The 282,598-nt window shown below is 49.6% G+C and overlaps 3 protein-coding genes across 3 annotated transcripts in view; all 3 read right to left on the bottom strand.

Moving 5' to 3' along the window:
• The window catches only part of LOC139226191 (protein HID1-like), a 121,355-nt gene extending 121,247 nt beyond the window's left edge, over positions 1–108 (bottom strand). The window contains exon 1 of the mRNA XM_070856823.1: positions 32–108. Coding sequence (XP_070712924.1) covers positions 32–97 — 66 coding nt within the window. The 5' untranslated portion in view covers positions 98–108. The remainder of the gene's footprint in view (positions 1–31) is intronic.
• A 42,323-nt stretch (positions 109–42,431) lies between these two features.
• Positions 42,432–200,853, bottom strand: mycbpap (mycbp associated protein). Its single transcript, XM_070857425.1, has 19 exons — positions 200,717–200,853; positions 190,230–190,357; positions 185,541–185,691; positions 173,957–174,063; positions 168,613–168,787; positions 143,528–143,643; positions 142,723–142,873; positions 140,201–140,319; positions 138,227–138,336; positions 128,846–128,954; positions 114,035–114,227; positions 109,412–109,599; positions 102,680–102,826; positions 99,905–100,522; positions 78,595–78,719; positions 77,184–77,299; positions 68,218–68,309; positions 44,563–44,739; positions 42,432–42,634 (listed from the first exon to the last, which is right to left on the bottom strand). Exons 1-19 carry the CDS (start codon positions 200,778–200,780, stop codon positions 42,536–42,538), a joined length of 2,985 nt encoding a protein of 994 aa, XP_070713526.1. The 5' UTR covers positions 200,781–200,853; the 3' UTR covers positions 42,432–42,535.
• Positions 200,854–208,032: 7,179 nt separating this feature from the next.
• Positions 208,033–271,385, bottom strand: rsad1 (radical S-adenosyl methionine domain containing 1). Its single transcript, XM_070858153.1, has 9 exons — positions 271,100–271,385; positions 267,642–267,775; positions 266,095–266,299; positions 257,716–258,081; positions 252,637–252,700; positions 247,436–247,583; positions 219,553–219,607; positions 211,718–211,821; positions 208,033–209,135 (listed from the first exon to the last, which is right to left on the bottom strand). Exons 1-9 carry the CDS (start codon positions 271,259–271,261, stop codon positions 209,027–209,029), a joined length of 1,347 nt encoding a protein of 448 aa, XP_070714254.1. The 5' UTR covers positions 271,262–271,385; the 3' UTR covers positions 208,033–209,026.
• Positions 271,386–282,598: the final 11,213 nt, after the last annotated feature.

Here is a 282,598-nt window from a genome sequence, read left to right as displayed (position 1 = left end):
CTTCCCCCGGCCCGGGCCGGCCCACACCCACCTGTGTTTTGGTGGTGAGCTGGATCACCGCTTTCCTGAAATGCAGCTTCGAGTCCGCGCTCCCCATCGTCCCGCCGCCGCCGCCTCACCCGCTGCCCCGGCCCCGCCCGCCGGCCGCCCCTGGGCGGGGCCCGCGCCGTCTCTGCCCTACACAGGTACAGAGTAACCCTCACCCTACACTGTCCCATCAAACACTCCCAGGGCAGGTACAGGGGATTAGATACAGAGTAAAGCTCCCCCTACACTGTCCCATCAAACACTCCCAGGGCAGGTACAGGGGGTTAGATACAGAGTAAAGCTCCCCCTACACTGTCCCATCAAACACTCCCAGGGCAGGTACAGGGGATTAGATACAGAGTAAAGCTCCCCCTACACTGTCCCATCAAACACTCCCAGGGCAGGTACAGGGGATTAGATGCAGAGTAAAGCTCCCCCTACACTGTCCCATCCAGCATTCCCAGGGCAGGTACAGGGGATTAGATACAGAGTAAAGCTCCCCCTACACTGTCACATCAAACACTCCCAGGGCAGGTACAGGGGATTAGATACAGAGTAAAGCTCCCCCTACACTGTCCCATCAAACACTCCCAGGGCAGGTACAGCACGGGATTAGATACAGAGTAACCCTCCCTCTACACTGTCCCATCAAACACTCCCAGGGCAGGTACAGCACGGGATTAGATACAGAGTAACCCTCCCCCTACACTGTCCCATCAAACACTCCCAGGGCAGGTACAGCACGGGTTAGAAACAGAGTAAAGCTCCCTCTACACTGTCCCATCAAACACTCCCAGGGCAGGTACAGCACGGGGTTAGATACAGAGTAAAGCTCCCTATCCACAGGCAGCTCGTGCAGAGCATGGAGTGCAGCAGCAAAGAGTGCCGTTCGTGAGTTTGGTCAGTGGGTGAGTTCGGGCAAGTGGAGGTGGCAGGTGCTGTTTTGTCTTGTTTTTCCTACCAGTGCTGACACTAGAGCAGCTGATAAGGAATGTGAGAGTAGGAGACGGAGGCCCAGAGACCAGCCCAACCAGCTGCAGACAAAGATAGAGGGGTGCGAAATCGAGAGGTGATGTCACAGCCAAGCTGGTAAGTGGTTGGCTGTTCGACTGGTAAGTATAACTCTCTTTTAGACTGACTTGTAGATTGGTTTAATTGGCAGCGAACTACTAAGTAGTTGTTTGGTGTTTAAGTAAATTTTAGTAAGTAAATTAATTTAAGGGTTAAATCATGGCAGGAGAGCTCGAACCCATGTTATGCTCCTCCTGGGCTATGTGGGAAGTCAGGGACAATATGTGTGCGGGAAGTGTGTCCAGCTGCAGCTCCTGACAGACCGCATGACGGCACTGGAGCTGAGGATGGACTCACTCTGGAGCATGCGCGATGCTGAGAATGTTGTGGATAGCACATTTAGTGAGTTGGTCACACCGCAGGTAAGAGTTAGGACAGATAGTGAATGGGTGACCAAGAGACAAGGCAAGAGCAGGAAGGTAGTGCAGGAGTCCCCTGTGGTCATCTCCCTCCAAAACAGATACACCGTTTTGGATACTGTTGGGGGAGATGACTTACCAGGGGAAGGCACCAGCAGCCAGGTTCATGGCACCATGGGTGGCACTGCTGCACAGAAGGGCGGGAAAAAGAGTGGGAGAGCTATAGTGATAGGGGACTCTATTGTAAGGGGAATAGATAGGAGTTTCTGCGGCCGCAACCGAGACTCCAGGATGGTATGTTGCCTCCCTGGTGCAAGGGTCAAGGATATCTCGGAGCGGCTGCAGAGCATTCTGGAGAGGGAGGGTGAACAGCCAGTTGTCGTGGTACATGTAGGTACCAACGATATAGGTAAGAAGCGGGAAGAGGTCCTACAAGCTGAATTTAGGGAGCTAGGAGTTAAATTAAAAAGTAGGACCTCAAAGGTAGTAATTTCTGGGTCAGAGTAGAGGGAGCAGGATAGTTAGAATAAATACGTGGCTTGAGCAGTGGTGCAAGAGGGAGGGATTCAAATTCCTGGGACATTAGAACCAGTTCTGGGGAAAGTGGGACCTGTACAAAATGGACGGTCTGCACTTGGGCAGGACTGGAACTGATGTCCCAGGGGTAACATTTGCTCATGCAGTTCGGGAGTGTTAAAACTAATATGGCAGGGGGATGGAAACCTATGCAGCGAGACAGGGCGAAGTAATATGGAGTCAGAAACAGATGGTAGAAAGGTAAAAAGCAATAGTGGAAGGCCGAGTAAACAAAGGCAAGAAACAAAACGGGCCACACTACATCATAATTCTAAAAGGCCAAAGGATGTTAAAAAAACAAGCCTGAAGGCTTTGTGTCTTAATGCAAGGAATATCCGTAATAAGGTGGATGAATTAACTGTGCAAATAGATGTTAACAGATATGATGTGATTGGGATTACAGAGACGTGGCTCCAGGATGATCAGGGCTGGGAACTCAACATTTAGGAAGGATAGAATAAAAGGAAAAGGAGGTGGGGTAGCATTGCTGGTTAAAGAGGAGATTAATGCAATAGTTAGGAAGGACATTAGCTTGGATGATGTAGAATCTATATGGGTAGAGCTGCAGAACACCAAAGGGCAAAAAACGTCAGTGGGAGTTGTGTACACACCTCCAAACAGTAGTAGTGATGTTGGGGAGGGCATCCAACATGAAATTAGGGGTGCATGCAATAAATGTGCAGCAGTTATCATGGGTGACTTTAACATGCATATAGATTGGGCTAACCAAACTGGAAGCAATACGGTGGAGGAGGATTTCCTGGAGTGCATAAGGGATGGTTTTCTAGACCAATATGTCGAGGAACCAACTAGGGGGGAGGCCATCTTAGACTGGGTGTTGTGTAATGAGAGAGGATTAATCAGCAATCTCGTTGTGCGAGGCCCCTTGGGGAAGAGTGACCATAATATGGTGGAATTCTACATTAGGATGGAGAATGAAACAGTTAATTCAGAGACCACGGTCCAGAACTTAAAGAAGGGCAACTTTGAAGGTATGAGGCGTGACTTGGCTAGGATAGATTGGCGAATGATACTTAAGGGGTTGACAGTGGATGGGCGATGGCAGACATTTAGAGATCGCATGGATGAACTACAACAATTGTACATCCCTGTCTGGCGTAAAAATAAAAAAGGGAAGGTGGCTCAACCGTGGCTATCTAGGGAAATCAGGGATGGTATTAAAGCCAAGGAAGTGGCATACAAATTGGCCAGAAATAGCAGCGAACCTGGGGACTGGGAGAAATTTAGAACTCAGCAGAGGAGGACAAAGGGTTTGATTAGGGCAGGGAAAATAGAGTACGAGAGGAAGCTTGCAGGGAACATTAAAACGGACTGCAAAAACTTCCAAAGATATGTAAAGAGAAAAAGGTGAGTAAAGACAAACGTAGGTCCCCTGCAGTCAGAATCAGGGGAAGTCATAACGGGGAACAAAGAAATGGCAGACCAATTGAACAAGTACTTTGGTTCGGTATTCACTAAGGAGGACACAAACAACCTTCCGGATATAAAAGGGGTCAGGGAACTGAGGGAAATCCTTATTCGGGAAATTGTGTTGAGGAAATTGATGGGATTGAAGGCCGATAAATCCCCAGGGCCTGATGGTCTGCATCCCAGAGTACTTAAGGAGGTGGCCTTGAAAATAGCGGATGCATTGACAGTCATTTTCCAGCATTCCATAGACTCTGGATCAGTTCCTATGGAGTAGAGGGTAGCCAATGTAACCCCACTTTTTAAAAAAGGAGGGAGAGAGAAAACAGGGAATTATAGACCGGTCAGCCTGACATCGGTAGTGGGTAAAATGATGGAATCAATTATTAAGGATGTCATAGCAGCACATTTGGAAAGAGGTGACATGATAGGTCCAAGTCAGCATGGATTTGTGAAAGGGAAATCATGATTGACAAATCTTCTGGAATTTTTTGAGGATGTTTCCAGTAGAGTGGACAAGGGAGAACCAGTTGATGTGGTGTATTTGGACTTTCAGAAGGCTTTCGACAAGGTCCCACACAAGAGATTAATGTGCAAAGTTAAAGCACATGGGATTGGGGGTAGTGTGCTGATGTGGATTGAGAACTGGTTGGCAGACAGAAAGCAAAGACTAGGTGTAAATGGGTACTTTTCAGAATGGCAGACAGTAACTAGTGGGGTACCGCAAGGTTCTGTGCTGGGGCCCCAGCTGTTTACATTGTACATTAATGATTTAGACGAGGGGATTAAATGTAGTATCTCCAAATTTGTGGATGACACCAAGTTGGGTGGTAGTGTGAGCTGCGAGGAGGATGCTATGAGGCTGCAGAGTGACTTGGATAGGTTAGGTGAGTGGGCAAATGCATGGCAGATAAAGTATAATGTGGATAAATGTGAGATTATCCACTTTGATGGTAAAAACAGAGAGACAGACTATTATCTGAATGGCGACACATTAGGAAAAGGGGAGGTGCAACGAGACCTGGGTGTCATGGTACATCAGTCATTGAAGGTTGGCATGCAGGTACAGCAGGCGGTTAAGAAAGCAAATGGCATGTTGGCCTTCATAACGAGGGGATTTGAGTACAGGGGCAGGGAGGATTTACTACAGTTGTACAGGGCCTTGGTGAGGCCTTACCTGGAGTATTGTGTACAGTTTTGGTCTCCTAACTTCAGGAAGGACATTCTTGCTATTGAGGGAGTGCAGCAAACGTTCACCAGACTGATTCCCGGGATGGCGGGACTGACATATCAAGAAAGACTGGATCAACTGGGCTTGTATTCACTGGAGTTCAGAAGAATGGGAGGGGATCTCATAGAAACGTTTAAAATGGTCCCAATGTTGGGGAAGTCCAGAACCAGGGGTCATAGTCTAAGGATAGGGGGTAAGCCATTTAGGACCGAGATGAGTAGAAACTTCTTCACCCAGAGAGTGGTGAACCTGTGGAATTCTCTACCACAGAAAGTTGTTGAGGGCAATTCACTAAATATATTCAAAAAGGAGTTAGATGTAGTCCTTACTACTAGGGGCATCAAGGGGTATGGCGAGAATGCAGGAATGGGGTACTGAAGTTGCATGTTCAGCCATGAACTCATTGAATGGCGGTGCAGGCTCGAAGGGCCGAATGGCCTACTCCTGCACCTATTTTCTTTGTTTCTATGTTTCTACACTGTCCCATCAAACACTCCCAGGGCAGGTACAGGGGGTTAGATACAGAGTAAAGCTCCCTCTACACTGTCCCATCAAACACTCCAAGGGCAGGTTCAGCAGGGGTTAGATATAGAGTAAAGCTCCCTCTACACTGTCCCATCAAACACTCCAAGGGCAGGTACAACACAGGGTTAGATACAGAGTAAATCTCCCTCTACACTGTCCCATCAAACACTCCCAGGGCAGGTACATCACGGATTAGATACAGAGTAAAGCTCCCTCTACATAGTCCCATCAGACACACCCAGGGCAGCTACAGCACGGGTTAGATACAGAGTAAAGCTCCCTCTACATGGTCCCATCAAACTGTAGAATTTACCAATATTTCGCAAAGATTCTATTACCTTGCTCCTGCTGGGGAAAAGAACACCTTTTTGGATTTTTAAAATGCATTCATGGAGACGTCCCCCCCGCACCCCCAGTGTTTGGACTCATTGGAAAGGGACTTTAATTTGGAACTATCTGCCAGAAAGTTTGAAATCCTAAAGTGCACATGTAAGAAACTACGAACTTTAATCAAATTTGGGATTTTTAAAAGAGGGATGTTGGGTCGGCAAGAAAAGGGGTGGGGTCCATCTCTAAAGGGCCAGTTTGGACATTGGAGCTAATCAAATTGTCTGGGAACTGTTTACTCTCGAAAACTTGCGCCTCGAAAACATTAGCATTCAAACAATGGAAGAAACAGTATCACCCCACCCAGAGGATCCAAATATCACATACATATTCCAATACCTTTTCAACAAGCATAGAAATATCTGGCTCAGGCCAGACTAGCACAATAGATGAGAGACGATCAACTTCGAAAAGCCGATTAACACCAGATTAAAACCACTTAATCAAGTTTCAGTTAGCTGGGCTGGACAATCGAAACAAAGAGCTGGGCAAGATTCGCGGGGGGTGGAGATAAGAGAGCCTTTTTGGGATATATTTATCCCCCAGTTTTACAAGGAAAAACTAACAGAACACAGACTCGAACTGACACAGACTCGAACAAGGACACAGACTGGAACACAGACACAGACACAAGCAGCCTGCTTCCTCTACAGTGAAGAAATGAAATAGTGAAGGAAACTACCAGAATTCATCAAGAACTGACCGAGCACGAGGCCCACGAAACGGAAGGTTGTCAGCAACCAAATTGACAACCACTCTACAATCTACTTCTGAACGACTCAACGGGTGCGATTCGGAACCACTCATATAAGGTCAGAAGGAAAAGCTGACCCCCTGAAAACCACCCCTTACATAATGGCAAGCCAGATAGGAGACTGGTACAAGGGACGTGATAAGAGAGAGACTGGTTTCAGGAAAAGAAGCAAAATGGAAGAGGGGATTTCCTCGTATGTGTTTAAGAGGGTAAATGTGGCTAAGGAGTGGGTACTCGATCTATTGTATGCTGAGCGTCCAGAAGATGCTGCAGCTCAATGGACCGAGAGCAAGGACCATAAAAAGTCGATAGAGAAGGCCATTTGGCTAGTTTTCCTTCAGCGACAGATCTCATTTCTAGATGAGGAGAATGAGAAATTAAAGGGAGTATTGAGGCAGGCAGAAGAGAGGTCCAGCGCATGGGCCACAGTCAGGGAAAGGCTGTGGACAGAGGTGGGGCAGTTAAAGGAAAGTAAAGAGCTTACTAAAGAAAGGTACAAAACCCAACTGGACCTTTTACAGTGTCAGATTATTGAAGCCAAGAATAGCGAACTGGCATTGTGGGAAGAAAATTCCTGCCTCGCCAAGCAAGTTAAAGAGTACGGGGACAGGGTGAGAGACCTATAAGGTAGCCAGTACCAGGTAATTTGAGGCAGGAGACCACAGCCCCTGCCAGCAGCAGATCCAAAGCTTGAACCTTGCTCTATCCTGGGCTGGAGGCATGGTGGGCCTGATAAACCCGGGTTTAGCCCAGGAACACCTGGTAGAGCAAGGAGAAACCCCTCAGTCACCACCTGCAGCTCCTGGGAACGGCCCGGAGCAGCAGGGGTGTCAGCCAGAGTGTGGGGCAGGCAAGGATTGTGAACTACCAACACCGGCAGCCCCGGGTTTTAACTCGGCTTGGCAGCAGGGGGAAGCAGGCGAGCCAATACAAGAAGGGCCGGAACCAGGGCCAATGCACCCGGTCCGGCAGCAGAAGTTTGGCCCGTCTGGCACCAATGGGGCAGCAGGACCCCTAGAAAGCAACTTCGTAGTCCCCCACGACAGCAAAGAACTGAGGGCTATGAAAGGCCACCTAAGTAAGCTCACCCAACAGGGGGATCCCTCGGTACATTTCCTGGAAGTGGATATTAACGGGTGCGATGATTCGGAGCAGGCTAAGCTGTTGCTCTTCTCGCTAGACACCAAGCTGTGCCATTCCCTCTCTGTAGACAGCAGAAAGGGGCGAAACATGTACGCTACGGTTAAGGAGGAGGTTCTAGAGGTCATGGGTATGAACGACGGGAGTCCTTTCTCCCGAGTGGAGAAGACAGTACAGCTCTATGGGGAGACTCCACAGGCTTTCGCTGACAGGTTGTGGCCGGTCTACGAAAGGGCCTGTCGTGGGGTTCTTGACCGGGCCCACCTGGCCCCTAACGAGCGGGCTTAGTCGGGCATTAGTTTAGTTAATTTATGGGGAAAGTTATCTCTTGGGAATCAGGAACTTTACTCACCTGGAAGATGATACCATAAGTAGTATGGTATCACAGGGGGGATTGTAGAATTTACCAATATTTCGCAAAGATTCCTAATACCTTTCCCCTGCAGAGGAGAAGAATCCCTTTCTGGACTTTAAAATGGAAGGAAAACCTTTGGGGCACAAATGAGTTTAAAGGGGCAGACGAGGCCTGCAGGAGATAAAAGGGGATGCATTCATGGAGACCCCCCCCCGCCCCAGGTGTTAGGACTCATAAGAAAGGGAATTTAATTTGGAACTATCTACCAGAAAGTTTGAAATCCTAAAGTGCACATGGAAGAAACTACGAACTTTAATCGAATTTGGGATTTTTAAAAGGTGAATGTTAGGTCTGCAAGAAAAGGGGTGGGGTCAATCTCTAAAGGGCCAGTTTGGACATTGGAGCTAATCAAATTGTCTGGGAACTGTTTACCCTCGAAACCTGTCCCTGGAAAACATTTACATTTTAACAATCGACCACGGAAGAAACATTATCCACCCCACCCAGTGGACCCAAATGTCACATACATATTCCAACATCTTTTCAACAGGCATAGAAATATCTGGCTCAGGCCAGACTAGCACAATGGACAAGAGCTCACCAACTTCGAAAAACCTATCAACGCCAGATTAAAACCACTTTATCAAATTTCTTAGCTGGGCTGCAAAATTGAAACAAAGAGCTGGGTGAGATTTGGTGGGAGATACAAGCAGCCGGAGGTGGGGAGTGAAGAAATGGAGTAGCGAAGGAAACTACTAGAAATCATCAAGGACCGACCGAGCACGAGGCCCACGAAACGGAAGGTTGTCAGCAACCAAATTGACAACCCGGGCCACCACAACCAGCGAAACGACCAACTGAAACCAACTCAGCAAAAAACAAAGAATCGACATTTATTTCCACTCTACAATCTACTTCTGAACGACCAACGGGTGATTACCAAAAAGGACTAACTAAAACTATTCCTAACCAAAGAAAGTGGGTACTTACCCTATACATCCAAAATGCAACTTACCGAATCAACGGACTCACCCCAACCAAAGACGACGCAGTTCGAAGTCCTCTCCTCCGTCCGGGGTACGGCTCGCCTAGAAGGCCAAGTGCAGCGAACCCCGAAACCGCGATTCACCGGCAACTGTCAAAAGGATTGGTGAGCATAACCCCCTGAACCGCCAGAGCTATAACTTAGTTAGTTAGGAGAATTGGGAGGGAGGAGGCTGGGATAACTTGGGTAAAGGTATCTGCATTCTCTTCTTTACCTCGTTTAGAGTTTAAGCTGTATTCTTTTCCCCACAGGCTGTATTTTGACATTTTATTCAATGTGTTGTACCCCTCAGTGTGTATTGGTATTACTATTCTGCGTGTGTTATTAAAGGTGTGCCTTTTACTTCTTTTTAAACACAATAAAGCCATACCTGCTTCCCACCTTAAAACCGATTGTCTGTCCAAGTCTGTCACAGTCCCTTCATAATCCCAGTGTCGAGAACCAAGGGTGTGGGAGCGATTCGAAACCGCTCATATAAGGTCAGAAGGGAAAGCTGATGCCTTGAAAACCACCTCTTACAGGTTAGATAGAGAGTAAAGCTCCCTCTACACTGTGCCATCAAACACTCCCAGGGCAGGTACAGCACGGGTTAGATACAGAGTAAAGCTCCCTCTACACTGTCCCATCAAACACTCCCAGGGCAGGTACAGCACGGGTTAGATACAGAGTAAAGCTCCCTCTACATTGTCCCATCAAACACTCCCAGGCCAGGTACAGCATGGGTTAGATACAGAGTAAAGCTCCCTCTACACTGTCCCATCAAACACTCCCAGGCAGGTACAGCACGGGGTTAGATACAGAGTAAAGCTTACTCTGCACTGTCCCATCAAACACTCTGAGGGCAGGTACAGCACGGGGTTAGATACAGAGTAAAGCTTCCTCTATACTGTCCCATCAAACACTCCCAGGGCACGTACAGGGGGTTAGATACAGAGTAAAGCTCCCTCTACAATGTCCCATCTGTTAATGGTTTTCTCTTGCGCACCTCCTACAACAAGTTCTGGACGTAGGGATTATATGGACAGATCAGACTCGGCACACGTTTTTCGGACTTAACCGGATTGTGTTTAATAAGATTAACACCACTCATAAACAGTGCAAAATAGTACAACCGTGGCTTATCCAATCAGCCCTGCCATGCTCAGTTATCACGGCTTAATAAAACAACCCACCGGTGAAATAAACAAATACAGGAGCCCCCCCAGCACTAAACCCCTTGGGTTTGGTTGGGACTTACAATCACTCCATCACACAGCTCAGTGGTCTTGCGGATGTGTAGGTGCAGGCAGTATGCCCACTCTGATTGCCCGTAGTCTTGCTTGCAGCTTCTTCCTGTACGTCTGCTCCTGCGCTTTTTCCTGAGCTTTCTGCAAAACAGCTCCTTATATCCTCAAAACCCATCACCTTTCCTCCCGCCAATACTGCCCGATGCATTGATTCAGGTGATCTGTCTGGACCACTCCCCCCCCCGTGGCCTGGAGTGGCTCGTAGCCTTTGAAATCTTTGTGAATGATATTTCATTTTCCCGCTCCCAGTCCTCGCATCTGGAGAGACAATGGGTGCTGATTACTGGATAAAAACATAAGAACATAAGAAATAGGAGCAGGAGTAGGCCATACGGCCCCTTGAGCCTGCTCCGCCATTTTATACAATCATGACTGATCTGATCATGGACTCAGCTCCACTTTCCTGCCCGCTCCCCATAACCCCTTATCCCCTTATTGGTTAAGAAACTGTCTATCTCTGTCTTAAATTTATTCAATGTCCCAGCTTCCACAGCTCTCTCTAAGGCAACGAATTCCACAGATTTATAAGCATCTGAGAAAACAAATTTCTCCTCATCTCAGTTTTAAATGAGCGGCCCCTTATTCTAAGATCATGCCCTCTAGTTCTAGTCTCCCCCACCAGTGGAAACATCCTCTCTGCATCCACCTTGTCAAGCCCCCTCATAATCTTATACGTTTCGATAAGATCACCTCTCAATCTTCTGAATTCCAATGAGTAGAGGCCCAACCTACTCAACCTTTCCTCATAAGTCAACCCACTCATCTTCGGAATCAACCTAGTGAACCTTCTCTGAACTGCCTCCAAAGCAAGTGTATCCTTTCGTAAATATGGAAACCAAAACTGCACGCAGTATTCCAGGTGTGGCCTCACCAATACCCTGTATAACTGTAGCTAGATTTCCCTGCTTTTATACTCCATCCCCTTTGCAATAAAGGCTAAGATTCCATTGGCCTTCCTGATCACTTGCTGTACCTGCAGACTAACCTTTTGTGTTTCATGTACAAGTACCCCCAGGTCCCTCTGTACTGCAGCACTTTGCAATCTTTCTCCATTTAAATAATAACTTGCTCTTTGATTTTTTTCTGCCAAAGTGCATGACCTCACATTTTCCAACATTATATTCCATCTGCCAAATTTTATCCCACTCACTTAGCCTGTCTATGTCCTTTTGCAGATTTTTGGTGTACTCCTCACACATTGCTTTTCCTCCCATCTTTGTATAGTCAGCAAACTTGGCTATGTTACACTCGGTCCCTTTTTCCAAGTCGTTAATATAGATTGTAAATAGTTGGGGTCCCAGCACTGATTCCTATTGCACCCCACTGGTTACTGATTGCCAACCAGAGACTAAACCATTTATCCCGACTCTCTGTTTTCTGTTCGTTAGCCAATCCTTTATCCATGCGAATATATTACACCCAACCCCGTGAACTTTTATCTTGTGCAGTAACCTTTTATGTGGCACCTTGTCAAATGCCTTCTGGAAGTCCAAATACACCACATTCATTGGTTCCCCTTCATCCACCCTATTCATTACATCCTCAAAGAATTCCAGCAAGTTTATCAAACATGACTTCCCCTTCATAAAGCCATGCTGATTGTGCCTGACCGAATTATGCTTTTCTACTTTTTTAATAATGGACTCCAACATTTTCCCAACCACAGATGTTAGGCTAACTGGTCTATAATTTCCTGCTTTTTGTCTGCCTCCTTTTTTAAATAGGGGCATTACATTTACAGTTTTCCAATCTGCTGGGACCTCCCCAGAATCTAGGGAATTTTGGTAAATTACTACCAATGCATCCACTATCCTGCCGCTACTTCTCTGAAGACGCATTCCCTAGGATGCAAGCCATCGGGTCCAGGGGATGTATCCGCCTTTAGTCCCATTATATTACTGAGTACCACCTCCTTAGTGATTGTGATTGTGTTAAGCTCATCCCTCCCTATAGCCCCTTGACTATCCACTGTTGGAATATTGTTAGTGTCCTCTACCGTAAAGACTGAAACAAAATATTTGTTCAGAGATTCTGCCATCTCCATGTTCCCCATTACTAATTCCCCAGTCTTGTCCTCTAAGGGACCAACATTTACTTTAGCCACTCTTTTCCTTTTTATATACCTATAGAAACTCTTGCTATCTGTTTTTATATTTCGTGCTAGTTTACTTTCATAGTCTATTTTCCCTTTCTTAATCATTTTTTTAGTGTTTTAAAAGCTTCCCAATCTTCTGCCCTCCCACTAGTTTTGGCCGCATTGTGTGCCTTGTTTTTAATTGGATACCTTTATTTCTTTAGTTAGCCACGGATGGCTATCTTTTCTCTTACACCCTTTCCTCCTCACTGAAATATATTTTTCTTGAGAGTTATGAAATATCTCCTTAAATGTACACCACTGTTCATCAACCGTCCTACACTTTAATCTATTTTCCCAGTCCACTTTACCCAACTCTGCCCTCATACCTTCATAGTCTCCTTTACTTAAACTTAGTACGCTGGTTAGAGATCCAACTTTCTCACCCTCCATCTGAATTTTGAAATTCAATCACGCTATGATCACTCATTCCGAGGGGATCCTTTACTAGGAGATTGTTTATTAATCCTGTCTCATTACACAGGACCAGATCTAAGATAGCCTGCCCCCTGGTTGGTTCCGTTACATACTGCTCAAGGAACCCGTCCCTTACGCACTCTATGAACTCTTCCTCAAGGCTACCCTGACCAATTTGATTTGTCCAATCAATATGGAGGTTAAAATCACCCATAATTATTGCTGTTCCCTTTTTACAAGCCCCCACTATTTCCTGCTTTATATTCCGACCAACAGGGGGCCTATAGACTACACCCACCAGTGACTTTTTCCCCTTATTATTCCTTATCTCCACCCAAACTGTTTCAACATCCTGATCATTTGAGCCAATATCGTTTCTCACTATTGCAGTGATTCCATCCTTTATCATTGGAGCTACCCCACCTCCTTTTCCTTTCTGTCTGTCCTTCCGGATTGTCAAATACCCCATAATATTTAATTCCCAGTCCTGGTCACCTTGCAACCACGTCTCTATAAACTCCCCCTACACTGTCCCATCAAACACTCCCAGGGCAGGGTACAGACTTTTTTCCTTCCTTTCAGGGGTCAAGGATCGTAAACTTCAACAACTCTTGGACACCAATGCCCCTCCGGAACCTTCTTCCCCCACACTTCCCTCTGATGCCATCCCCTCTTCCAATCTCACCCACCGCCGTGTTTTCACTATCCCTTCTGACCTTCCCCTCTCTGACCCCGAACGATCAGTCCTCAGCAAAGGCCTGAGCTCCATCCCCTTACACCCCCACCGCAATGAATTTCGAGCTCGGCACGATGCTGAGCTCTTTTTCCGCCGCCTTCGTCTCCGTGCCTACGTCTTCGGCCAGGGGTCTTCCCCCCACACAGCTGACCCTTTCTCCTGTTTTCGGAATTCTGGCTCTACCTAGACCCCTCCCTCTGGCCTCTTACCCCCTCTAGACCTCGTCATTGCAAACTGCCCCCGCACTCACTCCAACCTACCTCCCTCTGAACTTGTAGCACTCCGCTTGCTCAGATCCAACCCCAACCTTGTCATCAAACCCACTGACAGGGCTGGCGCTGTTGTTGTTTGGCGAACCGACCTCTACCTTGCAGATCGCCAACTCTCTGACACCTCCTCCTACCTCCCCCTGGACCATGACCCCACGACTGAACATCAAGCCATCATTTCCCAGACTGTCACTGACCTCATCTCCTCTGGAGATCTTCCCTCCACAGCCACCAACCTCATAGTTCCCCAACCCCCCCACAGCCTGATTCTACCTCCTTCCCACGATCCACAAACAGGACTGCCCCAGTAGGCCTATTTCAGCCTGTTCTTGCCCCACAGAACTTATTTCCTTCTATCTCAACTCTATTTTTTCTCCCCTTGTCCACTCTTTCCCCACCTACATCCGCGACTCCTCCGACGCCCTCCGTCACTCTAACAGTTTCCGGTTTCCTGGCCCCAACCGTCTCCTTTTCCCCACGGACGTCCAATCCCTCTACACTTCCATCCCCCCTCCGCCCCCAGGATGGCCTGAGGGCGCTCCGCTTCTTCCTCGAGCAGAGGCCCAGCCAGTCCCCATCCATCACCCTCCCCCGCCTGGCTGAACTTGTTCTCACATTGAACAACTTCTCCTTTAACTCCACTCACTTCCTCCAAAATAAAGGTGTTGCTATGGGAACCCACATGGGTCCTAGCTATGCCTGCCTTTCTGTGGGATATGTGGACCATTCTTTATTCCAGTCCTACTCGGGTCCCCTCCCTCACCTCTTTTTCCGGTACATTGATGACCGTATCGGTGCCGTTTCCTGCTCTCGCCCTGAACTAGAAAATTTCATTCACTTTGCATCCAATTTCCACCCTTCCCTCACCTTCACATGGTCCATCTCCGACTCTTCCCTTCCCTTTCTCGACTTCTCTGTCTCCATCTCTGGGGATAGGCTTTCGACCAGTATCCACTATAAGCCCACTGACTGCCACAGCTACCTGGACTACACTCCCTCCCACCCCGCATCCTGTAAGGACTCCATTCCATTCTCCCAGTTTCTCCGTCTCCGTCGCATCTGCTCTGACGACGCCACCTTTCACACTAGTACCTCTGACAGGTCTTCCTTTTTCCTCAACCGAGGATTCCCCTCCACCGTGGTTAACATGTCCCTCGACCGTGTCCGTTCTATTTCCTGCACCTCTACTCTCACCCCTTCCCCTCCCTCTCAGAAATATGACAGGGTTCCCCTTGTCCTCACCTTTCACCCCGCCACCTCCAGCGTAATCCCACCACCAAACACACCTTCCCCTCCCCTCCCCTTTCAGCATTCCGAAGGGACCGCTCCCTCCGCGACCCCTGGTCCATTCCGCAATCACCCCCCAGCACCCCCTCCCCTTCCCACGGCACCTTCCTGTGCAAGCGCAGGAGATGCAACACCTGCCCTTTTACCCCCTCCCTTCCCATTGTCCAGGGCCCCAAACACTCCTTCCAGATGAAACAGCGATTTACTTGTACTTCTTTCAATGTAGTATACTGTATTCACTGCTCCCGATGTGGTCTCCTCTACATTGGGGAGACCAAGCACAGATTGGGTGACCGCTTGCGGAACACCTCCGTTCAGTCTCTAAATGTGACCCCGAGCTTCCGGTCACCTGTCACTTTAATTCTCCACTCTGACCTTTCCGTCCTCGGCCTCCTACACTGTTCCAATGAAGCTCAACGCAAGCTCGAGGCACAGCACCTCATCTTTCGTTTAGGAACTTTACAGCCTTCTGGACTCAACATCGAGTTTAACAATTTCAGAGCGTAACCTCTGGCCATCCTTGGCTCCCTTTCTGCCACCGCCGTGCCACCCCCCCCCCCCCGAGCTTATGTTTTTTCTCTCTTTATCTCCAATGGCAGCTGGTCATTATCCCGCCATTCATACCCTATCCAGACTAACCTTTTTCTAACTCCGGCCATTACCATTTCAATTCGGCCCATCATCCCTTTTGTCTCTCTAATCTCTCCTGTCTTCCACCCTATCACAGACCTTCCCTTTTGTTCTGTTTTCCCCTCCCCCTTTCAGTGCTTCTTAAGAATGCGTTCTTTTCGAAACATTCGCCAGTTCTAACGAAGGGTCATAGATCCGAAACGTTAACTCTGTTTTTCTCTCCACAGATGTTGCCTCACCTGCTGAGATTTCCAGCATTCCCTGTTTTGATTTCAGGTGCAGAGCAGGTTTAATGTAGAGTAAAGTGTCATGTATATAACCTCGATGTAACACCACTGCAATACTGTGTATACTTAAGCAATGCACACCTTGACCACAGGGGGTGAACTTGTGGGAGACACTCCTTACCTGGTCATCCAGGTATATAAAGGGAGGTCCCACGCAGGGTCATCACTTCTTGGTCCTGTGAATAAAGGTTCAGGTCATAGAGTGACCTTGTCCATAGAATGTGCCTCGTGTGGGTTTTGTGCCATTGAGTAAGGACTTTACATTGGCGATGAGAAACGGGAATCAACGATCCACAAGAATGGCCACCGGTAGCACAGAGGAACGGTACTGTGTTGGTGAGGACTGGGACGATTTCATTGAGAGGCTCCAGCAGAGTTTTGTCATAAAAGAATGGCTGGGAGATATAGCGGCCGACAAGCGAAGGGCTCATCTGCTGACCAGCTGCGGACCTAAGACTTACACGCTCATGAAGGACCTACTTGCACCCGAAAAGTCGTCAGACAAAACCTTTGAAGAGCTCAGCCAACTAATCGTGAGAATCTCAAACCAGCGAGCAGCATACACATAGCCCGACACAGATTCTATTCCCACCGATGTCATGAAGGACAGAGCATACCGGACTTCGTTGCAGACCTCTGGTGTTTGGCCAGCCTCTGTAAGTTCACAGACGCCTGCAGGGGGAGATGTTAAGGGATTTCTTTATTGAGGGCATACGGGGATTTTCCGAAAGTTAATTGAGACCAAGGACTTGACTTTGGAAGTGGCGGCGTTGATGGCTCAGACCTTCATGGCGGGGGAGGAGGAAACCAGAATAATATACGCGCGCAATTCTGCCTCCAACGTAGCGGGGGATCAGAGAGTCAATATCATAAACGTGACTCAGAGCCTCGCAGGCAGGCAAGGGCAGTTCGACACACCGCAGGCAGCAATAGACCCCAGAGCAGGTTTTCAACAGAGACAATGGCAGGCTGAATGGACATTTACGCCATCACAGTGGACAATGCGGTCCGGATGGGGCCATTGACACCCACTAACAGGCTACTCAAGGGCAGTCAAAGGGTCACTCAGCGAGGAGTGCCGGGTCATAGCTCCGTTGTTCACAACAATGGGAATCTCAGCTCATGCTGGAGGTGTGGGAGCAAACACTCTGCCAGGACTTGCAGGTTTCAACAATTTGTCTGCAGAAATTGAAACCTCAGTAGCCATTTAGCTCGAATATATAGGAAGCCTGTAACCAGGCTAATTTACGAGGCGGATGGACCAGAAGAGGGGTCTGTGATGCAGGATGACTCTTGGGGAAAATCAATGGACGCTGAAGTTCAGCGGGTTCATGTGGCAAACATTCACAGCTCATATACCAAAACACCACCAATGATGATGAAGGTTTTATTAAACGGCATCCCTGTACGCATGGAGCTGGACACAGGGCCCAGCCAGTCACTCATTAGCATTCAACAATTTGAAAAGCTATGGCCACACAAAGCCAGTAGACCCAAACTAGAACGCATTGAGACACAACTATGGACGTATACCAAAAAAATCATTCCAGTACTAGGCAGTGTAATGTTGGCGGTCACACACAATGGATCAGTGAACCGGCTGTCGCTCTGGATTGTCCCGGGCAATGGTCCCGCACTGTTGTGGAGGAGCTGGTTAGCTGAGATGAACTGGAAATGGGGGGATGTACACGCAATGTCATCTGTGGAGCGAAGCTCGTGCTCACAAGTCCTACAACAATTTGAGTCACTATTCCAACCTGGCGTCGGGACGTTCAAAGGTACCAAAGTAGTGATACGCATCACCCCGGACGCCAGACCCGTGCACCACAAAGCCAGAGCGGTGCCGTATGTGATGCGGGAGAAAATTGAGAGTGAATTGGACCGTTTGCTGAGAGAGGGCATCCTCTCGCCCGTTGAATTCAGCGACTGGGCGAGTCCCATCGTTCCCGTCCTAAAAGCGGATGGTTCTGTCAGGATCTGTGGCGACTACAAGGCCACTATCAATCGGGTATCCCTACAAGACCAATACACGCTCTCGAGAGTGGAGGATCTTTTCGCCACGCTGGCAGGCGGCAAGCTGTTCACCAAGTTTGATCTCACCTCAGCTTACATGACCCAAGAACTGGTCGACGAATCTAAACTACTGGCCACCATCACTACGCACAAGGGGCTGTTCGTTTACAACAGGTGCCCGTTTGGCATTCGATCAGCGGCCGCGATTTTTCAAAGAAACATGGAAAGCCTGCTTAAATCCATTCCGGGAACAATCGTATTCCAGGACGACATCCTCATCACGGGTCGTGACACTGAGGAACATCACCACAACCTGGAGGAGGTGCTACGCCGACTGGACCGGGTAGGCCTGCGATTCAAGACGTCTAAATGTGTGTTTTTGGCTCCTGAGGTTGAGTTCCTGGGCAGGAGGATTGCTGCAGATGGAATTCGGCCCACCGAATCCAAAACAGAGGCGATTCAACGAGCGCCCAGGTCCGGCAACACATTGCAGTTGCGTTCATTTCTGGGACTTTTGAAGTATTTCGGGAACTTTCTGCCGAACTTAAGCATGTTGTTGGAGCCGCTACACGTGCTCCTGCGTAAGGGTTGTGATTGGTTTTGGGGGGACTGTCAAGAACGGGCTTTCAATCGGGCGCGGAACCTACTTTGTTCAAATAAGTTATTGACCCTGTACGACCTCGGTAAGAAATTGGTTCTGACATGTGATGCATCGTCCTATGGGGTTGGGTGCGTGTTGCAGCAAAGTAATGCTGAGGGCCAACTATAACCTGTGGCATATGCTTCCAGGTCGCTCTCTCAAGCAGAACGGGAATATGGGGTGGTTGAAAAGGAGGCACTTGCGTGTGTCTATGGTGTAAAAAAAATGCATCAGTACCTTTTTGGCAGGAGGCCGTTAACATCCCTGTTGTCAGACAGCAAGGCTGTCAATGCCAACGCGTCAGCCCGCATACAGCGATGGGCTCTCACGCTGGCTGCTTATGACTACTCCATCTAGCACCAGCCTGGCACTGAAAATTGCGCTCAGCAGGCTTCCACTGGCCACCACCAAGGGGGCAGCGGAACAAAGCGCTGAGATGGTCATGGCTGTTGATGCCTTTGACAGCGCAGGCTCCCCATCACAGCCCGCCAGATCAAAATCTGGACCAACAGAGATCCCCTCCTATCCTTGATTAAGACATGTGTCCTGACTGGAGATTGGGCGCCCGCACACGGAGCATGCCCTGAGGAGGTCAGACAATTTCACAGACGGATGGATGAGCTCTCCATCCAAGCTAACTGCCTACTATGGGGCAGCTGGGTAGTCATGCCCCAGAGGGGCAGGGAGGCATTCATCAGGGAACTCCACAGTGAGCATCCTGGCATTGCGCTGATGAAGGCCATTGCCCGGTCACATGTTTGGTGGCCGGGAATTGATACAGACCTGGAACATTGTATTCGCAGGTGCACGACGTGTGCCCAGCTGGGTAATGCCCCCAGGGAGGCCCCGCTCAGCCCGTGGCCCTGGCCCACCAGGCCATGGTCACGTATTCATGTAGACTACGCGGGCCTGTTCATAGAAACATAGAAAATAGGTGCAGGAGTAGGCCATTCGGCCCTTCGAGCCTTCACCGCCATTCAATGAGTTCATGGCTGAACATGCAACTTCAGTACCCGATTCCTGCTTTCTCGCCATACCCCTTGATCCCCCTAGTAGTAAGGACTACATCTAACTCCTTTTTGAATATATTTAGTGAATTGGCCTCAACAACTTTCTGTGGTAGAGAATTCCACAGGTTCACCACTCTCTGGGTGAAGAAGTTTCTCCTCATCTCGGTCCTAAATGGCTTACCCCTTATCCTTAGACTGTGACCCCTGGTTCTGGACTTCCCCAACATTGGGAACATCTGCCATGCATTTGCCCACTCACCTAACCTATCCAAGTCACTCTGCAGCCTCATAGCATCCTCCTCGCAGCTCACACTGCCACCCAACTTAGTGTCATGGGGAAAATGTTTCTCATTGTGGTAGATGCGTACTCAAAATGCATCGAGTGCATCATTTTGAATTCGTGCACGACATCCACCACTGTGGAGAGTCTACGTGCGTTCTTTGCAACCCACGGCTTGCCGGACATCCTTGTTAGCGATAATGGCCCATGTTTCACGAGCTACGAATTCCGGGAGTTCATGTCGGGCAATGGCATCAACCATGTCAGGACAGCACCGTTCAAGCCACTTCCAATGACCAGGTGGAACGTGCGGTTTAAATCATTAAACAAGGCATGCTCATGATTCAAGGACCCTCACTTCAATGCCGGCTATTGCCCCTCCTGCTGGCTTATAGGTCCCAACTGCACTTGCTCACGGGGGTCCCGCCCGCTGAGTTACTTATGAAACGAACACTCAAAACTCGGTTGTCCCTCATTCACCCAGTCCTGACCGACATAGTTGAGGGCAAGCGCCAGTCCCAAAACTACTACCATGACTGAAATTCAAGGGGGAGATGTATAGAAATAAATGACCCCGTATTTGTCCTCAATCACGCCGTGGCGCCCAAATGGCTTGAGGGTACTGTAATAGACAAAGAGGGGAACAGCGTCATCGTGGTTAAACTTAACAATGGGCAGATATGCCGTAAGCATCTCGACCAAGTAAAAAAAAAAGGTTCAGCATAAACACTGAGGAACCAGGGGAGGATCATGAGATGGTGTTCACACCACCGCCAGTGAACGAGCAACAAGAACATTCAGCAGCATGCACAGTCCCTGCGGCCAGTCCGGACAGGCCGGAATCACCACAGGGGACAGACACTCACGCCAAGGCTCAACAACCAGAGCCTCAACTGCGGCGCTCCATGAGGGAGCGTAGACCATTTGAAAGACTTAACCTATGATCCCAGTAAGACTTTGGGGGGAGGCGATGTCATATATGTAACCTCTATGTAACACCACTGCAATACTGAATATACTTAAGTAATGCAAAGCTTGACCACAGGGGGTGAACTTGTGGGAGACACTCCTTACCTGGTCATCCAGGTATGTAAAGGGAGGTCCCACGCAGGGTCATCACTTCTTGGTCCTGTGAATAAAGGAATGTGCCTCGTGTGGGTTTTGTGCCACTGAATAAGGACTTTACATAAAGCTCCCTCTATACCTTCCCATCAAACACTCTCAGGCCATCTACAACTCTTGTTCAATAGAGACTAAAGCTCCCTCTACACTGTCCCATCAAACACTCTCAGGGCAGGTACAGCACGGGGTTAGATACAGAGTAAAGCTCCCTCTACAGTGTCCCATCAAACACTCCCAGGGCAGGTATAGCACAGGTTAGATACAGAGTAAAGCTCCCTCTACACTCTCCCATCAAACACTCTCAGGGCAGGTACAGCACGGGTTAGATACAGAGTAAAGCTCCCTCTAAACTGTCCTATCAAACACTCCCAGGGCAGGTACAGCACGGGTTAGATATAGACTAAAGCTCCCTCTATACTGTCCCATCAAACACTCCCAGGGCAGGTACAGCACGGGTTAGATATAGACTAAAGCTCCCTCTATACTGTCCCATCAAACACTCCCAGGGCAGGTACAGCACGGGGTTAGATACAGAGTAAAGCTCCCTCTACACTGTCCCATCAAACACTCCCAGGGCAGGTACAGCACGGGTTAGATACAAGGTATTAGGTATGGAAGAACTCCACAAGACTGAGTACTGTGAGCTAAAACTGATGTGACTTAGTCTCTTTAATACAACTCCAGAGTGACTAAGCAGCATGGCAGACAACCTTTTATACTCGCTTGCATGAGGTTTGCATGTGACCCTTGGGCCTCCAACAGTTGCGCCCTCTGGTGGCGAATCTTACACAGTTACAATGTTCATATACATAACGTCACTCCCCCCCCCCCCCCCCCAAAGTCTTTGATACAAATTATTTACAAGTTGAGACGATCCGGGGCCCTACACTCCCTGGTTGATCGTCTGAGTTCAAACTCTGGCATGGGCGAGTTGATCGGACTATTGTTGCACTGCGGCGCGGCTGGTCTGACAGGACTGTTGGGAATGGTGGGTTCTTCCTCTTGATTGACGGCGAGGTCGATTGCTGGTTGGGTGTGTGTTGGTGGATCGATGGTTGTTCCTGGTTGTCGGTGAACTGCAATTTGGTCTGATCCAAATGCTTTCTGCTCATTTGTCCATTCAATAGTTTGACGATAAACACTCTATTCCCTTCCTTGGCCAAGACAGTGCCAGCGACCCATTTAGGACCATGATGGTAATTCAGGACAAACACAGGGTCGTTAACATCAATGTCACGCGATACAGCTGTGCGATCGTGGTACATGTTATGCCGGTGAGGCCGGGTTTCCACATGATCATTTAGATCCGGGTGGACTAGGGAGATCCTGGTTTTGAGTGCTCTCTTCATTAACAATTCTGCAGGGGGAACCCAGTGAGCGAGTGGGGTCGCGTCTGGTAGCTGAGCAGAACCCGAGATAAATGGGTCTGCAAGTAGCCTTCCGTCACGCTTTTCAAGCTCTGCTTGATAGTTTGGACTGCCCGTTCCGCTTGACCTTTGGATGCAGGCTTAAACAGAGTAGACCTGACATGCTTGATTATATTGCGGGTCATAAACTCGTTGAATTCCGAGCTGGTGAAACACGGTCCATTGTCACTGACAAGGACGTCGGACAAGCCATGAGTGGCGAACATAGCCCGGAGGCTTTCAATGGTGGCAGTGGATGTGCTGGATGACATGATTACACATTCAATCCATTTAGAGTAAGCGTCCACTACAACTAAAAACATCTTTCTGAGAAAGGGGCCAGCAAAATCTACGTTGATCCTGGACCACGGTTTGGAGGGCCATGACCACAGACTCAATGGAGCCTCCCTTAGTGCATTGCTCAATTGTGAGCACGTGTTGCACTGGTGTACGCATGACTCTAAGTCCAAGTCAATGCCGGGCCACCAAACATGCAACCTGGCTATAGCCTTCATCATGACTATGCCTGGTTGGGTATTGTGTAAGTTGCGAATAAACGTTTCCCTGCCTTTTTTTGGCAAAACCACGTGATTGCCCCATAAGAGACAATCCGACTGGATGGACATTTCATCTTTGCGTCGGTGAAACGGCTTAATTTCATCTTGCCTCTCCCCGGGAACGGCCGACCAGCTTCCATTGAGGACGTAACTTTTTACTAGTGATAGCACAGGATCCTGGCTGGTCCAGGTCCTGATCTGGCGAGCTGTGACGGGTGACCCCTCGCTCTCAAGATCATCCATGACCAGATGCAAGTCTGCGGGCTGCGTCATTTCCACCCCAGTAGTGGCAATGGTAGCCAACTGAGGGCGTCAGCGCAGTTCTCTGTACCTGGTCTGTGGCGGATTACATAGTCATAGGTGGACAATGTTAGTGCCCATCTTTGGATGCGGGATGAAGCATTAGTGTTTATACCTTTGCTTTCTGAAAACAGCGAAATGAGCGGTTTGTGGTCGGTTTCAAGCTTGAACCGGAGTCCAAATAGGTATTGGTGCATTTTCTTAACCCACTATACACATGCTAACGCCTCTTTCTCGACCATACTGTAAGCTCTTTCAGCCTTAGACAGACTTCTAGACGCGTATGCAACCGGTTGAAGTTTGCTCGATACGTTTGCCCGTAACACACAGCCGGCCCCGTACGAAGATGCATCACAAGCTAGCACTAAACGTTTACATGGGTCATAGTGTACAAGTAACTTATTGGAACAAAGTAGGTTTCTGGCCCTCTCAAAGGCTTGAGATTTACCCCAAACCCAGTTGTCACCCTTACGTAGCAACATGGAAGGACGTTCTTGCTATTGAGGGAGTGCAGCGAAGGTTCACCAGACTGATTCCCGGGATGGCTGGACTGACATATAAGGAGAGACTGGGCCTTTATACATTGGAGTTTGGAAGGATGAGAGGGGATCTCATAGAAACATATAAAATTTTGACGGGACTGAGCAGGTTAGATGCGGGAAGAATGTTCCCGATGTTGGGGAAGTCCAGAATGAGGGGACACAGTCTTAGATTAAGGGGTAGGCCATTTAGGATTGAGATGAGGAGAAACTTTTTCACTCAGAGAGTTGTTAACTTGTGGAATTCCCTGGTGCAGAGAGTTGTTGATACCAGTTCATTGGATATATTCAAGAGGGAGTTAGATATGGCCCTTACAGCTAAAGGGATCAAGGGGTATGGAGAGAAAGCAGGAAAGGGGTACTGAGGTGAATGATCAGCTATGATCTTACTGAATGGTGGTGCAGGCTCGAAGGACCGAATGGCCGACTCCTGCACCTATTTTTTCTATGTTTCTAACATGTGCAGCGGTTCCAGCAAAGTGCTTAACCCGGGTAGAAAGTTACCAAAATAGTTGAGGAGTCCCAGGAATGAACGCAGCTCATTCAAATTCTGTGGTCTGGGTGCATTTTTGATGGCCTCCGTCTTTGAGTCCGTGGGTCTGATGCCGTCTGCCACAATCTTTCTCCCCAAAAATTTGACCTCTGGCACCAGGAATACACACTTGGAGCATTTCAGCCTGAGTCCCATTGTGTCCAGTCGACTTAGAACCTCTTTCAGGTTGTGCAGGTTTCGGTGATGTCACGACCAATGATCAGGATGCCGTCTTGAAACACCACGGTGCACGGAACCAATTCCAGCAGACTCGCCATGTTCCTCTGGAAGATGGCAGCAGCCGAGCGAATCCCAAAAGGGCACCTGTGGTATATAAACAGTTTTTTGTGTGTGTTGATGCACGTCAATCTTTTAGAAGATTTAGCTAGCTCCTGTGTCATGTAGGCGGAGGTTAGGTCCAACTTGGTGAACGACTTCCCCCCCCCGCTAATGTTGTGAACAGGTCATCCGCCTTGGGTAGCGGGTACTGGTCCTGTAACGAGACTCTGTTGATTGTTACCTTGTAGTCTCCATAGATTCTGACCGTGCCATCGCTTTTCAACACTGGAACAATCAGACTGGCCCACACGTTGAACTCGACTGGCGATATGATTCCCTCTCGTTAAAGTCTGTCCAGTTCAATCTCGACTTTCTACCTCATCATATATGGAACCGCTCGAGCCTTGTGATGAACGGCCTTGCATCGGGGACTAGATGGATCTGCACCTTGGCGCCTGTGAAATTGCCGATGCCTGGTTCAAATAGCAACGGAAACTTGCTCAGCACTTGGGTGCACGAGGCATCGTCCACTGAAGATAGTGCTTTGATGTTGTCCCAGTTCCATCAAATCTTTCCCAGCCAGCTTCTGCCGGATAGTGTTGGGCCATCGCCTGGTACAATCCACAGTGATAAATCATGCACAGCTCCATAGTACGATATATTAACTGCCACACTGCCAATGACTGGTATGAGCTCTTTGGTGTAGGTGTGCAGCTTTGTCTGAATTGGGCTCAGTTTGGGCCTATGTGACTTGTTGCCCCACAGTTTCTCAAAAGCCTTCTGGCTCATAATTGACTGACTCGCCCCCGTGTCCAACTCCATTGATACCGGAATACAGTTCAATTTGACTTTCAGCATGATAGGAGGGCTCTGGTGGTGAAGGTGTGTACCCCATACACTTCTTCCTCGGGTTGAGTTGCTTCTCTTGTTTGTTCTGCGTGATCCACGCCGGATCGATCATCCTCTGCCGATTCTGCCACGTGGTGAGTCGCAGTGCTCTTGCACATTCGCTGGAGGTGCCCCATTGTTTCGCAGCCTTTGCACACGTAATGTTTGAATCAACATTGATGGGCTCAATGATTACCCCCGCAGCGCCAACATGGTGCTAATGGATTCACATTCACGCCCGATGGCAGACTCTGAGTCTTTCTAGGTCTTGCAGCTGCAGACGTGTAGGCCCTGCCATGTGCAGTTCTGCCTGCAAACGACGTTATTTTATGCACAGTACTTGCCAGTGAGCTTCGATGCTGGGAAGATATCTGTCTGATATTATCGCTCGTGGATATGAATGCCTGGGTTATCGTGATGGCCTTGCTCGGTCTAGGGATTCGGCGGACAGCAGCTTGCGAAGAATGACCTCGTGGCCGATGCCAAGCACAAAAAGGTCCCGCAGCATTTCCTCCAAATATCCAGCAAATTCGCAAGTTTCCACAAGGCGTCTCAGGTCGGCGACGTAACTCACCACGTCCTGGCCCTCGGAGCGGTGGTCTGTGTAGAAGCGATACCTGGCCATTAAGACGCTCTCCTTCAGGTTGAGGTGTTCCCAAACCAGCGTACACAACTCTGTATATGTCGCCTCCGCTGGTTTCTCTGGTGCTAGCAGATTCTTGATGAGGCCGTATATTGTGGACCCACACACGGTGAGAATTGCCCTGCACTTGGTCGCTTTATCATCCCCATCCAGCTCGTTGGTCACGAAGTACTGATCGAGATGCTCAACAAAGGCTTCTCAATCGTCACCCTCTAAAAATCTCTCTAAAATACCAAACGCAGCCATGACCGCATGAAAGTTCGTAATCTGTTACTCGTCGCCAATTGTTAGGTATGGAAGAACTCCACAAGACTGAGTACTGTGAGCTAAAACTAGTGTGACCTTAGTTTCTTTAATACAACTCTAGAGTGCCTAAGCAGCATGGTAGACAACATTTTATACTCCCTTGCACGAGGTGTGCAGGTGACCCTTGGCCCTCCAACAGTTGCACCCTCTGGTGGCGAATCTTACACAGTTACAATGTTTATATACATAACACAGAGTAAAGCTCCCTCTACACTGTCCCATCAAATACTCCCAGGGCAGGTACAGCACGGGGTTAGATACAGAGTAAAGCTCCCTCTACATTGTCCCATCAAACACTCCCAGGGCAGGTACAGCACGGGTTAGATACAGAGTAAAGCTCCCTCTACACTGTCCCATCAAACACTCCCAGGGCAGGTACAGCACGGGTTAGATACAGAGTAAAGCACCCTCTACACTGTCCCATCAAACACTCCCAGGGCAGGTACAGCACGGGTTAGATACAGAGTAAAGCACCCTCTACACTGTCCCATCAAACACTCCCAGGCAGGTACAGCACGGGTTAGATACAGAGTAAAGCTCCCTCTACACTGTCCCATCAAACACTCCCAGGGCAGGTACAGCACGGGTTAGATACAGAGTAAAGCTCCCTCTACACTGTCCCATCAAACACTCCCAGGGCAGGTACAGTACGGGTTAGATACAGAGTAAAGCTCCCTCTACACTGTCCCATCAAACACTCCCAGGGCAGGTACAGCACGGGTTAGATACAGAGTACCTGACCTGGGGGTGTTTGATGGGACAGTGTAGAGGGAACTTTACTGTGCAAGGAAGGCGGAACTTTTTCCTTTTGAATCAAATTGACATATCTGCAGCAGCCACGCAGGCATGTATCTTTAATTGACTGAATCAAGTGATTAATGCTGTGATCATGTGACCACGGTGCCTGTGTGCGAGTATCTGGGCGCAGGGTGATGATCACCCCCGAACACGCGCAGTCGGCGGGAACTCGTCATGCCGACTGGGGCGTGGCCAGTGCTATGGGCAGGGACTTCTTCATGCGGCGCAACGACTGAACTCGTGTAAAAGATCCCGGATATTGCAGTGTAAAGCACTTATATCTGCCACTCAGTTATGCTTACAACGCTGTGACCTTTTGCGTTACCTGTATTTGATTCGGTCCCGCCCAGATTCAGGCGGAAACTCCCGCCCAGTGTAAGAAGTAATTGCAGTTCGATTGTGGGAAGTTATTAGAAGCTGAAATTTGTTTTGGAAATGAAATATTGTTCGAGCACTTAGACCTCAGAGTTCCTTCCTGTGGATGCTGGTAACGTCCAGATGTGCATTTGTCGCGGTGCGCCGGTTTAAAGTAACTCCAGGTGGCAGCAAAACTCTTTTAAAAGCAAAATTCAGGTTGTGCATTTCGATGACCAGTTGAGCTGCTGGAAATGGTGCGAGTTCCCTAGCTCAGAGAGGGACTTGCTGATCCTGATCACAATCCTTTGGAAAGTGCCTGCCTGTGGAAGTTAGCGGAGGACAGGATATGGCCCGGGCATCAACTTTCCTGGTTAAATATCCGCTGATAACTCGGGCTGGATTCCCTTTTCCCGCCCCGACAGAGTTGTAGCTGGTCCAATGTCCCAGATAGTTGATCACAGAGAATCACCTGCATTGGCTTCTCTTCCCGCCCCCGCACCATTAGCTCTGGTGTCCCCCCGAAGGATCTATCCTTGGCCCCCTCCTATTTCTCATCTACATGTTGCCCCTTGACGACATCATCCGGAAACACAGCGTCAGTTTCCACATGTACGCTGATGACACCCAGCTCTACCTCACCACCACTTCTCTCGACCCCTCCACAGTCTCTAAATGGTCAGACTGCTTGTCCGACATCCAGTTCAGGATGAGCAGAAATTTTCTCCAATTAAATATTGGGAAGACCGAAGCCATTGTTTTCGGTCCTCGCCATAAACTGTGTTCCCCAGCCACCGACTCCATCCCTCTCCCCAACTTCCGTCTGAGGCTGAACCAGACTGTTCACAACCTTGGTGTCATAAGATGATTGGGCAGAGGCAATATGGATTTTTGCAAGGAAAATCATGTTTAACAAATCTGTTTTCTGATGTTGTAACTAGCAGGGTAGATAAGGGGGAACCAGTCGATGTGATGTATTTGGATTTCAGAAAGCATTCGATAAGATGCCACACAAGAGATTATCACATAAAATTAGAGCTCATGGGATTGGGGCTAATGTAACAGCATGGATTAGTTCCACTCCAGCAACTTGGGCATAAAATCACGGACACCCAAGGGCAGTGCTGAGGGAGTGCTGTATTGTCGGAGGTGCCGTCATTCGGAGGAGACGTTAAACCGAGACCCCATTTGCTCTCTCAGGTGGTTGTAAAAGATCCTATGGCACTATTTCGAAGAAGAGCAGGGGAGTTATCCCCGATGTCCTGGCCAATATTTATCCCTCAACCAACATAACAAAAGCAGATTATCTGGTCATTATCGTGTTGTTGTTTGTGGAAGCTTGCTGTGCGCAAATTGACTCCAACGTTTTCCACATTACAACAGTGAGTACACCTCAAAAGTACTTCATTGGCTGTAAAGTGCTTTGAGATGTCTAGTAGTCGTGAAAGGCGCTATATAAATGCAAGTCTTTCTTTCTTTTGGATTGTGGGTTGGTTAACGGACAGAAAACAGAGAGTAGGAATAAATGGGTCATGTTCGGGTTGGCGGGCTGAAACTAGTGGGGTACTGGTGCTTGGGCCTCAGCTATTTACAATCTATACCAAGTTTGCTGATGATACAAAGCTAAGTGGGAAAGTAAGTTGCAAGGAGGATGCACAGAGGCAGCAGAGGGATATAGACAGTATATGTGAATGCGCAAGAAAGTGGCCGATGGCATATAATGTGGAGAAATGTGAAGTAATCCACTTTGATCGGAAAAATAGAAAAGCAGAGTATTTTTTAAACGGTGAGAGATTGGGAAATGTTGGTGTTCAGAGGGACCTGGGTGTCCTTGTACACGGATCACTGAAAGTTAACACGCAGGTACAGCAAGCAATTAGGAAAGCACATGGTATGTTGGCCTTTATTATGTAAGGATTGGAGTATAAGAGTAAAGCTTAGGCTGGATATTCGGTTGTCTCGTGCCCGTGTTAGTGCCCCGGAGGGTAATGCGCGTCGAACTGCTTACCACCCGTGGCACAGCGTGCTGCGCCCGCCGCAAAATTTGGTGGCGGTTTTGCGCTGGTGCAAAGTGCTACTGCCTCTCTCGGTCGTCGTGCAACGTCCCACTAGCGCCCCGGTCGCTAAATTAGGTGGATCCGCCTCGTTTAATGCCCGCCCCTAACCAGGCTGGAGAAACTAGGCGGTTCCATGGTCCGTCAGCGCTGTCTGCAGCCTATTTAAAGGGAGGGAGGAGGAGCATAAATCGGAGGTCACACTGAGCGCAACGTTTCCGTACAGCACGCTGCGTGAACCTGAGTTTAAATCGGCCATCATAGGGTCCTTACAGCTTGAGGAAAATGTAATGGGTGCATTGCTAGTTCGCCAGCGTCGCCTACTCCATGTTCTGCTTAGGCTGTGTGAAGATACAAGGGCTGTTGGCCATGTAGGGCCACGAATGAGGAGAGGCCACTGATGTCTGGACAGGAGACCTTACCCCCACCCCCCCCCCCCCCCCCACGAGTTTACAGGCAGCAACGCTCAGACCACCACCTCTCTGAGGAGCAGTGTGTGAGAGGGACGCGCTTCCGAGAGGCAGTGCTGAGAGAGATATGCCGTCTCCTGCAGGCAGACCTGCAGCCTCAGATCAGGAGGAGGAGAATGAGGAACAGGAGCTCGAATGGCCTGCCACACCAGGAGGAGCACCATCCACAATGGAGGGAGCGTAGCAATGCTGCCGGTGCAAGTGCCACACGTCAGCAGCTCATAATGCATCGGGGGTCTTCAATGGAGGAAGCTGAGGGATGCAGCGAATACTGACGACGCAACATGCCATGATAAAGGTATATCTCCGTTAAAGTCCGCAATCAAAAACAGGGCGCCAATGCAAAACGGTGAAAGTAAAATGATATTGACGACACAAATGTTATAGTCGCCTCAAACACCACAACCAAACCCTCCCCAGCAAGTGACAGAACAAAACACAACGTCCCGTTGAAACACCATCAAACACAATGAAGTTAAACAAAGTCTGGACAAAGGCCCCTTCCATTAGTCATCCCACAGCAGCATCCATGTGGCATATTAGACACACACTCACAACAATAGGTTGCGTCAAACAATGCAACGACATATTTAGAACCACTATTTACATGATAAGTAAATCATCCATGGTGGGCAAAGTCCTCACTCAGACTTTCACTGATATTTCCCAGCCCTCACCTTTCCCCCACTCCCATGCTTAGCGCTCCTCCTCAATGTGGCCTCAGTGCCTACAGCAAGGCTGCCTGAGGGCTGTGTGTGTGTGTATGGGGCAGACAGTACAGACAGCCTAGCAGGATGCCCTGGACCAGCTCTGGGCCTGGAAGGCCCGGCTGCAGGCTCCACCACAGTGGCAGCAGTCTGGGAGGGCTGGGGTGTAGACTGCGGTCGGTGCAAAGGCGGAGTGGCAGTGGTGAAAACCGGAATGCTGTCATCTTAAGAAGGACAGCACCTGCCATTTCCAGCAGCCCACTGCCACTCTCCCGGGACGGTGCATCAATATCTGGAGCACGATGTGTGAGCACACATTGCTGGCCTGCTTCGGCACCGTCACTTCCCCGTCAGACTGTGGGGAACACAGAGAGGATGGCAGCAGTCAGTGTGTGCATGGCATTGCTCTGCGACTGGCTTAGAGCACACTGACAGCATCACATCGCGTGGCTTGGGTCTGTGATGTGATAGCTGCTGCCACGTCAACCATGGCACCCGCCATCCCCTCTGGGACTCCACTATCGTTCGTTGGGCCTATCTCCCTCTGTGAGCGGGCAAGGATGGGCTCGCTGAACTGCTGAGAGGCAGGGCAATGCTTGAGGTGGCCTCCACCACACTCACAGCAAGTGCGTCGATGCTCTGCGGGACCCCATCCAATGCACCCATGAGCTCGCGGTGCATTTGCCTGGACTCCCTGGACATAGCCTTCAAGTCCAGGTCCACATCTGACTGTCTCTCAGTGGGACTCCTGCACCAATTCACCCTCTGTGGAGCTGGTCTCCGAGTTTCTGGGCGTTGTGTAGGCCACTGGGGCCAGGAGCCTCAGTCTCTTCAAACCCCACCAATTCAGGCTCCTCCACCAATGTGGTGTCTCCACGCGATGGGAGTGTCCCGCTCAGTGATTAAACTATCGTCCCCTCCCTTGTCATCTACCCCGTCGGCTGATGTAGAAGGTTCAGGGGCAGGCTGCCGCGCTTCTGGCTAATCATCTGTAAGCACAAAGCAACAGACATGTGGTTAGCAGCAGGGGAGGGGGCAGGGTGATAAGAGGAAGATGACATTGGACATCTAGATGTAAAGGGTCAGGGAACTTTTCAGGTGGCTTCACCAACCCATGATCTGGAACACATCGAGAAGGGGCAAGTTCTGCAAATACTTTGCATTGTGGGAAACGGTGAGTGTGAAATCATGGCATTGGTGCATTAATATAAAGGGTACTCACCGACCACCCTTGTGAGGCCGTTAAACTTCTTGTGACATTGTGTCGCAGTTTGCCCCACCGTGTCTCTTGCTGAGACGTCCTGGGCCACCTCCCTCCAAAGCCTCCGATAAACCCGTGGGACAGGCCTCCTTCCTCCAGGAAGATGCAAGACATGCCACTTCCTCTCCGCAGCCTGTATCAGCGGCCGTGGTTGAGAAGCGGCGTGCTCGATGGCAATCTTCCTGCTCCTCCATTTTCCCGCTCTGCTCAGACTTATAGATTCAGGACCAATCGCAGGCCTCGGAGCATGAGCATCTCACCTTGCATTTTCGCGTTGAGGTTTTGGGTTGGAGCGCCCGAGCACAGATGTGGAACGCCCCGTTCCCTCTTGCTGCGTTTGAAACAAATTTCCCGGTCGGGGGCGCAAACCTTTAGAGGGCGCTATACTGAACGCCCCGCCACGAATAACGGCGCAAAATGGCCGGAACCAAATTTCCAGCCCAATTAAGTCTTACTACAATTTTGTTTTTCCTCCCCACTTTCCGTGCCCTTATTACTTGCTGAAAAATCTGTTACATCTCTAACTTCTTCCAGTTCAAAGGGTCACCGACCCGAAATGTTAACTCTGTTTCTTTCTCCACAGACGCTGCCTGACCTGCTGAGTAGTTCCAGCATTTTCTGTTCTTATTTCAGATTTCCAGCATCCGCAGTGTTTTGCTTTTGTCTTACTACAATTATATAAGGCCATGGTGAGACCACATCTGGAGTATTGTGTACAATTATGGTCTCCTTACCTAGGAACAATATACTTGCCATAGAGGGAGTGCAACAAAGGTTCACCAGACTGGTTCCTTGGATGTGGGGTGATTGTCCTATGAACAGAGATTGAGGAGACTAGGCCTATATTCCCTACAATTTAGAAGAATCTCATTGAAACATAATGTCCCTGAAATTCTGGCCTCCGCAGGTCCATGTGGAGTTCCTACGGACTCAGGAAGGCATCGGAAATGCCGGGATTCAGCACGCAATGCGCATGTGCTGGAAACCGGCTTTTCCGATCCGTCAACTTACTGGCTTGACAGATCCTCTGCAGATCGGGAGCAAAGACACTTGTAAGTGGAAATTTCTGATATTTACGCTTACAAATGTCATCAAAAATCTTGCGCCTGAAAAAGCAGGCCCATAGCCTACTTTTACAGGTGCAAGTGTTTTAAAAAACACAAAAACATATAAAAATAAAGTTATTAAAACATATTTTATCATTAAAAACCCTCCCCACAATGGTAAGTTTATTTTAAAAATCGGGAAATTATTATTTTTTAAGACATTAATAACTTTAATTTAAATGAATGTAGTGTAATTATTTTCTATTTTTTATTAGTGGGCTCGGGCTCTATCACAATCATAGTAATAGGAGTTTAGGACCCTGCGGAACTCCTATTACTATGATACTTTACCTGATTGGCTGCTTGGAGCCATGTGACTCCAGCTTGAGGCCTACGCACGGGTCGACGTGCACGTGCTGCAAATCGCAGTCGAAGGAGGCCACAGCATTGGAAGGTCCAACATGGGCACTAGCTTAAGGTAGGTGCATATTTTTTCTCCAAAATGCCCGCGGGAAGGCCAAACAGGAATTTCAGGGCCAGTACATCTTGAAGGGGCTTGACAGGGTAGATGCAGTGAAGATGTTTCCTCTGGCTGAGGAGTCTAGAACCAGGGGTCACAGTCTCAGAATAAGGGGTTGACCATTTTGGACTGAGATGAGGAGAATCTTCTTCACTCAGATTGTGGTGAATCTCTGGAATTCTCTGCCCCCGAGGGCTGTGGAGGCTCAGTCGTTGAGTATATTCAAGTCAGAGATTGTTAGATGTTTGGATAGTAAGGGAATCAAGCGATATGGGCATGGTGCAGGAAGGTGGAGTTGAGGTCGAAGATCAGCCATGATCTCATTGAATGGCGGAGCAGGCTCGAAGGGCCAAATGGCCGACTCCTGCTCCTAATTTTATGTTTTTATGGTTGCCAACTCTCCAGGATTGTCCTGGAGTCTCAAGGAATTGAACATTAATCTCCAGGATGTTACTCGGAGAAAACCGGGCATTAAAAAAAAATCGATTTTGTTTCTTAGTTATTAAAATGCTGGAGTTGGGAAAGAAAAAGCTGTTTGATTGACAGCCAATTGGGTAATTAAGACTCTGCTTTCCAATTGGTACGGGAATTGCCTTGTGAGAATGGCAATGTTGGTCGACCAATGGGGGAAGCGTTGAGGGTGTTTGGAGGGCAGAGGTCATGTGATAAAACCTCCAGGATTCCATTCAGCTAGAGTTGGTGACTCTAGGGAGCCCGCCTGTGGCCTAGAGGAGAAGCCAGGTGATAGTGCAGAGGCACCACCACTGAGGAGGTGGGAGACTAGGCCACATTAGCAGGAGGGCCCAGAAAGCTGCAGCTAATCTTCTAATGAAGGGCCCAGAGAAGATTTGGGTCCTTCCCGCTGGTCCCGGTGAGTGGCAGTAAGAGGGGCGACAAGAAGGAAATGGGATAGGAGCTTGCCACCCCTCGCCATTGGCATTGTTACGTAATGAGCACAGAAGGGGTGTCCAGCAGGGTCACAGGGTCAGTGGTGGTAGGTGTCCCTGGGAATCCCTGGCCCAAGACCACTCCAAATGGAGAAGCAGCATTTGGAAAGGCACTGAACACCTCAAGTCTCTTCGCCAGGAGCACGCGGAGGCCAAACGCAAACAGTGGAAGGAGTGCACGAGGACTCAAGCACCCCACCTACTCGTCCCTTCAACCAACGTCTGCCCCACCCGCGACAGAGACTGTAGGTCCCGCATTGGACTCATCAGTCACCTGAGAACTCATTTTTAGTGAGGAAGCATGTCGTCCTCAACTCTGAGGGACTACCTCAGAAGAAGAAGACAGAAGGGGTATCCAGCAGGGTCCCAGGGTCATTGGTGGTAGGAGTCATCACTCGATTTTCTGTTTCCACTGCCACCCCGCTCGATTTGGATTGGCCTCTTTAGCACTGATATTTTACACATGAGGAAGACCACTTTAGTTCATCCATTCAGAATGACCCAACTATACGAGGACGGGAGGATGGGAGGATTAGTAATGTTGGTTGAGGGATAAATATTGGCCCAGGTCATCAGGGAGAATTACACTGTTCTTCTTCGAATAGTGCTGTGGGATAGTTTACATTATTAAGGAAGCAGTAGCGGAACATTTGGAAAAACATGATTCAATCAAACAGAGTCAGCATGGTTTTATGAAAGGGAAATCATGTTTGACAAATTTGCTGGAGTTCTTTGGGGATGTATCGAGCAGGGTGGATAAGGGGGAACCAGTGGATGTGGTGTATTTGGATTTCCAGAAGGCGTTCGATAAGGTGCCACATAAAAAGGTGTGGTGGCCCCGACCTGCGAGAGACCATCAGCGGCAGGTCGGGGCCATAAAAGGAGCGGCGAGTGGCAGCCCTGGGCAGTGTGGAGGTGTACCACGCCAAGGTACAGCGCGAGCTGGTGCAGGAGGGCGATGGCAGTGAACAGGGACGTCATCAAGGTCCAGGTCAGTGATTGGAGCGTGGGCAGATACAGCAGGAGCGGTGAGGTCGGGGCAAAGGAGCGAGAGATTGTAGAGGGACGTGATCGGGGCCCAGGAGAGGCGCAAGTTCGGGCCCAGGTGCAGCACAGACCAGTCCAGACTGCGATATGTGTGTGCACTAGGTCTGTGCAGCAGAGCTGGTATCCAGTCGTCTTGGATAATGTAATGACTCAAGAGTCTTGTTATTGTAAACGGCCTCAGGTGTAAACCCGATCCAACTTTATTCGCGCCCAAAGTACCCGCGTGACATAGTACCTGTGCTTGTATACCAGTGACCGTGCACATGCGCGTACAGCCCGAGGACCTCTGACAGTGGCGCCTCCTGGTGTCTGGTGACCCCAAGCATCAATACATGACACCATCCCCCTTTCAAAATCTTAATATCAGTATATTTCCAAATTAAGAGGGTCTGGGACTTTCCTCTCACGAGTTGATCGTCTCAGTTCAACTTTAGTTCTAGGCGAGCGTTCTGAGTCCGTTGAGACTGAGGGCTGAGCAACCGATCTGATGGGAGTGGTAATGACCACATCAGAGACTGAAGGTCCAGGTTCAGTAATGACAGCAAAGTCCTCCTGATGAATGAACATTGGTTGGTTGGTCACTGACTGCATCTTCCTCAAATGGTTCCAGTTCATCTGTGTGCCACAGTTTTATCTGATCAACATGTTTCCTGCATATTTGCCCATTCTTGAGCACGACAATAAACACTCTGTTACCCTCCTTGGCTGTTACAGTACCGGCGATCCACTTTGGGCCTTGACCATAATTCAGTATGTAAACCAGATCATTGACAGAGATGTCATGTGACAAAGCAGCGCAATCATGATACGATTGCTGACTTTGACATCTGTTTTCAACATGATCATTCAGATCAGGATGAACAAGAGAAAGCCTGGTCTTGAGATTTCTCTTCACCAAGGGAGACCCCGGTAAGCATATGAGGTCTTGTCCTGTAACTGAGCAATATATGACAACCGTCTCTGCAGTGAACCCTGAGTTACACGTTTCATACTCTGCTTGATCGTTTGAACAGCACGCTCTGCTTGACCATTTGAAGCTGGTTTGAATGGAGCAGACCTTACATGTCTGAAGAACTCCTGAAACTCAGGACGGTCCGTTGTCACTCATAACAATGTCAGGCAAACCATGAGTAGCAAACATGACACGTAGGCTCACAATAGTGGCTGTAGATGCACTGGATGACATAATAATGCACTCTATCCACTTAGAATATGCATCCATCACAACAAAAAACATCTTTCCCATAAAAAGGCCCACAAAATCGATGTGGATCCTCGATCATGGTTTAGATGGCCACGACCAAAGACTAAGCGGAGATTCCGCTGGTACTTTACTGAGCTGCATGCAAGTATTGCACTGATGCACACGAGTCCAGATCAGAGTCAATTCCAGGCCACCATACATGAGACCTAGCAATGGCTTTCATCATGACAATACCAGGATGAGTGCTATGTAGTTCACGTACAAATTTTTCTCCGCCTTTCTCAGCCATAATGACACGATTGCCCCACAGTAGACAATCTGACTGAATAGACAGCTCATCTTTGCGACGGTTGTAAGGTTTGGTCTCATCACACATTTCCATAGGTATTGCAGACCAATCACCACCGAGGACACAAAGTTTCACAACCGATAAAATAGGGTCATGGCTGGTCCAGATCCTAACTTGTTGAGCAGTGACAGGAGTTCCTTCACTCTCAAAAGTATCCATTACTAACAGTAGATCTGCAGGTTGAGGTGTCTCCATATCAGGTGTGGGCAACGGCAGACGACTCAGTGCATCGGCACAATTCTCAGTGCCCGGTCTGTGACGAATAATATAATCATAGGCAGACAATGTCAACGCCCACCTCTGGATACGGGACGATGCATTGGTATTAATCCCTTTGTTTTCCGCAAACAATGAAATGAGTGGCTTGTGATCCGTTTCGAGCTCAAAACGAAGACCAAACAGGTACTGATGCATCTTTTTGACCCCATACACAGCCAAAGCTTCTTTTTCTACCATGCTGTAAGCTCTTTCCGCCTTTGACAAACTTCTCGAAGCATACACAACAGGCTATAGCTTACCCGACTCATTTGCTTGTTGAAATACACAGCCAACCCCATATGATGAAGCATCACAGGCCAATACAAGATGCTTACACGGATCATAATGAACAAGCAACTTGTTTGAACAGGGAAGATTCTTAGCTTTCTCAAAGGCTCTATCTTGAGACACACCCCAGACCCAGTTGTTGCCTTTTCTGAGTAGCATGTGCAGTGGCTCTAATAAAGTGCTCAATCTGGGTAAGAAATTAGTCGAAGTAGGGGAAGAAGTAGTTGAGTAGCCCAAGGAATTAATGCAGCTCCGTCACATTCTGAGGCCTGGGTGCATTTTTGATGGCCTTGGTTTTCGAATCAGTAGGCCTGATGCCATCAGCAGCAATCTTCCTCCCGAGGAATTCAACTTCAGGTGCCATGAAGACACACTTTGAACTTTTCAGCCTGAGTCCCACTTTGTCCAGACAATGTAGGACTTCTTCAAGATTGTTCAGATGTTCAGCAGTGTCGCGACCTGTGACCAGAATGTCATCTTGAAACACGACAGTTCTAGGAACGGACTTCAGTAGACTCTCCATATTCCTCTAAAATATGGCTGCAGCCGAACGAATTCCAAAAGGACACCTGCTGTAGACAAACAATCCTTTATGGGTGTTGATGCAGGTGAGTTTCTTTGAAGTGCCGACAAGCTCCTGTGTCATATAGGCCGACGTCAGATCCAGTTTCGTGAACAACTTCCCACCAGCTAGCATGGTGAACAGGTCATCAGCCTTCGGTAACGGATACTGATCCTGTTTCGAAAATCAGTTAATCGTAACCTTGTAGTCTCCACAAATCCTGACAGTGCCATCACTCTTCAATACAGGAACAATGGAACTGGCCCACTCGTTAAACTCGACCGGTGATATGATCGCTTCACGTTGAAGTCTGTCAAGCTCAATTTCAACCTTCTCCCATGTAAGGAACAGACCGAGCTTTATGATAGACAGGCTTTACATTGGAGTCCAGGTGAATCTGCACTTTGGCTCCTGTAAACTTACCAATGCCCGGTTCAAACAAAGAAGGAAACTTCTTCAACACTTGAGCACACGAAGTGTCATCCACCGAGGACAACACCTTGACATCATTCCAGTTCCACTTGATTTTCTCGAGCCAATTCCTGCTGAACAGCATAGGACCAGTACCTGGGACTATCCATAATGGTAGATCATGAACCACACTTTGACTACTGCACTGCCAATCACTGGTATGAGTTCCTTAGTGTAAGTACGCAACTTGGCATTGACTGGGCTCAGCTTAGGCTTCACAGCCTCAGTGTCCTACAGCTTGTCGGAAGTCTTTTAGCTCATTATCGACTGGCTCGCACCCGTGTCCAGCTCCATTGATACAGGCTCGCCATTCAGCTTCACATTAACGGTTATCGGCTGGATCTTTCCCAAGAACGAATACAGACCATACACTTCCTCCCTGGGTTGTGTATCCGGGCCAGCACTGGACTGATCATCATCAGCAATGTGATGAGCAGCAGCACGCTTGCTCAGTTGTGTGCGCATTCTCTGAAGGTGCCCCACTTTCGAACAGCCATTACAGGCGTATTGTTTAAACCGACACTGATGAGACTGATGATTGCCCTCACAACGCTAACAGGGTGAAATCAGATTCGTGCCATTTGGCGGACTCTGAACAGCTACAGGTTTCACATAAGCAGTCGAGTAGGCCCTGCCAAGATGACATGCTCTTGTTTACAGTACTTGCCATGGAAATCCGACTCTTCGATGATATCTGCCTCAAATTATCATCAGTCGTCCTGCATGCCTGGGCAGTCGCGATGGCCTTTCTCAAATCCAGCTTCGCTTCGGCCAATAACTTCCGTGGTTGATGCCTATCACAAAGAAATCTTGCAGCATGTCTTCCAACATGGTCCCGAACTTACACGGCTCAGCAAGACCTCGCAGGTCGGCGACGATTCCCTACACATCCTGGCCCTCAGCACGAACATGCATTTAGAAGCGATAGCGTGAGATGATGATTCCTTCTTTTGGCTTAAGATGGTCATGCACCAAAGCACTCAAATCCTCGTAATCTTTGCACATTGGAAGTAAAGGCGAGAGAAGGTTCTTCATAAGGCCGTAAATTTTCGGACCACAAACGGTGAGGAAAACCGCCCTGCGCCTGACTGCGTCAGCCTCTCTCTCCATTTTGTTGGCCACAAAATACTGATCCAGGCGGTCAATAAAACCCGCCCAATCCTCGCCATCCGCAAATCTCTCCAGAATTCCAATAGTGCCCATTGTACATGCGAAGGTCCTTAAGTTACCTCGTCGCCAAATGTAATGACTCAAGAGTCTTATTACTGTAAACGGCCTGAGGTGTAAACCTGATCCAACTTTATTCGCGCCCAAAGTACCCGTGTGACATAGTACCGGTGCTTATATACCAGTGACTGCGCACATGCGTGTACAGTCCGATGACCTCCGACAGTGGCGCCCCCTGGTGTCTGGTGACCCCAAGCATCAATACATAACAGATAATCCTTGCCACTGGACCAAGACCTAGCTCGATCAAGCCCATGTGGTGGCTGGTGTGCAATGGCCACCACACATTAAAAAAGTCCACGCACAGGCATCTTCCACCCTTCAACATGTAGTTCAGGACCTGGAATATTAGGTCCTTCATTGAAACACCTGTGAACTCATCCTTTTTTGGCATGGAAGCAAGTCATCCTCGCTTCGAGGGACCGCCTATGATGATGATGACATAAAGAGGTTACTCACGAGTTAAAAGCTCACAGGGTTGGGGTAATATATTAATATGGATAGAGGATTGGTTAACGAACAGAATACAGAGTTGGGATAAATGGGTCATTCTCCGGTTGGCAAACAGTGACTAGTGGGGTGCCGCAGGGATCGGTGCTGGGGCCTCAACTATTTACAATCTATATTAATGACTTGGATGAAGGGACCGAGTGTAATGTAGCCAAGTTTGCTGATGATACAAGGATGGGTGGGAAAGCAAATTGTGAGGAGGACACAAAAAATCTGCAAAGGGATATAGACAGGCTAAGTGAGTGGGCAAAAATCATTCAGATGGAGTATAATGTGGGAAAATGTGAGGTTATCCACTTTGGCAGAAATAATAGAAAAGCAAATTATAATTTAAATGGAGAAAAATTGCAAAGTGCTGCAGTACAGAGAGACCTGGGGATCCTTGTGCATGAATCACAAAAAGTTAGCATGTGGGTACAGCAAGTAATCAGGAAGGCAAATGGAATGTTGGCCTTTATTGCAAGGGGGAGAGAGTAGAGAAGCAGAGAAGTCCTGCTACAACTGTACAGGGTATTGGTGAGACCACACCTGGAGTACTGTGTACAGTTTTGGTCTCCGTATTTAAGGAAGGATATACTTGCATTGGAGGCTGTTCAGAGTGGGTTCACTATGTTGATTCTGGAGATGAGGAGGTTGACTTATGAAGATAGGTTGAGTAGGTTGGGTCTATACACATTGGAGTTCACAAGAATGAGAGGTGATCTTATTGAAACTTATAAGATAAAGAGGGGGCTCGACAAGGTGGATGCAGAGAGGATGTTTCCACTCATCGGGGAAACTAAAACTAGGTGTCTTAGAATAAGGGGTCGCCCATTTAAAACTGAGATGAGGAGAAATTTCTTCTCTCAGAGGGTTGTAAATCTGCCCCAGAGAGCTGTGGAGGCTGGGTCACTGAATATATTTAAGGTGGAGATAGATTTTTAAGCGATAAGGGAGTAAAGGGTTATGGAGAGCGGGCAGGGAAGTGAAGCTGAGTCCATGGTCAGATCAACCATGATCTTATTAAATGGTGGAGCAGGCTTGAGCGGCTGTATGGCCTACTCCTGCTCCTATTTCTTATGTTCTTACATGCACCTGAGAGGGCAGACAGTGCCTCGGTTTAACATCAAATCCAACAGACAGATCTGAAAGAACTTATTGATATCAGTCCTAAATTTACTTTTACCAGTTTGCCCTGTGCTGCTTTGCCATTGTGTGTACAATCTCGTATAGCTCGATCATACTGATTCTACAGCCTGAAGGGGCTGGATTCACCTCCCGTCCATGAGTCTGCAGCTGAGCACGCTCTCTGCTTGCCCACGTGACACCAACACTCATCCACTAAAGTTTCCCACGGGGAGGACGGGAGGGAGATTGAGCTGTGCAGCACTGTTTAAAGGGGTGCATGTTCTGCACACGGAGAATGAAGGGCTCCCAGGTTTTCTGATTCACCCATTGATGTGTTACTATGAAAAGTAAGAGCCAGACTGGCTGTTGTTCACTTCACTGTTTTACTTAAATAAAAGTATCTGTTGGATTAGAGCCCGGTTCTTGGCCTGATTGTGTGTATATTCAGTCCGTCTGCATTGCAGAGACTTGCATGGTGGCACATGAGATAATCCAGCAGCAGAATGAGCGTTCTCCATTACAATCTCTGGCTCTTGATATTGTTTACTGAGATCTGCGGCAGAATGGGGTGCACTCCAGATTGTAGGGCTCACAAGGCCCACTTACAGGAGGAGCAGGTGACCACTGAACCCAATAAAAGAGCTAATGTAGAAAACCTAAATGAGGAATGATGTCTTGAATGAGGTGCTTCGGGGGTCGGGGGGATCGGAGGTTTAGTGCTTTTGGTACCAAACTGTAGTATCAGTATCTTCAGAAGAGGAAGAATATTGGGAAAAAAAACATAAAGCCCCATTTTCTTAAAATTTTAATAACATTTTCACAAATATATAGAAACCTAACATTAACAGCAATGTCAACTCTGTGCTACAGCTACATGCTTGTAGCTCCATACACACTCAAACACATTTATCCAGCGGCTTTGCCTGCCGCTGCAGCTGCAGCTCCTCAAAGAGAAGGGAAACATCATTCATCATGTTTGATATCAGTGCATAGACCTGCGAGGGGAGAAACAGAGAGTTCATGAGCAATGAGCTGCATACATCTCAGTGAGGGGCTGAGGCATCAGTTGGCAGTGAGGGCCGGGGGGAAGAGAGCGCGAGGGGAAGGGGGAGGGAGCGAGGGGGAGGGAGCGAGGGGGCGAGGGGAAGGGGGAGAGAGCGAGGGGAAGGGGGAGAGAGCGAGGGGAAGGGGGAGGGAGTGAGGGGAAGGGGGAGGGAGCGAGGGGAAGGGGGAGGGAGCGAGGGGAAGGGGGAGGGAGCGAGGGGAAGGGGGAAGGAGCGAGGGGAAGGGGGAAGGGGCGAGGGGAAGGGGGAGGAAGCGAGGGGAAGGGGGAGGGAGCGAGGGGAAGGGGGAGAGAGCGAGGGGGCGAGGGGAAGGGGAGGGAGCGAGGGGAAGGGGGAGGGAGCGAGGGGAAGGGAGCGAGGGGACGAGGGGAAGGGAGCGAGGGGAGGAGGGAGAGAGCGAGGGGAGGAGGGAGAGAGCGAGGGGAGGAGGGGGAGCGAGTGGGAGGGAGAGGGAGATGGGAAGAGAGGAGGAGAGACGGGACGTGAAAGGGAGGGGGAGACAGAGAGGGAGGGGAGGGCGATGGATAGATGGGGTAAGAGAGGGGGCGGCAGAAAGAGAGTGGGTGGGGGGGGTGTGGGGGAGGGAGAGGGAGAGGTGACCAAGCCAGCCAAGGTCAGAATCAAGTTTGATTGCATCACCCTGCTGACATTAACTGACTAGGCCCACAAGAAGATTGGCCCATGAAACCATCTGTCATGTGCCATTGTCTTCAGAGGGCATGACAAAACATGGTGAGTTGGTCAGAGGAGAAATGAAATAACCCAGCAGAGCAGTGGGAACCTCGGGAGTTCAGTGTGTGGGAGTTAAGCTAGACTGGAAGAATGAGGGTGAGCAGACCAGAAGGGTGATTACATTTCTGCCTCATTTACTCTCACATTGATCGGGATTATATTACAACTGTGTCTAAAATATCGACAAATCTGTTACTAAAAGAGTTAGATGAAGAAGGGCAGGAGGAGACTGGAGCATAAGCACCAGCACCCGTTGGGCTGAATAGCCTGTTTCTGTGCTGTAAATTTGATGTCATTCTGTGATTAATACATGGTGCTGCCCCTGCCCAGCATAAAATCTACCCCAAAATATTATACCAACGGCAAACTGTAAGGGGCTGCAGCTTCAACACAGTGAAGAGACACAAGACAGCCCTAAAAATGGAAGATGTTTACTAATTTCCTGCCCCCTTTCTTTATATAAAAGGTGCTGACACGTGCTATCTGTTTCCTGATACCTCACATATGAGTACAGTGGGTAGATCTTTGGAACTGTATCTCAGCACCAGTCGGCACCTTCAGCAGGGAAACTCACAGGCAGAATGGATCAACAGCACATCGGTAGGGTTCTGAAGCAGGCAGTGGGTTTCTCAGTGAACACACCCCTCGTTCTGTCCCCATCTGGAGTCGGTCTGCGAGTGCTGGCAGGCCTCTGTTAACTTGGCCAGTGAGAGTTTCGCAGACTATTCGACCATGGTGTGGCTATCGCAGCTGAGCCTGAACCATCCTGGCCCAATGTTCGCGCACCTAACCTTCCAACGGCAGTCAATGGCCATCGCCCCGAGTGTTGCCCTTGGCCTTGAGGCCACTAAAGCCAATTGAAGCACTGCTACTGCCACTGCACTAGCTCATCGCTGACCGGGAGTTAAACCTGGTGGGCCTTTGTCAGTATAACTTAGCTCCACACTAGGGTGCAATAAATGTGTGATTTTGCTACCAACATCAACTATTGGACAACCCTAAACTTCTTTCTCCTGCCCCCCCCCTGCCACCACCACCAGTAACAGTGTTTTCAAGAAACGTTGTCTCTCTTTCATTGTGCAGGATATCATGTAACGGTGAAGACAATAGTTTGTTGAGATTCTCACCTCTGTGTATAGTTTCTCTATGTATAATGCCTGTATGATGGGCTCCCCCTGACTTTGGTCTTGGTCTTGATCAAGGTTTTCCTTGGATGCTATCATCTGCTTGCTGCCCCTGGCTGACAAGGGAGTGATAGATCTCTTATCATCTTTGGCCTTGACCTTTTTGGCAGACGAGCGTTTCTATAAGAAGGATGGCACAGGTTAGTAATGCGCAGAGAACTAGAGCTCTGCTTTCACTACCCGACAACCCACACACCCTTGTCACAGGTGGTATTAAAATAGGAGGCATAATAAATAATAAGATGGATAAGATGGTGGAACGGGCAAAGAGGTATTCAATGAAAAGGCCAAATGGAATTCAATGTCAGTGAGTGTGAGATGGTACATTTTCATTCAAAATAAAGAATGATACTTTGAATGGAGGAAAGTGGCATGATATGGACAACAACAACTTTTATTTATATAGCGCCTTTAACGTAGTAAAACGTTCCAAGGCACTTCTCAGGAGTGTGAAAAGATAAAACAAGTAAATTTGACACCGAGCCACATAAGAAATTACGGCAGATGACCAAAGGCTTGATCAAAGAGATAGGTTTTAAGGAGCGTCTTAAAGGAGAAGAGAGAGGTAGAGAGGCGGAGAGGTTTGGGGAGGGAGTTCCAGAGCTTGGGGCCCAGGCAACAGAGGTCACGGCCACCGATGATTGAGCGATTATAATCAGGGATGCTCAAGAGGGCATAATTAGAGGAGCGCAGACATCTCGTGGAGTTGTGAGGCTGGAGGAGATTACAGAGATAGGGAGGTGCGGGGCCATGGAGGGATTTGTAAACAAGGATGGGAATTTTGAAATCGAGACATTGCTTAATGTAGGTCAGCGAGCATAGGAGGTGATGGGTGAGCGGGACTTGGTGCGAGTTAGGACACAGGCAGCCGTTTTGGATGATCTCATGTTTACATAGGGTAGAATGTGGGAGGCCAGCCAGGAGTGCGTTGGAATAGTCAAGTCTAGAGGTAACAGATATGGATGAGGGTTTCAGCAGCAGATGAGCTGAGGCAGGGGGTGGAGATGCGCAATGTTACGGAGGTGGAAATAGGCGGTCTTAGTTATGTCGCGGATATGTGGCTGGAAGCTCATTTCAGGTTCAAATATGACACCTAGATTGCGAACAGATGCTAGGGAGAGGGATGGAGTCAGTGGCTAGGGAACGTAGTTTGTGGTGGGGACCAAAGACAATGGCTTCGGCCTTCCCAATATTTAATTGGAGAACATTTCTGCTCATCCAGTACTGGATGTCAGACAAGCAGACGGACAATTTGGAGATCGTGGAGGGGTCGAGAGAAGTGGTGGTGAGGTAGAGCTGGGTGTCGTCAGCGTTCATGTGGAAACTGACTCTGTGTTTTCAGATGAAATCGCAACATGTAGATGGGAAATAGGAGGGGGCCAAGGATAGATCCTTGGGGGACACCAGAGGTAACGATGCGGGGACGGGCAGAGAAGCCGTTGCAGGTGATTCTCAGGCTATGATTAGATAGATAAGAATGGAACCAGGCGAGTGCAGTCCCACCCAGCTGGACGATGGTGGAGAGGCGTTGGAGGAGGATGGAGTGGTCAACTGTGTCAAAGGCTGCAGACAGGTCGAGAAGGTCGAGGAGGGATAGTTTGCCTTTGTCACAGTCACAAAGGATGTCATTTGTGACTTTGATGAGAGCTGTTTTGGTACTGTGGCAGGGGCGGAAACCAAATTGAAGCAATTCAAACATCAAGTTCTGGGAATAATGGGCACGGATTTGGGAGGCGACAACACATACAAAGGATTTGGAGAGGAAAGGGAGGTTGGAGATGAGACGGTAGCTTGCATGTACAGTGGGGTCAAGGGTTTGTTTTTGAGGAGTGTGGTGATGACCGCAGATTTGAAGGAGAGGGGGACAGTACCTGAGGACCGAGAACCGTTAACAATGTCGGCTAACATGGGAGCCAGAAAAGCAAATTTAATGGTAAGCAGTTTAGTGGGAATAGGGTCGAGGGAGCAGGAATTGGGTCTCATGGACAGGATGAGCGTGGAGCAGTCAAGAGGAAAGATCAGAGAGAAACTAGAGAAAGATGTGAGTTCACGGCTAGGGCAGGTGGGAGCCTCAGAGGAAGTTTGGCCCGGTGGGCATGGGGAAGGAAGGGAACTCGCCGAGGCAGCTGATCAGATGGTCCCAATCTTTGAGACAAAGTCGTCCATGAGCTCCTCACACTTGTTGGAGGTGAGTGGTGGAGACAGGGAAGAGGGGTGTAAGGAGATAGTTAACAGTAGAGAATAGTAGCTGGGGGTTATCTTTGCATTCCAGAATGATCCTGGGATAGTGAGCAGTTTGGCAAATGAGAGCAGGACCCGATAATGCTTTATGTGTTCCAGTCTGATCTGGCGGTGAATGGCTAAACCAGTTGTCCGCCACATCCGCTCAAGTCTGCGCCCCTTGGACTTGAGGGAGCGAAGATGAGGGCTGTACCGGGGGAACGGTGAGGGTGGGAGAGAGTAATGGTTTTAATAGGGACTCGGGCATCAAAGGCCGTGGTGAGGGTGTGGCTGGGGAATGTTGGTGAAAGGAGGGCCGGAGGGTGGACAGTTTGGAGTTGATAAGTGCAGTTGTGAGAGAGTTTTTTCCAGGGGCGGATGCAGAAGGAAGTAGGGTTGGGTGGGGGAAGGGGGATGTGGGTCAGAGCTGGCCTTATCTATAAGTGACCCGGTCGGAATAGCGAGGCCACGAGAGATGGCAAGGTCGAGGGGGTGGCCGTGAATCTAGGTTGAGGAGTTCACATGGAGGGAGAGATTAAGGGAGGACAGGAAGGCAGTGAACTGAGAGGAGAGGGAGCATGATGAGTTGAGATGGAGGTTGAAATCACTGAGGATGAGAAGTCGCTCGGTGCGAAGGCTGAGGGAGGAAAGCGGTGAAGATTTTATCACACTTGGGCGGGCGGGAGAGAACGAGGATTTGAAATGAGAGGCGAGAGGGGTGGAATAGGGTGAAATGTTTAAAGGAGGAGAAGGTGGCGGAGGTGTCGGGGGACAGACCAAGGTGTGATTTGGTGATGAGAGCCACACTGCCACCATGGTGGTCTGGGCGGGGCAAGTGGTGGAAGGTATAGCCGGGTGGGGAGGCTTCGTTTAAGGGCAAGGTATCATCGCCCCTCAGCCAAGTTTCCGTCAGGGCCATGATGTCGATGCAATCATCCACGATCGGCTCATGGATTGCAAGGGCCTTGTTCGCAAGTGAACGGACGTTCTGCAAGGAGATGCGGAGAGGGTCGGTGATGGCTGATCCACTGCCAGTGTCCACAGGGTCAGCGCTTGGAGGGGTGAGTTGGATGGGGAGGAGATTGCCACGGTTAGCCCCCACCCGGGCAAGCTGGGCGGCAAGGTCGGTGAGAGAGGATAGGACAGTCGGGGTTCCTGTTCGTGAGGAGATAGCGATGAGTGTCACGGTTGGGCCCTTCGGAGGATGCCAAGAGAGACAGAGGGAAGCTGTGGGCTTATCCAGGAGGGAGTGGAGCCTGGGACGGCCGCAGGAGAGCAGGAAGGTCAAAGAGTAATGAAGGGTTGGGGTCGGGATTGAGAGGGCAGAGTATCCAAGAGGAGAGATAAATGGCAGTATGACGACAGGAGAGAGCAGTCAGGGAGGGAGAGAGAGAAAAGAAAAAGCGGGAGAAGGAAGTGGGAACAGAAGCGAACGGCTCGGGTCCGGAACAGCAGCTAAAATGTGCCGCAAATAGAACAGGGAAAACTAGATTTACATAGAGAATAGGGAATAGGTTGATGACAATAGTAGAATCAGTATAATTAAGATCAATTATATTAAAACAAAATTGATTAATATATCGATTAATTATAAGTAAGATCAGAACTTGAGTAATTGAAAAGTTAAATCAGTCTCTAGCTGTCTCATTAAATCATTCTCCGGTAGATCTAAAGGCACAATGAGAAGTCACTATTCCAAAGACCGTTGATCCAACTGCCAGTAAAAAAAAGAATCTTGAGGCGATTTAAATAGAGACCCCTCTCTCCTGTGAGATTGAGAGACAGTTTGAAAGAAAATCAATTTGAAAGAAAATCTTGAAACAAGTTCCCAGAAATAAACCAAAAATGGTCAAGCAGAAGGCTTTGGGGCTTTAGGTTCAGAAGACATTAATAGCAGTATCTCCAATGGATAAGGTCATAACAAGACTGTTGGAATCCTAGACTTTATGGCAAGAGGTAGAGGGTTGGATATTCCGGTCCTTTGCGCTGCGGGTTTCACCGGGAGCGGTGTGAAAGGCGGCGGTGAGGTCTCCAGTGCCCCACCGCGATCCTCCGGTCGGGTTTGCAGCGGCACGGAGCAGCACCGCCGGAGAGAGCTGCACCGGGTGTGCAACGCTCCTGGTTGTGACACCGGCGTGAGTTTGAGCTCCTGCCCGACCCGTCCGCCCAGAAGTGCGCCCGCAATGACCGCCTGGGAAATCAGAGCGGTCCAACGATCCCGGCGGCGGAGAGGAAGGTAAGTGCGAGTGTTTTTTGTTTGAGTTTTTTGTGCGATTTGTATTGCGGTGGCGTGGGCAATGTTTTAGGAATGTTTTGGTGTATATTTTAGGTTCCTCCCACCGCCCAGGCTTCTCTTGGAGTGCTCACGGCTCGGTACTTTAGCTCGGGAATTTCCCTTCCTTGCGTCTAGGTATATAACGCCTCCCTTCGCGCTGTACCCCGACACCCAGATGCCCAAACTTACTGACTAAAACGCAAACTATTTCCGGACGCTAACTTTCCCGCCCCGCTGCCATTATCGCCCCGAGAACATAAAAGCCGAAAATCCAGCCCTATATGGGCGATTTTAAAGAAATGCTTAAAATGATGAAGGAATGGGACAGACTAGATAGAAACGGATCATTTCCAATGATTTAGGAATCTAGGATTCACAGATGTAAAACTGAATGCAAGAGATGGAGGACAGAGAGCAGGAAAAACTTTTTAACGCAGAGAATTGTGAGGCTGTGGAATTCACGAGCAGAATGAGTAATTGAAGCAGAGACCATGTCAACATTTAAGAACAGGTGAGATAAAAAAAAAGGGAATAAAGCGATATGGGAATCGGCCGGGTACTTGGGATTGGAAACGGACAAACAGCAACAGGGACTGGTTGGGCCGGGAGGTCTGTATCTGTGCTGCAATTTCTATGTAGCTCCTTATAGCCATAATCCAACGTCTATTTAGGTGGGGTTGAGCGGCACACTGCAATAGACTTTGCTCTTTCACTTTTAGCATGTGGGTTCAAACCCAGCTTAGACTGAAGGGATGAATGTCTTATCGGTTTGCTGGTTACAATGGTCCCATATGACATCGGTTTGGACAGTCACAATTCAGTTCTTAGCAGGCATAGGCAAATTAAAATGCCCATTACTTTGGCAATGTGACTCAGAATTGGACCATTGGATACTTGAGGATTCTATTCTGGGATGGTACTGAAACACATTACAAGGGCACACCAGAGTGAGTTTTGCTCTGCATCTATTCCAGGTGCCTTCGGCCTGCTTGATACTAAGGGGCAGAGTGCACCAAGGGAAGCTTACAATGCATTTATTAGCCAGATATCTTTATGATGGGAAGATTTGCATTTCCATAGCGTCTTTCTCGACCTCATGATGTCCAAAAGCTTTACAGTCAATGAAGCTCTTTTGAAGTGTAGTCACTGTTGTAATGTAGGAAGTACAACAGCCAATTTGTGTACAGCACGGTCCCACAAACAGCAAAGAGATAATGAACAGATAATCTGTTTTTTTTTTTAAGGTGTTGGTTAAGGGAGAAATGTTGGCCAGGACAACAGGGAGAACTCTCTGCTCTTCTTCGAAATAGTGGCATAAGATCTATTACGCCCACTTTAGAGAGCAGTTGGGGCCTTGGTTTAACCCTCATCCAAAAGATGGCACTTCTGATAGTGTAGCACTCCCTCAGTACTGCACTGGAGTATCAGCCTAGATTTGACTCAGAGGCAAGAGTGCAACCAACTGAGCCATGGATGAGGAACCTGTTTAGCCAAAATGTCATGCTTACTGAGGTATTGTTGTAGAGCCACCAATGGACTACGGATGTAATAATAATAAAGCCATGTGTTGCATCAGTTCTTACTCGGGAGCCATGCAGTTGTGTGCATAAGCTGTGTATCAAGATAGCACAGAATTGACAATGAAGATGGGATTTTGGATTTCCTAACTGAAATTTTTGATGGAGGATAATCCTGCCAACCAACAGAGGCTCTTTGTTTTACAGAAAAACTTAAAAATCCGAGGTAAATTTCGAGTACACATGGCTGAACTGTCGACGTTACCAGAGTGCAGATAGCTGCGCCTATGGGAATAATCGGGCGCTTGGGTGAGTTCCATCGTGACCGAGAAACTTTCAGAGCATATGTGGAGCGGCTAGAAAGGTTTTTCATCGCGAATAGTATCATCGAAGTCCCTAATGATGTAAACTATAACCGGGCAGTTTTAGAAAGAAAACGGGCTATTTTCTTGGCTGAAGAGGGCCCGAGGTGTATGAAACCCTGAAAAATTTGCTTGTTCCCACCAAGCCAAAGGTAACGCCACTGACGGGGATTCTAACCAAGTTAGAACAGCACTACAGTCCTGAGCCCTGGAAATTGCTGAAAGTTATTTTGGAACACTCGATCACTTAAATGACAAGTGTATCAGTGAGTGCCTTGTAGCTTTAAAAAAGCTATCCATTTACTGGCATTTTGGAAACTTTCAGGACCGAGCTTTGCATGATCGCTTCATTTGTGGGTTGAAAAATGAACATATCAGATGCAAATTGTCAACCGCTAGCTTGACTTTTGATTTAGTTTGTCAGGCAGCTATGTCGATGGATATGTCATCAGGAGCACAAGGATATCTAACAGCGATTCACAAAGTATCGTCATCCAAGTCGACGTTGCAGGAACCAGGATACCCATGGAACTCGACACTGGTGCATCCGTGAGCGTAGTACCAGAATTGCTTAGGGCACAGAGTAGACAAAGATGGTTTACATCCAACCAAGGGAAAGCTGGATGCAATCAAAAATGCACCCACTCCCAAAAATGACTCTGAACTTCGATCATTTTTGGGTCTTTTGAATTATTACAGAAAGTTCCTCCCAAATTTGGCTACAGTATTACATCCACTGAATGAGCTGTTAAGAAAACAGGTCCCTTGGAAGGGTCAAAAGAATGCGACACAGCATTCAAAGAGTGTAAAAGTCAGTTAGTAGGGAGCACCATGATGGTTCACTGTGATGTTTCTAAGGAGATCAAGCTAGCGTGTGACGCTTTTCCGTATGGAGTTGAGGCAGTGATCTCTCATGTACTAGATAGTGGGGAGGAGAGACCAATTGCTTTTGCTTCACAGACTCTCAGTGCCAGTGAGCGTAATTATGCGCAGATTGAAAGGGAAGCTTTGGCATTGATTTTTGGGGTCAAGAAGTTTCACAAATACTTGTTTGGTCGTAAGTTTACCATAGTGACTGACCTTAAGCCCCTGACAGCAATCCTCTATCTAAAGTCCCCAGTTCCAACTTGAACTGAAGCTCGAATGCAGACATAGGCTTTGATTTTGTCAACATATAGGTATGACAATCAGCTGATCACAAGAATGCTCATGCTATGTCTAGGTTGCCATCCCCATCACAAGTTACACCCAATAGGGAAGAAGTGTTCACTTTTTCATACATTGATGAGCTGCCAGTCACAGCTGAAGAGATTGGTAGGGCAACCAAACATAACCCAGTTATATCAAAGGTGTATGATTACATAGCAAATGGCTGACCAAACCAAGTATCAGAGAAAGATATTCATCCATACTTCGTTCGTAGGAATTAACTGTCAGTGGATAAAGACTGTATCATGTGGGGAGCAACAGTGGTTATCCCAAATAGATTCAGGTCCAGATTGTTAGGAGATCTTCATGAACAGCACTTGGGAATGTGCTTGACCAAGAGTTTTGCACGCAGTTATTATGGTGGCCAGGTTTAGATAAAGATATAGAGTACATCATCAGTCAGTGTGCAACATGTCAATCAGTGAGCATCAGTACCATTACAGCCATGAAAATGGCCTCGCAGGGTGCGGCTAGGACAGCAATTGTTAATAGTCATTCGAAGTGAGTAGAGATGTTTCCGGTGCGAAAAAGAGCAACAAGCAAAACACGAGGCAATTTGCGAAGATTGTTTTTTTCATAGTAATAGTAGATGTGTTTAGCAGATGGATTGAAGCCTACCCTACCCTGGACAATAAGGCTCAAACTGTTGTTAAGGTGTTAATGAGGGAAATTGTTCCTAGATATGGTATCTCAGCTCGACTGATGACTACCTATGTTCTTTCTCTGACTCAGGCTCTGCGACTAGCTCACAACCAGGTTCAAGATGCTCACCTCGACCTCCCAGTTTTACCTGAATTGTCCCTCGTGGCACCAGGGAAATATGGATTCGGAAGGGATTAGAGCCACAATGGGAGGGGCCTTTTCAGGTGTTACTCACTACCCCCACTGCAGCCACGGTTGAGGGGGAAAGTGCCTGGGTTCACCTGCACCACTGCAAGCTCACCACCCTCTAACGAAACTATTTTACTGGTTATTCTAACTCCTGTTTCTGTTCCAGACTTCCTCTTCTCCATAGCTGAACAAGGCCGTTGGCATCCTAATTGGAACATGGACCAGTTTGAACTTTTACCCGTAGTGATAGACAGCCAGCTACACTGACGGTGACCTGAGAAGAGAGACGGGAAAACTGAACTCTTTTAATCAGCAAAATAATTGGACTATTTATCTGAATCCTGAGCCATAAGATGAAACTGTCTGTATGCCACAGTCTGTATAATAGTGTTGATATATGACAGTTTCGGCGCATGGGAGGGGAGACAGAGACGAGAGCTCCATGTAAACACCTTTTTGTACATGTCTTATGTTTATGCGCAAAATGGGAACTTTTCTAGATGTTGGGTGTGTTCACATTCCCTATACATTCCCTATACATTCCAAAGGGGGAATTCCTTTGCGCCCCGTTCCACTAACCCTAACTGAGACTGTCAGATGGATCCAACGAACTAAAGAACTACTCGACACTAACAACGATTCAGGAAATAGAGTGTGAACGGAATAATGCGATACTCCTAGAATGATCCTAAGTGTTATCATGGAATGATAAAAGGGGGGGAATGTGAATGTTTAAAAATGTATAGAGACATTGAAGTTGAGAACGTGGGAATTGTATAGGGACAGTATAAGCTAACAAAGAATTCATGGAGGAACAGCCATGACATCTCAGACTCGAGACTGCGAAATGTTACAACACTAACACGTATTGAAACAAAACCCACAGCTTGCAGAAAAACCTCAAGGTCTTATTAAATCATGTTATTAACCTGAAACATTAACAGAAGGTCTTTGTTTAAAATCAGACCATACTTAGGTCAGCTTATGAGTGGACAAAGGGAAAGAGGGATTCAAAGAGAGATAGGCTGAACTAGGATGTCACTCTAGCCCTATCTTGTTATCTTTTGCCGAAAATGTAGAACCATCGTTACAATGTAACGTCACTTTGTCCGTAGGAAGTGGGTGCGTTCGAACAGACTTGCATTCCTTCTGTCTGATAAAGTCCCCGATCGGGATTTGCTTTTTAAATAAAAGCTTGCTTTGTTTAAAGCACAAACGGTATTCGTTTCAGTAATTTTGCTGAACCAGATTGAGGTAAAAGAATCCAGAAATCAACATTTGGTGTCAGAAGTGGGATCTCAACGGACGACTGCCGAAAACTTGCGAATTAAGAGCCAGACTAGCCTTGGACGAGACGAGGGGAAAGTGGCCACTGGAGTGAGTATGATTTCAATACTGCTCCAGTTTCCCCCGGTTTCAAAAGTCTGAGGAAAGTTTAGCCACTCGCTGGTTCTCAGGTATTGTCTGAACGAGATCCAGGACAATCTGGTGAATACCTTTCAAACTTAGAATAGGGATAGAGATAGGGAAATTGCGCGGTGACGCAAACCAAGCGGCGACTTGGAAAGATAGGTTATAGTTAGAGCTAGATAGGGATAGATGATCAATCATGGATCCAAAAATTAATAGGAAAGAAAAGAGACTCTTGTGAACGTCTGTTTAAATGAGAAATGCTTCTGTGATTTTTACTGTAAAAAAAAAGCCGGGGAGTTGTGGTTTGTTTTATCTCCACCTACTTTTTCAAACAGAATGAAAGTTTTTTTTAACCCTTCGTAGTGTTGTCCTGTATGTGGGAAGTTTAAGAGTGTGAATCTTATTGAATTACGTATATTCGGATGATAAGTTACGGAGCCAGGAAATGCACAAAGGATAGGTTTGTTGAGTAAAAAAAAAGAAAAAAAATACATGGTCCCGGTGGTTAAAAAAAAGGATTTAACATGCTCACTTACTTGTCGAAAGAAAACATTCAGAGAAGGCACAGCAAAACAACTGAGATGGATTCAAAAGGATTCAAAAAAAATATTATATTAAATAACACGACCTTGAGGCGGGAACAATTGAGATAACGAAAAGCAGTCCACAGCCTACGTGCCAGACTTCTCTCTAGTTATGGAAAAGACAAAAAAAAAGTAACGTACTAAATAGGTGCTGAAAGAAAAAAAAAATGTTCTGAGATTTTAAATTATGAGAAAAATTCCACTGCAGTCTAAAAAAAAATCACTCCTGTCCAGTTGGCAGAAAAACTCCATTAAATTAGGGCTTTCATTGACTGATTGGATTTAAACTGCGCAGTGACGCGAAAGGATAGGGAAATTTGGAGACTAAAAGAAATTAAATAAGGCTCATAAGAAATCAAATTTAGAAAATTAGGCTCACAGGGAATTAAGTAAGGCTTATGGGGAATTAAATAGAGGATAGGTGTTCAAGTCAGGTGTGACGTCGACCTCGTATATCACTTGGCCCGTCTAGGCAATGATTGGATTTAAATCACGCAGCAACTCGAAAGGTAGGGCTAGATAAGCGCGCGGCGGCGCGAACGCGCAGCGGCGTGGGACGTGCGGCGGCGCGAGCGCGCGGCAGAGTGAACGTGGGCCGACGCAGACGCGCAGCAGCGTGAAACGCGTGGCGGCGTGGGACGTGCGGCGGCGCGAGCGCGCGACAGAGTGAACGTGGGCCGACGCAGACGCGCGGCAGTGTGAAACGTGTGGCGGCGTGGGACGTGCGGCGGCGTGGCAGAGTGAATGTGGGCCGACGCGAACGCGCAGCAACGCGAACCGCGGGGTGATGCCGAAGTCAGTGCTGGTTTCGGTAAGTCTGTGTTTATTTTAAGTTTGTTAAATCGCGTGGCGGCGTGAACCGCGGGGCGACGCAGAAGTCTGTGTTTATTTTAAGTGTTTCAAATCGCGCGGCGACGCGAACCACGGGGCGACGCGGAAGTCAGTGTTAGTTTTAGTAAAGTCTGTTTATTTTAAGTTTATTCAAAACGCGCGGCGGCGCGAACCGCGGGGCGACGCGGAAGTCAGTGTTAGTTTTAGTAAAGTCTGTGTTTATTTTAAGTTTGTTCAAATCGCACGACGACGCGAACGCGTAACGACAAGGTAATTAGAGTCAGTTTGAATACGAGGGGCAGCGTGAAAATGGGTAATCAGTTGGATAAAACAACGGATGCGGATAGTCCGCTACAAAAGTTATGTGAGGAATTCCCTGAAAGAGCTGAAGACTTTAGAAAATTATCAGGAGCCCTGAACAAATTATTAGATGACCAGTGGCCTCTAGGTGGCACTAGAAGCGTAGAGGTAGCAAAAAGCACAGGGATTAATTTGGAGAAGGGGACGAGGAAAAGGGGGCAAAAATTTAATTGCAACATGGCGACACTATTGTCAAAAATTAAAAGATGCATCACTTCTGTCAAGTTGGCAAATAAATGCTATTAAATTAGGATTCTCATTGACAGAGGGAACACATGTTAAAACTGTAGACGTCTTAAAAAAAGAATGTGCGCACGAGAAACTTACTAAGAGATCCTCTGGGACCTCTGAGAAAGGTATTGACCGACTACGTAGTCAAATGGCTGGCTTTGTGTTAACCGAGGCTGATGATGAAATTGATGAGTGGTCACTGACTCAGCGCCCAACGGCGCCTCCCGCACCCCCTGGCCCCTTGCTCCAGTCCTCTTCCCAACACCCTCCACCTTACACTCCGGCGAGAGGAGTTAAAAATAACCCCATACCAACAAAGCAACAAACCCAAACTGACTCCTCATCCTCTGATAGCGATTTGGATCCCCAGTTCACAAGCAATATAGCCGAAAGGACCAGATCTCACACTCGAAAGGGCAGAACTATATCTCGATATCACAGACAGTCCCGTAAATCTTCTAGTCAATCTACCAGTCCAAGTTGTGAAAGACATAGTAAACACCCCCGCAGATCGAGACGCAGAACTGTTAAGCAGTCAGACAGCTCCGAAACATACTCCGACCTAGAAATGATTTCCAAGATCCCAAAGTCCCGACACCAATCAAATGCAGAATCAAGGGACCTGTGGGCCTTGGTAAAGCAAATCTTGAGCCCAACTGAACACACCTGATTTCTAACTCACCTAGGACGTGCTACTCATGATGCATCCAGGATCGCCTAAACGCTATCTTCAATTCTCTCACCACGACCCTTCAGAAGCCCATCAGTATGGCCACAGTATTAGAAACTAAACCCAAGCGTGAAGAAACTGCCGATTGAAATATACGGGAGTCAATCAGGAGATAATGCCTTCAGGGCAGGAGAGGATTCTCCTCAATTCTGCGCTATCCTACTTCAGTGCCTGCCCTATTCAGTTGCTCACGCTATCCGGACAAATAATTGGGCAGATAATAGTAAAGCCCAGATGGAAAGGGCGGTTAAATATTATTGGCAGGAAAAGAAAGGAGATGGGGGAGGTGCGCCCCCAACCCGGGTCAAGACTGAATACGTGACTAGAAAGGAAGAGCTGCCTCGGGTGGAAGGACCAAAACCCGACCCAAGGGGATACCAGATGGAACCGCAGTATTGCGTGCAGGGTTGGGTGGATAAACAGGGATACGGTTATATCAAACACCCAAATGGCCCGGGCCCTGCTAATTACGGACCGCCCTACTGTCCCCGGCCTGGTATGGGAAGAGGTCGGGGCTGGGAAAGACGAGATGGATGCTTTATTTGTGGGCAAGGACATTGGAATAGAAATTGTCCCTCCCGTCAGCACGAAAAAGGAAGAGGAGGAAGAGGAGGGGGGCAAGGGGGGAGAGGACGGGGATCTTACACTAACTTCTCCCAGAACAACCCCTTTGGCCAACCGTCCCCCGATTCGTATTGACTACGCAGGGACCCTCCCCGGATGACGAACTGATGATATTGTTAAAAATTCGGAATGAGTGGCAACCCTTCTTGATAGATACGGGAGCCTTCATGTCTTTTGTACAATCAAAGCTTAAATTCCCCGCCTTCACTGAAACACAGGGACTGTCAGGATTCCTGGGACAAGTCTCTACATTCCTGGTGTCAGAACCGGTTAAAATGGGTTACCAGGAAGAATCGGTGGAACATCGATTTGTTATCACAACCAATCTGGACTGTAACTTGATGGCTAGAGACCTCCTCTGCAAACTCCAGTTGCATTTGGAGTGTGGAGATGATGGGATTATTGTAAAACAGGGAACCCTTAAGCGGCAGTATTATACCACTAGAACCCCTCAGTGGTGGTCTCTGGACCTGCCGCAGGCACCCTATCACGTGACCCTAGCATACGATCCCAGTGGAAATGGGAAGACCTCTTCACTCCAGCAATCGATGTCCCCCATGCTTAGAGGCAGAGCAAAACCTCACCTTTGCTTGGGCCAGGCACCAGAGAACAGACCAGTGCAGCACCTGAGGCACAGACCATCCATCACGACTGCGTGGCAATGATCCGACTGGAACGATCTAAAAATACCTTCCCAGCTCCAGTGGCAGGACTCCTGGGGAAGAAGATCAATTTCATAGGTACCCTTCCAGCGGTTGTGGCAGAATCGCGGGAGAGAAGGATCAAGGCAGTCGACCTCGAGGACAGAGGCAAGATGGCGTTCCTGCTGCAGTGAGGGGCAGCGTGGTTGAAAAAAGAGCCCCACCACGCTAAAGATTTGGAAGTTATGGTGCGCCAGGCTATAGACGAGGCTGACCCTACCAGCCGGGATGTGCAAATTGTAAAACATGGCCGAACAGTCCAATTCCACGGGGACCCCGAGAAGGTCTTAACGACTCTGCAGCATCATGCTGGCTCTGGCATACCTGACTATGTGGATCCTCATGTGTGGGCAGAGGACCCCTCCCAAGTGGGTTATACTCCCATTGATCCGATTGAGATCCCAGTGCAGGGCAACTGGCCCTCTATCCGACAGAACCCACTGAAATCACAGGCAATCCTAAACTGACCTTTCGGCACTGTACTGCAATTAATCCGGCCTGTTTTCTTACTGAGCCACCCCAAGATGAGGAAGAACCCAGTCATGATTGTTTATCTTTAATTTAAGAGGCCACATCAGTCAGGGAAGATTTTGTTGATATACCAATTGAAGATCCAGACTGTATTATGTATGTTGACGGAAGTTCTTCTATTAATCCAGAAGGTACACGAATCTCAGGATACGCCATAGTAAACCAGGAGAATCAGGTCTTGGAATCTGCCGCTTTTGAAACCGCCTATTCTGCCCAACAAGCTGAACTATTCGCCCTCACCCGAGCCTGTATCTTGGCCAAAGACCTCAAAGTCAATATCTATACCGACTCTAGGTATGCCTTTGGGGTGGCCCATGATCTGATTTGTTGCAAGCCCTCATGCTCCCCAAGCACATTGCCGTTGTTGAATGTACCGCCCACACCACCGGAAAATCCCCGGTTGATATAGGGAACCACTGTGCTGAAAAAGAGGCTAAACAGGCCTCTCGTGACCAACAGATGGTAGTGACCACCTATGATGAGTCAGACTAAAAATCCTGCGAAGGATAAGTTAGCCTCGGAAAAACCAAATGCCAACCATCCAAGATGTTATTAAAGCACAGGATGACGCTCCTGAAAAAGATAAACTGTTGTGGAAATATTATGGATGTACTTATGACAATGTTTCTAAACTCTGGACCACTCCCGCGGAACAGACTTGCATGTCTGACGAGTTGGCTCTATGGGTTATTGAATGTATGCATTTTGCTACTCATTGTGGAGCAAGGACCACGAGTGACACACTTTTGGCTACTTGGTGGCACCCTAGACTCCAGGCGCTCACCCAGAACATCAGTAGTCGTTGCCTGGTTTGCCAGCAACATAATCCAGGGAAGGGAGTCCCCTGTGATTGGGGTAAAACGCCCCTACCCGAAGGTCCCTTTGAGACATTTCAGTTGGACTACATTGAGTTGCAAAAAGTTCAGTGTTACAAATATGTGTTAGTAATAGTAGATGTGTTTAGCAGATGGATTGAAGCCTACCCTACCCTGGACAATAAGGCTCAAACTGTTGTTAAGGTGTTAATGAGGGAAATTGTTCCTAGATATGGTATCTCAGCTCGACTGATGACCACCTATGTTCTTTCTCTGACTCAGGCTCTGCGACTAGCTCACAACCAGGTTCAAGATGCTCACCTCGACCTCCCAGTTTTACCCGAATTGTCCCTCGTGGCACCAGGGAAGTATGGATTCGGAAGGGATTAGAGCCACAATAGGAGGGGCCTTTTCAGTTGTTACTCACTACCCCCACTGCAGCCAAGGTTGAGGGGAAAAGTGCCTGGGTTCACCTGCACCACTGCAAGCTCACCACCCTCTAACGAACCTATTTTACTGGTTATTCTAACTCCTGTTTCTGTTCCAGACTTCCTCTTCTCCATAGCTGAACAAGGCCGTTGGCATCCTAATTGGAACATGGACCAGTTTGAACTTTTACCCGTAGTGATAGACAGCCAGCTACACCGACGGTGACCTGAGAAGAGAGACGGGAAAACTGAACTCTTAATCAGCAAAATAATTGGACTATTTATCTGAATCCTGAGCCATAAGATGAAACTGTCTGTATGCCACAGTCTGTATAATAGTGTTGATATATGACAGTTTCGGCGCATGGGAGGGGAGACAGAGACGAGAGCTCCATGTAAACACCTTTTTGTACATGTCTTATGTTTATGCGCAAAATGGGAACTTTTCTAGATGTTGGGTGTGTTCACATTCCCTATACATTCCCTATACATTCCAAAGGGGGAATTCCTTTGCGCCCCGTTCCACTAACCCTAACTGAGACTGTCAGATGGATCCAACGAACTAAAGAACTACTCGACACTAACAACGATTCAGGAAATAGAGTGTGAACGGAATAATGCGATACTCCTAGAATGATCCTAAGTGTTATCATGGAATGATAAAAGGGGGGGAATGTGAATGTTTAAAAATGTATAGAGACATTGAAGTTGAGAACGTGGGAATTGTATAGGGACAGTATAAGCTAACAAAGAATTCATGGAGGAACAGCCATGACATCTCAGACTCGAGACTGCGAAATGTTACAACACTAACACGTATTGAAACAAAACCCACAGCTTGCAGAAAAACCTCAAGGTCTTATTAAATCATGTTATTAACCTGAAACATTAACAGAAGGTCTTTGTTTAAAATCAGACCATACTTAGGTCGGCTTATGAGTGGACAAAGGGAAAGAGGGATTCAAAGAGAGATAGGCTGAACTAGGATGTCACTCTAGCCCTATCTTGTTATCTTTTGCCGAAAATGTAGAACCATCGTTACAATGTAACGTCACTTTGTCCGTAGGAAGTGGGTGCGTTCGAACAGACTTGCATTCCTTCTGTCTGATAAAGTCCCCGATCGGGATTTGCTTTTTAAATAAAAGCTTGCTTTGTTTAAAGCACAAACGGTATTCGTTTCAGTAATTTTGCTGAACCAGATTGAGGTAAAAGAATCCAGAAATCAACAGCCTTCCAGAAGAAAGTGTGTCGGATAATGGGCTGAAATTTTGTTCCGAAAAGTTTGCACAGTTCATGAGCAGAAATTATGTGAAACATACCAAAGTTCCACCATACCACCCTACTTCAAATGGTGCAGCAGAGCGCACTGTACAAATTGTAAAACGTGCCCTCTTCAAGCAAATGTTGGATCCAAATCCAAAGAAACGTCAGTTGTCATTGGACCACAAACTGACAACTTTTCTGATTACTTATTGGAATACTCCTCATACAACTAGTGTATGAGTAGAAAACCAGCAGAGTTGTTTGTCAAATGACAGCCACGAATCAAATTCTCGTTGTTAAAATCAAACTTGGCACAGTCAGTAGAAGAGAATCAATCAAGGCAGAGAGTCGTGATACAGGTAGAGTTAGAGAGAGAAGTGTGAAGCTGAATCATAAAGTTAGAGTGAAGGACCATCACCATAAATGGTTAAAGTGGTCATCAGGAAGAGTAGTGAGGATATGTGAACCTCGCACATATTTGTTCAAGATGTTTGATCATGGAACGGTTAGGTTTGTTCACATTGATCATATCTTACCTACAGATGTGGAAGGAGTTGAAAGTTGGGATGATTCAATTTATTCTGCTGAGTCAAATAGTCTTGTTACAAGTAGAGTATCAGTAGCAAATCCTACATCAGATGTAGTTAAAACAAATCTAAGAGAAAGTCAGAATTTAAGTCCGAGTCCAGGTCAGGCAGACAAACAGTCTGAAGGTGTAGAGAGTCCAAATGTAGATCAACGGCATCCCTTGGAGAAAAACTCTCCTCAGGCTCAGCATAGAATGAGTCAAAGTCCTACAACAAGATCGGAAAGTTCTGTTCAAGAATGAAGGTATCCTCTTTGAAACAGAAAACCAGTAGTTAAGTTTACTCTGTAAACATGGAAAATAAGTTTGTATCTTTTGTTTGTGTTACAGAACTCTACAGTAGAATTTGGAAACATAAAATGGGTTTCATTTGAGAAATGTATACCAAGAGTTGTGTATACCATGCAAGTCATGTACAATCTTTATTTGCTAAGATTAACTTCTTCAATAAGGAGGGAGAAGTGTTGTAGAGCCACCTAGTGGACTACTGATGTAATAATAATAAAGCCATGTGCTGCATTTTACCCAGGAGCCATGTTGTGCGGTTGTGTGTATAAGCTGTATCTCAAGATATCACAGGCATATTTTTTTCTTTCACCTCTAGCATCTGGGTTCAAATGCAGCTCAGACTAATGGGATGAATGTCTTGTCCGTCTGCTGGTTGCAAGGGTCCCATGTAACATGGGTTTGAACTGTCACAATTCAGTTTTTAGCGAGCAGGGGCATATAAAAAATGCCCGTTACTTTTTGCAATGCGTCTCAGAATTGACACATTGGTACATGTGACCAGTGCCCGATATGGAATGTGATCTACTCCCTGTCATGTATGTAACCATCATGCAATGGTAATCTTCATGTAACTGTAACCTTCATGCAACTCCTGTACACTGTACTTATACCCTAGAAATGCACACCCTGACTACAGGGGGTGAACTTGTGGGAGACACTCCTCACCTGGGTTTCCAGGTATAAAAGGGAAGATCCCACCCAGGGTCAGCACTCCTTGGTTCTGGGAATAAAGGTTAAGGTCACGTAGTGACTGTGTCTGCAGTACATGCCTCGTGTGAGTTTGCAGTACGGTGCAAGGACACTACATTTGGCGACGAGAAACGGGAATCACCGAACCACGAGGATGGCCGCCGGTAGCACAGAGGAACGTTACTGTGTGGGTGAGGACTGGGATGACTTCGTGGAAAGACTCCAGCAGAGCTTTGTCGTGAAGGACTGGCTGGGAGCAACAGCGGCTGACAAGCGGAGGGCGCATCTACTGACCACAGACGTTATGCGCTGATGAAAGACCTGCTCGTACCCCAAAAGCCAGCGGACAAGTCCTTTGAAGAGCTCAGCCAGCTGATCAGTGAGCATCTCAAGCCGACGAGTAGCGTACACATGGCCCGGCACCGGTTCTACACACACCGGCGTCAGGAGGGACCAAACATCTCGGACTTCGTTGCGGGCCTGCGGCGCTTGGCCAGTCTCTGTAAGTTCACAGACGCCTGCAGGGGGGAGATGTTAAGGGACTTCTTCATTGAGGGCATTAATCATGCCCGGATTTTCAGGAAGCTCATAAAGACCAAGGACTTGACTTTAGAAGGGGCGGCGTTGATAGCTCAGATCTTCATGGCAGGGGAAGAGGAGACCAAGCTAATTTACGCGCGCAGCCCTGGTCCCAACGTGGCGATGGACCAGGGAGTTAACATTGTGAACGCAGCTTGGGACCCCGCAGGCAAGCAAGGGCATTTCGAAACCGCCCAGGCAGCAACAGACTCTAGGGACAACAGACTCCGCAACAGGGACAATGGAAAGGGGATCGGCAATTCACGCCATCTCGAGGAACAATGCGTCCCGCGATGGGACCATTAACACCCACCATCAGAGTGCTTCGAAACAACCAAATGAGCAATCAGAGAGGAATGCCTGGTAACAGTCCTTTTGTTAACAACAATCTCAGCTCATGCTGGAGGTGCGGGGATAGACATACTGCGAAAAGCTGCAGGTTCCAGCAATATACCTGTAGGATTTGTAACAGCAGTGGACACTTGGCCAGGATGTGCAAAAAGGCTGTAGCGAGGCTAATCTGCGAGACAGAGGAACCAGACGACGGGTCTGCAATGCAAGATGATGCCTGGGGAAAAGCCATGGATGCTGAAGTTCAGCCAGTTCACGTGGCTGACGTCCACAGCTCATACACTAAAACGCCACCCATGATGATGAAAGCTTTATTGAATGGCATCCCGGTGCGCATGGAGCTGGATACGGGAGCTAGCCAGTCACTTATGAGCGCCCAACAATTTGAGAGACTATGGCCACACAGAGCTAGCAGGCTCCAACTGGAACGCATTGAGACGCAGCTACGGACGTACACCAAAGAGATCATCCCAGTGCTAGGCAGTGCAAACTTGGTGGTAACACATAATGGATCACAGAACCGGCTGCCACTCTAGATCGTCCCGGGAAATGGCCCTGCGCTCTTGGGAGGAGTTGGCTAGCTGAGATGAATTGGAAATGGGGGGGGATATGCACGCCATTTCATCTGTGGAGCGAAGTTCATGCTCACAGGTCCTACAAAAATTCAGGTCACTGTTTCAACCCGGGGTCGGAACATTCAAGGGCACTAAAGTAGTGATACGCATCACTCCGGACGCCAGACCAGTGCACCACAAAGCCAGAGCGGTACCGTATGTGATGCGTGAGAAAATTTAAAGTGAATTGGACAGGCTGCTCAGAGAGGGCATAATTTTGGTCGTTGAATTCAGCGACTGGGCAAGTCCCATCGTTCCTGTCCTTAAAGCAGATGGCTCGGTCAGGATTTGTGGCGACTACAAAGCCACCATCAACCGAGTGTCGCTGCAAGACTATTACCCGCTCCCGAGAGCGGAGGACCTTTTTGCCACGCTGGCAGGTGGCAAGCTGTTCACGAAGTTGGACCTCACCTCGGCCTACATGACTCAGGAACTGGCTGAAGAATCCAAGCTTCTGACCACCATCACGACGCACAAGGGATTATTTATCTACAACAGGTGTCCATTTGGCATTCGTTTGGCGGCAGCCATCTTTCAGAGAAACATGGAAAGCTTGCTGAAATCCATTCCTGGAACAATCGTATTCCAAGACGACATCCTTATAACGGGTCGAGACACCGAGAAACACCTCCACAACCTGGAGGTGGTGCTATGCTGACTGGACCGGGTAGGCTTGTGGCTCAAAAATGCCAAGTGTATGTTTTTGGTCCCAGAGGTCGAGGTTTTGGGCAGGAGGGTTGCCGCAGACGGGATCCGGCCCACTGAATCAAAAACGGAGGCGATCCGCCGGGCGCCCAGGCCCGGCAACACGTTGGAGTTGCGATCATTCCTGGGACTTTTGAACTATTTCGGGAACTTTCTGCCGAACTTAAGCACATTGTTGGAGCCGTTACATATGCTCCTGCGTAAAGGTTGTGAATGGCTTTAGGGGGATTGTCAAGAACGGGCTTTCAATACGGCGAGGAACCTGCTGTGTTCTAACAAACTGTTGACTTTGTATGACCCCTGTAAAACACTGGTTTTAACGTGCGATGCATCGTCCTACGGGGTTGGGTGTATGTTGCAGCAGGTAATGATGACGACCGACTCCAACTGGTGGCTTATGCCTCCAGGTCACTCTCCCAGGCAGAGCGTGGATAGGGCATGGTCGAAAAGGAAGCACTTGCATGTGTTTACGGTGTGAAAAAGATGCACCAGTACCTTTTCGGTAGACGGTTCGAACTAGAAACGGACCACAAGCCGTTAACATCCCTGTTGTCCGACAGCAAGGCTGTCAATGCCAATGCATCAGTTCGCATACAGCGATGGGCTCTCACGCTGGCTGCGTATGACTACACCATACGGCACCGGCCAGGCACCGAAAACTGCGCTGACGCGCGAAGCAGGCTCCCACTGGCCACCACCGAGGGGGAGTCGGAGCAGAGCGCCGAGATGGTCATGGCCGTTGAGGCTTTTGACACCGCGGGCTCCCCCATTACAGCCCGCCAGATCAAACTCTGGACCAACAGAGACCCCCTCCTATCCATGATAAAGAAATGTGTTCTGACTGGGGATTGGGTGCCCGCACACAGGGCGTGCCCTGAGGAAATCAGACTGTTCAGAGATGGATGGATTAGCTCTCCATCCAAGCCGACTGCCTGCTATGGGGCAGCCGGGTAGTCATGCCCCTGAAAGGGAGTGAAGCGTTCATCAGGGAACTCCACAGCGAGCACCCTGGCATCGTGTTAATGAAGGCCATTGCCCGGTCACATGTATGGTGGCCGTGGATTGACTCAGACCTGGAACACTGGGTTCGCAGGAGCACGACATGTGCCCAACTGGGCAATACCCCCAGGGAGGCCCCACTCAGCCCGTGGCCCTGGCCCACCAGGCCATGGTCACGTATTCACGTAGACTATGCGGGCCCGTTCATGGGGAAAATGTTCCTGATTGTTGTCGATGCATACTCGAAATGGATCGAGTGCATCATATTAAACTCGTGCACGACAGCCATCACCGTGGAGAGTCTGCGTACGGTTTTCGCGACCCACAGCTTGCCGGACATCCTGGTCAGTGACAATGGCCCGTGTTTCACCAGCCATGAATTCCAGGAGTTTATGTCGGGCAATGGTATCAAACACGTCCGGACAGTGCCGTTCAAGCTGGCTTCCAATGGCCAGGCGGAACGTGCGGTCCAAGTCATAAAACAGGACATGCTACGTATCCAAGGACCCTCCCTTCAGTACCGCCTATCGCGTCTCCTGCTGGCGTACAGATCCCGCCCACACTCGCTCACGGGAGTTCCGTCAGCAGAACTCCTCATGAAACGCACGCTTAAAACGCGGCTGTCCCTCATTCACCCAGCCCTGACAGACATTGTTGAGGGCAAGCGCCAGTCCCAAACAGAGTTCCATGATCGAAACTCAAGGGGGAGGTGTATAGAAATGGATGACCCGGTATTTGTTCTGAACCATGCTTTGGGACCCAAGTGGCTTGAGGGCACAGTAATTGGCAAAGAAGGGAATAGGGTCATAGTGGTCAGACTAAACAATGGGCAGATATGCCGCAAACACTTGGACCAAGTAAAGAAAAGGTTCAGCCATAGACACGGAGGAACCTGAAGAAGAGTATGAGATGTCACCCACACCACTGCCAGTGGACGAGCAACAAAGACAGTCCACAGCATGCACAGTCCCTGTGGCCAGCCCGGACAGGCCGGAATCACCTCAGGTGACAGAGACGCATGTCGAGGCTCAGCCACCAGAGCCACAACTGCGGCGCTCCACGAGAGAGCGTTGACCACCTGAAAGACTTAACCTTTGACACAAAAAGACGCAAGGGGGGAGGTGATGTCATGTATGTAACCATCATGCAACGGTAATCTTCATGTAACTGTAACCTTCATGCAACTGCTGTACACTGTACTTATACCCTAGAAATGCACACCCTGACCACAGGGGGTGAACTTGTGGGAGACACTCCTCACCTGGGTTTCCAGGTATAAAAGGGGAGGTCCCACCCAGGGTCAGCACTGATTGGTCCTGGGAATAAAGGTTAAGGTCACAGAGTGACCTCATGTGAATTTGTAGTAAGGTGCAGGGACACCACACTCCCCACCACAGATATTCCTCAGTGACTCTCCCCTAATCTGAGAGTGTGTAATTTGACAAGCTGCAAGGCATAGGCCAAGAGGCGTAGGAAACCATCAGGGTTGAATAGAGTAAAAGTGAAGGTGAGGCAAATCAGGAAATAGAGATTAGATGGCAGCAAGCTTGGGGTTTAGGAACCTGTAGACTGTAGAATGGTGGTAAGACTGAGGGAAGTGAGGAGTTCCATAGTTTTGAGAACTTATAAAAAGAACATGTTGAATAAGAGATGATATGATATGTTTTGATTCAACACAAAATGGAGGAGGAAGAGTGTGTGAGGCGGGTCACCTGGATCTTAAAACAGATTATATTGGGTAGAGGCGACTAGTAACGCTGTCCACCATATTCATGGCCCTAAAATCATTCTCAAACTAAACAGGATTCCAAAGCAAAAAACAAAACTAGCAATTTAAGAGGACATCAAGCATCAATCATACCTCCTTCTCTTCATCTTTCCCAATAGATCTCACTTTCTTCCCTTTCCTGTCGCCACTTTTCTTATCGTCCTTTTTGTTGTGTTTTCTTGTTTCTGATCGATGTAGGTGCCAGGGCAGTCATAGGTTATTTGTAGAAAGTCATTTCAATGGGCAGGGAAGAAACAGAGAAACATTGTAAGGGAGTGGCACTGAGTAACTTTGATGCCCGCAAGGGTTGACCCGCACACTCCAGGTTTTAGGAATGTGTGCTTGATAATTCCAAAGAATTGTATAGAAACATAAAAAATAGGTGCAGGAATAGGCCATTCGGCCCTTCGAGCCTGCACCGCCATTCAATGAGTTCGTGGCTGAACATGCAACTTCAGTATCCCATTCCTGCTTTCTCGCCATACCCCTTGATCCCCCTAGTAGTAAGGACTACAACTGACTCCTTTTTGAATATATTTAGTGAATTGGCCTCAACAACTTTCTGTGGTAGAGAATTCTACAGGTTCACCACTCTCTGGGTGAAGAAGTTTCTCCTCATCTCGGTCCTAAATGGCTTACCCCTTATCCTTAGACTGTGACCCCTGGTTCTGGACTTCCCCAACATTAATAAGAACATATATATATATATACAGCATTCAATCGTGTTGAGAGCCGTTTGAGATGAGGAATTAAGAGAATTACACAAGTATCATAAAAAGATTGATAATAGGCACTGCACTGTAACTCAGATAAAGCCTTTGGTCCCTTATCAGAGAACACTTCTGATAACCAGCTCCAGTGCCCATTGATAGCAGGTCACCTACAGCTGCAATAGTGTAGTCGGAAGCAAACCTGCTGCTTCAGTAGCTGGACTTAACCAATAAAAACAAGATCAGATAATAGGTCATTCATCTATCGATATTTTGGTGGGATCTTATTGTGCGTGTCCAAACAGATCTGCGTAATGCAGACACTCAGGATGTTTTTAATGCTCCACCCTAGGTACACAAAACATCCAAAATAGTAACCTTCACTTTAAATATATATTAAAGATCAGGCTTATTATAAACATTGATTTTTAGAACTCTTTAACTTGTCCCACTGAACCATTACTGCCTTCCTCCCTGACTTACACCCTTTCTCTGGCCCCTCATCGATGAAAGATAAACTTGTCTACAATCCCATCTACTACCTTATCCTACACTGTCTGTTATGTATGTAATTATGTAATACTTGCCACCAGGGGGCGCGACTGTTGGAGTCCTAATGGTCACCTGCACACACGTGCAGGGCCAGTATAAAAGGTTGGTTGCCATGTTGTTTAGGCACTTTGGAGTTGTAATAAAGAAGACTAAGGTCATACTAAGTTTAGCTCACAGTACTCAGCCTTGTGGAGTTCTTCTATACACAACCTCCTCCAGCCTTATAGCCTTTCCAGCACCATGGTGTCATGACTGACATTGTTTGTGTCCCCTTCAGCCCCACTCTCTGGAATTCCCTCCTTAAACCCCATTACCGTTAAAAATCTTCTCAAAGCCCAGCAGGTCAATGGGTGTCAGCTGATGATGGGTGTCAGCTGATGATGGGTGCAAGCTGATCGATGGGTGCCAGCAGGTCAATGGGTGGCAGCAGGTCAATGGATCAATGGGTGCCAGCAGGTCGATGGATCGATGAGTGCCAGCAGGTCAATGGGTGCCAGCAGGTCGATGGGTGTCAGTAGGTTGATGGGTGCCACTGGGTGCCAGCACGTCGATGGGTGTCAGCAGGTTGATGGGTGCCAGCAGGTCGATGGGTGTCAGTAGGTTGATGGGTGTCACTGGGTGCCAGCAGGTTGATGGGTGTCAGTAGGTTGATGGGTGATGGGTTCCAGCTGGGTGTCAGCAGGTTGATGGGTGTCAGCAGGTTGATGAGTGATGGGTGCCAGCTGGTGTCAGCAGGTCGATGGGTGCCAGCTTTGAGCCAGCAGGTCGATGGGTGCTCGCAGATTGATGGCTGCCAGCAGTTCTCAGTTGTCAGAGAAGTACCTAATCTTCACATGAGCTCCAACAGTGAGAGCCAGCAGGTTATTGGATCGTGGAAGACATGGACTTTCCAGCGGGCGTCACTGGGCAATGATTAGGGGCGGGAACCCTAGCTGATTTTTCTTGACCATAACCTAAGGCACTTACTCGCTAAGTGCTGCCCGAGACCTTCAAACCTCTACAGATGGAATGGACAGTGCCTGTATCCACTCGGCTGTGGTAGGGGCATAGACAGGTTTAACACTTACACTGCACTCAGCTCTCAGTTTGCAACCCCTCTGCAGTTCTGATGACTTGAAGAGTCTCCTACTATTAAATGCCATTGTGATACTTTATGAAGGCTGATGCTAAAGCAAATTCATACTTACAATCTCACAGATAAGTTTACTCATTCCCACTTGAGTGACCAATTTTGAACTGGACAGTTTGGTTTTGGCAGTGGCTGCACATTAATTTTAATAACTGAAAACAGGACCATTTTCCATTGCTGCATTACAGAAGGATGTCTCCACGTAGAGGGGACTATTTTGTACCTGCGGTTTTGGACTGGGCAAAAGGTAACTAAGCAAAAGCAATGCACTGTCAGGCAGCTCTCCCTCAGCACTGCACTGAAGTGTCAGCTGAGATTATGGTCTCAAGTATCTGGAGTGGGGCTTGAACCCATGACCTTCTGGCTCAGGTATGAGATTGCTACCACTGAGCCAAAGTTGGCAAGAAAAAGGAAAGAAATGGTATTCTTCGGTGGTGTTGGCCCTAATTCCAGAATAACCGGACAGCCCAGTTTCAGTAATTTTGTTTTTTAAGCATTAAAAAAAAGGTGTGAACTTGTACAAGCAGGGTGGTCGGTTACATGTGCACACACCATAGTACCCACTTCATAGGTGGAGGGTGGAACCCATTTTACGCTGGTGTGCAGTGTACAATGTCCCGCGCGGTTTGGTTTTACACTAGGCAAAAACTGGCAGCCTCGCGGCAGGTTATAAGAAACATGTCGTGGGTTCTTGTCGTGCAAGGAAAGCTTTAAATCTGAAGCAGACAATTGTTAATTTTGGGGTCACAACCACTCAACGAGCACATGATGATCTCCTGAAAACACTTCTTTGTGGGCTCACAGTGTTGAAGCAACATTGAGAAAAACTAAATTCTCCAATCCAAGTTATTCAGTGAGTCAGCGGCTATATTTGTCATTCTGGAGGCACACCTGGTACTTGATGGCGGTGGCAGGATTATGCATCTATACAGAATATCACAATAATCTCTTAACTTTGAGAAAATAAGGATTCTTTCGGCACTCCTGTAGCTACCATATATTTGCCCTTCTGGGAGAACCAACCTGTCTCTCTGCACTGGTTTGCCGATGTTTTGGTATCTTCACACTTGGAGAACAGTGGGAGGATTCACAGGGTGGTGTTAATGTTGTCGTATCTTCGTGCTCTTCCCTGGAAGGATTGGCAGGCTGAGTAACAGTGTGACAGGGTGCGACAGGAACACTCCTCCCATGGCTGTAATCATCTTTATACCAACTGATAAGGGGGTTAGTCCCATACAGCGTGAGGGTTTGATGGGCTCCCACAACCCATGCGATGAGGTCGGGACCACCCACACCCACCAGACGCGAGGATCCCGCAGGATGTCAACCCAGAATTCCGAGCCGGAGCTCCCTGAGATTGTCTGGACAGAGGTTCGAAGCTTACACCTTCTGAGGCAGGAATGCTCCCACTGAGCCAAAGGTTGGCTCCTTCTGCAGTGGATGGAGCTGGAATGTAGCAGGTGATTGATGAAGGGTAAAGGGAAAGGCGGAGACAACAGAGTAGGCAGTAAATGGGAGATGCTGAGAAAATCATGTGAGAAAAAGGAGATGGAACTTTATCCAAAGTGCTCCAACTTATCCAGCACTCTGAGGTGGGGCAGTCTATCATTACAGGGACTGGAGTACAAGAAAATCTAGGCTGACACTCCAGTGCAGTGCTGAGAGAGCGCTGCACTGTCGGTCTTTCAGATGAGACGTTAAACCGAGGCCCTGTCTGCCCTCTCAAGTAGACGTAAAAGATCCCACGGCAATATTTAGAAGAAGAGCAGGGGAGTTATCCCCGGTGTCCTGGCCAATATTTATCACTCAATCAACATGACAAAAAATTATCTGGTCATTATCACATGGTAACATTATCTGCGTATGACTATGTAATTCGCCACAGACCAGGCACTGAGAACTGTGCTGATGCCTCAGTCAGCTACCATTGCCCACCACCGGGATGGAAATGGCGCAACCCGCAGACTTGTTTCTTGTAACGGATGCTTTTGAGAGCGAGGGGTCACCCGTCACGGCTCGCCAGATTAGGACCTGGACTAGCCAGGACCCTGTGCTATCACTAGTAAAAAACTGTGTCCTTAATGGGAGCTGGTCGACTGTTCCCGGGGAAATGCAAGACGAAATTAAGCCCTTTTACCTACGCAAGGATGAAATGTCCATCCAATCGAATTGTCTCTGTCATGTATCTTACATTATTATATATAACTGTATCCTAACATGCTATACATGACTGTAATAAGATATGACCTGTAACCACCAGCATACCTTACCACCAGGGGTGCACTTGCAAGAGACAGGTATATAAGGACAGGTCTCAGGCAAGTGCAGCATTCCACAGCTGTGAAATAAAGATGCAGGTCCAGAGTGACCTTGACTTCACTACATGCCTCGTGTGAATCTGTACTGAGGGGACAGGAGTTTACAGTCTCCTATGGGGGAATCGCGTGGTTTTGCCAAAAAAAGGCAGGGAAACATTTAAACGCGACCTACACAGTACCCACCCAGGCATAGTCATGATGAAGGCTATCGCCAGGTCGCACGTTTGGTGGCCCGGCAGTGACTCGGAATTGGAGTCATGCGAACACCAATGTAACACTTGCTCACAGTTGAGCAATGCACTAAGAGAGGCCCCACTGAGTCTGTGGTCACGGCCCTCCAAACCGTGGTCCAGGGTCCACATAGATTTCGCTGGCCCCTTTCTAGGAAAGATGTTCCTAGTAACAATGGACGCTTACTCTAAATGGATTGAATGTGTAATAATGTCATCATGTACGTCCACTGCCACCATTGAAAGCCTCCAGGCCATTTTAGCCACCCATAGTTTGCCTGACATCCTTGTTAGTGACAAAAGACCATGTTTCACCAGCTCGGAATTCAACGAGTTCATGACCCACAATGGCATCAAACATGTCAGGTCTGCCCCAATTAAGCCTGCATCCAACGGTCAAGCGGAATAGGTCGTCCAAACTATCAAGCAGAAATGCGTGACGGACGGTTCCCTGCAGACCCAGTTATCTCAGGTTCTGCTCAGCTACTGAACGCGACCCCACTAGCTAACTGGGGTTCCCCCGGCAGAATTGTTAATGAAGAGAGCACTCAAAACCAGGCTCTCCTTAGTCCACCTGGATCTCAATGACCATGTAGAAACCTGGCGTCACCGGCATAACGTGTACCACGATCGCGCGGCTGTATCCCGTGACATTGAGGTTAACGATCCTGTATTTGTTCTTAATTACGGTCATGGTCCCAAATGGGTTGCTGGCACTGTTTTAGCCAAGGAGGGGAATAGAGTGTTTGTTGTCAAACTTCTGAATGGACAAACATGCAGAAAGCACTTGGATCAGACCAAACTGCAATTCACTGACAACCAAGAACAGTTTGAAGAGGACATTACCATCATTGATCCACCCACACACACCCAACCAGCAATCGACCTCGCGGTCAATCACGAGGATGAACCCACCATGCCCGACAGTCCGATCAGACCAGCCGCACTGTGGTGCAGCAATGATCTGACCGACTCACCCATGCCAGGACTTTAACTCAGGTGATCAACCCGAGAACGTAGAGCCCCGGATCGCCTCAACTTGTAAATAACTTGTAACCGAGACTTTGGGGCGAATGATGTTATGTATGTAAACTTTACAATAGTGTAAGACTTGCCACCAGGGGGAGCACCTGTTGGAGACCCAAGGGTCACCTGCACACCTCGTGCAAGCAAGTATAAAAGAGGGATATAAGCGGCTTATGGTCGGTTTCCAATTCAAATTTGAGCCCGAATAGATATTGATGCATTTTCTTTACCCCATAAACACACTCTAACGCTTCTTTTTCGATCACACTGTAGGCCCTCTCGGCCTTAGACAGACTTCTGGATGCATAAGCAACCGGTTGCAATTTCACAAATTCATTAGCTTGTTGCAATACACACCCGACCCTGTATGACGACGCATCACATGCTAGTACCAAATGTTTACATGGATCGTACAACACAAGCAATTTGTTTGAACATAACAGCTTCCTAGCTTCCTCAAAGGCATTTTCTTGGCTTTTACCCCATACCCATTCATCTCCCTTATGCAGTAAAGAGTGCAGGGGTTCTAACAATGTGCTAAGACCCGGTAAGAAGTTACCAAAATAGTTCAAGAATCCTAGAAACGACCACGGCTCCGTCATGTTCTGTGATCTCGGTGCGTTCTTGATTGTCTCCGTCTTCGAATCGGTGGGCCTGATACCGTCCGCCGTGATTCTTCTCCCCAGGAACTCTACTTCAAGCACCAGGAAAACGAACTTCGAGCATTTTAGCCTGAGCTCCAAACAATTAAGCCGACTAAGAACCTTCTCCAGGTTCTGCAGTTGCTCGATGGTGTCCCGACCTATAATCAAGATGTCGTCCTGGAAGACCACGATGCGCGGCACCGACTTCAGTAAGCTTTCCATGTTCCTCTGGAATATCGCCGCAGCCGATCGAATCCCAAACGGGCATCTGTTGTAAACGAAAAGACCTTTGTGCGTGTTGATGCAGGTGAGGCCTTTCGAAGATTCCTCCAGCTCCTGCGTCATGTAGGCAGAGGTCAAGTCCAGCTTCGTGAACGTTTTCCCTCCCGCCAGCGTCGCAAATAGTTTGTTTGCCTTTGGTAGCGGGTATTGATCCTGCAGTGAGGGACGATTGATAGTTACTTTGTAATCACCACAGATTCTGATGGTGCTGTCTCCCTTGAGGACTGGAACAGTCGGACTGGCCCACTCATTTAATTCGATCGGCGAAATGATGCCCTCTCGTTGCAGCCTATCCAGCTCGATCTTCACCCTCTCTCTTATCATGTAAGGTACCGCTCTTGCCTTGTGATGGATGGGTCGCGCCCCTGGAATCAAATGGATCTGCACTTTTGCTCCTTGGAACTTCCCGATGCCTGGTTCGAACAGCGAGGGGAACTTGCTTAGGACCTAGGCACGAGGTGTCGTCGACGGACGAAAGCGCTCGAACGTCGTCCTCATTCCAGTGTATCTTTCCCAGCCAGCTCCTGCCGAACAGCATGGGGCCATCGCCCGGTACCACCCAGAGTGGTAAATCATGCACCACTCCATCGTAGGAGACCGTTACGATAGCACTGCCAATTACGGGAATCAGTTCCTTTTGTGTACGTTCTTAAGTTTGGTACGAATGGGAGTTGGGACTAGCCTTGAAGCCTTGTTGCACCACAACTTATCAAAGATCTTTTTACTCATTATGGACTGGCTTGCACCTATGTCCAGCTCCATGGACACCGTGAGTCCATTTAATTCAACCTTCAGCATTATCGGAGGACACTTTGTGGTAAATGTGCGCACCCCATATACCTCTGCCTCCTTGGTCTGACGCTCTGGTTCGTCATGATCCACCGTGTATCTGTCCTCCTCTTCACCATGGTGGTTTGCAGAATTAGCAGGATTTGCAGCTCGCCTGCACATATGTTGGAGATGTCCCATTGTTCCACAGCCCTTGCAAACGTATCCTTTGAAGTGGCATGAATGGAATCGATGGTCACCCCTGCCAATAAGGTGTTAAATGCCTTGTATTCACCACCCTTGATGGCGGACTCTTGAGTCATCTGGCGACATGCAGTTACAGGCGTGTAAGTCCTGCCATGTACATTTCGATTCAAAAACAATGTTACTTGCAGCAGCACTAGTGTGCTGGGAAATTTGTTTGGTATGGTCACTGGTGGGGATAAACGCCTGGGCTATTGCTATGGCTTTACTCAAGGTTGGGGTCTCTACAGTCAAAAGTTTGCGAAGTATTACTTCATGGCCAATGTCAAGTACAAAGAAGTCCCTGAGCATATGCTCCAAGTGTCCTTCAAATTCGCAAAGTCCTGCAAGGCGCCTTAGCTCGGCGACGTAGCTCGCCACCCTGGCCTTCAGACCTCTTGTACGTGAAAAACCGATACCTCGCCATCAGAACGCTTTCCTTCGGGTTTAGATGCTCCCGGACCAGTGAGCACAACTCATCGTATGACTTGTCTGTGCGTTTTGTTGGAGCGAGCAGGTGTTTCATGAGGCCATACGTTGATGCCCTGGCAACGATGAGGAGGATCGGCCTTCGTTTGGCAGCGTTCACTTCTCCTTCCAGATCGTTGGCCACGAAGTATTGGTCAAGTCGCTCCACGAAGGTTTCCCAATCATCTCCCTCCGAAAATATCTCCAGGATGCCCATAGTTCTCTGCATTGTTGCATTCGGGTTCGTTATCTGTATCTCATCGCCAGTTGTTATATCTTGGATAAAGAGTCAGACTAGATACTGCAAGCTCAAAATAAGTGTGACTGTAGTCCTTTATTACAGATCTCAGAGTGCCTCTCCAGCCTGTGAGGCCTCCTTATTTACAGGTGCTCCCAAGGGATTGTGGGATCCCTTCTGAATCCAGGGGATAAGCCCTCTGTTGGTTAGACAGGGTAATTACAGGTTTACCTACATAACAGTTTAGCTTTGGGTCGCACAGCAGTGGGAGGACTATGCCAATAGGCAACATCAAACAAACGTTTAGCGTGATTTACCAGAACCTTGTAGTGGATGCAGACCGACGACGGATGTGATTGCACATTACGCCAGAAAACATACGGAGAATGATTTTACCTGAAGTGTGTGAGTTAACAAATCACTGCGTCCACAGTAAAGCCCTCTAACTTACGGGTATCTTCCACAATGAGATTGCTCTCAGTCTCCTTTTCAGGCAGACCCATTATTTCCCTCAGCCGCATCGAGTAGCTAACAAGTTCATCTATTGCTTCTTGCCAAAGCTGGTAACTGTAGCAAAGGAAATATGGAGAAGCTGGTCATTTGCATAGGAGTGCAGACAAACAACATGCAGACAAACAACATGAGTGCTTCCATATTAACACTGCTGCATCCAGTGACCAAGTTATGCTTCAGTTATACAGTGCTCGGGTTAGACCGCATTTAGAGTAGCGCCTACAATTCTGGATAGCGCACCTCAGAAAGGATGTATTGCCCTTGAAGGACGTGCAGCGCAGATTGACCAGAATAATACCGGGGCTTAAAGGGTTAAATTATGAGGATAGATTGCATAAACTTGATTTGTATTCCCTTGAGTTTAGAAGGTTGAAGGGTGATATAATAGGTGTTTGGGTGATTTAAAAATATTAAAGAAATTGATAGGGTAGATACAGAGAAACTATTTTCTCTGGTGGGGGCAGTCCAGAACAAGGGGCCATCACCTTAAAATTAGAGCCAGGCCGTTCAGGGGTGAAATAATGAAGTAGTTTTTCACAGAAAAGGTAGTAGGATTCTGCAACTCTCTTCCCCAAAAGGCCGTGAATGCTAGGGGTTAATGATAACTTTCAGGACTAAATTCAATAGATTGTTGTTGGTAAGGGTCCAGGGATATGGAGCGAAGGTGGGAAAATGGAGTTGAGGTACAGACCAGCCATGATCTGATTGAATGGCGGAACAGACTCGAGGGGCTGAATGACCTCCTCCTCTTTATATGTCCCCATGTTTAGTGGAGAAAAATGTTCTAACGAGAATTATAACTGGGAGAAAAGATGGGTTACCTGGTAAGTGTTTCACTTCTGGAAGCTGGGATCAAATTCAGCCTAGTGCTGGGATCAAAGTCTCATTTTTTAAAGCAGTGAGTTGTTATGATCTAGAATGCACTACCTGAAATGGATAATAACAACATTCAACAGAGAATTGGGTAAATTCTTGAAGGGGAAAATCTGCAGGACTATGGGGAAAGAGCAGGAGAGTGGAACTAATTGTTTCAAAGAGCTGGCACAGGCACGATGGGCCGAATGGCCTCCTTCTGCACTGCATCAGTCTATGATTCTATCCTGATGGTAAAGATCCGATATGAATAGGTTGGGCAGTTTCAACCCAATTGAAAATGGTGTGTGCCTAAAACATGAAACCACCCATGTTTTGGCAAACTGAATCTGAGCTGGTCATATTACAGCTAACCGGGCGACCAAAGTGGAAAACTATTCCATTCATCGCGTTCATGAGCATGTATTTCATCAAAAGCTTAGCATTTCGGAGCGAGGATAACAGAATGAAACGCAAGGTCAAGGGGTCCCACTCACAGCACTTTGTAGAAATTGTCCTCTTGCATCCTGGTTGGTGTTGTGGAGAGTTGGAGCACTGAGAGGTTGAGCTGTTCCAGGGCCCTCTCCTTCTGTTCCCCGTCCTCCAGCAAACTTAGCACATCCTGATGGAGGGACATGTTTTAGACAAATCATCAAAAAACTCCAAAGCAAAGCAGTCTCCGCTGCTCTTTCATTAATGCATAGCTTCCCTAATTGTGCCACTTCCACTTGTTGCCAAATCTGCTCTATGTAAAGAACAGGGAAACTGCAGCCACAGGCTGCACACAACCCGTTACTCGGGGGAGTCACCAATACAACTTTAAAGCAACTGCGTGTGAGTACAACATGTGCGGTTTGCTCTGAAGTGGGACTTTCGAGCTCTGCTATAATTAAAGGGTTAAGAATGGATCTCGGAACCAAAAAGGGCTTTTGTAGTGGTCAACTTTACAACTGGACAATTACAGGAGGCCAAACTGTTGAACCACAGGAGGCCCAGAGGGGCATTAAACAGGGCAAGGGGTCAAAAGTGACACGTTGGAGAAACTCTGTCTGGTATGAGACATAGGTGAATGATTGTGTGACGCGAAAGGGAATGCATCAAGCAACAATTGTGCACGTGGGCTTTGGGCCAATTAAACGCAGGTGGTGGGGGGGGAGGCATGCACGAGGCTGACATGCATCATTAAGTGTAGAAAAGATTGCTGGGAACTTTGTATCAGCAGAGAGGCCTGGCTACAAACAACCAGCAGGTAGGCTCCCCACCAGTGCTTGAATCTTCAAACCCAGAACTAGTGTTGAGTATTTATTTTAAATACTCCAGTACAGCTCAATGTTGCATTGCCCACTGTGTGAATCTGCTTGGGATCATTCTTGACGTTGGATGACAGTCCTACAGTCAGCAATGGCAAAAGCACCAGGATATCTTGGACAGGTGGGTGGAGAGCTCAAAAATCAGGGCCATTGGTGGAGCTATTTAGCTTTTCAATCCGTAACACGTTTAGTCAAAGGATCTGGCCGAAAGACTCCAGAGGAAGATTTCAGTGGCCCCGATGGCAAAGATGTGGTGCCCTTTATATCATGGAGAGCTGGCAATGCTCCTGCTGTTTCAGTCATAGAATCATACAGCACAGAGGGAGACCGTTTGGCCCATCATGCCGGTGACAGCTCTTTGAAAGAGCTGCCCAATTAGTCCCAATCCCCTGCCCTTTCCCCATAGCAGTGTACATTTTTTCCCTTGGTGTTAAATCTGCCTTGTGTTTGAGGTCATTCTGAATAGTAAAGGGGGATTGTTGCCACCTTGGGAAAGGATAAAGCCTGAAAGAGCACAACGTCATCAGGATCATAACAGTTCCCTGTGCCGCAGTCAGTAGGTGAACATTTAGGAAACAGTGATCATATTATCATAAGGTTTAGATTAGCTATGGAAAAAGACAGGGAGCAACCTAGCGTAAAAATACAGAATTGGAGGAAGGCAAATTTCAGTGGAATGAGACGGATCTGGCCTGGGTAAATTGGAATCAAAGATTGGCGGCAAGACTGTAATCAAACAATGGGCTGCCGTTAAAGAGAAAATAGTTCAGATAAGTCGAGGTACATTTCCACGAGGGGGAAAGGTAGGGCAATTAAAGTCAGAGCTCCCTGGATGACGAAAGAGATAGAGAGTAAGATGAAGCATAAAAAGAGCACGTATGACAGATGTCAGGTCGAGAATACATCTGAGAATCAGCCTAAATAATGAAAGTTCAGAGAAGTGAAAAAGAAAATAAGGGACAGAGAGGGAATGAAAATAGAATGGAAGCTAACACAAAAGTTAATCCAAAAGTCGCTAAAGGCATATAACAACAACAAGTATTCATATAGTGCCTTTAACGTAGTGAAATGTCCCAAGGCGCTTCACAGGAATATTATGAGATGTTAAAAAATTGACACCGAGCTGCATAAGTAGAAATTAGCGCAAGTGACCAAAAGCTTGGTCAAAGAGGTAGATTTTAAGAAGAGTCTTGATGGAGGAAAGAGAGGTAGAGAGGTTTAGGCAGGGAGTTCCAGAGCTTGGGGCCTAGGCAACCGAAGGCACGGCCACCGATGGTTAAGCAATTATAATCAGGAATGCTCAAAAGAGCAGAATTAGAGGAGCGCAGACATCTCGGGGGTTGTGGGGCTGGAGGGAGATTACAGAGATAGTGAGAGGCCATGGAGGGATTTGAAAATAACGATAAGAATTTTGAAGTCGAGGCATTTATAACCGGAAGCCAATGTAGGCCAGCGAGCACAGGGGTGATGGGTGAGTGAGACTTGGTGCGAGTTAGGACACAGGCAGCAAAGTTTTGGATCACCTCTAGTTTACGTAGGGTAGAATGTGGGTTACCAGCCAGGAGTGTGTTGGAATAGTCAAGTCTGAAGGTAATAAAGGCATGGATGAGGGCTTCAGCAGCGGATGAGCTGAGGCAAGGGTGGAAACGGGCGATGTTACGGAGGTGGAAGTAGGCGGTCTTAGTTATGCTGCGGATATGTGGTCGAAAGCTCATTTCAGGGTCAAATATGATACCAAGGTTGCAAGCAGTCTGGTTCAGCCTCAGACAGGAGTTGAGGAGAGGGATGGAGTCAGTGGCTAGGGAACGGAGTTCGTGGCAGGAACCGAAAACAATGGCTTTGGTCTTCCCAATTATTCAATTGGAGAAAATTTCTGCTCATACAGAACTGGATGTTGGACAAGCAGTCTGACAACTTAGAGACTGTGGAGGGGTCGAGAGAAGTGGTGGTGAGGTAGAGCTGGGTGTCATCAGCGTTCATGTGGAAACTGACTCTGTGTTTTCAAATGATGTCGCCAAGGGGCAACATGTGGATGAGAAATAGGAGGGGGCCAAGGATAGATCCTTGGGGGACACCAGAGGTAATGATGCGGGGGCGGGAAGAGAAGCCGTTGCAGGTGATTCACTGGCGACGATTAGATAGATAAGAATGGAACCAGGCGAGTGCAGTCCCACCCAGCTGGACGATGGTGGAGAGGCGTTGGAGGAGGATGGAGTGGTCAACTGTGTCAAAGGCTACAGACCGGTCGAGAAGGTCACAGTCACACAGGACGTCATTTGTGACTTTGATGAGAGCCGTTTCGGTACTGTGGCAGGGGAGGAAACCGGATTGGAGGGATTCAAACATGGAATTCTGAGAAAGATGGGCATGGATTTGGGAGGCAACAACACGTTCAAGGACTTTGGAAAGGAAAAGGAGGTTGGAGATGGGGTGTTAGTTTGTATGGACGGAGGGATCGACGGTGGGTTTTTGAGGAGAGAGGGGGACAGTACCTGAGGAGAGAGAACCGTTAACAATGTCAGCCAGAAAAGGAAGTTGGGTGGTCAGCAGTTTGGTGGGAATAGGGTCAAGGGAGCAACAAATGCCAGGTTGAGAGAGAGGAATTGTTTTAATGGAGACAAGAGCATCAAAGTTGGTGGTGAGGGTGTGATTGAGCAGATCGGTAGCTGCAGAAATGTCCTGGTGAATGGAGGGCCGAAGGCTGGACAGTCGGGAGTTCATAAGCGCAGTTCTAAGAGAGTCGGGGGAGAGGTTTTTCAGGGGAGGACACAGAAGGTGGTAGGTGGTATGGTTGGGGGCGGGGGTGGAAGGGGGATGTGGGTGGAGAGTGATACGAGGAAGTGGTCAGAGATGGTCTTATCTGCGATTGACATGATGTGAGTAGCGAGGCCACGAGAGATGGCAAGGTCGAGGGGGTGGCCGTGAATTTGAGTCGGGGAGTTCACATGTAGGGAGGGATTAAGGGAGGACAGAACATAAGAACATAAGAATTAGGAACAGGAGTGGGCCATCTAGCCCCTCGAGCCTGCTCCGCCATTCGATAAGATCATGGCTGATCTGGCTGTGGACTCAGCTCCACTTACCCGCCCGCTCCCCGTAACCCTTAATTCCTTTATTGGTTAAAAATCTATCTATCTGTGACTTGAATACATTCAATGAGCTAGCCTCAACTGTTTCCTTGGGCAGAGAATTCCACAGATTCACAACCCTCTTTGAAAAGATATTCCTTCTCAACTCGATTTTAAATTGGCTCCTCCGTATTTTGAGGCTGTGCCCCCTAGTTCTAGTCTCCCCGACCAGTGGAAACAATCTCTCTGCCTCTATCTTGTCTATCCCTTTCATTATTTTAAATATTTCTATAAGATCACCCCTCATTCTTCTGAACTCCAACGAGTAAAGACCCAGTCTAATCAATCTATCATCATAAGGTAACCCCCTCATCTCCGGAATCAGCCTAGTGAATCGTCTCTGTACCCCCTCCAAAGCCAGTATATCCTTCCTTAAGTAAGGTGACCAAAACTGCACGCAGTACTCCAGGTGTGGCCTTACCAATACCCTATACAGTTGCAGCAGGACCTCCCTGCTTTTGTACTCCATCCCTCTCGCAATGAAGGCCAACATTCCATTCGCCTTCCTGATTACCTGCTGCACCTGCAAACTAACTTTTTGTAATTCATGCACAAGGACCCCAAGGTCCCTCTACACCTAAGCATGTTGTAATTTCTCCCCATTCAAATAATATTCCCTTTTACTGTTTTTTTCCCAAGGTGGATGACCTCACACTTTCCGACATTGTATTCCATCTGCCAAACCTTAGCCCATTCGCTTAACCTATCTAAATCTCTTTGCAGCCTCTCTGTGTCCTCTACACAACCCGCTTTCCCACTAATCTTTGTGTCATCTGCAAATGTTGTTACACTACACTCTGTCCCCTCTTCCAGGTCATCTATGTATATTGTAAACAGTTGTGGTCCCAGCACCGATCCCTGTGGCACACTACTAACCACCGATTTCCAACCCGAAAAGGACCCGACTATGTGCTTTCTGTTCGCCAGCCAAATCTCTATCCATACTAATACATTTCCTCTGACTCCGCGTACCTCTATCTTCTGCAGTAACCTTTTGTGTGGCACCTTATCGAATGCCTTTTGGAAATCTAAATACACCACATCCATCGGTACACCTCTATCCACCATGCTCGTTATATCCTCAAATAATTCCAGTAAATTAGTTAAACATGATTTCCCCTTCATGAATCCATGCTACGTCTGCTTGATTATGACAGGAGACTAATGAACTCAGAGAGAGTATGATGAATTGAGATGGTAGTAAACGAGTAGTAAGAGGAGGGATGGGGCCGATTAGGGACCAAACAGGAGAGCTACTTGTGGAGGCAGAGGGCATTACTGAGGTACTAAATGAGCATCTGTATTCACCAAGGAAGAATATGCTGCCATAGACAGAGTAATGGAGGAGGTAGTTGGTACACTGAATGGGCTAAGAATTGATAAGGAGGAGACACTAGAAAGGCTGGCTGCAATTAAAGTTGATAAGTCACCAGGACCGGATGGGATGCATCCGAGGATGCTGAGGGAAGTGAAGGAAGAAATCGCAGAGGGAATGGCCATAATCTTCCAGTCCTCCTTAGAAACGGGGTTGGTGCCAGAGGACTGGAGAATTGCAAATGTTACACCCTTGTTCAAAAAAGGGAGTAAACATAATCCCAGCAACTACAGGCCGGTCAATTTAACCTCGGTAGTGGGGAAGCATTTTGAAACATGATCAGGGACAAAATTAACAGCCACTTGGACAAGTGTGGATTAATTAAGCAAAACCAGCATGGATTTGTTAAAGGCAAATCGTGTTTAACTAATTTGATTGAGTTTTTTGATGAGGTAACAGAGAGGATTGATGAGGGCAATACAGTTGATGTGGTGTGCATGGATTTCCAAAAGGCGTTCACCAAAGTGCAGCATATTAGGCTTGCCAACAAAGTTGAAGCCCATGGACTATATCATCATCATAGGCAGTCCCTCGAAATCGAAGAAGACTTGCTTCCACTCTAAAAGTGAGTTCTCAGATGGCTGTACAGTCTAAATCCCCTGGGAGGACAGGCGCACCAACATCAGCGTCCTCACTCAGGCTAACAGCCCCAGCATCGAAGCACTGACCACACTCGATCAGCTCTGCCAGGTAGGCCACATAGTCTGCATGCCAGACACGAGACTCCCAAAACAAGTGCTCTACTCTGAGCTCCTTCATGGCAAATGAGCCAAGGTGGGCAGAGGAAGCGTTACAAGGACACCCTCAAAGCCTCCCTGATAAAGTGCAACATCCTCACTGACACCTGGGTGCCCCTGGCCCAAGACCGCCCTAAGTGGAGGAAGTGCATCCGAGAGGGCGGTGAGCACCTCAAGTCTCATCGCCGCGAGCATGCAGAAATCAAGTGCAGGCAGCGGAAAGAGCGTGCGGCAAACCAGTCCCACCCACCCCTTCCCTCAACAACTATCTGTCCCACCTGTGACAGAGTCTGTGGCTCTCGTATTGGACTGTTCAGCCACCAAAGAACTCACTTCAGGAGTGGAAGCAAATCTTCCTCGATTCCGAGGGACTGTCTATGATGATGAGTCTAATACAGGAATTACAGTCTCTGTCACAGGTGGGACAGACAGTGTTTGAAGGAAAGGGTGGGTGGGGAGTCCGGTTTGCCGCACGCTCCTTCCACTGCCTGCGCTTGGTGTGTGCATGCTCCCGGATGCTCTTCCTCCACTTAGGGCAATCTTTGGCCAGGGACTCCCAGGTGTCGGTGGGGATGTTGCATTTTATCAAGGAGGCTTTACGGGTGTCCTTGAAACGTTTCCTCTGCCCACCTGGGGCTCACTTGCCGTGTAGGAGCTCAGAGTAGAGCTGGAATAAAAGGGACAGTGGCAGCATGGATACGGAATTGGCTCAGTGACAGGAAACAGAGTGTAGTGGTGAACGGTTGTTTTTCGGACTGGAGGAAGGGAGACGGTGGTGTTTCCCAGGGGTCGGCACTGGGACCACTGCTTTTCTTGACATATATTAATGACTTGGATTTCAAAATTTGCAGATGAAACAAAACTTGGAAGTATAGTGAACAGTGAGGAGGATAGTGATATAGACATAGACAGCTAGTGAAATGAGCAGACATGTGGCAAATTAAATTTAACGCAGAAAAGTGTGAAGTGATACATTTTGGTAGAAAGAATGAGGAGAGGAAATATAAACTAAAGGTTACAATCCTAAAGGGGTGCATGAACAGAGAGACCTGGGGGTATATGGGCATAAATCATTGAAGGTGGCAGGGCAAGTTGAGAAAGCGGTTAAAAAAGCTTACGGGATCCTGGGCTTCATAAACAAAGGCATAGAGTACAAAAACATGGAAATTATGCACCTGTGTAAAGCAGTGGTTCAGCCCCAACTGGAGTATTGTGTCCAATTCTGGGCATTTTAGGAAGGATGTGAATAGACTGGAGAAGCTGGGGTTATTCTCTTTGGACCAGAGAAGGTTGAGGGGAGATTTGATCGAGGTGTTCAAAATCATGAGGGGTCTGGACAGAGTAGATAGAGAAACTGTTCCCATTGGTGGAAGGGTCGCGAACCAGAGGACACAGATTTAAGGTGATTGGCAAAAGAACCAAAGGCCACACAAGAAAAAACATTTTTACGCAGCGAGTGGTTAGGATCTGGAATGCACTGCCTGAAAGGGTGGTGGAGGCAGACTCAATTACTGCTTTCAAAAGGGAATTGGATAATGGACTTTCTGTAGTCCCTTGTTCAGGCCCTAGTTGGATAATGGACTTTCTGTAGTCCCTTGGTCAGGCCCTGGGGCCAGGCGAAGCTGTGGGTCTTTATTCCCCTTAGTGGCATCCCGACCTGCGTGGAAACACCAGCCGCAGGTCGGTGGTATGAGGAGGAACATGCCACTTCTAGATACAACGCAAGCCATTCCAGGAGGGCAACGGCTTCGAGGAGGGCGACCGGGTGATGTCACCAAAACCCAAGTCGCCGATTGGAGCATGGGCAGGAACTTCGGCGCGGTGCAGCAAATGATCAGGGGGGGAGGTGCGGCGAGAGATCATGGCGGAGGTGCGGCGAGAGATCAGGGCGGAGGTGCGGCGAATGGCGAGGAACAGAGAGAGATCGGGGCACACGAGTGATGTGATCGGAGCCCAGGAAAGGCGAGAGTATGGGGCCCAGAAGAAGTGAGAGCCCAGGGGCAGCACGGGCCAGCCCACACTGCGATATGTGTGCGCACTAGGTCTGTGCAGCAGAACTGGTCTCCAGTCGTCTTCATTACCCTTTGCCACTGGACCAAGACCTCGCTCTGTCGAGCCCGTGTGGTGGCTGGTGTGCAACGGCCACCACACGTTAAAAAAATCCACGCACAGGCATCTTCCACCCTTCAATATGTATTTCGGGATCTGGAATATTAGGTTCTCATCATAGAAACATAGAAAAATAGGTGCAGGAGTAGGCCATTCGGCCCTTCGAGCCTGCACCACCATTCAATAAGATCATGGCTGATCGTTCCTTCAGTACCCCTTTCCTGCTTTCTCTCCATATCCCTTGTTCCCCTTAACTGCAAGAGCCATATCTAACTTCCTCTTGAATATATCCAGTGAACTGGCATCAACAACTCTCTGTGGCAGGGAATTCCACAGGTTAACAACTCTCTGAGTGATGAAGTTTCTCCTCATCTCAATCCTAAATGGCCTACCCCTTATCCTAAGACTATGTCCCCTGGTTCTGGACTTTCCCAACATCAGGGACATTCTTCCCGCATCTAACCGGTCCAGTCCCGTCAGAATTTTATATGTTTCTATGAGATCCCCTCTCATCCTTCTAAACTCCAGTGAATAAAGGCCCAGTTGATCCAGTCTCTCCTCATATGACAGCCCAGCCATCCCTGGAATCAATCTGGTGAACCTTCGCTGCACTCCCTCAATAGCAAGAATGTCCTTCCTCAGACTAGGAGACCAAAACTGAACACAATATTCCAGGTGAGGCCTCACTAAGGCCCTGTACAACTACAGTAAGATCTCCCTGCTTCTATATTCAAATCCCCTAGCTATGAAGGCCAACATACCATTTGCCTTCTTTACCGCCTGCTGTACCTACATGCCCATTTTCAGTGACTGATGAACCATGACACCCAGGTCTCGTTGCACCTCCCCTTTTCCTCGTCTGCCGCCATTCAGATAATATTCTGGCTTCGTGTTTTTGCCCCCAAAATGGATAACCTCACATTTATCCACATTATACTGCATCTGCCATGCATTTGCCCTCTCACCAAACCTGTCCAAGTCATCCTGCAGCCTCTTAGCGTCCTCCTCACAGCTCACTCCGCCACCCAGCTTAGTGTCATCTGCAAACTTGGAGATATTACACTCTATTCCTTCATCCAAATCGTTAATGTATATTGTAAAGAGCTGGGGTCTCAGCACTGAGCCCTGCGGCACTCCACTAGTCACTGCCTGCCATTCTGAAAAGGACACGTTTATTCCGACTCTCTGCTTCCTGTCTGCCAACCAGTTCTCTATCCACGTCAGTATATTACCCCCATTACCATGTGCTTTGATTTTGCACACCAATCTCTTGTGTGGGACCTTGTCAAAAGCCTTCTGAAAGTCCAAATACACCACATCCACTGGTTCTCCTTTGTCCGTTCTGCTAGTTACATCCTCAAAAAATTCCAGAAGATTCATCAAGCATGATTTCCCCTTCATAAATCCATGCTGACTTGGACCGATCCTGTCACTGCTTTCCAAATGCGCTGCTTTTACGTCCTTCACGATCGATTCCAACATTTTCCCCACTACTGATGTCAAGCTAACCGGTCTATAATTACCCGCTTTCTCTTTCCCTCCTTTTTTAAAAAGAGGTGTTACATTAGCTACCCGCCAGTCCATGGGAACTGATCCAGAGTCGATAGACTGTTGGAAAATGATCACCAATGCATCCACTATTTCTAGGGCCACTTCCTTGAGCACTCTGGGATGCAGACTATCAGGCCACGGGGATTTATCGGCCTTCAATACCATCAATTCCCCTAACATAATTTCCCGCCTAATAAGGATATCCTTCAGTTCCTCCTTCTCACTAGACCCACTGTCCTCTAGTACCTTCGGAAGGTTATTTGTATTTTCCTTCGTGAAGACAGAACCGAAGAATTGGTTCGATTGGTCTGCCATTTCTTTGTTCCCCATTATAATTTCACCTGAATCCGACTGCAAGGGACCTACGTTTGTCTTTACTAATCTTTTTCTCTTCACATATTTATAGAAGATTTTGCAGTCAGTTTTTATATTCCCTGCAAGTTTCCTCTCGTACTCTATTTTCCCCCTCTTAATTAAACCCTTAGTCCTCCTCTGTTGAATTCTAAATTTCTCCCAGTCCTCAGGTTTGTTGCTTTTTCTAGCCAATTTATATGCCTCTTCCTTGGCTTTAACACTATCCTTAATTTCCTTTGTTAGCCATGATTGAGCCACCTTCCCAGTTTTATTTTTACTCCAGATAGGGATGTACATTTGCTGAAGTTCATCCATGTGATCTTTAAATGTTTGCCATTGCTTATCCACCGTCAACCCTTTTAGTATCGTTTGCCAGTCTATTCTAGCCAATTCATGCCTCATACCATCAAAGTTATGTAGGGGTGGACGAAAACCCCCTCATTTTACCCAGAAGGAAAAGAGCTGTGGGATCTGTCTGTGCCGCAATGTGAATTGAAACCGAGACGGTTTGACCTTGGCAGAGCAGTGATTGGACGGGGGAGGACACCAGAGGGCCAATGGTGGGACAGAGTCAGCCCGAAGCATGGGGCTTTCAAGCCAATGGGAGAGCATTTGCTCGAAAACTGTGGGACTGACTCATCGCCATTATCGGGCTATTGTCTTCCCTATGTTTACACTATGGAGGGAAATTATGCAGACCTTCAGAAAACTAGGGAACCTAAAACAACCCAAGGGCCTACACAATGGCTACAGGAGGCCAACGCAATCAACACCTACTCAAACCTTGAGTAGGTTAACATCAGTGGAAAAAAACCCCGTAATAATCTAAAACTGCTGCATTTTTCAAAATCACAAAGCCCACCAATGGGAAGGATCGATTTCAGCACGAGAGGCGGAATGGATAATATGGCTATAAAAAGGGGTTTCTGACGCAGTGTGTGTGCGCTCTGCTCTCGTGATCCAACAACCAGCAAGCCTCTCGACACTGAAGGAAAACCAGTGTCCGAAGACACCGAAGATAGAAGAAACAAACCACCAGACTGCAAAAGGCACAGTAGTGAGTATAACCTCTGGTCCCCAGAACTCCCAACTCAGTTAGGCCAGGGAAAGGTGGGAGGTTGGGCATTGTACTGCTAAACTTGTCTAAAGATTTTCGTTGTGTCCGTTTAGTGGGATTTAGGGGGATTGTTTTGTTGGTGTATTGCTGTTTGTTGAGATACACCTTGTCAAATAAATTGGAAGCCTAAGTTCCTCTTGGAATCACCTTGTCTCAGTTCTATTGTATTACATCTCCTGATCGTGAGTCTTATGTCAGAACAGTGTAAGGGAAGCTAGGAGCGCCTCGAAAATGCTCAACTGTGTGTCACAGGCTAGGGAAGAAGGGGTTAGGAGTGTTTGACACTCACAGGTGCCTCACAGGCTAGGCATAAGCTGTGGGGACGCACGAGTCTTAAAACCCCCTTCATAAGCTGTGGACACAGTCTCTCCAGGGGTGCTCTTGCAGCACTCAGGGTACCTCACAGGCCAGGCATAAGCTGTGAGGGCAGAAGCCCAGAGAGAGACACCCAAGGCACAGCAACTCTCCCCGAGAACCCCTTACAGTTACCTTTCCATAAGTTCAGGACCCTAGTTTCCGAATTAACTTTGTCACTCTCCATCTTAATAAAGAATTCTACCATATTATGATCACTTTTCCCCAAGGGACTTCGCACAACAAGATTGCCAATTAGTCCCTTCTCATTACACAATACCCAGTCTTAGATGGCCAGCTCCCTGGTTGGTTCCTCGACATATTGGTCTCGAAAACCATTCCTAATACACTCCAGGAAATCCTCCTCCACCGCATTGCTACCAGTTCGGTTAGCCCAATCAATGTGTAGATTAAAGTCGCCCATGATTACTGCTGTACCTTTATTGCACACATCCCTTATTTCTTGTTTGATGCAGTCCCCAACCTCACTATTACTATTTGGTGGTCTATACACAACTCCCACTAGTGTTTTCTGCCCTTTGGAATTCCGCAGCTCCACCCATACCGATTCCACATCATCCAGGCTAATGTCCTTCCTTACATAGAAACATAGAAACATAGGTGCAGGAGTAGGCCATTCGGCCCTTCTAGCCTGCACCGCCATTCAATGAGTTCATGGCTGAACATTCAACTTCAGTACCCCATTCCTGCTTTCTCGCCATACCCCTTGATCCCCCTAGTAGTAAGGACCTCATCTAACTCCTTTTTGAATATATTTAGTGATTGCATTAATTTCATCTTTAACCAGCAATGCCACCCCGCCTCCTTTTCCTTTCTGTCTATCCTTCCTAAATGCTGAATACCCTTGGATGTTGAGTTCCCAGCCTCTGTCACCCTGGAGCCATGTCTCCGTGATGCCAATCACATCGTATCCGTTAACTGCTATCTGCGCAGTTAATTCATCCACTTTATTCCGAATACTCCTCACATTGAGGCACAGAGCCTTCAGGCTTGTCTTTTTAACACACTTTGCCTCTTTAGAATTTGGCTGTAATGTGGCCCTTTTTGTTTTTTGCCTTGGGCTTCTTTGCCCTCCACTTTTTCTATTCTCCTTTCTATATTTTGCTTCTGCCTCCTTTCTATTTCCCTCTGTCTCCCTGCATAGGTTCCCATCCCCCTGCCATATTAGTTTAACTCCTCCCCAACAGCACTAGCAAACACTCCCCCTCGGATATTGATTCCGATCCTGCCCAGGTGCAGACCGTCCGGTTTGTACTGGTCCCACCTCCCCCAGAACCAGTTCCAATGTCCTAAGAATTTGAATCCCTCCCTTCTGCACCACTCCTCAAGCCACGTATTCATCTGAGCTATCCTGCGATTCCTACTCTGATTAGCACGTGGCACTGGTAGCAATCCTGAGATTACGACTTTTGAGGTCCTACTTTTTAATTTAGCATCGAAACACCTGTGAACTCATCCCTTTTTGGTGTGGAAGCAAGTCATCTTCGATACGAGGGACTGCCTAAGAAGAAGGATAAATACCTGAAAGAAAACAATTTGGAGGGCTATGGGGAAAGGGCGGGGGAGTGGGACTAACTGAGGTGCACTTGCAGAGAGCCAGCACGGGTTCGACGGGCCGAATGGCCTTCTTCCGTGCTGTAACCATTCTATGACTCTATGATAAGGGGACACAACATAACAATAAAAAGAATGAGCCAAGCACAGCTGCGATAATCTTGTCCTCATCCAATGACTGTATATCCGTGGTGACAGAACTTTATTATTATTGAGGAGCTAAAGAGGAAAGGGCAATGGTCAAAAAACGTCAACACGGATCCCCCGCAGCACCTGGCCTTACTGTCACTATGAGGACAGCTTACTAGTTTCCTGCCGCTCAGCGTGCACTGGTCTTATTGCACGAGGAGTACAAGGGCTGGGAATTTCAGGCAGGAGCTGGCAGCAATGAGCTACCATTCAGCACTAGGAGGGGTTAAGGGACAGTGGGCACGGAGCAAATGACATGGGGTAGTGAGAGTGTTTTTTTTTTTAAATTGTGGCCAATTCCAAACAGACTGTGTGTGGGTGGAGCACCGATCCCAGTTTTAATATCTTCCAAGGGCCTAACAATCCTTGCACAGAACTTGCCGCAGGTTCCAACACCCTTCACACTGCCCCCAGTACCTGGGCACACTGGGTGCATTCTCTGTGGTGTGCGGGGCGGGTGCAGTGAAGCACCATCAACCCCTCAGTGTTCGGGCTCACGCAATGCAAGTATGGTCCCAGCAACGATCAGCGTCTTCAGAGGAGGAGGGGTGAAAACAGGCACAAGAATAATCTATAACACTGCACAGCAATCGAGAGGGGAATGGATTTGCTTGAACTTCAAGGGTATGGGAGCCTTGTGGTTATGGTATTGGACTTAACCTGGTCATTTGTGGGCGGCATCAGAAAAATGACCACGAATGCTGCAGGGTTGTCATTAAATGCCAACTAGTTCACCGGGCTCCTTCAGGAAAGGAAAGCTGGCCCACCTCTCCCGCCTGGTCTTACCTGCACTATGTTTGACCAATGCCTTCAGGGCAAACTGGGCTGGGCAACAGGTAACCACCACGTCCACAAAACAAATTTTAAAAAATACATTGATCTCATCTAGTTCCTAACCCCTGTATGGAAAGTAATTTTACATAGAAACATAGAAAACAGGTGCAGGAGTAGGCCATTCGGCCCTTCGAGCCTGCAACACCATTAAATACGATCATGGCTGATCATTCACCTCAGTGCCCCTTTCCTGCTTTCTCTCCATACCCCTTGATCCCTTTAGCCGTCAGGGCCATATCTAACTCCCTCTTGAATATATCTAACAAACTGGCCTCAACAACTCTCTGCGGTAGGGAATTCCACAGGTTAACAATTCTCTGAAGGAAGAAGTTTCTCCTCATCTCGGTCCTAAATGGCTTACCCCTTATCCTTAGACTGTGACCCCTGGTTCTGGACTTTCCCAACATCGGGAACATTCTTCCTGCATCTAACCAGTCCAGTCCCGTCAGAATTTTATATGTTTCTATGAGACCCCTCTCATTCTTCTAAACTTCAGTGAATACAGGCCCAGTTGATCCAGTCTCTCCTCATATGTCAGTCCTGCCATCCCGGGAATCAGTCTGGTGAACCTTCGCTGCACTCCCTCTGTTGTGTATCTATAAAGCATGCACTCTCATGTTCCGCCACCAGGGAGCTCATCCCCTGAAGTCCGAAGGGATTCCAGCATCCCTTGGGAGCACTGTATGTAAGCCGGCTCCTAAGGCCTGTTCCTCACTCTGGAGTGTCTTATTAAAGACTGAGGTCACTGTTACTTTAACCTCCTTGTGTGCAGCCTCATCTGTGTTAGGAACACAATAACTGGTGACGAGAATACGAATCCAAAGCAAAGTTGCAGCAAACTGTGGGAATCCTGGAGAAGTTCTCGGAGGGTGAGGACTGGGAAGCCTATGTCGAATTGCTAGACCAGTACTTTGTAGCCAACGAGCTGGACGGAGAAGGAAGCGCTGCAAAAAGGAGAGTGGTCCTCCTCACAGTCTGCGGGGCACACCTACAGCCTCATGAAGAATCTTCTGGCTTTGGTGAAACCCCACAGATAAGTCGTATGAAGAGCTGTGTACACTGGTTCGGGTGCATCTTAACCCGAGGGAGAGCGTGCTGATGGCGAGGTATCGGTTCTACACGTGCCAGCGATCTGAAGGTCAGGAAGTGGCGAGCTACGTCGCCGAGCTAAGGCGACTTGCAGGACAATGTGAGTTTGATGGCTACCTGGAGCAAATGTTCAGAGACTTTTTTGTACTGTCCTACCAAAACTTTTGACTGTAGAGACACCGACCCTCAGTAAGGCCATTGCGATAGCACAGGTATTTATGTCCACCAGTGATAACACCAAACAAATCTCTCAGCACACAAGTGCTAGCAACGTTCATAAATTAACTGGAACTGTGTTTGCGAGCAGAAATGTACAGGGCAGAAACCACGAGTCTGCAACTGCCAGCAGACCTCAGGTGACCCAGATGACTCAGAGTCCCCAACAAAGGATGAATGCAAGGCAATTCACACCTTGTTGGCATTGTGGAGGTTTCCATTCAGCCTATTCATGCCGCTTCAAAGGGTATGTTTGCAAGAGCTATGGAACAATGGGGCACCTCCATCAAAACCTCTGCAAAACCTGCTAACCACCATGTGGCAGAGGAAGATCGGTCCATGGTGGATCAAAGCAATTTCAAGCCTCAGAGAGAGGAGGCAGATGCTGAAGTACACAGGGTGCACACATTTTTGACGAAATGTCCACCTATAATGCTACACGTAAAAGTGAATGGCTTACCCGTAGCCATGGAACTGGACACTGGTGCTAGCCAATCCATCATGAGTAAAAAGATGTTTGAGAGACTGTGGTGCAACAAGGCATTCAGACCAGCCCTGAAACACATGAAACTGAGAACGTACACCAAAGAGCTTATCACTGTCCTGGGCAGCGCCATGGGGTCAAGGTCATCTACGAGGGCACGGTGCACGAACTGCCACTCTGGATTGTCCCGGGCGATAGCCCCCACACTGATTAGAAGGAGCTGGCTGGGCAAAATCCACTGGAACTGAGATGACATCCGAGCGCTATCACATGTCGATGAGGCCTCATGTACCCAGGTTCTTAACAAATTTCCTTCCCTTTTTGAACCAGGCATTGAAAACTTTTCCGGGGCGAAGGTGCGAATCCACTTGGTCCCAGAGGCATGACCCATTCACCACAAGGCGTGAGCGGTACCTCACATGATGAGGGAGAGAGTGGAAATCGAGCTGGACAGGCTGCAATGCGAGGGCATCATCTCCCCTGTGGAATTCAGTGAGTGGGCCAGCCCGATTGTTCCAGTACTCAAAAGTGATGGCACAGTCAGGATTTGCGGCGATTATAAAATAACTATTAATCGTTTCTCGCTACAGGACCAATACACACTACCTAAGACAGACGACTTATTTGCGACGCTGGCAGGAGGCAAGCTCGACCTGACTTCGGCCTACATGACACAGGAGCTGGAGAAGTCTTCGAAGGGCCTCACCTGCATCAACACGCACAAGGGACTGTTCATCTACAACAGATGCCCGTTTGGAATTCGGTCGGCTGCAGCGATCTTCCAGAGAAACATGGAGAGCCTACTCAAGTCGGTACCACACATGGTGGTCTTTCAAGACGACATATTGGTCACGGGTCGGGACACCGCCGAGCACCTACAAAACCTGGAGGAGGTCCTCCAGCGACTGGATCGCGTAGGGCTGCGGCTGAAGAGGTCGAAATACGTCTTCACGGCAACAGAAGTGGAGTTTTTGGGGAGAAAGATCGTGGCGGACGGCATTCGGCCCACAGACGCCAAGACAGAGGCTATCAGGAATGCGCCCAGGCCACAGGACATCATGGAGCTGCGGTCGTTCCTGGGACTCCTCAACTATTTTGGTAACTTCCTACCGTGGTTAAGCACCCTTTTAGAGCCCCTACATGTGTTATTGTGCAAATGTGAGAAGAGGGTATGGGGAAAAAACCAAGTAATTGCTTTTGAGAAAGCCAGAAATATTTTATGCTCCAACAAGCTGCCTGTACTGTATAACCCGTGTAAAAGACTTGTGCTAGCATGTGACGCGTCGTCATATGGAGTCGGGTGTGTATTACAACAAGCTAACGTTGCAGGGAAGTTGCAACCTGTCGCCTATGATTCCAGGAGCTTGTCTAAGGCCGAGAGGGTCTACAGCATGATTGAGAAAGAGGCATTAGCGGTGTGTTCGGGGTAAAGAAAATGCATCAGTACCTGTTTGGCCTCAAATTTGAGCTGGAAACCGATCACAAGCCACTCACATCCCTTTTCGCTGAAAACAAGGGGATAAATACTAATGCCTCAGCCCGCATACAAAGGTGGGCACTCGCGCCATCAGCATACCATCTGCCACAGGCCAGGCACTGAGAACTGTGCGGATGCTCTCAGTCGGCTACCATTGCCCACCACGGGAGTGGAAATGGCGCAGTCTGCAAACTTGTTGATGGTGACGCAGCCCGCTGACTTGTTGATGGTCATGGAAGCATTTGAAAATGATAAATCACCTGTCACGGCCCGCCAGATTAGGACTTGGACCAGCCAAGATCCTCTGCTGTCCCTAGTAAAAAACAGTGTACTGAATGGGAGCTGGGCCAGCATCCCTGTTGAAATGCAAGAGCCAATCAAGCTGTTCCAGCGGCGAAAGGACAAGCTGTCCATTCAGGCAGATTGCCTGTTGTGGGGTAACCGCGTAGTGCTACCAAAAAAGGGCAGGGAGACGTTCATCTCGATCGCCACAGCACACACCCAGGTATAGTAATGATGAAAGCGATAGCCAGATCCCACGTGTGGTGGCCCGGTATCGACTCTGACTTCGAGTCCTGTGTACGGCAATGCAGCGTATGTGCTCAGTTGAGCAACGTGCCCAGAGAGGCACCACTAAGTTTGTGGTCCTGGCCCTCCAGACCATGGTCGAGGATCCATGTCGACCATGCAGGCCCATTTCTCGGTAAAATGTTCCTGGTGATGGTGGATGCTTTTTCAAAATAGATTGAATGTGAAATAATGTCGGGAAGCACCGCCACCGCCACCATTGAAAGCCTGAGGGCCATGTTTGCCACCCACGGCCTGCCTGACACACTGGTCAGTGACAACGGGCCATGTTTCACCAGTGCCGAATTTAAAGAATTCATGACCTGCAATGGGATCGAACATGTCACCTCGGCCCCGTTTAAACCAGTCTCCAATGGGCAGGCAGAGCGGGCAGTACAAACCATCAAACAAAGCCTTAAACGAGTCACAGATGGCTCACTCCAAACCCGCCTGTCCTGAGTACTGCTCAGCTACCGCACGAGACCCCACTCGCTCACAGGGGTGCCCCCGGCTGAAAAGGGCACTTAAAACCAGACTCTCGCTGGTTCACCCCAACCTGCATGATCAGGTAGAGAGCAGCGGCAGCAACAAAATGTAAACGATGGTCGTGCCACTGTGTCACGGGAAATTGATCTGAATGACCCTGTGTATGTGCTAAACTATGGACATGGTCCCAAGTGGATCGCGGGTACGGTGATAGCTAAAGAAGGGAATAGGGTGTTTGTAGTCAAACTAGACAATGGACAAATTTGCATAAAGCACCTGGACCAAATAAGGCTGTGGTTCACAGACTGCCCTGAACAACCCACAGCAGACACCACCTTTATCGAGCCCACAACACACACCCAAAAGATCAACGACACCACGCCGGACCAGGAAATCGAACCCATCACGCCCAAAAGCCCAGCAAGGCCAGGCTCACCTAGCAGCCCTGCAGGGCTAACAATACGCCAGCCCAGCGAGGGCACAGCGAACACACCAGAACAGACATTTGTACCGAGGCAGTCCACCAGGGAAAGAAAGGCTCCAGACCGCCTCACCTTGTAAATAGTTTTCACTTTGACTTTGGGGGGCGGAGTGATGTTGTGTATCTGTAAAGCATGCACTGCCATGTCCCACCACCAGGGAGCTCATTCCCTGAAGTCCCAAGGGATCCCAGCATCCCTTGGGAGCACTGTATATAAGCCGGCCCCTAAGGCCTGTTCCTCACTATGGAGCGTCTTATTAAAGACTGAGGTCACTGTTACTTTAACCTCCCTGTGTGCAGTCTCATCTGTGTTAGGAACACAATACCCTCAATAGCAAGAACGTCCTTCCTCAGATTAGGAGACCAAAACTGAACACAACATTCCAGGTGAGGCCTCATCAAGGCCCTGTACAATTGCATTAAGACTCCCATGCTCCCATACTCAAATCCACTAGCTATGAAGGCCAACATGCCATTTACCTTCTTCACTGCCTGCTGTACCTGCATGCCAACTTTCAATAGGTACCATGACACCCAGGTCTCGTTGCATCTCCCATTTTCCTAATCTGTCGCCATTCAGAAAATATTCTGCCTTCCTGTTTTTGCCACCAAAGTGGATAACCTGACATTTATCCACATTATACTGCATCTGCCATGCATTTGCCCACTCACCTAACCTGTCCAAGTCACCCTGCAGCCTCTTAGCATCCTCCTCACAGCTCACACCGCCACCCAGCTTAGTGTCATCTGAAAACTTGGGAGATATTACACTCAATTCCTTCATCTAAATCATTGATGTATATTGTAAATAGCTGGGGTCGCAGCACTGAGCCCTGCAGCACCCCACTAGTCACTGCCTGCAATTCTGTGAAGGACCCGTTTAATCCGACGCTCTGCTTCCTGTCTGCCAATCAGTTCTCTATCCACGTCAATACAGTACCCCAATATCATGTGCTTTAATTTTGCACACCAATCTCTTGTGTGGGACCTTGTCAAAAGCCTTTTGAAAGTCCAAATACAGCACATTCCCTGGTTCTCCCTTGTCCACTCTACTAGTTACATCCTCAAAAAATTCTGGAAGATTTGTCAGGCATGATTTCCTTTTCATAAATCCATGCTGACTTGGACCGATCCTGTCAATCCTTTCCAAATGTGCTGCTATTTCATCTTTAATAATTGATTCCAACATTTTCCCCACTACTGATGTCAAGCTAACCGGTCTATAATATCCCGTTTTCTTTCTCACTCCTTTTTTTAAAAAGTGGTGTTACATTACTACCCTCCAGTCCATAGGAACTGATCCAGAGTCGATAGACTGTTAGAAAATGATCACCAATGCATCCACTATTTCTAGGGCCACTTTCTTGAGCTCTCTGGCAGACTATCAGGCTCTGGGGATTTATCAGCCTTCAAACCCATCAATTTCCCTAACACAATTTTCTGACTAATAAGGATTTCCTTCAGTTCCTCCTTCTCGCTCGGTCCCCTAGTATTTCCGGAAGGTTATATGTGTCTTCCTTCGTGAAGACAGAACCAAAGTATTTGTTCAACTGGTCTGCCATTTCTTTGTTCCCCATTATAAATTCACCTGATTCTGACTGCAAGGGACCTACATTTGTCTTCACTAATCTTTTTCTCTTCACATATCTTTCGAAGTTTTTGCAGTCAGTTTTTATGTTCCCAGCAAGCTTCCTCTCATACTCTATTTTCCCCCTCCTAACTAAACCCTTTGTCCTCCTCTGCTGAATTCTAAGTTTCTCCCAGTCCTCAGGTTTGCTGCTTTTTCTGGCCAATTTATATGCCTCTTCCTTGCATTTAACACCTTATCCCTAATTTCCCTTGTTAGTCACGGTTGAGCCACCTTCCCCGTTTTATATTTACTCCAGACAGGGATGTACAATTGTTGAAGTTTATCCATGTGATCTTTAAATGTTTGCCATTGCCTATCCACCGTCAACCCTTTAAGTCTCATTCGCCAGTCTATTCTAGCCAATTCACGTCTCATATCATCGAAGTTACCTTTCCTTAAGTGCAGGACCCTAGTCTCTGAATTAACTGTGTCACTCTCCATCTTAATAAAGAATTCTACCATATTATGGTCACTCTTCTCCAAGGGGCCTCGCACAACAAGATTGCTAATTAGTCCCTTCTCATTACACATCACCCAGTCTAGGATGGCCAGCCCTCTAGTTGGTTCCTCGACATAATTGGTCTGGAAAACCATCCCTAATACACTACAGGAAATCCTCCTCCACCATATTGCTACCAGTTTGGTTATACCAATCTATATGTAGATTAAAGTCACCCATGATAACTGCTTAAATCAAAATGATCGTATCGTGTTGAGAAACAGCAGCAACAAAGAAACTTGTACCTGTCTAAAGGAAGCGATGGACAGGTCCCACTGGAGTTCCAATTCCTCAGCGGGTAGAGCTTTGTTGGTTGGTATGGCTTCATCTGGGGGCTTCACGCTGTCCGGATGTTCTGCGGTTTCCGGATGTTCCACAAGTTGAGGAGACCCCTTGCTGGAGGAATATACCTTGTGCTTGGAATGCGACAGCTCTGATTCGTCAGAAGGCGTGACTTTATCGTGGGACTTTTTCTTGTCTGGATGCTCGACATGAAGAGAAGAGCGCTTGCTGGAGGAATGGATCCTGTGCTTGGCGTGCACCTCCTCCTGTTCGTCGGGTGGCGTGACTTTACCGTGGGACTTTGCACTCTCTGGATGTTCTGCACCTTGAGAAGTCACCTTGCCAGCTGAATGGGTCCTCTCCTTGGAAGGCTCCTCCAATTCGTCAGATAGTGGAGCTTTGTTTGTTGGTGTGGCTTTATGGGGGGGCTTCACGTTCTCCCGACTTACCTTACACTGAGAAGACACCTTGCCAGGGAACTGGCTAATCTCACTTGCTGCTTTTTCTTCACCGTCACTTTGTACAAAGCACTGTTTCCATAATTCCTTGAGGCTTTGCACAACATCGAGCTTGTAGTGCAGCTGCGGAGGAGAAAAAAATAAATTTTGGTTAGATGAATTCCCCAGCGACTGCTCCAGTGCATTTTTATTGACAGAATTAGCAATGTTGCTGATTTGTCAGAATGAATTCTGCAATGGGAGGATTTTCTTCACATACTATTTTCTTTATCCCCTCCTCCTCCTCATTGACTTGTGCTGCCTTTGGCACTTTGCCCCAAGTGAGACTAGGCATAATGTTGGCAGTAGGCTATTCAACTGTGGGAGACTGCTATTGTCAGAGGGCCCGGGGAGGGTCAGGGAGGGGCCGTATTTCAGCAGGAGGTCTCCGCATTGCCCACCGTAACTTTGATAGATCAGCGGAAACCTCCGGAGAGGGACTGTGAGCGGTCATTTACGGCGTCCCACCCATCTTCTGCCGATTAAGGGAACCCCCGGGCTCCGATGTCCACACACCATTGCCATTGCCTTCATGATACACACCATATTGTGCAGGTTGTATCTTGAGGAATTGCTGGACTAGAGCAATTCAGCTCTGGAAGATGCTTCAGTCCCAGTTTTCCACCCTTTGTTTCAATCGCACCTTCCAATTTCTTCCTCCATCTTTTGGCATCTACTCCTCGACTTTGATTTATAAAGTGCTCTGCGCCTTTTGTTTTATGTGAAAGGTACGATATAGAGACAAGGTGTTATTAACATTCATTGTTACAGATTTAGTATCTCACTGTGGAGGCAACATTTGACTGGGTGTGTTAACTTATCAACTGTGCATTAGAATATCATCATAGGCAGTCCCTCAGAGCGAGGATGACTTGCTTCCACGCCAAAAAAGGATGAGTTCACAGGTGTTTCAATGAAGGACCTAATATTCCAGGTCCCGAACTACATCCTGAAGGGTGGAAGATGCCTGTGTGTGGAGTTTTTTAACGTGTGGTGGCCATTGCACACCAGTCACCACACGGGCTTGACAGAGCTAGATCTTGGGAGCACCGTGGAGGCCCCGACCTGCATGAGAACACCAATGGCAGGTCAGGGACATAAAAGGAGCGGAGGTGCGGGCCCCGGGAGCAGCATGGAGGCCACTCCAGGGAGCGGCGCGAGCTGGTGCAGGAGGGCGACGGCAGCGAAGAGTGACGTCATCAAGGTCCAGGTCGGTGATTGGAGCGTGGGCAGGTACAGCAGGAGCGGCGAGAGATTGTGGAGGGAGGTGATCGGGGCCCAGGAAAGGCGTGAGTTCGGGGCCAGGGGCAGCACGTGCCAGCCCACACTGCGATATGCGTGCGCACTAGGTCCATGCAGCAGAGCAAGTCTCCAGTCATCTTGGATAACCCTTGCCACTGGATCAGAACATATAGTGCAGATGGCTGGGCAGCTTCTGTTGTATAACTGTACAGCGGGACCTGGGGGTACTTGTGCATGAAACATAAAAGGATAGTATGCAGGTAGAGCAAGTGATCAGGAAGGCCAATAATATCTTGGCCTTTATTGCAAAGGGGATAAGAGTATAAAAGCAGGGAAGTCTTGCTACAGCTAGGTGAGGCCACACCTGGAATACTGCGTGCAGTTTTGGTTTCCATATTTACGAAAGGATATACTTGCTTTGGAGGCAGTTCAGAGAAGGTTCACCAGGTTGATTCCAGGGATGAGGGGTTTGACTTATGAGGAAAAGTTGAGTAGATTGGGCCTCTACTCATTGGAAATCAGAAGAATAAGAGGTGATCTTATCGAAACGTATAAGATTATGAGGGAGCTTGAAAAGGTGGATGCAGAGAGGATGTTTCCACTGATAGGGAAGACTAGAACTAGAGGGCATGATCTTAGAATAAGGGGCCGCCCATTTAAAACTGAGATGAGGAGAAATTTCTTCTCTCAGAGGGTTGTAAATCTGTGGAATTCACTGTCTCAGAGAGCTGTGGAAACTGGGACATTGAATAAATTTAAGACAGAAATAGACAGTTTCTTAAACGATAAGGAGATAAGGGGTTATGGGGAGCGGGCGGGGAAGTGGAGCTGAGTCCATGATCGCATCAGCCACGATATTGAATGGCGGAGCAGGCTCGAGGGGCCGTATGGTCTACTCCTGTTCCTATTTCTTATGTTCTTATAGCTGTGTGAACCTTAAAACCGTGACAACCTTATAGCCCAGAATTCCCTTCATTTGTTGAATTACCAAATTCTTACCTTGGGGTTCTTCTTCTCGAAGACCTCTGATTCAATGAATGGAACTCTGATAGGGGACTGGGATCGCCGTGGGGTGCACACTCCACCTACCAGTTCAATCAGTACATGCCTAACTATGGCTAACTTCTCCTTGTCGTCAAGTTCTTGCTGAAGAGGAGGAAACTCACAGTTAGATGGGAAATAACTGGACAACAATTGTGAAGGAGAGGAATATTCACCCACCCCCAGCTCGCTAACAGGTCCAACATTAGCATTCAGAAGTTGTTGAGACAAGTGTGGAAGTGGTTCCATAGTTGGAAATTTACCTTTCAGCAAAAAAAAACACACACCAATACTTTCAAAAATATGAGTCCTCCAAGTGGCTCAGACAAGGTTATGCAACAACAGCAAGCACTTCCTGGCTTTGATGCAATTTTCACATCAAAGGTTAACCCGGTCGTACCTATGATGTGTCTCAGAAGTGGACCCCACCTGCAGTAAATATTGACAATTGCATATTTCATCTAACATATTTTGTAGGTTGCTGGCTGGTTCTCAGATTCAACTGCTATCAACCCCCAAATTGTCTGAAAATGTGACCATTTTCCTTGAATCCAAGTTATGAATGTAAATTGACCCAACAGTGTTCCCCAGAACGCTTCACTCTACCTCGTGCTTCCTTCTCCTAAGGCAATTCCTTACCCACACCCAGGTTACATACTGAAATCCCACTGATTTCAGTTTCTGTAGCAGCTTTTCAGGGTGACTTGGACAGGTTAGGTGAGTGGGCAAACGCGTGGCAGATGCAGTATAATGTGGATAAATGTGAGGTTATCCACTTTGGTGGTAAAAACACGAAGGCAGAATACTATCTGAATGGTGGCAGATTAGGAAAAGGGGAGGTGCAACAAGACCTGGGTGTCATGGTACATCAGTCATTGAAAGTTGGCATGTAGGTACAGCAGGCGGTGAAGAAGGCAAATGATATTTTGGCCTTCATAGCTAGGGGGTTTGAGTACAGGAGCAGGGAGGTCTTACTGCAGTTGTACAGGGCCTTAGTGAGGTCTCACCTGGAATAGTGTGTTCAGTTTTGATCTCCTAATCTGAGGAAGGACGTTCTTGCTATTGAGAATGTGCAGCGAAGGTTCACCAGACTGATTCCCGGGATGGCATGACTGACATATGAGGAGAGACTGGATCGACTGGGCCTGTATTCACTGGAGTTTAGAAGGATGAGAGGGGATCTCATAGAAACTTATAAAATTCTGACGGGACTGGACAGGTTCGATGCAGGAAGAATGTTCCCGATGTTGGGGAAGTCCAGAACCAGGGGATACAGTCTAAGGATAAGGGATAAGCCATTTAGGACTGAGATGAGGAGAAACTTCTTCACTCTGAGAGTTGTTAACCTGTGGAATTCCCTACCACAGAGAGTTGTTGATGCCAGTTCATTGGATATATTCAAGAGGGAGTTAGATATGGCCCTTACGGCTAACGGGATCAAGGGGTATGGAGAGAAAGCAGGAAAGGGGTACTGAGGTGAATGATCAGCCATGATCTTATTGAATGGTGGTGCAATAAGGGCCAAATGGCCTACTCCTGCACCTATTTTCTATGTTTCTAATCTACCTGTCGCAGAAGTATCTGTCCATGACAATATTGGTAACAGCGACCACTGCAAAGTATGAAGTCCGGTCTTCACACTGGGGACACCCTCCATTGTGTTGTGTGTCACTACCGCCGTGCTAAATGGGATAGATTTAGAACAGATCTAGCAGCTCAAAACTGGGCATCCATGAGGCGCTGTGGGCCATCAGCAGCAGCAGAATTGTATTCCTCCACAATCTGTAACCTCATGGCCCAGCATATCCCTCACTCTACCATTGCCATCAAACCAGGAGACCAACCCTGGTTCAATGAGGAGTGCAGAAGAGCATGCCAGGAGCAGCTCCAGGCATACCTGAAAATGAGGTACCAACCCGGGGAAACTGCAACACAGGACTACATGCATGTGACACAGCGGGAGCATCATGCTATAGACAGAGCTAAACGATCCCACAACCAATGGATCAGCCCAAAGCTCTGCAGTCCTGCCACATCCAGTCCTGAATGGTAGTGGACAATTAAACAACTAACGGGAGGAGGAGTAGGCTCCATGAATATCCCCATCCTCAATGATGGCGGAGCCCAGCACGTGCGTGCAAAAGACAAGGCTGAAGCGTTTACAACCATCTTCAGCCAGAAGTGCCAAGTGGATGATCCATCATCACAGATGCCAGTCTTCAGCCAACTTGATTCACTCCACATGATATCAATGAACCTGCAGAGCGCACTGGATTGTCGTGCTGAAGACATGTGCACCAGAACTAGCCGCGCCTCTAGCCAAGCTGTTCCAGTACAGCTACAGCACTGGCATCTACTCGATAAAGTTGAAAACTGCCCAGGTATGTCCTGTCCACAAAAAGCAGGACAAATCCAATCCAGCCAATTACCGCCCCATCAGTGTACTGTCAATCATCAGCAAAGTGATGGAAGGCGTCATCAACAGTGCTATAAAGTGGCACTTACTCACCAATAACCTGCTCACCGATGCTCAGTTTGGGTTCTGACAGGACCACTTGGCTCCAGACCTCATTACAGTCTTGGTCCAAACATGGACAAAAGAGCTGAATTCCAGAGGTGATGTGAGAGTGAGTACCCTCACTTTGCTTCCAATTTCCAGCCTTCCCTCAGCTTCACATGGTCCATCTCCGACTCTTCCCTTCCCTTCCTCAACTTCTCTGTTTCCATTTCTGGAGACAGGCTAGCGACAAACATTCATTATAAGCCCAATGACTCCCACAGCTCCTTGGACTACACTTCCTCCCACCCCGCATCCTGTAAGGACTCCATTCCATTCTGTCAGTTTCTCCGTCTCCGTCGCATCTGTTCTGACGATGCCACCTTTCACACTAGTGCTTCCAGTATCCTCAACCGAGGATTCCCCTCCACCATGGTTAACATGTCCCTCGACCGTGTCCGTTCTATTTCCCGCACCTCTGCTCTCACCTCTTCCCCTCCCTCCCAGAATCATGACACGGTTCCCCTTGTCCTCACCTTTCACCCACCAGTCTCCACGTTCAACGGATCATCCTCCGCCATTTCCGCCACCTCCAGCGTGATCTCATCACCAATCACATCTTCCCCTCCCCTCCCAGCATTCCGCAGGGACCACTCCCTCCGCGACCCCCTGGTCCATTCCGCAGTCACCCCCAGCAACCCCTCCCCTTCACACGGCACCTTCCCATGCAAGCGCAGGAGATGCAACACTTGCCCTTTTACCTCGTCCATTCCCACTGTCCAGAGCCCCAAACACTCCTTCCAGGTGAAACAGCGATTTACTTGTATTTTTTGCAATTCAGTATACTGTATTCGCTGCTCACGATATGGTCTCCTCTACATTGGGGAGACCAAGCACAGATTGGGTGACCGCTTTGCGGAACACCTCCGTTCAGTCCGTAAGTGTGACCCTGAGCTTCCGGTTGCCTGTCACTTTAATTCCCCGCTCCACTCCCACTCTGACCTCTCCATCCTCAGCCACCTGCACTGTTCTAATGAAGCTCAATGCAAGCTCGAGGAACAGCACCTCATCTTTCGATTGGGCACTTTACAGCCTTCAGGACTCAACATCGAGTTCAACAATTTCAGAGCGTAACCTCTGCCCGTAGTTTTTCAGATGGCAGCTGTTGATGAGCCATTCCCATTGCAGCTTGCAATCTCTCCTACCTTCCACCCTATCACAGACCGTGCCTTTTGTTCTTTCCGCCCCTCCCCCCCTCTTTCCCTGCCTCTGCACCTGCTTAAAATCTGTTACATCTCAAACTTTTCCAGTTCAGACAAAGGGTCAGCGAGCTGAAACATAACTCTGTTTCTCTCTCCACAGATGCTGCCTGGCCTGCTGAGTATTTCCAGTGTTTTCAGTTTTTGTTTCCGATTCCGGCATCCGCAGTACTGTTATTGGGCCGTAACTTGCGGCCTCTCCGAGTCCGTACGATGTGCACACACCTGGCGAGGCCTCGCAAATGCCGGTTCTCAGATCGCAATGCGTATGCGCCAAGAACCGGCTTTTGCGATCAATATGTCTTTTGACAGATCGCACGCATCCCCGGGAGAAGGGCCTTCGCGGGACGGAAATTGGGCTATTTGCCCAACTCTTGTCCAGCGAATGTCCTTCAAACTCTTACGCCTAGTGAAAGCAGGTGGATAGCCTACTTTTAACAGCGCAAGAGTTTTAAAACAGAAAAATTAAATTTAATCACAAATTTTTATAGTAAAAACCCTGTCCATTATTTTTAACCCTATTAAAAACACATTAAAAAAAAGTAAAATATATATATATTTTTCTAAAACATTTAATTTAATTCAATTTCAACTAATTTTAACTAAGTTTGGTGCTTTTTTATTTATTGTGTTGTGTTTCTTGTTTCTGGGGGTATTCTCAGTGATGGTAATGGAAGCCCATACAAAGGGAGCTCCCATTATTATCAATGACAGTATTGGATATTCGTTGGTGGTCCAGGCCCACAGGATCCCAGGATATGAATACGTACTTGGAAGACATGTTCCCGTATGCTGGGCTGCGAAACTAGGCCTCCGACCGCAATCCTACGTTCCTCCAGGACCACCAGGTATTTTCGTTAAAAGAAATTCCGATCGGAGGCGTTTGCCCGAAGGCAGCCTCCGACCCCAATTTTCCCCCCATTGTGTTGTAATGATGCCACTCATTGCGAGCTCGTGTGAACACCTCCAAACTCTCCAAATGGCTCTCTCACACAAGTACTCTCACCAAACTGTGTGCCAGAGGGGACTGAGAAAGGACCTGTGAGCACTGAACCTTTTTGGCATCGAGCCTCCTGACTCTTTAGCCACCCCGATAAAGTACTGTGTAATCTCACCTCTGCTTCACTGGCGGCTTGCCCGAGAAAGCCATGCAGCAACACTTAATTTCAATTCGGGCTCCAAATTGCATTATAGGCCCCTTTAGCTGGATCAACAACTTTAGTTTGTCTAGTATTACCATCTCAAGTTATCACGTAGTTGTTGATCCAGCTTAGATCATCACTGATTATCTTTCTCTCTCATCTCGAATCCCTGACAACGGAGGCAGCTCAAGCCTGGAGCAGCTGGAGGGAGTTTTAAACATAAGCATCTCCCTGACAACGGAGGTAGCTCACGCCTAGAGCAGCTGGAGGAAATTTTAAATATAAGCGTCTCCCTGACAATGGAGGCAGCTCGAGCCCAGAGCAGCTGGAGGGAGTTTTAAACATAAGCGTCTCCCTGACAACGGAAGCAGCTTGAGCCCAGAGCAGCTTGAGGGAGTTTTAAACATAAGCGTCTCCCTGACAATGGAGGCAGCTCGAGCCTGGAGCAACTGGAGGGAGTTTTAAACATAAGCGTCTCCCTGACAACGGAGGCAGCTCGAGCCTAGAGCAGCTGGAGGGAGTTTTAAACATAAGCGTCTCCCTGATAACGGAGGCAGCTCGAGCCTAGAGCAGCTGGAGGGAGTTTTAAACATAAGCGTCTCCCTGATAATGGAGGCAGCTCGAGCCCAGAGCAGCTGGAAGGAGTTTTAAACATAAGCGTCTCCCTGACAATGGAGGCAGCTCGAGCCCAGGGCAGCTGGAGGGAGTTTTAAACATAAGCGTTTCCCTGACAATGGAGGCAGCTCGAGCCCAGAGCAGCTGGAGGGAGTTTTAAACATAAGCGTCTCCCTGACAATGGAGGCAGCTCGAGCCTGGAGCTATTACAGGTCCTGTCAAGGGGACAAATTGAGAAATAAAAACATTATGACATCACAAGGATGGGGACGGTGATTGGTTATTCCATATTAATTGAATTAATGGACAGGGAATGAATCTTAAAGACAGCTAATAACTGATTTAAATTGCTTTAATTGCTGATTTACTCATTTTAACTTAATTTATAATTATGGTATATATTATTTAATTTTCTTCAATTAATATTGAATCTTTATTATACTGATTTTACTATTGTATACTCCTTATTGTATTATTTACAATGTAATTTGAATTTCTTTTTATTTAGTTTTTTCGCCTGTGTCTATCTGCATGCGCATTTTGACTGCCGCTTCGGACCCGAGCCTTTAACCTCTTTTTGCATTTCCTTCTCGTGCTTTTTCTCTCTTTCCCTCAATGGTCAATATCTAAAGTGTTGTAAAATTATTGAGCAGCACCTTGGGATGTTTTACTACTCTAAAGGTGCTATATAAATAAAAGTTATTATTATCAAGTGGCGCTATCCACTATTGTCCGGGTCAATAGGATCCAGTACAGTTATTCCGCATTTTAACATCTAATTAAAACTACATCAAGTAATTCTTATTCAGAACCACCTTACAAAGTTCATTGCATCTAATAACAGTTCAAAATATATCACAGGTCAGAGAGAGAGAAACAGCCTTGGAGGCCAATCAAGTAAGATAGGGAGAGCAAGGTTGGAAAACACTTAAATTGAGCTCGTCTTACAGCCATTTTCTTGTTGATTTAGCAAGTCCTGGACTGTGGAGCAATCTAGTGATACACAGTAAACCTGCAACTATAATGAAAACATATTTCAGCTGTGAAGCACTGCGACATCCTGAGGTTGTGACAGGCACTGTGTAACGACATATTCTCTCTTATTTACTTCAAGCACTATTGCACTGACATCACGCAGCCAGCCAACAGCAGTAAATCCCCAACACTTGTTACTGACCTGCAGCCTTTGTCTTGCGCTCTCATTCCTGTCTTCAAACAGAGCCACGCCCCACAGTGCCACCTGTAGAGACGCCCCTCCCAACAGCACTGGGTGAGTGCAAAACTCCCAGTAATCGGTGAAAATCCCAGCATTTGGTGACTTAAAGGTGAATGCTAAATCAACCGTCTCTCCAGGAAGAATAACTCCTGGGAAAAGAGGATAACACACAGAAATAATCAGGGGCTTGGGTGGTTTGGATTTACAAGTTAAGACAAGATAAAATCCCACTTAAAAGACTCCCCTATGGTCCGGTGGAGATAAGCAGCGCCTGGTTGTAATAGAGCTCTACCTAGTGAACTACTGATGTAATAACAACTACTGATGTATTAATAATAAAAGGTCATGTAGCAAGGTCACATGGTCACAATCTTGTTCAGGAGCCACCTTGTGTGTGTGTGTGTGTGTGTGCTTGTTAGTGGTGTCTGTAAAGATATCACACCGGTGTTGTGATGAGCCATTCAGACCTAATCCCTGAAGTGTGCTTACATCGCTGAGCTCAGCTGAACAACTGACCTCAATGCCCTTGGGCTATGGGTACAGGGGAGAACCAGGTTTGTCACTTCTGCAGGAGGGCGAGTGTGTGTGCGTGCATTTATCAGATGGGAACAGTATCAGGCCCACTTGTGTAGTCAAACAGGCTGCTATGGTCTAGGACGATACATAGAATTACACAGAATGTACAGCACAGAAACAAGCCATTTGGCCCAATTGGTCCATGCCAGTGTTTATGCTCCACACGAGCCTCCTCCCCATCTCTTTACCTAACCCTATTATCACACCATTCCTGTCGCCCTCATGAGTTTATCTATCTTACCCATAAATGCACCTATGCTATTTGCCTCAACTACTCCTTGATATGAAACACTCTCTGGGTAAAGACATTTCTCCTGAATTCCCGACTGGATTTATTAGTGACTTATATTTATGTCCCCTAGTACCAGAGGACAGGCAGCAGCTGTATCCCCACAACAGTCAGTGCCTTGGAGGCCATTCATTGGAGGCCTTCAGCCGAATCTTCCTCTGGACTGGGCCCTGCCATCGTTGCCCTTCTTGATTCACATGAGATAGGCTGGCGACCCAACACTCCTCCACCAGGACAGAGTACGGACCATGAACCTTCCAGCCTGGGGTAAAAGATCATCCTTTAGCTTTTTAGAATGGCCAAGAGAGAAGATTGAAGGGTGATCTGACTGAGGTGTTTAAAATGTTAAAAGGTATCCGATAGGGTCGTTACAGATAAACTATTTTCTCCGGTGGGGAAATCAAGAACGAGGGGACATAATCTTAAAATTAGAGCAAAGCCATTCGGGCGGGGTGGAGGAGGGGCGTTGGTGGAATCAGGAAGCACTTTTTCACACAAAGGGTGGTCGGGCATTAATAATGGGAAACAAGGAAATGGCAGTGACTCTGAACAAGTATTTTGTATCTGTCTTCATGGTAGAAGACAATAAAAGCATTCCAATAACAGTAGATAATCAAGGGGTAAAAGGGAGGGAGGAACTTAAAACAATGACTATCGCCAGAGAAAAAGTACTAGACAAACGAATGGGACTAAAGGTGGACAAGTCCCCTGGACCTGATGGCCTGCATCCTAAGGTCTTAAAAGAAGTAGCTGCAGAGATAGTGGATGCATTGGTTGTAATCTACCAAAATTCCCTGGATTCTGGGGCGGTCCCAACAGATTGGAAAACCGCAAATGTAATGCCCCTATTCAAGAAAAGAGGGAGACAGAGAGCAGGAACCTATCGACCAGTTAGCCTAACATTTATCATTGGGAAAATGCTGGAGTCCATCATTAAGGAAGTAGTAGCAGGACATTTAGAGAATCATAATGCAGTCAAGCAGAGTCAGCATGGTTTTATGAAAAGGAAATCGTGTTTGTCAAATTAATTAAGAGTTCTTTGAGGATATAACGAGCAGGGTGGATCAAGGGAAACCAGTAGATGTCGTGTGTTTGGATTTCCAAACCCCATTCGATAAGGTGCCACATAAAAGGTTACTGCACAAGATAAGAACTCATGGTGTTGGGGTAATATATTAGCATGAATAGAGGATTAGCTAACTAACAGAAAACAGAGAGTCGAGAGAAATGGGTTATATTCAGGTTCACAAACTGTAACTAGTGGGGTGCCGCAGGAATTAGTGCTGGGGCCTCAACTATTTACAATCTGTATCAATGACTTGGATGAAGGGACCGAGTGTAATGTAGCCAAGTTTGCTGATGATACAAAGATGGCGGGAAAGCAAGTTGTGAGGAAGATACAAATAAGCTGCAAAAGGCTTTAGATAGGTTAAGTGAGTGGGCAAAAATTTGTCAGATGGAGTATAATGTGGGAAAATGTGAGGTTATCCACTTTGATAGGAAGAATAGAAAAGCAGAATATTATTTAAATGGAGAGAGACTCTTGAATGCTGCGGTACAGAAGGAACTGGGAGTACTCATACATGAAACACAAAAAGTTAGTATGCAGGTACAGCAAGTAATCAGGAAGGCAAATGGAATGTTGGTCTTTATTGCAAGGGTATAAAAGCATAGAAGTCCTGCTACAACTGTACAGGGTATTGGTGAGGCCATACCTGGAGTACTCTGTACAGTTTTAGTCTCCTTATTTAAGGAGGAATATACTTGCATTGGAGGCTCAGGAAAGGTACACTAGGACGGTTCCTGAGATGAAAGGGTTGTCTTTGAGCAGGTTGGGCCTATACGCATTGGAGGTTAGAAGAATGAGATGTGATCTTATTGAAATATATAAGATTCTGAGGGGGCTTGACAGGGTAGATGCAGAGAGGATGTTTCCCCTCGTGGGGGAACCTAGGGGGCATAGTCTCAGAATAAGGGCGGAGATGAGGAGGAATTTCTTCTCTCAGGGGGTTGTGAAACTTTGGAATTCTCTACCTGAGAATTCTGGAGCCTGGGTCATTGAATATATTCAAGGCTGAGCTAGACAGATTTTTGAACTACAGGGGTGTCAAGGGTTATGGGGAACAGGCAGGAAAGTGGAATTGAGGCCAAGATCAGATCAGCCATGATCTTACTGAATGGCAGAGCAGGCTCGAGGGGCCAAATGGCCTACTCCTGCTCCTATTTCTTATGTTCTTATGGAAATCTGGGATTCTCTCTCCCAAAAGCTGCGGGTGTTGGGACGATTAGAGCTTTCAAGGCTAAGATTGATAGATTTTTGTGGGGTAAGGGTATCAAGGGATATTGATCTAAGACGGGTAAATAGAGCTGAGGTATAAGATCGGCCATGACCTAATTGAATGGTGCGAGGGGCTGAATGGCCTACTCCTGTTTCTATGTGACTAAGAGAGACAACCAAAGAGAAGGAGCAAAAGCAGATTGATCAGATGTTTCGTTGCTGTCCTCACCTCCCCATCGAGATGCAGTCACATCCCAGCAAGGATCATTCGATGCTGATCAGGAGTTGCAACCCTGGCATATTGCTGCTGAGCCTAGGGGTGCTGAGGTTAATTGCAGGGTCCGAACTGTTTCCTGGGCTGCGATCAGTTCACGCAGCACAGACTGGGGATTAAACCAGTCAATTTTACTAAATGTCACACCAGGCAGTAACTGACAGCGAGCCAATAGGAGCACATCTGAATTGTTTGGAATCTTTGATCTATTAAATCTGCAAGCAGTCAATGTGTCCCAGGGCAGGTACAGCACGGGTCAGATACAGAGTAAAGCTCCCTCTACACTGTCCCATCAAACACTCCCAGGGCAGGTACAGCATGGGTTAGATACAGAGTAAAGCTCCCTCTACACTGTCCCATCAAACACTCCCAGGGCAGGTACAGCACAGGTTGGATACAGAGTAAAGCTCCCTCTACACTGTCCCATCAAACACTCCCAGGGCAGGTACAGCACAGGTTGGATACAGAGTAAAGCTCCCTCTACACTGTCCCATCAAACACTCCCAGGGCAGGTACAGCACGGGGTTAAATACAGAGTAAAGCTCCCTCTACACTGTCCCATCAAACACTCCCAGGGAAGATACAGCATGGGTTAGATACGGAGTAAAGATCCCTCAACACTGTCCCATCAAACACTCCCAAGGCAGGTACAGCACGGGTTAGATACAGAGTAAAGCTCCTTCTACACTGTCCCATCAAACACTCCCAGGGCATGTACAGCACGGGGTTAAATACAGAGTAAAGCTCCCTCTACACTGTCCCATCAAACACTCCCAGGGCAGGTACAGCACGGGGTTAGATACGGAGTAAAGCTCCCTCTACACTGTCCCATCAAACACTCCCAGGGCAGGTACAGCACGGGGTTAGATACGGAGTAAAGCTCCCTCTACACTATCCCATCAAACACTCCCAGGGCAGATACAGCACGGGGTTAGATACAGAGTAAAGCTCCCTCTACACTGTCCCATCATACACTCCCAGGGCAGGTACAGCACGGGTTAGATACAGAGTAAAGCTCCCTCTACACTGTCCCATCAAACACTCCCAGGGCAGGTACAGCACGGGTTAGATACAGAGTAAAGTTCCCTCTACATTGTCCCATCAAACACTCCCAGGGCAGGTACAGCACGGGTTAGAAACATACCTCTGGTTATGAATAATGCATACCTGAATTGGTGTTGAAGTAGAATCTTTGCATCCAAGAGTCACTAGGGATCCTGATGCAGTGTTCCGGCGCAGGGAGGCGCTTCCACTTGTAGGTGATGATCGTGGTGCCGTCATTTATCACCTCTAGACAGGAGATGACCGTGTCAGCTGCCATCGCTTCAAACACGAGCCGGACAATCATACCAACCTCACCCTGGGGTAAACGAGAACATGTGATTGCAGCACAGCAGTGAGTGATATCAGCATGTAAAAGCGTGCATGGGACAATCAGGTCTCACAATAAGCCATCACTAAAGCATAACTTCTTCATCGTGTTCTCCCCTTTTTGCTTTCTCTCTCTCTGCTCCCGAAGGTGCTGGCTGTTGCTAGGATACCCTTGCACAGATGCCAGGTGCCTTGTAGTACCTTACCGAATTAGTCATTGTCCATGTGCATGCCCAGAGAGTGGATTCAGGGTATGTTACTGTGGTGAAAGGGCCGAATCCAACCCTACCCTGTGCCAAAATCCACATAGTGTACTTTCCATCAGAAGTCAATCAGCAGCAGGGAACCTGGGTGATTTAGCAGTCCCCAAACATCCCAGGCTGAATTCCCGGTCTATGCTGAGTTTGATGATCTCACCTGAGACAGCAGTGGTCAGTGCCCCTGGGCTAGAGAGGGAAAACATCGGAGAAGGCTTGCGTCGCTGATTGCTACCCGGTGGCCCCTGCTGGACATTGGCTGTGTGTTAACGTCAGGTTCAGGCTTGGCTGAGATGCCCCAAGAAGTTGAAAAGCCTTCTACCAATTGCTATCCAAGAGTCAGTCAGTGGCTCAGTTGGTAGCACCCTCGCAGTGAGTTCACTGGCAGAGGTGCCGTCTTGCGGATGAGACGTTAAACCGAGGCCCCGTCTGCTCTCTCAGGTGGACGTAAAAGGTCCTTTGGCACTAGAGCAGGGGCGTTATCCCCGGTGTTCTGGGGCCAATATGTATCCCTTAATCAACATCACTAAAAAACAGATTATCTGGTCATTATCACATTGCTGTTTGTGGAAGCTTGCTATGTGCAAATTGGCTGCTGCGTTTCCCACATTACATCAGTGACTCCACTCCAAAAATGCTTCATTGGCTGTAAAGTGCTTTGGGATACCCGGTGGTTGCAGCTCCCTGACGATCTCTGGCTTGCTTCCCTCCAGTGTGTAATGGAATAGCTTTCTGTTTGCTCATTTCTTTGTTCCACTCACCCCACTTTTTGCAGAGTCTATTATATCCCTGTACATCGTTACATTTTTCAGTTCTGAAGGGTCCAACTGTTCTCTCCACAGATGCTGACTGACCCACACTTCTGTTTCAGATTTCCAGCATTTGCGCTTTTCTTCTGCCTCTTATGAGTTTTTTTTCAATTACCAGCCGAAATCTTGCACAATTCGGGGGCGTGGAGTTTCGGTTAGGGTTGTGATTGGCAGAATGCGCCGTTCACCCCGCCCGTTTTGCCGAGGTGAAGTCACGCTCAAGTTTCCGAGCAAACTCATTAGTATAAGACCGAAAGTAAAATCTCCCGTCAATCCGCGCAATCAAGCAACTGTATATGGTCCATGTCTCTGAGCCATATAGGAGGGCGGGTATCACTACTGCCCTGTCGACCATGAGCTTGGTGCCAGGTTTGAGGTCCTGCTCTTCAAATACTCTCTTCCTCAGGCGACCGTAGGCTGCGCTGGCACACTGGAGGCGTTGTTGGATCTCGTTATCGATGTCTACCCTTGCTGTCAGTAGGCTCCCAAAGTATGGAAAATGGTGCACGTTGTCCAAGGCCCCACCGTGGATTTTGATGATCGGGGGCAGTGCAGTGTGGCGGGGTCAGGTTGGTGGAGGACCTTTGTCTTGCGGATGTTTAATATAAGGCCCAATGCTTCGTAGATAAGGCTATTCCGCCAATGGAGCCCAGCTCCTGTGGTGTCACCACAGACCCTAAGAGCAAAAAAACCACCAGGATGAACAAGATCTAACAGGGGCACGAGGGAGCTTGCTCCCGCTGTCTCGCCATCTTCCCTCAGGTGATATTCCCCCCATCTCTTCCACTACTAAAGGTGCATCTGAGAATTTTGGTTTTACTCTTTAATTTCCTTCTTATCTTCATTCAACAATTAACCCTCTATAAAGCTGAGGTCTGTCCAAGACTTGAACGCTGCTTCCATATAGGGAGAGTCTTTTCTGGCCCCTCTCTCACAGCCCCAGCCAGCGGACAAGAAAAAGCTCACCATCTGATAGGTCATCTCTTGCTTATCTCCAGCCTCTAACTTCGCTCTTGAATACAACCTTTTTATTTTTTTTTTTACTATGTTCTTGTCAACATACTTTGCTTAGTGCTCCTCTGAACTTTCCTCCCTTGTTCCTATTGTGCCCCAAATCCTCTGCGCTATGCACTCTGCCTTCTGCCCGCGTCCTCACTGTGATGGAATCAAGACTCGTTGCACTGTGTCCTACTCTAATTCATTCTTTCCCAGGATCTCAGCCCTCTGGCAACTCTTGTCCTCACTCAGTCTTTCCTTCCTTCTGCACCGTTCAGCCTTTTAAAACCCATTTATTCCTCATTTACCTGCTATTCTCTTCCACAGTTTTCAACATTTTTAATTGGATCGCTCTTTCAAAGAGATGCCACAGGCACGATGGGCCGAATGGCTTCCTTCTGCGCTACATTGATCGAGGAGAATATACCCCAGCCATCACTGGACTGCAATGAAGAGCATGATCTCTGGCTCATTCTCCAGTCTGTAGTGCTGGCTGAATAGCCGCTGCAGCTCAGATTAACAAACTCAGGAACTCACCCCGCAGCCTTCCTGCTTTGTACAGCTCAGTGTTACAACAGGCAGTGCATTTACCTGCTAAGTTATTACAATTAGTTTCGAGTGTTGGAATTTACTACAATAGTTCTGAAGAAAGTGTTTCATTTCAGGACATTCAAGACTCCACTGGGAAGCAGCAACATCACGAGGTTTCAAGGCAATGCCCATTGCTCCAGGATAAAGAGGACAGAAGGAATATTTCATGATTCAGCCACAATTTATAGTTACCACTCTGCTTTTTTAGGATTTTTAAGGTCATGGTGAGGGGTGTCTATGTTGGGAAATGGAACAATTTCCATTTCAGCCACTAGGTATCCCATCAAACACTCCCAGGGCAGGTACAGCACGGGGTTAGATACAGAGTAAAGCTCCCTCTACACTGTCCCATCAAACACTCCCAGGGCAGGTACAGCACGGGGTTAGATACAGAGTAAAGCTCCCTCTACACTGTCCCATCAAACACTCCCAGGGCAGGTTCAGCATGGGTTAGATACAGAGTAAAGCTCCCTCGACACTGTCTCATCAAACACTCCCAGGGCAGATACAGCACGGGGTTAGATAAAGAGTAAAGCTCCCTCTACACTGTCCCCATCAAACACTCCCAGGGCAGATACAGCACAGGGTTAGATACAGAGTAAAGCTCTATCTACACTGTCACATCAAACACTCCCAGGGCAGGTACAGCACGGGTTAGATACAGAGTAAAGCTCCCTCTACACTGGAAATTGTGTTAGGGAAATTGATGGGATTGAAGGCTGATAAATCCCCGGGGTCTGATAGCGTACTTAAGGAAGTGGCCCCAGAAATAGTGGATGCATTGGTGATCATTTTCCAACAGTCTATCGACTCTAGATCGGTTCCTATGGACTGGAGGGTAGCTAATGTAACACCACTTTTTAAGAAAGGAGGGAGAGAGAAAACGGGTAATTATAGACTGGTTAGTCTGACATCAGTAGTGGGAAAAATGTTGGAATCAATTATTAAAGATGAAATAACAGCACATTTGGAAAGCAGTGACGGGTTCGGTCCAAGTCAGCATGGATTTATGAAAGGGAAATCCTGTTTGACATATCTTTTAAAATTTTTGAGGATGTAACTAGTAGAGTGCACAAGGGAGAACCAGTGGATGTGGTGTATTTCAAAAGGCTTTTGACAAGGTCTCACACAAGAGAGTGATGTGCAAAATTAAAGCACATGGTATTGGGGGTAATATACTGACGTGGATAGAGAATTGGTTGGCAGACAGGAAGCAGAGAGTCAGGATAAACGGGTCCTTTTCAGAATGGCAGGCAGTGACTAGTGGGATGCCGCAGGGCTCAATTCTGGGATCCCAGCTATTTACAATATACATTAATGATTTGGATGAGGGAATTGAGTGCAATATCTACAAGTTTGCAGATGACACTAAGCTGGGTGACGTTGTGAGCTGTGCGGAGGACGCTAAAAGGCTGAAAGGTGACTTGGACAGGTTAGGTGAGTGGGCAAACACGTGGCAGATGCAGTATAATGTGGATAAATGTGAGGTTATCCACTTTTGTGGCAAAAACACGAAGGCAGAATATTATCTGAATGGCGGCAGATTAGGAAAAAGGGAGGTGCAACGAGACCTGGGTATCGTGGTACATCAGTCATTAAAAATTGGCATGCAGGTACAGCAGGCAGTGAAGAAGGCAAATGGTATGTTGGCCTTCATAGCAAGGGGATTTGAGTATAGGAGCAGGGAGGTCTTACTGCAGTTGTACAGGGCTTTGGTGAGGCCTCATCTGGAATATTGTGTTCAGTTTTGGTCTCCTAATCTGAGGAAGGACGTTCTTGCTATTGCGGGAGTGCAGCGAAGGTTCACCAGACTGATTCCCGGGATGGCAGGACTGACATACGAGGAGAGACTGGATCGACTGGGCCTGTATTCACTGGAGTTTAGAAGGATGAGAGGGGATCTCATAGAAACATATAAAATTCTGACGGGACTGGACAGGTTAGATGCAGGAAGAATGTTCTCGATGTTGGGGATGGCCAGAACCAGGGGACATAGTCTAAAGATAAGGGGTAAGCCATTTAGGACGGAGATGAGGAGAAACTTCTTCACTCAGAGTTGTTAACCTGTGGAATTCCCTACCGCAGAGAGTTGTTGATGCCAGTTCATTGGATATATTCAAGAGGGAGTTAGATATGGCCCTTACGGCTAAAGGGATCAAGGGGTATGGTGAGAAAGCAGGAAAGGGGTACTGAGGGAATGATCAGCCATGATCTTATTGAATGGTGGTGCAGGCTCGAAGGGCCGAATGGCCTACTCCTGCACCTATTTTCTATGTTTCTATGTCCCATCAAACACTCTCAGGACAGGTACAGCACGGGTGAGATACAGAATAAAGCTCGCTCTACACTGTCCCATCAAACACTCCCAGGGCAGATACAGCGCGGGTTAGATACAGAGTAAAGCTCCCTCTACACTGTCCCATCAACACACCCAGGGCAGGTACAGCACGGGGTTAGATACAGAGTAAAGCTCCCTCTACACTGTCCCATCAAACACTCCCAGGGCAGGTACAGCACGGGATCGATACAGAGTAAAGCACCCTCTACACTGTGCCATTAAACACTCCCAGGGCAGATACAGCGCGGGTTAGATACAGAGTAAAGCTCCCTCTACACTGTTCCATCAACACACCCAGGGCAGGCATGTCACAGGTTAGATAAGGAGTAAGTCGCTTTCTACACTGTCTCATCAAACAGGCGCGTCGATTAGGGCAGTTTGTATAATGTAGTGTGTATAGATTTTAGCAAAACTTTTGATAAGGTCCAACATGGCAGACTGGTCACAAAAGTCAAAGCCTATGGGATCTAGGGCAAAATGAAAAGTTGTATCCAATATTGGCTTGGAGGCAGGAATCAAAGGGTAATGGTTGGTGTGTATTTTTGTGACTGGAAGGCTGTATCCAGTGGGATTCTGCAGGGCTCAGTGCTGAGTCATGTTGTATATGTAAGCACTCTAATAACGACTCCACGAGGTAAAGGTATAGGACTTGAACTGTAGTGACCTTAGTCCTTTATTGCAGCTCCTAGAGTGAGGACACCAAGAGGTGAGCTCCCTTTTATACTTGGTTACCTGCAGTGTACAGGTGACCCTTAGGTCTCCAGCAGTAGCACCCTCTGGTGGTACAGGTATGATGTATACAGGGTGAAAGTACATTCAGTGGTCTAGTGTTACAGTACATACATTACCATACATACATAACAACACTCCCCCCTAAGTCTTTCCCGAGTCCTTATTGCCATGACATGGGGAGGTGATCAGTAGTGGACGGTGGGAGGTTGTGGTGAGGGGTATATGGGTGGCGGGTGTGATTCATGTGTTCATGACTGCATATATCCATTCCCCCCCCCGTACATAGACCATGTGGGTATGTCACTGTTGAAGGATTCCGCAGTGGTAGAGCAAGTACATGGGTAAGATACATACATTGTTGATTGGGTAGGTAGTGGCGTTTAGTGGTGGGCACGGCCACAGGGTGGTATGGCCTCCTTGTCCTCCATTGGGGGCTGTAGGGTCGCCCTGCTGCCCTTCATGGTGGTGGAAGTCTGGTCATCCCAGATCCCGCTGGGAAAGCTGGAGGGTACTCGTCTCTTGCTCCCGGTGGCCGGGGGGGGTGGATTGGAGCAGGTTGCCAGTCGTGGTGGCTGTGCTGTCCATTGACTGCTGTCCCTGCAGTGGGTATGCTCCCACTGGGTGTGTGTGAACCCTCCCTGGGGCATCACATTGGTCCCGGAAGCGCAGGCTACATCATCGGGTATTTCCGTCGGATCTGGGTGTTTCCCACGGAGGGCTACCTTTGGCATTGTCAGTTACAACGCTTTCCTGTGTGCTATCAGTATCTCTGTGCATGGTTACATTTGGATACCTGCCTTTGTAAGTTGCATTCGTCTCATTAGCATTACTAGCATCACTGTTCAACAGTACAATTTTGTCACTTATATCACTTTTTGGACTATTAGTTACATTTTTCTCATTAGCATTGCCGGCATCACCGTTCAATAGTACATTTATATACCTGCATTCATTAATTACATTTTTATCATTCGTTTCACCGGCATCGCTGTGCCAAGAGTGGAACTGTCCCTTTAATTGTTTTGGGTTGCCGGTCTCCTTTAAGAGGGCCTTACAATCTTTACCCCAATTCGGTTCGCCGCTCGATAACACGTGTTGCTCCCTTAACGCTGCCCCACGCGGTCTGGTCGCGGCCATCTTGACTTCAGGTGCTTTACCTTGTGGTGCGGGCGCCATCTTCTTTCTCTCCACAAGGTAGGCTGCGGTGATCCTTTTCTCCCCAGGTTCTGTCACGGACACCGGGAATCTACCTTCTGTGCCGATCTTCTTCCCTCGGAGTCCTGCCACTGAAGCCCGGAAGGTGAGGTCTGGTCGTTCAGGTTGGATGATCTCGCCGTTGAGTTGTGCAGTCTGTGTTGTCGCTGCGCAGTGGAGCTGGACGGTAGGATTTTCAGGTGCTGCGATGGATCCAAGTTTGGGACCGCGTAGGATGTCGATCGCCGGGGCCTGGAGGCCTTGGTCACTCCAACAGATTTGGACTTGCTTCATCCATCTTCTTCCCAGCGGCATTGGACCATCACCGGCAATGATCCTTGTGCATCGCGTCGCCATGGGACACCTGGACCTCCACGCTGCCAACGACTGGGATGGTGCCTTTTGTGTAGGTGAGCAGCTTCGCCTGGATTGGGGACATTTTGGGTAGTTTGGCGGGGTTGTCCCAGAGTTTCTCGAAGGCCGTCTGATTCATCAGCGATTGGCTCGCCCCTGTGTCGATCTCCATCGAGACTGGAACCCCGTTGATTTCTACTTCCATTTTCCACGGGGGAACTCTTGGTGGAGCAGGTATACACTCCGTACACCTCTTCCAGGGGCTGAGCCGCTTCGTCTTCATCAGCGCTGGAGCCCGGGTGATCGGCCAACTCTTCAGTAAAACTTTTTCTGCACATTCGCTGAAGGTGACTTTTGGTGTTGCAGCCTTTGCAGGTATAATCTTTGTAGCAGCATTGGTGGGCCCTATGGTTCCCTCCATAGCGCCAGCACGGGGCTAGCCGGTTGGCCTCATGTGGCGGACTCGGGATTGCGGGACTCGAGGCAGCAGCCTTGCCTCTGAAAAGCGCCATTCTGTTCACTACTCGTCGGGTTAGAGTCCTGGGGGTGAGTCATCATCCCTTTGGAGTTGCAGGCTGAAATTATGAATGCCTGGCTCACTTTGATTGCCTTCTGCAGGGTGATTGTAGTGTCCGCAGAGAGCAGTTTATGGAGGAGGCCCTCGTGGCCGATTCCAATAACGAAGATGTCCCTTAGTGCTTTGGTGAGGTGGTCACCAAAACCACACGGTGCAGCCAATCTTCTCAGATCTGCAGCATATTTAGCAATTTCTTGGGCTTCGGGCTGCCGGTGGGTGTAGAACCGGTGTCTGGCTGTGAGGATGCTCTCTTTAGGTTTGAGTTGTTCTTGTATTATAATTACAAGCTCCGCATAAGTCTTGGTTGTTGTCTTCGCTGTGGCCAGCAGGTCCCTGATGAGGCCGTGGACAATGGGCCCACAACTGCTGAGCAGGTGGCTCTGCGCTTGTCCGCCAGCGAGGTCGGTGAGTCCCCAGCCAGGTTGTTGGTGATGAAAAAGTGTTCTGGCCTTTCCACAAAGGCATCCCAATCTTCCCCATCAGCGAATTGTTGGAAGTTGCTTAGGTTAGACATATTGTACGTGGGAATTTGTAACCTCGTCGCCAGTTGTTGTATATGCAAGCACTCTAATAACGACTTCACGAGGTAAGGGTATAATATTCGAACTGTAGTGACCTTAGTCCTTTATTGCAGCTCCTAGAGTGAGGACATCAAGAGGTGACCTCCCTTTTATACTTGGTTACCTGCAGTGTACAGGTGACCCTTAGGTCTCCAGCAGTAGCACCCTCTGGTGGTACAGGTATGGTGTATACAGGGTGACGGTACATTCAGTGGTCTAGTGTTACAATACATACATTAACATACATACATGACAAGTCCCTTGCTTTTCGTGGTATATATCAATGATTTGGACTTGAATGTTGGGGGTGTGATTAGGAAGTTTGCAGATGACACTAAATTGGCCATGTGGTTAATAATGAAGAAGAAAGCTGCGGACTGCAGGAAGATATCAATGGACTGGTCAGGTGGGCAGAACCTTGGCAAATGGAATTCAATCTGGATAAGTGTGAGGTAATGCATTTGGGGAGGGCTAACAAGGCAAGGGAATACACATGAAATGGTACAACACTGAAACGTGTAGAGGAACAAAGGGACCTTGGAGTGCAGGTCCACAGATCCTTGAAGATAGATGGCTGGTTAAGATGGTTAAGAAGGCACATTGAATACTTGCCCTTATGTCGAGGGATGGAAAACAAGAGCAAGGAGGTTAAGCTGGAACTGTATAAAACACTGGTCAGGCCGCAGTGCGAGCGGCGGGGAGTCCGAGGACTGGCGGAGGCCAATAAAAAGGCACAGCAGTTGTCGGAGGCGTGAGTGCGAACATCGGGGTCCGGGGATCGGTGGAGGCCTATAAAGGCCCAGCTGGTGCAGCTGCAGCAGGGTGAGAGGGCAAAAAAGAAGTAGAAAGAAATCGAAAGGTGACATCACAGCCATGGGGGTAAGTGATTGGCTGGTGATTGGCAAGTAGTTTTTCTTTTTCTTTTATCAGTAAGTAACCTTTAGCCTTGTTGTTGCCAATTTAAGTGTATCTAAGGGTTAAGCCATGGCGGATAGCTCGGACATGTGTTATGCTCCTCCTGTACTATGTGGGAAGTCAGAGATTCTTCCAGTGTCCCTGACGACTACGTGTGCGGGAAGTGCATCCGCCTGCAGCTCCTGACAGACCACATTGTGGTACTGGAGCTGCGGGTGGATTCATTCTGGAGCATCCACAATGCTGAGAATTACGTCAATAGCACGTTTAGTGACTTGGTCTTACCGCAGGTAAAGGGTACACAGCCAGATAGGAAATGGATAACCAACAGGAAGAGCAGTGCAAGGAAGGTAGTGCAGGGGTCCCTGCAAAACAGATACACTGCTTTGGGTACTGTTGAGGGGGATGACTCATCAGGGGAGGGCAGCAGCAGCAGCCAAGTTCATGGCACCGTGGGTGGCTCTGCTGCACAGGGGGGCAGGAAAAAGAGTGGGAGAGCTATAGTGATAGGGGATTCAATTGTAAAGGGGAATAGATAGACGTTTCTGCGGCCGCAACCGAGACTCCAGGATGGTATGTTGCCTCCCTGGTGCAAGGGTCAAGGATGTCTCAGAGCGGGTGCAGGGCATTCTGCAAAGGGAGTGTGATGTTATGTATTGATGTGTGTATCGTCCTGGTACCTTAAATGTAATGTAAGCACAATGCTACATCACAGAGGGCGCTGTGGTGGGAAACCTGGAAGTGCCTGCAACAGGCGCTATAAAAGGCTGACCACCACACCTGAAAGGCACTCTGGAGCTGAACAATAAAGGACGAAGGTCACAGCAGTTAGACTTACACCAGACCGTGTGGAGTCAGTGATTTGTGTGCTAGATACACCACAGGGAGGGTGAACCGCCAGTTGTCGTGGTGCATATAGGTACCAACGATATAGGTAAAACAAATGGGATGAGGTCCTACAAGATGAATTTAGAGAGCTAGGAGCTAAATTAAAAAGTAGGACCTCAAAAGTAGTAATCTCAGGATTGCTACCAGTGCCACGTGCTAGTCAGAGTAGGAACCGCAGGATAGCTCAGATGAATGTGTGGCTTGAGCAGTGGTGCATAAGGGAGTGATTCAAATTCCTGGGACATTGGAACCGGTTCTGGGGGAGGTGGGACCAGTACAAACCGGACGGTATGCAACTGGGCAGGACCGGAACCAATGTCCTAGGGGGAGTGTTTGCTAGTGCTGTTGGGGAGGAGTTAAACTAATATGGCAGGGGGATGGGAACCTATGCAGGGAGACAGAGGGAAGTAGAATGGTGGCAGAAGCAAAAGATAGAAAGAAGAAAAGTAAAAGTGGAGGGCAGAGAAACCTAAGGCAAAAAGAAAAAAGGGCCATATTACACCAAAATTCTAAAGGGGCATAGAGTGTTAGAAAGACAAGCCTGAAGGCTCTGTGCCTCAATGCGAGGAATATTCGGAATAAGGTGGACGAATTAACTGCGCAGATAGCAGTTAACGGGTATGATGTAATTGGCATCACGGAGACATGGCTCCAGGGTGACCAAGGCTGGGAACTCAACATCCAGGGGTATTCAACATTTAGGAAGGATAGACAGAAAGGAAGAGGAGGCGGGGTGGCATTGCTGGTTAAAAAGGAAATTAATGCAATAGTAAGAAAGGACATTAGCTTGGATGATGTGGAATCGGTATGGGTGGAGCTACGGAATAACAAAGGCAGAAAACGCTAGTGGGAGTTGTGTATAGACCACCAAACAGTAGTAGTGAGGTTGGGGACAGTATCAAACAAGAAATTAGGGATGCATGCAATAAAGGTACAGCAGTTATCATGGGTGACTTTAATTTACATATTGATTGGGCTAACCAAACTGGTAGCAATGCGGTGGAGGAGGATTTCCTGGAGTGTATTAGGGATGGTTTTCTAGACCAATATGTCGAGGAACCAACTAGGGAGCTGGCCATCCTAGACTGGGTGATGTGTAATGAGAAAGGGCTAATTAGCAATCTTGTTGTGCGAGACCCCTTGGGGAAGAGTGACCATAACATGGCAGAATTCTTTATTAAGATGGAGAGTGACACAGTTAATTCAGAAACTAGGGTCCTGAACTTAAGGAAAGGTAACTTCGATGGTTTGAGGCATGAATTGGCTAGAATAGACTGGCAAATGATACTTAAAGGGTTAACGGTCGATAGGCAATGGCAAACATTTAAAGATCACATAGATGAACAGCAATTGTACATCCCTGTCTGGAGTAAAAATGGGGAAGGTGGCTCAACCGTGGCTAACAAGGGAAATTAAGAATAGTGTTAAGTCCAAGGAAGAGGCATATAAATTGGCCAGAAAAAATAGCAAGCCGGAGGACTGGGAGAAATTTAGAATTCAGCAGAGGAGGACAAAGGGTTTAATTAAGAGGGGGAAAATAGAGTACGAGAAGAAGCTTGCCGGGAACAAAATAACTGACTGCAAAAGCTTCTATAGATATGTGAAGAGAAAAAGATTAGTGAAGACAAACGTAGAATCAGGTGACTTTATAATGGGGAACAAAGAAATGGCAGACCAATTGAACAAATACTTTGGTTCTGTCTTCACGAAGGAAGACACAAATAACTTTCAGGAAGTACTAGGGGACCAAGGGTCTAGTGAGAAGGAGGAACTGAAGGATATCCTTATTAGGCGGGAAATTGTGTTAGGGAAATTGATGGGCTTGAAGGCCGATATTCTGCATCCCAGAGTACTTAAGGAATTGGCCCTAGAAATAGTGGATGCATTGATGATCATTTTCCAACAATCTATCAACTCTGGATCAGTTCCTATGGACTGGAGGATAGCTAATGTAACACCACTTTTTAAAAAGGGAGGGAGAGAGAAAGCGGTTAATTGTAGACCGGTTAGCCTGATATCAGTAGTGGGGAAAATGTTGGACTCAATTATTAAGGATGAAATAACAGCGCATTTGGAAAGCAGTGACAGGATCGGTTCAAGTCAGCATGGATTTATGAAGGGGAAATCATGCTTGACAAATCGTCTGGAATTTTTTGAGGATGTAACTAGTAGAGTGGACAAGGGAGAACCAGTGGGTGTGGTGTATTTGGACTTTCAAAAGGCTTTTGACAAGGTCCCACACAAGAGATTGGTGTGCAAAATCAAAGCACATGGTATTGGGGGTAATATACTGACGTGGATAGAGAACTGGTTGGCAGACAGGAAGCAGAGAGTCGGGATAAACGGGTCCCTTTCAGAATGGCAGGCAGTGACTAGTGGAGTGCCGCAGGGTTCAGTGCTGGGACCCCAGCTCTTTACAATATACATCAATGATTTGGATGAAGGAATTGAATGTAATATCTCCAAGTTTGCAGATGACACTAAACTGGGTGGCGGTGTGAGCTGTGAGTGGGACGCTAGGAGGCTGCAGGGTGACTTGGACAGGTTAGGTGAGTGGGCAAATGCATGGCAGATGCAGTATAATGTGGATAAATGTGAGGTTATCCACTTTTGTGGCAAAAACATGAAGGCAGAATATTATCTGAATGGTGGCAGATTAGGAAAAGGGGAGGTGCAACGAGACCTGGGTGTCATGGTTCATCAGTCATTGAAAGTTGGCATAAAGGTAAGCAGGCAGTGAAGAAGGCAAATGGTATGTTGGCCTTCATAGCTAGGGGATTTGAGTATAGGAGCAGGGAGGTCTTACTGCAATTGTACAGGGCCTTGGTGAGGTCTCATCTGGAATATTGTGTTCAGTTTTGGTCTCCTAATCTGAGGAAGGATGCTTTTGCTATTGAGGGAGTGCAGCGAAGGTTCCAGGGATGGCAGGACTGACATATGAGGAGAGACTGGATCAACTGGGCCTTTAAACATTGGAGCTTAAAAGGATGAGGGGGGGATCTCATAGAAACATATAAGATTCTGACGGGACGCGACAGGTTAGATGCGGGTAGAATGTTCCCGATATTGGGGAAGTCCAGAACCAGGGGACACAGTCTTAGGATAAGGGGTAGGCCATTTAGGACTGAGATGAGGAGAAACCTCTTCACTCAGAGAGTTGTTAACCTGTGGAATTCCCTGTCGCAGAGAGTTGTTGAGGCCAGTTCATTGGATATATTCAAGAGGGAGTTAGATATGGCCCTGATGGCTAAGGGGATCAAGGGGTATGGAGAGAAAGCAGGAAAGGGGTACTGAGGGAATGATCAGCCATGATCTTATTGAATGGTGGTGCAGGCTTGAAGGGCCGAATAGCCTACTCCTGCACCTATTTTCTATGTTTCTATGTTACTGTGTGCAGTTCTGATCACCACATTACAGGAAAGATGTGATTGCACTGGAAAGGGTGCAGAGGACATTTACAAGAATGTTGCCTGGACTGAAGAATTTTGGCTATGAGGAAAGATTGGAGATGCTGGGTCTGTTTTCTTCGGAACAGAGGAGGCTGAGGGGAGACCTGATTGAGGTGTACTACATTATGAGGGGCCTAGATAGAGTGGATAGAAAGGACCTATTTGCCTTGGCAGAGGGGTCAACAACCAGGGGGCATAGATTTAAAGTAATTGGGGGAGGTTTAGGGAAGAGATGAGGGGAAATTTCTTCACCCAGAGGGTGGTGGGAGTCTGGAACTCACTGCCTGAAAGGGTGGTAGAGGCAGGAACCCTCACCACATTAAAAAAATACTTGGCGGTGCACTTGAAGTGCCGTAACCTACAGGGCTACGGACCAAGAGCTGGAAAGTGGGATTAGACTGGGTAGCTCTTGGTCGGCCGACAGGACACGATGGACTGAATGGCTTCCTTTCATGCTGTAAATTTCTATGATTCTATGAAACACTAACAGAGCAGGTACGTCACAGGTTAGATACAGAGTAAATCTCCTTCTACACTGTCTTATCAAACACTCCCAGAGCAGGTATAGTACGGGTTAGATACAGAGTAAAGCTCCCTCTCACTGTCCCATCAAACTCTCCCAAGGCACGTACAGCACGGGTTAGATACAGAGTAAAGCTCCCTCTACATTGTCCCATCAAACACTCCCAGGGCAGGTACAGCACAGGATAGCGAAACTTCCCCTAATCTGCCCCAATATTGTGTTTCAGACCAACCTGGAACACCCCTATTGCTCTTGTTTACTGGATTGCTAAAATAATTTCATATACTGTATACTTCATGCCCTTAGTCGAGGCTAGATTTGCAACAAGGTCCCAATGGTAAAAGGGGCAATGTCTAACCTACACCACCTAGCTCCCTCGCCCATTAACATAGTTGTTGAGCTGCATTGACTGTAACTGTTGTACCTTATGGGAGCTGTTGTCGTTCAGCCAACGAGCCGGATGGCCACAGAACATAATGGATGGACCGATGATTGGATCCTCAATCACGTCAGGGTAGTCCTCCAGAACTGCACTAGAAAATACCACAAAAAAGGAACTGAGTATTGTGAAACAAAGATTAACACATCATATTATCACCCACTGATCAGTCACATTATCACCCACTGATCAATCACATCACAAAATTAAATGCTCTTTATCTGAATGCACACAGCATTCATAACAAGATAGATGAGTTGACGGCATAAATAGAAATAAATAGGTATGATCTGAAAGCCATTACAGAGACGTGGTTGCAAGGTGACCAAGGCTGGGAACTGAATATTCAGGGGTATTTGCCATTTTGGAATAATAGGCAGAAAGGAAAAGGAGGTGGGCTAGTTCTGTTAATAAAGAATGAGATCAGTGCAGTAGTAAGAAATGATACTGGCTCAGAAGATCAAGGTATAGAATCAGTTTGGGTGGAGATAACAAATAATAAGGGAAAGAAGTCACTGGTGGGAGTAGTTTATAGGCCTCCAAACATAAGCCACACTGTAGGACGGAGTATAAATCAAGAAATAATGGAGGCTTGTAAGAAAGGTACAGCAATAATCATGGGCGATTTTAATCTTCATATTGATTGGACAAATCAAATTGGCAAAGGTAGCCTTGAGGAAGAGTTCATAGAGTGTATGCGGGATGGTTTCTTGGAACAATATGTTGTGGAACCAACCAGGGAGCAGGCTATTCTAGATCTGGTAATGTGTAACGAGACTGGATTAATTAATTATCTTATAGTAAAGGATCCTCTTGGGAAGAGTGATCATAGCTTGGTAGAATTTCAAATTCAGTTTGAGGGTGAGAAAGCTACCGTATATACTCGCGTATCATGCGACTTTTGAAGACCTAAATTGTAACCTAAATTTGGGGGGTCGCATGATACGCGAGATACAAAATTTGCGGGTGTGAAGTGCTGGCCAAGATTAGGCTGTTAGGCTGTTAAGCAGACCGTATCCACGCTGAATCTCGGCATGCTCCAACAATCCTCTATGTAAAGACATTTCTCTTGGTTTCTCCTCTCACTCTCCATGATGGTTGTAAATCGAATATCCCTGGTTGATATTAGTTCCTCGATACTCATGACCAAATCATTAGTTTATGTGGAAAACAAGCCAAGTTCCTGCAGCACACCACTAACTACATCCTCCCAATGCAAAAAAAAATCCATTTGACTCCTGCTGAAATTCTTCTCTTCAGGGGGAGAGAGAGTCGCGGAGGTCGGGGGGGGAGAGAGAGTCGCGGAGGTCGGGGGGGGAGAGAGAGTCGTGGAGGTCGGGGGGGGAGAGAGAGTCGCGGAGGTCGGGGGGGGAGAGTACGGAGAGAGAGCACGGAGAGAGAGTACGGAGAGAGAGTACGGAGAGAGAGCACGGAGAGAGAGCACGGAGAGAGAGTACGGAGAGAGAGCAGAATCCACTCGATGTTTCATGTTAAGGTCTGTATTCGATCTCAAAAAAGTGACTCGCATGATACATGAGATATATGGTAAAATCATGTTTTGGGGACGAAAATTTAGGGGTCGCATGATACGCGAGATCGCAGGATACGCGAGTATATACGGTAGGTCTCAAACTACTGTCCTGAACTTAAACGAAGGTAAATACAAAGGTATGAAGGCAGAGTTGGTTAAAGTGGACTGGGAAAATATATTAAAAGGTAAGATAGTAGATGAGCAGGGGCAGACATTTAAGGAGATATTTCATGACTCTCAGCAAAGATTTATTCCAGTGAGAAAGAAAGACTCTTAAGAGAAGGATGAACCATCCGTAGCTAAGTAAGAAAGTAAAGGATGGTATCAAATTAAAAACAAAGGCATACGATGTTACGAAGAACAGTGGAAGGCCAGAGGTTTGGGAAATTTTTAGAAATCAGCAAAGGATGACTAAAATAATTATAAAGATAGAGAAGATAGCATGTGAGAGTGAACTAGCAAAAAATATAAAAACAGACAGTAAGAGCTTCTACAGGAATATAAAAATGATGATAGTAGCTAAGGTAAACATCAGTCCCTTAGAGGATGAGGCTGGCTAATTAATAATGGGGAACAGGGAAATGGCAGAGACTTTGAACAAATATTTTGTATCGGTTTTCACGGTAGAAGGCACTAAAAGCATCCCAATAATTGATAATCAAGGGGCTATTGGGAGGGGAACTTAAAACAATCACTATCACTAGAGAAAAGTTACTCGGCAATCTAATGGGTCTAAAGATGGACAAGTCCCCTGGACCTGATGGCCTACATCCTAGGGTCTTAAAAGAAGTGGCTGCAGAGATAGTGATTGTAATCTACCAACATTCCCTGGATTCTGGAGAGGTCCCAGTGGATTGGAAAACAGCAAATGCAATGCCCTTATTTAAGAGAGGGAGACAGAAAGCAGGAAACTATAGACCAGTTAGCTTAACATCTGTCATTGGGAAAATGCTGGAGTCCATTATTAAGGAAGTAGTAGCAGGACATTTAGAAAATCATATTGCAGTCAAGCAGAGTCAGCATGGTTTTATGAAAAGGAAATCATGTTTGACAAATTTGCTGGAGTTTTTTGAGGATGTAACGAACAGGATGGATAATGGGGAACCAGTGGCTGTAATGTATTTGGATTTCCAGAAGGCATTCGACAAGGTGCCATATAAAAGGTTACTGCACAAGATAAGAGCTCACGGGGTTGGGGGTAATATATTAGCATGGATAGAGGATCGGCTAACTAACAGAAAATAGAGAGTAGTGATAAATGGGTCATTTTCAGGTTGGCAAACGGTAACTAGTGGGGTGCCACAGGGATCAGTGCTGGGGCCTCAGCTATTTACAATCTATATTAATGACTGAATGAAGGGATCAAGTGCAATGTAGCCAAATTTGCCGATGATACAAAGATAGGTGGGAAAGCAAGTTGTGAGGAGGGCGCAAAGAATCTGCAAAGGGATATAGACAGGCTAAGAGTGGGCAAACATTTGGCAAATGGAGTATAATGTCGGAAAGTGTGAGGTTATCCACTTTGGCAGGAAAAATAAAAAAGCTAATTATTATTTAAATGGGGAGAGATTACAAAATACAGTGGTACAGCGGGATCTGGGGATCCTTGTGCATGAAACACAAAAAGTTAGCGTGCAGGTACAGCAAGTAATCAGGAAGGCAAATGGAATGTTGGCCTTCATGGTAAAAATATGAAATTAAAAGCTCTTTATCTGAATGCACGCAGCATCCATAATAAGATAGATGAGTTGACGGCACAAATAGATATAAATGGGTATGATCTGAAACCATTACAGTAGTGTGGTTGCAAGATGACCAAGGCTGGGAACTGAATATTCAGGGGTATTTGACATTTCAGAAGGATAGACAGAAAGGAAAAGGAGGCGGGCAGCTCTGTTAATAAAGGATCTCAGTGCAGTAATGAGAAATTATATTGGCTCAGCGGATCAAGATGTAAAATCAGTTTGGGTGGAGATAAGAAATAATACGGAGAAGAAGTCACTAGTGGAAGTAGTCTGCAGATCCCCTAACAGTAGCCACACTGTAGGACAGAGTATGAGTCAAGAAATAATGGAGGCTTGTAAGAAAGGTAAAGCAATAATCATGGGCGATTTTAATCTTCATATTGATTGGACAACAATTGGCCAAGGTAGTGTTGAGGAAGAGCTCATAGAGTGTATCTGGGATAGTTTCCTTGAACAGTATGTTGTGGAGCCAATCGGGGAGCAGGCTATTCTAGATCTGGTACTGTGTAATGAGACAGGATTAATTAATGATCTTTTAGTAAAGGATCCTCTAGGAAAGAGTGATCATAGCACGGTTGAATTTCAAATTCAGTTGGAGGGTGAGAAAGTTGGGTCTCCAACCAGTGTCCTGATCGTAAATAAAGGCGATTACAAAGGTGTGAAGGCAGAGTTGGCTATAGTGGACTGGAAAAATAGATTAAAGTGTAAGACAGTTGATGAGCAGTGGCAGACTTTTAAGGAGATATTTCATAACTCTCAACAGAAATATATTACAGTGAGCCGGAAAGACTTTAAGAGAAGGATGAACCATCCGTGACTCGCTAAGGAAGTAAAGGATGGTATCAAATTGAAAACAATGGCATACAACATTGCCAAGATTAGTGGGAGGCCAGAGGATTGGAAAATTAAAACAACCAGCAAAGAACGACTAAAAAAATAATAGAGAGAGAAGATGGATTACGAGAGTAAACTAGCAAGAAATATAAAAACAAACAGTAAGAGCTTCTACAGGTATATAAAAAGGAAGAGGGTAGCTAAAGTAAACATTAGTCCGTTAGAGGGTGAGACTGTGGAATTAATAATGGAGAACAGGGAAATGGCAGAGGCTTTGAAGAAATATTTTGTATCGGTCTTCACGGTGGAAGGCGTTAAAAATATCCCAATAATTGATAATCAAGGGGCTATAGGGAGGGGGAACTTAAAACAATCACGATCACAACTATGGTTGGCAAACGGTAACTAGCGGGGTGCCACAGGGATCGGTACTGGGGCCTCAACTATTTACAATCTATATTAATGACTTGGATGAAGGGACCGAGTGTAATGTAGCCAAGTTTGCTGATGATACAAAGATGGGTGGGAAAGGAAGTTGTGAGGAGGACACAAAGAATCTGCAAAGGGATATAGATAGCCTAAGAGAGTCGGCAAACATTTGGCAGATGGAGTATAATGTGGGAAAGTATTGAGGTTATCCACTTTGGCAGGAAAAATAAAAAAGCAAATTATTATTTAAATGGAGAAAGATTACAATATGCTGCAGTACAAAGGGACATGGGGGTCCTTGTGCATGAAACACAAAAAATTAGTTTGTAGGTACAGCAAGTAATCAGGAAGGCAAATGCAATGTTGGCCTTTATTGTAAGGGGGATAGAGTATAAAAGCAGAGAAGTCCTGCTACAACTATATAGGGTGTTGGTGAGGCCACACCTGGAGTATTGCGTACAGTTTTGGTCTCCTTATTTAAGGAAGGATATACTTGCATTGGAGGCAGTTCAGAGAAGGTTCACTAGGTTGATTCCTGAGATGAAGAGTTTGACTTATGAAGAAAGGTTGAGCAGTTTGGGCCTATGCTCATTGGAGTTTAGAAGAATGAGAGGTGATCTTACAGAAACATATAAGATACTGAGGGGGTTGACAGGGTAGATGCAGAGAGGATATAGAACTAGGGGCCATAGTTTAAGAATAAGGAGCTACCCATTTAAAACTAAGATGAGGAGGAATTTTTTCTCTCAGAGGGTCATAAATCTGTGGATTTTTCTGCCCCAGCGAGCAAGGGAGGCTGGGTCATTGAATATATTTAAGGAGGAGATAGACAGATTTTTGAACGATATGGGAATCAAGGGTTATGGGGAACGGGCAGGGAAATGGAGTTGAGGTCAAAATCAGATCAGCCATGATCTTATTGAATGGCGGAGCAGGCTCGAGGGGCCAAATGGCCTACTCCTGTTCCTCTTTCTTATGTTCTTCATCCATTGATGAATCACATCACCCATTGATCAATCATTTCACCCATTGATCAATCACTTCACCCACTGATCAATCACTTCACCCACTGATCAATCACTTCACCCATTGATCAATCACATCACCCACTGATCAATCACTTCACCCACTGATCAATCACTTCACCCACTGATCAATCACTTCACCCACTGATCAATCACTTCACCCACTGATCAATCACTTCGACCACTGATCAATCACTTCGACCACTGATCAATCACTTCGTCCACTGATCAATCACATCGCCCACTGATCAATCACTTCACCCACTATCAATCACATCGCCCACTGATCAATCACATCACCCACTGATCAATCAATATGTTGAGGAACCAACTAGGGGGCTGGCCATCCTAGACTGGGTGATGTGGAATGAGAAAGGACTAATTAGCAATCTTGTTGTGCGAGGCCCCTTGGGGAAGAGTGACCATAACATGGTAGAATTCTTTATTAGGATGGAGAGTGACAAAGTTAATTCAGAAACTAGGCTCCTGAACTTAAGGAAAGGTAACTTCGATGGTTTGAGGCATGAACTGGCTAGAATAGACTGGCAAATGATACTTAAAGGGTTAACGGTCGATAGGCAATGGCAAACATTTAAAGATCACATGGATGAACTTCAGCAATTGTACATCCCTGTCTGGAGTAAAAATAAAATGGGGAAGGTGGCTCAACCGTGGCTAACAAGGGAAATTAAGGATAGTGTTAAATCCAAGGAAGAGGCATATAAATTCGCCAAAAAAAGCAGCAAACCTGAGGACTGGGAGAAATTTAGAATCCAGCAGAGGAGGACAAAGGGTTTAATTAAGAGGAGGAAAATAGAGTACGAGAAGAAGCTTGCCGGGAACATAATAACTGACTGCAAAAGCTTCTATAGATATGTGAAGAGAAAAAGATTAGTGAAGACAAACGTAGAATCAGGTGACTTTATAATGGGGAACAAAGAAATGGCAGACCAATTGAACAAATACTTTGGTTCTGTCTTCACGAAGGAAGACACAAATAACCTTCAGGAAGTACTAGGGGACCGAGGATCTAGTGAGAAGGAGGAACTGAAGGATATTCTTATTAGGCGGGAAATTGATGGGATTGAAGGCCGATAAATCCCCGGGGCCTGATAGTCTGCATCCCAGAGTACTTAAGGAAGTGGCCCTAGAAATAATGGATGCATTGGTGATCATTTTCCAACAGTCTATCGACTCTGGATCAGTTCCTATGGACTGGAGGGTAGCTAATGTAACACCACTTTTTAAAAAGGGAGGGAGAGAGAAAGTGGCATCAGTAGTGGGGAAAATGTTGGATTCAATTATTAAGGATGAAATAGCAGCGCATTTGGAAAGCAGTGACAGGATCGGTCCAAGTCAGCATGGATTTATGAAGGGGAAATCATGCTTGACAAATCTGGAATTTTTTGAGGACGTAACTAGTAGAGTGGACAAGGGAGAACCAGTGGATGTGGTGTATTTGGACTTTGAAAAGGCTTTTGACAAGGTCCCACACAAGAGATTGGTGTGCTAAATCAAAGCACATGATATTGGGGGTAATATACTGACGTGGATAGAGAACTGGTTGGCAGACAGGAAGCAGAGAGTCGGGATAAACGGGTCCCTTTCAGAATGGCAGGCAGTGACTAGTGGGGTGCCGCAGGGCTCAGTGCTGGGATCCCAGCTCTTTACAATATACATCAATGATTTGGATGAAGGAATTGAGTGTAATATTTCCAAGTTTGCAGAAGACACAAAACTGGGTGGCGGTGTGAGCTGTGAGGGGGACGTTAAGAGGATGCAGGGTGACTTGGACAGGTTAGGTGAGTGGGCAAATGCATGGCAGATGCAGTAAAATGTGGATAAATGTGAGGTTATCCACTTTGGGGGCAAAAACGCGAAGACAGAATATTATCTGAATGGCAGCAGATTAGGAAAAGGGGAGGTGCAACGAGACCTGGGTGTCATGGTTCATCAGTCATTGAAAGTTGGCATACAGGTACAGCAGGCGGTGAAGAAGGCAAATGGTATGTTGGCCTTCATAGCTAGGGGATTTGAGTATAGGAGCAGGAAGGTCTTACTGCAGTTGTACAGGGTCTTGGTGAGGCCTCACCTGGAATAATGTATTCAGTTTTGGTCTCCTAATCTGAGGAAGGACGTTCTTGCTATTGAGGGAGTGCAGCGAAGGTTCATCAGACTGATTCCTGGGATGGCTGGACTGACATATGAGGAGAGACTGGATCAACTGGGCCCTTATATATTGGAGTTTAGAAGGAATAGAGGGATCTCATAGAAATGTATAAGATTCTGATGGGACTGGACAGGTTAGATGCGGGTAGAATGTTCCCGATGTTGGGGAAGTCCAGAACCAGGGGACACAGTCTTAGGATAAGGGGTAGGCCATTTAGGACTGAGATGAGGAGAAACTTCTTCACTCAGAGAGTTGTTAACCTGTGAAATTCTCTGCCGCAGAGAGTTGTTGAGGCCAGTTCATTGGATATATTCAAGAGGGAGTTAGATATGGCCCTTACGGCTCAGGGGATCAAAGGGTATGGAGAGAAAGCAGGAAAGGGGTACTGAGGGAATGATTAGCCATGATCTTATTGAATGGTGGTGCAGGCTCGAAGGGCCGAAGGGCCTACTCCTGCATCTATTTTCTATGTTTCTATGTTTCACCCACTGATCAATCACTTCACCAACTGATCAATCACTTCATCCACTTATCAATCACATCGTCCACTGATCAATCACTTCACCCATTGATCAATCACATCAGCCACTGATCAATCACTTCACCCACTGATCAATCACATCGCCCACTGATCAATCACATCGCCCACTGATCAATCACTTCACCCACTGATCAATCACTTCACCCACTGATCAATCACTTCACCATCGGGAGGAAAGGGACGTCAGATGGAAAAATTAATTCAAAATACAAAATAAGACAGATGAAGGAAGTGTCGAACTGTCATACAATGAGTGGCTAGATGGATGTGACCACACTTGATCAGCTCCGCTGGGCGGGCCACATTGTCCGCATGCCAGACACGAGACTCCCAAAGCAAGCGCTCTACTTGGAGCTCCTTCACGGCAAACGAGCCAAAGGTGGGCAGAGGAAACGTTACAAGGACACCCTCAAAACCTCCCTGATAAAGTGCAACATCCCCACCGACACCTGGGAGTCTCTGGCCAAAGACCGCCCTAAGTGGAGGAAGTGCATCCGGGAGGGTGCTGAGCACCTCGAGTCTCAGCCGAGAGCATGCAGAAACCAGGCAGCGGAAAGAGCGTGCAGCAAACCAGTCCCACCCACCCCTTCCCTCAACGACTATCTGTCCCATCTGTGACAGGGACTGTGGCTCTCCTATTGGACTGTTCAGCCACCTAAGGACTCATTCTAAGAGTGGAAGCAAGTCTTCCTCGATTCGAGGGATTGTCTATGATGATGATGATGAGATGGATGTGAGGAAGGACGAGGGAATAAAGAGGACACGTGAAGTAAAGACATAAAGGAGCGGACAAAAGACCGGGCAGACATACAGAAGGGAGGGATATTTTGAGACAGAAATTGCAAAAGATCGTTCAGATTCAGGGAAGAAAGAGGGAGTCAGAAATAAAGAGAGATAGTTAGATAAGAGAAACTAAACTCTTTATTTTTAATTTTGTCTGTGAGCAATGCCTTAGATCAACGAATATCAATTGATCGGAATAGAAACTCTGTTGTTCGTTCATCCGCAGGATACACAATGGAATAGTTCCACTGAACGTGGACATCCAACAAACACAGTGTGCAATTGCCCGGTTGCACGGTGATACTTACATGCTCTCTTTACTGTCTGATGTAGGCGGATCCCCAACCACCATGAAGCGTTCCACTGACGTCGAGCTGAAGGGATGCACGGTTCCAATCACCTCCAGCTGATCAATGTCCTGCGGGGAGAAAACACACCGGTAACCCGGGATATGAGTGTTTGCTGGAGTCAACTGGCGGCTTCAGGCTGACAATCCGTTATTGACATAAGTGAGGGCACTCCATGCTCCCGATAGCCTCCTGAACCTGATGGTTATGGGTTCTGACAGCTACCATTCTGGACAATGCAAATCAGGCCCAAAAGCAATTGGTGGCACTCTGATTGATGAAAGAAAGAGAGAGCAGTGTTCAGACACTGCACCGCTCTCCATATCAAAAACCAGTAAATGTCTAAAGCACCTGCAACCATCACTAATGCGCACAGCATAAAAACGGAAGACAATAAATTAAATTGCGAGGCAGTGCTGAGAGTCGGAGCGGTTTTGAGGTCAGGGTTGCGCTAGAGGCTGGGGCAATGCTAGCGGCTGGGGCAATGATTGAGGCTGGGCTGGTTCTAAAGTTTGGACAATGCAATCTCAGTTTACCACAGCTGCTCTCTTTATTTCCAAGTACTCCAGCAGTCTGAAAATGAGTGGCATGATTCCTATCACCTAGGATCAGAAGATGCGGCCAGTGGATAACTCACTAAAACACTGGGGTACAGTACTGGTGGGTACAGGTCTATCACTGTATAACACTGGGGTACAGTACTGGTGGGTACAGGTCTGTCACTATATAACACTGGGGTACAGTACTGGTGGATACAGGTCTGTCACTGTATAACACTGGGGTACAGTACTGGTGGGTACAGGTCTGTCACTGTATAACACTGGGGTACAGTACTGGTGGGTACAGGTCTGTCACTGTATAACACTGGGGTACAGGTCTGTCACTATATAACACTGGGGTACAGTACTGGTGGGTACAGGTCTGTCACTGTATAACACTGGGGTACAGTACTGGTGGGGACAGGTCTGTCACTGTATAACACTGGGGTACAGTACTGGTGGGTACAGGTCTGTCACTGTATAACACTGGGGTACAGGTCTGTCACTATATAACACTGGGGTACAGTACTGGTGGGTACAGGTCTGTCACTGTATAACACTGGGGTACAATACTGGTGGGTACAGGTCTGTCACTGTATAACACTGAGGTACAGTACTGTGGGTACAGGTCTGTCACTGTATAACACTGGGGTACAGTACTGGTGGGTACAGGTCTGTCACTGTATAACACTGGGGTACAGGTCTGTCACTATATAACACTGGGGTACAGTACTGGTGGGTACAGGTCTGTCACTGTATAACACTGGGGTACAATACTGGTGGGTACAGGTCTGTCACTGTATAACACTGAGGTACAGTACTGTGGGTACAGGTCTGTCACTGTATAACACTGGGGTACAGTACTGGTGGGTACAGGTCTGTCACTGTATAACACTGGGGTACAGTACTGGTGGGTACAGGTCTGTCACTGTATAACACTGGGGTACAGTACTGGTGGGGACAGGTCTGTCACAGTATAACACTGGGGTACGGTACTGGTGGGGACAGGTCTGTCACTGTATAACACTGGGGTACAGTACTGGTGGGTACAGGTCTGTCACTGTATAACACTGGAGTACAGTACTGGTGGGTACAGGTCTGTCACTGTACAACACTGGGGTACAGTACTGGTGGGTACAGGTTTGTCACTGTATAACACTGGGGTACAGTATTAGTGGGTACAGTTCTGTCCCTGTATAACACTGGGGTACAGTATTGGTGGGTACAGGTCTGTCATTTGTGGTGGCAATGCTGTGAGATATTTGTGGTCATGAACAAAGAGACATATTACACTATGTTGTGTGTTGGGTTAGGATGTTTGTGCTGCAATGTACAGGTGCTGATACTGGGTTACAGTACTGGTAATGACACTTGTGTGCAGTTCTGACCAACATACTGGTTGTCTGAAGTCCAGATGTCTCAGAACAGTCTTCATCTCATCCAACCGCTGTTTCAGGTACAAACTATCCGATTTGGTGTACCGGTAGCGTTTTTTGCCCTCTGGGAAGTCAGTACCTAAAGTAAATGAAGACACGGAATTCAATTAATCACTCAATCTACCTGTTGCTCTGTCAGGTATTGCACCAGCTCTGCACACAATGCCATCTGTATATTTGCTTTTCTAATTGGGGAAACGAGGGGAAGGGACAGTGCACACTGTGCAGAACATCAACGAGGCACAAAAACTTTATCATAGAAACTTACAGCACAGAGGGGGCTATTCGGCCACTTGTTCCTGTGCCAGTTCTTTCAAAGATCAATCCAATTATTCCCACTCCCTTGTGTGTCCCCATAGCCCTGCAATTCTTTTCTTTTTCAAGTATATATCCAATTCCCTTTTGCCAGTTATTACTGAATCTGCTTCCTACACACCTTCAGCCAGTGCATTCCAGATCACAACTCGCTACATAAAAACATTCCTCCTATCTCGCCTCTTTTCTTTTGCAAATTACCTTAAATCCGTGACCTCTGGTTACCGACCCTTCTGCCAGAAACTACATTATGTGTTAAGTAGTTAAATCCTGATTCCCCCTCTGATTTCTACAACTCCCAACTGTTAACTTATATCTCCTACATTTCAACCTTTTCCCATTGTTACGGATTTTCAAAGTAAGTTTCTCGCAATGAGTTCAAACCCTGGGCCGAGAGGGGCAGATTTGGGGTTCTGTAGTGCCCGTTTCTTAGGCATTACATGGCCTCCAAACGGTGGCAAATGGCGTCTGTAATGCACGCACTTCCAACGAGAAGTGCTCCGGATGCCATCATTGGTAAAGGAGTTTGGGCGCGCACCTCTCCGCCGTCAGCAGCATGCAGAGCAGGCAGATTATAGCATCAGTCAGTGTGCAATGTTGATTTGATGCCAGCGCTGCCATTTTCGAACTCCACGTTCTAGCCTACGCTCTGACCAGAAACGTAACTGGACCAGCCACATAAATACTGTGACTACGAGAGTGGGTCAGAGGCTGGGTATTCTGCGAATAGAGTCTCACCTCCTGACTCCCCAAAGCCTTTCCACCATCTATAAGGCACAAGTCAGGAGTGTGATGGAATACTCTCCACTTGCCTGGATGAGTGCAGCTCCAACAACACTCGAGAAGCTCGACACCATCCAGGACAAAGCAGCTCACTTGATCAGCATCCCATCCACCACCTTCAACATTCACTCCTTCCACCACTGGCGCACCGTGGCTGCAGTGTGCACCATCTACAAGATGCACTGCAGCAACTTGCCAAGGCTTCTTCGGCAGCACCTCCCAAACCCACGACCTCTACCACCTAGAAGGTCAAGGGCAGCAGGTGCATGGGAACACCACCACCTCCACATTCCCCTCCGAGTCACACACCATCCTGACTTGGAAATATATCGCCATTCCTTCATGGTCACTGGATCAAACTCCTCGAACTTCTTCCCTAACAGCACTGTGGGAGCACCTTCACCACACGGACTGCAGTGGTTCAAGGCGGCGGCTCACCACCACCTGCTCAAGGGGCAATTAGGGATGGGCAATAAATGCCGGCCTAGCCAGCGACGGCCACATCCTGTGAATGAATAAAAATAAAATTTTAAGAGGCAAAAAAGGGAAGAAAATCAGGGGAAAAGTAGACCTTGAAAATTGATGAAGGGTTAAGACAAGAATCATCAGGTGACCTCATGTGATGAGCTACGATCCCAGACCTGATCCATAATGGTGAGTACAGGCCATCATCTGAGTTCCTTCTTTCAAAACCATTCCAAAAAAATCTGATTTAAAATAAAACAGATTAAATGCTCTAAAAAGTTTCCATCAGTTTGGTTCTTCCCTAAGTTCTTATACAATATCATCTGGCAACTCTGTCAGTACACCAGCTCAGAGAAATTGTCAAGCAAAACATCAGAAGAGATTATTCAAAAATGACAAGGGACAAAGGCAGCAGTAGATGTTATAAAGTTTCCAGGCGTTGTAAAGCTGTGGCCCAAGACAATTGGATCTCCTGAAAAGGAACCGTAATTCTGAGACCTCCATTCGTTTCCTGCTGTGAATCAGGCCCAGGGATAAACATTCGCCTCACTGTAGTGACACGACAGTGTGCAATGTGCCTCATGTCACTGATGGAATGAGTACAACTTGGGACCTGACTTTCAGTGTGAAGATCAAGGAGAATTTGGGTTTGTCAAAATCAGGAGAGAGTTGGTGTTTACTGACCCGACCTGGGAATGCCTGTGGGAAACTGGTAATGGTTCCCAACCACTTCAATCAGTCTGTCAGTCCCCTTTGTAATGCTGAAAACTTCAATTCCATCACCTCAAAGGCACTGCTTTCCCAAAGAAATAAAACCAAGCCTCCTGAACCTTTTTCTCATCAGCTAAATTCCTGAAACCTGGGATCTAGGTTTTCCCAATCATAGCAAATGTCCTTCTCAGGAAGGTTGTGGAAGTACCTGTCTCCTGTTTGATTGTCCGAGATTTCCCGATATGAGTAATGGGTGGTGGGAATCCACGTTCAGTCTGTGTTAGCGTTGAATCTACGCCACTTAACTCATCGCCAATCTTTGGCGGCAGGCTCCAGAACTCACTCCCCACGCGGTAACCCTGAAATCATCAGAAGGGAGAAAGGTGACTTCTTTCTTTTCATTTGGGTCACAGCACACAAAATAAATCGGGGTTCAGCAACATTCTGCAGCCCAGCCATGGAGCTGGAATCCCTCACAGGTGGGAGCAAATGCCCAGAGCCCCTCCCCCGAGGGGGAAACCCCAGAGCCCCTCCCTGAGGGGACACCCGCAGAGCCCCTCCCCCAAGGGGGAAATTCCCCAGAGCCCCTTCCCTGAAGTGAAACCCCCCCCAGAGCCCCTCCCCCGAGGGGTGAAACCCCCACAGCCCCTCCCCCGAGGGGTAAAACTCCCCAAAGCCCCTCCCCCGAGGGGTGAAACCTCTAGAGCCCCTCTCCCGAGGGGAAACGCCCAGAGCCCCTCCCCCTAGGGGTGAAACTTCTAGAGCCCCTCCCCCGAGGGGAAACGCCCAGAGCCCCTCCCCCTAGGGGTGAAACTTCTAGAGCTCCTCCCCCGAGGGGAAACGCCCAGAGCCCCTCCCCCTAGGGGTGAAACCTCTAGAACCCCTCCCCCGAGGGTGAAACCCCCCACAGCCCCTCCCCCGAGGGGGAAATCTCCAGAGTCTGTCACAGAATACTTGGTGCTCTAATGCCCCTAGGGATACCATGATTGAATGGCAGGGCAACCTTTACTGACCTTCCCAGGACCCACAGCTGCCATGGTCTGATCGATGAGGTTAGACTGCTGTTGTATCTGTCCGAAATCCTCACATTGATTCATCAGTAATTCGTCAACTGGCTTTTCAAGGAGATCTAAACAGAGAATAGCCGAGTTCTAAGATTATTCAGGCGTTTTTTTGCGAGGAGAAGGAATAAAAATAATGACAGCAATATTACAGAAACCACGGCACCTTTTAAATTAATTCCCTGGATGAGGTGACATTTAAGAACATAGGAATTGTTACATGTAAAAAGACCCAGGTCCATCAAGTTCACCATCTACCATCCCGGTAGTCACATGATACAACGATAATGGAGTTAGACCCAGACATGAGGTGAGGTAAACTTCAGTCCTGGAGAGCTTTGGCAGCTATCGGTCCAAAGTCGCCTCTACCCCCCGAGCTCGCTACACTCACCACAAGGCATGTCCCAAATCACTCACATACTGCTTCCCAAAATGTTATTTTCTGAAAGAAACCTAATTCATTTGCGTTTGAATGACTGAATACTCACTGCCCCCCACCGTCTCCACAGAGAGCCTGTTCCACAGAGTGATCTCTCACTCACTGAAATGACTGGTTTTGAATTTACCCCCCTTGACCTGCGGGCAGTTACCTCTGGCTCTGTTGGTCGGGACACGGTGAAACAGCTCGTCATAGGCAACATTGGCTCGTCTCTTTACAATCCCGAGAACAGCCATTATATCACCTCACACCCTGCTCTATTCTGCCTGTCTGCCCAATTCCTGAGTATATTCAAATCCTCCTGATGCTTACCCTGTTCAGCTTTGGAGTCTACCGCCTTCATTATTTGCCCAACTCCTGCCCAACAAATGCCCTTCAAATTCTTACGCATGGTAAAAGAAGGTGCAAGGCCTGCTTTTACCAGCGTAAGAGTTTTAAAAAAAAGTAACATTTATATATTATAAACCCTGTCCATTAAGGTAAGATTATTTTTAGTCCTGTTAAAACAAATTTTAAAAATGACAAAAAAATAAATATTTGTATAAAATATTTAATTAAATTGCATTTTAATTATTTTTAAATACGTAATGTGTTCAAAAGAAATTATTTAATGTGTTGTGTGTTTTTGGGTATTCCCATTCATACTTATGGCAGCTCCGTAGAAACGGAACTCACCAAAAGTATGAATGGGAATACCCCTATTTTGATAGGTTGGGCTGGCCCACGAGATCCCAGCGATGTGCACAAACTGCTTAAGTCCCTGTGATATGTGGGCCCCTACGCAGGCCTCGCATAGAGGCCCAGGACCAGCAGTCTCTGAACCTCTGGGACCACCAGGTAGTTTCCTGGAAATTGTTGCAGTCGGAGGCCTTCATCCGCAATTTCTGGGCCATTAAATAAAACAGACCCCCGTGGGACCCCACTGGTAACATTCTCTCAGGCTGATGACAAAAAATATTTCCACTGATTGTCACTTCCTTTACTTTCAGTACCAGTCTTTCTAGACAAACTGTATTAAAGGCCTTACTGAATTACAGGTACACTACATCCACTGCCTTACCCATCTTTGTGTTCAAATCCATCCACGGCCTCACCCCTCCTCATCTCTGTACCTCATCCAGCCCAACAACCTTCCGAGAGCTCAGTATTCCTCCAACACTAGCCTCTGGCTCACTTCCTTTGCCCTACCACTGGTGGCTGTTCCTTCAGCTGCCTGGGCCCTAAGCTCTGGAATTCCCTCCCTAAACCTCTCCACCGCTTTCTCCTCCTTTAAGAGTCCCCTTTAAACTTTGACTAAAGCTTTTCGTCATCCCTCCTAATATCTCCTTCTTTGGCTCGGTATCAATGTATATCTGATCACACCTCTGTGAAATGCTTTGCATGTTTTGCCTCCATTAATGGTGCTATATTAATGTAAGTTGTTGTTGTAACTCTTACAAAGCTCCTTTGTCACACCCTCAAAGAAAACCAGAGAAAACTAGATTGACAAGAGCACCCCTTCATGAAATCATACTGGCTATCTTTTATGATTTTAATGTTTAATAAATGTTTCCATAACTTAATCTACAATGGATGTCAAACTGACTGGTCTGTAGTGTCATGTATCCTACATGGCTACTGTTATGTATGGAGAAAGAGTCAGACTGAACACTGTGAGCTCAAAGTAAAGTGTGACCGTAGTCTTTTATTGCAGGTCTCCAGAGTGCCTCTCCAGCCTGTGAGGCTTCCTTCAGTACAGGTGCTCCCAAGGGATTATGGGATCCCTTGGGACTCCAGGGGATGAGCCCTCTGGTGGCTGTACAGAGTAAATACAAGTTTACATATATAACAACACTCTCCCCCAACCCCGCCCAACCCCCAAAAGTCAACATATTTACAATGTGAGTCAATCGGGGAGCTCTTGCCCTGGTTAATCGTCTCGGTGTGAAAACTGGTGTTGTTGAATCATTTGTTGGGCCCTCGCTGGGCTGCTGTGCAGCTGGCCTTGCTGGACTGCCTGGTGTGTTGGGCCCTGCTGGGCTGCTGTGGATGATGGGTTCTGCTTCGTGGTCAACTGTGATGCTGGTTGCCACTGGTGTGTATGTTGGGGGATCAAAAAGGGTAGGGTCCAAGATGGGTTGCTCAGGATAGTCCGTGAATCTGAGTTTGATTTGATCCAAGTGTTTCCGGTGAATGAGTCCATTTGAAAGTTTGACCCAAAACACTCCGCTTCCCTCTTTGTCCACGACAGTGCCGGGAAGCCACTTGGGATCTTGTCCATAATTCAATACAAATACAGGATCATTAACTTCAATCTCGCGTGACACATCTGCGCTATCATGGTATGTACTTTGTTGAAGCCGCCTGCTCTCTACCTGTTTATGTAGATCATGGTGAACTAACGAGAGCCTTGTTTTAAGTGCTCTCTTCATGAGCAGTTCAGCAGGTGGGATCCCAGTGAGCGAATGGGGTCTCGTGCTGTAGCTAAGCAGGACTTGGGATAAGCGAGTCTGCAGTGAGCCTTCCATTGCCCTCTTCAAGCCTTGCTTGATGGTTTGCACTGCTCTCTCTGCCTGATCATTGGATGCTGGTTTAAACGGGGCAGATGTGACATGTTTGATCCCATTAAGGATCCTGAATTCTTTGAACTCAGCACTGGTAAAACATGGCCCGTTGTCGCTCACCAGGACATCGGGTAGGCCGTGTGTGGCAAACATGGCCCGCAGGCTTTCAGTAGTGGCAGCGGATGTGCTAGCCAACATTATATCACATTCAATCCATTTGAAGTACGCATCTACATTTACAAGGAACATTTTACTGAAGAACGGGCCTGCATAGTCGACATGGACGCTAGACCATGGTTTGGTGGGCCAAGACCATAAACTTAGCGGCGCCTCCCTGGGTGCATTGCTTAACTGCGTGCATGTATTACATTTGTGCATGCAGGATTCTAAGTCCACATCGATACCGGGCCACCACCCGTGGGATCTGGTTATCGCTTTCATCATTACGATACCTGGGTGGATACTGTGGAGGTCACTGATGAAGGTGTCTCTACCCTTCTTGGGAACCACTACTCGATCGCCCCACAGAAGGCAGTCTGCCTGTATAGGCATTTCATCTTTGCGCCACTGAAACGGCTTTATCTCTTCCTGCATTTCCACTGGGACACTGGACCAGCTCCCATGAAGCACACAGTTTTTGACTAGAGATAATAAGGGGTCCTGGCTTGTCCAGGTTTTGATCTTCTGGGCGGTGACGGGTGATTGCTCACTCTCGAATGCTTCCATTAGCATAACTAAATCTGCGGGCTGTGCCATTTCCACCCCCGTGGTGGACAATGTCAGCCTACTGAGAGCATCAGCACAGTTTTCTGTGCCTGGCCTGGGGCGGATGGCATAGTTGCATGTGGACAACGTGAGCGCCCATCTCTGGATGCGGGCTGATGCATCCATATTTATCGCCTTACTTTCAATTCAAATTTGAGCCCAAACATATATTGATGCATTTTCTTTACCCCATAAACACACGCTAACGCTTCTTTTTCAATCATGCTGTAGGCCCTCTCAGCCTTAGACAGACTTCTGGATGCATAAGCTGTCATGTATTCAACTATCATTGTAACCCATGTATAAGCTGACCTAAGTTGTATGCCTTGAGAACACTGACCACAGGGGGCGAACTTGTGGGAGACACTCCTAACCTGGACTTTCCAGTATAAAAGGGAAGCTCCACCCACCGTCTGCCTCTTGAGGTCTTGGTAATAAAGGTAACTGGTCACAGAGTGATCTTTTCTGAAGTATGGGCCTTGTGTGCATTTATACTGTATAGTAAGGACATATTATTAGCGACGAGAAACTGGGATTTAAACTACGCGAGCATGGCCACGAGAGGTACTGTGTTGGTGATGATTGGGACGACTTTATTGAGAGGCTACAGCAAAGTTTTGTCACTAAGGAATGGTTTGGACAGGATTCGGCCGACAAACGCAGGGCTCATCTCCTGACGGTTTGTGGATCCAGAACGTACTCACTGATGAAGGACCTTCTAGCGCCAGAGAAGCCGGCGGACAAGATGTTCGAGGAGCTTAGTAAGTTGATCGGGGAACACCTTAAACCGGCGAGAAGAATGCACATGGCGACACACCGGTTTTACACGCACCGGTGGCGAGAAGGGCAAAGCATTCCAGACTTCATGGCAGATCTCAGGCGACTGGCGAGCCTATGTAAGTTCCCAGATGCATGCAGAGCGGAGATGCTGCGAGATTTTTTTATTGAGGGCATCGGGCGTGCTGGAGTTCTCAGGAAACTGTTTGGTCTCAAAGACTTGACCTTGGAAGCGGCGGCTCTGATAGCCCAGACAATTATCTCAGGGGAGGAAGAAACCAGAATGATTTATGGCAAAAGTCTTGGCTCAAATGCGGCAAACAACCAGCGAGTCAACATTGTTAATGCAGCACACAGTTCTCTAGGCAGACAAGGGCAATCGGACATGCCCCAGCATGCAGTCGAACCCAAAGGGGGAATTCAACAGAGACAATGGCTAGCTGAACGGTGATTCATGCCATCGCAATGGACAATGCGGCCAGTAATGGGGCTATCAACACCTGTTAATGGTGCGCTTAAGGACAGTTACAGAGACAGTCAGAGACGATCGACTGGTAATGGACCTTTTGTTTCCAACAATGGGGCCTCCAGCTCATGCTGGAGGTGTGGAGGCAAACACCCAGCCAGAGCTTGCAGGTATCAGCAATATACCTGCAGAAACTGCAACGTCAGCGGTCACTTGGCGCGTATGTGCAGGAAGCTTGCAGCCAGGTTGATGTACGAAGAGGACGGGCCCAATGTAAACCCTACGAGGCCAAATGAATACTGGGGGAAATTGCTGGAAGCTAAAGTTCAGCGAGTTCATGTGGAGCACATATATAGTTCATATACCAGCACGCCACCGATAATGATGAAAGTGCTCCTCAATGGCATCCCAGTATCAATGGAGCTAGACACGGGGGCCAGCCAGTCCCTGATGAGTATCAAACAGTTCGAAAGGTTGTGGGTATCCAAGGCCAGGAGGCCAAAATGATTGGCAATTGACGCACTGCTACGGACATATACAAAGGAGAGCATTCCGGTGCTAGGCAGCGCCATGATAGTCGTGACCCACAAAGATTCGGAGAACAGGTTGCCACTCTGGATTGTCCTGGGGGATAGTCCCGCACTACTGGGGAGGAGTTGGCTTGCTGTCATGAACTGGAAATGGGGCGATGTCAATGCAATTTCTTCTGTGGAGCGAGTATCATGCTCACAGGTCCTGGACAAATTTGACTCATTATTTCAACCCGGCATCGGCACTTTCATGGGGGCCAAGGTAATAATTCACATAAACCCGGACGCCAGGCCAGTACACCACAAGGCCAGAGCAGTGGCGTACGTGATGCGGGAAAAGATAGAATGCAAATTGGGCCGCCTGCTGAGGGAAGGCATCATCTTGCCAGTCGAATTCAGTGATTGGGCGAGCCCGATCGTGCCGGTGCTCAAGGCGGATGGGTCGGTCAGGATATGTGGTGATTACAAGGCCACAATCAATCGGGTGTCACTCCAAGACTAGTACCCGCTACCGAGAGCGGAGGACCTCTTTGCGACGCTATCCGGTGGCAAACTTTTTTCAAAATTGGACCTGACCTCAGCTTACATGACCCAGGAGCTGGCGAGTGAGTCGAAGAAGCTGACCACCATCATGACACACAAGGGGTTGTTTGAGTACAACAGATGCCCGTTCGGGATTCGTTCGGCCGCCGCGATCTTTCAGCGAAATATGGAAAGCCTCCTCAAGTCGATTCCAAGGATGGTGATTTTTCAAGACGACATCCTCATCATGGGTCGCGATACTGAAGAACACCTCCACAACCTGGAGGAGGTGCTACGCAGACTGGACCGGGTAGGGCTGCGACTGAAAAAGACAAAGTGCGTCTTCCTAGCTCCAGAGGTAGAATTTCTGGGGAGGAGGATAGCAGCAGACGGGATCAGCCCTACAGCGTCCAAAACGGAAGCGATCCAGGGAGCACCCAGACACCCTAACACGACGGAGCTGCGTTTGTTCCTGGGGCTCCTGAACTATTTTGGCAACTTTCTTCCCAAATTGAGCACGTTGTTTAAACCGCTACACGTGCTCCTACCAAAGGTCGCAATTGGGTCTGGGGGGGACAGCCAGGAAAGGGCTTTTGTTAGAGCACGCAATTTATTATGCTCCAACAAACTGTTAACGTTATATGACCCGTGTATGAAACTTGTTTTAACATGTAATGCGTCGTCCTATGGGATCGGGTGTGTGTTGCAGCATGTCAATGCCAAGGGTCAGTTACAGCCGGTAGCTTATGCCTCCAGAAGTCTGTCCCGGGCACAAAGGGGCTACGGGATGGTAGAAAAAGAAGCGCTAGCATGTGTATATGCAGTAAAAAAAATGCACCAGTACCTGTTTGGCAGGAAATTTGAGCTGGAGACAGATCACAAACCCCCAACGTCCCTTTTGGCCGACAACAAGGCCATAAATGCGAACGCATCGGCCCGCATACAGAGGTGGGCACTTACGTTAGCCGCCTATGACTACACAATTCGGCACAGACCGGGCACTGAAAACTGTGCCGATGCACTCAGCAGGCTACCACTAGCCACCACTGAGGAGGCAGCTGAGCATGATGCTGAGATGGTCATGGCTGTTGAAGCTTTTGAAAGCGAAGGCTCACCTGTGACAGCCCATCAGATTAAATTTGGACAAATAAAGACCCGCTACTGTCTTTAGTTAAGAAATGTGTCCTGAATGGGGACTGGGCAGCCACGTACGGGGCATGCCCTGAGGAGTTTAAACCGTTTCATAGGCGCAAGGATGAACTCTCGATTCAGGCCGATTGCCTACTGTGGGGAAACCGAGTAGTCATGCCCCAGAAGGGCAGAGAGGTGTTTATCAGAGAACTTCACAATGAGCACCCGGGCATTGTCATGATGAAGGCAATTGCCAGGTCACACGTTTGGTGGCTAGGGATAGATGCAGACCTGGAACTTTGTGTTTGCAGGTGCAACACGTGTGCACAGCTGGACAACGCACCCAAGGAAGCCCCCCTTAGCCCCTGGTCCTGGCCCGCCAAGCCATGGTCACGCATCTATGTGGACTACGCAGGTCCTTTCATGGGAAAAATATTTTTGGTTGTAGTAGACGTCTACTCCAAATGGATTGAGTGTGGCATTTTAAATTCAAGCACATCCTCTGCTAGGTAGAAAGTCTACGGGCAATGTTCGCCGCCCATGGTCTACCGGACGTCTTGGTCAACGACAATGGCCCGTGCTTCTCAAGCACTGAATTCCAGGACTTCATGGCAGGCAATAGAATCGATCATGTGAGAACGGCACCGTTCAAACCGGCCTCAAATGGCCAGGCGGAACGAGCAGTGCAGATAATCAAACAGGGGATGTTCAGAATCCAAGGGGGTTCCCTACAAAGCCGCTTATCACGCCTCCTGTTGGCCGATAGATCCCGACCACACTCGCTCACAGGGGTTCCACTTGCAGAGCTGCTAATGAAAAAGGATGCTCAAAACCAGGTTATCCCTTATACATCCTACTATGAAAGAAATTGTTGCGAGCAGGCGTCAGTCACAATGTGACTACCATGACAGGAATGCGAGGGCGCAATGTATTGATGTCAATTACCCTGTTTTTGTCCTTAACTACGCTGCACGGCCCAAATGGCTTGCAGGCACTGTGATTGCCAAAGAGGGGAATAGGGTTTTGGTAGTTAAAACTTACCAATGGACAAATCTGCCACAAACACGTGGATCAAACTAAAAGGAGGTTCAGCAACCCCATAGAAGAAGCAGAGGAAGAACACGATGTAGAGTTTACTCCACCACAGGTGACCGAACACCGGAACCAAGTGGAGGAGAGCCCAGTCACTGTGGGCAATCTGGACAGGCCTGAGGCACCGCAAACAGCAGACACTCAGGCCAGCGCCCAACAACCGGAGCCCCAACTTAGGCGCTCTACAAGGGAGCGTAAACCACCAGAGAGACTTAACCTGTGATCCCAATAAGACTTTGGGGGGGGGGGGGGCGGGGAGGTGAAGTCATGTATTCAACTGTCATTGTAACCCATGTATAAGCTGACCTAAGTTGTATACCTTGAGAACACTGACCACAGGGGGCGAACTTGTGGGAGACTCCTAACCTAGACTTTCCGGTATAAAAGGGGAAGCTCTACCCACTGTCTGCCTCTTGAGGTCTTGGTAATAAAGGTAACTGGTCACAGAGTGATCTTTTCTCAAGTATGCAACCAGTTGCAATTTCCCAGATTCATTAGCTTGTTGCAATACACACCCGGCACCGTATGCCGATGCATCACATGCTAGTACCAAACATTTACATGGATCATACAACACAAGCAATGTGTTTGAGCGTAACAGTTTTCTAGCTTTTACAAAGGCATTTTCTTGGCTTTTACCCCATACCCATTTGTCTCCTTTATGCAGTAAAGCGTGCAGTGGTTCTAACCATGTGCTGAGACCTGGTAAGAAGTTACCAAAGTAGTTCAGGAGTCATGGAAACGACCGCAGCTCCGTCACGTTCTGTGGCCTCGATGCGTTCTCGATTGCCTCAGTCTTCGAATCGGTGGGTCTGATGCCGTCCACCACGATTCTTCTCCCCAAGAACTCCACTTCAGGTGCCAGGAGCGTTTTAACCTGAGCCCCACGCGATTAAGCCGACTAAGAACCTCCTCCAGGTTCTGCAGATGTTCGACTGTGTCCCGACCTGTAACCAAGATGTCGTCCTGGAAGACCACGGTGCGCGGGACCGACTTCAGTAAGCTTTTCATGTTTCTCTGGAATATCGCCGCGGCTGATCGAATCCCAAACGGGCATCCGTTGTAAATGAAGAGACCTTTGTGCGTGTTGATGCAGGTGAGGCCCTTCGATGATTCCTCCAGCTCCTGCGTCATGTAGGCCGCGGTCAAGTCCAGCTTCGTGAACATCTTTCCTCCCGCCAGCGTCGCAAAAAGGTTGTCTGCCTTTGGTAGTGGGTATTGATCTTGCACGGAGAAACGATTGATAGTTACTTTGTAATCACCACAGATTCTGACAGTGCCTTCTCCCTTAGGACTGGAACAATCAGACTGGCCCACTTGTTGAATTCGATTGGCAAAATGATGCCCTCTCATTGCAGCTGGTCCAGCTCGATCTCCACCCTCTAGCTCATGATGTACGGTACTGCTCTCGCCTTGTGATGGATGGGTCACGCCCCCGGAATTAGGTGGATCTGCTCTTTTGCTCCTTGGAACTTCCCGATGCCTGGTTCGAATAGCAAGGGGAACTTCTCCAGGACCTGGGCACACGAAGTGTCGTAGACGGGCGAGAGCGCTCGGACGTCGTCCCAGTTCCAGCGTATCTTCCCTAGCCAGCTCCTGCCAAGCAGCATGGAGCCATAGCCTGGTACCACCCAGAGTGGTAACTTGTGCACCGCTCCATCGTAGGAGACCATTACAGTAGCACTGCCAATTACGGGAATCAGTTCCTTTGTGTAAGTTCTCAGTTTAGTGAGTCAGGACTGGCCTTGAGGCCTTGCTGCACCACAATCGAAAGTCTTTTTGCTCATAATGGACTGGTTCGCGCCCGTGTCTAGCTCCATTGACACCGGGAGTCCATTTAATTCAAACGTCAGCATTATTGGGTGACACTTTGTGATAAATGTGTGCACCCCGTATACCTCTGCCTCCTCGGTCTGAGACTCTGGTTCGTCGTGATCTGCCGTGGATCTGTCCTCCTCTGCAACATGGTGATTTGCAGGATTAGCAGGGTTTGCAGCTCGCCTGCACATACGTTGGAGGTGTCCCATTGTTCCGCAGCCCTTGCAAACGTATCCTTTGAAGTGGCATGAATGGAAACGATGATCACCCCCGCAGCGCCAACAAGGTGTTAATGGCCTAGCATTCATCACCCTTGATGGTGGACTCTGAGACATCTGCGGATGTGCAGCTGCACGCATGTGAGGCCTGCCCTGTACGTTACGATTCAAAAACAACATTACTTTATTCACAATACTTGTAGCAGCACTTGTGTGCTGATAGATTTGCTTGGTATTGTCACTGGTGGCTTTGAACTCCTGGGCTATCGCTATGGCTTTACTCAAGGTTGTGATCTCTACAGTCAAAAGTTTGTGATGTATTACTTCATGGCCAATGCCAAGTACAAAGAAGTCCCTGAGCATGTGCTCCAAATGTCCTTCAGATTCGCAGTGTCCTGCAAGGCGTCTTAGCTCGGCGACATAGCTTGCCACTTCCAGGCCTTCAGATCTCTTGCACGTGTAGAACCGGTACCTCGCCATCAGAATGCTTTCCTTCAGGTTAAGATGCTCCGGACCAGTGTGCACAAATCATCATACGATTTCTCTGTGGGTTTCGCTGGAGCAAGCAAATTTTTCATGAGGCCATACGTTGGTGCCCCGCAAATGGTGAGGAGAATCGTCCTTCATTTGGCAGCGTTCGCTTTTCCTTCCAGCTCGTTGGCCACAGAGTATTGGTTGAGTCGCTCCACGAAGGTTTCCCAATCATCTCCCTCCGAAAATTTCTCCAGGATGCCCACTGTTCTCTGCATCGTCATCTGTATCTTGTCGCCAGTTGTAGTGTATGAATAAAGAGTCTGACCAGATAATGTGAGCTCAAAGTAAAGTGTGACCGTAGTCTTTTATTGCAGGTCTCCATAGTGCCTCTCCAGCCTGTGAGGCCTCCTTAAGTACAGGTGCTCCCAAGGGATTGTGGGATCCCTTGGGACTCCAGGGGATGAGCCCTCTGGTGGTTAAACAAGGTATTTATAGGTTTACATATATAACATCCAGGAGGAGCAGGAGTGGCAGGTTCCCTTCTTCAAAGGAGATTAATAAACCAGTTTTAAGACAATCCACAAGATTATTCCAATGCTAGCCCACAAATTACAAAATTCATGTCACACCCCTCTTCAATGTTATACCCTTTTCAAAAAAAGGGGAGAGGGATAAACCAAGTAAGTACAGGTTAGTCAGTCTGTCAATGGTGGGAAAAACACTAGAAACCATCGTCGAGGACAAAATTCATTCCCCCTGGGAGAAGCATGGATTAATAAAGGACAGCCAGAAGGGATTTATGAAAGGCAAATCATGTCCGAGTAATCTGATTGAGTTATTTGAAGAAGTAACAGAGAAGGTTCATGAAGCTAATGCAGCTGATGTTGTTTATATGGACTTTCAAAAGGCATTTGATAAAGTGCCACATAATAAATTTATTCGGAAAATAGAAGCACACGGTATTAAAGGGATGATGGTAACTTGGGTACGTAATTGGCTAAGGGATAGGAGGCAGAGAGTAGTGGTGAACGGATGCTTTTCCTGACTGGAGAGAAGTTTGCAGTGGGTCCCCCAGGGGTTGGTATTAGGAACACTGCGTTTCTTGTTATATATAAATGACCTGGACTTGGGTATCGGGAGAACAATTTTCAAGTTTGTGGCTGAGACAAATCTTGGCAACGCAGTAAATAGTGAGGAGGATAATAGCAGACTTCAAGAAGACATCGACAGACTGGTGAAGTGGGCATGCACACGGCAAATTAAATTTTATGCAGGTAAGTGTGAAGTGATGATCTTTGGGAGAAATAACAGGGAGAGGCAGTATAATCTAACTGGTATTATTTTGAGGGGTGCAAGTGCAGAGGAACCTGAGGGTCCATATTCACAAAGCATTGAAAGTGGCAGGGCAAGCTGATAAGGCAGTTAAGAAAGTGTATGGGATACTTGGCTTTGTAAATAGTGGCATAGAGTACAAAAACTAGGCAGTCATGCTAAACCTTTACAAATCACGGGTTAGGCCTCAATACTGGGCACCACACTATAGGAAGAATGTCAAGGCCCTGTACAGGGTGCGGAGGAGGTTTACCAGGATGGTACCAGGATGGTACCAGGGATGAGGGACTTCAGTTATGTGGATAGACTGGAGAAGCTGGGGTTGTTCTTCTTAGAGCAGAGAAGGTTAAGGGGAGACATATTGGAGATGTTCAAAATAATGAGGGGGTTTGATTGAAAAAATAGGGAGAAATTGAATCCTCAGGCAAGTGGGTCGGTAACCAGAGGTCACAGATTTAAAATAATTGGCAAAAAAACTAGAGGGGAGGTGAGGAGAAATGTCTTGACACAGAGGGTTGTTATGATCTGAAGTGCACTACCTGAAAGGGCGATAGAAGCAGATTCAATAGGAACTCTCAAAGGGCAATTGGACATGTACTTGAAGAGGATTAATTTGCAGTTATAGGGAATAAGCTGGGGTGTGCGGGCTAAATTGGACAGCTCTTTAAACAGCCGACACAGGCACACCGGGCCGAATGACCTCCTTTTGTGCTGTAAGATTCTATGGGCCCAAGTTTGGTCAAACCTTAGGCCCGCCCGTTTTTCGGCGCTACCCGGGCGGTGCGTGATGTTTCACAGGCCACTGCCGCTGGAGCCGGCATCCTGGTTTTGTCGGCGGGAATGGGAGCGGCAGGCAGCGGGAGGCACCGGTCGGGAGCGGCAGGCATCGGCCGGCAGCGGGAGGCACCGGTCGGGAGCGGGAGGCACCGGTCGGGAGTGGGAGGCACTGGCCGGGAGCGGGAGGCACCGGTCGGGAGCGGGAGGCACCGGCTGGGAGCGGGAGGCACCGGCTGGGAGCGGGAGGCATCGGGAGGCACTGGTCTGGAGTGGGAGGCACCGGTCGGGAGCGGAAGGCAGCGGAAGGCACCGGTCGGGAGCGGCAGGCTGCGGGAGTCGGTGGTAGGTGCAGGCCTCTCGACTCGGGAAACATCGAAGGCTGTGCACTGCACATGTGCGAGATTGGGATTTTTTTTGTAGTTTCTATTGCCTGATGACATCACTTTTCCCGCGATTGGGGCTGAGGGCATTACTGACTTGCACCTGCCAGTCGCAGAGGGGAGTGATTTAGAGAGAGAGAGGCAACAGATTCATCAGCCATCCACCTTGCAAACCTCTCATGAGCTTCCAGGAAGTCCAATGGAGGGAGGCTCAGAGCTCCCTGGTTTACTGGGGATGAGCTGGAGGCACTTGTCTCTGAGGTGGAGCGCCGTTATAGAGAGCTCACCTGGGATAGTCGTGGCACGCCAGCCCCGCCCCAATATAAACACATGGTTCGTGATGGAGACTGGTTCAGGAAGGGATGGAACGATGTGGTAGCATCAGCAAGGGTAAGTAAAGATCTTATTGTTGCACTCCCATACTACTCCAAAAGTATATGTGGCCGTTGTGTGTGTGTGTGTTGCATGGGCAAACCGGTTAAAGATTGCAACTTTTATTTCTGCAGAAGAACAGAACAGCCAATGCCTCAAAGCAGTGTGGCACGGGAGGGGGAGGAGGCCCACCAGAGATCACCGAGGTGACTGACATCGAGGAGCGTGTCTTGGCGTTGGTGGGTGACCACCCCCATGCCACCACACAGGGTGGTGCCGATCCCGTGCTACAGTTTATCCGACTCTCCGGTCTGCGTTATGCTCATGTCATGCAAGGTCATGTGATGTGATGTAAAATGTGTTTTAATGTACTGCCTGTCGGCCATTTAGGGTGTAGTGATGTAGTGATTGGAGTCCTTGAAATAAGAATGTGAAACGTCACGGTACTCATGACAGGATTACAAAGTTCCCCCCCCCCACTGCTAAACACTGAAATGTTGTATTGTACTTGCAGATGATGAATCGGACAGCACCGACTTAGGCGCCCCATCCACCTCTGGCACGCAAAGGCCATGTGCAACACCATCCACCTCTACTTCATCAGGAGCCCGCCCCAGCAGCTCCTTCTGCTCTCCCCTCCACACAACCAACATCCTCCATAGTCCCGGCATTCAACTCCGCCAGCCAGAGACGAAGACCAGAAGGAAGTGCAGGGAGAAGGCCCAGTGTTTGTCCCACTTGAGCTCGAGGAGGTGGAAGAGGAGGACTCCACACTCTTGACATGTGTGCCACCTGTGCGCCCAACATTGGTATCGGGGTCGGAGTTTTTGGGCTTCGAGTCGGAGGAAGCGGGACCAAGCGTTGTGAAGTGCAGCACCCATGCCAGTAAAACCAACAAGCCGCATCCACCCAGGTTGATGCAGCAAGGAGATGATGATGCAAGATGGGTGGCAGCAATGCAGGAAATGGTGCAGCCGTCAAGGACCAGCATCGACCTCGGTCGAGAGCTGCTCCAGGCCATGGCTGGGATAGCTGCCAACATCACCGCGTTTGCTGAGCAGCATACCAACAGTATGTTGCAGCTCATCATCACGGTACAGCGAACCATCGACTTTGTCGATGCCATGCGGCAATCGATGGTCTCGGGATATGGCATGGAACCGCCCCCCCCCCCCCCCACCCCGCCCCCCCATGCCATACCAGCCAGGCCGACAGAACCAGAGGCTCCGGAGATGCCAGCGTCTTCCATCTCACTGCCTCCATTTACTCCCCGACAAACACGACAGCAGCGATCCACGGGCAGTGCTGCACAACGTGTTGGTACCAACACGTTGAGGGGCAGGGGGAACACGACAGCACGCTCTGGGGGCAGTGCTGCACAACGTGTTGGTACCGACACGGTGAGGGGCAGGGGGAACACGACAGCACGCTCCGGGGGCAGTGCAACCCATCAAGAGGAGAATGAGGCTCACTTGGTGGGAGTGGGTAGAGGATTGGGTGTTGGTTTTGGTGATGTTGGCATATATTGTTAATGTTGTTGTTGGTGTTGAATATGTTTCCATTTGATGCTAAATTTACTGTTTTTTGAAATACTGTTAAATATTTTGCTTTACATCTTTGAATGTTCTGGCACTTTTGAATGTTGTACACTTCAATACAAAACATTTTTGAACAACTGTGTCTAACTTTTAAATAATGAGGGGTATATGCTGAGAAACATACAAATGTCCTTTAAATGTAGCGCCATGTGATCAATATCTTGCCTTACAGTTATGATGCGACTTTTTAATGGATCCTGACATCACGTCATTTAGCTACGACAAGGGTCGCCAATCCAGGACGGGTGGCTTTGAATGATAGATAGTTGCACAACTTGGAGGCCAGACATTATGGTTGGCATTTGAGTGTACAGTTTTTGAAGTGACAGATCGCCGAGCCCCACCCCTAACATTACATGTTATTCAGTCACATTATAATAGTCAATTAGATATATATTTGCATCTTCTGTATTTGAGCTAATGTTCTCAGAATCTCATCCTGACATCTAAGAGAGACTTACAGGATTTTATTATTGCCTATATACTTTCACATTAGCTCATAACATCTGTAGTCTCACTTTGTGTCACTAAATCTCTTCAGTATGCAATTGTATCAAGACACTTATAGCACAAGTCCAAGGAGCCTTTACTGTACTTTAGTTCGCTGAGCCGGGAGCAGCGTGAGTCCGTTGGTGAGGCCTATAAAAGGTCGGGAGGTGCGTGGAGAGGTGTGCTTGTGCAGCTACAGGGGGAAGGCAAAAAAGAAGTAGAAAGAAACAGAAAGGTGACGTCACAGCCAAGGGGGTAAGTGATTGGCTGGTGATTGGTGAGTAGTTTTTCTTTTTTCTCATCTATAACAGTGAGTAAACTTTAGCATTGTTGTTGCCAATTTAAGTGTATCTAAGGGTTAAGTCATGGCAGGAGAGCTCGGTCACGTGATATGCTCCTCCTGTACCATGTGGGAACTCAGGGACACTTCTGGTGTCTCTGACGACTATGTGTGCGGGAAGTGTATCCGCCTCCAGCTCCTGACGGTCCGCGTTGCGGAATTGGAGCTGCGGGTGGATTCACTCTGGAGCATCCACGATGCTGAGAATGACATGAGTAGCACGTGTAACAAGTTGGTCTTACCGCAGGTGAAGGGTACACAGCCAGCTAGGGAATGGAAGACCAGCAGGAAGAGCAGTGCAAGGAAGGTAGTGCAGGGGTCCCCTGCGGTCATCCCCCTGCAAAATAGATACACCGTTTTGAGTACTGTTGAGGGGGATGACTCATCAGGGGAGGGCAGCAGCAGCCAAGTTCATGGCACCGTGGCTGGCTCTGCTGCACAGGAGGGCAGGAAAAAGAGTGGGAGAGCGATAGTGATAGGGGATTCGATTGTAAGGGGCCGCAACCGAGACTCCAGGATGGTATGGTGCCTCCCTGGTGCAAGGGTCAAGGATGTCTCGGAGCGGGTGCAGGACATTCTGAAAAGGGAGGATGAACAGCCAGTTGTCATGGTGCACATTGGTACCAACGACATGGGTAAAAAAAGGGATGAGGTCCAAGAGACGAATTTAAGGAGTTAGGAGCTAAATTAAAAAGTAGGACCTCAAAAGTAGTAATCTCGAGATTGCTACCAGTGCCACGTGCTAGTCAGAGTAGGAATCGCAGGATAGCTCAGATGAATACGTGGCTTGAGCAGTGGTGCAGCAGGGAGGGATTCAAATTCCTGGGGCATTGGAACCGGTTCTGGGGGAGGTGGGACCAGTACAAACCGGACGGTCTGCACCGAGGCAGGACCGGAACCAATGTCCGAGGGGGAGCGTTTGCTAGTGCTGTTGGGGAGGAGTTTAACTAATATGGCAGGGGGATGGGAACCAATGGAGGGAGACAAAGGGAAACGAAAAGGAGACAAAAGCAAAAGACAGAAAGGAGATGAGTAAAAGTGGAGGGCAGTGAAACCCAAGGCAAAAAACAAAAAGGGCCACTGAATATAAAGGGGCTGCAGGAGGGGTCAAAACTAAAAATCATGGTTTAAAAACTAGTATTAAAACACTCTACCTAAACGCACGCAGCATTCGAAATAAAGTAAATGAGTTGACGGCACAAATCATTACAAATGGGTATGATTTGGTCGCCATTACAGAAGCACGGTTGCAGGGTGGCCAAGACTGGGAATTAAACATACAGGGGTATCTGACGATTCGGAAAGATAGACAAGAAGGGAAAGGAGGTGGGGTAGCTCTGTTAATAAAGGATGATATCAGGGCAGTTATGAGAGATGATATTGGCTCTAATGAACAAAATGTTGAATCATTGTGGGTGGAGATTAGAGATAGTAAGGGGAAAAAGTCACTGGAGGGCGTAGTTTATAGGCCTCCAAATAATAACTTCACGGTGGGGCGGGCAATAATCAAGGGAATAATGGAGGCATGTGAAAAAGGAACGGTAGCAATCATGGGAGATTTTAACCTACATATCGATTGGTCAAATCAAATCGCACGGGGTAGTCTGGAGGAGGAATTCATAGAATGCATACGGAATTGTTTCTTAGAACAGTATGTTACAGAACCTACAAGGGAGCAAGCCATCTTAGATCTGGTCCTGTGTAATGAGACAGGAATAATAAACGATCTCCGAGTAAAAGATCCTCTCGGAATGAGTGATCACAGTATGGTTGAATTTGTAATACAGATTGAGGGTGAGAAAGTAGTGTCTCAAACGAGCGTACTATGCTTAAACAAAGGGGACTACAGTGGGATGAGGGCAGAGTTGGCTAACGTAGACTGGAAACACAGACTAAACGGTGGCACAATTGAGGAACAGTGGAGGATTTTTAAGGAGCTCTTTCATAGTGCTCAACAAAAATATATTCCAGTGAAAAAGAAGGGCGGTAAGAGAAGGGATAACCAGCCGTGGATAACCAAGGAAATAAAGGAGAGTATCACATTAAAAACCAATGCGTATAAGGTGACCAAGGTTAGTGGGAAACTAGAAGATTGGGAACATTTTAAACAACAGCAAAGAATGACTAAGAAAGCAATAAAGAAAGGAAAGATAGATTACAAAGGTAAACTTGCGCAAAACATAAAAACAGATAGTAAAAGCTTTTACAGATATATAAAACAGAAAAGAGTGACTAAAGTAAATGATGGTCCCTTAGAAGATGAGAAGGGGGATTTAATAATGGGAAATGTGGAAATGGCTGAGAACTTAAACAATTATTTTGCTTCGGTCTTCACAGTGGAAGACACAAAAACCATGCCAAAAATTGCTGGTCACAGGAATGTGGGAAGGGAGGACCTTGAGACAATCACTATCACTAGGGGGGTAGTGCTGGACAGGCTAATGGGACTCAAGGTAGACAAGTCCCCTGGTCCTGATGAAATGCATCCCAGGGCATTAAAAGAGATGGCGGAAGTTATAGCAGATGCATTCGTTATAATCTACCAAAATTCTCTGGACTCTGGGGAGCTATCAGCAGATTGGAAAGCAGCTAATGTAACGCCTCTGTTTAAAAAAGGGGGCAGGCAAAAGGCAGCTAACTATAGGCCGGTTAGTTTAACATCTGTAGTGGGGAAAATGCTTGAAGCTATCATTAAGGAAGAAATAGCGGGACATCTAGATAGGAATAGTGCAATCAAGCAGAAACGCAGCATGGATTCATGAAGGGGAAATCATGTTTAACTAATTTACTGGAATTCTTTGAGGAAAAAACGAGCATGGTGGATAGAGGTGTACCGATGGATGTGGTGTATTTAGATTTCCAAAAGGCATTCGATAAGGTGCCACACAAAAGGTTACTGCAGAAGATAAAGGTAAACGGAGTCAGAGGAAATGTATTAGCATGGATAGAGAATTGGCTGGCTAACAGAAAGCAGAGAGTCGGGATAAATGGGTCCTTTTCGGGTTGGAAATCGGTGGTTAGTGGTGTGCCACAGGGATCGGTGCTGGGACCACAATTGTTTACAATGTACATAGATGACCTGGAAGAGGGGACAGAGTGTAGTGTAACAAAATTTGCAGATGACACAAAGATTAGTGGGAAAGCGGGTTGTGCAGAGGACACAGAGAGGCTGCAAAGAGATTTAGATACGTTAAGCGAATGGGCTAAGGTTTGGCAGATGGAATACAATGTCGGAAAATGTGAGGGCATCCACCTTGGGAAAAAAAACAGTAAAAGGGAATATTACTTGAATGGGGAGAAATTACAACATGCTGCGGTGCAGAGGGACCTGGGGGTCCTTGTGCATGAATCCCAAAAAGTTAAGTTTGCAGGTGCAGCAGGTAATCAGGAAGGCGAATGGAATGTTGGCCTTCATTGCGAGAGGGATGGAGTACAAAAGCAGGGAGGTCCTGCTGCAACTGTATAGGGTATTGGTGAGGCCGCACCTGGAGTACTGCGTGCAGTTTTGGTCACCTTACTTAAGGAAGGATATACTATCTTTGGAGGGGGTACAGAGACGATTCACTAGGCTGATTCCGGAGATGAGGGGGTTACCTTATGATGATAGATTGAGTAGACTGGGTCTTTACTCGTTGGAGTTCAGAAGGATGAGGGGTGATCTTATAGAAACATTTAAAATAATGAAAGGGATAAACAAGATAAAGGCAGAGAGGTTGTTTCCACTGGTCGGGGAGACTAGAACTAGTGGGCACAGCCTCAAAATACGGGGGAGCCAATTTAAAACCGAGTTGAGAAGGAATTTCTTTTTCCCAGAGGGTTGTGAATCTGTGGAATTCTCTGCCCAAGGAAGCAGTTGAGGCTAGCTCATTGAATGTATTCAAGTCACAGATAGATAGATTTTTAACCAATAAGGGAATTAAGGGTTACGGGGAGCGGGCGGGTAAGTGGAGCTGAGTCCACGGCCAGATCAGCCATGATCTTGTTGAATGGCGGAGCAGGCTTGAGGGGCTAAATGGCCTACTCCTGTTCCTAATTCTTATGTTCTTATGTTTTTATGTATGTCGCAGCTCATTTCCGCTTTATACCCCATACCTTTTTCTGAGCAGTTTTCCTTCAATGTTTCAATTTTTTCTGAGGGTTTAATATTGCTGCAGCGTTTACATCTGACCCGGGGTGTGCAGCTGTGGACCGCTCTGCGCCATTGTCCCTACACTCCGCTGAACAGCCTGGTAAGCCTTAAAAGCAGGAAACTATAGACCAGTTAGCCTAACATCTGTGGTTGGGAAAATGTTGGAGTCCATTATTAAAGAAGTAGTAGCAGGACATTTGGAAAAGCAAAATTCAGTCAGGCAGAGTCAGCATGGATTTATGAAGGGGAAGTCATGTTTGATAAATTTGCTGGAGTTCTTTGAGGATGTAACGAACAGGGTGGATAAAGGGGAACCAGTGGATGTGGTGTATTTGGACTTCCAGAAGGTATTTGACAAGGTGCCACGTAAAAGGTTCAATTCACCACGGAGGAGCGGTAAGAGATCGGGGCCCAGGAGAGGGGAGGGCCCAGGGGCAGCACGGGCCAACCCACACTGCGATCTATGGATAGTAGGAGCATGCGTGCGCACTAGGTCCGTGCAGTAGAGCTTGATCTCCAGTCATCTTGGTTAACCCTTGACACTGGAACAACACCTAGCTCTGTCGAGCCCGTTTGGTGCTGGTGTGCAACGGTCACCCCACGTTAAAAAAATCCACGCGCAGACATCTTCCACTCTTCAATATGTAGTTCGGGACCTCGAATGTCAGGTCCCTCATTGAAACACCTGTGAACTCATCCCTTTTTAGTGTGGAAGCAGGTCATCCTTGATACGAGGGACTGCTGAATACTGTATACATAAAAGGTTACTGCACAAGATAAAAGTTCACGGGGTTGGGGGTAATATATTAGCATGGATAGAGGATTGGCTAACTAACAGAGAACAGAGAGTCGGGAAAAATGGTTCATTCTCTGATTGGCAACCAGTAACTAGTGGGATGCAGCAGGGATCAGTGCTGGGACCCCAACTATTTACAATCAATATTAACGACTTGGAAGAAGGGACTGAGTGTAACGTAGCCAATTTTGTTGACGATACAAGGATGGGAGGAAAAGCAATGAGTGTGGAGCACACAAATAATCTGCAAAAGGACATAGACAGGCTAAGTGAGTGGGCAAAAATTTGGCAGATAGAGTATAATGTTGGAAAGTGTGAGGTCATGCACTTTGGCAGAAAAAAAATCAAAGAGCAAGTTATTATTTAAATGGAGAAAGATTGCAAAGTGCCGCAGTACAGTGGGACCTGGGGGTACTTGTGCATGAAACACAAAAGATTAGTATGCAGGTGCAGCAAGTGATCAGGAATGCCAATGGTATCTTGGCCTTTATTGCAAAGGAGATGGAGCATAAAAGCAAGGAAGTCTTACTACAGCTATATAAAGGTATTGGTGAGGCCACACCTGGAATACTGCGTGCCATATTTACGAAAGGATATACTTGCTTTGGAGGCAGTTCAGAGAAGGTTCACTAGGTTGATTCCAGGGATGAGGGGGTTGACTTATGAGGAAAGGTGGAGTAGGTTGAGCCTCTACTCATTGGAATTCAGAAGAATGAGAGGTGATCCTATCAAGACGTATAAGATTATGAGGGGGCTTGACAGGGTGGATGCAGAGAGGATGTTTCCAATGATGGGGAATACTCGAACTAGAGAGCACAATCTTAGAATAAGGGGCCGCCCATTTAAAACTGAGATGAGGAGAAATTTCTTCTCTCAGAGGGTTGTGAATCTGTGGAATTCGCTGCCTCAGAGAGCTGTGGAATCTGGGACATCGAATAAATTTAAGACAGAAATAGATGGTTTCTTAATCGATAAGGGAATAAGGGGTTATGGGGAGCGGGCAGGGAAGTGGAGCTGAGTCCATGATCAGGTCAGCCATGATCTTATTGAATGGCGGAGCCGTATGGCCTTCTCCTGTTCCTATTTCTTATGTTCTTATGTAAGACCACCTTTTTCCCCCAACGGTCTTTCTGGTGGGCGGTAAGTGGATCTTACAGGATCCTAACGACCAAACTTGCATTTTTGGAGACTTCTGCATGGGTGGGCAGTACGCACTACTGCTGGCGGTACTTCCCCGATGAAACTCCCGCCGAGTTTTGAGGATTTTCCTCAAAAATGTATTTTTTGGGCGGTACCTCGGTGGCTGTGGGCGGTAGCTTGACCAAACTCGAGCCCTATGATTCTAACTTTCCACAATGGGATTTGAACTCACAAGCTCCAAGTTGCTTGTACCGGAATTATTCCCTTTAAGATTTTAAAAGAATGATTTCTATTTGCCTTTTGCCAGTGTCCTCCCCATCTCTCCTGAAGATGCTGACCCACAGGCACTGGCTGCCCTTTCATACTTCAGCCATGTGGCCACTCTTTATTATGTGAGCTGAGACTGAGTGTTGGTAGGTTATTGATATGGACAGCACTACAAAGCAGTCTGATCCTGCCTCCCCCACATATATACCTTGTGTGTCAGCCTTGGCTCAATGGGCAGCACTCTTACCTCGGAGTCAGAAGGTCGTGGGTTCAAGTCCCACACCGCAGACCTGAACACATAATCTAGACCGGCAGTTAGGTACTGCTTGGAGGTGCCGTCTTTCGGATTAGACATTAACTCCAGACCCCGTCTGCCCTCTCAGCTGGATGTTAAAGATTCCAATGCACTATTCGAAGAAGAGCAGGCACGTTCTCCCCGGTATTCTGGCCAATATTTATCCCTCAATCAACATCGTAAAGCAGATTATCTGGTCATTATCTCAATGGCCTGGAAACCCCGGCCTCCCCAGGTCCGTACGGAGTGTGCACGGGGTGTGCACGGACCCGGGAAGGCATCGCCAAAGCTGGTTTTCAGCGCACAATGCGCATGTGCTGAAAACCGGCTTTTCCGATCTGTCAAGCTTGATATAGCCAGCGCCTATCGGGAGCAAGGATATTTGCAAGTGCAAGATCGCGGTATTTACCCATATCTTGTCCAGCAAATGTCCTCAAAACTCCTGCACCTGATAAAAGCCGGCACATAGCCAACTGTTACAGGCGTAAGAGTTTTAAAACATACAAAAATATAAATAAATTAAATTAAAAAAACACATTTTATTGTTAAAAACCCTGTCCACTAAGGTAAGTTTATTTTTTAACCCTAATTACAAAACTTTAAAAAAAATCGAAGGCATTTATTAACTTTAATTTCAATTAATTTTAATTATGTGAGGTGTGTTTTTTATTTTTTATTATGGTGTTTAGTGTGTTTATTTTTTTTTCTCATTAATAACAATGAGAACTGGTAGATACGGAGTTCCCATTGCTATTAATGGGAAAGCTGTGGAATACTGTACCTGATTGGCTGAGCAGTCACACGTGACTGCACCGTCTCCGTGGGAACCTGGAGGACGGGAGCGCACTCCGCAGCGCGGGCAGAGAAGGCCTCCCCACCGGAATCCCACGCTCCTCCCGGACCACCGGGTACTTTGGTAGAAATGTTTCAGGTCGTTGGCCCCTGACCACAATTTCTGGGCCATTGCTATTAATGGGTTCCTGCTGTGTGCAAACTGTGTTTCCCACATTACAACAGTGAATGTACTTCGAGAAAAGCATTTAAATGTTGTAAAGCGCTTTGGGATGTCCTGAGGTCATGAAAGGCGCTATAGGGGAACCGATAGGGTAGATAGAAAGAAACTATTTCCGGGTGGTTGGGGAGTCTAGGACGAGGGAACATAGCCTAAAAATCAGAGCCAGACATAGAAACATAGAAAATAGGTGCAGGAGTAGGCCATTCGGCCCTTCGAGCCTGCACCACCATTCAATATGATCGTGGCTGATCATACAACTTCAGTACCCCATTTCTGCTTTCTCTCCATACCACTTGATCCCTTTAGCCGTAAGGGCCATATCTAACTCCCTTTTGAATATACCTAGCGAACTGGCCTCAACAACTTTCTGTGGTAGAGAATTCCACAGGTTCACAATTCTCTGAGTGAAGAAGTTTCTCCTCATCTCGGTCCTAAATGGCTTATCCCTTATCCTTAGACTGTGACCCCTGGTTCTGGACTTCCCCAACATCGGGAACATTCTTCCTGCATCTAACCTGTCCAATCCCGTTAGAATTAATCGATCCAGTCTCTCCTCATATGTCAGTCCTGCCATCCCGGGAATCAGTCTGGTGAACCTTCGCTGCACTCCCACAAGAATGTCCTTCCTCAGATTAGGAGACCAAAACTGTACACGGGGGGGGAAGAGAGAGAGAGAGAGAGAGAGAGAGAGGAAGAGAGAAAGAGAGAGGGGGGAAGAGAGAGAGATAGCTAGAGAGAGAGAGAGAGATGGGAGAAGAGAGAGAGGGAGGGAGGGGAGAGAGAGAGAGAGAGAGAGAGTGAAGCTAGGAAACACTTCTACATACAATGGGTGGTAGAAGTTTGGAACTCTCTTCCACAAATGGCAGTTGATGCTGGGCCAATTGTTAATTTTAAACCTGAGATTGATAATATTTTTGTAAATCAAAGGTATTAAGAGATGTGGAGCAAAGGCGAATATATGGAGTTCGGTCACAGATCAGCCATGATTCCATTGAAAAGCGGAACAGGCTTGAGGGGGCTAAATGGCCTACTGTAGTTCCTACGTTCCTATATCAGTGTAAATCCATTCCTTTATCTTGCAGCAGGGGTCATTTGGAAGTGAGCAGGAGCAGGAAACCTCGCTCAGAGGCATAAAGGCCCATGGTAACACTTGAACCAATGAGATTGGCTAACGTAGCGGAGGCCTCCTGGTATGTGTTGCCTTTATCAAACAAACCATCAATGCAGCAATACTAAGTATCCCAGTACAAATTGAAAGGTTGATAATGAACATTTCTTAGATCGTACAGCAGGAATCTACCTCTGTGACTAGCTTCACTAGCTCCCACTTACCCGAGATCAGTTGCTGTGTCCTCTTCCGGTCTGCCATGTGCCATTGCCAATTTTCCAAGGCATGGTCCTGATTTTGTGATTTGTCATGAATAAGGCCCTCAGGCTTCTTTTGATATACATGCAACTTCTGGGGTCTGGCTTTCGTAGGATTGCGGTCGGAGATCATGTTGGCCATCTAAGGGGCACAGCAAACAGTAGGTTAAGCGGATAAGCTTTATGTAAGTAAGCACGGGGCCAATGCAGCTAGTGCTGGAGAATGGAACAGACTTGTACCAGCATCAGCAGTACTGCCCTTTCACCTCCGGGACATGGGCTCAAATCTCTGATAGGATGTAAAGGTACCGCATGAACTATGAACATTCAGTATAGACGGGCAGGAAACCATCGGCTGGTCCATCAAGATTACCCCATAAAGGTGCAACACTCCGAGCATCACAATTCAACACCGATACCCTCCAGTCCTCCCCCATCCCCACCCACCTGCCCACACATGCCACCTGCACACACACACACCTGCACATACACACGCACCTGCACATACACATGCCACCTGCACACACACACACACCTGCACACACACCTGCACATACACACACACCTGCACCTGCACACACACACCACCCGCACATACACCCAACCTGCACACACACGCCACCTGCATACACCCACCTGCACATACACCCAACCTGCACACACACGCCACCTGCATACACCCACCTGCACATACACCCAACCTGCACACACACGCCACCTGCACATACACCCACCCGCAAATACACGCCACCTGCACACACACGCCACCTGCACACACCCACCTGCACACACACCCAACCTGCACACACACGCCGCCTGCACACACATGCCACCTGCACACACACACACACACCTGAACACATTACCACTTGCACACATACCAACCTGCTCACCATAAGTCATGTAATCTCTTGGGAGAAGCAAAAAACTAGAGAATAAACCAAATGCCAATCAGGGGAAGGAAAAATCTCTGACCCTCATAGATGGTCAAAACTAGTCTCGGAGGCCACATAGACCATGTGCAAAGCATCTTGGTATGTTACCTACTCTTTATAAGACAGGACCTTTTATTCAATCAGGAACTGGTCCACCACTCTCCTGAAGGTCTGCACAGGTCTACTATCCTCGAGGAAATGAGGAACTGTTTAACATTTAACCTCTTCCCACCCTTATGTAGTTGATATGCATGACCTCTGGTCTTCCCTAAACTATCTAGTGGAAATAGCCTCTCAAGGGGAACAGAATCAAGCTCTTTATCTAGTTTCAATCTCTATTCAATACCCCTGAAGTCTATGCACTACTGAAGGGAATAGACCCAGCCTTTTACACCTTTCTGAATAATTGAACTGGGGATCATTCTTTTGGCCTTCCTTTGGACTTTTTCCAAATCAAGAGACAGTATGCCAAATGTGTTCCAACCAGGGTCTTGTGCATAGACACGTTGGTGTGCTTTGTTTTACACTCAATCATAAACAAATGTGACAATCTCAATCCTAAGGGCCCACAGCGCAAAGCTATCCTCCATTCAGCTTTAATTGCAACTAAATTGCTTATCATACTGAGCTAGGCCAAAGAGCAACTGATGCAGGAAATGGAGAAACAATAGGCATTACGTTCCACAAAGTACAGAGAGAAAGTGTTTGCAGTTATGTGACATCTTTCACATCCAAAGTAGGTCCCAAAGTATTTCACAGCCAATGAAGTATTTTTGATCTGTAGTTCCCGTTGCCGTGTAGAGAAACACACCAGTCAATTCGCATCAAATAATCTTCCACAAACTGCAATGTGATGATGTCCAGATAATCTGTTTCAGTGATGTTGTGGGATGAATAATGGCCAGGACACATAAGAACATAAGAATTAGGAACAGGAGTAGGCCATCTAGCCCCTCGAGCCTGCTCCGCCATTCAACAAGATCATGGCTGATCTGGCCGTGGACTCAGCTCCACTTACCCGCCCGCTCCCCGTAACCCTTAATTCCCTTATTTCTGAATAAGGGAGAACTCTAGGGAGAACTCCAATTCTCTTTACTGAATAATAATATGGGATCTTTTACATCCACTTGAGATGCTAGATGGGGCCTCAATTTAACATCTCATCTGATAGACAGCACCTCCGTCAATGCAGCACTCACTCAGTACTGCACTAATTATCAGCCTAGATTATGTGCACAAACCTCTCGAATGAGGCTCAAATCCACAAGCTACTGACTCAGAGGCCAGAGTGCTAGTAGCTGAACTAAATCTGTTACTGAAATTGTAAAAAAAACATTTTGATGATAAGTTGCAATATAAATGCGAGCATTATTGAAAATGTCTCACAGGTGCTGTAGGGGCAGCACGTCTAAGGTTGCAGCACAGACACGTTATTGTGACACTGTAAAGGGAGCTTCACTTTACATCTAGCCTGTGGACTGTGGACAGTCTCTGCCTCATCCTGTTGAAGTCGGCCTTACCCAAATCTAGAATCTGAGTAGCTGTTTCGCATTTCTCCCTTTCAAATGCTAAAGTAAAATCTGGAATTATCGTCCAAAAACCGGCGGGCCAGACTAGTTATCGGCTTCGCCGCTGTTTTAAATGGCGTGCGATTGGTCTGAGTCTTGTCAAGTGACCCTCGACCCGGCCTGACGCGATCTGACCCATGCCACCATTCGTACTTTGTATTTTCTTGTCTGAAATCTGGAAAAATCCAAAAAACGGCATGGTCTCGGTCCCGAGGTTGCCGGATTTGAGACGTTGTACCTGTACAGTCTTAAATCCTTTTGTATTTCTTAATTCTACCCATAAAGTCTCCACTGCCTACTTTCCTGTAGACCTTATAACCTAGTATATTTAATTCCCAGTCCTGACAATCTTGCAGTCATGTCTCATAATGGCTACCATGTCATACCCTCCAATTTGAATATGCCCCTGCAGTTCTTTCAATTCATTCCTTATGCTCCGAGCGTTTGTATAAAGAACACTTATTTGGGCCACACACCTTAGCCTGTCCTTCAGCTCTAATGCTTTACTCAATGTATTTTATTGCCCTCGCCTGGTTTAATCACTCCAGACAGGGCAAATCAGAACTTTATCTGCGTTTATTTCAGAGGGGCCAAAATTGATGGCCTTACCGGCCATTGCTGCCCACTGCTGCACACTGCCGCCGACATTGCTCCTTGAGTTGCGCCCAGTGCCAGTTTCGATTTGGTGTGGAGCGGGCGGGAGGGGAGAACCGCTGGAAACCACCCGCTGACGTCAGTGGATGGCCGAGTGGCACAACTGACCACCCACCTGCCGAGCTCCCAGATTTGTGCGGGCAGGAGTCGGCGGGACTCGGCGGCAGAACGGGGGTGGACCGCTGTGAGGAGGCTGGTCTGTCACCGATGGTTGAGTATGAAGAGCTGAAAAAAAAGGTTAGTGAACAATTTTTTTACATTTTTTCTTCACAGCGATTTACCTGGATGGGGTCCCCTGAAGGTCTTGCAATGTTTTTTTTAATGCTTTTTATTTGCAGGTCTTCGACCCTCCGTGGGCCCGACTCCATCCTCAGCGGCACTTGGGCGGCAAGTGCCTCAGCCGTCGAGAATGAGAGTCCTCGCCCGCTGCCGCCCAGATGGACGGCGTAAGTCCCTCTTTTGCCGCTGACCGCCCTTCCAAGGACCTTTTACCGAAAACCCGGCCCAGAGTACCGTCAGGTATCGCGGTGGCCACCGGCGCTCCTTTAGGCGGCACTTGGGCAGCCCTTGCCCTTCACTAATTTTGACCCCTCAGTACCTTAGTTTGGAGATTCTCAAACATGGGGATGGGCTAAGAAATACTGGTCCAGTATGTGTTGCTCTTCTAAAGCTGGGGCTGAAGCTCAATGTTGGCAGAGTCCAGGGAGCCTTACTCTGTACCTTCAATGAAAAGTGTTGCATTTCCCAGCATCAACAACCCTTACCTTGATGAGCACACACATAAAATAAAATGGGTCTTTACCTATACTTTTCAGCCAATGTCACCCACACACAAGGTACTATGCCTATTATCAATGTTCATGCAGATGGAGACAGAATGGGTCACTGACGCCACCAGTTAGCCCTCACAGACCTCACTTGTTAGACAACAACAACTTTTATTTATATAGCGCCTTTAACGTAGTAAAACATCCCAAGGCGTTTCATAGCTGTGTTACAAGATAAAAGAGATAAATCTGACACCGAGCCACAAAAGAAGAAATTAAGGCAGATGACCAAAAGCTTGTTTAAAGAGGTAGGTTTTAAGGAGCATCTTAAAGAAGGAAAGAGAGATAGAGAGGCACAACTACCGTGGCGCTGCCTAGCACCGGAATGATCTGCTTTGTGTAAGTCCGTAGCTGTGCGTCAATTGGCGATAATTTTGGCCTCCTGGCCTTGGACGCCCACATCTTTTCGAACTGTTTGATACCCATCAGGGACTGGCTAGCCCCCGTGTCTAGCTCCATTGATACTGGGATGCCATTGAGGAGCACTTTCATCATTATCGGTGGCGTCCTGGTGTATGAACTGTATACGTGCTCCACATGAACTCGCTGAACTTCAGCTTCCAGCGATTTCCCCCAGCGTTCATTTCTGTAATTTCTGCAGGTATTTTGCTCATCTCTGCAAACTCCGGCTGAGTGTGTGCCTCCACGCCTCCAACATGAGCTGTTGTTGGAAACAAAAGGTCCCTTGCCAGTCGATCGTCCCTGACTGAATCTGTTATTGTCTTTGAGTGTGCCATTAACAGGTGTTGATGGCCCCATTACTGGCCGCATTGTCCCTTGCAATGGCGTGAATCGCCGTTCAGCTTGCCATTGTCTCTGTCGAACTCCCCCTCTGGGTTCGACTACATGTTGGGGCATGCCCGATTGCCCCTGTCTGCCTGGAGAACTGTGTGCTGCTTTAACAATGTTGAATCTCTGTCCCAACCATTCCTTAACACAGTACCTCTCGTCTGTTCTGCTAGTGGCCATGCTCCCGTGGTTTAAATCCCAGTTTCTCGTCGCCATTGATAGGTCCTTACTATACAGTATAAATGCATACGAGGCCTATGCTTGAGAGAAGGTCAGTCTGTGACCTGTCCTTTATTCCTTAGCACTCCAAGTGATGAAGGTGGGTGGAGCTTCCCCTTTTGTACCTGAAGGCCCAGGTTAGGAGTGTCTCCCACCTAGTGGTCATTGTTCTCACAGTGTACAACTTAGGTCAGATTATACATGGGTTACAATGCTGATTGAATACGTGACAGATAATATAAAGCATATCCCGCATTTCCTTAACAATTGTCCATGTGCCAGCTGATAGCAACAGGTTCATTATATTCATGCACTCTACCTCAGTAAGTCGTCTTGCAAGCAATTCGTGCTTAAAATCTACCAAGCTTCCAAGGATACTGTGGGGCAGAACTCTCCCCTCTGCGTTGAAGCGAGGACCCCCAGGACCTGCAGGGTTAAGATATGATAAAAAATAACAGAAGTAACAGTTAAGCGTTGGTAGATATTTCCTGGATGAAAAATGTGGAGCTCAATATAACTCGTATAGGGCTGGATTTTGGGGCGGTAAAGTTTGTGCCCGGGAACAGTTTGTGCCTCAGTCAGTAACACTGGGCAGCTGGTCCCTGAGTCAGGGGCGCAGCGCTAAGGGAGGTGTTGTACACCTCTCTCGGGGCGTTAGCGTGGGACACTCCCGAGCTAAAGAGCCGGGCCGGGAGCGCTCCGAGAGAAGCCTGCGGAGAAAAAAAACTTTAAAAAAACCCCACAAAAACATTCCCAAAACATTGCTCACGCCACCACAACATAAATCGCAAAAAACATTCAAAGAAAAAACAATCGCACTTACTTTAGGACGGCATTACTCACCTCTCGCAGTCGGTATCATTGGACTGCCTGATTTCCCAGGAGCGTTACACGCCACCGCAGCTCTTCCGGGTGGTGCTGCTCCCCGCCGCCGCAAAACCGGACCGGGGGCGCTGGAGGCTGACCGCCCGCCCAGAACTCACCGCCGCCATAGCCGCTGCTCCAGGGAGAGAAACGTAGCGCAGAAGACCTGAAAATCTGCCCTTAATGTGCTCACAGCCTGAGGTACAATCACGACTGCATTGCTGTTGGGGAACATTGTGTAGAGGCTTGTGCTTCTCCACAGGGGATGTAAGAGTGAGAGTCGCTCAGGGGTGGTCATGCACACTTCCCAGTGGCCAGTTACTTTTTCTTCTTGTCAATTTTTCTCCTGCTACGCCTGAAGGCATTGGTTCTATGTTGGGGTGCTTTTCCATTGCCACCAATCATTGGGCCCAAGTTTCGAGCCGCGCCGAGAACGGCGCAGTCCCGACCTGGACGCCCGTTTTTCGCGCCACAAAGTGCGCCTAAAAAAACCCTCCAGATTCTCCACCTCCCTGCAGGTCCTCTGGCCCTCGGCGCAGCGCAGCAGGAGCTGTAGGGGGCGGAGCCAGCTCCCTGTGCTGAAAACAGTGCCGGGACCTCTGCACATGCGCGCTACAGTGGGGGCGCAAGTGCAGTAGCTCCAGGCGCCCATAACTGTGTGGGAGGGGCCGAAGCACGCAGCCCCTAGCCCTGGCCGAATGGCCTCACTGGGGCTGCGTGAATAAGGCTCCTCTCACGACAAGCTCCTGCTTCCTCCCGATCCGACTCGACTCCCGCTCCTCCCCCCCCGGACCCGACCCGACTCCCGCTCCCTCCCGCCGCCCCCACCTCCGGACCCGACTCCCGCTCCCCCCCCCCCCTCCGACTGGACCCGACCCGACTCCCGCTCCCCCCCACGCGCGCCCCCCCCCCCCCGCCTCCGGACCCGGCCCGACTCCCGCTCCCCCCCCGCTCCGGACCCGACCCGACTCCCGGTCCCCCCCCCCCCCCCCGGACTGGATCCGACTCCCGCTCCCGCTCCCCCCTCCCCCCACGGACCGGACCCGACCCGACCCAACTCCCGCTCCCCCCCCACCCCCGCCCCCGGACTGGATCCGACCTGACCTCCCTCCCCCCGACCTGACCTCCCTCTCCCTCCCTCCCCCCGATCCGAACCGAACCGACCTCCCTCCCACCACCCCCCCAACCCGACCCAACGCCACCTACCTGTAAATCTGGTGCTGGGGACGGGCCCTGCCCGAAGTCTCGGGCCCGGCCCGTTCAGCCTCCCCCCCCCAATCTCCTTCCCCCCCCTCTCCTTCCCCCCCCTCTCCTTCTCCCCCCAATCTCCTTCCCCCCTCCCCTTCCCCCCTCCATCTCCTTCCCCCCCATCTCCTTTCTTCCCCTTCTCCCCTTTATCCCCTTCTCCCCCACCCCTTCCCCCTGCTCCCCTGCTCCCCCTTCCCCTTCCCCCCCATCCCTCCCCCTTCTCTCCCTCTGCTCCCCCCCTCCTCTCGCTATCAGAAACAGACACTGACAGACAGAGAATGAGAGACACACACAGACAGACAGAGAGATAGAGACACTGACAGAGACACACTGAGGGGGGCATCCCAGCACGCTGTTGGAGGACTCCCGGTGCTGCAGTCGGTAAGTAGAAAATGTTTTATTTATTGATTTAAAAAAAAAAATATTTCTTATTAATTTTTTTTGATTGATTTATTGATGTATTTATCATTTATTATTGATGATGGCTCTTTATTTGTAAAACTGAGTGTTTAATGTTTGTAAACTTCCCTTTAAACCCCGCCCCCCCCCCCACCATTCCCTACGCCTGATTTGTAACCTACGCCTGATTTTCTAAAGTGTAGACAAGGTTTTTGAGCGTACAAAAATCTTCACTTACTCCATTCTAAGTTAGTTTGGAGTAAGTTTTCACTGACGAAACTTTGAAAACAGGCGTAAGTGGCCGGACACGCCCCCTTTTGAAAAAAAAATTCTGTTCCAAAGTGAAACTGTTCTAACGGACTAGAACTGGAGCAAACTAAATGACGAGAATTCCGATTTCTAAGATACTCCGTTCTACACCAGTTGCTCCTAAAAATCAGGAGCAAATCATGTGGAAACTTGGGGCCATTATGTGTGCACTTAAACAGTGAATGTTGGCAAACTATTCAACCATGTGAGGCTTTACAGCCACGCCCAATCCTGTCCTCACCTGGCACCCACCCAGCAGCAGTCAGTGGACAATAATCAGGAGCACAGCCCTAGACAACCTTCCTCGGCCTAGCTCCGGGGTGTTGTGTTATTTGTATGACTCGGCACAGGCAGGGAACTGAACCTGGGGCCTTCTAGGTGGCAGGCAGTAACCTTGCTGCTTTCAGACATGACCGCAAAGGCCCAGGAATGGGTCGTCAGCCTGCCCTCTCCAAAGTGGATCTCATAGAAACATATAAAATTCTGACGGGATTGGACAGGTTAGATGCAGGAAGAATGTTCCCGATGTTGGGGAAGTCCAGAACCAGGAATCACATTCTAAGGATAAGGGGTAAGTCATTTAGGACCGAGATGAGGAGAAACTTCTTCACTCAGAAAATTGTGAACCTGTGGAATTCTCTACTACAGAAAGTTATTGAGGCCAGTTCGTTAGATATATTCAAAAAGAGAGTTAGATGTGGCCCTTACGGCTAAAGGGATCAAGGGGTATGGAGAGAAAGCAGGAATGGGGTACTGAAGTTGCATGATCAGTCATGATCATATTGAATGGTGGTGCAGGCTCGAAGGGCCAAATGGTCTACTCTTGCACTTATTTTCTATGTTTCTATGCAAGACTGGGCACGGCAAACGGAGGTGATGAATAACTTTGCCCTCAAAAAACAATCACTAATTTGTGTTGTTAAAGCTGTTGCAGGATTGGGTGCTCCGCGGGGAGCAGCACTCGTTGCTAAAAACATGAAGAAATAATTCTTAAGTGCTTTCCATGTCTTTCGCAGCAAATCAGTTACTTTTTTTGAAGAGTAGTTACTGTTGTAATGCAGGAAAACATGGCAGCCAATTTCTGCTCCACTAGGTCCCACAGACAGCAATGTTTGCTCCTCCAGGCCCCAAAAAGAAAGTAAAACATTTTTTTTTTAAAGCGGACTTGTTTTTGAGCCCTGACTGGTCCGATCCTCTTGCTCACTGGGTTGGGCCAGTGGGAAACTCAATATCACTTCCTGCTCAGACCACCGAGTAAAAATTGCAATCGGGTCCCGATGATGTCGTTGAGACCCGACATACATATGTTACACGATGCCTGTGCGTGAGTTCTTTTAACGTGGGGTGGCCATTGCACACCGGCTACCACATGGGCTTAGCAGAGCAAGGCCTTGGTCCAGTGGCAAGGGGGTCCAAGACGACTGGAGACCAGGCACTGCTGTATGGGCCTTGTTGCCTACGGTGGGATGCGAGCCGTAAGGTTGGTGCTCAGCAGCGCCCTTCGGTGAGAGATCCGAGGTGTGGAGAGCGGGGGTGAGAGATTTGAGGTAATGCTTCCCTCTCCCAGGTATTAGCTTTGACTGAGGGCAGGCATTGGGATGGCCAGAGGTCCATTTCGTGGAAGGAGGAGAGGTCAGAGTGGCCACAGCCATTGTGCACACCACATGCTCACCAGGGGCTCCGCGGTTGAGTGGGACAAGCGGCCGGGGGGAGGCCAGGACGTCGCCGGAGGGATGGAGGCCAACCAATGGATCCACCACAGACCCAATCCATGTCCGGACCGGGGTCAAGCAGAACTGTGTCATCGCGGCAACGCTCTTCTCGATCTTCCTCGCTGCAATGCTCCATCTCACTCTCAACAAGCTCCCCACTGGAGTGGAACTAAACTATAGAATCAATGGGAACCTGTTCAACCTCCGTCGCCTCCAGTATAGATCCAAGGTCGTCCCATCCCCTGTTGTCAAGCTACAGTACGCGGACGACACTTGCGTCTGCGCACATTCAGAGGTTGAACTCCAAGCCATCGTCAGCATCTTCATCGAGGTGTACGAAAGCATGGGCCTTACACTAAACATCTGTAAGACAAAGGTCCTCTACCAACCTGACCCCGCCTCACAACACTGCCCCCGCGGTCATCAAAATCTACAGCGTGGCCTTGGACAATGTGGACCATTTTCCATACCTCGGGAGCCTACTATCAGCAAGAGCTGACATTGAGGACAAGGTCCAACACCGCCTACAGTGTGCCAGCACAGCCTTCGGTCGACTGAGGAAGAGAGTGTTTGAAGACCAAGACCTGAAATCTGGCACCAGATGGTCTACAGGGCAGTAGTGATACCCGCCCTCTTATATGGCTCAGAGACATGGACCATATACAGTAGACACCTCAAAGTGCTGGAGAAGTACCACCAGCGCTGCCTCAGCAAGATCCTGCAAATCCACTGGGAGGATAGATGCACCAACATCAGTGTTCTTGACCAGGCCAACATCCCCAGCATCGAAGCACTGACCACACTCGACCAGCTCCGTTGGGTGGACCACATTGTCCGCATGCCCGACACGAGACTCTGAAAGCAAGCGCTCTACACGGAACTCCTACATGGCAAGCGATCCCCAGGTGGGCAGAGGAAACGTTTCAAGGACACCCTCAAAGCCTCCTTGATAAAGTGCAACATCCCCACCGGCACTGGCCCAAGTGGAGGAAGAGCATCCGGGAAGGCGCTGAGCACCTCGAGTCTAGTCGTCGAGAGCATGCAGAAACCAAGCGCAGGCAATGGAAGGAGCATGTGGCAAACCAGACTCCCCACCCACCCTTTCCTTCAACCTGTATCAGAGACTGTAATTCCCAATTGGACTGTACAGTCACCTGAGAACTCACTTTTAGAGTGGAAGCAAGTCTTCCTCGATTTTGAGGGACTGCCTATGATGATGATGACATATGTTAAAAGGCGTTGGGGGAAGGGGTTCCCTTGCCACCTGTCCAGTTGCAGAAGGTGAACTGCCCACGGCTCCAGGGTGGGGAAGTGACCCGAGTGACTTTAACTGCTCACCTTCCCGGTTTCCCACCAGGCGAGTGGGGTTAAAATCGTTCCTTAGAAAGTGCTCGAGAGATGAACCTGGTTACCTGACATGGAAAGCATCCTATTTCGAAGTGCTAGCATTCCTCTGTAAGATCAGCAGAAAAGCAATTTGCACAAAGAAACAGGGAAAACTGGAGGTGGGGTGAGAGCAGCCCAACAGTGAGCTAGAACACATTGAGGAAAGGGATCCACAGAACTAATAACAGTGTAGATTCACCCATCCCACATTCCTGGTCAGGAGCCTGGGTCAAAGAATCAACACTTGCTTGTTGTAGCTCTGTCTCCAATCCACAATCTCTTCAACCCTCATCTCTCCAACGACCCTGCCTCATCGGGGAATTCACCCTATGGTCCGTGAAAGAGTAATGCAGGAAGTAACTAAGTCATGAACCCACAAGCAGGTGAGAAGCAGAGGGAGGAGGGGCTCACTTGTAAACCCATTCTGGGGATTGGCTTTGTTTGTGAGATGGACAGATAAGTAAACGGGAGATGGGAAACTAACCTTTAACAGTGAGAATTACTCTGAATAAATGGTAAGGAATCATTTCAATTTGAAAGTGGAGACAAGAGTGGCTAAGTTACCGGATAATCCAGAGGCCTGGATGAATAATCCAGAGAGGTGAATTTAAATCCCACCACGGCAGCTGGGGAATTTAAATTCAATTAACTAAATAAATCTGGAATAAAAAGCTTGTGACCATGAAATTACCGGATTGTTGTCACAACCTATCTGGTTCACTAATGTCCTTTAGGGAAGGAATCTGCCGTCCTTACCCGGTCTGCCCTATATGTGACTCCACAGCAATGTGGTTGACTCTTAACTGCCCTCTGAAATGGCCTTGCAATCCACTCAGTTGTAACAATCCACTACAAGAAATAAGAATAAAACTGGACGGACCACATGACATCGACTTCGGCACAGGCTATAGGCCCCGACAACATCCCGAATGTCGTGCTGAAGACTTGTGCTCCAGAACTAGCCGCGCCTCTAGCCAAGCTGATACAGTACAGCTACAACACTGGCATCCACCCAACAATGTGGAAAACTGCCCAGGTATATCTTGTCCACAAAAAACAGGACAAATCCAATCCGGCCAATTACCGCCCCATGAGTCTACTCTCAATCATCAGCAAAGTGATGGAAGGTGTCGTCGACAGTGCTAGCGAGCGACACTTACTCACCAACAACCTGCTCACCGATGCCCAGTTTGGGTTCTGCCAGGACCACTAGGCTCCAGACCTCACTACAGCCTTGGTCCAAACATGGACAAAAGAGCTGAGTTCCAGAGGTGAGGCGAGAGTGACTGCCCTTGGCATCAAGGCAGCATTTGACCGAGTGTGGCATCAAGGAGTCCTAATAAAATTGAAGTCAATGGGAATCAGGGGAAAAATCTCCACTGGCTGGAGTCATACCTAGCACAAAGGAAGATGGTTGTGGTTGTTAGAGGTCAATCATCTCAGCCCCAGGACATTGCTGCAGGAGTTCCTCAGGGCAGTGTCCTAGGCTCAACCATCTTCAGCTGCTTCATCAATGACCTTCCCTCCATCATAAGGTCAGAAGTGGGGATGTTCACTGATGATTAGTGTTTAATGCCATTCACAGCTTCCCAGATAATGAGGCAGTCCATGCCCACATGAGCAAGACCTGGATGACATTCAGGCTTGGTCTGATAAGTGGCAAGTAACATTCATGCCACACAAGTGGCAGGCAATGACTGTCTATAAGAGATCATCTAACCACCGCCCCTTGACATTCAATGGGCATTACCATCGCCGAATCCCCCACCATCAACATTGGGGGTCACCATTGACCAGAAACTTAACTGGACCAGCCACATAAATACTGTGGCTACAAGAGCAGGTCAGAGGCTGGGTATTCTGCGGTGAATGTCTCACCTCCTGACTCCCCAAAGCCTTTCCACCATCTACAAGGCACAAGTCAGGAGTGTGATGGAATACTCTCCACTTGCCTGGATGAGTGCAGCTCCAATAGCACTCAAGAAGCCCGACACCATTCAAATCAAAGCAGCCCGCTTGATCAGCACCCCATCCACAACCTTCAACATTCACTCCCTCCACCACTGGCGCACCGTGGCTGCAGTGTGTACCATCTACAAGATGCACTGCAGCAACTCGCCAAGGCTTCTTCGGCAGCACCTCCCAAACCCGTGACCTCTACCACCTAGAAGGACAAGGGCAGCTGGCGCATAGGAACACCATCGCCTCCAAAATTCCCTCCAAATCACACACCATCCTGACTTGGAAATATATCGTCGTTCCTTCATCGTCGCCGGGTCAAAATCCTGGAACTCCCTCTCTAACAGCACTGTGGGAGCACCTTCACCACACGGGCTGCAGCGGTTCGAGGCGGCGGCTCACCACCACCTTGTCAAGGGGCAATTAGGGATGGGCAATAAATGCTGACCACATCCCAGAATGAATTAAAAAAATATATGAACAGGAGGAGACCATTCATCCCCCTCGAGCCTGCTCCACCATTTAATTAGATCATGGATGATCTGCACCTTAACTCCATTTACAAAAACCTATCAATCTCAATCCTGAACATTTCAGTGACCTCCAGCATCCTCAGCCTTTTTGAGAGAGTTCCAGATTTCCTCTACCCCTTGTATGAAAAAGACAACCATGAAAAAGGCATTATATTGATAGGAAGACCACTGTTTTGCAGAACCAGCTGATGCCATGTTCACTGCTAAAGACAATACTGGGTTTGGCAAAAAGAGTTTTCGATCGAGTACCCTTGCTCTGGTGGATGCAAAGATTGCCCCATTCAGTCTCGAAGTGGTTTTTAAGGAGGAATGTAACAGATGTATCCTCATCTCACTCACCTTTCTTCAGCCAGTCCTCACACAACAGAAGGGAAACACATGGGAATCCTGCTGCATGCTGACACAAACCCGGTATGAGGAGGGTAGGAGTAAGCACAAAGATCAGGGGGCACATTTATCAGAGTACAAAATTCAGGCTGAAGTGGGCACACCTGTCGTGGTCAGTGAGAAGAGGAGAAAACAAACTGTAAGTTTGTGACTGATCGCTGATTTTACTGGTAAAGATACTCAACGAGGGTCAGTCGTGGCTCAGTGGGCAGCACTCTCTCCTCTGAATCAGAAGGTTGTGGGTTCAAGTCCCACTCCAGAGTCTTGAGCACATAATCTAGGCTGACACTCCCAGTGCAGTACTGAGGGAGTGCTGCATAGTCAGAGGTGCCGTCTTTCAGATGAAGCGTTAAACCGAGGCCCCGTCTCCCCTTTCAGGTGGACGTAAACAAGATCCTATGGCATTATTTTGAAGACGAGCAGGGGAGTTATCCCCGGTGTCCTGGACCAATATTTATCCCTCAATCAACATCAGTAAAACAGATTATCTGGTCATTATCACATTGCTGTTGTGGGAGCTTGCTGTGCGCAGATTGGCTGCCGCGTTTCCTACATTACAACAGTGACTACACTCCAAAACGACTTCATTGGCTGTAAAATGCTCTGAGACGTCCTGAGGTCGTGAAAGGTGCTGTATAAATGTCTTTCTTTTCTTTTTTCTCCTCCATGCAGCAGATTGGATGGAGATGCATAACAGGAAATTTATTGATTGGGCAATGGCCAACTTCAAAACACACTCCATGTAGTAGAACAAATTAATCAGGGGTAAAATTAATTTAGTAAAGTTAAAATCTTAGGCAAGAAAGGCTGAAAGAAAAGACATGCACGTGTTCATGGTGGAACAGCTGAGCTCTGCATTCCAGTAACCAACTGTTGTCACCCTCCCTACTGAACTCATTAATCTAAGAACAGAATGTGTTTTGCTGCTATCAGGGCTAAAACAAAGAACAGAGGATATTATAAGGGGTTAGGGCTGAGGTCAAGGAACTCTCAAGGAGATAGTACCTAGCACATACCTGAGAACAAACAAACAGCCATCATAGTATACCAAGACAAATGGCCACTGATGGAGACAGTGCTCGTAAAATAATAAACTGATAGGGGTCACCTCGGGTTATATGAGATAAAAGGAGACAAAGTCTCTGAGACATCCAGCTGTATTTATCAAACCTAGTCAAGGATGACCAACACACAGGCAATGAGCCTGGAAAAGGAATTCACAGAAATGATGTAGCACGTAACTCATTTGATAAGGGCCGCCCCGGATAAACTTGCTGTAACTATTTGTACCAATGAAATCATTAGAATTGTATGTACCAATGAAATCATTAGAATTGTATGAACCAATGTAATCACAGTAGGCGGGCGAGGACTTGTGACAAACAACCAATGGAATACTTCCGCGCGTAGTTTCATGATTTTGTATGTATTTTGAGTGTATAAAAAATAGCAGCCCAGGCTGTTCGAATGAGACCGGTGGAGATTGCATCCAGTACAGAACTGATGCGACCGTGTCTCCCTTGATCAATTGAGTTTAAATAAACAACTCTTTTCTCTATATACAGACCTGTGTTGAGTGTTATATTTTTAATACTCCATGACACTCCACTACTGAGCTTGCCCCAGCAGAGAGATGGCACCTCTAAGTGTCAAATCAATTCACCATTACACTACCTGACACTAAGGGCTGGATTTTAGGCTTTGATGTTTTTGGGGCGATAATGGTGGTGGGGCGGAAAATGTGAGGTCATCCACCTTGGAAAAAAAAAACAGTAAAAGGGAATATTATTTGAATGGGGAGACATTACAACATGCTGCGGTGCAGAGGGACCTGGGGGTCCTTGTGCATGAATCCCAAAAAGTTAGTTTGCAGGTGCAGCAGGTAATCAGAAAGGCGAATGGAATGTTGGCCTTCATTGCGAAAGAGATGGAGTACAAAAGCAGAGAGGTCCTGCTGCAACTATATAGGGTATTGGTAAGGCGGCACCTGGAGTACTGCGTGCAGTTTCGGTCACCTTACTTAAGGAAGGATATACCAGCTTTGGAGGGGGTACAGAGACGATTCACAAGGCTGATTCCGGAGATGAGGGGTTTACCTTATGATAATAGATTGAGTAGACTGGGTCTTTACTCGTTGGACTTCAGAAGGATGAGGGGTGATCTTATAGAAACATTTAAAATAATGAAAGGGATAGACAAGATAGAGGCAGAGAGGTTGTTTCCACTGGTCGGGGAGACTAGAACTAGGGGGCACAGCCTCAAAATACGGGGGAGCCAATTTAAAACTGAGTTGAGAAGGAATTTCTTCTCCCAGAGGGTTGTGAATCTGTGGAATTCTCTGCCCAAGGAAGCAGTTGAGGCTAGCTCATTGAATGTATTCAAATCACAGATATATAGATTTTTAACCAATAAGGAAATTAAGGGTTATGGGGAGCGGGCGGGTAAGTGGAGCTGAGTCCACTGCCAGATCAGCCATGATCTTTTTGAATGGCGGAGCAGGCTCGAGGGGCAAGATGGCCTACTCCTGTTCCTAATTCTTATGTTCTTATGTTAGTGGCCGGGAATAGTTTGTGCTTTAGTATTTAAGTTTGGGCATCTGGGCCCTGCATCAGGGGGCGCAGCGCTAAGTACTTGGCGCAAGGATGAGAAACTCCCAAGCTAAAGAGCCAGGCCGTGAGCACTCCGAGAGACATCTGGCAGCAAAAAATCCTAAAAAATACATGCCCAAAATATTGCCCACGCCACCACAACACAAATCACTAAAAAAACTAAAGCAAAAAACGATCGCACTTACCTTAGGAGTCCATTACTTACCCCTTCGCTGTCGGGATTGTTGGATTGCCTGATTTCCCAGGCGGTCATTACGGGCACACTTCGGGTCGGGCAGGAGCTCAAACTCGTGCTGCGTCACAACCAGGGGCACTGCACACCAAGTGCAGCTATTCCGCTCAGCGCTGCTGAAAAACCGGACCCGAGGATCACTGTGGGGCGCAGACGACCTTACCGACGCCATTGCCGCTGCTCTGGGGCGAAACCCGAAGCACAGAAGACCGGAAAATCCAGTCCTATGACTTCACTTTGCCCAATTTCATGACCTATAACTGACCTGAATAGTCCATAGTTTTCGGCACACCCACAGGCAGGGCAGGTTTGGCGATAATCTTTTTCACTGCCACTTCTTCCTTCAATATTGCTCTTCGAATCACCATTCTGCTGGTGACAGGGATTCCCTTTAAAGGAGCCCGAGGGTCATGCAGCTACCAGGGAAGCAAAGGAGAAACAAATTGAATTCATTGATTGCTATGGTTCGCCACAACTCCAACTCGATGAATTTTCTCGTCCAGCAATTCCGTCTTTTACTGACTCCCACTCAACAGGTATTTTTCCCCAATGTTCTCTCCTCTCTTGCTGGGATGTAGTACCATCTCTGCCTCCAAACCTCTCCCAAGTAGTTTATCTTCATATATGGACCTGAGCAGTTGTGTTAGTGAGCAGTTTGCCTGAGCTCCGTCCTGTCCATTACTGATGAGGCACACTTGCACTTTCCAGCTGGGCTCTCTGGGTAGTGAGCAGGGGTGGGAATGCGGCCTGGTTTTGCCCGTCCCTACTTCACTGTCTTTTTCTTTCATATTCTTCCTTTTCAAATATTTACTTAAGCTCTTTTAAATGACGCAATAGTCCCTGCCTCAATAACCAGATGTGGAATAACCATGTTCAAACACCCCTCTCTGTGAAAATAACAGCTTGCATTTATATAGCACCTTTAGCGTAGTAAATGTCCCAACATGCTTCACAGGAGGGTAATCAAATAAAATTGCAGGGTTACCAATGGTGAAAAGATTAAAATCAAGGATCTGTAAGAGGCCAGAATTAGAGGAGTGCAGAGATCTTGGAGAGTTGTAGGGCTGGAGGAGGTTACAGAGGTAAGGAGGGGCGAGGCCATGCAGGGATCTGAAAATAAGGATGAGAAATGTTAAACCAGGAGCCAATTTAGGTCAGCGAGCACAGGGGTGATGGGTGAACAGGACTTGGTACAAGTTAAGATACGGGCAGCTTAGTTTTGGATGAGCTCAAGTTTATGGAGGATAGAAAATGATAGGCCGGACAGGAGAGCATTGGAATAGTCAGTCTCGGGGTAACAAAGGATGGCGGACAAGCAGTGTGATGAAATAGAGGGGTCGAGAAAGGTGGTGGTGAGGTAGAGCTGGGTGTCGTCAGTGTACATGTGGAAACTGACTCCGTGTTTCTGGATGATGTCGCCGAGGGGCAGCATATAGATGAGAAATATGAGGGGGCCAAGGATCGATCCTTGGGGGACACCAGAGGTAACGATGCAGGGGTGGGAAGAGAAGCCGTTGCAGGTGATTTTCTGGCTACAGTTAAACAGATAAGAATGGAACCAGGCGAGTGCAGTCCCACTCAGCTGGACGATGATGGAGAGGCGTTGGAGGAGGATGGTGTGATTAACAAATGTCAAAGGCTGCTGACAGGTTGAGGAAGATGAGGAGAGATAGTTTAACCACAGTCATAGTCACACAAAATGTCATTTGCGACTTTGATAAGGGCCGATTCAATACTGTGCTGGGGCAGAACCCTAATTGGAGGGATTCAAACATAGAATTGTGGGAAAGGTTTGGGAGGCGACAACATGTCGAAGCACTTTGGAGAAGGAAGGGAGGTTTGGAGATGGGATGGTGGTTTACAAGGACAGAGGGGTCAATACTGTTTTTTTTGAGGAGAGGGGAGATGACTGCAGATTTGAAGGAGAAGGGGACAGTAGCTGGAGAGAGGAACCGTTAGCAACATCAGCTAACATGGGGATCAGGAAAGAAGTTTGGGTTGTCAGCAGTCTGGTGGGACTAGGGTCTCGGGAGCAGGAGGTGGGTCTCATGAACAAGATGAGCACGGAGGGGGCATGATGGGAGATCAGCAAAAAACTAGAGAAAGATGCGAGGTCAGGGCTAGGGCGGAGGTACCTTAGGGGAAATTTTGCTCGGTGTCCTAGGAGAAGGGAGGGAAGCGGCAGAGGCAACTGATTGTCACAAAGATTGAGACCATCCAAAGAAGTCCAGGAGCTCTTCTCACCTGTTGGAGGTGAGGGTGGAGGAGATGGGGGCGAAGGGTTTAAGAAGACAGTTTGTAGTGAACAAGAGAAGCCGAGGGTTATTTTTGCATTCCAGGATGAACCTGGAATAGTGAGCAGTTTTGGCAGAGGAGAGCAGGACTTAGTCGTGCTGTATGTGGTCCAGCCAGATTTGCCGATGAATGGCTAAACCAATTATCCGCCATATCCGTGCAAGTCTGCGTCCCTTGGACTTAAGGGAGCGGAGATTAGGGCCATACCAGGGGAATGACCAGGGTGAGAGAGCGTAATGGTTTTAATGGGGCCAAAGGCATCAAAGCTGAAAGTGAGGCTGCGATTGAGCAGATCAGTAGCTGCAGAAATGTGGTGGTGAACAGAGGGCCAAAGGCCAGTGATAATCCAAGTCTATCCCAGTATTCTGACCAGCGGAGACAATCTTCCTGGCCAATATTTATCCCACAACCAACATCACTAAAACAGATTATCCAGTCATGTATCTCATTGCTGTTTGTGGGGTCATGCTAAGCACATATTGGCTGCCGCATTTCCCTACTTCAAGTACAACAGTACTTCATTAGCTGTGAAGCACTTTGGGACTTCCTGAGGTGAAAGGGATGATATAAATGCAAGTTCTTTCCATTCATTATTTATCCTTTCAACATCTTTCAGAATTTTGGAAACTTGTATTAGATTCCCCTTCGACCTTCTCTGTTCCAGTGGGAAAAAAGCCCCCATCTTTTGAGCCTTTCTTTCTAACTATAATCACTTAATGGGCAGCAAACTGATACTGAAGCAACCGGTGGAATAAAAATTGAGGGGTGTGTTCACCTTGACAGCCACTGGCACTGCCGTTCCTATACTGCCAATCTCCTTGAAGAAACGGGCACAACTTTGTAGCTGCCTCCCCGATCAGCTTAGGCTTGTAGAGGCAGTGCTGCACGGTCATGGCCAGGTAGGTAAGCCCGAAGATATTGTCACTGCTACATTATATATTGCACAATCTCTCCCTCCTCTCACAATCTGTCTTATCTATCTATTAATAGAATCTGAGCCGAGCTCAAAACATGGTATGTTGACAATATCATCTTCTGGAGAGAATCGGGAGCGAGACAAATAGCAGTGGGCACACGTGATCATAGAATCAGGGAAATTTACGGCACGGAAGGAGGCCATTTTGGCCCGTTGTGCCCGTGCCGGCCGACAAAGAGCTATCCAGCCTAATCCCACTTTCCAGATCTCGGTCCGTAACCCTGTAGGTTACGGCACTTCAAGTGCACATCCAAGTACTTTTAAAATGTGGTGAGGGTTTCTGCCTCTACCACCCTTTCAGGTAGTGAGTTCCAGACCCTCATCACCCTCTGGGTGAAGAAATTTCCCCTCAAATCCCCTCTGAACCTCCTACCAATTACTTTAAATCTATGCCACCTGGTTGTTGAACCCACTGCTAAGGGAAATAGGTCCGTCCTATCCATTCTATCCAGGCCCCCACATAATGTTACACACCTCAAAGTGACCTAGGATGATGAGAGTCCTAAAGAGTACAAGGTCTCTGGAGAACTGCAGCGTCTGGGTCAGAGGGGATGGAGGTCCATTTTTCTGCAAGGGCACGAAACTTGCTGCAAGAGGGAAAGGCTCACTGAAATACCTTCAAATGAAATCGCACTGGTTGCAGTGAGTTGTGAGATACTCGTCCTTATCCAATCTACTGCCTTTAAAAACCCAACTTAATCACTCATTGCTGATTTACTTCATCTTTTCTTCTATTATTTTACATCTTAAAACAAGAATTTGCATTTATATAGCGCCGTTCAGAATCTCAGGGTGTCCCAAAGTGCTTCACAGCTAATTAAGTACTTTTGAAGTGTAGTCATTGTCAACATCACAGGTGATCCCTCGAAATGAGGATGACTTGCTTCCACACCAAAAAAAGGACGAATTCACAGGTGTTTCAATGAAGGACCGAACTACATCCTGAAGGGTGGAAGATGCCTGTGCGTGGATATTTTTAACATGGGGTGACCATTGCACACCAGCCACCACACGGGCTTGACAGAGCTAGGTCTTGGTTCAGTGGCAAGGGTTAACCAAGACAACTGGAGACCAGCTCTGCTGCACGGACCTAGTACGCACACATATCGCAGTGTGGGCTGGCCCGTGCTGCCCCTGGGCCCCTGGCCCCGAACTCATGCCTCCCAGGCCCCGATCATGTTCCTCTACAGTCTCTGGCCGCTCCTGCTGTATCTGCCCAGAATCTGTATCATTGTGGGAATATAGCGAAACACGGCAGCTAAATTGTGCACAGCGAGGTCCCACAACAAACAATAGAATAAATGAGCAGGTCTGTTTTTAGTGATGTTGGTCGAGGGATAAATATTGGCTAGGACACCAGGGGCACTCCCCTGTTCGAATAATGCTATGGGATGTTCTATATCCACCTGAGAGGGAAGACATTAGTTTAATGTTTCATTTGAGTGATGTGTAGTACAGCACTCCTTCAGCACTGCACTGAAATGTCAGTCTGGAGTGAGACTTGAACTCACAACCTTCTGACTCAGAGAGGAGAGTGGCTGGCACCTAATCCTGGTGGTGTCTTGCTCTGTAGGCCTCAGTCCTTCACCTGGGTTTCTCCATAAAACTGATTTCCTGAGGAAAACCCAAAGCCACATTTCAAACACACATCACTAAAACAGTAGAAATAAATGTCTCTTGTACCTTACTAAGATCCTCCGGTTTTATTGCCAGGGCCAATATGTCCTCTCCCTTCAATACATCTTCCTTCTCTGGCTCCTCTTTAATTGGGATAACCTCCTCAATCTCTTTCTTTTCCTTCTTCTTATCAGCTGTAAAGTAAAATTCAAACAGAGAAAAGAGCTGAGATTATTGAATATTTCCAAGTCCTGGCAATCCAACAATGCCAGTCCAGTCCGAACCTAATCTTGGTGTCGAGGCGGGGCGGAAATATTGGCCCTGAAATTCCGAGGAGGGCTTCCCACGGGTAAATCCTGAAAAAATAGAAATAAACTGTGCACTTACCTGGAGCTGCTGTGCACATTGGGACTTCTGATTCACAGGCCTCCTCTCCCAACGACGCGCAGCGCGTTCACGTTGGGACGGCTGCAGGAGTCACATGTGCTTGGACACCCAATCACAGGCCTCCTCTCCCAACGACGCACAGCGCGTGCACGTCGGGACGGCCGCAGGAGTCACATGTGCCTGGACACCCAATCACAGGCCTCCTCTCCCAACGACGCGCAGCGCGTGCACGTCGGGACGGCCACAGGAGTCACATGTGCCTGGACACCCAATCACAGGCCTCCTCTCCCAACGACGCGCAGCGCGTGCACGTCGGAACAGCCGCAGGAGTCACATGTGCCTGGACACCCAATCACAGGTAAGTATTTTCTTATTCATATTAATAGGAGATTCATAAGTTATGAATCTCCTATTACTATGAATGAGAAAAAGCCCAAAACGCACAAACACGATACAAAACATTTAAAAAACACCGCACACAATAAACTAATAGAAATTAAAAATGTTACACGTTTTTTAAATTAAAAAAAAAATCCCAATTTAAAAAAAAAGTTAGGGTTAGGGTTTAAAATTAAATTATCTGAGTTGGCAGGGTTTTAATATAAATGTGTTTTAAAATTTTTTATTTTAATCATGTTTTTTCTATGTTTTTAAACTCTTACGCATGTAAAAGTAGGCTATACGCTTGCTTTTTCAGGCGCAAGATTACAAAGGGCATTTGCAGGGCAAATATTCGTAAATATCGGAAATCTTGCCCTGCAAGTGTCCTCACTCCCGAGACACGGAGGATCTGTCAAGCCAGAAACTTGACAAATCGGAAAAGCCGATTTTCAGCGCATGCGCATTGCGTGCTGAAAACCGGCTTTTCCGATGCCTTCCCGAGTCCGTAAACACTTCGTACGGACCCGGGACATCGGAATTTCAGGGCCATAGTGTTAAAGGTAACTAACTTACAGACTGGACTGCTCTCTGGAAATCAGATCTTGAAAAGATAGGATGGACTCAGGCACAATGTTGGGAGATATTTTGGGAGGGAAAAAGGGTCAAAGACGAGTTCAAGTAAAATAAACAAATATGCGTTGATACCTTGGACCGAACGGTCAATACTTGTATCGTTCCTCCAGGGCTCAGGATTGAGGTGGCCAGATTATATAATGGGACTGAGAGTACAAGTTAAAAACAAAGAAAATGACACCAGGAAATAGGATCCAGTGTCTTCTCCCTAGGTGATTATGGGTGAAATTCAGGAACCCGAAGAGAAGGGGTTCGGGAGAAGATGTGTAAGTGCATCCATGAGAAACATAAATCACCTGGGCATGTTTCATCAAAGGATATCAGTCTGGTATCTGTTATATATGCAGACGATAGATATACTCTCTGTGTAGTCACTGTATAGTTGTATAAGATGGAGACTTGTTACCTGATGTACTATCAATAAGGTTTACACTGTGTATGTACTATGCTGGCACCACTAGAGGGTGCAACTGGTGGAGACTGGGGTTTCCTGCCCCTGTGGCTGAGGCTGTCCACCAGAGGGCACTGCGGTGGGAGACCTGAGGGTCACCTGCATAGGTGTGCAGGGCCCAGTATAAAAGGTTGCCCACCATGCTCGTGCCTCACTCTGGAATTACAAACAAAGGACCAAGGTTACTACAGTTTGAGTACAACACATTGCCTTGTGGAGTCATTCATAAGTACATTACAGACATAACATATTAACACACTCTAGTGAAAGTCAGGATTATGTAGTTAAGAATAGTTAATTGATAAGTTTTCCCTTGGAGATGGTTATATCCTTACCTATACTGAACAATAAGAAAAGAGGAGATAAGATAACTTGTAAATGCAGGGATGGCTTGTATTTGATGTCACATATCGCATGACTGTGTGTGCAAATGTGATATGTGGCATGTAAGCCAATCTGTATGCAAACTGCACGGCAAAGATGTACTGAAGAATGGGTCTCAGACATGCTCAGTCTCATTGACAACAGCACTACATGTAATGGTTAAACTGCTCAGGCGAGTGAGGACATATAATGTATCGCTACTGATTAGAACTTTTAAAATCAAAGCACTGACACATGCTGCATAGTGAAACCGACTGATTAATGAAACAATCAGGGTTGAGTTAAACACGTTGGTACCTATCAGAGGGATTGAAATTAAAGTAAAGAATGACAGAATTTTGAATTTGAAACTTCCGGCTTGGTTTCCGTTGTCCTAACAATGAAACTGGAACAACTGGGGTCTCGGAAGAAATAATAGTTAGGAAAGACATTAGCTTGGATGATGTGGAATCTATATGGGTAGAGCTGCAGAACACTAGAGGGCAAAAATCGTTAGTGGGAGTTGTGTACAGACCTCCAAACAGTAGTAGTGATGTTGGGGAGGGCATCAAACAGGAAATTAGGAGTGCATGCAATAAAGGTGCAGCAGTTATAATGGGTGACTTTAATATGCACATAGATTGGGCTGAATTACAACAATTGTACATTCCTGTCTGGCGTAAAAATAAAAAAGGGAAGGTGGCTCAACCGGGGCTATCTAGAGAAATCAGGGATAGTATTAAAGCCAAGGAAATGGCATACAAATTGGCCAGAAATAGCAGCGAACCTGGGGACTGGGAGAAATTTAGAACTCAGCAGAGGAGGACAAAGGGTTTGATTAAGGCAGGGAAAATGGAGTACGAGAAGAAGCTTGCAGGGAACATTAAGGCGGATTGCAAAAGTTTCTATTGGTATGTAAAGAGAAAAAGGTTAGTAAAGACAAACGTAGGTCCCCTGCAGTCAGAATCAGGGGAAGTCATAACGGGGAACAAAGAAATGGCAGACCAATTGAACAAGTACTTTGGTTCAGTATTCACTAAGGAGGACACAAACAACCTTCCGGATATAAAAGGGGTCAGAGGGTCTAGTAAGGAGGAGGAACTGAGGGAAATCTTTATTAGTCGGGAAATTGTGTTGGGGAAATTGATGGGATTGAAGGCCGATAAGTCCCCAGGGCCTGATGGACTGCATCCCAGAGTACTTAAGGAGGTGGCCTTGGAAATAGCAGATGCATTGACAGTCATTTTCCAACATTCCATTGACTCTGGATCAGTTCCTATCGAGTGGAGGGTAGCCAATGTAACCCCACTTTTTAAAAAAGGAGGGAGAGAAAGCAGGGAATTATAGACCGGTCAGCCTGACCTCAGTAGTGGGTAAAATGATGGAATCAATTATTAAGGATGTCATAGCAGCGCATTTGGAAAATGGTGACATGATAGGTCCAAGTCAGCATGGATTTGTGAAAGGGAGATCATGCTTGACAAATCTTCTGGAATTTTTTGAGGATGTTTCCAATAAAGTGGACAAAGGAGTACCAGTTGATGTGGTATATTTGGACTTTCAGAAGGCTTTCGACAAGGTCCCACACAGGAGATTAATGTGCAAAGTTAAAGCACATGGGATTGGGGGTAGTGTGCTGACGTGGATTGAGAACTGGTTGTCAGACAGGAAGCAAAGAGTAGGAGTAAATGGGTACTTTTCGGAATGGCAGGCAGTGACTAGTGGGGTACCGCAGGGTTCTGTGCTGGGGCCCCAGCTGTTTACATTGTACATTAATGATTTAGACGAGGGAATTAAATGTAGTATCTCCAAATTTGCGGATGACACTAAGTTGGGTGGCAGTGTGAGCTGCGAGGAGGATGCTATGAGGCTGCAGAGTGACTTGGATAGGTTAGGTGAGTGGGCAAATGCATGGCAGATGAAGTATAATGTGGATAAATGTGAGGTTATCCACTTTGGTGGTAAAAACAGAGAGACAGACTATTATCTGAATGGTGACAGATTAGGAAAAGGGAAGGTGCAACGAGACCTGGGTGTCATGGTACATCAGTCATTGAAGGTTGGCATGCAGGTACAGCAGGTGGTTAAGAAAGCAAATGGCATGTTGGCCTTATTAGCGAGGGGATTTGAGTACAGGGGCAAGGAGGTGTTGCTACAGTTGTACAGGGCCTTGGTGAGGCCACACCTGGAGTATTGTGTACAGTTTTGGTCTCCTAACTTGAGGAAGGACATTCTTGCTATTGAGGGAGTGCAGCGAAGATTCACCAGACTGATTCCCGGGATGGTGGGACTGACCTATCAAGAAAGACTGGATCAACTGGGCTTGTATTCACTGGAGTTCAGAAGAGTGAGAGGGGACCTCATAGAAACGTTTAAAATTCTGACGGGTTTGGACAGGTTGGATGCAGGAAGAATGTTCCCAATGTTGGGGAAGTCCAGAACCAGGGGTCACAGTCTAAGGATAAGGGGTAAGCCATTTAGGACCGAGATAAGGAGAAACTTCTTCACCCAGAGAGTGGTGAACCTGTGGAATTCTCTACCACAGAAAGTAGTTGAGGCCAATTCACTAAATATATTCAAAAGGGAGTTAGATGAAGTCCTTACTACTCGGGGGATCAAGGGGTATGGCGTGAAAGCAGGAAGGGGGTACTGAAGTTTCATGTTCAGCCATGAACTCATTGAATGGCGGTGCAGGCTAGAAGGGCTGAATGGCCTGCTCCTGCACCTATTTTCTATGTTTCTATGTAATACTTAGCCAGAATTATCCACAAGATAGATAATGGTAAAAGGAGAGCTGGAGAATATTTTTAAGTCCAAGGGAAGATTTCTTGATAGTCGTTTTTCGCTGTTGCTTTCTGCACACTATTTCTTTGCCTGTATCATGATGTGTAATATTAATCAAATAGAAGATTAGACTATAAGAGCAAATGGATTCAGATAGGCATGTGATGCTAACAAGATGAGGTGTGGATCTTAGGTAAGACCCCCAGGAACCCACAAAAGGGGAGAGGATAGTATTGCCAATTAAGAGAAAAGTAATAAGGGAAATAATTTTCTTGAATTACTTCTGTGATTTAAAAACACCAATATTGATAGACTGACAATGCATGCGAAACAACGTAGAAAGGAAACACAGAGAGTTAGCATGCAGGTACAGCAAGCAATTAGGAAGGTAAATGGTATGTTGGCCTTTATTGCAAGGGGTTGGAGTACAAGAGTACAATTGTACAGGTGCTTTGGAGAGACCACCTGGACTACTGCGCAGTTTTGGTCTCCTTATCTGAGAGGCGGTGCAACGAAGGTTCACTCGATTGATACCTGGGATGAGAGGGTTGTCCTATGAGGAGAGATCGAGTAGATTGGGCCGATACTCTCTAGGTTTAGAAGAATGATAGGTGATCTCATTGAAACATTTAAGATTCTGAAGGGTATTGACAGGGTAGATGCTGAGAGGTTGCTTCCCCTGGCTGGAGAGTCTAGAACTTTTTTTTATACATTGGTTCTGGGATGTGGGCATCGCTGGCAAGACCAGCATTTATTGCCCATCCCTCATTGCCCTTGAGAAGGTGGTGGTGAGCTGCCTTCTTGAACCGCTGCAGTCCGTGTGGTGAAGGTGCTCCCACAGTGCTATTAGGGAGGGAGTTCCAGGATTTTGACCCAGCGACGATAAAGGAACAGCGATATATTTCCAAGTCGGAATGGTGTGTAACTTAAGAGAGGATGTGGAGGTGGTGGTGTTCCCACGCACCTGCTGCCCTTGTCCTTCTAACTGATAAGGTCGTGGGTTTGGGAGGTGCTGCCGAAGAAACCTCGGCGAGTTGCTGCAGTGCAACTTGTAGATGGTGCACACTGCAGCCACGGTGCACTGGTGGTGGAGGGAGTGAATGTTTAAGATGGTGGATGGGGTGTCAATCAAGCGGGCTGCTTTGTCTTGGATGGTGCTGTTGGAGCTGCACTCATCCAGGCAAGTGGAGAGTATTACTTGCCACTTATCAGCCCAAGCCTGAATGTCATCCAGGTCTTGCTGCATGCGGGCATGGACTGCTCCATTATCTGAGGAATTGCGAATGTAATTAAACACTGTGCAATTATCAGCAAAAATCCCCACTTCTGACCTTATGATGGAGGGAAGGTCATTGATGAAGCAACTGAAGATGGCTGGGTCTAGGACACTGCCCTGAGGAACTCCTGCAGTGATGTCCTGAGACTGAAATGATTGGCCTCCAACCACCACTACCATCTTCCTTTGTGCTTGATGTGACTCCAGCCAGTGGAGAGTTTTCCCCCTGATTCCCATTGACTTCAATTTTACTAGGGCTCCTTGGTGCCACACTCGGTGAAATGCTGCCTTGATGTCAAAGGGCTGTCACTCACACCTCACCTCTGGAGTGGAGCTCTTTCGTCCATGTTTGGACCAAGGCTGTAATGAGGTCTGGAGCCGTGTCTTCCTGGCGGAACCCAAATTGACCATCAGTGAGCAGGTTATTGGTCACTCCACATTAAAAGAACTCACGCAAAGGCATTTTCCACCCTTCAAAATGAAGTTCGGAACTTGGAACCAACCAAAATGGAGGGAGCGCATCCGGGAGGGCGCTGAGCACCTCGAATCCCATCGCCGAGAACAAGCAAAAACCAAGCGCTGACAGCGGAAGGAATATACGTCAACCCAGACTCCCCATCCACCCTTTCCTTCAACCACTGTCTGACCCACCTGTGAAAGAGACTATAGGTCCCACATTGGACTTCTCTGTCAGCTGAAAACTCACTTTTAGAGTGGAAGCAAGTCTTCCTCGACTCCGAGGGACTGCCTATGATGATGATGATGATGATGATATTGGTGGGTAAGTGCTGCTTGATAGCACTGTTGACGACGCTGTCCATCACTTTGCTGATGATTGAGAGTAGACTGATGGGGCGGTAATTGGCCGGATTGGATTTGTCCTGCTTTTTTTGGACAGGACATACCTGGGCAGTTTCCACATTGTCGAGTAGATGCCAATGTTGTAGCTGTATTGGAACAGCTCGGCTAGAGGCGCGGCTAGTTGTGGAGCACAAGTCTTCAACACGACAGCTGGGTTGTTGTCGGGGGCCCATAGCCTTTGCTGTATCCAGTGTGCTCAGCCTATTCTTGATATCATGTTGAGTGAATCGAACTGGCTGAAGACTGGCTTCTATGAAGGTGGGGGCCTCAGGAGGAGGCCGATATGGATCATCCACTCAGCACTTCGGGCTAAAGATGGTTGTAAAAGCTTCAGTCTTGTCTTTTGCACTCACGTGCTGGGCTCTGCATGGGGATATTCATGGAGCCGCTCCTCCCATTCATTGTTTAATTGTCCACCATTATTCACGACTGGATGTGGCAGGACCGCAGAGCTTTTATCTGATCTATTGATTGTGGGATCGCTGAGCTCTGTCTATAACATGCTGCTGCCGCTGTTTAGCATGCACGTAGTCCTGTGTCGCAGCTTCCCCGGGTTGGCACCTCATTTTTAGGTATGCCTGGTGCTGCTCCTGGCATGCTCTTCTACACTCCTCATTGAACGGAGTTGGTCGGCTAGTTTGATGCTAATGGTAGAGTGAGGCATATGCTAGGCCATGAGGTGGAATACAATTCTGCTACTGCTGATGGCCCACAGCACCTCATGGATGCCCGGATTTTGAGCTGCTAGATCTGTTCTGAATCTATCCCATTTAGTACGGTGGTAGTGCCACATAACACGATGGAGGGCGTCTTCAACGTGAAGACAGGACTTCGTCTCCACAAGGAGGCATAGACTCAGGATAAGGGGTTGGCCATATAAGTCTGAGATGAGGAGAAATTTCTTAACTCAAGAGGGTTATGAATCTTTGGAATTCTCTACCCTAAAAGGCTGTGGATGCTGAATCATTGAGTATATTCAACGCTGAGGTGGATAAATTTTTGGACTCTAGGGGAATCAAGGGATATGGGTTCGGGTGGAAAAGTGGATTTGAGGTCAATGATCAGCCATGATCTTATTGAATGGCGCAACAGCCTTGAAGGGCGGTATGGCCTGCTCCTAATTCTTATGTTCTTATCTTATCCTTGGTAGTCTGTCGTATCCAACAAAGACGTTGATGTGCTAATCATCAATGGCATGTGTCTTCAAGTGGGCCAATTCTGGATGCACATAGTCTCTTGCACGTTGGACAAGGGAAGTTCGATGTGCCTGATGCTGACAGTACTGCCACCTGATATCGTCTATCTCTGGTGTCCCGCAGGCGTTGACATCGGCTTTCTTCGAAGGTCTGGCAGGCAGTCCTCGTGAGGGTTCGCCACTGGATTTTATTAGCTGCTGTATTCTCGAGGTCCTTTGGTCGGATGCCACAGTACTGGAGGTTAGCCTTGATGCAATCTTTGTAGCGCTTGCGGGGGCGCCCCTGGTGTCTTCGACCTTCACAGAGCTCGACGTGAAGAAGCTGATGAGGGATCCTTGACTCATCCATGCGGATGACATGTCCAGCCCACCGGAACTGGGCTCGCATGATCATCATCTCGATACTAGTTGATTGTGCTCTCTCCAGAACCTCAAAGTTTGACACCCGGTCTTGTCAGCGTATGTGGAGTATAGATCTGAGACTGCGCATATGGAAAGCTTCCAACTTTTTGATGTGACGCCTGTAGGGTGTCCAGGTCTCACATCCACAAAGGATTTTATGCTGACACTGAAAAGGAGATATCGACCCTTGAGAATCATGAACGGTGGGAGGTGGTCTATAATGGGGAACAAGATCCTTGGGTGAGAATTTGTTACCATGCAACTTGCTATGGTTGTAACACTGTTTTATTCTAATTTGTAATATTCACAAGAACTTTTCCGAAGGTGTCACAGTGAATTAGCTTCTTGTAAAAACAACGCTGAACCTTATCTGTGGCGAGTGCAATTAAGATTCAAAGAATGATTTACAGTTCACTCTCACTCACTTGAGGAGGCACTGAAGGATTTTGGTATGAATAGGGATATTTAATACCAGTTTTTTTTAAATCTAAAAGAATGGGCTAGAAACCCTGGATTAATAAATTTCACTGCTTAGAAGGCATTCTGTAAAATATGACCAGGTTCAAAGGTATTATTATTGCTTCAGGCTGTTGAAGGCTAACAGGTACTTTCACGGAGATATGGACTGGAGGTAGGCCTTGAGAATCTGTGAGAGTTGTAAAATCAGAAGCGGTTTCTGTAGCAGCAGCTTGTTTGAAGCATGGGAAAGAAAGAGAATGAAAAACTGCCAGCACTTTGGTTTGCCAGAGAAAATGATATAAAAACAGCATGTTTTATTAAGTTTGTCCACTAGACTGACCAGAAGAACACCAAGGAGAACATAAACAAATAATTAACCCCTCAGTCTCCCGAAGCAAAGGAATATCACCATTCTGACTTTGAGTTGCACTTCTAACTAAGCTGTATGAAGCTGTTGCATATTAAATGCCATTGAAACCAATTGTTGGAGAAGTTTAAAGACTTGGTTGCTCTGCAAAGAGTAAAGAGGGAATTTTAAAAATCATAATCCCTGGGAGTGTTTGATGGGACAGCGTAGAGGGAGCTTTACTCTGTACCTAACCCGTGCTGTACCTGCCCTGGGAGTGTTTGATGGGACAGTGTAGGGGGAGCTTTACTCTGTATCTAACCCCCTGTACCTGCCCTGGGAATGTTTGATGGGACAGTGTAGAGGGAGCTTTACTCTGTATCTAACCCGTGCTGTACCTGCCCTGGGAGTGTTTGATGGGACAGTGTAGAGGGAGCTTTACTCTGTATCTAACCCGTGCTGTACCTGCCCTGGGAGTGTTTGATGGGACAGTGTAGGGGGAGCTTTACTCTGTATCTAACCCCCTGTACCTGCCCTGGGAGTGTTTGATGGGACAGTGTAGAGGGAGCTTTACTCTGTATCTAACCCCGTGCTGTACCTGCCCTGGGAGTGTTTGATGGGGCAGTGTAGAGGGAGCTTTACTCTGTATCTAACCCGTGCTGTACCTGCCCTGGGAGTGTTTGATGGGACAGTGTAGAGGGAGCTTTACTCTGTATCTAACCCGTGCTGTACCTGCCCTGGGAGTGTTTGATGGGACAGTGTAGAGGGAGCTTTACTCTGTATCTAACCCCCTGTACCTGCCCTGGGAGTGTTTGATGGGACAGTGTAGAGGGAGCTTTACTCTGTATCTAACCCCCTGTACCTGCCCTGGGAGTGTTTGATGGGACAATGTATCTAAGCCCCTGTACTCTCTCTCTCTCTCTCCCTCAGGGGTGGGGTTGGATGTCGGGGGCAGTCTGTGACCTGATTCCTGGGAGTGCAGAGCCCAAGGACCGGGGTACCGCTCACTCCTTACCCGGCGGGGTCCGCAGGCCGCCGTCTCCTCTGCGGGATATCTTGGACTGAGAACGGGTGCCCATCTTTGCCGCTCACTGCCGCCGCCGCAGGTCTGCTCCCGGCCCAGGTCGCGCCGTCTCCATGGTAACCGGCCGCAGCCGCCATGTTAACTGATCGCCGTCTCCATGGTAACCATTGAGCAGCCCACAGCGGCTGCTCAGTGCCCGATCCCCGATCCCTCCCCTCCCAGCCCGGCCCGATCCCCGATCCCTCCCGCCAGCCGTGCCCGATCTCCCCCCCCCCAGCCGGATCCTCGATTTCCCCCCCCCAGTCCGGCCCGATCCCCGATACCTCCCCGGCCGAGCCCGATCCCCGATCCCCAGGCTGGGCCGGCCGGCGCGGCGGCAGCCGGTGTGCGAGCGGTGGGCCCTGGAGCCCGCGGGGACCCAGGGAATGAGGCCCGACTGTCAGTGGACCGGGAGGGGGAGTGAGCGGGGCCGGGCCGTGGTGTGTGGGGTGTCTCGGAGGGGAGGATTGAGTGGTGAGTTTTTTGGAGGGTGCAGAGTGGGGTCATGGGGGGGGGGGGAAGAGGGGGGGCAGGGGTTGTTCAGACGAAATGACCAAACATTTGCACAAAACATCATCATCATAGGCAGTCCCTCGGAATCGAGGAAGACTTGCTTCCACTCTAAAAGTGAGTTCTCAGGTGGCTGTACAGTCCAATACGGGAATTACAGTCTCTGTCACAGGTGGGACAGACAGTGGTTGAGGGAAAGGGTGGGTGGGACTGATTTGCCGCACGCTCCTTCCGCTGTCTGCGCTTGATTTCTGCATGCTCTCGGCGATGAGACTCGAGGTGCTCAGCGTCCTCCCAGATGCACTTCCTTCACTTAGGGCGGTCTTTGGCCAGGGACTCCCAGGTGTTGGTGGGGATGTCGCACTTTATCAGGGAGGCTTTGAGGGTGTCCTTGTAACGTTTCCTCTGCCCACCTTTGGCTCACTTGCCGTGAAGGAGTTCCGAGTAGAGCGCTTGCTTTAGGAGTCTTGTGTCGGGCATGCAGACAATGTGGCCCGCCCAGCTGAGCTGGTCGAGTGCAGTCAGTGCTTCAATGCTGGGGATGTTGGCCTGGGTGAGAACATTGACGTTGGTGCGTCTATGCTCCCAGGGGATTTGCAGGATCTTGCGGAGACATCGTTGGTGGTATTTCCCCAGTGATTTGAGGTGTCTGCTGTATATGGTCCACTTCTCTGAGCCATACAGGAGGGCGGGTATCACTACAGCCCTGTAGACCATAAGCTCGGTGCCAGATTTGAGAGCCTGATCCTTGAACACTCTCTTCCGAAGGCTGCGCTGGCACACTGCAGACGCTGTTGCACTTCGTCATCGATGTCTGCCCTGCTGATAGGCTCCCGAGGTCTGGAAAGGGGTCCACGTTGTCCACGGCCGCGCCGTGGATTTTGATGACCGGGGAGTAGTGCTGTGTGGCAGGGTCAGGTTGGTGCAGGACCTTTGTCTTCCGGATGTTTAGTATAAGGCCTATGCTTTCGTAGGCCTCGGTGAAGATGGCTTGGAGTTCAGTCTCTGAATGTGCGCAGACGCAAGCGTCGTCCGCATACTGTAGTTCGACGACAGAGGATGGGATGGTCTTGGATCTAGCCTGGAGGCGACGAAAGTTGACAGGTTCCCACTGGTTCTATAGCTTAGTTCCACTCCAGCGGGGAGCTTGTTGAGCGTGAGATGGAGCATTGCAGCAAGGAAGATCGAGAACAGGGTTGGTGCGATGATGCAGTCCTGCTTGATCCTGGCCGGACGTGGATTGGGTCTGTGGTGGATCCGTTGGTCAGGATCACGGCTTGTATGTCGTCGTGGAGCAGATGGAGGATGGTGACAAACTTTTGGAGGCAGCCGAAATGGAGGAGAGTGCTCCATAGTCCCTAGTGGGTAACAGTGTCAAAGATCTTTATGAGGTCAAAGGAGGCCATGTACAAGGGTTGGTGCTGTTCCCTGCATTTCTCTTGCAGTTGTCGCGCTGTAAATATCATGTCTGTTGTACCCCGTAGCGGACCGAATCCACATTGTGACTCTGGGAGCAGCTCCTCAGCCACAGGGAGAAGACAGTTGAGGATTTTAGCGATGACTTTCCCAGTGGCCGACAACAGGGAGATTCCTTTGTAGTTGCCGCAGTCAGACTTGTCCGCTTTTTTAAAGATGGCCACGATTACGGCATCTCTGAGATCTCCAGGCATGCACTCATCCTTCCAGGTGAGAGAGACGAGGTCATGCATTCGAGCCAATAGTGCCTCTCTGCCATACTTTAGTGCTTCAGCGGGGATTCCATCTGCTCCTGATGCCTTGTTGTTCTTGAGCTGATGGATGGCCTTTTCGACCTCGTGCAGGACTGGGGTTTTGCTGAGGTGGTGGTGGGTAGCATGCTGCGTGATGGAGTCGAGGACACTCGTGTCAAATGCAGAGTCTCGATTAAGGAGTTACTCAGAACATAAGAAATAGGAGCAGGAGTCGGCCATACTGCCCCTCGAGCCTGCTCCGCCATTTAATATGATGACTGATCCGATCAGGGACTCAGGTCCACTTCCCTGCCCGCTCCCCATAACCCCCTATTCCCTTATCGGTTAAGAAACTGTCTATCTCTGTCTTAAATTTATTCAATGACCCAGCTTCCACAACTCTCTGAGACAACGAATTTCACAGGTTTACAACCCTCAGAGAAGAAATTCCTCCTCATCTTAGTTTTAAATGGGCGGCTCCTTATTCTAAGATTATGCCCCCTAGTTCTAGTCTCCCCTATCTGTGGAAACGTCCTCTCTGCATCCACCTTGTCAAGCCCCCTCATAATCTTATACGCTTCGATAAGATCACCTCTCATTCTTCTGAATTCCAATGAGTAGAGGCCCAATCTACTCAACCTTTCCTCATAAGTCAACCCCCTCATCTCCAGAATCAACTTAGTGAACCTTCTCTGAACTGCCTCCAAAGCAAGTATATCCTTTCTTAAATATGGAAACCAAAACTGTACGCAGTATTCCAGGTGTAGCCTCATCGATACACTGTATAACTGTAGCAAGACTTCCTTGTTTTCATACTCCATCCCCTTTGCAATAAAGGCCAAGATTTCATTGGCCTTCCTGATCACTTGCTGTACCTGCATACTAACCTTTTGTGTTTCATGCACAAGTACCCCCAGGTCCCGCTGTACTGCAGCACTTTTTCAATTTTTCTCCATTTAAGTAATAACTTGCTCTTTGATTTTTTTCTGCCAAAGTGCATGACCTCACACTTTCCAACATTATAGGGGAATAGGGGGTTATGGGGAGCGGGCAGGGAAGTGGACCTGAGTCCCTGATCGGATCAGTCATCGTATTAAATGGCGGAGCAGGCTCAAGGGGCAGTATGGCTGACTCCTGCTCCTATTTCTTATGTTCTGAGTAACTCCTTAATCGAGACTCTGCATTTGACACGAGTGTCCTCGACTCCATCACGCAGCATGCTACCCACCACCACCTCAGCAAAACCCCAGTCCTGCATGAGGTCAAAAAGGCCATCCATCAGCTCAAGAACAACAAGGCATCAGGAGCAGATGGAATCCCCGCTGAAGCACTAAAGTATGGCAGAGAGACACTATTGGCTCGAATGCATGACCTCAAATTTTTGCCCACTCACTTAGCCTATGTCTTTTGTAGATTTTTTGTGTTCTCCTCACACATTGCTTTTCCTCCCATCTTTGTATCGTCAGCAAACTTGGCTACGTTACACTCGGTCCCTTCTTCCAAGTCATTAATATAGATTGTAAATAGTTGGGGTCCCAGTATTGAACCCTGCAGCACCCCACTAGTTACTGATTGCCAACCCAAGAATGAACCATTTATCCCGACTCTCTGTTTTCTGTATCCAGTCTAATATATTACCCGCAACCCCGTGAACTTTTATTTTGTGCAGTAACCTTTTATGTGGCACCTTGACAAATGCCTTCTGCAAGTCCAAATACACCACATCCACTGGTTCCCCTTTATCTACCCTGTTCGTTACATCCTCAAAGAATTCCAGCAAATTTTTCAAACATGATTTCCCTTTCATAAATCCATGCTAACTATGCCTGACTGAATTATGTTTTTCCAAATGACCTGCTACTGCTTCTTTAATAATGGACTCCCAACATTTTCCCAACCACAGATGTTAGGCTAACTGGTCTATAGTTTCCTGCTTTTTGTCTGCCTCCTTTTTTAAATAGGGGCATTACATTTGCAGTTTTCCAATCTGCTGGGATCTCCCCAGAATCCAGGGAATTTTGGTAAATTACAACCAATGCATCCACAATCCCTGCTGCTACTTCTCTTAAGACCTTAGGATGCAAGCCATCAGGTCCAGGGGATTTATCCACTTGTAGTCCCATTATCTTACTACCAACCTCCTTAGTGATTGTCTTCTACCGTAAAGACTGATACAAAATATTTATTTAGGGTTTCTGCCATCTCCATGTTCCCCATTACTAATTCCCCGGTCTCGTCCTCTAAGAGACCAACATTTACTTTAGCCACTCTTTTCCTTTTTATATACCTATAGAAATTCTTGCTATCTGTTTTTATATTTTGTGCTAGTTTACTTTCAAAGTCTATCTTCCCTTTCTTAATCATTTTTTTAGTCATTCTTTGTTGGCTTTTAGAAGCTTCCTAACCTGTCCTCCCACTAGTTTTGGCCACTTTGTTTGCCCTTGTTTTTAATTGGATACCATCCTTTATTTCTTTAGTTAGCCACAGATGGCTATCTTTTCTCTTACACCCTTTCCTCCTCACTGGAATATATTTTTCTTGAGAGTTGTGAAATATCTCCTTAAATGTACGCCACTGTTCATCAACCATCCTACACTTTAATCTATTTTCCAGTCCACTTTAGCCAACTCTGCCCTCATACCTTCATAGTCTCCTTTATTTAAGCTTAGTACGCTGGTTTGAGATCCAACTTTCTTACCCTCCATCTGAATTTGAAATTCAACCATGCTATGATCACTCATTCCAAGGGGATCCTTTACTAGGAGATTGTTTATTAATCCTGTCTCATTACACAGGACCAGATCTAAGATAGTCTGCCCTCTGGTTGGTTCCATTACATACTGCTCAAGGAACCCGTCCCTTATGCACACTTCCTCAAGGCTACTCAGATCTTTGAGGTGCTCCTTCCAACAGACCCTGACTGCATCAGTGTCTTTGATGAATGTCTCCCCGTTCTTGGCCAGCAGTGGGGTGGGGCCTTGGGTGTTTGGGCCATAGGTGGACTTGACTGCGGTGAAGAATCCTTGCACGTCATGGTTGTCGGCCAGCTGTTGGATCTTGTGTGCTTTCTCCACCTACCATCTATTCTTTAGGTCGCTGTTTTTTTCTTGGGCCTCGGCCTTCAGCCATTTGTAGAGCTGCTTTGCTGCTCCAGAGTTGGGTTGTTGCTTTAGGTTCAGAAATGCCCTGCACTTGCAGTTTATTAGCTCCTGGATCTCCTGGCCATTCTCATCAAACCAGTCCTGGTGTTTCCTGGTTGAGTGACCGAGCGTCTCTTCGTAGGCAGTGGTTATGGTGGCCTGGAGGACACACCAAGCGCTGTGGGCACGGTGCGTCTCGGGGGTCGTCAGTGAGGCGCTGGCTGTATAGGGCTCTCTTAGCTGGGTCTTTGAGTGCCCCGGCGTTGATTTTTCTGCGGCATTACTTTTGTTGCTGTCGTCGCTTTGGGGCTATATTAACATTGATGAGGGAACAGATAAGGCAGTAGTCCGTCCAGCAGTCGTCGGCTCCTGTCATGGCGCGGGTGATGCGCACGTCCTTGCGATCCCTCACTCGGACGATGACATAGTCAAGCAGGTGCCAGTGTTTGGAGCGAGGGTGTTCCCACGATACCTTGTACTTGACCCTCTGGTGGAACAAGGTGTTGGCGATGAAAAAAGTCGATTGACCAAAACAGTTAAATGCTATGACACAAAATGCATTTATTTTTCGTTTGTATATTCATTTAACAGACAGAAGCTTGCAGCATTTGTGACACAAGCCAGTTACATTGCATCCAAACACAGTGTGGGTACATGTTACTTGATGGAGCCTGGAGCGTTCAGTACCAGCAGGGACTAGATGATGGACATTCTCCTATCTGTGACTACGGTGTATTATCATTATCCTCCCCTCATCAGCCTGTTGGCAGCATTTGAGATGATCGATAACACATCCTCCTCCAGCACTCAGCCAACTATCACAGAAACACTCGAGCCCGTGTCTCCTCCAGACTCGACTATTCCAATTGTCTCCTGGTTAGCCTCCCATCCTCCACCCTCCGGAAGCTTCAAAATCTTTGCTGCCTGTATCCTATTGCGATCCCTCACTCGGACGATGACATAGTCAAGCAGGTGCCAGTGTTTGGAGCGAGGGTGCTCCCATGATACCTTGTACTTGACCCTCTGGTGGAACAAGGTGTTGGTGATGAAAAAAGTCGGTTGAACAAAACAGTGAAATGCTATGACACAAAATGCATTTATTTTTCATTTGTATATTCATTTAACAGACAGAAGCTTGCAGCATTTGTGACACAAGCCAGTTACATTGCATCCAAACACAGTGTGGGTACATGTTACTTGATGGAGCCTGGAGCGTTCTGTATCCCACACAAGAGATTAATGTGCAAAGTTAGAGCACATGGGATTGGGGGTAGTGTGCTGACATGGATTGAGAACTGGTTGTCAGACAGGAAGCAAAGAGTAGGAGTAAATGGGTACTTTTCAGAATGGCAGGCGGTGACTAGTGGGGTACCGCAAGGTTCTGTGCTGGGGCCCCAGCTGTTTACACTGTACATTAATGATTTAGACGAGGGGATTAAATGTAGTATCTCCAAATTTGCGGATGACACTAAGTTAGGTGGCAGTGTGAGCTGCGAGGAGGATGCTATGAGGCTGCAGAGCGACTTGGATAGGTTAGGTGAGTGGGCAAATGCATGGCAGATGAAGTATAATGTGGATAAATGTGAGGTTATCCACTTTGGTGGTAAAAACAGAGAGACAGACTATTATCTGAATGGTGACAGATTAGGAAAAGGGGAGGTGCAACGAGACCTGGGTGTCATGGTACATCAGTCATTGAAGGTTGGCATGCAGGTACAGCAGGCGGTTAAGAAAGCAAATGGCATGTTGGCCTTCATAGCGAGGGGATTTGAGTACAGGGGTAGGGAGGTGTTGCTACAGTTGTACAGGGCATTGGTGAGGCCACACCTGGAGTATTGTGTACAGTTTTGGTCTCCTAACCTGAGGAAGGACATTCTTGCTATTGAGGGAGTGCAGCGAAGGTTCACCAGACTGATTCCCGGGATGGCGGGACTGACCTATCAAGAAAGACTGGATCAACTGGGCTTGTATTCACTGGAGTTCAGAAGAATGAGAGGGGACTTCATAGAAACGTTTACAATTCTGATGGGTTTAGACAGTTTAGATGCAGGAAGAATGTTCCCAATGTTGGGAAAGTCCAGAACCAGGGGTCACAGTCTAAGGATAAGGGGTAAGCCATTTAGGACCGAGATGAGGAGAAACTTCTTCACCCAGAGAGTGGTGAACCTGTGGAATTCTCTACCACAGAAAGCTGCTGAGGCCAATTCACTAAATATATTCAAAAAGGCGTTAGATGTAGTCCTTACTACTAAGGGGATCAAGGGGTATGGTGAGAAAGCAGGAATGGGGTACTGAAGTTGCATGTTCAGCCATGAACTCATTGAATGGCGGTGCAGGCTAGAAGGGCCGAATGGCCTACTACTGCACCTATTTTCTATGTTTCTATGTTTCTATTTGACCAAATCCCGATCTCCCTTTACCCCAGTGCTCAATGACCCACATTAGCTCCCGGTCTCCCAACCCCATAAATGTAAAATTCTCGTCCTGATGTTCGAACTGCCCCATGGCCTCACCCCTCCCTACCTCTGATCTCTAGAACTCCACTCCCAACCCCAGCATCTCCATCCCTCTGACTCTGGCCTCTTGCGCACCCCCACTCTCTTCGCCCCACCATTGGTAGCTGCACCTTCAGCTGCCTAGGCCCTAAGCTTTGGAATTCCTTCCCGAAACCTCGCTCCATCTCCTCCTTGAAGATGGTCCTTAAAAACCACCTCTTTGACCTAGCCTTTGGTCACCTGTCCTAGTATCTCCCGCTTTGGCTCGGTGTCTGTCTTTCCTCACACCTCCTCCAACCTTTCCTGAGAAGCCACCTCGGGGAATTTCTCTCCGTTACATATTGTCCATTCTAAGTGCGAGCTGTCGTTGTTGATCGTGGTGCAAGTGTTTCTGCAGACAGAAGTGAATCAAAGGCAGCGAGCCGCTGAGTTCTGGTAGAAGAGTTGTAGCTGGTGTAGGAGAGCGGGCAGCAGGCTGTCGAGTAATGCCAGGCCTTCCCACGAACATCGCAGCCCCCTGGAGAGAAACGAGAAACAGAAATCCAGCCTGAAAGTGGCAGGAAGGTATGCATCCGTCCTACTGCAGACCAATTTAGTGCCAGGTTACAGGGCTCACACACAAACCAGTCTGAAGCTACGCACACATTTCACGTAGCACCCTTACAGCCAGCACACAGAGCACACTCACCCCACTAGGCAGGGCTGGGTTTGAACCCATGGCTCAGAGGTGGAAGGCAGCGTGAAAGCCCCTTTTACCGCCCCTCGTCCTATTTAGTTACTGTTTAAAGGGCCCTGTTCCCACTTCCAGCAAGTGACTCTATTAGGTTACTGCACTTCGTCCGATATTGTAAACATTAACTGTCCAAACCCCTCGATTCGTTTGCTGCATTGTGACATAGATATAGATCAAAGATATTCTCCCAAATCAGTGATGTAAATTCCAAGAGCATCCACGAGTAGGGAAACATGGTGGGTTCTTCTCCACCTTCCCAGCTCAAGCATACAGTCACCCCCTGACCCTGCTGATATCAGCCAATCACTGCCTGCCAATGTGGGAGGTGTTTGTACACAGCTGCCAACCAACAGATAAGGGGGCTGAAATGTGACCTTTTTTATAACTGCTGGGTGTGATGAGACGGCCTTCCAAGCGATTTTATCAAACTGAAACTTTTTTTTGCGTTGGACCGGCAGTCGGTCAGAGTGGGGGCGGAAGTGCAGCGGTAAGTGCTGGTGAGGGGTGGGACCGATTCTCCAATCGCTGTCACTCAGTGGCGGAGCGGAGATGACATCACGGCGCGTGTGCATCACCACGCTCTCCCCTTCACTTAAAGGGGAGAGCATTCGGCATTCAGAAACATCGGTGCACTGGGCCACTAGGGAGGGTTTCGGCTGGCACCAACAAGCAGCTTGGCACCCCCTCGGGCAATAATTGGCCGGCCGATCGGGAAGTCGGTAAAAACATAGTGGCCGCGGCATTGGGCCCTCCCCTTGAAGGGCCGCCGCGCTGCCGGGCCGTACACAGGCAGAAGGTGCCCTGACAGAAAAAGCTGTTGGGGGCACCTTGCAGCGGCTCGTGGATTTTTTACAGTAAATTTGGGGCGGATTGCAATGGAGGTGCGGGATAGCGGCGGCGTGCGCTTTGATGACATGCTTAGAGTGGTCGGCAGCAGCGGGGCGGGAGTGCAGACAGGCTGAAAAATCCCCGAGCTGAATTTGGGTCAGGATGGCCAATGGGCTGCAACGCGGCAGCCACTCGATTCCACCGTAAAACGGCAGTAACGGGTCTTATCCGGTCCCTGAATTTCAGCCCCAAGCAATCTAGGAAGGAAGAACTGTTTCCATAGAATGCAGAAAAACATTCCTGCACATTCGGAGGTTACTGCACGAAATGTTTACACCTTGTAAACGATGCCTTTCTTTCTCTGTACACGTTGTGCCATCCCAGGTAACCACAGTGATAAAACCTGAGAGCAGTTTTTGTTTCTAAGGATGAAAGACTCCTCAGTGGTTGTAAAGGACCCATGAACATTGAATCCATGTCCAAGTGTACCTGAGCTCACAGTCTGAAACTGCAACTCATTTGGGAGTTAATTCACCATCTGCAAAGGCTGGTGCTACAAATTGAATAATATCACACTGGTGAGGTAGGGTACACTCGACTGAAGCTGGAGCTAAGGAGTGTTTGATGGGACAGTGTAGAGGGAGCTTTACTCTGTATCTAACCCCGTGCAGTACCTGCCCTGGGAGTGTTTGATGGGACAGTGTAGAGGGAGCTTTATTCTGTATCTAACCCATGTATCGAACAGCTGAGTATTTCCAGCTGGTCAGGCACCTGGAGACAAAAGCAGAATAACTTTCTCTCTCCACAGATGCTGCCTGACTTGCTGAGTATTTCCAGCAGTTTCTGTTTTTATTAAACATCAGGTACAGGTTGAACCTCCCCAATCCAGAAGTCCCTTATCCAGAACCACCCCTCGTCCAGAACCATTCCCAGCCACCGGGTGGCGCATGCGCAGAACTCCTACATGAACAAATTGAAGTCCTTCCTTGCTGCCGACTCCTGCAATCGCTGACCCCGCGATCCACCTCCGCGCCCCCCCCATCCACCCACGCAGGATCTCTCTACCGTACTCCCAGCCCCAAGCCAGCCAGCCCCGATATCCCCTTGCTCAGAATCTATACAATCCAATTTAACATGACCATCCCTCATCCGGAAAAATCTCTTATCCAGAACAGGCCAGGTCCTGAGGGTTCCGGATAAGGGATCAGCCTGTACTTCACATCACAATTCAGAGGCGAAGTAAGCCAAGGGTCCTGCACTGATCATTCACTGGTGGAAAGTGCAATACAATCTGTGTCTCGGACATCAGGGGAGGACAGGATCGCGCTTGGTGCTGTTCTGCCTCCAATCCTATCAATACTCACTGTCTACATCACCCATGAAGAATGGCCGCTTGAGGTGAAATTCCAGAGAGCTGGCAATGTCTGTGGGACTGCTTCCTGACAGAGAGCCAGTTCCTCCCGGAAGGGACTGGGAGCAAAACAAATTCCAGAGGAAAAAAACCCTTCACTATTCGCAGAGAAAGCAGCAGCGATTACCTGTCATCCAGGACCAGCAGCCCCTCCTCCAGGTAGTGCTCCACTTCAGGTGAATCCCCCAGTGCCTCCTGCAGACTGAAGCCAGGACAACACCGCTGCCAGTGCTGGCAAACATAAACATCAGAACATAAGATCTCGGAGCAGGCCATACAGCCCATCAAGCCTGCTCTGCCATTCAATAAGATCATGGCTGATAATAGAAACATAGAAAATAGGTGCAGGAGCAGCCCCAGTTGCCCTTCGAGCCTGCACCACCATTCAATATGATCATGGCTGATCATGCAACTTCAGTACCTCATTCCTGCTTTCTCTCCATACCCCTTGATCCCTTTAGCCGTAAGGGTCACATCTAACTCCCTTTTGAATATATCTAACGAACTGGCCTCAACAACTTTCTGTGGTAGAGAATTCCACAGGTTCACAATTCTCTGAGTGAAGAAGTTTCTCCTCTTCTCGGTCCTAGATGGCTTACCCCTTATCCTTAGACTGCGACCCCTGGTTCTGGACTTCCCCAACATCGGGAACATTCTTTCTGCATTAATCCGTCAGAATTTTATACGTTTCTATGAGATCCCCTCTCATTCTTCTAAATTCCAGTGGATATAAGCCTAGTCAATCCAGTCTTTCTTCATATCCTGCCATCCCAGGAATCAGTCTGGTGAACCTTCGCTGCACTCCCTCAATAGCAAGAATGTTCTTCCTCAGATTAGGAGACCAAAACTGTACACAATACTCAAGGTGTGATCTCACCAAGGCCCTGTACAACTGCAGTAAGACCTCCCTGCTCCTATACTCAAATCCTCTAGCTATTAAGGCCAACATGCAATTTGCTTTCTTTACTGCCTGCTGTACCTGCAAGCCTACTTTCAATGACTGATGTACCATGATTCCCAGGTCTCGTTGCACCTCCCCTTTTACTAATCTGTCACCATTCAGATAATAATCTGCCTTCCTGTTTTTGCCACCAAAGTGGATAACCTCACATTTATCTTCATTATACTGCATCTGCCATGCATTTGCCCACTCATCTAACCTGCCCAAGTCACCCTGCAGCCTCTTAGCATCCTCCTCACAGCTCACACTGCCACCCAGCTTAGTGTCATCTGCAAACTTGGAGATATTACACTCAATTCCCTCATCCAAATCATTAATGTATATTGTAAATAGCTGGGGTCCCAGCACTGAACCTTGCGGTACCCCACTAGTCACTGCCTGCCATTCTGAAAAGGACCCGTTTATTCCCACTCTTTGCTTCCTGTCTGCCAACCAGTTCTCTATCCATGTCAATACATTACCCCCAATACCATCGAGCTCAACTCCACTTTCCCGCCCGATCCCCATATCCCTTGATTCCCCTAGAGTCCAAAAATCTATCGATCTCAGCCTTGAATATACTCAACGATTCAGTATCCACAGCTCTCTGGGGCAGAGAACTCCAAAGATTCACAACCCTCTGAGTGAAGAAATTCCTCCTCATCTCAGTCTTACATGGCCGACCCCTTATCCTGAGACTGTGCCCCCTGGTTCTAGACTCTCCAGCCTGGGGAAACAACCTCTCAGCATCTACTTTGTCAATCCCCCTCAGAATCTTATATGTTTCAACGAGATCAGTTCACATTCTTCTAGAGTATCGTCCCATTCTACACAATCTCTCCTCATAAGACAGCCCTCCCATCCCAGGAATCAATCCTCCATTGCCTCCAAGGCAAGTATATCCTTCCTAAGATGACCAAAACTGTGCACAGTACCCCAAGGTGTGGTCCCATCAAGGACAGAAGCTTTTCAAAATGAGTTATGGCTGAAGAAAGAGCAGCATGCTGACACCGCACTAATCTCTTTCAACTGACCCCACCATCTCCCCATATCCATTAACACCAATTGTTTATTTTATTCGTTCATGGGATGTGGGCATCGCTGGCAAGGCCAACATTTATTGCCCATCCCTCATCGCCATCGAGAAGGTGGTGGTGAGCCGCCTGCTTGAACAGTAGAAGGCAGTTAAGAGTCAACCACAGTGCTCTGGGTCTGGAGTCACATATAATAATAACTTTTATTTATATAGCGCCTTTAACGTAGTCAAACGTCCCAAGGCGCTACACAGCAATGTTAACAAGAAAAAACAAATAAATTTGACACCGAGCCATAAAAGAAGACATTAAGGCAGTTGACCAAAAGCTTGGTTAAAGAGGAAGGTTTTAAGGAGCATCTTAAAGGAGGAAAGCGAGGTAGAGAGGTTTAGGAAGGGAGTTTCAGAGTTTAGGGCCCAAACTGTTGAAGGCACGGCCACCGATGGTTGAGCAATTATAATGTGGGATGTTCAAGAGGGCAGAATTTGAGGAGCGCAGACATCTTGTGGGTTTGAGGCTGAAAAAGCCATATCGGCCAGACCAGATAAGGACGGCAGATTTCCTTCCCTAAAGGACATTACTGAACTAGATGGGTTTTTACGACAATCCGGTAATTTCATGGTCACAATTATTGATACTAGCTTTTTATTCCAGATTTATTTAATTAACTGAATTTAAATTCCACATTTGGGATTTGAACTTGTCTCCAGATCATTAGTGCAGGCTTCTAGATTACTGGCCCAGTAACATAACAACTATGCTACCGTGCCCCATTACCCACCTTCCCCCCCATAACACTCATCCCATCTGCTCTCCATAACAACTTGCATTTGTATAGCGCCTTTAACATAGTAAAATATTCACAGGAGCATTATCAAATAAAATCTGACACCGAGCCAGACAGGGAAAAATTAGGACAGGTGACAAAAGCTTGGACAAAGAGGTAGACTTTAAGGAGCAACTTAAAGGAGAGGGGTAGTGAGGTTTAGGGAGGAATTAATTGGAGGACCGCAGATATCTCGGAGGGCCATAGGTGGTTATAGACATCGGGAGGTGTGAGGCCATGGAGGGATTTGAACACAAGGATGAGAATTTTTATTAATTGAGGCATTGCCAGATCCTCATTCTCACTTTTTATTTTATTGATTCACAGGATGTGGGCGTCCACTGCCATTTATTGTTCATCCCTAATTGAGAAGGTGGTGGTGAGCTGCCTTCTTGAACCGCTGCAGTCCGTGTGGTGAAGGTGCTCCCACAATGCTGTTAGGGAGGGAGTTCCAGGATTTTGACCCAGCGACGATGAAGGAACGGCCGATATATTTTCAAGCCAGGATGGTGTGTGATTTGGAGGGGAACGTGGAGATGGTGATGTTCCCATGTGCCTGCTGCCTTGTCCTTCGAGGTGGTAGAGGTGCCGAAGAAGCCTTGGCGAGTTGCTGCAGTGCATCTTGTAGATAGTGCACACTGCAGCCATGGTGCACCGGTGGTGGAGGGAGTGAATGTTGAAGGTGGTGGATGGGGTGTCAATCAAGCGGGCTGCTTTGTCCTGGATGGTGTCGAGCTTCTTCAGTGTTGTTGAAGCTGCACTCACACAGGCAAGTGGAGAGTATTCCATCACACCCCTGACTTGTGCCTTGTAGGTGGTGGAAAGGCTTTGGGGAGTCAGGTTGTGAGTCACTCACTGCAGAATACCTCTGATCTGTTCTTGTAGCCACAGTATTGTGGCTGGTCCAGTTAAGTTTCTGGCCAGTGGTGACCCCTAGGATGATGTTTGTGGGGGATTTGGCAACAGTAATGCCGTGGAAGGTCAGGGGGAAGTGGTTAGACTTTCTCTTGTTGGAGATGGTCATTGCTTGGCACTTGTGTGGCACAAATGTTACTTGCCGCTTATCAGCCCAAGCTAGATGTTGCTGCGTGCGGGTACGGACTGAACACCGTGGGACATAACACTGCAATCATCAATATCCACACTGCTGACCTTATGATGGATGGCAGGTCAATGATGAAGTAGCTGAAGATGGTTGGGTCTAGGACACTGCCCTGAGGAACTCCTGCAGCGATGTCCTACGGCTGATTTGATTGGCCCCCAACAACCGCAACCATCTCCTTTTGTGCTCGGTATGACTCCAGCCAGTGAAGTGTTTTCCCCTGACTTCAATTTTATTGGGGTTCCTTGATACCACACTCGGTCAAATGCTGCCTTAATGTCAAGGGCAGGCACTCTTACCTCACCCACAGAATCCAGCTCTTCTTTCCATGTTTAGACCAAGGCTGTAATGAGGTCTGGAGAATGGCAGAACCTAGACTGAGCATCGGTGAGCAGGTTATTGGTGAGTAGGTACCACTTGATAGCGCTGTCAACAATACCTTCCATCATTTTGCTGATGGAGAGTGAACTGATGGGGCAGTCATTGGCTGGATTGGATTTGTCCTGTTGGACATAGTTGGACAATTTTCCACTTTGGTTGGGTAGATGCCAGTGTTGTAGCTGTACTGGAACAGCTTGGCTAGAGGCGTAGCTTCAGTACTACAGCCGGGATATTGTCAGGGCCCATAGTCTTTGCTGTATCGAATGTGCGTTGCCGTTTCTTGATATCACATGGAGTGAATCGATTTGGCTGAAGACTGGCTTCTGTGATGGTGGGGACCTCAGGAGGAGGATGAGATGCATCATCCACTTGGCACTTCTGGCTGAATATGGTTGCAAACACTTTAGCCTTGTCTTCTGCACTCACGTGCTGGGCTCCGCCAGCATTGAGGATGGGGATATTCATGGAGCCTCCTCACGTTAGTTGTTTAATTATACACCATTCACAACTGGATGTGGCAGGACTGCAGAACTTTTATCTGCTTCATTGGTTGTGAGATCACTTAACTCTGTCTAACTGCCTCACTGTTGAACTGCCTCACAGTCCGCTCCCTCTATGCAGCATGCATGTAGTCCCGTGTTGCAGCTTCCCCGGGTTGGTACTTCACTTTTAGGTACGCCTGGTGCTGCTCCTGGCATGCTCTTCTGCACTCCTCATTGAACCAGGGTTGGTCCCTGGCTTGATGGTAATGGTAGAGTGCGGGATATGCTGAGCCATGAGGTTACAGATTGTGCTGGAATCCAATTCAGCTGTTGCTGATGGCCCACTGTGCCTCATGGATGCCCAGTTTCGAGCTGCTAGATCTGTTCTGAATCTATCCCATTTAGCACGGTGGTAGTGCCACACAACACGATGGAGGGTGTCCTCAGTGTGAAGACGGGACTTCGTCTCCATAAGGACTGTGCAGTGGTCACTCCTACCAACACTGTCATGGACAGATGCATCAGCGACAGGTAGATTGGTGAGGATGAAGTCGAGTAGGTTCTTCCCTCATGGTGGTTCTTTCACCACCGGCCACAGGCCCAGTTTGGCAGCTATGTCCTTCAGGACTCGGGTCAGTTCGGTGCTACCGAGCCACTCGGTGATGGATAATGAAGTCGGGCCACTTGGTGATGGATACTAAAGTCGAGCCACTCGGTGATGGATACTGAAGTCGAGCCACTCGGTGATGGATACTGAAGTCGAGCCACTCGGTGATGGATACTGAAGTCGAGCCACTCGGTGATGGATACTGAAGTCGAGCCACTCGGTGATGGATACTGAAGTCGAGCCACTCGGTGATGGATACTGAAGTCGAACCACTCGGTGATGGATACTGAAGTCGAGCCACTCGGTGATGGATACTGAAGTCGAGCCACTCGGTGATGGATACTGAAGTCGAGCCACTCGGTGATGGATACTGAAGTCGAGCCACTCGGTGATGGATACTGAAGTCGAGCCACTCGGTGATGGATACTGAAGTCGAGCCACTCGGTGATGGATACTGAAGTCGAGCCACTCGGTGATGGATACTGAAGTCGAGCCACTCGGTGATGGATACTGAAGTCGAGCCACTCGGTGATGGATACTGAAGTCGAGCCACTCGGTGATGGATACTGAAGTCGAGCCACTCGGTGATGGATACTGAAGTCGAGCCACTCGGTGATGGATACTGAAGTCGAGCCACTCGGTGATGGATACTGAAGTCGAGCCACTCGGTGATGGATACTGAAGTCGAGCCACTCGGTGATGGATACTGAAGTCGAGCCACTCGGTGATGGATACTGAAGTCGAGCCACTCGGTGATGGATACTAAAGTCGAGCCACTCGGTGATGGATACTGAAGTCGAGCCACTCGGTGATGGATACTAAAGTCAAGCCACTCGGTGATGGATACTAAAGTCGAGCCACTCGGTGATGGATACTGAAGTCGAGCCACTCGGTGATGGATACTGAAGTCGAGCCACTCGGTGATGGATACTGAAGTCAAGCCACTCGGTGATGGATACTGAATTCAAGCCACTGGGTGATGGATACTGAAGTCAAGCCACTCGGTGATGGATACTAAAGTCGAGCCACTCGGTGATGGATACTGAAGTCAAGCCACTCGGTGATGGATACTGAAGTCGAGCCACTCGGTGATGGATACTGAAGTCGAGCCACTCGGTGATGGATACTAAAGTCGAGCCACTCGGTGATGGATACTGAAGTCGAGCCACTCGGTGATGGATACTGAAGTCGAGCCACTCGGTGATGGATACTGAAGTCGAGCCACTCGGTGATGGATACTGAAGTCGAGCCACTCGGTGATGGATACTGAAGTCGAGCCACTCGGTGATGGATACTGAAGTCGAGCCACTCGGTGATGGATACTGAAGTCGAGCCACTCAGTGATGGATACTAAAGTCGAGCCACTCAGTGATGGATACTGAAGTCGAGCCACTCGGTGATGGATACTGAAGTCGAGCCACTCGGTGATGGATACTAAAGTCGAGCCACTCGGTGATGGATACTGAAGTCGAGCCACTCGGTGATGGATACTGAAGTCGAGCCACTCGGTGATGGATACTGAAGTCGAGCCACTCGGTGATGGATACTGAAGTCAAGCCACTCGGTGATGGATACTGAAGTCCCCATTGGCTTTTTTGACAGCCTGAGGTTGTGAAAGGCACTTTATAATTGCCTTTCTTTGGTCATGTGCACCAAACAGGTCCGATTATGCATGTCTGAAATGGGGTGTCATTGTGCTGGTATGAAAATAGGGTATGACTGTACAAAAGCAAGGGAGTTATGCTGAACTTTTATAAATCACTGGTGAGGCCTCAGCTGGAGTATTGTGCAGAATTCTGGGCACCGCACTTTAGAGAGGTTGTCAAGGCCTTGGAGACGATGCGGAGAGAGATTGACCAGAATGGTACCAAGGATGAGGAACTTCAGTTATGTGGAGAGACAAAAAAAGCTGGGATTGTTCTCATTAGAGGAGAGAAGGTTAAGGGAGATTTAATCGAGGTTTTCAAAATTATGAGGGGCTTTGGTCAAGTCGGTAGGGAGAAACTGTTTCCATTGGCTAGATGGTCGATAACCAGAGGACACAGATTTAAAATAATTGGTAAAAGTACCAGAAGGGAGATGAGGGTTTTTTTTTCCTACGCAGCGAGTTGCTATTATCTGGAATGCACTGCCTGAAAGGGTGGTGGAAGTAGATTCAATAACAACTTTCAAAAGGGAAATGGATGTAAAGTAGAAAGGGGAAATCTGCAGGGCTAAGGGGAAAGAGCAAAGGTGTGGGACTAAATGGACAGCTCCTTCATAGAGCCAGCACAGGTACGATGGGCCGAATGGCCTCCTTCTGTGCTGTGTGATTCTATGATCATGAAAATGTGAAACAGGGTGGGTGTGATTGTGTCAGTGTGGACACAATTGGCGACTGTGTAAGCACACAAAAAGATGATCAGTATCACTGGATAGCCCTGTCAGCCTCTGCACCAGTCATTGGTTGAGATGACATAGCCCAGTGGACTGCTAACTGGAGTGTTGCTGTGTACAATGTGCACCAGAGTGCACTGTGTGTTCATTCCATCACTCGTCGGATTCACACCAAGCAGGATTAACGGATGTAAAGATTTCTCATCCCAATTACCTGATGTGAGAGTCCCTCGTTCATTCGGAGTCCCAGCACCAGCATCTCCTCCAAGCTGGAAGAAAAGCACAATTTAAAACCCAAGGTTAACTATTTTTTGTGCTCATTAAGTTGAGGGATGTTAATGCTGGGAATGGAATAATTTCCACTTCAGGAACTGAATGTGAGCAATCACTCTTTGGTCATTGATAGCACAGGTAAAATATAGATTAATGCTCCCTCGACACTGCCCCATCAAACACTCCCAGGGCAGGTACAGCACAGGGTTAGATACAAAGTAAAGCTCCCTACATGTAGATTGAGCTAACCAAACTGGTAGCAATGCGGTGGAGGAGGATTTCCTGGAGTGTATTAGAGATGGTTTTCTAGACCAATATGTCGAAGAATCAACGAGAGGGCTGGCCATCCTATACTGGGTGATGTGTAATGAGAAAGGACTAATTGCAATCTTGTTGTGCGAGACCCCTTGGGGAAGAGTGACTATAATATGGTAGAATTCTTTATTAAGATGGAGAATTAATTCAGATACTAGGGTCCTGAACTTAAGGAAAGGTAACTTCGATGGTATGAGACGTGAATTGGCTAGAATAGACTGGCGAATAATACTTAAAGGGTTGATGGTGGATAGGCAATGGCAACCATTTAACAATCACATGGATGAACTTCAGCAATTGTACATCCCTGTCTGGAGTAAAAATAAAATGGGGAAGGTGGCTCAACCGTGGCTAACAAGGGAAATTAGGGATAGTGTTAAATCCAAGGAAGAGGCATATAAATTGGCCAGAAAAAGCAGCAAACCTGAGAAATTTAGAATTCTGCAGAGGAGAACAAAGGGTTTAATTAGGAGGGGGAAAATACAGTATGAGCGGAAGCTTACTGGGAACATAAAAACTGACTGCAAAAGCTTCTATAGATCTGTGAAGAGAAAAAGATTAGTGAAAACAAACGTAGGTCCCTTACAGTCAGAATCAGATGAATTTATAATGGGGAACAAAGAAATGGCTGACCAATTGAACAAATACTTTGGTTCTGTCTTCACGAAGGAAGACACAAATAACCTTCTGGAAGTACTAGGGGACCGAGGGTCTAGTGAGAAGGAGAAACTGAAGGAAATCCTTATTAGTCAGGAGATTGTGTTAGGGAAATTGATGGGATTGAAGGCCGATAAATCCCCAGGGCCTGATACTCTGCATCCCAGAGTACTTAAGGAAGTGGCCCTAGAAATAGTGGATGCACTGGTGATCATTTTCCAACAGTCTATCGACTCTGGATCAGTTCCTATGGACTGGAGGATAGCTAATGTAACACCACTTTTTAAAAAAGGAGGGAGCGAGAAAACGGGGAATTATAGACCAGTTAGCCTGACATCGGTAGTGGGGAAAATGTTGGAATCAATTATTAAAGATGAAATAGCAGCACATTTGGAAAGCAGTGACAGGATTGGTCCAAGTCAGCATGGATTTATGAAAGGGAAATCATGCTTGACGAATCTCCGAGAATTTTTGAGGATGTAACTAATAGAGTGGACAAGGGAGAACCAGTGGATGTGGTGTATTTGGACTTTCAAAAGGCTTTTGACAAGGTCCCACACAAGAGATTGGTGTGCAAAATTAAAGCACATGGTATTGGGGGTAATGTATTGATGTGGATAGAGAACTGGTTGGCAGACAGGAAGCAGAGAGTTGGGATAAACGGGTCCTTTTCAGAATGGCAGGCAGTGACTAGTGGGGTGCCGCAGGGCTCAGTGCTGGGACCCCAGCTATTTATAATATACATCAATGATTTAGATGAAGGAATTGAGTGTAGTATCTCCAAGTTTGCAGATGACACTAAGCTTGTGAGCTGTCAGGAGGATGCTAAAAGGCTGCAGGGTGTCTTGGACAGGTTAGGTGAGTGGGCAAATGCATGGCAGATGCAGTATAATGTGGATAAATATGAGGTTATCCACTTTGGTGGCAAAAACAGGAAGGCAGATTATTATCTGAATGGTGACAGATTAGTAAAAGGGGAGGTGCAACGAGACCTGTGTGTCATGGTTCATCAGTCATTGAAAGTTGGCATACAGGTACAGCAGGCGGTGAAGAAGGCAAATGGTATGTTGGCCTTCATAGCTAGGGAATTTGAGTATAGGAGCAGGGATGTCTTACTGCAGTTGTACAGGGCCTTGGTGAGGCCTCACCTGGAATATTATGTTCAGTTTTGGTCTCCTAATCTAAGAACGTTCTTGCTATTGAGGGAGTGCAGCGAAGGTTCACCAGACTGATTCCCGGGATGGTAGGACTGACATATGAGGAGAGACTGGATCGACTGGGCCTGTATTCACTCGAGTTTAGAAGAATGAGAGGGGATCTCATTGAAACATATAAAATTCTGACGGGACTGGACAGGTTAGATGCAGGAAGAGTGTTCCTGATGTTGGGGAAGTCCAGAACCAGGGGTCACAGTCTAAGGATAAGGGGTAAGCCATTTAGGACCGAGATGAGGAGAAACTTCTTCACTCAGAAAATTGTGAACCTGTGGAATTCTCTACCACAGAAAGTTGTTGATGCCAGTTCGTTAGATATATTCAAGAGGGAGTTAGATATGGCCCTTACGGCTAAAAGGATCAAGGGGTATGGAGAGAAAGCAGGAAAGGGGTACTGAGGTGAATGATCAGCCATGATCTTATTGAATGGTGGTGCAGGCTCGAAGGGCCGAATGGCCTACTCCTGCACCTATTTTCAATGTTTCTATGTTTACACTGTCCCATCAAACACTCACAGGGCAGGTACAGCACGGAGTTAGATACAGAGTAAAGCTCTCTCTACACTGTCCCATCAAACACTCGCAGGGCAGGTACAGCACGGGTTAGATACAGAGTAAAGCTCCCTCTACACTGTCCCATCAAACACTCCCAGGGTCGGTGCTGAATGTTCTCACAATGGGAAGGTGCACTGCAGCAACTTGCCAAGGCTTATTCAGCAGCACCTCCAAAATCCGCGATCTCCAGCACCTAAAAGGACAAGGGCAGCAGGCGCATGGGAACAGCACCACCTGCAGGTCACACACCATCCCGGTGTGGCGATACATCGCCCTTCCTTCATCGTCGCTGGGTCAGAATCCTGGAACTCCCTCCCTAACAGCACTGTGGGAGCACCTTCACCACACGGACTGCAGCAGTTCAAGAAGGCAATCTTCTCAAGGGCAATTAGGGATGAGCAATACATGCCTGATTAATAAAACACTCCTTTTATAAGAGTGGCTTATAAAACAATAGATTAGGATTTAGATGGCATTGTTTTATATTTTCTTTTCGAGGGACAGAGAGAGAGAAGTATTTCTGTGATTCACTTATCCTTTCGTTAAATTAATTCCTTAAAGTTTAACCTAAAATGAGATCTGATAAGAACATAAGAATTAGGAACAGGAGTAGGCCATCTAGCCCCTCGAGCCTGCTCCGCCATTCAATAAGACCATGGTTGATCTGGTCGTGGACTCAGCTCCACTTACCCGCCCTCTCCCCGTAACCCTTAATGCTTAAAAATCTATCTATCTTTGACTTGAAAACATTCAATGAGCTAGCCTCAACTGCTTCCTTGGGCAGAGAATTCCACAGATTCACAACCCTCTTGGAGAAGAAATTCTTTCTCAACTCGGTTTTAAATTGGCTTCTCCGTATTTTGAGGCTGTGCCCCCTAGTTCTAGTCTCCCCCACCAATGGAAACAACCTCTCTGCCTCTATCTTGTCTTTCCCTTTCATTATTTTAAATGTTTCTATAAGATCACCCCTCATCCTTCTGAACTCCAAGGAGTAAAGACCCAGTCTACTCAATCTATCATCATAAGTTAACCCCCTCATTTCTCGAATCAGCCTAGTGAATCGTCTCTGTACCCCTTCCAAAGCTAGTATATCCTTAAGTAAGGTGACCAAAACTGCACACAGTACTCCAGGTGCGGCCTCACCAATACCCTATACAGTTGCAGCAACACCTCCCTGCTTTTGTACTCCATCCCTCTCGCAATGAAGGCCAACATTCCATTTGCCTTCCTGATTACCTGCTGCACCTGCAAACTAACTTTTTGGGATTCATGCACAAGGACGCCAGGATCAACTGGGAGAAATGTTCCGGACTCCTGGTGGGTCAGTGGCGGGTGGACTCCCTGCCGGAGGAGCTCAGGCCTTTTGCCTGGAGCACGACCCATCTCCTCTATCTGGGAGTCTACCTTAGCCCCGACGAGGGAGCCTGGCCGGCGAACTGGCAGGAGCTGGAGGCCAAGGTCGCCGCTCGCCTAGGGCGCTGGACAGGACTGCTCCGAGTGCTGTCCTACAGGGGTCGAGCGCTAGTCATAAACCAGCTGGTGGCCGCAATGCTGTGGTACCGGCTGGTCACTTTGACCCCTCCCCCTGCGTTTGTCGCCAAGATACAGAAGAAGCTGGTGGACTTCTTCTGGAACAACAGGAAGCACTGGGTCTCTGCCGCGGTCTTGAGTCTCCCGCTTGAGGAGGGCGGTCAGTCGTTGGTGTGCGTCAGCGCCCAGCTCGCGACTTTCCGTCTTCAGACCCTGCAGAGATACCTTTACGTCGAGCCCCCTCCTAGGTGGTGCGCTCTGGCGAGGTATTTCTTCCGCCAGCAGCTCGACCTCAATTATGACACGCAGCTCCTGTTTGTGAACTTGGGGGGTGCCAGGACCGCCCTCCGGGAGCTGCCTGTCTTTTACAGGGAACTCATCAGGGTCTGGAATAAAGTCTCCACCAAGCGCAGCTCTCCACCGGCTGGAGTGGCGGCCGTCCTGCAGGAGCCGCTGCTCGGGAATCCGTACCTCCACGGCCGAGGTTTTATGTGGCGGTCGGAAGAGAGGGCTGTGGCCGGTGAGGTGACCAGGGTCAGCGACCTGCTCGATGGCGGAGGAGCGGGCTGGATGGCGCCAGACACGCTGGCGCGGCGCTTAAATTCTGCCAACGTCCGCCACGCGGCCGATGCCATCGAGTCGCTAAAAACAGCTCTGGGCCCTGACTCCGTTAGGTGCATCGAGGAGGCTCAAGCACGTGGGGAGATCCCGTCCGAACTGACCCCGTCCGGACGGAATTCCTCATCGGCGCCAAACCCCGGAACCTCCCTCGGGGGCCGGCGCCTCACAACTTGAGCCGCCTCGGGGAAATCCCCTCCGTGCCTTTCAGTTCCGCGCGGAGGGGTTTCCTGTACGGGCTGCTCCTGCACACCCTCAACTTTGCCATCCTCGCCGGCCGTCCGGACACGCCATGGCGTACCATCTTGCCGTCCGGAGGAGGCGGGGGTCCCCGATGGAGGGCACTCTACGCAGGGGTCCTCCCACTATTCATCGGGGACTTGGCCTGGAGGGTGGTGCACGGAGCAGTGCCGTGCAACAAATTTTTAAGCCGGTTCACGGACTCCCAGGCCGCCTGCAATTTCTGCGGTCTGGAGGAGTCTGTGTTCCATGTTTTTATTGAATGCACGAGGTTGCAGCCCCTGTTCCACTATTTGAAGGGGCTGCTCCTGAAATTCTGGCTGCACTTCAGTCCCACTCTCCTGATCTTTGGGCACCCTGTGCGGAGGGGAGCGGGTAGGTCCGAAGGCCTCCTCGTAGGACTGCTCCTGGGCACGGCCAAGGGTGCCATCAGCCGGTCCAGGCAGCGGGCGGTCGAGGGGGTCGTTCAACCTGACTGCCTGCCTCTCTTCCGCTCTTACATCCGGTCCAGGGTGTCCTTGGAGATGGAGCACGCGGTGTCCACCGGTACGCTCGCGGCCTTCCGCGAGAGGTGGGCACCGGAGGGACTGGAGTGCATCATCACGCCCGGCAACCAAATTTTAATTTGATTTTACGTTTTAAAGTTAATTTGTTTTAATTGCCGGTGCTTTTAGTGTCCCCTTCCCTTTTATAGGGGGCACTGGGGAAAAATTGTGATTTTAGTGCCCAAAAAAAAAACAAAAAAAAAAAGAAAAAACACAAAAAAAAAACACAAAAAAGGGGGAAAAAAAAAAAAAAGGGCCTTGTAAATGTCTGGAGTGTCACCCAGGTCGGGTGGCACCGTTTAATGTTTTATGTTTTCACAGATAAACTCAAAAGAGTTTCATGCACAAGGACGCCAGGATCAACTGGGAGAAATGTTCCGGACTCCTGGTGGGTCAGTGGCGGGTGGACTCCCTGCCGGAGGAGCTCAGGCCTTTTGCCTGGAGCACGACCCATCTCCTCTATCTGGGAGTCTACCTTAGCCCCGACGAGGGAGCCTGGCCGGCGAACTGGCAGGAGCTGGAGGCCAAGGTCGCCGCTCGCCTAGGGCGCTGGACAGGACTGCTCCGAGTGCTGTCCTACAGGGGTCGAGCGCTAGTCATAAACCAGCTGGTGGCCGCAATGCTGTGGTACCGGCTGGTCACTTTGACCCCTCCCCCTGCGTTTGTCGCCAAGATACAGAAGAAGCTGGTGGACTTCTTCTGGAACAACAGGAAGCACTGGGTCTCTGCCGCGGTCTTGAGTCTCCCGCTTGAGGAGGGCGGTCAGTCGTTGGTGTGCGTCAGCGCCCAGCTCGCGACTTTCCGTCTTCAGACCCTGCAGAGATACCTTTACGTCGAGCCCCCTCCTAGGTGGTGCGCTCTGGCGAGGTATTTCTTCCGCCAGCAGCTCGACCTCAATTATGACACGCAGCTCCTGTTTGTGAACTTGGGGGGTGCCAGGACCGCCCTCCGGGAGCTGCCTGTCTTTTACAGGGAACTCATCAGGGTCTGGAACAAAGTCTCCACCAAGCGCAGCTCTCCACCGGCTGGAGTGGCGGCCGTCCTGCAGGAGCCGCTGCTCGGGAATCCGTACCTCCACGGCCGAGGTTTTATGTGGCGGTCGGAAGAGAGGGCTGTGGCTGGTGAGGTGACCAGGGTCAGGGACCTGCTCGATGGCGGAGGAGCGGGCTGGATGGCGCCAGACATGCTGGCGCGGCGCTTAAATTCTGCCAACGTCCGCCACGCGGCCGATGCCATCGAGTCGCTAAAAACAGCTCTGGGCCCTGACTCCGTTAGGTGCATCGAGGAGGCTCAAGCACGTGGGGAGATCCCGTCCGAACTGACCCCCGTCCGGACGGAATTCCTCATCGGCGCCAAACCCCGGAACCTCCCTCGGGGGCCGGCGCCTCACAACTTGAGCCGCCTCGGGGAAATCCCCTCCGTGCCTTTCAGTTCCGCGCGGAGGGGTTTCCTGTACGGGCTGCTCCTGCACACCCTCAACTTTGCCATCCTCGCCGGCCGTCCGGACACGCCATGGCGTACCATCTTGCCGTCCGGAGGAGGCGGGGGTCCCCGATGGAGGGCACTCTACGCAGGGGTCCTCCCACTATTCATCGGGGACTTGGCCTGGAGGGTGGTGCACGGAGCAGTGCCGTGCAACAAATTTTTAAGCCGGTTCACGGACTCCCAGGCCGCCTGCAATTTCTGCGGTCTGGAGGAGTCTGTGTTCCATGTTTTTATTGAATGCACGAGGTTGCAGCCCCTGTTCCACTATTTGAAGGGGCTGCTCCTGAAATTCTGGCTGCACTTCAGTCCCACTCTCCTGATCTTTGGGCACCCTGTGCGGAGGGGAGCGGGTAGGTCCGAAGGCCTCCTCGTAGGACTGCTCCTGGGCACGGCCAAGGGTGCCATCAGCCGGTCCAGGCAGCGGGCGGTCGAGGGGGTCGTTCAACCTGACTGCCTGCCTCTCTTCCGCTCTTACATCCGGTCCAGGGTGTCCTTGGAGATGGAGCACGCGGTGTCCACCGGTACGCTCGCGGCCTTCCGCGAGAGGTGGGCACCGGAGGGACTGGAGTGCATCATCACGCCCGGCAACCAAATTTTAATTTGATTTTACGTTTTAAAGTTAATTTGTTTTAATTGCCGGTGCTTTTAGTGTCCCCTTCCCTTTTATAGGGGGCACTGGGGAAAAATTGTGATTTTAGTGCCCAAAAAAAAAAAACAAAAAAAAAAAGAAAAAACACAAAAAAAAAAAGGGGGGGGAAAAAAGGGCCTTGTAAATGTCTGGAGTGTCACCCAGGTCGGGTGGCACTCTTTAATGTTTTATGTTTTCGCAGGTAAACTCAAAAGAGTTTCATGCACAAGGAACCAATGGTAGAGCAGTGGAGGCGTGTCCTGCTCAGTTGGAGCTGTGAGCAGTGAGTGGAGCTGCTAGCAACTTGAGCTCCTGCCTGGAGAGCCCTGAGACCAGCCCAGGAAGAGAAGGAAGAAAGGGGCTTCACCACCAACTTTAACCCAGAGGGAGAGGAGGAGAACAGAAAACTTTGTACATCTTTATCATTCTGCAAAGAGTTGGAGAGAGGGGGAAAAGACAAACAACATCCAGTGTGGAAGGAGGGAGACTCTACATTCTACAGGTGGGTGTGGGTGCATTTCCCCAAACAGACTTTGTTGTATCGGTGGGGGGAGGAAAGAAGACCACTGAGGGCCGGAACATCGCGGGGGGTGTGTGTGTGTGTGGTAGTGTGTGTGGGGGCCTTGCTTACAACTAGGCCCCCCCCACAATTGGAACCCCCCCCACCCCCCCACATTTGCCTAGCCTGGGATAGCTGGAGCTACCAGGCTGAAGATTGTCATTAATCATCCTATTAAAGATCGTTTAGGATTGTGTGCCTGGTGGCTCTAGCTACCCCAGGTGAAGACGTCTTCTCCCCCCACCTGAAGACCATCCCAAAGACTGTGTTTTTTGTGTGTTTTGCCATCTGGGGAGTGCACCCACCCACAGCTGCGAGGGGAGACCTGCCCTCGCAGCCCCCCCCCCTTCCCACCCCCCTCTCTCTTTCTCCGTTACCCTCTGTTTCTCCCCTCTCTCTCTGAGGCCCCTTTTCTTCCTAATTTTAAAAAAACAAAACCCAATTAAGACAGCTGAGCAGAGGGAGCAAGGCCTCTCCCCAATTGCCAACGAGGGGAGAGGTGCCTCGTTAAGGGCTCCTCTGCTCAGTTAATATACGAGGCCATTAAAGACCATTAAGGCCTGTGACTTTGGGGTGGGTGTAGCCCTTAAAGGGACCCCGTGATGGCGACCCCATCCACGCCGGTGGCAGGGCCAGCGAAGACATATGCGCAGGTGGCAACCGCTTCCACGGCCCCTCCTGCGCCACCCGCTGCCCTGCCACCTTTCAGACTCATTACTAAAAAACACGGGGTCAAGAGCTACACTCACCCCACAATGACCATCGAGGAGTGCGTGCGGGCGATGGCTGGGGTAGTCGGCCCCTCGGCCATTGTCGCAGCCTCCAAGATGTCTGGGAAGGCCGTGTTCTTCCTGGGGTCGGAGCGGGCGGTGTCCCTGGCCCTCGAAAAGGGGCTCACGGTGGGCGGGACGTTCCTGCCGGTGGACCCTCTCGAGGCCACCGCGCAGAGGGTCATCATTTCAAACGTCCCGCCCTTTGTTCCCGCTGAGCTCCTCCTCCCTCACCTACAACAACTGGGGGAGGTAAGGTCAGGGATCAACCCCATACCGCTCGGCCTCAGGGAGAACAGCCTGCGCCACGTGTTCTCCTTCCGCCGCCAGCTCTTTGTCCGGCTGGCGCGGGAGGACACGACGGAGGGTAATTTTAATGTGGTGCACGAGGGGACTGCCTACCGCGTCTTCTGGACGTCGGACGGCGTGCGGTGCCATGCCTGCAGGGAGGTGGGGCATGTTCGTAAGAACTGCCCCGCCTCCAAGGCCGCCAAACCACCGAAGGCGGCCAAGGCTGGCGCCGCCGCCACCCCTCCCCCTAGTTGCGTCCGCGTGCCGGGAGCCATGGGTGCGCGGGCATCGTCGGAGGCCTTTGTTTTCAGGGCCTCCGGCGGGGGGGAGGGAGAGCGTCCGACCGGAAAGAAGGCGCGGAAGAAGGCAAAACATCTAGAGGCGGGTCCCCTCGGTGCGCCAGATAATTTGACCACCGCGCTCAGCCCAACCCCGTCACCGGCGAGCGCGTGGTGCCCCGAGCCCGTGCCCGAGCCTTTGAATAACACCACAGAGGGGCCCGGGCGCGGGAAAGGAAAGGAAAAGGGGGGGGCGGAGCGGGAGGCCTCGGCAGACATGGGGGTCTCCCTGCCTCCGCGCACCCCCAGGAACAAAAGGAGGCACGGCTCCGATGAGACGGAGGGGGAACAACATCCCTCCGTGGAGGAGTTGGTGCCCGCCGCGTGTCCCGCGTCCCCAACCAGCGCCCCCAAGCAGCGCCGTAGGCGGGAGGAGTCTGTCCCCGGGGAGGGTGAAACAGTTGAGGCTGCCCAGCCTCTGCCTCCCGGGGATGGAGTGGAAGATCTGCCTGTCGTGGGGGGCGTGGGGACCGCGGAGGAATACGTAGCCGCCGGGCCGGGCGTCCCGGGGACTGAGGCGGGCGAGGCCGAAAAGGCCGAACCTGAGCCCGCCCAGCCAATACCCAACTTCCCCCGGGAGACGCTCGACCCGGCAGAAACACAATTTACTGTTTTTAATGAAACTGTAGATGCTGGGCCGGGGGGTGGCAGCGGGGAGGGGGAGGAACACCCACCCTCGCCTCTTACTTTGGAGCTGGAGCACTTGGGGAGCCTGGGGATCTCCTATGGCCGGGTCTCTCCTTGTTCTCCGGTTCCTGGGGCGGAGGGGGAACCCCTTCCGCTGTCATTTCCCGACCCAGCACCATTTTTAAAAGAGCCCAGTGGGGACTCCTCTGCCGATGATCCTGGGGGTGGGATCGGGGCAGTGCCAGGGCCGGTTGGAGCGGCCGGTTCATTTGCCGTACCTTGTGCGGTCGATGGGCCAGCTGCTGGCGGCCACCTCCCGGAGGAGGACGGGGACTCGGTGGGGGACGCGGGTGAAGACCTAGAGACCACCGCCAGTGAGGCGGTGGATCTGCTCGCGGCCGCCGCTGAGGCCCTCCTCATTCCTGCAAAGGAACTCCGGGACTTTTTGGCCCAGAGCCGGGGTCGCCGCGACCAAGCCCGACTGGCCCTGGAAAAATGGTCCGAGCCGGAGCTGATCAAGGGGTCCGTCCGCGCCGCCGTTAAAACCTTGGCCGCGGGCGGGCCCTTGACAAAGGAGCAGCACCTTGAGCTGCGCGAGCTCGAGGGACTCCTCGCTGGGCTGCGGAGGGAGCGGAGTTCAACAAAAGACTCCGCTCCCTCCCCCACAATAGGTTAAGGTAGAGGTTGCACTATGCTTTTGCCATGAAGATAACCATAGCCAGCCTCAACATCAACGGCGGCAGAGGGGCACGCCGTAGATTTGACAATTTTTCGCTCCTGCGGGAGGGGAAATATGCGGTGTGCTTCCTGCAAGAAACCCACACCGTTCCGGGAGACGAAGCCACGTGGCTCCTGGAATGGCAAGGAGAGGTCCGCATGAGCCACCTCACCGCCATTTCTAGTGGGGTGGCCATCTTGCTGGGCCCGCATTTTCAGCCGGAGATCTTGGGGGTCGAGGAGCCCGTGCCAGGCCGCTTGCTGCACGTAACGGTTCGCCTGGGGGACGTGCCGCTCCATCTCGTGAACGTGTACACCCCTCATCCCGGCCCGCAGCAAACGCGCTTCTTTGAAGAGGTGTCCGTTCTTCTTGGCTCCGTCGACGTCGGCGACTGCATTGTCCTCGGGGGGGATTTTAACTGCACCCTCGAGGCGAGGGACCGCTCCGGTGCCCCGCAGTGCATGACGGCGATGGAGAAGTTGAGGGACCTGGTCGGGTCCTTCGACTTGGTGGACGTCTGGCGAAATCTCCACCCCGACTCCAGCGCCTTTACTTGGGTGAGGCCTGGAGTTGGATGGTCTAGAGTCGACCGCCTTTACGTGTCTCGGGCGTACGTTTCCTGCGTCCCGGCGGCCTCCATGCGGCCGGTGCCGTGTTCGGACCACCACCTGGTGTGGGCGGAGCTCGCTTCGCTCCGCGCGAGGACGGGGTCCGCGTACTGGCACTTTAACAACCGGCTGCTGGAGGACGTGCGGTTCCAGGACTCGTTCCGTCGATTCTGGTCCGACTGGAGAAGGAAGCAGGGGGGCTTCCCCTCCTTGAGGCTATGGTGGGACGTGGGCAAGGCTCACGTCCGCGTCTTCTGTCAAGAGTACGCGAGGGGGTCGACCAAGAGGCGGGCGGCCAGAGTCGGGCGCCTAGAAAAAGAGGTGCTCGACCTGGAAGCCCGTCTCGGTCAAGTCGTCCAGGACCCGGCCCTGCGGACGGTGTACGAAGCGAAGAAGGCCGCGCTGAAGGACCTGCAGCTCGTCGGGTCCCGAGGCGCGTTCGTGAGGTCGCGGATCCGGTTCCTGCGGGATCTGGACCGCGGCTCCCCCTTCTTCTACTCGCTGGAAAAAAGGCAGAGTGTCCGTAAGCAGCTCTTGACGCTGCTGGCCGACGACGGCTCTCTCGTCTCGGATCCGGAGGGCGTCAACAACAGGGTCCGTGAATATTACGGGGCTCTGTTCTCTCCGGATCCGTCCAGCGAGGAAGCGCGTAGAGTTTTGTGGGAGGACCTGCCGAAGGTCGGCCCGGAGGGCGCCGAAAATCTGGAAGCTCCGCTAAGCCTGGCGGAGCTGACCGGTGCCCTCGCCCGGCTCTCGAGGGGAAAATCCCCGGGGCTGGACGGGCTGACCGTGGAGTTCCACAGGGCGTTCTGGGACGTCCTGGGGAGCGACTACGCGCGGGTCCTGGGGGAAAGTCTGGCGACCGGGGAGATGCCCCTCTCTTGGCGCAGGGCAGTCATCGTCCTGCTGCCTAAGAAGGGCGATCTCCTCCTCCTTAAGAACTGGCGCCCGGTCTCCCTCCTCAGCACGGACTACAAAATCTTCGCCAGGGCGATGTCTGCTCGCCTTGGTGCCGTGCTGGACCACATGATCCACTCCGACCAGTCATACACGGTCCCGGGCCGGACAATCCACGATAACATCCATCTGGTCCGGGACCTCATCCATTGTTCCCAGGAGGCTGGTCTGTCGGTCGCCTTCCTATCCCTCGACCAAGAGAAGGCGTTCGACAGGTTGGATCACGACTATCTGCTCGGAACTCTGCGCGCTTTCGGGTTCGGGACGCATTTCGTCGCCCGGATCCGACTTTTGTACGCCGCCGCGGAGTGTCTGATTAAGGTTAACGGGTCCTTGACGGCGCCCCTTCGCTTTAGGAGAGGGGTGCGCCAGGGATGCCCCATGTCCGGCCAGTTATACGCCGTTTGCGTGGAGCCTTTCCTGCGCCTCTTGCGGACGAGGTTGACGGGACTGGCTCTGCAAGGGCCGGGCGTGGAGGTCGTCCTCTCGGCTTACGCCGATGACGTGCTCCTCGCGATAGAGGATCCCGCTGACCTGCGGAGGATGCGTGAGTGCCAGGAGATTTACTCGGCCGCGTCCTCCGCCAGGATCAACTGGGAGAAATGTTCCGGACTCCTGGTGGGTCAGTGGCGGGTGGACTCCCTGCCGGAGGAGCTCAGGCCTTTTGCCTGGAGCACGACCCATCTCCTCTATCTGGGAGTCTACCTTAGCCCCGACGAGGGAGCCTGGCCGGCGAACTGGCAGGAGCTGGAGGCCAAGGTCGCCGCTCGCCTAGGGCGCTGGACAGGACTGCTCCGAGTGCTGTCCTACAGGGGTCGAGCGCTAGTCATAAACCAGCTGGTGGCCGCAATGCTGTGGTACCGGCTGGTCACTTTGACCCCTCCCCCTGCGTTTGTCGCCAAGATACAGAAGAAGCTGGTGGACTTCTTCTGGAACAACAGGAAGCACTGGGTCTCTGCCGCGGTCTTGAGTCTCCCGCTTGAGGAGGGCGGTCAGTCGTTGGTGTGCGTCAGCGCCCAGCTCGCGACTTTCCGTCTTCAGACCCTGCAGAGATACCTTTACGTCGAGCCCCCTCCTAGGTGGTGCGCTCTGGCGAGGTATTTCTTCCGCCAGCAGCTCGACCTCAATTATGACACGCAGCTCCTGTTTGTGAACTTGGGGGGTGCCAGGACCGCCCTCCGGGAGCTGCCTGTCTTTTACAGGGAACTCATCAGGGTCTGGAACAAAGTCTCCACCAAGCGCAGCTCTCCACCGGCTGGAGTGGCGGCCGTCCTGCAGGAGCCGCTGCTCGGGAATCCGTACCTCCACGGCCGAGGTTTTATGTGGCGGTCGGAAGAGAGGGCTGTGGCTGGTGAGGTGACCAGGGTCAGGGACCTACTCGATGGCGGAGGAGCGGGCTGGATGGCGCCAGACACGCTGGCGCGGCGCTTAAATTCTGCCAACGTCCGCCACGCGGCCGATGCCATCGAGTCGCTAAAAACAGCTCTGGGCCCTGACTCCGTTAGGTGCATCGAGGAGGCTCAAGCACGTGGGGAGATCCCGTCCGAACTGACCCCCGTCCGGACGGAATTCCTCATCGGCGCCAAACCCCGGAACCTCCCTCGGGGGCCGGCGCCTCACAACTTGAGCCGCCTCGGGGAAATCCCCTCCGTGCCTTTCAGTTCCGCGCGGAGGGGTTTCCTGTACGGGCTGCTCCTGCACACCCTCAACTTTGCCATCCTCGCCGGCCGTCCGGACACGCCATGGCGTACCATCTTGCCGTCCGGAGGAGGCGGGGGTCCCCGATGGAGGGCACTCTACGCAGGGGTCCTCCCACTATTCATCGGGGACTTGGCCTGGAGGGTGGTGCACGGAGCAGTGCCGTGCAACAAATTTTTAAGCCGGTTCACGGACTCCCAGGCCGCCTGCAATTTCTGCGGTCTGGAGGAGTCCGTGTTCCATGTTTTTATTGAATGCACGAGGTTGCAGCCCCTGTTCCACTATTTGAAGGGGCTGCTCCTGAAATTCTGGCTGCACTTCAGTCCCACTCTCCTGATCTTTGGGCACCCTGTGCGGAGGGGAGCGGGTAGGTCCGAAGGCCTCCTCGTAGGACTGCTCCTGGGCACGGCCAAGGGTGCCATCAGCCGGTCCAGGCAGCGGGCGGTCGAGGGGGTCGTTCAACCTGACTGCCTGCCTCTCTTCCGCTCTTACATCCGGTCCAGGGTGTCCTTGGAGATGGAGCACGCGGTGTCCACCGGTACGCTCGCGGCCTTCCGCGAGAGGTGGGCACCGGAGGGACTGGAGTGCATCATCACGCCCGGCAACCAAATTTTAATTTGATTTTACGTTTTAAAGTTAATTTGTTTTAATTGCCGGTGCTTTTAGTGTCCCCTTCCCTTTTATAGGGGGCACTGGGGAAAAATTGTGATTTTAGTGCCCAAAAAAAAAACAAAAAAAAAAGAAAAAACACAAAAAAAAAACACAAAAAAGGAGGAAAAAAAAAAAAAAGGGCCTTGTAAATGTCTGGAGTGTCACCCAGGTCGGGTGGCACCGTTTAATGTTTTATGTTTTCACAGATAAACTCAAAAGAGTTTCATGCACAAGGACGCCAGGATCAACTGGGAGAAATGTTCCGGACTCCTGGTGGGTCAGTGGCGGGTGGACTCCCTGCCGGAGGAGCTCAGGCCTTTTGCCTGGAGCACGACCCATCTCCTCTATCTGGGAGTCTACCTTAGCCCCGACGAGGGAGCCTGGCCGGCGAACTGGCAGGAGCTGGAGGCCAAGGTCGCCGCTCGCCTAGGGCGCTGGACAGGACTGCTCCGAGTGCTGTCCTACAGGGGTCGAGCGCTAGTCATAAACCAGCTGGTGGCCGCAATGCTGTGGTACCGGCTGGTCACTTTGACCCCTCCCCCTGCGTTTGTCGCCAAGATACAGAAGAAGCTGGTGGACTTCTTCTGGAACAACAGGAAGCACTGGGTCTCTGCCGCGGTCTTGAGTCTCCCGCTTGAGGAGGGCGGTCAGTCGTTGGTGTGCGTCAGCGCCCAGCTCGCGACTTTCCGTCTTCAGACCCTGCAGAGATACCTTTACGTCGAGCCCCCTCCTAGGTGGTGCGCTCTGGCGAGGTATTTCTTCCGCCAGCAGCTCGACCTCAATTATGACACGCAGCTCCTGTTTGTGAACTTGGGGGGTGCCAGGACCGCCCTCCGGGAGCTGCCTGTCTTTTACAGGGAACTCATCAGGGTCTGGAACAAAGTCTCCACCAAGCGCAGCTCTCCACCGGCTGGAGTGGCGGCCGTCCTGCAGGAGCCGCTGCTCGGGAATCCGTACCTCCACGGCCGAGGCTTCATGTGGCGGTCGGAAGAGAGGGCTGTGGCTGGTGAGGTGACCAGGGTCAGGGACCTGCTCGATGGCGGAGGAGCGGGCTGGATGGCGCCAGACACGCTGGCGCGGCGCTTAAATTCTGCCAACGTCCGCCACGCGGCCGATGCCATCGAGTCGCTAAAAACAGCTCTGGGCCCTGACTCCGTTAGGTGCATCGAGGAGGCTCAAGCACGTGGGGAGATCCCGTCCGAACTGACCCCGTCCGGACGGAATTCCTCATCGGCGCCAAACCCCGGAACCTCCCTCGGGGGCCGGCGCCTCACAACTTGAGCCGCCTCGGGGAAATCCCCTCCGTGCCTTTCAGTTCCGCGCGGAGGGGTTTCCTGTACGGGCTGCTCCTGCACACCCTCAACTTTGCCATCCTCGCCGGCCGTCCGGACACGCCATGGCGTACCATCTTGCCGTCCGGAGGAGGCGGGGGTCCCCGATGGAGGGCACTCTACGCAGGGGTCCTCCCACTATTCATCGGGGACTTGGCCTGGAGGGTGGTGCACGGAGCAGTGCCGTGCAACAAATTTTTAAGCCGGTTCACGGACTCCCAGGCCGCCTGCAATTTCTGCGGTCTGGAGGAGTCCGTGTTCCATGTTTTTATTGAATGCACGAGGTTGCAGCCCCTGTTCCACTATTTGAAGGGGCTGCTCCTGAAATTCTGGCTGCACTTCAGTCCCACTCTCCTGATCTTTGGGCACCCTGTGCGTAGGGGAGCGGGTAGGTCCGAAGGCCTCCTCGTAGGACTGCTCCTGGGCACGGCCAAGGGTGCCATCAGCCGGTCCAGGCAGCGGGCGGTCGAGGGGGTCGTTCAACCTGACTGCCTGCCTCTCTTCCGCTCTTACATCCGGTCCAGGGTGTCCTTGGAGATGGAGCACGCGGTGTCCACCGGTACGCTCGCGGCCTTCCGCGAGAGGTGGGCACCGGAGGGACTGGAGTGCATCATCACGCCCGGCAACCAAATTTTAATTTGATTTTACGTTTTAAAGTTAATTTGTTTTAATTGCCGGTGCTTTTAGTGTCCCCTTCCCTTTTATAGGGGGCACTGGGGAAAAATTGTGATTTTAGTGCCCAAAAAAAAACAAAAAAAAAAGAAAAAACACAAAAAAGGGGGGAAAAAAAAAAAAAAGGGCCTTGTAAATGTCTGGAGTGTCACCCAGGTCGGGTGGCACCGTTTAATGTTTTATGTTTTCACAGATAAACTCAAAAGAGTTTCATGCACAAGGACGCCAGGATCAACTGGGAGAAATGTTCCGGACTCCTGGTGGGTCAGTGGCGGGTGGACTCCCTGCCGGAGGAGCTCAGGCCTTTTGCCTGGAGCACGACCCATCTCCTCTATCTGGGAGTCTACCTTAGCCCCGACGAGGGAGCCTGGCCGGCGAACTGGCAGGAGCTGGAGGCCAAGGTCGCCGCTCGCCTAGGGCGCTGGACAGGACTGCTCCGAGTGCTGTCCTACAGGGGTCGAGCGCTAGTCATAAACCAGCTGGTGGCCGCAATGCTGTGGTACCGGCTGGTCACTTTGACCCCTCCCCCTGCGTTTGTCGCCAAGATACAGAAGAAGCTGGTGGACTTCTTCTGGAACAACAGGAAGCACTGGGTCTCTGCCGCGGTCTTGAGTCTCCCGCTTGAGGAGGGCGGTCAGTCGTTGGTGTGCGTCAGCGCCCAGCTCGCGACTTTCCGTCTTCAGACCCTGCAGAGATACCTTTACGTCGAGCCCCCTCCTAGGTGGTGCGCTCTGGCGAGGTATTTCTTCCGCCAGCAGCTCGACCTCAATTATGACACGCAGCTCCTGTTTGTGAACTTGGGGGGTGCCAGGACCGCCCTCCGGGAGCTGCCTGTCTTTTACAGGGAACTCATCAGGGTCTGGAACAAAGTCTCCACCAAGCGCAGCTCTCCGCCGGCTGGAGTGGCGGCCGTCCTGCAGGAGCCGCTGCTCGGGAATCCGTACCTCCACGGCCGAGGCTTCATGTGGCGGTCGGAAGAGAGGGCTGTGGCTGGTGAGGTGACCAGGGTCAGGGACCTGCTCGATGGCGGAGGAGCGGGCTGGATGGCGCCAGACACGCTGGCGCGGCGCCTAAACTCTGCCAACGTCCGCCACGCGGCCGATGCCATCGAGTCGCTAAAAACAGCTCTGGGCCCTGACTCCGTTAGGTGCATCGAGGAGGCTCAAGCACGTGGGGAGATCCCGTCCGAACTGACCCCCGTCCGGACGGAATTCCTCATCGGCGCCAAACCCCGGAACCTCCCTCGGGGGCCGGCGCCTCACAACTTGAGCCGCCTCGGGGAAATCCCCTCCGTGCCTTTCAGTTCCGCGCGGAGGGGTTTCCTGTACGGGCTGCTCCTGCACACCCTCAACTTTGCCATCCTCGCCGGCCGTCCGGACACGCCATGGCGTACCATCTTGCCGTCCGGAGGAGGCGGGGGTCCCCGATGGAGGGCACTCTACGCAGGGGTCCTCCCACTATTCATCGGGGACTTGGCCTGGAGGGTGGTGCACGGAGCAGTGCCGTGCAACAAATTTTTAAGCCGGTTCACGGACTCCCAGGCCGCCTGCAATTTCTGCGGTCTGGAGGAGTCCGTGTTCCATGTTTTTATGGAGTGCACAAGGTTGCAGCCCCTGTTCCATTATTTGAAGGGGCTGCTCCTGAAATTCTGGCTGCACTTCAGTCCCACTCTCCTGATCTTTGGGCACCCTGTGCGGAGGGGAGCGGGTAGGTCCGAGGGCCTCCTCGTAGGACTGCTCCTGGGCACGGCCAAGGGTGCCATCAGCCGGTCCAGGCAGCGGGCGGTCGAGGGGGTCATTCAACCTGACTGCCTGCCTCTCTTCCGCTCTTACATCCGGTCCAGGGTGTCCTTGGAGATGGAGCACGCGGTGTCCACCGGTACGCTCGCGGCCTTCCGCGAGAGGTGGGCACCGGAGGGACTGGAGTGCATCATCACGCCCGGCAACCAAATTTTAATTTGATTTTACGTTTTAAAGTTAATTTGTTTTAATTGCCGGTGCTTTTAGTGTCCCCTTCCCTTTTATAGGGGGCACTGGGGAAAAATTGTGATTTTAGTGCCCAAAAAAAAAAAAACAAAAAAAAAAGAAAAAACACACAAAAAAAAAGGGGGGGGGAAAAAAGGGCCTTGTAAATGTCTGGAGTGTCACCCAGGTCGGGTGGCACTCTTTAATGTTTTATGTTTTCGCAGGTAAACTCAAAAGAGTTTCATGCACAAGGAACCAATGGTAGAGCAGTGGAGGCGTGTCCTGCTCAGTTGGAGCTGTGAGCAGTGAGTGGAGCTGCTAGCAACTTGAGCTCCTGCCTGGAGAGCCCTGAGACCAGCCCAGGAAGAGAAGGAAGAAAGGGGCTTCACCACCAACTTTAACCCAGAGGGAGAGGAGGAGAACAGAAAACTTTGTACATCTTTATCATTCTGCAAAGAGTTGGAGAGAGGGGGAAAAGACAAACAACATCCAGTGTGGAAGGAGGGAGACTCTACATTCTACAGGTGGGTGTGGGTGCATTTCCCCAAACAGACTTTGTTGTATCGGTGGGGGGAGGAAAGAAGACCACTGAGGGCCGGAACATCGCGGGGGGTGTGTGTGTGTGTGGTAGTGTGTGTGGGGGCCTTGCTTACAACTAGGCCCCCCCCACAATTGGAACCCCCCCCACCCCCCCACATTTGCCTAGCCTGGGATAGCTGGAGCTACCAGGCTGAAGATTGTCATTAATCATCCTATTAAAGATCGTTTAGGATTGTGTGCCTGGTGGCTCTAGCTACCCCAGGTGAAGACGTCTTCTCCCCCCACCTGAAGACCAACCCAAAGACTGTGTTTTTTGTGTGTTTTGCCATCTGGGGAGTGCACCCACCCACAGCTGCGAGGGGAGACCTGCCCTCGCAGCCCCCCCCCCTTCCCACCCCCCTCTCTCTTTCTCCGTTACCCTCTGTTTCTCCCCTCTCTCTCTGAGGCCCCTTTTCTTCCTAATTTTAAAAAAACAAAACCCAATTAAGACAGCTGAGCAGAGGGAGCAAGGCCTCTCCCCAATTGCCAACGAGGGGAGAGGTGCCTCGTTAAGGGCTCCTCTGCTCAGTTAATATACGAGGCCATTAAAGACCATTAAGGCCTGTGACTTTGGGGTGGGTGTAGCCCTTAAAGGGACCCCGTGATGGCGACCCCATCCACGCCGGTGGCAGGGCCAGCGAAGACATATGCGCAGGTGGCAACCGCTTCCACGGCCCCTCCTGCGCCACCCGCTGCCCTGCCACCTTTCAGACTCATTACTAAAAAACACGGGGTCAAGAGCTACACTCACCCCACAATGACCATCGAGGAGTGCGTGCGGGCGATGGCTGGGGTAGTCGGCCCCTCGGCCATTGTCGCAGCCTCCAAGATGTCTGGGAAGGCCGTGTTCTTCCTGGGGTCGGAGCGGGCGGTGTCCCTGGCCCTCGAAAAGGGGCTCACGGTGGGCGGGACGTTCCTGCCGGTGGACCCTCTCGAGGCCACCGCGCAGAGGGTCATCATTTCAAACGTCCCGCCCTTTGTTCCCGCTGAGCTCCTCCTCCCTCACCTACAACAACTGGGGGAGGTAAGGTCAGGGATCAACCCCATACCGCTCGGCCTCAGGGAGAACAGCCTGCGCCACGTGTTCTCCTTCCGCCGCCAGCTCTTTGTCCGGCTGGCGCGGGAGGACACGACGGAGGGTAATTTTAATGTGGTGCACGAGGGGACTGCCTACCGCGTCTTCTGGACGTCGGACGGCGTGCGGTGCCATGCCTGCAGGGAGGTGGGGCATGTTCGTAAGAACTGCCCCGCCTCCAAGGCCGCCAAACCACCGAAGGCGGCCAAGGCTGGCGCCGCCGCCACCCCTCCCCTAGTTGCGTCCGCGTGCCGGGAGCCATGGGTGCGCGGGCATCGTCGGAGGCCTTTGTTTTCAGGGCCTCCGGCGGGGGGGAGGGAGAGCGTCCGACCGGAAAGAAGGCGCGGAAGAAGGCAAAACATCTAGAGGCGGGTCCCCTCGGTGCGCCAGATAATTTGACCACCGCGCTCAGCCCAACCCCGTCACCGGCGAGCGCGTGGTGCCCCGAGCCCGTGCCCGAGCCTTTGAATAACACCACAGAGGGGCCCGGGCGCGGGAAAGGAAAGGAAAAGGGGGGGGCGGAGCGGGAGGCCTCGGCAGACATGGGGGTCTCCCTGCCTCCGCGCACCCCCAGGAACAAAAGGAGGCACGGCTCCGATGAGACGGAGGGGGAACAACATCCCTCCGTGGAGGAGTTGGTGCCCGCCGCGTGTCCCGCGTCCCCAACCAGCGCCCCCAAGCAGCGCCGTAGGCGGGAGGAGTCTGTCCCCGGGGAGGGTGAAACAGTTGAGGCTGCCCAGCCTCTGCCTCCCGGGGATGGAGTGGAAGATCTGCCTGTCGTGGGGGGCGTGGGGACCGCGGAGGAATACGTAGCCGCCGGGCCGGGCGTCCCGGGGACTGAGGCGGGCGAGGCCGAAAAGGCCGAACCTGAGCCCGCCCAGCCAATACCCAACTTCCCCCGGGAGACGCTCGACCCGGCAGAAACACAATTTACTGTTTTTAATGAAACTGTAGATGCTGGGCCGGGGGGTGGCAGCGGGGAGGGGGAGGAACACCCACCCTCGCCTCTTACTTTGGAGCTGGAGCACTTGGGGAGCCTGGGGATCTCCTATGGCCGGGTCTCTCCTTGTTCTCCGGTTCCTGGGGCGGAGGGGGAACCCCTTCCGCTGTCATTTCCCGACCCAGCACCATTTTTAAAAGAGCCCAGTGGGGACTCCTCTGCCGATGATCCTGGGGGTGGGATCGGGGCAGTGCCAGGGCCGGTTGGAGCGGCCGGTTCATTTGCCGTACCTTGTGCGGTCGATGGGCCAGCTGCTGGCGGCCACCTCCCGGAGGAGGACGGGGACTCGGTGGGGGACGCGGGTGAAGACCTAGAGACCACCGCCAGTGAGGCGGTGGATCTGCTCGCGGCCGCCGCTGAGGCCCTCCTCATTCCTGCAAAGGAACTCCGGGACTTTTTGGCCCAGAGCCGGGGTCGCCGCGACCAAGCCCGACTGGCCCTGGAAAAATGGTCCGAGCCGGAGCTGATCAAGGGGTCCGTCCGCGCCGCCGTTAAAACCTTGGCCGCGGGCGGGCCCTTGACAAAGGAGCAGCACCTTGAGCTGCGCGAGCTCGAGGGACTCCTCGCTGGGCTGCGGAGGGAGCGGAGTTCAACAAAAGACTCCGCTCCCTCCCCCACAATAGGTTAAGGTAGAGGTTGCACTATGCTTTTGCCATGAAGATAACCATAGCCAGCCTCAACATCAACGGCGGCAGAGGGGCACGCCGTAGATTTGACAATTTTTCGCTCCTGCGGGAGGGGAAATATGCGGTGTGCTTCCTGCAAGAAACCCACACCGTTCCGGGAGACGAAGCCACGTGGCTCCTGGAATGGCAAGGAGAGGTCCGCATGAGCCACCTCACCGCCATTTCTAGTGGGGTGGCCATCTTGCTGGGCCCGCATTTTCAGCCGGAGATCTTGGGGGTCGAGGAGCCCGTGCCAGGCCGCTTGCTGCACGTAACGGTTCGCCTGGGGGACGTGCCGCTCCATCTCGTGAACGTGTACGCCCCTCATCCCGGCCCGCAGCAAACGCGCTTCTTTGAAGAGGTGTCCGTTCTTCTTGGCTCCGTCGACGTCGGCGACTGCATTGTCCTCGGGGGGGATTTTAACTGCACCCTCGAGGCGAGGGACCGCTCCGGTGCCCCGCAGTGCATGACGGCGATGGAGAAGTTGAGGGACCTGGTCGGGTCCTTCGACTTGGTGGACGTCTGGCGAAATCTCCACCCCGACTCCAGCGCCTTTACTTGGGTGAGGCCTGGAGTTGGATGGTCTAGAGTCGACCGCCTTTACGTGTCTCGGGCGTACGTTTCCTGCGTCCCGGCGGCCTCCATGCGGCCGGTGCCGTGTTCGGACCACCACCTGGTGTGGGCGGAGCTCGCTTCGCTCCGCGCGAGGACGGGGTCCGCGTACTGGCACTTTAACAACCGGCTGCTGGAGGACGTGCGGTTCCAGGACTCGTTCCGTCGATTCTGGTCCGACTGGAGAAGGAAGCAGGGGGGCTTCCCCTCCTTGAGGCTATGGTGGGACGTGGGCAAGGCTCACGTCCGCGTCTTCTGTCAAGAGTACGCGAGGGGGTCGACCAAGAGGCGGGCGGCCAGAGTCGGGCGCCTAGAAAAAGAGGTGCTCGACCTGGAAGCCCGTCTCGGTCAAGTCGTCCAGGACCCGGCCCTGCGGACGGTGTACGAAGCGAAGAAGGCCGCGCTGAAGGACCTGCAGCTCGTCGGGTCCCGAGGCGCGTTCGTGAGGTCGCGGATCCGGTTCCTGCGGGATCTGGACCGCGGCTCCCCCTTCTTCTACTCGCTGGAAAAAAGGCAGAGTGTCCGTAAGCAGCTCTTGACGCTGCTGGCCGACGACGGCTCTCTCGTCTCGGATCCGGAGGGCGTCAACAACAGGGTCCGTGAATATTACGGGGCTCTGTTCTCTCCGGATCCGTCCAGCGAGGAAGCGCGTAGAGTTTTGTGGGAGGACCTGCCGAAGGTCGGCCCGGAGGGCGCCGAAAATCTGGAAGCTCCGCTAAGCCTGGCGGAGCTGACCGGTGCCCTCGCCCGGCTCTCGAGGGGAAAATCCCCGGGGCTGGACGGGCTGACCGTGGAGTTCCACAGGGCGTTCTGGGACGTCCTGGGGAGCGACTACGCGCGGGTCCTGGGGGAAAGTCTGGCGACCGGGGAGATGCCCCTCTCTTGGCGCAGGGCAGTCATCGTCCTGCTGCCTAAGAAGGGCGATCTCCTCCTCCTTAAGAACTGGCGCCCGGTCTCCCTCCTCAGCACGGACTACAAAATCTTCGCCAGGGCGATGTCTGCTCGCCTTGGTGCCGTGCTGGACCACATGATCCACCCCGACCAGTCATACACGGTCCCGGGCCAGACAATCCACGATAACATCCATCTGGTCCGGGACCTCATCCATTGTTCCCAGGAGGCTGGTCTGTCGGTCGCCTTCCTATCCCTCGACCAAGAGAAGGCGTTCGACAGGTTGGATCACGACTATCTGCTCGGAACTCTGCGCGCTTTCGGGTTCGGGACGCATTTCGTCGCCCGGATCCGACTTTTGTACGCCGCCGCGGAGTGTCTGATTAAGGTTAACGGGTCCTTGACGGCGCCCCTTCGCTTTAGGAGAGGGGTGCGCCAGGGATGCCCCATGTCCGGCCAGTTATACGCCGTTTGCGTGGAGCCTTTCCTGCGCCTCTTGCGGACGAGGTTGACGGGACTGGCTCTGCAAGGGCCGGGCGTGGAGGTCGTCCTCTCGGCTTACGCCGATGACGTGCTCCTCGCGATAGAGGATCCCGCTGACCTGCGGAGGATGCGTGAGTGCCAGGAGATTTACTCGGCCGCGTCCTCCGCCAGGATCAACTGGGAGAAATGTTCCGGACTCCTGGTGGGTCAGTGGCGGGTGGACTCCCTGCCGGAGGAGCTCAGGCCTTTTGCCTGGAGCATGACCCATCTCCTCTATCTGGGAGTCTACCTTAGCCCCGACGAGGGAGCCTGGCCGGCGAACTGGCAGGAGCTGGAGGCCAAGGTCGCCGCTCGCCTAGGGCGCTGGACAGGACTGCTCCGAGTGCTGTCCTACAGGGGTCGAGCGCTAGTCATAAACCAGCTGGTGGCCGCAATGCTGTGGTACCGGCTGGTCACTTTGACCCCTCCCCCTGCGTTTGTCGCCAAGATACAGAAGAAGCTGGTGGACGTCTTCTGGAACAACAGGAAGCACTGGGTCTCTGCCGCGGTCTTGAGTCTCCCGCTTGAGGAGGGCGGTCAGTCGTTGGTGTGCGTCAGCGCCCAGCTCGCGACTTTCCGCCTTCAGACCCTGCAGAGATACCTTTACGTCGAGCCCCCTCCTAGGTGGTGTGCTCTGGCGAGGTATTTCTTCCGCCAGCAGCTCGACCTCAATTATGACACGCAGCTCCTGTTTGTGAACTTGGGGGGTGCCAGGACCGCCCTCCGGGAGCTGCCTGTCTTTTACAGGGAACTCATCAGGGTCTGGAACAAAGTCTCCACCAAGCGCAGCTCTCCGCCGGCTGGAGTGGCGGCCGTCCTGCAGGAACCGCTGCTCGGGAATCCGTACCTCCACGGCCGAGGCTTTATGTGGCGGTCGGAAGAGAGGGCTGTGGCTGGTGAGGTGACCAGGGTCAGGGACCTGCTCGATGGCGGAGGAGCGGGCTGGATGGCGCCAGACACGCTGGCGCGGCGCCTAAATTCTGCCAACGTCCGCCACGCGGCCGATGCCATCGAGTCGCTAAAAACAGCTCTGGGCCCTGACTCCGTTCGGTGCATCGAGGAGGCTCAAGCACGTGGGGAGATCCCGTCCGAACTGACCCCCGTCCGGATGGAATTCCTCATCGGCGCCAAACCCCGGAACCTCCCTCGGGGACCGGCGCCTCACAACTTGAGCCGCCTCGGGGAAATCCCCTCCGTGCCTTTCAGTTCCGCGCGGAGGGGTTTCCTGTACGGGCTGCTCCTGCACACCCTCAACTTTGCCATCCTCGCCGGCCGTCCGGACACGCCATGGCGTACCATCTTGCCGTCCGGAGGAGGCGGGGGTCCCCGATGGAGGGCACTCTACGCAGGGGTCCTCCCACTATTCATCGGGGACTCGGCCTGGAGGGTGGTGCACGGAGCAGTGCCGTGCAACAAATTTTTAAGCCGGTTCACGGACTCCCAGGCCGCCTGCAATTTCTGCGGTCTGGAGGAGTCCGTGTTCCATGTTTTTATGGAGTGCACAAGGTTGCAGCCCCTGTTCCACTATTTGAAGGGGCTGCTCCTGAAATTCTGGCTGCACTTCAGTCCCACTCTCCTGATCTTTGGGCACCCTGTGCGGAGGGGAGCGGGTAGGTCCGAAGGCCTCCTCGTAGGACTGCTCCTGGGCACGGCCAAGGGTGCCATCAGCCGGTCCAGGCAGCGGGCGGTCGAGGGGGTCGTTCAACCTGACTGCCTGCCTCTCTTCCGCTCTTACATCCGGTCCAGGGTGTCCTTGGAGATGGAGCACGCGGTGTCCACCGGTACGCTCGCGGCCTTCCGCGAGAGGTGGGCACCGGAGGGACTGGAGTGCATCATCACGCCCGGCAACCAAATTTTAATTTGATTTTACGTTTTTAAGTTTAATTTGTTTTAATTGCCGGTGCTTTTAGTGTCCCCCTCTCCTTTTATAGGGGGCACTGGAAAAAAGGAAAAATTTGATTTTAGTGCCCAAAAAAAAAAAAACCACAAAAAAAAAAACAAAAAAAAAAAAGGGCCTTGTAAATGTCTTGTGTGTGTCATCCAGGTCGGGTGGCACGGATACATGTTTTATGTTTTCACAGGTAAACTCAAAAGAGTTTCATGCACAAGGACCCCCAGGTCCCTCTGCACCACAGCATGCTGTAATTTCTCCCCATTCAAATAATATTCCCTTTTACTGTTTTTTTTCCCCAAGGTGGATGACCTCACACTTTCTGACATTGTATTCCATCTGCCAAACCTTAGCCCATTCGCTTAACCTATCCAAATCTCCTTGTAGCCTCTCTAAGTCCTCTACACAACCCACTTTCCCACTAATCTTAGTGTCATCTGCAAATTTTGTTGCACTACACTCTGTCCCCTCTTCTAGGTCATCTATGTATATTGTAAACAGTTGTGGTCCCAGCACTGATCCCTGTGGCACACCACTAACCACTGATTTCCAACCGGAAAAGGACCCATTTATCCCGACTCTCTGCTTTCTGTTAGCCAGCCAATTCTCTATCCATGCTAATACATTTCCTCTGACTCCGCGTAGCTTTATCTTCTGCAGTAACCTTTTGTGTGGCACCTTATCGAATGCCTTTTGGAAATCTAAATACACCACATCCATCGGTACACCTCTATCCACCATGCTCGTTATATCCTCAAAGAATTCCAGTAAGTTAGTTAAACATGATTTCCCTTTCATGAATCCATGCTGCGTCTGCTTGATTGCACTATTCCTATCTAGATGTCCCGCTATTTCTTCCTTAATGATAGTTTCAAGCATTTTCCCCACTACAGATGTTAAACTAACCGGCCTATAGTTACCTGCCTTTTGCCTGCCCCCTTTTTTAAACGATGCTCTGCTACGTATCAAAGACAGGAGAGAGAGTTCTGATAGAGGTGTCGGATAATTCCAGCAGCGGAAATAATGGACAGAAAGATTGTTTTGTGTGTGCTCGTGGGGGTGTCACTGAAAGCCTACCTGGACACTGAGGCACAGAATATCATCTCCCAGGGAGGCGGGACTCTCCGATAACACACTGATGTAAAATACTAAAACTGAATAATCTAGAGTAGCATCAGTCCTTGTCTCAACACCCAGACACCTGCACGTTTTGGAAGTACCACTGGGCCGGGATAAGGAGCTGGAGCTCGGTCTGGTTTCCCACTCCCTGGCACAGAGGTCACGCACAGCTCACAGTGCATAGCTGAAACGACCCAACTGGGCAGAGCCTGGAGATTGGAGCAGGCACTTTGCGGGCTGTGTGGCTCGGTAACTCCCCGTGTGGCTCGGTTCGAGGTCTGAAGTCTCTTAAACCCAACGTGACTGTGACACATTCACGTAATAAAACCATCGCAATGAAACAAGTATCTTGAGGAGTCTTTTTTACTTAGATTGCGAATGGAAAGAGCAGGGCAGGTACAGCTCCCAGTGAATTGAGAGCACCTGTTTTAATGAGCCGATTTACGATTATTCCCACATCTACTGGTGCCCGATCATTAAATTAAAAGCACATCACTCACATGTCCAACTCGCTCTGCTGCACTCTCTTCCTGGTTCCGTGACCAAAGCGTCGGACCTCCTTGAGCCAGTCGCTAGGCTCCAGGGTCTGTATCCTTGCCTCTCTCTGTGTTTTACCCTCACCCCATGGTACAAACCTGCCATGGGCACCTAGAAAGAAAGAACGCAAGAACATAGGAAATAGGAGCAGGAGTCGGCCATTCAACATTTCGAGCCTGCTCTGCCATTCAATAAGATCATGGTTCATCTTCTATCTCAACTCCACCATCCCACACTATCCCCATATCCTTTGATTCCTTAATATCCAAACATTTAGCGATCTCTGTCTTGAATATACTCAACGACTGAGCCTCCACAGCCCTCTGGGGTAGAGAATTCCAAAGATTCACCACCCTCTGAGTGAAGAAATTTCTCCTCATCTCAGTCCTAAATGGCCGACCCCTTATTCTGAGACTGTGACCCCTGGTTCTAGACTCCCCAACCAGGTGAAACATCCTCCCTGCATCTACCCTATCTAGCTCCTTAAGAATTGTATATGTTTCAATGAGATCACCACTCATTCTTCTAAACTCTATAGAGTATCAGCCCCTCATCCCAGGAATAAGTCTAGTGAACCTTCGTTGCACTCCCTCCAATACAGGTATATCCTTCCCGAGGTAAGGAGACCAAAACTGCACACAGTACTACAGGTGTGGTCTCACCAAGGCCCTCTGCAATTGTAGTAAGACTGCTTTACAATTATACTCCAATCCCTTTGTAATAAAGGCCAACATACCATTTGCCTTCCCAATTGCTTGCTGTACCTGCATGTTAATTTTCAATGATTCATGTATAAGGACGCCTCCCAGTCCCTCTGAATACCAACATTTCCCAGTCTTCAACCTTTTAAAAATATTATTTTCTATTTTTCCTACCAAAGTGGATAACTTCACATGTCTTGCTCACTCATTTAACCTGTCCATATCCCTTTGCATCCTCTTTGTGTCCTCCTCACAGCTTACCTTCCCACCTAGCTTTGTATGGTCAGCAAACTTATATGTTACACTTGGTCCCCCATTGATATAGATTGTGAATACCTGGGGCCCAAGCACTAATCCTTGCAACACCCCACTAATTACATTCTGCCAACCCAAAAATGACCCTTTTATCCTTACTCTCTGTTTTCTGTCCATTAACCAATCCTCAATCCACGCTGGTACATTACCCCCAGTTCCATGAGCCCTAATTTTGCGCAACCTCTTGTGTGGCACCTTATCGAATGCTTTATGAAAATCCAAATATACTTCATCCACTGGTTCCCCCTCATCGACCCTGCTTGTTACAACCTCAAAAAACAGATTGGTCAAACACGATTTTCCTTTCAGAAATCTGTGCTGACTCTACCCAATCATATTATGATTTTCCAAGTGCCTAAAAAAGCACCTTTGGCAGAAATAAAATCAAAGAGCAAGTTATTATTTACATGGGGAAAGATTGCAAAATGCTGCAGTACAGTGGGACCTGGGGGTACTTGTGCATGAAACACAAAAGGATAGTATGCAGGTTCAGCAAGTGATCAGGAAGGCCAATGGTATCTTGGCCTTTATTGCAGGGAAGTCTTGTTGCAGCTGTACAGGGTATTGGTGAGGCCACACCTGGAATACTGTGTGTAGTTTTGGTTTCCATATAGACGAAAGGATATACTTGCAGTTCAGAGATGGTTCACAAGGTTGATTCCGGAGATGACGTATGAGGAAAGGTTAAGTAGGTTGGGCCTCTACTCATTGGAATTCAGAAGAATGAGAGGTGATCTTATCGAAACGTATAAGATTATGAGGGGGCTGGACAAGGTGGATGCAGAGAGGATGTTTCCACTGATAGGGGAGACTAGAACTAGGGGGCATGATCTTAGGATAAGGGGCCGCCCATTTAAAACTGAGATGAGAAATTTCTTCTCTTTGAGGGTTGCAAATCTGTGGAATTCGATGCCTCAGAGAGCTGTGGAAGCTGGGTCATTGAATAAATTTAAGACAGAAATAGACAGTTTCTTAAACGATAAGGGGTTATGGGGAGCGGGCAGGGAAGTGGAGCTGAGTCCATTTTCAGATCAGCCATGATCTTATTGAATGGCGGAGCAGGCTCGAGGAGCCATATGGCCTACTCCTGTTCCTATTTCTTATATTCTTATGATCTCAGGCTGTCCTGAAGCACTTTACAGCCAATTAAGCGTTTTTGAAGTGTAGTCACAGCCGTAATATAGGAAATATGACAGAAAGCACCCAACAAAACAATGTGATAATGACCAGACAATCTGCTTTTGTGATGTTGATTGAGGGATAAATATTGGCCAGGATACTGGGGATAACTGCCCTGCTCTACTTTGAAATAATGCCATGGGATCTTTTACGTCCAATTGAAAGGACAGACGTTCGAACGTCTGGTTTAACGTCTCATCTAAAAGACGGCGCCTCTGACAGTGCAGTACTCCCTCAGCACTGCACTGGGAGTGTCAGACTGGAATATGGGTTTAAGTCTCCGGAGGTGACATCGAAAAACAACCAGGATAAAAATGAATGTAGGGAGGCTTAATGTAAATGGAAAAGATTCTCTCAAACAGTCCAACAATTCTAGTCTAGCTTTTAAATGCTGTTTCACATCACCTGATCATTACTTCCCATTAATGATTCTAACCTTGCTGGTGACCTGTTGTGTGCCTCACCCTCCTGCAGCACACAGTACAGCGGGCACTGCCCCATCCTGTGGCATAGACCCCGTGGGTACTGCCCCATCCTATGGCATAGACCCCACGGGCACTGCCCCATTCTACAACACACAGTACACTGGGCATTGCCCCATCCTACAACACACAGTACACCGGGCACTGCCCCATCCTATAACACACAGTACACTGGGCATTGCCCCATCCTACAACACACAGTACACCGGGCACTGCCCCATCCTATAACACACAGTACACTGGGCATTGCCCCATCCTACAACACACAGTACACCGGGCACTGCCCCATCCTACAACACACAGTACACTGGGCATTGCCCCATCCTACAACACACAGTACACCGGGCATTGCCCCATCCTACAACACACAGTACACCGGGCACTGCCCCATCCTACAACACACAGTACACCGGGCATTACCCCATCCTACAGCACACAGTACACCGGGCATTACCCCATCCTACAACACACAGTACACTGGGCACTGCCCCATCCTACAGCACACAGTACACCGGGCATTGCCCCATCCTACAACACACAGTACACCGGGCACTGCCCCATCCTACAGCACACAGTACACCGGGCATTGCCCCATCCTACAGCACACAGTACACCGGGCATTGCCCCATCCTACAACACACAGTACACCGGGCATTGCCCCATCCTACAACACACAGTACACCGGGCACTGCCCCATCCTACAGCACACAGTACACCGGGCATTGCCCCATCCTACAACACACAGTACACCGGGCATTACCCCATCCTACAACACACAGTACACCGGGCATTACCCCATCCTACAACACACAGTACACCGGGCACTGCCCCATCCTACAACACACAGTACACCGGGCACTGCCCCATCCTACAACACACAGTACACTGGGCACTGCCCCATCCTACAACACACAGTACACCGGGCACTGCCCCATCCTACAACACACAGTACACCGGGCATTGCCCCATCCTACAACACACAGTACACCGGGCACTGCCCCATCCTACAGCACACAGTACACCGGGCATTACCCCATCCTACAACACACAGTACACCAGGCACTGCCCCATCCTACAACACACAGTACACCGGGCACTGCCCCATCCTACAGCACACAGTACACCGGGCATTGCCCCATCCTACAACACACAGTACACCGGGCATTGCCCCATCCTACAGCACACAGTACACCGGGCATTGCCCCATCCTACAGCACACAGTACACCGGGCATTGCCCCATCCTACAACACACAGTACACCGGGCATTGCCCCATCCTACAACACACAGTACACTGGGCATTGCCCCATCCTACAACACACAGTACACCGGGCATTGCCCCATCCTACAACACACAGTACACTGGGCATTGCCCCATCCTACAACACACAGTACACCGGGCACTGCCCCATCCTACAGCACACAGTACACCGGGCATTGCCCCATCCTACAGCACACAGTACACTGGGCATTGCCCCATCCTACAACACACAGTACATCGGGCATTGCCCCATCCTACAACACACAGTACACCGGGCACTGCCCCATCCTACAACACACAGTACACTGGGCATTGCCCCATCCTACAGCACACTGGGCATTGCCCCATCCTACAACACACAGTACATCGGGCATTGCCCCATCCTACAACACACAGTACACCGGGCACTGCCCCATCCTACAGCACACAGTACACTGGGCATTACCCCATCCTACAACACACAGTACACTGGGCATTACCCCATCCTACAACACACAGTACACTGGGCACTGCCCCATCCTACAACACACAGTACACTGGGCACTGCCCCATCCTACAACACACAGTACACTGGGCATTGCCCCATCCTACAACACACAGTACACTGGGCATTACCCCATCCTACAACACACAGTACACCGGGCACTGCCCCATCCTACAACACATAGCCTGCCGGGCACTGCCCCATTCCTCAGTACAGACCCGGTTGGGCACTGCCTGATCCCTCGGTACACAGCCAGCCGTTTGTGGAAGGCGATCCCTCGGGACAGTTTCTGAGTGGAGCCCGCTGGAGACATTGAGCAGATCAAGGGCCCAATGCCGGCTTCAGGCCTGGGTAAAGGACACCCCTCGTTTGTCCTTACTCAATATGGCGGGTGGCACATTACTGGTTGGAAGAGTGCCCCCGTATCCTGCCCGCCAGCTTGGGGACTTCGGAGGTCACATAGTACCTGAAAAAGGAGCGACATGAAGCCCAATTTCTAGGTCTTGGTGCTGACTTGGCCTGACCTGACACTGCCCAAACCCAGTCCATGTGTGACCCTTCCAGCTGGCAGAGGGTAATCATCCCAGCAACCTGAACCGCAGCTGAAGCCTGGTGCTGGAGGGCAAGGACGGATGTGTAACCCACTGCCCCACCACTCCTCACCCACATGACCTGATTTACACACCGCAAATCCCACCAACGTAAGGTACAAGTAATGTATGTCGACACAGTGAGTAACTGACCTGGGCCTACACCGAGGTACTGCCTTCCTCTCCAATAGCCCAGGTTATGGACACTCACAGCTCCCTGGGAAATAAGCAGACCACCAGTAAGTAGCGTAACCACACGGGGAACAGCAGCAACACAGCCGGGATCCTGTAACTCACCGATAGGGCTGCTCCGCGTCGACACACACAGAGACAGATAGGTCTGCGGGAGCAGCGCGTTGTGAATCAGAACAGATCAGGTACCAAAAGGACGAACACTTACCCATTTATTCTAGAATCTCACTTTTTATAACCTTGTTAGATTGTCGTTAGGCAAGGGTAATAATGGATATGGAACCAAGGCAGTACAGATCATAGAATGACACAGTACAGGAGGCGGCTATTCGGCCCATTGAGCAGTGCTCACATTATGAAAGAGCAATCCCATTATTCACACTCCCCACTGCTCTTTCCCCATAGTCCTGCAATTGATTCCCCTTCAAGTATTTTTCTAATTTTCTTTTGAACGTTATTATTGAATCTGCTCCCACCGACCTTTCAGGCAGCGCGTTCCCGATCACAAGAACTCACTGCGTAAAAGAAATTCTCATCTCCCCTCTGGTTATTTGCCAATCACCGTAAATCTGTGTTCTCTGGTTCCCGGCCATGATCTAATTAAATGACAGAACATGCTGGAGGGGCTGAATGGCCTACTCCTGTCCCTGCTCCCCTCCTCTCCTCTCCTCTCCTGGCAGGCAGGCTCCATGGGTATGGGTTGCTCTCTGCTGCCTCACCCACATGCCCCTCCCTGCTTCATGCGTGAGGCAAGACTGAGTGTCGGGAGGGTTATGTCCAAGGGTGGGCATAGCCACACTTGATCCTGTCCGAACACACACACCTTCTCACGGAAGCGGTGGGGAGTGGGAGCACTGGGCTGATTTCTCTTCCAACATTAGCCCAGAGACACTGAGGCCACTCCCTGCATCCCACCACTGCCCAAGATCAGCTAACCCAGAACAGACCGGGAGTTAAAGCTGCTAATCTCCTGGTCTGTGGGGCTCAGTACCACACCAGTGCTTTCACCCAGCGAGCCATCACAGGAGACCCCCCTGCTCTTTGAAATGCTACTTGCCATAGAGGGAGTGCAGCGAAGGTTCACCAGACTGATTCCTGGGATGGCAGGACTGTCGTATGAGGAGAGATTGGGTCGACTAGACCTGTATTCACGAGAGTTTAGAAGAATGAGAGAGGATCTCATTGAAACGTATAAAATTCTGACGGGATTGGATAGACTGGATGCGGGGAGGATGTTTCCCCGGGCTGGGAAGTCTAGAAAAAGGGGTCACAGTCTCAGGATACGGGGTAGGAAATTTAGGACCGAGATGAGGAGAAATGTTTTCACTCAGAGGGTGGTGAACCTGTGGAATTCTCTACCACAGAAGGCTGTGGAAGCCAAGTCACTGAATATATTTAAGAGGGCGAGAGATAGATTTATAGACAGAAAAGACATCAAGGGGTATGGGGAAAAAGCGGGAATATGGTGTTGAGATAGATGATCAGCCCATGATCATATTGAATGGCGGTGCAGGCTCGAGGGGCCGAATGGCCTATTACGGCTCCTATTTTTTATATTTCTTTAATTCTCATCCTCAGGGAACCCCCTCCCAAGGATGCCCACTGTTGTCTGGCTCCCCCTGAGCTCGGTTAATGACTGTCCAACATTTCTCCTCGTGCCACCCAACTAAACAACTCATCAAACAAAAGTGTTCTGGTATCCACTACTTGTTCCAAATTAATCTTCACCTCTGTCTTTTTAAATCTGAGAGAAGTCTGCACCTATTTCAGACCACCGATTCACTCCCTGCTCCCCAGCTCCCACAGTGGCTGTTGCTATATACATCATCACCATGGGTAGTCCCTCGAAATCGAGGCTGACTTGCTTCCACATGAGTTGGCAGATGTTTCAATGTTTCAAATACTTTGGTTCTGTCTTCACGAAGGAAGGCACATATAACCTTCCGGAAATACTAGGGGACCGAGGGTCTAGCGAGAAGGAGGAACTGAAGGAAATCCTTATTAGTCAGAAAATTGTGTTAGGGAAATTGATGCGATTGAAGGCCGATAAATCCCCAGGGCCTGATAGTCTGCATCCCAGAGTACTTAAGGAAGTGGCCCTAGAAATAGTGGATGCATTGGCGATCATTTTCCAACAGTCTATCGACTCTGGATCAGTTCCTATGGACTGGAGGGTACCACTTCTTATAAAAGGAGGGAGAGAGAAAACAGGTAATTATAGACCGGTTAGCCTGACATCAGTAGTGGGGAAAATGTTGGAATCAATCATTAAGGATGAATTAGCAGCGCATTTGGAAAGCAGTGACAGGATCGGTACAAGTCAGCATGGATCTATGAAAGGGAAATCCTGCTTGACAAATCTTCTAGAATTTTTTGAGGATGTAACAAGTAGAGTGGACAAGGGAGAACCAGTGGCCGTGGAGTATTTGGACTTTCAAAAGGCTTTTGACAAGGTCCCACACAAGAGATTAGCGTGCAAAATTAAAGCACATGGTATTGGGGGTAATGTACTGACGTGGATAGAGAATTGGTTGGCAGACAGGAAGCAGAGAGTCGTTATAAACGGGTCCTTTTCAGAGTGGCAGCCAGTGACTAGTGGGGTGCTGCAGGGTTCAGTGCTGGGACCCCAGCTATTTACAATATAGATCAATGATTTAGATGAAGGAATTGAGAGTAATATCTCCAAGTTTGCGGATGACACTAAGCTGGGTGGTGGTGTGAGCTGTGAGGAGGCTGCTAAGAGGCTGCAGGGTGACTTGGACAGGTTAGGTGAGTGGGCAGATGCAGTATAAATGTGAGGTTATCCACTTTGGTGGCAAAAACATGAAGGCAGAATATTATCTGAATAGCGGCAGATTAGGAAAAGGGGAGGTGCAACGAGACCTGGGTGTCATGGTACATCAGTCATTGAAAGTTGGCATGCAGGTACAGCAGGCGGTCAAGAAGGCAAATGGTATGTTGGCCTTCATAGCTAGGGGATTTGAGTATAGGAGCAGGGATGTCTTAATGCAGTTGTACAGGGCCTTAGTGAGGCCTCACCTGGAATATTGTGTTCAGTTTTGGTCTCCTAATCTAAGGACATTCTTGCTTTTAAGGGAGTGCAGCGAAGGTTCACCAGACTGATTCCCAGGATGGTGGGACTGACGTATGTGGAGAGACTGGATCGACTGGGCCTGTATTCACTGGAGTTTAGAAGAATGCGAGGGGATCTCATAGAAACATATCAAATTCTGATGGGACTGGACAGGTTAGATGCAGGAAGAATGTTCCCGATGTTGGGGAAGTCCAGAACCAGGGGTCACAGTCTAAGGATAAGGGGTAAGCCATTTAGGACCGAGATGAGGAGAAACTTCTTTACTCAGAGAGTTGTAAACCTCTGGAATTCTCTACCGCAGAGAGTTGTTGATGCCAGTTCATTAGATATATTCAAGAGAGAGTTACATATGGCCCTGATGGCTAAAGGGATCGAGGGGTATGGAGAGAAAGCAGGAAAGGGGTACGGAGAGAAAGCAGGAAAGGGGTACTGAAGTGAATGATCAGCCATGATCTTATTGAATGATGGTACAGGCTCAAAGAGCCGAATGGCCTACTCCTGCACCAATTTTCTATGTTTCTATGAAGGACCCGATGTTTCAGTCCTGAACTCCAAATGAAGGGTGGAAGATACCTGTGCGTGTTTTTTTTTAAAACGTGGGGTGACCGTTGCACACCAGCCACCACACGGGCTTGACAGAGCTCGGCCATTATCCAGTGGCAAGGATTGACCAGGACGACTGGAGACCTGCTCTGCTGCACGGACCTAGTTCGCACACATATCGCAGTGTGGGCTGGCCCGGGGCCCTCACCTCTCCTGGGCCCAAAATCACGCCTCTCCTGGGCCCCATACCCTCATCTGTCGCACCTCCGCCACGATCTGTCACCGCTCCTCCGTCACAAACCAGTGCCGCAATACTGAAGCACTTTAAGAGGACACACATTACTGGGTTACAGGTAACTACTCAGCCTGTACCCTAGGTGGTACTGGACCGAGCCATTGTGTGGGGCAGCGCCCAGTTGCTTTAGCACAGCAAGTTACCTTCGCACACGTTGCAGAATTCAGAGAATAAATGTTGAGAGGCAGTCTGTCAGTGCAGGGGAGATGTTGGGAGTGGTTTTCTGATGAAAAGCGAGGCTGATTTCACACAGACACAGCTGGATTTACATTTAAGAGTGAAACAGATCAAAACAGGGGCCATTGTGAACCAAAATAGGGCTCTCACCGGGGAGTGAGGTTGACAGGTGTGTTTAAAGTAATGAATTGCAAGGTGTTGGGATGCATGGTGGACAGCATGGGTTAGATACAGAGTAAAGCTCCCTCTACACTGTCCCATCAAACACTCCCAGGGCAGGTACAGCACGGGTTAGATACAGAGTAAAGCTCCCTCTACACTGTCCCATCAAACACTCCCAGGGCAGGTACAGCACAGGTTAGATACAGAGTAAATCTCCCTCTACACTGTCCCATCAAACACTCCCAGGGCAGGTACAGGGGGTTAGATACAGAGTAAAGCTCCCTCTACACTGTCCCATCAAACACTCCCAGGGCAGGTACAGCACGGGTTAGATACAGAGTAAAGCTCCCTCTACACTGTCCCATCAAACACTCCCAGGGCAGGTACAGTACGGGTTAGATACAGAGTAAAGCTCGCTCTACACTGTCGAACAATGTGTCTGGACCCTATGACAGATGAAGATAACAGCCCAGGCCGCACAATGAAGTCACGAATGCCCTAATTGTTGGTGTGGAATTGGAGATCAACAATGCTGTTTCCATGTGCACTTGGCCAGCAGGCTCCCTGAGTGACCATTCCCCATTCAATGCCCGCCCCGTGATGTGGGCCCATGGGCAACAAGAGCCAGCTTCAGCCTGTGCCAACGGGCCCTCACAGCCAATGCAATGACACCGTGTCAATCTATTGGCTGGATATGAACACAGCACGCACAGGTGAAAGTCGGCATCGTGTCCCAGCCAGACCCCGCCACCCCCACGCCATCTCTTACATTTTTAGCAAAGTTCGACACTTCATATTGATGGAATCCCGCCTTTCCCAGGATGCTCCTTGCTGCTTGGTACATGTCTGCCATCGCCTCTTGCTCGGGCACGCTCAGAACCTTCGCTTGGACCTGCCTGAAAAGGGCAGTCCCCCTCTCCAGTGTCAGCTGATAGAGCGACACATGATGGTCGCACAGTGCCACCAGCGCCTCCAGCTCTGCCTCCCACGATTGCAGCTTCTGTCCTGGCCGCCCGAACATGATGTCGACAGACGTGTGGCCGGGGTAGAGCTTCCTAGCTTCCTCCAGGCTCCGCAGGGCTTCTCGCGCCGTGTGGTCCCTTCCCAGAATCCGCAGGTCGCGGTCTCGCAAAGCCTGTGGTTAAACAGGGTAACAGTGCACAGAATTAGACAGGGTGCTGATGGGCAGGGAACGGAGTTTCTGGGCTTTCGCCCACAGGACCTGGCTTCAGACCCAACCTCAGACTATCTGCTGGGTTCAAGGTCCCGTGCCAGTTAGTTTACACCCAATTCCTGGTGAGCATGGGCCCCTTGCCTCTCCTCGGTGGTAAGTGATCACACTGGGGCAGTAGGGGACCCTCTCCCGATGTCAGGGCTTGGGCCTTGTTAGGGTGGAGCAGAGGGAGAGCGAGAGTGTTCACTAAAAATTCAGCGAGTGTCGGCAGGCGGGGGAGTGTCAAGGAGGGGAGTTGAGAGGGAAAGAGAGGAGGGGAATTGAGATGGAGGAGGTGGATGAATATGATGAAAGAATCAGACTGTAAAGTCTCTGGATACGGTGCTATAAACCAGCTAATGGCCACTTGGAAGCACTTTCTAAATCATTTACCGATATGTTAAAGTCTTTCATGTAATACGCACTTCCTGTCCATGTCACACTGACTTCCGCTAACACTTCCTTAATAATACCTGTTTTGTTATAAAACAGGGATGGTGAGATGGGAGTATTTTTTTAGTATTTGCCTTTTCAACACTCCAACTTAAGGCTTAGAATCGTAGAATGCTGCAGCACAGAAAGAGGCCATTCGGCCCATCGTCCCTGTGCCGGCTCATTGGCAGAGCGATCCAATCCGTCCCACTCCACTGTCATTTTCTTCCCTTCAAGCATTTATCCAATTCCCGTTTGAAAGTTACTATTGAATCTGCTCCCACCGCCCTTTCAGGCAGCGCGTTCCCCATCACAGCAACTCTGTGTAAAAACTGTTTCCTCATCTCCCCCTCTGGATCTTTTGCTAATCAGCTTTACTCTGTGCTCTCTGGTTACTGGCCCTGCCACTGGAAACAGTCTCGCTCTACTCTGTCAAAACCCCTCATGATTTTAAACAGTTCCTTCAAATCTCCTCTCAACCTTCTCTTCTCTAAGGAGAACATGCCCAGCTTCTCCAGTCTATCCACGTACTGATGTCCCTCATCCCTGGAATCATTCTTGTAAATCTCTGCGCCCTCTCTAAGGCCTTCAATTCCTTCCTACAGTGCGGTACCCAGAATTGGACACAATACTCCAGCTGGAGCCTAACCAGCGTTTTATACAGGTTTTGGATAACCTCCTTGCTTTTCTACTCTATTAATAAAGCCAAGGATCGCAAATGCTTTAAAAAAAACCTAGACTTCTCAACTTGTTGTGTACATACACCCCCAGGTATCTGTTTCTGCACCCCCTTTAAAATTGTACCATTTAGTTTATATTGCCTCTGATTGTTCCAACCAACATGTATCACTTCACACTTCTCTGCGTTAAATTTATCTCCCACGTGTCCGCCCATTTCACCAGCCTATACATAGTACATTCTGCAGCCACGCTGTGCCAGTGATGGAGTTCAGAGTCAGGGGCATCAACCATAATTGCACTTCTGACCCGTTCCTATCATGCCCTCTGCCTGGTTTTAGGCTTGGTGAAAAATATGCTGTTTCACACCATGATGTTCTACTCCAGTGACCTCCTGAATAGGGAACACAGCCCACCATTCCAATCATTGATGTTACTGGAACACAATTGTGATGTCACATGGGGGGGGGGGGGGGGGGAGTTTTACACATAATGCCTTTGACTAAGAAACATCTCTCTTTGTAAAAGATTTAAATTATTTGACAATTCAGTAGAATATAATCATCTTTTAAGAATTGGTAGCATGTGAATGTTTATAAGAAGGAGGGACTTGGATTTATATAGTGCCTTTCACGGCCACTGGACGTCTCAGGGCACTGTGCAGCTAATTGGGTGCTTTTGGAGTGTAGTCGCTGTGTAATGTGAGAAACATGTGAGTGTATGAGTGTGTCGGTGCGTGCGTGCATGGGTGCGTGCGTGTGTCCGTGCATGCGTGCGTGCGTGTGTCGGTGTCAGTATGTGCGTGTGTGTCAGCATGTGCACGTGTGTGGGTGTCTGTGTATGTCGGTGTCTGTGTGTGAGTGTGTCAGTGAATGTATGTTGTATCTGTCAGAGGAGCAGTTTGGAGTGCGAAGCTGGAGCTGTGGGAAAATCACAAAAAGCCCGACACCACTGCAGCAGAATCAACAACGCAGAGCTCGGGATGGGCGAGGAGCGGGGGTCGGGACGGGCGAGGAGCGGGGGTCGGGACGGGCGAGGAGCGGGGGTCGGGACGGGCGAGGAGCGGGGGTCGGGACGGGCGAGGAGCGGGGGTCGGGAGCGACGAGGAGCGGGGGTCGGGACGGGCGAGGAGCGGGGGTCGGGACGGGCGAGGAGCGGGGGTCGGGACGGGCGAGGAGCGGGGGTCGGGACGGGCGAGGAGCGGGGGTCGGGACGGGCGAGGAGCGGGGGTCGGGACGGGCGAGAAGCGGGGGTCGGGACGGGCGAGGGACGGGACGGGCGAGGAGCGGGGGTAGGGACGGGCGAGGAGCGGGGGTCGGGACGGGCGAGGAGCGGGGGTGGGGACGGGCGAGGAGCGGGGGTCGGGAGCGACGAGGAGCGGGGGTCGGGACGGGCGAGGAGCGGGGGTCGGGACGGGCGAGGAGCGGGGGTGGGGACGGGCGAGGAGCGGGGGTCGGGAGCGACGAGGAGCGGGGGTCGGGACGGGCGAGGAGCGGGGGTCGGGACGGGCGAGGAGCGGGGGTCGGGAGCGACGAGGAGCGGGGGTCGGGACGGGCGAGGAGCGGGGGTCGGGACGGGCGAGGAGCGGGGGTCGGGACGGGCGAGGAGCGGGGGTCGGGACGGGCGAGGAGCGGGGGTCGGGACGGGCGAGGAGCGGGGGTCGGGACGGGCGAGGAGCGGGGGTCGGGACGGGCGAGGAGCGGGGGTCGGGACGGGCGAGGAGCGGGGGTCGGGACGGGCGAGGAGCGGGGGTCGGGACGGGCGAGGAGCGGGGGTCGGGAGCGACGAGGAGCGGGGGTCGGGACGGGCGAGGAGCGGGGGTAGGGACGGGCGAGGAGCGGGGGTAGGGACGGGCGAGGAGCCGGGGTAGGGACGGGCGAGGAGTGGAGGTCGGGACGGGCGAGGAGCGGGGGTCGGGAGCGACGAGGAGCGGGGGTCGGGACGGGCGAGGAGCGGGGGTCGGGAGCGACGAGGAGCGGGGGTCGGGACGGGCGAGAAGCGGGGGTGGGGACGGGCGAGGAGCGGGGGTCGGGAGCGACGAGGAGCGGGGGTCGGGACGGGCGAGGAGCCGGGGTCGGGACGGGCGAGGAGCCGGGGTTGGGACGGGCGAGGAGCGGGGGTAGGGACGGGCGAGGAGCGGGGGTAGGGACGGGCGAGGAGCGGGGGTAGGGACGGGCGAGGAGCGGGGGTCGGGAGCGACGAGGAGCGGGGGTCGGTACGGGCGAGGAGCGGGGGTAGGGACGGGCGAGGAGCGGGGGTAGGGACGGGCGAGGAGCGGGGGTCGGGACGGGCGAGGAGCCGGGGTAGGGACGGGCGAGGAGCGGGGGTCGGGACGGGCGAGGAGCGGGGGTCGGGACGGGCGAGGAGCGGGGGTCGGGACGGGCGAGGAGCGGGGGTGGGGACGGGTGAGGAGCGGGGGTGGGGAACGGCGAGGAGCGGGGGTGGGGACGGGCGAGGAGCGGGGGTCGGGAGCGACGAGGAGCGGGGGTCGGTACGGGCGAGGAGCCGGGGTCGGGACGGGCGAGGAGCCGGGGTCGGGACGGGCGAGGAGCCGGGGTCAGGGTTCGGGAGCGGGGGTCGGGACGGGCGAGGAGCGGGGGTGGGGACGGGCGAGGAGCGGGGGGGGGAGCGGCGAGGAGCGGGGGTGGGGACGGGCGAGGAGCGGGGGTGGGGACGGGCGAGGAGCCGGGGTCGGGACGGGCGAGGAGCCGGGGTTGGGACGGGCGAGGAGCGGGGGTAGGGACGGGCGAGGAGCGGGGGTAGGGACGGGCGAGGAGCGGGGGTAGGGACGGGCGAGGAGCGGGGGTCGGGAGCGACGAGGAGCGGGGGTCGGTACGGGCGAGGAGCGGGGGTAGGGACGGGCGAGGAGCGGGGGTAGGGACGGGCGAGGAGCGGGGGTCGGGACGGGCGAGGAGCCGGGGTAGGGACGGGCGAGGAGCGGGGGTCGGGACGGGCGAGGAGCGGGGGTCGGGACGGGCGAGGAGCGGGGGTCGGGACGGGCGAGGAGCGGGGGTGGGGACGGGTGAGGAGCGGGGGTGGGGAACGGCGAGGAGCGGGGGTGGGGACGGGCGAGGAGCGGGGGTCGGGAGCGACGAGGAGCGGGGGTCGGTACGGGCGAGGAGCCGGGGTCGGGACGGGCGAGGAGCCGGGGTCGGGACGGGCGAGGAGCCGGGGTCAGGGTTCGGGAGCGGGGGTGGGGACGGGCGAGGAGCGGGGGTGGGGACGGGCGAGGAGCGGGGGGGGGAGCGGCGAGGAGCGGGGGTGGGGACGGGCGAGGAGCGGGGGTGGGGACGGGCGAGGAGCGGGGGTGGGGACGGGCGAGGAGCGGGGGTGGGGACGGGCGAGGAGCGGGGGTGGGGACGGGCGAGGAGCGGGGGTGGGGACGGGCGAGGAGCGGGGGTGGGGACGGGCGAGGAGCGGGGGTGGGGACGGGCGAGGAGCGGGGGTCGGGACGGGCGAGGAGCGGGGGTCGGGACGGGCGAGGAGCGGGGGTAGGGACGGGCGAGGAGCGGGGGTCGGGACGGGCGAGGAGCGGGGGTCGGGACGGGCGAGGAGCGGGGGTGGGGACGGGCGAGGAGCGGGGGTGGGGACGGGCGAGGAGCGGGGGTGGGGACGGGCGAGGAGCGGGGGTGGGGACGGGCGAGGAGCGGGGGTAGGGACGGGCGAGGAGCGGGGGTAGGGACGGGCGAGGAGCGGGGGTCGGGACGGGCGTGGAGCGGGGGTAGGGACGGGCGAGGAGCGGGGGTAGGGACGGGCGAGGAGCGGGGGTAGGGACGGGCGAGGAGCGGGGGTAGGGACGGGCGAGGAGCGGGGGTAGGGATGGGCGAGGAGCGGGGGTAGGGACGGGCGAGGAGCCGGGGTAGGGACGGGCGAGGAGCCGGGGTAGGGACGGGCGAGGAGCGGGGGTAGGGACGGGCGAGGAGCCGGGGTAGGGACGGGCGAGGAGCCGGGGTAGGGACGGGCGAGGAGCCGGGGGTTGGGGGTCGGGACAGGCGAGGAGCGGGGGTAGGGACGGGCGAGGAGCCGGGGGTTGGGGGTTGGGAGCGGCGGTCGGGACAGGCGAGGAGCGGGGGTAGGGACGGGCGAGGAGCGGGGGTAGGGACGGGCGAGGAGCGGGGGTAGGGACGGGCGAGGAGCCGGGGGTTGGGGGTTGGGAGCGGCGGTCGGGACAGGCGAGGAGCGGGGGTAGGGACGGGCGAGGAGCGGGGGTAGGGACGGGCGAGGAGCCGGGGTAGGGACGGGCGAGGAGCCGGGGGTTGGGGGTTGGGAGCGGCGGTCGGGACAGGCGAGGAGCGGGGGTACGGAGCAGGGGTCGGGAGCGGCGAGGAGAGGATGGATGAGGCACGGAGGAGTGGAGGGATCGGAGCCCAGAGGTGGAGCAGTGTGTACAAGCCCATGGGAAGGTGCAGTACGGGCCAATAGTGAGACTGTGAGGTGGTGAGGCTCACATTGCATACTATGAATTCCCGGAGAGAGAGGTCCTGTGGGAAGGAGGTCAGTAGGAGTGTGTGTTTGTGCGTGTGTGTGTACTGGCACATGCGGTGGAGCCTGGTCTCCAGCCGCCTGGGATCCCCTTGCCCCGGACCAAGACCTCGCTCTGTCAAGCCCGTGTGGTGGCTGGTGTGCAACGGCCACCCCACGTTAAAAGAATCCGCAACAGGCATCTTCCACCGTTTAAAATGAGTTCATCAGTCACCTGAGTGCTCATTGTTAGTGTGGAAGCAAGTCATCCTCGACCCCGAGGGACTGCCCATGATGATGAGTCTGTCTGTGTTTTCCTGAAGTCTGTTACTATCCACCTCACTGAGTTTCTGAGTTTTGTATCAGATGCAAACTTTGAAATTATGCCCTGTATACCAAAGTCCAGGTTATTAATATATATCATAAAGAGCAGTGGTCCCAGTACCGACCCTGGGGAACACCCCTGTATACATCCCTCCGGTCTGAGAAACAACCGGTCACTACTGCTCTCTGCCCCTCAGCCAATTCTGTATCCACACAGCCACTGCCCCTTTAATCCCATGCGCCTTCATTTTACCAACAAGTCTATTATGCGATGCTTTGTCAAATGCCTTTTGAAAGTCCACATACACATCAACTGCACTACCTTCATCAACCCTCTCTGTTACTTCATCAAAGAACGCGATCAAGTTAATCTTTCTGGTCTTTAATCAGCCCCATCCTTCCTTTGACTACCCTTTTACACTTTATAGGACTTTTGGATTCCCGTTTATGGTAGCTGCGGATCTATTCTCATATGCTCTCTTTGCCCCTCTTACTCCCTTTTTCCGATCTCTGTACTTTCGATATTTAGCTTGGTTCTCTATTCTATTATGACCCTTACAATAAGCCTCCTTTCTCTGTCCCATTTAACCTCTATATCTTCAGACTGAAATGTGATTGCAAATTTGCTCCTGTCTCTATCTTGCAATTTGGGGGCCTATAGTATACACCCAGTAGTGTAATAGCTCCTCTATTGTTCCTCAGTTCTAACCAAATAGACTCTGTCTTTGGCTTCTCAACGACATCTTCCCTCTCCAGTGCTGCAATGGTTTCTTTGAGCAACACTGCCCTGTCTCTGTTACTGCCAGTCTATCATCGGCCAATGTGGCTACTTGTGCCTGCAGCTCACCAACCGTGTTGGCCATGTTACATACATGCACTCCAAACCCAACTTAGACTGCCGCATATCTGCGCCCTCCTATTTCTGAACTATTCTTTACCCCAATGCTATTTGCCTCTCCTGGCCCTCTGTGCACCTTGTTTCCCCTTGGTGCCCATCCCCCCTGCCAAATGAGTTGAAACCCTCCCTCACAGCACCAGTTAATCTCCCTGCAAGGACATTAGTGCCAGCCCTGTTGAGGTGCAACCCGTCCGGCTGGTACAGGTCCCTCCTGCCCCAGAAGTGGTCCCAATGCCCCAAGAATCTGAAGCCTCTCCTGCACCATTTATCCAGCCAGGTGTTACCCTATTTTATCCTCCTATTCCTACACTCACTGGCGCCTGGCACCGGGAGTCATCCAGAGATCGTTACCGTTGATGTCCTGCTCTTTAACTTCCTCCTGAAACTCACATTGCAGGACCTCAACCCTTTTCCTGCCTGGGTCATTGGTTCCCAGACGGACCACAACTTCTGGCTCTTCCCCTTCCCTCCCCCCCCCACCTCCATAAAATGTTCTGCAGCCCCTCAGTGATGTCCTTTCTCCTGGCACCAGAGGGCAACACGGGAAAGGACATCGCTGAGGGGCCTGTCTATCCCCGACCAATGAATCCCCGAAAATCACTGCATTTCGACACTTTGCTGTGCCGCCTGTGCAGTCATTTGCCCCACAGTGCCGAGGTTGTGCTCTAGACTGCACTCCTCGAGGTATTCTGACCATCGCTGAAAGCCGGTGTGAGAGTGCCAGACTCCCGGAGATTCTGCCACTTCCTGCCTCTTCCTACCTTACCCGATGGCCACCCACTTGTACTCTGGAGTTGCGGGGTGACCCAACTCCTGCGATCCAGGGAATTCTCAGCCTCCCGCCGGCCCCGCAGTGACTCCAACCGTTCCCCAAGCTCAGAAACCCTGAGTTCCACTTCAAGCAACTTCCTGCATATGTAGTTATTCCAGGGCACATGGAGGGTCCCGGAGTTCCCACATGGCACAGGGCCTACAGGCAACGGGTCCCAGCTCCCTGCTCCTTCAAATCACTTTGGTGGGAGCAGAGGGCAATCTTACCCCAAGGGGCAGCACCTTCGGGGAGGGAAGGAGGGAGGGCAAAGCCCAACGGCCCACTCAGTCCCTGTCGCCTGCCAATGTCCAGGCACACGGCCCATCCTCACCTGGATCCCGAGGGACAGTCGCGTCACTCCGGCCTCCTTGAACTCGGCCAGTCTGGAAGCTGAGGCCGACGTGGGGTTAGCCTCCATGCTGACCTCCATGTTGTGAGGGACATGGGTCGCCCTGGCAACGGCCTCCAAAATGCTGGCGATGGTGGACGGCCGGGCCAGGCTTGGCGTGCCCCCACCGATGAACACCGAAGTAATCCTGCAAGTAATCCACAGTCAGCATGACAGCACCGCCGGCAACTCCTATCCCCCACCCCTGCCCCCCGGCAACTCCTACACACTTCCCCCCCCCACCCCCCCACCGGCAACTCCTATTCCCCTCCCCCCACCCCCCCACCGACAACTTTCACCTACCCCGCCCCACCGGCAACTCCTATCCGCCACTCAACCGTCCCCGCTGCCCAACAACTCCTACGCCCCCACCACCGACAACTCATACCCCCTCCTCCCCCGGAAAAACCCCTCCAGCACCGGCCAACACCCCACTTCATCGCCAGCAACTCCCCCCACCCATCAGCATCACACAGGCTGTCTTTACGGCAGTTGTAGTGTCCCGACCGGCTGCTTGTTCCTCAACCACTGCGTGGCACAATCCCTCATCCCACTGATCCCTCGCTGGGAGAGCCTCCCACGGAGTCCAGCAGCGAATGTTTGCAGATGATGGGGGAGTGGGGTCCTGCCTTCACCGACCATTGGCACTCACTCACTGCATGGTGATCAGCAGCAGCAACCCCGCCGATTCCTGCTGCCCCACGGTACAGGGGCAATGAAGCCAAGTGCGGACCCCGACAGCCGGTCTGGCTTAGATCCCTGAACTGACTGCAGCTGGGGATTGAACCTGCTGCGTTTGGCTCAGTTACAAGACAGCCGGAGTGGGTCAGTGGTCAGGGTTATATCAGCCAAAGGGGAACGCTGTGGGTTCATGACAGTAACAAACCTCGTACAACACACAGAAAACACATCACCATGGAACAACGATGGATGGTCTGATACACAGCAACGTCCAGTCACCCACCCCAGGAGTGTTTGATGGGACAGTATAGAGGGAGCTTTACTCTGTATCTAACCCGTGCTGTACCTGCCCTGGGAGTGTTTGATGGGACAGTGTAGAGGGAGCTTTACTCTGTATCTAACCCGTGCTGTACCTGCCCTGGGAGTGTTTGATGGGACAGTGTAGAGGGAGCTTTACTCTGTATCTAACCCGTGCTGTACCTGCCCTGGGAGTGTTTGATGGGACAGTGTAGAGGGAGCTTTACTCTGTATCTAACCCGTGCTGTACCTGCCCTGGGAGTGTTTGATGGGACAGTGTGGAGTGCAGCACTCCCTCAGTACTGCACTGGAGCATCAGTTTTGATTCTGTTCTCAAATCCTGGAGTGGAGCTCTAACCCACTATCTCCTGACTCAAGCAAGAGTGCAGCCTACTGAGTCAAGTGCACCCTCTCATATTCACACTCTTGCACCTAATCAAGCTTAATTTCCTGAAGCTTCTCGATTGCTCTTTCAGCCGTGCCCTGTGACCCCTCCCCCATGTTCAACTTACTCCTTCACTTGGCTGTCACGGATCAGGGTCTCTGTCTCTCGCACCAGGCCATCTCTCATGGCATCGTGATCGACACTGGGGGAGATGTACTTGTTAAAGTTACAGTACGCACATCTCCTCTCACAGTATGGCCACTGAAAAACAAACACAATCATTACAATTTAAAAACACTTCCTTCCATTTGTGTCTCTGTAGCCCAGGTCACCCCATGGCAGAATCATCATCGTCATCATCATAGGCAGTCCCTCGGAATCGAGGAAGACTTGCTTCCACTCTTAAAATGAGTCCATAGGTGACTGAACAGTCCAATATGAGAGCCACAGTCCCTGTCACAGGTGGGACAGATGGTGGTTGAGGGAAGGGGTGGGTGGGACTGGTTTGCCGCACGCTCCTTCCGCTGTCTGCGCTTGATTTCTGCATGCTCTCGGTGATGAGACTCGAGGTGCTCAGCGCCCTCCCGGATGCACTTCCTCCACTTAGGGCGGTCAGGGACTCCCAGGTGTCAGTGGGGATGTTGCAGTTTATCAGGGAGGCTGTGAGGGTGTCCTTGTAACGTTTCTTCTGCTCACCTGGGGATCGCTTGCCGTGTAGGAGTTCCGAGTAGAGCACTTGCTTTGGGAGTCTGGTGTCAGGCATGCGGACAATGTGGCCCGCCCAGCGGAGCTGATCAAGTGTGGTCAGTGCTTCAATGCTGGGGATGTTAGCCTGATCGAGGTCGCTAACGTTGGTGCGTCTGTCCTCCCAGGGGATTTGCAGGATCCATGGCAGAAGGGGAGGACACAACTCACTTTCCCGCACCACTGACTCAGCCATTTTGGGGAAAGTGATCCCTCCACCCTCATCCCCATAGCTCAGCAACTTGTGTGGTGCTGGTTAAGATATAGAATGTCCTCGGTGCTATCTCTGGCCTGAGAGCCCCTGGGTCAGGCAGGGCTCTTGATCATCTACTGCCTCTTGCTGGCAGTGCGCAGTTGTGCAGGGGCCTGACTTAGTTGAATGGCCTCACCGCCCAAATTCACACGCGAAGAGAGGACACACTTACGGCAGAGGACGAGAGAGAAGGGAGAGAGAGCTTGTATTGCACATTTTCTACCAAGCCTCCTGCATTTGATGCAGGAAGCACCTGGAAAAGTCCAGACACTTGGGAGCTAGTGACCTTCAGATGGAAGGGCAGGAAATCTGCTTTGGAACATAAGAAATAGGAGCAGGAGTAGGCCATACGGCCCCTCGTGCCTGCTCCGCCATTTAATACGATCATGGCTGATCCGATCATGGACTCAGCTCCACTTCCCAACCCCCTCTGAGTGAGTTAAATGCAGGGAACGGCTGATAGATCTGGAGGGGAGGAATTATGTTAGTTATATAAATCTCTGGTCAGTCCCCAATACAGTACTGCGTTCAGTTTTGAACAAGGAGCCATAGCCTTAAAATTAGAGCTAGGTTGTTCAGGGTAATGTCAGCACTCCTTCACACAAAGGGCAGTGGAAATCTGGAACTCTCTCCCCCCAAAAGGCTGTAGAGGCTGGGGGGGGGGTCAGTTGGAGCTTTCAGGACGGAGATCAGTAGATTTTTGTTGGGTCAGGGTATTATGGGATATGGAGCTAAGGCAGGTAAATGGAGTTCAGGTATAGAAACATAGAAAATAGGTGCAGGAATAGGCCATTCGGCCCTTCGAGCCTGCACCACCATTCAATCATGGCTGATCATTCACCTCAGTACCCCATTCCTGCTTTCTCTCCATACCCCTCGATCCCTTTAGCCATAAGGGCCATATCTAATTCCCTTTTGAATATATCCAATGAACTGGCATCAACAACTCTCTGTGGTAGAGAATTCCACAGGTTCACAATTCTCTGAGTGAAGAAGTTTCTCCTCATCTCAGTCCTAAATGGCTTATCCCTTATCCTTAGTCTGTGACCCCTGGTTCTGGACTTTCCCAACATCGGGAACATTCTTCCTGCATCTAACCTGTCCAATCCCATCAGAATTTTATATGCTTCTATGAGATCTCCTCTCATTCTTCTAAATTCCAAAGAGTATAAGCCTAGTCGATCCAGTCTTTCTCCATAGGTCAGTCCTGCCATTCCAGGAATCAGTTTGGTGAACCTTTGCTGCACTCCCTCAATAGCAAGAACGTCCTTCCTCAGATTAGGAGACCAAAACTGCACACAATACTCAAGGTGTGATCTCACCAAGGCCCTGTACAACTGAAGTAAGACCTCCCTGCTCCTACAGATCAGCCATAATCATGTTGAATGGCAGAACAGGCTTGAGGGGCTGAATGGCCTGCTCCTGTTCCCTTCCTATGTTGACCTGGGAGGTTCACACACTCCTGGACCGGCAATGCCCTGATCAACCAATGCCTGCTTCCCCGAGGCTCACACCATGGCTGGGGAATGATCGGATCGCTGCCTCACTGAGTGAGCGAGTGAGGTGCAGCAAGGTACCTCAAAGGACAGAAAAGGAACTCAGAGGTTTGGGGAGGAATGTTAGAGGCAGCGATGAGGGGACAAGGAAGGTAGCTCCAGAGGCAGCAGGAGTTGTGAATGCCCATGGTACAATGGAGGGAGGATTTCCCTTTCCCTGAAGATTATTCTGCTCTTGTACTGAGAGACACAGTGAAAGGGAGACAGAGACAGCGACAGAGAGATGGAGAAAGAGGTGTCAGCTTGACTCAGTGGGTAGCACTCTCACCTCCAAGTCAGAAGGCTGTGGGTTCAAGTCCCACTCCAGGGACTTGAGCACACAATCTAGACTGACACTCCCAGTGCAGTGCAGAGGGAGCACTAAACGTTAAACCAAAGCTCCGTCTACTCTCTCAGGTCAACATAAAAGATCCCATGATATTATTTCGAAGATAACATTGCTGTTTGTGGGAGCTTGCTGTGCGGAAATTGGCTGCCGCATTTCCTACATTACAACAGTGACTACACTCCAAAAGTACTTCAGTGGCTGTGAGAAGGGGTTGAATGGCCCATTGCTGTTCCTGCAGCTCCCCTGTGGTCACAATGCACAACCCACATAGATCAGTCTCACGCCACTCCCCTCACTCCCCGTGGTCAGTCAGTGACCCCCTCCACTCCCCGGGGTCAATCCCTGCGGTCAGTCTGTGACCCTCACTCCCGGGGTCAGTCTGTGACCCCTCCACTCCCCGGGGTCACTCCCTGCGGTCAGTCTGTGACCCTCACTCCCCAGGGTCACTCCCTGGGGTCAATCTGTGACCCTCACTCCCCGGGGTCAGTCTGTGACCCTCACTCCCCAGGGTCACTCCCTGGGGTCAATCTGTGACCCTCACTCCCCGGGGTCAGTCTGTGACCCCTTCACTCCACGGGGTCAGTCTGTGACCCCTCCACTCCCCGGGGTCACTCCCTGCGGTCAGTCTGTGACCCCTCCACTCCCCGGGGTCACTCCCTGCGGTTAGTTTGTGACCCCCTCACTCTCCGGGGTCAGTCACTCACATGGACGTACAGCGCCGCCTGATGGATATCTCCGGGGCCCAACGATCCCCGGCCCGGCTCCGGCTCCGGCTCCCCGGCCAGCCCCCAGCCCACAGGCGGGCCCAGGAGGCGGCTCCACACCCGCGGCTGGAACCGGGCCGCCGCCCTGCCCGGAGTGAGCATGTCTCGCGGCCCCGCTCCGGGCTCCGGCCCCGAGGCCCGCTCTCACACTGACTGAGGGCCCAAGCCCGGGCCTCCCGCTCACTGCGACCCGCACTCCCTGCACACCGCCGCCCGGCGCCCCGGAGCGGCACCGCACCCCTCCCAGCCCACAATACCTCCTCCCCCCCAGCCCAATCCCCCTCACCCATCAATACCCCACCTAGTCTAATCCCAATATCCTACACAATCTCCATAAATTATAATATCGCCCACAGTCTAATCCACACAACTGTTCACTACACACGCTATTTATTAATCCAGTTAGTCTAATCCCACTCTCTTTCCCCAAACCTTTAATATCCCACCCAGTGCAATCCCATTTTCCAGCTCACTGTACGTACCATTTAATATCCCACCCATTCTAATCCCAGTCTCATGCGAACTCCCTTTACCCTTTAATATCCCATCCGGTCGAACTACATTCTCCTGCTCATTCCTCATACCCTTTCATATCCTACCCAGTCTAATCCCGCTCGCCTGTTCACTCCCCGTACCCTTTAATATCCCAATCCCACTCTCCCTCTTCCTCTCTTTCCCCCCCCCCCCCCAGTTTATTGCCCAGTAGCAACGTGTAAGGCACCCACTGAGAAAGAGAAAGCAGGAGAAAAGCTGTGCTGAGATCAATGTACTCTTATACCACTGTTATAGGAACAGGAGGTGGCCATTTAGCGCCTCGAGCCAATAATGCCAACCACACTGCCTCACAACTCTTAAAAATTACGCGATTTGGTAAGAGATCATGAGTTGCTATATTTGTCAAACATGAACTGATATAGATTGACAGTTGGTTTATAAACCCCATTAGGGGCTCTATTGAATCTCTTAACAGCTCACAACCCTTTACAAAAGCTATATTACTGCAACTGAAAATGCCGTATAAAAAACTTTTTAAAAATCCTATTCCTTATCACCTGGTGCCAACCACAATCAGTACACAAGGCCAGCCAGTCCCTGCAGCTGTCAACCAATGGCATTCAGCCCATGAAAGCTCATCTCTCGAGAACCCCAGCCCGTCCATCCATCCAACTTTAATTAACTATAAAATCAATTCAATCATCATCATCATAGACAGTCCCTCAGAATCGAGGAAGACTTGCTTCCACTCTAAAAGTGAGTTCTCAGGTGGCTGTACAGTCCAATACGGGAATTACAGTCTCTGTCACAGGTGGGACAGACAGTGGTTGAAGGAAAGGGTGGGTGGGGAGTCTGGTTTGCTGCACGCTCCTTCCGCTGTCTGCGTTTGGTTTCTGCACGCTCCCGGCGATGAGACGCGAGGTGCTCAGTGCCCTCCCGGATGCTCTTCCTCCACTTAGGGCGGTCTTGGGCCAGGGACTCCCAGGTGTCGGTGGGGATGTTGCACTTTATCAAGGAGGCTTTGAGGGTGTCCTTGAAACGTTTCCTCTGCCCACCTGGGGCTCATTTGCTGTGTAGGAGTTCCGAGTAGAGCGCTTGCTTTGGGAGTCTTGTGTCGGGCATGTGGACAATGTGGCCCGCCCAGCAGAGCTGGTCGAGTGTGGCCAGTGCTTCGATGCCGGGGAGGTTGGCCCGAGCGAGAACACTGACGTTGGTGCGTCTATGCTCCCAGGGGATTTGCAGGATCTTGCGAAGACATCGTTGGTGGTATTTCTCCAGCGACTTGAGGTGTCTGCTGTACATGAAAGCTCATCCCTCTAGAACCCCAGCTTGTCCATCCAACTTTAATTTGAACTATAAAATCAATTGAATCATACAAATGCCAGCAGCGATGCAGACAATGTAACCCATTGTGCCATATGATGGTGCTAACCTTTTAACTGCAGCTATCTCAATCCCATTTCCTTTGCCCATATGATTTTGTATTCATCCCTTTTCAAATACTTATCCAATTTCCTTCTAAGTAATGTTACACTGCCTGTCTCAATAGCCACGTGGTAATGCCCCCTGTGTTCAAACAATTCTGTGTGAAAACATTTCTAACTTTGTGTTTGATACTAATAATTACGATTGTTACCAGTTCATCAAACAATCTTTCACTATTTACCCTCTCCAGCCTGTTCATAATTTTGAAAACCCTTTATTAGATTTCTCTTTAACCTGGAGTGAGAAAACCTCTAATTTATTTGAAGCCATCTGTGGGTAGCACACTTCCCTCGGAGTCAGAAGGTTGTGGGTTCAAGTTCCACTCCAGGAACTTGAGCACATAAATCTAGGCAGTCACTCCACTGCAGTGCTGAGGGAGTGCTGCACTGTCGGAGGTGCCGTCTTTCGGATGAGATGTTAAACTGAGATCCCGTCTGCTCTCAGGTGGCCGTAAAAGATCTCAGGCCACTCTTTCGAAGAAGAGCAGAGGAGTTATCCCCGGTGTCCTGAGGCCAATATTTATCCCTCAATCAACATCACTAAAACAGATTATCTGGTCATTCTCACATTGCCGTTTGTGTGAGCTTGCTGTGCGCAAATTGGCTGCCACGTTTCCCACATTACAATAGTGACTACACTCCAAAAGTACTTCATTGGCTGTAAAGCGCTTTGAGGCGTCGTGAAAGGCGCTATATAAATGCAAGTCTTTCTTTCTTTGTACAGCACCGACGACCTGGGCCCCTACTTCACAAGGCTCAGTACTCAGTGCGGCTGGAGGTCAGAGACTGATGGCCCTCTCCACAATACCGCACTCTCCATAAACCCGACTAATTTAAGGCTTCAATACTTGATCTGGTTCCAAAAAACGATCGTCTCCACTCTGACCGTAAAATACATTTGACGCTAGTTCCTCTCTCCGACCGTCCTCGGCTCCGTCGCACCTTGTGCTCCAGCCGCTTCGTGCCACCTCTCCGTTACCACAGCAACCCCGCAGGAGGCGCACGACAACACGAGGAGGAGAAGGAAGCGGTCCAAGGTCACACAAGGCCAATCACATGCAGCTGGACCACACGCGCTGTGGTCAGCCGGGGTCGGAGGGGAGGAAGCTGAGCACGGCTCCCTCTGCTGGGAGGGAGGAGGTAGCTCGCCTGGTCGATTGCTCGTTTTGGAAAGCCCTCTGAACCTGGAAGTGTTTTTCCGCACATGCAAATCAGAGAATTTGTTTACCAAAAAAAATCCCGAAATTTAGGCCTTCCATCTCGAGATCATGAATGAAGATTTATTCCACTCTGAAATCGCATGTCTCACGATGGAATAATGCGAGCCTGTTCTGCCATTCAACGAGATCATGGCTGATCTGTGACCTAACTCCTTCTACCCGCCTTTGCCCAAATCCCCAAATCCCTTAATACCCTTAGTTAATAAAAATCTATCAATCTCAGATTTAAAATTAACAATTGACCGAGCATCAATTGCTGTTTGCGGAAGGGAGTTTGAAACATTTTAATCTCATTTTTAGACTGTGCCCCCCCTCAGTCCTAGACTCCCCAACCAGCTGAAATAGTCTCTCTCTCTACCCTATATGTTCCCTTAATATCCCGAAAACTTCAAACAAATCACCCCTTAGCATTCTAAATTTCAGTGAATAAAAGCCTAGTTTGTATCATCTCTCCTCGTAATTTAATCCAGCTATCATTCTGGTAAACCCACGCTGCACTCCCTCCAAGGCCAATATACCCTCCCTAAGGTGTGGTGCCCACAACTGCTCACAGTGCTCCAGGTGTGGGCTAACCAGGGCTTTGTACAGATGCAGCATAACTTCTACCCCCTTGTATTCTAGTCCTCGAGATATAAGCGTTCCATTAGACTTTGTGATTATTTCCTGTAGCTGTTCATGACATTTTAAAGATCTGTGTACCTGGGCCCCCAAGTCTCTTTGGACCTCTACTGTTTCCTAAAGCACACCTGTGTCTGTCCCCGGCCTCGCCCGCAGTTGGCTCACACTGCCCGCTGTTGGCACAGACTGCCCGTTGTTGGCTCACACTGCCCGCTGTTGGCACAGACCTCCCGTTGTTGGCTCCCACTGCCTGCTGTTGGCACAGACTGCCCGCTGTTGGCTCACACCGCCTGCTGTTGGCTCACACTGCCCGTTGTTGGCACAGACTGCCCGTTGTTGGCTCACACTGCCCGCTGTTGGCTCACATTTCCCGTTGTTGGCTCACACTGCCCGCAGTTGGCTCACACTGCCCGTTGTTGGCTCACACTGCCCGCAGTTGGCTCACGCTGCCCGTTGTTGGCTCACACTGCCCGCAGTTGGCTCACACTGCCCGTTGTTGGCTCACACTGCCCGCAGTTGGCTCACACTGCCCGCTGTTGGCACAGACTGCCCGTTGTTGGCTCCCACTGCCTGCTGTTGGCACAGACTGCCCGCTGTTGGCTCACACTGCCCGCAGTTGGCTCACACTGCCCGTTGTTGGCTCACACTGCCCGTTGTTGGCTCACACTGTCCGCAGTTGGCTCACACTGCCCGCTGTTGGCACAGACTGCCCGATGTTGTCACAGACCTCCCGTTGTTGGCTCACACTGCCCGCTGTTGGCTCACATTTCCCATTGTTGGCTCACACAGCCCGCAGTTGGCTCACACTGCCCGTTGTTGGCTCACACTGCCCGCAGTTGGCTCACACTGCCCGCAGTTGGCTCACACTGCCCGCTGTTGGCACAGACTGCCCGTTGTTGGCTCACATTGCCCATTGTTGGCTCACACTGCCCGCTGTTGGCACAGACTGCCCGTTGTTGGCTCACATTGCCCATTGTTGGCTCACACTGCCCGTTGTTGGCTCACACTGCCCGCAGTTTGCTCACACTGCCCGCTGTTGGCACAGACTGCCCGCTGTTGGCTCACATTACCCATTGTTGGCTCACACTGCCCGCAGTTGGCTCACACTGCCCGCTGTTGGCTCACACCGCCCGCTGTTGACACAGACTGCCCGTTGTTGGCACAGGCTGCCCGTTGTTGGCTCACACTGCCCGCTGTTGGCACATACTGCCCGTTGTTGGCTCACATTGCCCATTGTTGGCTCACACTGCCCGCAGTTGGCTCACACTGCCCGCTGTTGGCACAGACTGCCCGTTGTTGGCTCACACTGCCCGCTGTTGGAACAGACTGCCCGTTGTTGGCACAGACTGCCCGTTGTTGGCTCACACTGCCCGCTGTTGGCTCACACTGCCTGCTGTTGGCACAGACTGCCCGCTGTTGTCACAGATCTCCCGTTGTTGGTTCACACTGCCCGCTGTTGGCTCACATTTCCCATTGTTGGCTCACACTGCCCGCAGTTGGCTCACACTGCCCGTTGTTGGCTCACACTGCCCGCAGTTGGCTCACACTGCCCGTTGTTGGCTCACACTGCCCGCAGTTGGCTCACACTGCCCGCTGTTGGCACAGACTGCCCGTTGTTGGCTCACATTGCCCATTGTTGGCTCACACTGCCCGCAGTTGGCTCACACTGCCCGCTGTTGGCACAGACTGCCCGTTGTTGGCTCACATTGCCCATTGTTGGCTCACACTGCCCGTTGTTGGCTCACACTGCCCGCAGTTGGCTCACACTGCCCGCTGTTGGCACAGACTGCCCATTGTTGGCTCACATTACCCATTGTTGGCTCACACTGCCCGCAGTTGGCTCACACTGCCCGCTGTTGGCTCACACTGCCCGCTGTTGGCACAGGCTGCCCGTTGTTGCTCAGGCTGCCCGTTGTTGGCTCACACTGCCCGCTGTTGGCACATACTGCCCGTTGTTGGCTCACATTGCCCATTGTTGGCTCACACTGCCCGCAGTTGGCTCACACTGCCCGCTGTTGGCACAGGCTGCCCGTTGTTGGCTCACACTGCCCGCTGTTGGCACAGACTGCCCGTTGTTGGCTCACACTGCCCGCTGTTGGCTCACACTGCCCGCTGTTAGCACAGACCTCCCGTTGTTGGCTCACAATGCCTGCTGTTGGCACAGACTGCCCGCTGTTGGCTCACACCGCCTGCTGTTGGCTCACACTGCCCGTTGTTGGCACAGACTGCCCGCTGTTGGCTCACACCGCCTGCTGTTGGCTCACACTGCCCGTTGTTGGCACAGACTGCACGTTGTTGGCTCACTCTGCCCGCTGTTGGCACAGACCTCCCGTTGTTGGCTCACACTGCCCGCTGTTGGCTCACACTGCCCGCAGTTGGCTCACACTGCCAGTTGTTGGCACAGACTGCCCGTTGTTGGCTCACACTGCCCGTTGTTGGCTCACACTGCCCGCTGTTGGCACAAGCTGCCCGCTGTTGGCACAGATTGCCAGTTGTTGGCTCACACTGCCCGCAATTAGCTCACACTGCCTGCTGTTGGCACAGACTGCCCGCTGTTGGCACACACTGCCCGTTGTTGGTTCACACTGCCCGCAGTTGACTCACATTGTCCGCTGTTGATCCTGTATCTTGTCGTCATTGCTCAGTTTCTCACACATCCGCAAATCTGAAACTATTATTTTCCCTCACGTCAGCACGAAAGCTGCTTTCAGCCCAAACTTACTTCACAGGATGCAACTGTTCCCAGTGTATTTTGTACTTACTCAATAAATCAGGCACTCAGGATGCAATCGACACATTTTTGGGAGGAAATACTTACTCATCAACATTAGTTATTTTAATGCTGCGCAATGGAACCTTTCTCATTTGGATGGTACAGCACGGGGTTAGATACAGCGTAAAACTCTCTCTACACTGTCCCATAAAACACTCCCAGGGCAGATACAGCACGGGTTAGATACAGAGTAAAGCTCCCTCTACACTATCTCATTAAACACTCCCAGGGCAGGTACAGCACGGGTTAGATACAGCGTAAAACTCTCTCTACACTGTCCCATAAAACACTCCCAGGGCAGATACAGCACGGGTTAGATACAGAGTAAAGCTCCCTCTACACTGTCTCATTAAACACTCCCAGGGCAGGTACAGCACGGGTTAGATACAGAGTAAAGCTCCCTCTACACTGTCCCATCAAACATTCCTAGGGCAGGTACAGCACGGGTTAGATACAGAGTAAAGCTCCCTCTACACTGTCCCATCAAACACTCCCAGGACAGGTACAGCACGGGTTAGATACAGAGTAAAGCTCCCTCTACACTGTCCCATCAAACAGTCCCAGGGCGGGTACAGCACGGGTTAGATACAGAGTAAAGCTCCCTCTACACTGTCCCATCAAACATTCCCAGGGCAGGTACAGCACGGGTTAGATACAGAGTAAAGCTCCCTCTACACTGTCCCATCAAACACTCCCAGGGCAGGTACAGCACGGGGTTCGATACTGAGTAAAGCTCCTTCTACACTGTTCCATCAAACACTCCCAGGACAGGTACAGCACGGGTTAGATACAGAGTAAAGCTCCCTCTACACTGTCCCATCAAACACTCCCAGGGCAGATACAGCATGGGTTAGATACAGAGTAAAGCTCCTTCTACACTGTCCCATCAAATACTTCCAGGGCAGATACCGCACGGGGTTAGATACAACAACAACTGCAACAACTTGTATTTATATAGCACCTTTAATGTAGCGAAACGTCCCAAGGCGCTTACAGGAGTATTATGCAATAAAAATTTGACACCGAGCCACAGAAGTAAAAATTAGCGCAGGTGACCAAAAGCTGGGTCAAAGAGGTAGATTTTAAGGAGCGTCTTCAAGGAGGAAAGAGAGGTAGAGAGGTGGAGAGGTTTAGGGAGGGTGTTCCAGAGCTTGGGGCCCAGGCAACAGAAGGTACGGCCACCAATGGTTGAGCAATTATTATCAGGGGTACTCAGAATTAGAGGAGCGCAGACATTTCGGGGGGGCTGTGGGGCTGGAGGAGATTACAGAGATAGGGAGGGGCGAGGCCATGGAGGGATTTGAAAACAAGGATGAGAATTTTGAAATTGAGGCGTTGTTTAACCAGAAGCCAATGTGACGACGATGTCAAGTAGGTTTTTCCATCGTGTTGCTTCTCTCACCACTTGCCGCAGGCCCAGTCTGGCACCTATGTCCTTCAGGACTCGGCCAGTAGTGGTGCTACCGAGCCACTCTTGGTGATGGACATTGAAGTCCCCCACCCAGAGTACATTCTGTGCCCTTGCTACCCTCAGTGCTACTTCCAAGTGGTGTTCAACATGGAGGAGCACTGATTCATCAGTTGAGGGAGGGCGGTAGGTGGTAATCAGCAGGAGGTTTCCTTGCCCATGCTTGACCTGAAGCCATGAGATTTCACAGGGTCTGGAGTCAATGTTGAGGACTCCCAGGGCCACTCCCTCCCAACTGTATACCACTGTATCCCCACCTCAGGTAGGTCTGTTCTGCCGGTGGGACAGGACATACCCAGGGATGGTGATGGAGGAGTCTGGAACATTGGCTGAAAGGTGTGATACTGTGAGTATGACTGTGTCAGGCTGTTGCTTGACTATTCTGTGGGACAGCTCTCCCAAGTCCCCCCATGTTATCGAGGAAGACTTTGCAGGGTTGACTGGGCTGGGTGTGCCGTTGTCGTGTCCGAAGCCGGTGCCGAGGTCGATGCCGGGTGGTCCATCCAGTTTTATTCTTATTATTGCTTTGCATAGTGGTCTGTTACAACTGGGTGTCTCACTGGGCCATGTCACAGGGCAGTTAAGAGTCAACCACATTGCTGTGGGTCTGGAGTCACATATAAGCCAGACCGGGTAAGGGCAGCAGATTTCCTTCCCTAAAGGGCATTAGTGAACCAGATGTTTTTTTTTAAGACAATCCGACATTTTCATGATCACCATTACTAGCTTTTTATTCCAGATTTATTTAATTAACTTAATTTAAATTCCCCAGCTGCCATGGTAGGATTTGAACTCACGTCTCCGGATTAGTCCCGGCTTCTGGATTACTGGTCCAGTAATGTAACCATTATGCTAATCAGCAACGTATTGTTTATTGTTTACGCTGAGCGCCTCCTGTCACGCCTACTTTTTGTAAAAGGTCACATTTGGTTCATCGGCATTGTATGGAAATGCTTGATAATAAGATCACCCATTGAACAGTGGAACAGGCTCGAGGGGCTGTATGGCCTCCTCCTATTCCTATAATCCCTGCACTGGGCCTGAGTGTCAGGAACTGGGGAGAGGCTGAACAGTAACGATAAGCAGAGAAACACTGAGCACATATTTATGGGCTCAAATTTTCCGCAGTGATTTGCGTCGTTTTTTTGGCCTAAATTAAAAAATCCAAATTTCCCCAATCAGTATAACTCAATTAGTTATGATTTTCTTAGGTTCGTTTTTTTTTGCATCATACAGGGCTGATGTCTGAGCCAGTTTTTCTCAATGATGTAAGTTTGGCCAATTTAAATTTCTCCTAGGTCGGTGTATGTGACCACTCCCGACAAACCTTCTGGTGACTGAAGAAAAAGCATCACGCATTAAAAGAGCGGTGCAGAAAGACGCCATTGTTTTTATGCAAAGTTTTGGAGCGAGTAAAGAACATTTAGGGCCCGATATTGGTGGCCTTACCGCCCACTGCCGCCTGCTGCCACTGCGTTTCTCCGCTGCTCTCCCTTCGGTGACAGATTCCTCTTGGTCTGCTGACGGCGGGAAGGGAGTACCGCCGGGAACCGCCCGCTGACGGCCAAGTCGCGTAAGTGTCCTCCCGCCCGCCGAGCTGCCATATTGGTGCGGACGGGAGTCGTCGGCAGCAGGGGGAAGGACCACTGCGTGGGGGCAGGTCTAACCCCGACTGTAAGTAAGAGGACCTGTAAAAAAAAGGTTAGTGAACATTTTGTTATTTTTTATTTTTCGGCTCTGGGGTCCCCTGAAGATTTTCCGGTGTTTGTTTTCTCGGGACGGTTTTTACTGTTCAGTGTGTGTGTGTGTTTCCCCCCCCCCCCGCCCGCCGGGACCGACTCCATCCTCAACGGCACTTTGCCGAAGTTCGCATTTGCCGCCGAGATTGGGAGCTCCCGCCCGCTGCCGCCCAGATTGACAATGTGAGCCGTTATTTTGCCACCGGGCAGTACTGCCATCTCTTTTAGAGGGATCTTCCTGGCAAAGTACCGCCCGGCCTCTCGGCAGCCATCGGCGGGCCTTTGGGCGGCACTTAATAAGAACATAAGAAATAGGAGCAGGAGGCCATACGGCCCCTCGAGCCTGTTCCGCCATTTAATACGATCATGGACTCAGCTCCACTTCCCCGCCCGCTCCCCATAACCCCTTATCCCCTTACCGTTTAAGAAACTGTCTATTTCTGTCTTAAATTTATTCAATGTCCCAGCTTCCACAGCTCTCTGAGGCAGCGAATTCCACAGATTTACAACCCTCTGAGAGAAGAAATTTCTCCTCATCTCTGTTTTAAATGGGCGGCCCCTTATTCTATTATGCCCCCTAGTTCTAGACTCCCCCACCAGTGGAAACATCCTCTCTGAATCCACCTTGACGAGCCCCTTCATAATCTTATACGTTTCGATAAGATCACCTCTCATTCTTCTGAATTCCAATGAGTAGAGGCCCAACCTACTCAACCATTTCTCATAAGTCAACTCCCTCATCCCCGGAATCAACCTCGTGAACCTTTTCTGAACTGTCTCCAAAGCAAGTATATCCTTTCGTAAATATGGAAACCAAAACTGCACGCAGTATTCCAGGTGTGGCCTCACCAATACCCTGTATAGCTGTAGCAAGACTTCCCTGCTTTTATACTCCATCCCCTTTGCAATAAAGGCCACTTGGGCAGGCCTTGGCTTCCACCAAGTTCGGGCCCTTAAACATGCGTGATAAAGCTTCAATTTTCTTACCTTAAAACGCAGGAAATGGAAGATTAATGGAATTCTTTAAGTTTTCATTTTTTTAAAACACGCCTCCACCGAACGTCTGCAAACCGGGCTCGAGGGTCGGAGTGTCGGCCGGCAGAATCGGTCCCTCGCCCGGACACGGGCTCGGGGCTCGGCTTCAAAAGAAGCCCGGGGGGGAGTGGGGGGCTGTGGAAGGCAAACGAAAGGCATGAGAAGCCTACACTACACATCAAATGAAGCCCAGGGGTTTGGGGTGGGGGATTCCCGATCACTGCGCCTGCTCAGACCTGAGTGTGGTCCATTCAGACCTTGTGGAGAGAGGGAACAAAGAACTTTGTTCTGCCTGTCTGCCATTTAGAGCTTCTTGCAAAGGTACAATTTAATCATGGGGGCAATACTGACAATGCCATACCTTGTGCAAGTCTTCTGCATAATAGTGCTGCGGAGGAGACAATTGATTCAACGTCATCGCATGAGGAACCTCAGAGCACGTAGGATGATGGGCAGGAGGCCTTACCCACCTCGGGTATATTGAGACAGGCGTTCGTACCTGTACCTGAGTGATGCAGACTGTCAGAAGGCTGCATTTCCAAAAAGAAGTTGTAACTGAGGTCTGTGAGTTGGTGAAAGCAGACCTGCAACCTAGAAGCATCGGGAG

The sequence above is a fragment of the Pristiophorus japonicus genome, chromosome 16 (assembly GCF_044704955.1).
Source record: "Pristiophorus japonicus isolate sPriJap1 chromosome 16, sPriJap1.hap1, whole genome shotgun sequence".
NCBI classification, from domain to species: Eukaryota; Metazoa; Chordata; class Chondrichthyes; family Pristiophoridae; genus Pristiophorus; species Pristiophorus japonicus.
The sequence above is the reverse complement of the archived record's forward strand: the minus strand, read 5'-3'. Positions and strand labels throughout refer to the sequence as shown.

Coding starts and splice junctions, on each gene's coding strand:
- mycbpap (XM_070857425.1), bottom strand. CDS start 200,780: ATGGGCACCCGTTCTCAGTCCAAGATATCCCGCAGAGGAGACGGCGGC. Junction 185,692..190,229: donor AACCGGAGGATCTTAGTAAG/GTACAAGAGACA, acceptor CTTCCCTGGTAG/CTGCATGACCCTCGGGCTCC. Junction 168,788..173,956: donor TTGCAAGACGACTTACTGAG/GTAGAGTGCATG, acceptor TGTGCCCCTTAG/ATGGCCAACATGATCTCCGA.
- rsad1 (XM_070858153.1), bottom strand. CDS start 271,261: ATGCTCACTCCGGGCAGGGCGGCGGCCCGGTTCCAGCCGCGGGTGTGG. Junction 267,776..271,099: donor AGGCGGCGCTGTACGTCCAT/GTGAGTGACTGA, acceptor TTTGTTTTTCAG/TGGCCATACTGTGAGAGGAG. Junction 211,822..219,552: donor ACGAGGGACTCTCACATCAG/GTAATTGGGATG, acceptor TATGTTTGCCAG/CACTGGCAGCGGTGTTGTCC.